Source organism: Agelaius phoeniceus, chromosome 10 (assembly GCF_051311805.1).
Source record: "Agelaius phoeniceus isolate bAgePho1 chromosome 10, bAgePho1.hap1, whole genome shotgun sequence".
NCBI lineage: Eukaryota > Metazoa > Chordata > Aves > Passeriformes > Icteridae > Agelaius > Agelaius phoeniceus.
This window is the reverse complement of record NC_135274.1, coordinates 10,893,153-11,120,684: the sequence shown is the minus strand read 5'-3', so window position 1 is coordinate 11,120,684 and position 227,532 is coordinate 10,893,153. Positions and strand designations below refer to the sequence as shown.

Genomic DNA, 227,532 nt, shown 5'->3' with positions numbered 1-227,532 from the left:
AACCTGTAAATTTTTTAATTTATTGTTTGTCTTCTGCTTTTTTTAAAGTAAGAGCTGTATTATAAATTATTAAAAACTATTTTCTAAAAATCCCTTTGCTGTGTCTATGAAAAAAAAAAAAATCCTTTAAGGGGAAGAAATGAATGGAGGTAAACATGTTTATTGCTAGAAGGAAGGTTTCCCCTGTCTGCGCAGTGGTAGAGTCTCAGACAGCAAGGTCCCAGTAGGTCAGACTGGCACATTGAATTGCGTATCAAATGAAACTGGTATTCTGGAAAAGGGGTGGAAAGAGGAAGAGGGGTGTTAGTGAGGAGGTTGCTCAGGCCAGGAGGGTGGGCCACTGAAAAACAACAAGTTAAAAAATAGGATTGATGATTTGCAGGACACCTAGGGTATTTCTTTCAGGGGGTATTACTTCCACTTTTAACCAGGAACAAGAGCTAGAAGTAAAAAAGCGGCAGGAGCTGACAGCTTTGTGCTGATCAAAGGGACAGAGCATTGAATGCCTTCTTTTGCTAGCTATTTATTAGAGAGAGAAGGGCTCCTTTGCCATTCTACTTAGGAGAGAAGGGATTAAAGATCAAAAAAAAAAAGGAGGGGGATCGGCATGAGCTCTTTGTTCAGAAAATATTTTCCTCTTTCTTTTTTTTTTTTTTTATGGTGTGCCATGCTGTCCACTACAAGACAAAAACACCATTTCTTTTTATAGCACTACGCCCTTTCTTTTCTCACTGACCAAAATTTCTAGTGATAAACAATTCCAGTAGCTTTTTTTTTTTTAATGTAAAGAAGGCCCCCTTTGGGAAACTTAGTTAACTGTCTTTTAGCCTGATTAACCTAGGAAATAAAGTTTAAATGCACTGCTGGGATTCTATTAGGATCATCAGTTCATACAGATAACAGCAAAAGGTGTTAAAATGCACTTCACTGGTGCAAGTGATCTCATGTTGTAAAAATGATTATCCCCAGCAGAACAGGGAAGGATTAAGGGGCCATGTCTACATCTGGGAAACTCCATAAGTGTTTTATTAGCATTAGTACATGTATTAATCACACAGACACACAAAAAAGGCCCGTCAGGATGGTGGCAAATGGCAGAGTGCATTAAACCTACTCTCTTAAGTCAGTGGAATGTGAGCATCTTTATGCCTAGAATTGATATAAAGCTGTTAAGTAGCATGAATGCAGTTGGGGAAAGTCTGCTTGTATGACTGTGGATCATTGTGGATTACCTAAAAAGAGAGACTGCTTCTGAAGTAAGGCACTCCCATTGCAGAGCCTTTGAAGAAATGCGGGGTAAATTTGGTGTTCCAGCCTCAAATCAGCTGAACTACGCTGTGGATATTTGATCACAGCGACCTAACTGCCCATTTATATTCTGATTTCTGTTACATAGATCAAAAAGGAAAAGTCTATCCATGTCCCATGCTTCTGCTCCATCCTCTGCTCCTTAGTTCAGGTTGCTTCTTCCCAGCACGAGTGAGAGTGAGGCTAAATGGCTGCGCAAGCAAGGCTGAGGTAACACTGATAAAAACAAATGCTGTTGACCAGACGTGAATAATTCAGCAGATCATCACCATGGGGTTTGAGATGAGCAGCATTTTCCACACTTTCATTCCATTTCCATTTGCAGCCCCAATATTTTGTTTCCTCTTGATAACAACCACAAATAAAAAATGAAGCATTGCCAAATAAGTGGTGATTTTACAGCCAGCTTTTTATAAGGCCTATTGCGAGCATTAGGTTAGCAAAACAGATACATGGTGATGATATTTAGGGTTCTCTTTGATCTCCAACCTTCACCACCATGAAAACAAATACAAGTCCTTTATTGGAGATTAGGAATGCAAGTATTTGAGAAAAAAAGGGCTCATGGTTTTGCTGTAGTCTTCTTTCAGCTATACTATGTTGACTATCACCATACTAGAGCAGCATCTAGGAAAGTCTTGATAAAAACTACTTTAGTACCATGATGGATGTGATAGTGAGACATATTGACTTCATTGCTAAAAATATTATAGTTATACATGTTGAAATCTTGTCAAGAAGTTGCCTCTTTCATTCCAATATTAAACACTTCTCTTTCAGGGGATATTTGGAATATTGTATATGTCTGTCAGCACAGCAGTGACATTTGTTATTTTGTTCATCAAAATGTCACCTGCCTATCAAGACAGCTAAGATGAGTAGGACTGGGAAACTTTGTCGAATCATCATACACAGGCTTTTTTCTGCCAGCAGATGTATTACATGAGACACTTACATTGATGTGGAATAGCAACAGAAGTCAGCTGCTTTGTCTGCAAAGTTAAAGAAATTATCATTTGCCTTACAATATATATTTTAGAAATTCCTTCACAGCATTAAGGGGACAGATGGATAATAAAACCAGTCAGACCCTGATAGTACAGAGTTCTTAGAGTACATAGAGTTACAAGGAACTTTGAGGAAGAAGGGGACTCTGTGAATATTAAGCATTTTAAGTGGCATAGTATTTTGAGCATGCTTAGCTAGCTTACTTGGCTGCCCTCAAAACCTGAAAAAAAACTTAACTGAGGGCCTAGTAAGGAGGCAGGTGACAAAAGAGACAGGAAATAGGATGCTAGAAAAGTGGAAATCAACTTCTAAACAGTGAAACAAAGAAGAAATTAAACACCAAGCCCATAAAAATACAGAGAATGTTTTAGAAGTGACACCACTCTGACAGAAGATCAACGCTGTTTCAAATATACTGTATTTCTCCACCCACCCCTGAGTAGATCTTAAGTACCCTTCACTGCCTTGGAGTCAGATTTCAAGCCAAAATGTCTGTGTTACTAGTTTTGCAAGTGCTACCACTAATTGAAACCACATAATGTTGCAGATCTGAAATAAGGCAGGCAGGGCATCCCTGCTGAAAAGCTACCCAGCAGGACAACCCCTTTGTTCTCTTTCAAAATAAACTAATTCAAGGGAAATGTTGTCTAAATCATTGCTTCTAAATGTATACAGAATTTCCTCCCTGCTCCTTCCCCCCACCAGCCCTCCCTTTTTCCTGATGAGCTATCAAAGGGCTTTGCTATTATTGTAAACTGCAAAAATGGTTTTAATATGCACTCTTGTCATTTCTAGGTGTATAAATTTTTCCTTTGCAGGGATTTTACATGGCACATATTGTGATCACCTGTGGGTAGGGTAGTTAATTGGCAGTCCAGGTCCTATTTAATTTAATTTATACTGGAGCAATCTAAACTAGCAGAATGATTACAGCCACACTCAGTAATTTAACTCCCTCCTTTCAAAGCTGTTTTAGTAATTATACTTGGGTTGTAAGTTTTCAGAAAGCTTTTACAGTACTTGTTTTCTGGCCATGTAAGCTCCCTCCCTTCTCAGCTCCCCTCAATCCTGGCTTTTGTCCTTCTGGGTACTGTTGGCTGCATTCCATTAAGAAATTAGAAAGGATGCAGCTGTCATTATTTTGTCAATCGTAAAATCTAAGACATGGAAAAAGTCTTAGGAAGGCAGGGGAGTCATGTAACTTCTATTGAGAAAACAGATTATTCCTCAATACTTCCAACAGTACTTTCACTTGACCTAGAAGGAAAACTTTTATGTGGTGGACTTTTATGATCCAGGCTTGGATTTCCCAGTGGATCACTGAGATATGTGCACATAAACATCACTTTATACTTGGTTTGGAAATTCTCAAAAGCCACCCTCAGCACTCCTGGAGAAAACTCATTTAATAATTTCATTTTGAGCCCATCATCATTAAAAGTTTTGGATCTATAGCAATAATTTATCTACCTACATTGACACCCATGGCATAGACAATATGCCTGCAGCCCAGACCAAACCAAAGCATGTTTCTTGTCACAATGATTGGAAAAACAATAGCATGTAACTGGTAATGTGGATCTAAGTTTTTCACTTGCAGCTTGGCAGTGGAGGTCTTGCTCCCTGTGTGCCCTTTTAAAATTGATCCTATTTTACAGTGACCTTGAGATTTAGCAAGACTTTCGGGGATGGAAAGACTTTAAAAAATCCTGCTTTTGGTTTTCTCTCTGAATTGATAGAAGAAAAATAATTTCACGGTAATGTCAAGATTCCAGAAAAAAATTGCAGTTTTGTCATTGGAATTTTGATTGCAAAGTAGCAGACAAATAGGTTAGTGCTTGCTTGTCAGTACTGTAAGAGAGCTGGCCTTTACAGATGCTGCTAGTATTGCCAGTTAACCATATTCTCATCAGACATGCATCTCAATTTGAAATGAAGTAACTTCATAAATTCCTAGGAGTTTCTGTATGTCTGCTACAGATTACACACCAAAGATCAAACTTTTAACATCTGTTCATGCTGGAAAATATTTGTGTGTGTGTGTTTTCTTGGCTAAAAATTCTTATTTAAGTATGTCAAATAATTTGGTACTTATGAAAAATTCCTTCCTGACCAGTGTTCATCTTGTTTGTGTGTATGGAAGCACAAATCTCAACAGTTACATCACTTTTAACTTAAACAGCTGGTGGCAGTGTAATTATTTATTTTCTTGAGTCCATGGCCTTTGGAGACACAGATTTCCAGTCACTGGTTAGTTTCCAAGTAGTGGGAAACCTTTTGTAAAACATGGCACTTCAAGAGAAGGAGAGAGGGCTTTCTTTTGAATAAGAAAAGTGTCTGTGGATTGTGTTTGAAGAGACAATGTATGATTAATGATTCTCTATTCACTGGAAAACAGCAACCCTTATTAAGTGAAATGAGAGTGCATCAGAGTAAAATGCACCCTGACTGAAAAAAAAAGAACTGAGCCTAGGAAATCCAAGCATCAACCTATTTTTCTGGGCAGTGAAAAACAAAGTGTGGATGTATTAGGCTCATATTTTCAGTGAAGAAGCCAGATATATTTTGTTGCTTTCTCTCCACAATATAGATTGGTCCTGAACTCTGCCAAGGGTTGCATGTTACTTGTCTGGGCTAATGAGTAAGTTATCAAAATATGAGATTTATGACAGCAGTCAAGGAATTAATGAGCAGAGTTCCGAGGGCTGAGGAAGCCTTTGCAAATCCCCAAAATAGAGAGAAATCTCTGCTTGAATCATCTTCTGTTGTGAGTTGGTATGGCATCTGCTGCTCCAAGTCTAAAAGCGGAATGAATAGACAAAGAGTTTCAGATGTACAAGCTATGCTTAATCACCAAATAATAACAAATAGGAACTCCCAACAGCCCTCTGTGAGATCATATTCAAATTAGCTACACATTCAAGTTTTAGAGCAACAATTTCCTCACTTCTATTTATGGGAAAACTGTAGTATATATACCAGCCACAGATCTTCAGTATGACGTGACATGGATGATTTCCTAATTGACTCACTCTCTATATTGCTTCATGCATGGTCTTTTAGGAGCTTTTTTTTCAATGAAGCTCACTGCAGAGCTCTTCTCAAGAGCACCTCCTGGCCATCTTTTAGATGGGAAGAGCAAAAATGTTTCATGGTGCCTAAGAGAAATGTTTTGGCCGTGAGCCTTTGAACATTAGTCCCAGCTATATCTATTTGCTTCCTGTGTTTTCATGTCAAACTGTGTCAGATGATGCAGAGTAGAGTTTGATTTCTACATTGTGTTTTTCATACTGAAGTTATCCCACTAGACATGGGCAAGTTACGAGTGTTATCAGAGGCTGTTAAGTGTGCTTAGTAGGTAAGCTGAATAGGGAAGTCAAGTTGTGGTTAATAATAATTCACATAAACCCAGACAATGAGAACTCTTGTTTGAGTGGGAGAGTAGGGAAATCTTGGCCATAGACTCAGAGTATATCACTGTATCCCTGACTTTTTTTTCTTTCATTCTTTCCTCCCTCACCAAAACTCCCTCTTGGTTTTTAAAACTGAATCCAAAGTTTACTTTTCATCTCCTCCTTAATGTGTCTTTTTCTCATTCTGGCAGCCATAAAATACTGCACTTTGATACTGCACTTTGCTGCATAAAGGATGAAGTGTTTTAGGAGTATATTTCAAAGGTATTAGACACCTAAACAATGCAGTTAGGATCATAGCAGGATTTTTCCAAGGTAAAAGCAGAAGTGGGAATTATGTGACCTTTTGCTTTTTTAGCTGCCCAAAAAATTAAAAAGAAGCAAAACAAAAAAAGTCCTGCTTTATTTCCTTTTGAGGGTCACTGGTCCAAGATCCACATAGAGAGAAGCAGGGCTGAGTCATTTAGGTTAAGAGGAAGCTAGAACAGCAGTTGGAAATATCAGAACTTCTTTTAGTATTTCAGAAATATTGGGCCCATTAGAGTTTGTGTGGTGTTCTAAAGAACAAGATGTGTGTCTGTCCCTTGTGATAAAACCTTCTCCAGCACATTTCCACAAGATTGTATCTAAGGCCCTCAGATTGCATTCTGCTCATGACACACATTTACATTCTGGGTACTAATGAAAATAAAGCAACGCTCAAAAAAGCCCTCACACCAGCAGCAACTAATCTATTAATTCAAATAATGTTATGTGAGTTGCTGTCTGAACTATCTCTGCCAGATACTTTAACACCATTCTGTGGGTCTCTCTTGATGAAGCCAATCTATTTTGGATGAAGCTCCACCTTAGTCAATGACATAAAGAGCATTTGCACATTTACCCAACATGCGGAGCAACTGGGTGCCTTGCTGCTTACCAGGTTCAAAGCTGGTATGTAGTCAGGTATTGAATGCAGAGCCCTGGCCAGATACTCTGCCACTCAGAATCACCCATAACCTGATGTTAAAAGTTTCTCAAAAAGTAGAAGGCTTAAAGAGAGTTTTCTCACAACATGGGAGAGTGGTGTGGATGTTCCTGTTTTTTTCATTGCTGAAAAGAAGAATTTTTTTCCAATTTCTTGCATGTATAAATCATGCCTTTGCATTTCTACTACTTGGCTTTAAACAAACACAAAAATAATACAAATTGATGCCTGAAAGGGAAAGAATATGCTTTTTAGAAGACTGAGTGAAAACAAATGTCAGTTTTGGGTCGACTGAAACATTTCATTCCACCCAAAACCAATTGGTCACACAAGGCTAAATAAAAGGTGCTAGAACCAAGCTATAAAAGCTGTTGCCAGAAGCAGAACTGAATGTGAGTTACTCAGTGCTCTGAGGCTGTCGGTCTAGCTGTGGTTCAGTCACTAGAGAAGAAATACATATATTTCCAATTGACAGTAAAAACTTCCTTCCTTCCCCACCTTCACTACAGGTGGCTTCTTCATCATACACTGTCCCACCCTCTCTCCCTGCTTTGAGCCACAATTAGCACATACTTTCAAAATAAAAATAAGCCTCTCCCCTCTGTCCTCCCAGCTGTGCTTCCCACCCAGATTTCCATTATGAATCAAGACAAGTACATGTGTTTAAAATAACAAAAAATATGTCTTTCTTCCCTCCCCAGGCTTGCTGTCTTTTTCTACCCATCATCTCAGCTTCACTGAAATATTTCCTGGAGGGCTCCACAGTTTCTGCTGAGCTGAAGGTGCCTCAATGATCTGATTTCTCCTTCAGTGTTTTTAGAGCACCACATGACCAGCATTGCCCAGCAACACTGGGCAATCAGTCTCTGTCACACTTGTTTAAGACAGTCAGGCACCAAAGGACAAGGCAAACTGGATGGAGGCTCAAAGACCAGAGGGGTGAAAGATCTACTTATCTCTGTGATTCCCCAGGGGTTCCACTGCAGAGCTAAGTTTGCTGACAAACAGGCCCTGCAGAAGCACTCTCAGTTTGAACATCAGCCAGGGTGCAGAGCATGGATCTACAGTGGGGTGGGAGAATACATTTGCTGGGCAGATTCACATAGATTCTGCTAGATGGATTAAATAATAGGTGCCAAGGAAACTTACCCATGCAGGAGTCCCCTCACTATTCTGCCAGAAAATAACAGGCTTTCCATAGGTTGACATGACATGTCCAGCAACCCTTCTCTCAGATGGAAGCGTGTAGGTTGGTTGGTAACTGTCCTCATCATGGTTAAAATATGATATTTTAACCATGATGAGGACAGTTATGTTCAACAGCTTTCTCCATGCCTCAGTTCCTTTGAAACACAATAGGTATAAACGCCTATTAAATATCTTAAAACACCCCAGAACAATCTTATTTGTATTTAAAGGTTGTCAATAAAAATACTCTAGATATTTGAATAATGTATATTTTCTCAGAGAAGTTTTTATTCTGTTTTTGTTCAGTGTTGCATGTTTTCCAAGACAAACACTTGGTACCATCTCTTGAAATCCAATCCATATTTTTCCAAACTAAATCCGGCTTCATGATTCTCAGCCTTCAACATCTGAACTTCCATTCAGCCTTCGCCTCACTGTTCCGTGTAACCAATAAACTGAGTTTCCATCCTTAGGTCCCTTGTGTTCTAGTGGCACCCTTAGGTTCCTGTGTTCTAGTGTAGCTCTGCTACAGATGAATAATGTTTGAGACAAGTTTGTTCCAAAGTCCAAAACTGGTATTGCTCAGACACCTCCCTGTAAAATTTCCCCACAATGAAAACCACTGAGGACGTTCTCATTTCAAGTGACTTGCAAGAAGCTGCAAGGGTCCGGGTTGCTTTAAATAAGCTTGGCAGACTAATGCAGAAAAAGTTATTTTTTGCCTGCCTAACCCCTAGGATTGCATTCATAAGCAAGGGGCCATGGATGTTGGCTCAGTTTGCTACCGGCTGAAAGGGCATATTTTGTATTAGAATTTCACATTCTACAGTTGTCTTATCCCAGTATCTTACATCCATACACAGAATTTCAGGCCTGGTTGATGAACTTTCAAAAATGTCAAGTATGAGACCTGTTGGCAGAGCAGAGCAGGTCCTGCACCCTGCCAATCTCTCTGAGCCCTCAGGGTGAGTGGCCAAAGCAAGGGCCAGCTAACAGCCACCATGCACATGCCAAAATCGGACCCTTAGCTCATGGGATGGGCACCTGCCTGGCTTGCTCTGCCCAAGTCGAGCACATGTACTCCAGGCAGGTGCATCAGCTTTTTCTTTTCCAGAAAACACAGCCTAACTCAAATACAAACATTCATAAAGGCATTATCCACCAAGCCAGAGGGGACATTTAAAGGGCAACTCCTAGTATGCGTATCACAATTGCATTACTACTGCTCTGTGAGTAATTTATTCAGACTTCTAAAGGCTGTAGAGGCCAGGACAATAAGCTAGCCATAGGTAGGCACCACCTCTGTATGCTGAACAATTCATGACTTGTTTCCCAGTTTTCCATTATGGGATCTTGCATTCAGTGCACCAGATTTGATGCCTCCACATGTACCAAAGAGTTCATAAGGAAGAGGACAGTTTTGGTCCTCAAAAAAAGAACAATGGATGATTCTGCTACAGAACATTCTTGCCTATGCTGATTCAGTTTCCAGGGGGGTTAATTTGAGAATGTAGTTGTTCCCTTGAGGACTTAGCCTCCTTCTCCAGCAGCCTTTGAGGGAGAACAGCACACAGGTGTCTCTCCTGGCAGAGCTCTACCTGGCACAGGCCATGGCCAGTTTCAGAGCCAAGCACTATGGATGAAATTCAGCCTCTTATCTTCTCATTAACAGAGACCAGAACATGTCTTCAACCCACAGCACAGTTGAAGTTTATCTTCACTGCCAGTACAAGTTAAAACACGTTTTTACTCTTCCCAAAGCAGCCTGGCTCCCCATGAGTGTCCCTCCCTGGAGGATGAACTGTCTCTGTGAGGGTGCCCCCCTTCCTGCTCTGGCTGCTGCCTGCCCTGGCCATGCATATTGGCAGCTTGAAGACAGCTCTCAGCACCAAACAGCAGCTGCTGCAGAGGGCAGCTTGGCAAGGGGCACGGGGCCAGCTCATGGGAGGCAAGATGGGCTTGGATGCAGAAGGGGAAGGGGTTTTGACTGCCTGTGGCAGTACAGGTACCATATGCTCAGGGTCAAGCCTGAACAGCCTGGGTGGTTTGGAGTGAGGCAGTTAATAGATCCTTGATTGCAGCCAGAAGTCTGTACTATTTGTACCAGAATCAAACAGGCCTTGATCTCCCACAGCTCCTTTGGAAGGAAACTCTGTTTTTACCCTCCTAGGTAAGCTACAAGGTGATGTCCTAAAAGCAGAATAAGTGTCTGCCCAAACTATCTTCACCCTGATCTTGATGCTGTGAAGAACCTTTGGTGGTAGGAGTGGCCCATGAAAGGGCAGGATGAAGGACAATAGGATTCCAAGCCCTTGGTTGGGGTCTGCTGGGAGCAGGGAACTGAAAGTACTGCTGCCTTCCCTCTGGCTATCAGGCATGTCAGAATGCAAAGACTGCAGTAAAGGATTTGATAGTCCTGTAGACATGAGGCATGAACTGCACCAAAGGAACATAAGGAAAACCACACCTTGTTTATGCCGTATTTATGCCTGGTGAAAACACTTGTCAAAGAAAACACTTTTTACCCCTTGTTTTTTGATTAAGAGTAGGGTTTGCATGCATGAAATTAATTCTAGGCAGAGATTGTACCTTAGGAAGATAGAGTTTGGGGTAATAGATTTTTTCTAAGGCTTGGTTTTAATTTATTGTGTGAGCAACGCTCAAAACATGTTAACTGCTGCACAAGCATGCCCAGGGGAAAAAAAAAATTAAAAAGTAAATGGAATCATTTACAGAGAACAGGATGGTGCAGACTTTCTGCTGGGGTAATCAGGCAGGGGAGAAAATATTAATATCTCTGCATTATTAAGATTTGGTGTGCTTGTCATAACCTTCCACTAGCTTTTGCATTCACTGACTAAAACCTGGCTACCAGATGGCATTATTTGGCTTTGCCTGTGCTTCTGAGACACCCTAGTTCATCCTGTATTCTATCCAGAACCCCTTGGTGTGTTGTTATACAGTAAGAAGAGTAAGTCTGGCACCTTTCATTAGCAAACCATGCAATAAATAGTAAAAGATCCCCAGGAACAAGCTGGTGCTGTTTTAATGCTCATTTAAGTCTAGTGTTTTTCTGGCCAGTCTTCTCTGGATTTTAATTTATATCATAATTTCATACTTCTATTTTTGTTTCTGAAAACATCAGGAAAAGGAGGCATAAAAGCTTCAATCAATTAATTCCTCTCCCATTAGTTTTCTGTCTTTATAATTCTAATATCAGTATTGATTGGAGTTAACCCCTAAATTTACTGCTATAAATAAAAAGCAAATTGCCCCAAATATACTTCTCATCATCTTCCAAGTATTTATTTCCTACAGCGATTTTTGTTTCTCTGCCTCACTCCAGTGATGCCTATCAATATTTTTGGCTTTTAACACACATTTTATGAAATTATTCATTTCATAAAACAGAATTTTTCCCCCTATTAAAACTCTATGAAGCAACTTATGAGGTTAAGGAGTTATGACATTTCATAATCGGTTGAGTAATCATCCTCACATATTACTGATAGCTAAATTTTAATTCTATTAATATTTTTCTTATGGTTTCTATTCTCTGAAGTTTGGGGCAACACTTTGTAGCATTGAGTGGTGCTGTGAGCTGTGTCTTTCATCTCCCAACTTGCTCAAGTGCTTGTGGTGGCTACCTCCAGCCTTAGGCACTGCAGAACTGTGTTTCATAGTTTATAGCGGCTCTGGATCTTGTTTTTTTTCAAATCAGTTTAGACAACAATCACATTAAAACTTCCAAAGCTCTTTTAAAACAGGCAGCTAGCAAGCCCTTAACTATGAGTCAAGACTGGGACAAAAATCCCTACTTGCAAAAAGATGTTTGGCCCTTCAGCCTCAGTTCTCTTAGGGAAACCAGTACAGATCTTGCAAGATATGGGGCTCAGTATGGATTAACTGAAGGATTCCTTTAGACTTGATGCTCTCCTGAGCTGCTTCTGGCTGTGGCTGTGTAGATAAACCCTGGATGAAGGAGAACCTTGACATCCTGCTGCCATTAGGTATGTTGTGTAGTAAAGCTCTTCTGATAGGGCCTGGTGCAAATTGCAGAGTCAGTGCCCTTGCATACACATTTGCCTCTGAGCTGAATTCTGTTTTCTGTAGCTAAAGCTCAAGGACCTCCAGGTACGTTTACAAAATTTTAGGACTCCACAGTTCCCTTTGTCAGTGCCTCCAACTAATGGCTTTTGTTCTGTCAAGCTTGAAATGTCTTGCAGTTAAATTGCACATCGAAATCTGAAGACAAAGCAGTGAATATAGTGAGTATCCACAACCATTCATTCACTGTATTTCCATAATGGAATTGCTTGCCCGTGTAGTTAAATAACATATCTAAGCAAAATGCAACTCTTCAGGAATAACATTCTACATATTAAAATAATATTTGTCACCTACTGTTGGATTCCTCTAGTGATATTACAGTGAAGTGACATGAAGAATAGGAATAAACATTTTTAATTTGGTGACGTGTTCTCAGTATTTCTATAGAACTGGGTCCTAACACAAAGACATCACCTGTGCTTGAACATTTGCCTCTTTTTCTCTTTTTGTAACCCAAAGTGGAACATAGGACAAAGGTAAATATCCTTCTGAGCACAGTATGAAGCTACTTCTTGTAAGAGGGAATCACAGATGCTGTCTACTTTTTTTTCTCTAACCAGATAGTTTAATACAATATTTTCTTTTTTTTTTAGAATCAGAATTGTCAAGGTTGGAAGAGACCTTTAAGATCACTAAAAACAACTATGAACTCAGCATTATCACTGTAATCCCCCCAAACCATATCACCCAGCATTAGACTCTTAAATGCTTCTGGGGATGGCAACTCCAGATGGCAACAGCAGGGCATGGTGGGAAGGCCAGCATTCACCACAGAAATTAGCAGACACAACAAGGACATAGACCTGCTGGAGTGATCCCAGAGGAGAATCACTAGGAGGATCAGGTGGCTGGAGCACCTCTCCTATGAAGACAGGCTGAGAGAACTGGGGATGCTCAGCATGGGCTGAGAGAACTGAGGATGCTCAGCAAGGAGAAGAAAAAGCTCTGGGGAGACCCTATAGTACCAAAAGGGACCTACAAAAAAGCTGGAGAGGGACTTTCCATAGGACTATGCAGGAATTAGACAAGGAGGAAGGGCTTTAAACTGAAAGAGGGTAGATTTAGATTAGCTGTAATGAAGAGATTCTTTAGTGTGAGGGCAGTGAGACACTGGAACAGGTTGTACAGAGTTGTGGAAATGTTCAAGGGTTAGATACGTCCCTGAGCAACCTGGTCTAGTAGAAGGTGTCCTTAGCCATGGAGGGGGGTTGGAAGAAGATGATCTCTAAGGTTTCTTCTAACCCAAACCATTCTATGAGTCTATTTCTTGTGTCTGAACACCTTGCATTGGAGAAGAGGCTTCTGGTTGCCCCATTCTCCATGCAAGAGAGGACAGGTTTGCATTTGTTTATAGGGTTTGTGAATTATTATCAATCAATATATCTGCCATCTAGGATCCCTCAGGAAATCATCAGAGTTGCATTAACTGCATTCTCCAAAAGCAGTGACCTTAGTAAAGACCTGATGAGACACTCCTGCTGTTGGTGAATGTCAATAACAAAAGCAGAGAGAAAGCTGTGTGGTCAGGTCCTAGGCTGAAGCCCATATATGCTAAAATCTTCAGTGCAACAGCCCTCACACTTTGCTTCTCTTTAGAAGTCTCTGTGCCATCGCCTTTTAGTCCCCTTACTTAATTTACAGTGGGTAGTGTCTCTCATTGTGCTGTCTTTGCAACACAGCTCTCCTTAGAGGTGCAAAAGCCTGCTTTGCTGAAGACACATACAAAACCCTCATTTAGAGCTAAGGACTAAGAACATTTTCTTTTGGTGAACTTAATGGAGGCTTTACCACTGACGTCAGTGAGGCCAAGTTCCCACCTCTTTTTCAAACAAGACTAACACAAAGAGGCCAGGTGACTGGTAGAAATTGTGCAAGAATTATAACTCCCAGGACAGAAAAACAGTAGGGTGTCATGTAAATCTTTGGTGTAACATGATCAATGAGCGTCAATGCAGTTTTATGAGTATACATTTATTTGTATGTGTCTCCATTTTGAGGCAGAGCTTACATGTCCTTGGGAAGTGCTGCAAAGCTCTCACACCTCATTATATAGGTGTATGTAAATATGTCATGCATAGTAAATACACTCATAAAGTTTTATTTTTGAAGCTGCCTTTTCAACCTCTTCTAATGTTAGCTCTGAGCAAACAGGCAAACAAAAGCTTCACAACCACACAGGGAGAAACAAGTTGTGAGTAGCATTTAAGCCACCTGTCTGGGAAATTGCTTTGGGCCCATGAGATGTGCCAGCAATGGAAAGATCTGAATGAAGATGCTGGCAAATGGGAATGGAGGGTCTATCCCAGCACAAGGTACAGCTGTGTTTATCTATTGACCATTTTTCTGAGTCCTGAGACTGCTGCTTGGGTTGGAAATGGCAGAGAGCAGCTGTGCAGGTCCTTTCAGCAGGCTGACCTAGGCAGGAGGGCCTGAGCAGCCATTTGTGCTACAGGGACTCATTAATGGACCTCTGATGAAGTGGCAGGAGCAAGGTGTGCTCAGCTTTTAGAGTAGAAAATAGATGGCAGATGAAGCTGGAGGAGGACACTTGTTCCAACAGCTCTGGTGGTCTCACAAAGCCACCCAGATGCACTTGGAGAGAGCACTGAACTCCACACAGTGCCAGGAACCTGCACAAGCAAGACAATCAAGTATGTTTCCAGGAGAGCCCACATTCAGGCAGCAAACAGGAGAGAAATCCAGGAATGTTCTGAGAAAGCTCTAATCTCATTTCTTATCTGGTGAGGAGTGGCATGTTCTAGCATATACCAGGATGAATGAAGGGGTAAAGTTTCCCAGATAATTTCTAGAGAAAGGTTCCTCCTGAACAATCCTGGATTGCCTTAAGTGGTAGGATGATATAATCATCCATGGCATGATAACTTTGCAGTAAAAATTGATGAATAAATCAGAAAGAGAGCACACTTGGCAAGCAGATCACCAAATATCAGAAGTCCTTCCCAATAAACAGACTGTCCCCAGTGCTGAAGTAAAAGAAATGGCCAAAATTTTTTGACTAAGTGCGTTTCCTTAGATCAGTCTCCACTATCAAAGCATAAAAATTTCTGAAGTACAAATTCAAGAAGTTTATAATATGAATACTTCTGTGGTGCAGATCACTTCCAAACAGAGAGACAAAAGGGAAAAAAACAGACTCCAAAAAAAAAGTGATCTTCTCCCTTCTCCTCCAATATTTATTATAGACAAATCCAGAACTTCTGTTGTGTGATATTTTCCGAAGATCATATTTTGTGTTCTGGGGTGGAACAAAATGAATTTGAGACATCTGAAGTTATCGTAGAGTGGAACTGTTGTTCTAGGGCCAATTATTTGAGCAGAATTGAAATTAAAAGAAATGAGAGATGTAAAGAAAGAAAAGGGCATAGGAGCTGTGAAATCTGACTGTACATTTAATTCAGGGGGAAAATGGTAATCTCTTTGATTCCAAGGACAGTAGCCTCTTAAGGACAAAACATAAGACCTTTGGAATGGAATAACGTAGAACAAGTGAGGACACACCCAGAAAACATCTAATAATATCGTAACAGAGAGATAGGGTATTTTTTTTTAAGTTGCCTTTATCTGTCTCCAAATAGCTTGGAGATGCATAGCCCAACCCAGAAACTTTGCAAATATTAAGAGTTGTAAATAGTTGATAAATTTTGCAAAAGCCAATGTCTCTCCCAGCTTTGCAATAAATAGAGATCAGAATTTTTCAGATTAATGGTTAGAATTTGGCTGTGTAATGCTGAAAGCCAGACATTTTTTTTAATGAAAAAAAAAATTGTAAGATGGTCCCTTTCAAATATTTTAATATTTCTGAAGAGAACTTCTGCACCTCATGAAATCATTATTTCTGGAGGAGCTATCATCACCTAGCTCACCAGCTGGCCAGCCTTTCAGTACTGGCTTCCCTTTAAAACAAGACATCAAAATCAGTGAAGAAAGTTGCAGTGATTGTTACTAGAATTTCCCAATATAAAAACAAAGAATTAATCAGAATGCAGAGTTCTACAAAACAGAGTAGGACAGGCTGGCTGCCTTTCTTTCAATGCTTATCCTGAAGCCTCTATATCAGCTAGAGAAGCTGCAAACCCTTTGGGAGCCAGGCTGTCTCTTGCTAATGTCAGTAAAGTCCTTGTCACATTTTCAGCTCTGTGTTACTATTAAAGCCAAGTTGTAGATTCTAGTGTTGTACAGAAAATGAAATGTGTATTAAAAGGAACAGTATTGTGCAGCTCAAGCGCAGTGCCTTATCTGCTTCATCCCATTGAGACAGCATGTCCTTGTGTCTTGTTTGTACAGCATGGAAAAACCCTGATCTGCAGGTGAACAGCCCTTGCAATTGCCCACATTGCAAAGGAAAGCATTTACTGAATATTCTTCAGAGGAAACAAACAGGGAGGCCCTAAAAACGTGTTGTACTCTACTGAGAGATAGACAAAGATATGCAGTATGAATTTATTTTTGTTAACAGTCAGAGAAATAATGCTAGTTATTTTAACTTGCCCTTGGAGTTACTGCTCTGAAGGAATGTGCTAAATGCTATGCATTTCTCATGTGTCTATTTGAATATGAAGATTCAACAGCATGAGGCTACATCTGTTCTAAAAAAAAAGATCAGTGCTTGGCATCTTGGTGTGCGCTGTGTACAATTCATTTGATTCCTTGCAATGCAGCTAAGATCTACATTTTTAATATTGGCTAGCAGTGCCTCCAGTTTAGGGTTGTTAGCCTAAATTGCCTTGCAGATGTTGGATGTTCTGGGACTGAGTACTCTGTGCTGCTTTGAAACGCCTTAAATGAAAAATCCAATATTATTTTGGGAGGCACTTAAGAATTATCAATTGCCTAAATACATGAATATTTCAAGTGCTTCTGAAGATAATAGTGCTTGAAAACCTCATGAAATAATACTCTGAGATGCTGTGGAGCTTACTTCTCATTATATCTCTTTGATCATTGATTAAATATTATTCACCACTCCTTCTACAATTCATGAGAGGCTCTACTAGACTTTAAAATATCTTGAATTTGGAGTTGCTTAGTCAGGTCAGAAGCCCTGTTGCTCTATTTGAATATTTATCAAGTTCAGATTTTTTCAAAGGCAAAAAAGCAACACAGTGTTTTTTTCCATGGCGTCAAATTTTGCAAGTCATTCCAATGCTTTTAGGTAATGATACTGAAATAGTCTAAGTGCCTTAAGCAGTGTTTAGTATCACATAGAATTAGAGTGTACACAGAAATGACTCCATTTGAACCTGAAAACCTCACTTAATAAACAAACAAAAAAATAAAATTCCCTAAGAGTTCCAATTTAACACAGAAAGAACCCAAACAAATAGAGCAACAAATACTGACAACTGTATCCATGTCAAGCTATAATTTTCATAACTAGCCTAATTTTTGGGTTGCAAGAGATGCAATAACCAACTAGTGCAACATCTGAGACTTTCACTGTTCAGCTACATTCATTTCACCCTGCATAAGTTATCCAAAAATGGCGTGTCTAAGCTGGATATCTACACTGCCTCCCTAGTCACTGCAATGAGAGACTGATATATCCAGAGATGTCTGAGAGGGGATGCAATGAATAGGCATTTGGAGGTGCTACAGCTGGAGATAAATGTTTCCCGAGATTTGCTAAAAAATGGAATATAATTCAACTTTTAAAGACAAGCCACTTGGGAAGATCTACATTTCTATCATGGTGTTGCTGTTTCATTAGGTTGGCTCTGCAGGTGAACATTTCCATCTGGTAGAATCTGTGCTGCTGAACTGACCCCAACATGCACAATTCTTGACTTTTAGAAGTCATTTGTGTTCAACTGTTTATAAAACAGGAATTTCAAAGCTGTATCACAGGGAATTTGTGCAAACAAGATTTTATCCAGCACATGTGAGGAGGAATTGCTTCATAAATGCTTGAATATGTAAAAAGGACTGTGTGACTTCTCTGATGAACAACAACTCAACAGCACAGCTTGACTTTCAAATATTCATAATCAATTCATTAAATAAAGAATGAATGGAAGAAAATTATGATCACAGATATTCCACAAACAGAAAAGAAAGTGAAATGACAGTTCTTATGTGTCCTCTGAATATTTTCATGAGGAAACTATATTAATATTTAATGCATGTATTACCTTTTTCAGCCAGCTCTAATTTAAGTGAATTTCATTCTCTGTGAAATGTCTGCTAATAGAATACTAATGCCACTAATAGTTGCTTGCCATACTTGGAGAGGCGGGAGTTAATATTACCGACGTCTGTGTCTAAAGATGTTATTCTTAACACTGAATTAGAGAATGTTGTAACCATGTAAATTTATAAACTAGCACAATAGAAATGGAAGCAGTGTGTCAGAGAGCTATTTAATCTATCTACATAAATACATAACCTCACAGATGGCAAACAACCCCAGATTTGAGAAACAGACTGTGAGCAATACTGATACTAGAGAAAAGCATGTCTCTCAAATGGCAAAAGCTGGGGTGTCTAACAGCAAAGTCAATACACCATGTTTCTAATTAGCCTGAATTGCCAAAGACCTGCCTTGAACTGCCAGCTTCTCTTCCCAGGTCTGTGATCCTCTCTGAGGTGGAAGGTGCCCTTCCATCCCTCGGGACACTCCAGGCTGTGCTCTCCATGGCTTCTGAGCAACACTGCCAAGGGTTTCCAGGCTATTGAGCAGAGCAGGGGAACCTTCCTCATTGTGGGCTGTTCCTGAGGACACCCAGCTCTCCTCTTTTCAGGGCTGGCACTCCTGAGGCCTTGCTAACTCACAGGTTTCCAGGATTGATGGTAGAACAGGACCCTAGAAGCTTCAGTGCTATCAACCATGTGCAACGCCCTCAGCATACAGCAGTGAGTCTCTCCTAGCTTCAATTGGCTTTCTGCTAGTAGGTTCAGTCCTTGAACTGGCAAGGAAAATCACAGTATGGCTGACCAACACCACAAAGTTGCCAGAATCTGCTCTAAAGCACAGAAGGGGGTTTGGCAGTTGACATGATCTACCATTCTCCCAAACTTGTACATTTCAGGGGGTGTATGGACTCAGGATGATGCTACATTTGGATTCCTTCATGTGGAAGAATATCCTAGGAAAGCAATAAACCCATCTCAGAGGCAATCATAAATGTTGCCTACACTGGAATACTGGAGGATATCAGCATTTTCTTAACTTTTTACCTCACTCTAATGCTATTCAAGCATGGGAATGTAAGAAGTCAATGCAATAAGGGTTAATCCTGGTGCCTGAATATCAGATGGAATGACAGTACTAAGCTTTCCTTTTACTGCTATATATAATTGATCCTAAATCTGAAGAGGAACCGAATTGGATACCAAGCCACTTTTGTTTACATCAGGTAAACAGGTTAGATTATCAGGTTAGATTTACAGAAGGCACCTGTACGAATTCCACAGAGCATTAGGAGATTCTCAAGGTGTTTCTTCTGTTTCTCAGTCTAAACACTAGAAAACTGCTTTAGAATTCAGAGGTGTATTTATAGTGTTGTCCTGTTTAAGTGTACCCACTTCTGTTTTTCAAACTTCCTTACGGCAGGAACTTTCTGTGCATGGGCCAGTTCCCACATCAGAGCACAACCACTCTGCCATGTAATAGGAAAGGTGGGACTGGAGTATCTCTCCAAAGATACAAGACCTGGGACTGTTCAGCCTGAGAAAAGGAGGCTCAGGTGATTTTCTGCATATCTGTAGTATCTGAAGGGATGGTGCAAAGAAGGAAGAGCTGGGTTTTTTCAATGTCAACCACTGTCCATCTGGCTCAGGGTGGCCCTTCTTCATCAGGGACTTGGACCAGATGACCTCTAGAGATCTCTGCTAACACTAACTGCTCTGTGAGTATGTGGTGCTGGCACAACAACCAGCAGAACTGGGATTTCCTGAAAGGGGTCTGAGCAAATGCAGGAATATGAAGCCCACTGCCAGACAGGGTTTCCATCACAGAGTTTGTCTCTGCAGCTTGGGAAGCTCCCAGCATTGAGGCTGAGCTGCTGCCCATACCTGCCTGTCATCTTAGCAGGCCTGAGTAGACCTAAATATTGGTGTTGAGAGTATGGGGGTCCATGTCTGACCCAGCAAGGGCAGCTGAGCACAGGGTGAGCCTGCTCAGAACAGCCATCGCCTCCCAGTGCCTTCTGCTTCTTAGACAGATGCCAAGATGGAAATCTCATGGAGATTTAGATGGGGAAATGCTGGCAAGTGGGAAGTGGTTCTTTGGTACTTCCCAAATGCTCCCACTGAATAGCATTCTCTCAACAGAGGTCCCAGGCTACACCAGGCATCAGGGTGGCCCTTTCTCTCTTCCCCAGCACTCTAGGGAAGCAGATGGCAGGATGTTTGCAAGCAGCTTGCTGGTACCTAGAGCTTTTGGCAAAATCCCTTCTAAGCCCAGCATCTGGCAAAGCTCTGACCCTCACCTGACATGCCAGCAATGAGATGGGAGTGGGCTCTTGTGAGACTCAGATTATTTGGGCCATGTGGTGCTTGTGGAACTGGGAGCCATTTCTGTGTTTTGTCCTATATCCCCCCCACTACCACCTGTGCTGCTGGCACAGCACGACCCAGGCTGATGCTGCAGCTGTCTTGAAGGGCAGTGTCAGCTCTTTCCCCATGAGAGCTGAGTGGCAGCCTGTACCTGGGTCAGAGGGGTATTTAGAGCCTGAATTAGTAATGGATCCTCACTGCAAAATTGGTGTTTAATGGCTTTGGTCTCCTGCTTCTTGATTTTATCCCAGCTCCTTGATGGAATCTCTCATGTGTAAGTGAGCCCTACTAATCCCTCCTGTCTATACCCAATGGGTGCTGGTGAGGGAAGGAGCACAAACGTGGCTGGATAGCAGTGACACATGTCCAGGCAGAGGTGTGGGCAGCTGGCTGCTTGGGAGGGATTAATTGGAATGGCTGCAAGGAGATCTGAGGGCTTGTCATACTCATAGCTGTAGGAAAGGCGAGGCTTTCTGCACAATGCTTTGGTGGATGACACAGAGCACTTCACAGTGTTAGGGCATTGCCCATAAGATCTGAGCCTTTCTCTCCCCTCTTCTGGAGCACATGAAGAGCTCTGTTGTGAGCAGGAAAACAAATTAGGTCATTGACCTTTCCCATGACCTTGACACAAATTCCAGTTTCCATTGACCAGCAGAGTGCCTACTTGAATGGGACCTGTCCTATCCCCTTTCTCACCATGCCTCACCCATTTCAAAGTGGCAGAAACAGAATAGAAAATCAAAGTTCAGATATAAAGAAAGATTTTTTAATAGCAGAACCCTCTTGGGGCCTCTCTGTCTTCCTAATTTAAGGAAACTAAATTATTTCATTCTAATTCTGATATTTAGCAATGTTGACAGCTCTAATACATTGTAAATGTTTTAGATCATATTGTTAAACTGGCTTACTTTTACAATTTTATCTGAAAAAAGACAGATGCCATAAATTGTGAGGCTGATAGGTAATGACAATTGTGGCTGCATTTAAATGCAAAGTGCATTTCAATCCTTCTTGTGCTGCACTCTCTAGTAAGAGAGCACTCAAACATTTTCACAGCAAGGATTTTATCTTAACAGTTTGTTTTATGGGCCACCTCTTGTGTCATGGGAGACCAACACAGATCATTTCTCCTCCCTGTTGGTTAAATACCAGCAGTACAACAGCTACAGTTGTTTATATAAAGTTCTTTATAACAAAAAAATGCATTTAAGTATATCTTCTAAAGTTTATGGTTGTGCATGTAAACAAGCATTCAAGCATGGTCACAGCTTTATAATAATATAGACTGGGCCTGCCAGAGCACAGGCAGCTGTGCAGGCAGCAGCTTTTTGGAAGCTGTGTCTTCTGCATCTCCTGCACGCTCCCCAACTAGCTCTAGTTCTAGACTGGGAGTAGATAAATGTTTAGAGGGTTTTTCCCAGGAGTAGGTATAAAGCCAGTGCTAATGAGGGGATAAAACCCCTTTAGTTCCACTCCTTCCCCAACGAATCCATGCTTTTGTAGGTTTCCCCAGACATCACACCAGTGATTGCTGCTTCACCAGGAAGGGAGCATGAAAGAAACTGGAAGTGTGGTGTAAAACCATTAATTGCTGCAAAAAAAAAATTGTAGCTAATCATGATGCAGTTTAATCAACAGAGGAGTAGGGTCCAACCCCATATGCATAGCCACAGCTTTCAACACACTTTAGGCTACTAGTTGGTTTTGGATCACAATTTAAACGTGTGTGACAACCAAGAAAAGGTGTTTGCCAAAGCATTCATCACAAGCCTAATTTGGTCTCCTGTAAGTCAATAATGAATTCTTGAATTTCTGTCAAATGAAGCAAAGGTAAGCCAGTGCTAAACAGTTTTTAAAAACTCACTCAAAAATCTTACCTAGTGATTCAATTCCTGTTAAGGATCTGCTTGCATAAATTCACAAGTGATGCAGATACACAGTCTTAACATGGGACTGCTCTCTCCACACAAACAGGATGGTTTATGAGCAGTTAGCAAAAGTGACACATCCCTCATCCTTTTACAATTAGGTATTCAAGTGTGAATTCAAGTGAGTGCTCAGCACAGGTATAAGCCATTACCCACATACTTTTTTGCAGTGGGAAAGAGGGTTAGAATAAACATTTTTTGTTGTTAGGTGACTTTTCTTGTTTATGAAGACATCTTTCTCCTTCAACTATGCAACCTTAAAGACAAAAGATGGTTCTAGTTCACAGAAAAGCTATGTGCTTTGTTTAAGATTATTCTGAAAGTTACTCAGTACTTTGTTTTTCTAAATAATTATGCCAGCTGCAAGCTATTAAGATTAAATATGTGATCCTATCCTAAGAAGAAGGCTAGTCTCCCACAAAGGGAGATGTGCCAAAGTCTACATCAGCTGAAATAGGGATTTTAGTTTTGCTCCTCAATTTTATAAGGGAAGTGTTCATATATGCTCCTGGCAGAAAGACAGATGGGTGAGGAAGGTTGATACACACATGATCTGTCATGGGAATTTTGGATGAACTGCATGATTTTTCTTTTTTTTTAGGTAACAGGAAAGAAAAAACTTGATTAGGAGGATGTTGGAAATCAGACAAGCAACTTTTTACAGAAGGGTTGACGACTTTTCTAAATTACTTCAGTAGAAATCATCATAGCTATTAATATTCAATACCTAAGTGAGAGATCTTTAGCAATAAATAGAGAAAACAGAAGGAGGTACTTGTATATTTAAAGCAGAAATTACTTATCTGTCTGTAAGGTGTCCCTGGGGACCTGTGCACTACTCCTTGGTGACCAACGTTTCATTTTCTCATCAGTGAATTTACCCTGACATTTTCACACCAAAGGAGAGCTGCATTTCTTGCTCAGTGTTTGAGCGCCTCCTCCCTCCTTGGTCCCAGGCTGGAGCTGCTTGTCAGGAGAGCACTGTGGGCTGGCTCTGCCTCACTGGCTCTCCAGACACACCAGAAGGAGGGCTCTGGTTTTCAGCTCCCAACCATTTTTCAAAAAGCAGCAGAAGTCTGCTGCCATTCAGCAAGAGTGCTTCCCTCAGCCTTCCCCTCTGCCACCACTGTGCCATGCATGCTCATAACCATTTTCAATCATCATAGCTATAAAAAAAGCAAAGCTTTATAGTAACAAAATACTTATTTGTCTCCTTAAGTGCTTGTCTGTAATTCAGTTTAATGATGCTGCACTTTCTTGTGGTCTTTCATTGCCTAGAGGGTACTTTGTATTGATTAAGTCATTGTGTAGGTCTCAGTAAAAAATAACCACATAAAATGCAGACTGGAAGAGGAAAAAACTTCTTCAGGTGGAAAACCTAATATATCAGAGTAATGAAACTTTTGATTTGGAGAAGCATTTAGAAAAAATATGAAATGAAAGAAATGTAGTACTTAAATAGAAACCTTCATGAAGAGGACAGGGAAATACCCAATCAGTCTGAGGTCTTCTTTCCTTTCTTAAACTGATCATTCCCATCACAGACCAGGAAATACATCTCTCTATGCACTGTGTCAAGTTCCAGTGAGAGATACAATTGTACTGGATTTGCATGGGCAGGTTTTTGCAGCAGGGGGATACAGGGGCAGCTTCTGTGAGAAGCTGCTGGGAGCTTCCCCTGTGTCCAGCAGAGCCAGTGCCAGCCAGCTCCAGGATGGACCTGCCCTTGGCCAAGGCCAAGGGAATCAGGAGTGATGGTGACACCTCTGTGATAACACATTAGATGTAATTGTGGGCAGAGAAGAACAGAGTGTAATATGTGAGAGAAACAACTCTGCAGACCTCAAGGTCAGTGCAGAAGGAGGGGCAGGAGATGCCCTGGTGTTGTTAGTAATAAATTCGGTTAATATCCCCAATTTTGGTCTGTTTTGCCCTTGATAGTACTTGGTGAGTGATCTCTTCCAGCCCTTCATTTATGAACCTCTGTCATATTTTCTCTCCCTGTCCAGATGAGAAAGGCAGTGATAAAGTGGCTTTGGTGGATGTCTGACATCCAGACACAAGTCAACCCACTATAACAATACACATACACTTATCCAAATCCCAAAACAATGGGGTTTGCCCAGTTGTAGTTCTTACAGAATTTTTTTTTTTTCCTGAGAAAGTAAGTTATGCATGATCAAATCCCAACTGTTATGTGATACATGGTAAAAAGTGATCCAACTACTATTCTTATATATGTAATCAATGATCTGACAAATAGGACCTATCACTGATGTTGCTATGGCTCAAAGTAAAATATTTAAAATCCCTGAATACTTCAGATTGGTAAGAGATAAGGAATTTCTTCTATTTTAGCTACAGTATAATGAAAACTCAAGCCTGCAGAATTTTTCCCAGGGAACGCATTTTCTAATGAGTTTAAAACAGCCATATAACAGAAAAGTAGAGAAGAAAATTAGCAAAAAGTTTCATCAAGATATGCAGGAACCATCACCAAAGAGTCCTTCAGGTTCCTTCCTCCCCACAGGGAGCAGACCCCATGCCTGGCTGCTGGGATCCCCACAGTGAGCACGGGAGCTTGGGCAGCTCCAGTGGGATTGGGATACAGGATGCCAGGCAGGGAGCTGCCTTCACAGCCAGAAAGAAGAAACATTGGCAAAGATGCTGGGAAAAATTTGTGTTACACTGCCTCTCAAGTCATTTATAGGACAATGTTCTCCACTAAAAATCAGTGGCAACTTCAGCTTTCCCTTTTTTGATGGTGATTACTTGAAACAAGCTGTGACAGACAAAAATACTCTTTAGACCATGTTGGTGTCCTCTTATATCACTGTCAGCCCATAACTTTGCAATTTTTGCAAGTTAGTGCAAAACGTCAGCTTCTAGTGGTCTCTATTTTTTTGCCTTCCTGAAGCAGAAGTTGTTTTGGAAGACACTACACCCTATGTAGAAACTCAGGAACTACTGAAATGTTCGACTAAGAACTTCATCCTGCATGATGGCAGCATGTGGGTCTTAAACCTGGGCTTTGGGGTCTCTAGACTGAAATGCCAATATAGAGCTACTCCCAAACTGAGTGCTGGTTCTCAAGTGAGAACTAAAGCCTCTCTTTTCAATTCCATGTCACTTTAATTTCCCTGTGTTCACACACTCTCGTGAGCAGCCTCAAAACAGTTATAACCAAGGGACTTCATAAGTATTTCTCACTAGAAAATGGAATTTTGTGCTGTTTTACAGCTCTCATGCTATTAACTACCTGATTGGCACAAACTGAAAAATGGTATTTAGGATTGCTTTTGAACAATGCCTAAGTTACTGATTCCTTAGGCACTAATGCGATGTATGTGCCTTTTGTGCAGCACACAGCTACAGACAAGCAAAGCTAATTTTTATGGCCATGCCATTTTATAACCAACATCCGTGTGCAACACTTATCATACAGTAATATTCATGAAGGACCAGAAAACGAGCAAAGTAAGACCTACAATTCGAATGATGTTGGAAATAACTCTATAGATGGTTTCCCCAGAACAGCCATCTAGCACTAATTGCCTCAGCCATACAAGAGGAAATATAGTCTTGATTGAAGGCCTGGAATTCTCTTTTTCAGAAGACGCATGGGCCCGGAAACATATTTGTGTTCCTAACTGTAAGCACGAGAATAATCCCATTAGAGAGATTTTGTGACTGGTTTTATGCTTGAAGTTAAAATTGCAGCAAGTGTTTAGAGGATCTGTGCCTAAGGCAGACGTCAATATTGAAAGGAAAAAGTGGTTAATACACATCAGCTTTTCTATTTTCTTTTTTTCCTTAGAATGGTATAATTTTTTACCTTATCTTTTGCTGCAAATTGAAGGAATGGAAAACTCAGTTTTGTTTTTAATAAATAAATCATCATTCTTCTGATGTTTTATACTATTTTTCATACTTTTTTTTCAGTGAAATAACTAGAACTGGGAATTTCTCCCCATGTATTTTTTGTCATTTTCACAGAGGCCTGATGAAGAGGAATAAGTGCTGTAAAAAAAATTGTTGAAGGCTGTTACATTAAAAAAATTAGCAGACTTTGCTTCTTTGTCAGCCATTTACAGACATCTAAGTCAAACATATTTATAGCAAACAATTTAATCAATTAAATAGATTCCTTAAATAAAAATTATATTTGTAAGCATTCTAGAATTTTTAAGTTGTGTTTTGAGAAGCATTGCTTGTATTCAAGCAACTAGAAATAAACATAATATTCATATAAAAATATCTCATGGAACATTAATACTACAGCACTGGTAATAGTGCTTGAAATAATTTATGGCAAATAAACAGCACTTCAGGCATTTTCTTTGGCAGTCTTTAATAAACCATGAACTCCAGGTTTACTACAAGTCCTCACAGCTGATGTATAATACTACATGGTGTTGTAGCTCATCCAGAAGAGAATAAGAAGGTTTCCCCACTCCAGTCTCTTGAGATGAATCACTGACTCTGACCTACAGTGCTGCTCTCTGGTGTAGGTTTACTGAGGAATCAACAACTGTATAACCATTCAGTGTGTTTTCCAGATTTTAAGAATGTAACCCTCCATGATTTGAAGCTAAGAATCATAACCAAGATTAACATCTCACTCCAAAGGAGATAGCACGGGTACATAAATTGACAAAAGAATTCAAATAATCTCATGTAACCTATGTAGATCACAGGTTAGAGACAGTAGACACAACTTCTCTGGTGACATTTTCTGTTCACACTTAGGACTCAGATCCTGTGCAGTACAAGAAATGCCAGTTTCTTCACAGTGTCTGCCTCCTGTGCAGGATTCACAGACTAAGTAATTACATTTTGCTGCCTGGTGCACTGCCTGGCGGTGGTGGCTGCTGAAAACAGCACATTATACTAAAAATATATCAGCCTGAGAGAGTAGCTACAGGATGTTTCCTAAAGCCTAGAGCAGAAATGTATCTACAAGTAGAGTCATTTGGAAGATTTTCTTCATTCAAGTCTTCCAAAAGAGATAATCACAGTGTGGCAGATGGAAACACAATATTGCAGGGGTAAAGGGAGGGTAATAACTTAGGTAACTTGGTAGTTTCAACAACCCTAGAAAAAGAAGCAGCAATCCTATTACAAAAGAACAAAGGAAAAGCTGAAAATTTCCATCTTTGTCATGCAAATCCATGACAATCCTGGTTTCTAGTCCTAAGTAATCAAGCTTTCATTGCAAACTACAATTTCTCTTACCTCCACTTAACATAAATCCAGCCTCTAGGAACAAGTGATAAAGAAACACTGAGAACAACATAATCAGTTGGCCCAGAGTGATTCTTTTAGATGGTATGGTCTGTCTACATTACAAACTCTTACTTTCTGTAAATGCTGCCAGGGATCTGTTAAATACTCAGAGCCCTCCCTTACATTCACAGGCACTATGAAATCTGGAACTCAAACTATTCACAGAAATTAGTGTCTTCAGTCATTGAAAAATTATTTTGAAACCTTACACTAGTTGCTGCATTGTCATCTGGGAATGCCAGGGCCCTCATCTTCAGCCTACATCCTACAAGCTCTACTCTTAAGGCAAGTCCACCTGAGGTGGCTGTAACTTGCACAGGCTGGGGCTGGAGTAAGCCACAGCAGCACTGGGCTCACAGCCTGTTAATGATGTTCCTACTGTAAGATGTCTTACTTTAATCAATAGGATTAACTGTGCTTTTCCCCACCAAGAGTAAGCAAAACGTGGATTTCTGACACCAAGGAGCCATGGCTACTGCAGATGGTATCCCTGACCTTGAAGGATGATCAGTGTTTCATCTGAGTGTCCCAGTCTACCCATACCCATGGTGCCAGATGATTCCAGCTTGTCTTTGACTTAAGTGAAAGCTGTCAAGAGAAGAAGGCCTAAAGCTGAAGACAGCTGATCCAAAGGGACTCCAACCCCTGTATGAAAAATTAGTATCTGCCTAAGTAACCTTCATTATAATGCTCCAGAAGAGTAGAGGAATCCATGACCCTTGACATGCCTTCTGTGATAGAGACAGGTCACACCTTTGCCTGCTCAGAACACCAAAGCAAGTTCTTCACACAATGTGCAATAGAACATAGGTGAAGTTCACAAGGATTCCAGTATGAGGATAATCCACCATGGGCTGTAAAATTAATTGGTGCTGCTGTGACTCACGAAGTTCCCAGTCTGTTTCTGGAGGCTGGCAGAATGCATCACTGAAGTGTGCCTGCCTTGCTCTTAGTGTAGTTGTTGACTACTGTCAGAAACAGAAAATGGGCTAGAGAGACCTTTTGTCTGATTCAGTACAGTTATTCTGATGCTCTTGTTATAAAAAAGCTGATTTGAGTATGGTTTTTAGAAGCACCAATCATCAAAACTGTGTCTAAAATCAGTGGCAATTTGGGTGTTCAAATCATCAAAAAAACCAAGCCCTAATTACTTTATTTATTGAGACTAACAACCAATTTTGAAATTAGCAACCATTCTGAATATTACCACCGTACATGGCACAGCTTTCTCCTGGCACAGTTCTACTTTCCAGGAGCACCTTAGGAATATCCCATAATTTGTGTTCATAGGAAAGCTAAGTAAATGCAGGCTTAAATAGCACCGGCAGCTCTTGTGATGTTATCACAAACCTGACAGTATTTCATGTTCTCTTCAATGTCTAAAATGCTGGATTTATTATGAGAATTACAGATTAGATGTTTGAAAAGGCAAGCTTCTGGTTCTGTCTGCAGAGGAAGCTTGAAAATCTGAATTTTAAACTCTATAATCACAAGACAGCCACTTCTGAAATCTTTCTGGGAAAAAAAGAAAAAAACAAAAAAGAATAAACCTCTGCTACATACTGTTTGGGAGCCTGATTCAGAAATTGAATGCTTTGGTTGGGAATTAATGCTTAACTTCAGCTTTGCAAAACAGTCATGTTAATATCTAAATCTTGAAGTTTACCATATGAAATTGGCAGGCTCACACACATATTTTAGGGGCTTTAATTTCATGACTGATCAACATGAGTTTGCAGAGGCCATAAACACAATTCTTTCCTCTCACACTTTTTCTGGATCATGCCCCAGTTGTTGGATTTCCACATCTGAAGTGAAGGAAGCAAACATTTATATTTAGAGCACATTCATATTCAGAGCATGCTGAAACTGATGGGTCCCTATCAGCACTGCTGGACTTTTGTATCAGCACTGCATTGAGAGCTCTGGCATTGGGTCCAGAGCAACGTGCATCTGCAGCTTCTCTAACTGAGAAGGACAAATGTTTGGTTTCTTCCAGATTGAAATAAACTGTGGTTGACCCTTGCTGGCAGAAATGAGAAAAATAGATTTAGAAGGGAGAATACAGAGATTTAAACCTTGCTGAGTAGTTGCTATCTCAGGTTTTACTGCAGCTGCCCTGATGTTTGCTGTCAGCTTTCATTCCATGGCTCCTTCTCAGCTGGCAGTGGACAAGTGGCAAAATTGTCCCAGGTCATGCACCTTCCTGACAGGTCTCTGGCCTGCCTAGGAGGGCAGTGGCATTGAATAACATCAGGAGCCTCTGTCCCAAGCCAGGGTTGCCTGATCTCCTGGGTTGGATTCATTCATAGTCCTCCTCAAGTCTGCCTTCCTTGGCAGGATTGGCAGGTGGAGAGACACAAGTACTGCAGCATCTGCCTGGTAGCCAGAGTGCAGACAGGAGTTTGTTAGATCCCTTTTTGATGCTCTGCTAAGGGTTTCTTCTGCCTCCCCATCTGCAGAACTCCTGCAGAAGCTTGCTTTTCCTGGAGCTCCCTAGCTATGCCCTGCTTTCCAGAGGCTATGATGTTTAGTATTTGTATTGCTGGGAGAGAAAGAGAAAAATGTCATGTCCTGCTTTCTTGAGACAGGAAGGAAGAAGCACTTTTTCTTTGAGACTTGCTGAAGGCTACAGCAGAAGGGATGATATGAATATTATCCTCTGAGGACAGGAGTGGAGAGTGGAGCCTGGTGACCCTCAGGTATCTCATTTACTTGAAAATTGTCTCTGGAAACGATGCTGCATGTTGTTGTCTCTGTCTGTTGAAAGCAGATGGCTTGCAAGGCTCTATCACAGGGGATTTGGTTGTAGAGTTTAAGCAGCTGCATCCATACTTTTTGCAGGTAACAGAAATACAGCCTCCAAAGAGTGAATAATAAAGAAGATTGAAAATAAACCTGAGTGTTGTGTTTTACAGCTTACCCATGCTTGGTGCCTCTCTTGGAAGTGAGTAACAAGAGGAGGTTCCTGATCACTGCAAGCCACCAGCTCCAGCTCTGAGCCACTACAACCCCTGGAAGCTGGCCAGGCAGAGCTGGGACTGTGCTGCCCTTCCCCACCTGCCCATGGGAGCACCACCGTGGCCACAACTCTAGAACTTGCATATTCATCCCAAACACAGATTCTTTAATAGACACAATCCAAAATTATTCTCTCACCAATATGCCAGTTTTTTTTCCTACCCTTCCCCATACACACTGAAAGATTTCAATAGATACTAATGACATTTTGTCAGATTAAGAAAAGAGAAAGAAATGGCAGCATACTGTTGAAACTCATCTCCAGCATGACTGAATGGTAGAATATTTAGCTTTGGTAACTGCTTATTGGTACATAAAAAGTGGCTTTCATCCAAAATATAGCCCCAGCAGAAAACCAATATCCCATCTAATATTCACTTTTTTTTCTTTCATGGAGAAAATGAAAAATCTGCTCTAAACTTTCCTGTGTTAGGAAGACTGTAAAGCAAGACAGTACAGGCTGCACAAATAGTTTTGGTGTTTTGTCACCAAAAATTTGAGGGGGTGGAGGAGAAGGAAAAGGGTGGAGGAACCTCCTGATCCTCAAGCACTCCTAGATACCAGAAGTTCCTGACAAACCCTAAATGGAGCTTGTTAAGGAAGAACACAAAAAAGCCTCTGTAAATAAGTCTAATTCATATTAAAAAAAAAAAAGAAAAATAAGAAATCTAGTAATTTCAATGTCATGCTTTCTGAGATGCACAATACATAGTGACCAAAAAATTGTATGTTTATCTGCACCCCAGCTAGCTAAAATTGGAATGAAGTGGCTTTGAAAAGACAGGTTATATAATAAAATAATTGAGAAATACCATCATAAGCAACATGTGGTATTTGCATGCTTAAAAGAACCTTTGATTTATCAGTCCCAGCCCCAACCACACTTCACACCTGCCCTTTCTTGAACATGGGGTTTACTTGTCTTTGGGGCTAGGGGAGAAATCTCTCAGCCTTACAGACAACTTCATCAAAACTCTGCAACAGGCCCATGCTATGAACCAGTTAAGAAGGTAATTCTAGAAGCCCAAGTTTGTTTCCGTAGCTACATAACATTACACAAACATTTTGGTTACAATTTTGTGGCAATGGTTTCACAGTTATTTGATTAAACTGCAGGGCTGTTCTGCTTGGAGCCTGGGAGTGTCTGATATCAGTGAAAGCTCTTTAGAAGTGCTACAATTTAAAATTATAGCTTACCCTGTTTGAAGGGATATTTTTAGTCTATTTATTCAGAGTATAAATATAGTTCTGTACATCACTGGTTTAATGTCTCTCTTGCACTGGTCAGAAAGACACTTTACCCAGCACCAGACTAAGGTCAACAAATGGGTATCTTTTTTTTCCCCCTTCCTTTCTTTTTTTGTAAAGCTGCATTAAAGGCTTTAGAAAGCAAAGCATCTTGTAAGCAAAGGCTGCACATCTAACCCCTTTACTGCAGTGACCTACTTATAGGAAATACTCCTATTGAAAGGGGCTTTTTCCAAGATCTAGCATTTCAAACAAAAACATACCTACAATTAGCTGGAAAGAGTTTAAGGGATCCCTGAGCAAAAATAATCGAAAGAATAAAAGGCGAGAGAAGGGAAATGGTGATGAATCACCACGCAGTCAGGAGCAGTGATGTAGTGCATATTTCTATGAATGGCCATTCTCTGGCTTTATTATCTACAGCTCCACGAGTTTTTTATTTCTGATTATTTGTTTGGGTGTCAGGGGGACTTTTGTGCCTGAAAATCCCTGGAAACCAAAGTTTTATGTACATACAAAAGGCACAGTAGTAACAGTGCAGGCAGCCACATCTCTGCTCAGCTGTTGCCCTTGCCCTTGACCTAAAGGGACCTTCCTTTCCACACAACCACCCAGCAGCACATATTTGGTTTCTGTGTTAATGTAGCTCTGGGGTTTTCTTGAGCTGGGCTTGCCCATTGTGCTGAACTGTGACAAATTCTTCACAGAGCAGTAGGGTTGGGTTGATTTCAGGCTTGATGTGTGCTAGGGAAATGGGGGAAGAGGTAGAATTTCTTCTAATAATGGCCTCTCCTAAACATGTTGTCCTTCCAGCTGGAGTGTACCTAAGTCTTACTGTAATTTACAGAACTGGGCACACAGAAAAGACCACAAAAGTAGGCTCTGAAGTTCACATCTCAGTGGAGTTCCCAGCAGAAAAAATCCACAAGAGCAGAATCGCTTTTGTGTGGTGTTCCTCAGCATCTCATTTGGGTGGCACAAATTCTTAGCCTCTTTCATATCAGGAACTGGGGAGTGACATGTGTGCAGGGGGGCAATGCATGTAATGTCCTTCTGTGGAGTCAAGGTAGACAGTCAAGTTTTTTTGAGGTGAATACCAAGGAGCAAATGAGCTTGGCTGTCCAGGATCCAAGGAAAGGCAGTGAGATTTCTGCAGATGTGGAAAAAGGCTTGTGACCAGGAGGCATGACACAAGCACACAGATGTACACTGCCCTGAGAAACTTGTGTTATTTCTAAGGATGCATTTATCAAAGTACATAATAGCTATTTGGCCACAACCTATTTTTAACATCTTTTCAAGATGTAATTTTTGAGATAATTGATTTGTTGCTTATAATAAGTAAGCAATTTGTCTGAGATGGAGCAAGGTTTCAGTGAGGAATATTGGTTCTCATGCTTCTTTCCAGTTTTGACTACATATTAGAAAGATTTTCCCCAAAAATCATGCTCCGGAGAGGCAGGAGACTTTGGAAGACATTTCAGTCCTGTTCACTGTAAGTCTGGGCATACGTTACGATCCTTGTATGTCTTGTGTTATTCACGAGAAGCATCTGGTGAATCTCCCAGTCTCATCTCTGCAATCTGAGATTACACTCTTAACATACTCTTACAGATTACACTCTTAATGTACCACACAGACAGTAGTGTGACTAAATAGCACAATTACAAAAAAGAAAAAAAAATCTAATTAATTTAATCCTTACTTCATTACCTGACCTTTTTTATTTTTTTCTTCCTCTCTTTACTCTCACCATTTCAGAAAATGGAGATTTCAACTTTCTCGGGACGATTAAAATGCAAGGAAGGATGTGGAGCAGTGCTCTCCTCGCCAGGCTGCAGCGCAGGGGCTGCGATCAGCAGCCCCGCACTCGCCTGCTGTGTGGAATACATATCCACGCCAAGGGGAGCTCCTCCTGCAGAACAAAGGTGGAATGCGCAGGCGGGAGCGGCCGGGGCACCGCCGAAAAACGGGGGCTGCTCCTGTGCGGCAGATGAAAGATAAATCCAGTCTCCATTGCAGGCAGAAGAATGGAGTGACGTAAGTGGTTTTCCTGCTGATTTTCATCCCACCCCAAAGAAACCTTTGGAAAAAATCCCCAAATGCTCAGCATACAGAATAAAAATATTGGGGAATTTGCCTGAGACTCCAGTGAGGTACGCTGGAGCCCCAGAACAGCACAGTAACTTCTGTGTTGGGTGTGTGCTTTCTATCCCCTGAGCACTGTAAATACAATTTGCAGTGTCTGCAGGCTAGGACGGGACTCCCCTGAATACTGCAGCTCTCACCACACAAAACCTGCAAGCTTCAATGTGCAAACAGTCCTTTCTGAATTCTGCTCATGAAAGCTGGGTGGGTTTAACTGTGATCTCAGCCACCAGCTATCCTTTTCCATTTCTTTGTGAAGTATTATGGACAAAATAAGAAATATTTACTTTAATCTGGATTTTGACAAGTCTTTATGATCTACGTTGTTTAGTTAGAGAAGTAAAACTTGCTAGCTCCTTCCCTAAGTTAACTTATATTTTTTAATTGCTGCTAAATTAAACACAAATTATCCATTAGTATTTTATATGCTTTGGAGTTTTAGGACTACATACAGTAATCGTAGCCTACTGCTCCTAGAAAAATGCCATTTCCTATTCATGGGGCAGAAATACAATAGACAGACAGCAATGTGATTGCTGCATAACACATCACCTACCCCACAGCAATGGCTGCACCTGGAAAATGTTTATTATAGCCAGAAAGACAGCCCTCCCTGTAGATATTTTAGATGTGACTCATGATAATGACTAATAGAAAGTTACTTTACTCATAAATCTGCCTTGTCCTTAATCCATCTGTTATTCTTGTTCTTACAAAAGACAAAACAATTTAGCAGAATGTTTTTACACAGATATAATACATTTGCATGATTGACTCTCCATTGCTGCTGGAAAAGCAAGCCATTATATCATGAGAGTACAGTGTAGGAATTCCTTTCTGGATAACATTTTTGCAATGGCAGCTCCAGGTGAGCCATCTAGAGGCAAAACCAAGATTTTCTTAGGAATTCTCCACACTATCAGTGTAATGAATTCCTCTCAAATAAATGTCCTCAAAAGCTTGAAGCATCATATGTACCAAGGGCTAAGATTGCCATCTGTTAAATTCATAAACCTCTTACATGCTTTAATTTCCTGCATGTTCATACCATGAGTTTAACAGTTTCCTGTGCTTTTAAAAATAATTTCTGAGAGTGGTTTGGATTGCTTTATGCTAATGTAGTATCAAGAAAAGCCTATTAATTATAATAAATAATATACCAATTAAAGGAAGGATTGTAGAGTTAAAATAACTTGAAGTCTCTTCTTGCTCTTGACTCAGTGTGACACTGGAAAATTCTCTTAACTGGAGCCAGTTTTACCACCCATAATGTACAGCTCACGATTTTACCAGCTTTGTAAAGCACTTTATGATCTTTGACTGAAATACTAAAACACTACAATAAAGATACATGCGCAGTAAATACAATGCATGGCCACATTCTGCCTTTACTTCCCTCTTGCTTAATCCTATTAAAACCAGAACTGCATAGTGCATAAATCACAGCAGAGCAAGCAGCCTTCTTTGCACTTAGCAGTAGCAGCATCACAACACAGCTTATGAAACGGGGATAAAAGTCACCAATCTAAAACACAGCTGGGCTTATCTTAGAATAGGGGTGCACCTGGTGCACCCTGTGGGAGAGTTTAGAGTGGGTAGTAATCAAAGGCTGATTTACTATTAAAATTGCTAAATTATTTTGAAAACGTTTCAATTCACAGAAATGTTCCCAGTACCATCTAACTCTATTAAAATATGAGATGTTTTTGACAACATTCTGGCTAAAGCAGTGCAGCCAAGAGCCTGACCTCCACCACAGGACCAGCACTCAAGCTGATTACAGGGTGCAGGCTCAGCAGGGCTGGCCAGACTATCGAGTGGGAGGTGTAGCTTCAGCCCCAGGGACTTAGAGTCCCAAATCAAACTGAGACTACCCTGATTTAGAAATTGCTGGTGTCCAGTGCAGCCACTACTACACCAGATACTAAAAGTAGACACACATGCTCTGCCTTTGTACAGCAATTGCAATGGGAAGCAGAAGTGAAAAACCTCACTTAGCGGCTTTATTATACATGGGTATCTCCACTACCCAGAGTCACCCTTGGGGTCTGGAAGAGTCCTCTTTGGGCTACCAACAAGGCCTCAATGACTGTGTTAAAAAATCTGTATGAAGCCTGGGATGTTATCTGTCTATCATTGAACTTTTCCTGGTAGTACAAAACATGAAACCTACAGCATATGTCAGACTGGACACCCACTGCCTTGAGTACTGCTGTATGAGGCTGGTCTCCCAAGGGTACAGGTTATCGAGGCTGGGAGCTTTGGGAAGCAAGGAAGGATGAGAATAAGGAATAGGCTGGTGCTCTCTTCCTTCCCCAAGTTCCCAGGGCATACTGGGATAGCCACTCCAGGAACACACTGTGTTCTTGTCAAAACAATAAACAAAGCAGATAGAGGCAAGGAGCCAGAGTAATGACTCCCACTGGGAGCTAGAATGAATCAGACAATGTCCTATACTCTGGAAACACAAGCTTTTCACGTGGCATGACACTAGGCATGGAAGGGGGTGGTAAAGATGCACAGACAAAGGTGAAAGTCATTCTGTGAGAGCACATGGACTTCTGCCTGACTTTTTCCTGCAAGAGCTGGTGTTTTACAGGGCCCTCTAGAGACAGAACTGACCAACCAACACCCTCGGTATCTTGGCTATTGGGGTGTGGTTTGGATGGGGAGATTGACCCCACAACTGATCCTCTCTGTACCTCTGGATTTGGTGAGCTGTGGGCAGCCCATGCCCTGGTTCACACATGCTCCAGGTGTGTGCTGCTCTCTTTTGTGCAAGGGTTGGACTCCAGTCCCTATTTGCTGCAGACAGCTGTGGTCTCCTGGGGCTTCCCTCTCTGACCCAACACCATAATTGAACAGTTCTTTCACCTCTCTCTTTCGGGAATTACAGAGGATTTTGTTAACCATTTAAATAGTGTAAATAATTGCCTGATATCAGCTTCATAATAATAAAAGAATTCACTGATTCTTTCAGGTACGAGCAGGATAAGCCTCATGTATATATCACAGACACTTATTCAGACAGAATAAATAAATTCCATCCTACAGCTGTTTCCTAGGTAACTGAACCAGGACTACAGATACAGACTGTGCACAGCTTAGAGTTGAAAAAACAAAATGCAGCATTTCTTTCTGTCTCCAAACTTTTGATTTTATGGGACTGCAAATATGATGGAAATGTTTCAAAAATGAAATATGTAACTGGAAAATATGCACCTATTCTCATATAGCCAAAACATGCAATTCTGAGAGTCCTGCAATATATCACTTCTCTAAACCAGTCAGAACAATCTTATCTATCATTGGATTTCTGCGAGTGCCCAAAACCCCTGGGAAGCTGCAGGGAGCAGTCACCAGAAATTTTGTGGTTGTATTTTTCAAACTTGAAATCCAGTCATCTTAGGCAAATAGGCTTAATGTGCAAGCTGAGAGGAAGTCAGCCCTGCACAAGGGACTGCTGAAATTTCTGGTGTCTTCCAGCAGTCTAAGGGCTCCCTACCATTAACAAGGCAGAAAGACCCAGTGGATGGTACCACCTTGCAAAGGTGTGAGCACCACACAGCAAGATGTGAGTAAAATTGCTCCTTAGAGAAACTGCATACCACAGATGTGCTGCAGGAAAATACAATCAGATCCTCTGAAGCCCTGGTCTGCCTTATTTTGTCCATGAGTTAGAGGGGTAAAAAAACCCCAACAAAACTAAACACCCACACTCTTTGTCAGGGAAAGAAGCAGGTGCAACTTTACAAAGGTATCTGCCTTTTTACACAAAGCTATGGAACAGTATTTCTGCCTTATGAATTAGCACATTTTTGTGGATGAGAATCACTCAAAATATCACTCTAATGACAACAGTCTGATAAATATTTATCTGAACTGTTTTGTTGGCTCTATGATCACTGAAGAGCAAATATATTTGATCATCATTAGAACTGAGGTGATCTAGTTTTCATCTCTTAAGGGAGCATGAAATACTCTGAAAAATTGACAAATGTAGTAATTTTAGTGTAAAAAAAATTAATAACTCCTTCAGTTTTGCTTCTTCCTGCTGGACAGTCTTACTTACAAAGAGTTCAAAAGCTACCTGCAGAATTAATACATCAGTGAATTACTAAATCTAGATCTGCTAGATCTGGTTATTTTTGAGAGATGCAAAATGTGCATGCCAGTGTGGGGAAGGAAGCTCTTTAAGGAGTGACACCAAGACAAACTCTAATTCTTGTATAAAAGGATCAGAAAATAATAAATACCAGTGGGAAAAAGCAAAGTCTTCTGTTTTCATGATGAGTTAAATGCAATTTTTAAAAAAGGGATTAGAGCATGTGCCTATCCACCTCACCCAGAAACTTGAGTTCATAGACTGGACTTCAGGAAACATGGCTTTTTGCTGAATTACATTTGTGGGGTCCTAATGAAGGCAGTGGGGCTATATGAGGTCAAAGTTCATACAAAAATGGACTCAGCCAGTCCCTCTAGGGGGGTATAGAACCCATAGGGCCCGAGTTTATCTCTTCAGCAGTGATTTGAATGTGTTATGTTAAAGCCTATTGACTTCAGGGGATGAACTGTTAATGTATGCCTATGTAAGTGTAGCTGGAGTTAGATCACCCACAGCTCTATCCATCCCTGCAGCTGTGAAGCAGACTCAAATCCTGATGATATGGATTCAGGGGTTCTGGTCCATTTCACTTCCATATGCAAATTCTTGATCTGCAGGGAAACAAGTTCCCATCTTCTTTGCTTCCCATTTCAGCTCAACAACTCTGAAAATTGCTTAATCTGCCCTTTTGCTGTTCATTAGCAAAGAGGACTTGCAATAGTAACTGTTCATGTACAGCTCCCAGTAAACCAAAGAAAACAATTTTTCACCTGTACTTCAAATAGAACACCCTTAGATGACTGGAAAAAAGCTTAGTTTTCCTGTTAGTTGGCTGTCAGAAGCAAGAATTAAAACTGAACAGAAAGCACACTTTATCATCAAAATTCAGAGATTCTGTTTCAAAGCCACACACATTTGTCAAGCAAGAAGGCATTTAGTTGCTGTAGTCCCTTGCCTGAATGTACCTATTTTAAAATTTGATCACCTACATAAAACTAAGAATAGGATCATATCATTTCATTGGCTGCAAGTCATAACCTTTCCAGCTCCTGTGAATACATCAGGCAGTAAAACCCTGATGTTCCCATATATCACCCAGCTAGACACAACACTCTCCTGGGGTGAAGCTCTTTAGTAAGCATAGCAGGTCCAGGATTTTGCAGCCCAGCCGGTTCAATCTTCCCCTGGGTAACAGGGAAGTGCTTGAGGGCCAGGCTAGGCACACAAATCACAGGAGTTTGGTGCTTTCTCTTTTGACATAACTGGCCAGGTACCAGGACACAGCCTGCTGTTACCTGTTGCCCTAGCACTGCAGATGCAAGGGTGCTTAAGTTACTCTGACTGGTTAAAAGGCTAGGGATGCCTCTCCTGAATAGAATGTCTTTTGCTATAGAGAAAACCTGATGTGAACAGAAAGCTGCAGCCTGCCAGGATAGTGCAGATGATCTCCACATGGAAATCTGCCTCTGACTTCAGTTTTGCTTCTTCCTGCTGGACAGTCTTACTTACAAAGAGTTCAAAAGCTACCTGCAGAATTAATACATCAGTGAATTACTAAATCTAGATAGTCTGAATGTGCAAATACAAAAGGGAATGTAAAAACAGACAAGAGAGCCCTGAGGAGTCAGAGTCAATGCCATGCTGATAATGAACTCCAAGAGCAGAATCTATTAATACTGCCTGATGAGCTTGCTCATCCACTTTATTGGAACACACAACTAAATGTATAAGAAAGCTGTACCAGAGCTAAGCTTTAGAACAGAGATAAGGCCATGATCACAAGTAAAGCTACATACACCTACTGAATTTTGTAATGCAAACTGCATACAACTTACAGGATACAAAATGAAGCATATCCATGACTTGGTTTATATTTTCCACTTAACCGTATTTCTCCCACAGCTGTAATTAATGTTACACTGCAGCACAACCAACTGCCTCCAACTTCTACCAGACTGCTCCTATCTCAGCATTCATACTAAGAGCAACCCTTGTTTGAAGAAATCTAAACCAAAGAAGATCACTACTATCCAAAAGATCTGATGGAAGGATCAAAGGCACTTAACCCAACCTCTCCCTTTAACTATTACACACCTCTTGCAGAGGAGGATGTTTCCCATATTGTATACACTCTACTGTCTTTAGTACATCAGAATGTATTATAACATCAAGCTCAATGCAGAGTCAAAAAGCATATAAGGAATTAAGGTTCATTCATACTCTCTATCAGATCTGTGAACCTGACAGGATTTTTGTCCTCTTGCTTTTGGTTGCTTGTTAATTTGTTTCCGTCATTCTCTTCTGGCTCTGTTCTAACCTAGCAGAATTTTTTCTATGCAGTCTGACAGTGAATTGAAAATATAAATCAGAAGGAAGGAGTTTTGCTTTGTTAAGTTCACAAGATGCACCTTTTATGCACATAGAGAGCACAAAATGTACACCATTTGAAAGGAAGCAAGCCCCAAGTAATTAACCTCAAATACTGTAATTATCAGTGTTGTTTTCTTTTTAATCTAGACTCTTAAGAAATCATTTCAATTACTGTTTTGTTATTATGGAAACCACTTAATACAAAACACCTCAGGTTAGAAATGTTAATAGCAGATGAGCTTATGTGATCACAAAGTCTTGCAGTGATGGATCAATAGAGGGATGGTGCAACTGGCAGGCAGCCATCAGCTCAGTTGTTTCTTCCTTATTTTAGAGCTATTTCTTGTAGAATATTCATATAAAATTAAATGAAAGATGGTTTCCTTAGGTTTACTCAGTGAAGTTTTTCCTGACTGATATAGGACCGGTCACAAATACAGAGAAGCTCATAATTTCCCACTGCATAGCTAAACCAAAATGTGCCCTTATTTCTCACTTCAGCATACCCTTTAACTTCGCAGGAATGACAGGCAGTTGGCACACACCACTTTTTTCAGGTGACTGTGCTTCTCTTCTCCTCCTTTCCTCCTTTTTTCTTGGTCTACTGCCCACTATTAAGAAAATTATACTTAAATGACCAGCAGTATTACCCAAACAGCCCTTACTTTGTTGAGAGTTCACTGAGCCAGGCTTTCACATCTCTAAAGAAAAATAGTGGGATTTAGATGCTTCAAGCTCAATATCAATATTTTTCATAAGAAAATAATAGAGACTGTTCTCTGGCTCCATTTCCACAGAGACATCAAGCCTTTTTGGCATGGATAGCTCAATACAATGAGCTATCTGTGCTTCTAGGACCACCTCAGCGCAGGTACTTTGCTGGACTTGCTGGTGTGTAGGCTTTAGTTCAGTTATAACTGAACTATGAAATGAAAAATAATAGATAAACATTGGAGTCTGTTATAAATACAGAACATTATACAGGCAGAACATGGTTGTTACACTCACATGAACCATAGTATCCTAATTTTAACTTTGAAGTGTGAAAATAAGAAAAAAACACTCAATGTTTGCTTCACAATGGCAAATCACACTTTGGCAGGACATGAATTACTTTTTCCTAGGCCAAATTCTTATTTTTTATGACATTCACAAGTATCTTCATGCTATTATGGAGCTGAGCAAACATCCCATACACTCTGTAATGTTGCCAAAACCTATTACTCCCTTTTACTGTTTGAAGATAGAGAGAATATATTGACACCATCTTGGCAAAGGAGGGAGTCTTCAGCAACCACACCAGCAATCTCTCCATCCCTAGACACATATGCCCCAGGACTAGAAATACCTTTTCCCCCTTACATTATATAATCATTAATAGCAATCATTTAATTGATTTATTATAATGACAAGCAACCCTGACATCCAACCCATCAGGGAACTGCACAAGCAATTAAAAATACAATCCTGCAGAAAGCATCATGAAACTGATACCATAAAATGAAATAAGTTATTAAACTTCCACTTCAAATCCTTATGAACCTATAAATATATAGGGAAGTATATTAAGTTTTTTCTCCCAAATGTAGATTCCTAGCACAGAAACATGTTGAAAAATAAGGTATATAGTGAGAAACAAGGGACACAGGCTTCACTTCAGAGGTCTGAATAACCCATTGCAAAATAAATTATGCAAAAAATGTCTCGCGTGCTAACAATAAGAAATTCTTTGCTCTTAGGGATGACATATTCCCAAGATTTAGGATACGTGTTCTCACTTTAATTTTTTTTCAGAACCAGAGAGAATTGCATGGTAATTGCTGATTCTGCAATAACAGTGCTAGCAATATTGTTAACTGACTTTCCCCTCCCAATTTCAGTTGGTAATACAGTAATTTTTCCACCTCCAGGATTATATTACCTGCCAACACAACCCCAAATGGCTTGGAAAAGAAGGGAATTTTATTGCACTGCTTTAGGCCATGTCTACATTGGGTAGTTGTACCACTTTAACCATGGTTAGCTTACATTAAGGTAGCTGGTGCGTACATCAGACTGGTTTTCAAAGTGATTTAGTACCTCAGGCTACACTAAGCAGCCCTCCTTAGAGCAGACATTAATCCATTTTGCAGGAAGCCTGCTCCCTGTGGAGTTCATATGGCCCTAGCTGCTCTACTGCCACAAGACCTTTACTAACCCTGTGCTAAGCTGCCTTGATATTTCTGTGTCTCCAGTGTGTTGATGCTGCTTTGGCAAGATGCATTTTCTGTTTAATTATCAGTAGCCCTGCAGACATCAAAATATCAAGCTTATCTATTTGCTCTGGGACACGTGCACCCCCCTCTGGCTCCCTTCATGGATCTGTGCTTAGTTCTCAGACCTGACTGCTTTTGCCAACGACACTTACTCAGCCTCTCCACAGGAAGATATCCTGCAGTATAGATGTTTTCAGGGAATTGCTAGAGCAGAAGGCTGACCAAAAGGCTGACCAAAGCTTCACACAAGGCTGAGTTAAAGTACAGGACTCTGGTAAAAGTGCTGTAAACCAGAGGCCATCCATTCTCTTTCTCTCCATTTGGGACAAACAGGCCAAGTATACATGGGATTTCTTGCACGCATAACTCAAGTAAAGCACTACCATAATTTCTACAGATGCTAAGTCTGCTGACAGTCAGCAGCTACGTCCAGGAGGAACTGCTTTTATTTTCACTAAAATTAACTACAGAATGTCTTCTGCAAGTCCCTGTGTAAAGCCAGTGAATGAGGGGACCCTGCAAGCTTGCCACAGTGCAGTCTTGGGGGAAGCCACTTTTGCTGAGGTGAATGCAGGACCAGGAGCCACTATTTATGTTTTTATGCCTGAGAAACACAACAGACTTTCAGAGTTCAAACAGGGAAATGGCCTGCAAAGACAGGTGAGCTATCAATAGCCCTTATTAAAACTCTTGAATTCAGACTGCTTCAGTATTCAAATTTCAGAAATAGAGAAGGGCTCTTGCTTCTCACTTCAATTCTATTTCAAGAGAAAAGACTCTTTTCCTTTCCAAATACAACAAAAGATAGTAAATTTTATTTGTTCCTACCTTTTGTATGAATAAAGGAGGGCTATAATTTCTAAATGAAAATAATATATCACTATGTTGCCTTTGTACTCCTCTTTTATGTTGCAAGTTCTTTCCTTTACTCTTGAATTGGCTCTGAGCAAAGGGAGTGAGGAAAGCTACAAATATAATCTTGAGACCTCTGTATGCAAAAGTATGAATCATGAGTGGTTCCTGGTTTATTTGCCTGTCTGCAAGCATCTGATGCCAGCTACCTATGCAGAGTAGCCTGCTGGGCTCCACACAACTATTCCTGAAGCTGCAGCTCTGCCTGAGGTCCTTCACTACATCTTATCTATGACCCCCATCCTTAAACTCAAATGTTTCAAACTGTACTGAGTGTTTTCCTTTGTTCAGGATACCTAAATCAAGTCTCCTGCTGCTGCTTCCAATATTTTTAATTTCCAAGCCATAGTATAGGTAAATATGCAACACAGACTCATATTTAACATTGTATATGTGAAAAACTTGTTCTGAACAGTCACAAAATACATCTAAACACATGTCCCCTTGCTCCAAGCAGCTCTCACTTCTGCTGTGCATTGTGGTCCACATTGTGAGGCAGCAGTACAAAAATCAGGGCCTGACAGCACATCTTTAGTACTGTCTTTGTGGGTATAAGAAAAGGAAAGCCACTGATTTCACATAAGAAATCAATTAAGCAATGAGCCAGCTTGTGTCATGTTATTAAATGTGTCCCACATCTATCAATTCCAAAGCACAGTAGTGTTCCAACTAGGTATAAAGTTCTGCAACCAAACATGGATCCCACTGAAATCAAGTGATTAGACTGCCACTAGACCGCAGCAAGCCTGGGCCTTGCTCTAGAGGGATTGCTAGGACTGCAGGTTTTTATTTTGTTTTCCAAGGGGAATGAACTTTATGCAGTCTTGTTTTGTGTATAAAGCATATCAGTCTACCTCAGTAACTTTGTACCTACTGGAAAATTTTAAGAGACAGCCCAAAGACATCAAGTTTCTATGAATTCAGAAAAAATAAGAAAACGGGTGGCAGAGAAAGACTGTATCAGTGCTCAGTGAAGGCCACGTGGCAAAACAGCTCACAAATCTTTTCATCTCAGATAAGATCATTCACACAGAAGGCAAATGTGGAACACCAGAGTTTAGTCCTGCAACCCCTGGAGCAGCTCAATTTTGTTGCTTTTTTGAGAGTCTAAGCTCAAGATTCAGGATTAAAATCATTTAAGTTTTGGGGTGCTTTCTGTGTGGTTTTTATTTCATCAGAAGATAGAGCATGCCAGTGGCTGCACAAGTGAGCAGAGATAACAAGAGTGAGCAGTGATCAAACACCATTCCTTCCATGACACCATCAGACTCTCAAATATCTTACCTGCAGAAATAAGAGGAAAGTCATTTGATAGAACATCTTGATGAGAAGGGTATTGCACAAGCTGAATGATCCTGCCTTTATCTCCTCTCTGATTCTTGTGGAGTCCCAATCCATTACATTCAACCATTCTCATATTTGCATCTCAGGGATTTTCTGTGGTAAGTCAAGAAGAATTTCATTCTCAAATACTGTCTTATAGATATTTTTTAGGTAAACACAGTAGCCAGCTTCAGCTATATTCCAGTGATAAAGACACATTCCTAGGGGAAGACTTGCCAGCTTATAGCCATGACTGTAGTTTTTCTGCAGTTTTTTTTTATGCTGAGATAACTATGGGGCTTGTCTTTGTCTCCTTGGGCCAAACTCACCATGGCTAGAAATCCAATGTAAATTAGGAATTCAGTGCCCAGGTAAGTTTTAATCTATTAATTTTTTGATAGACTAGAACTGTGTAAGAGCCAGCTGAATTATGACTACCCTAAAGCAGAAAGGTCTGTCTGGTTTTACTTTATTTTCTGCTGTGCATCACTCACATTTGAAGAGTCAATAATCTGTGTTCAGACAAATGGCCTCTTCTGGACTATACTTGTGATTTTATTAGAAAAACAGTATTCTAAAAGTGTTCATTTAAATTCATAGATACTAATAAATCACTAAAAAGCCTATTTTACACTGAAAAATTACACCACACACTTTTTTTTTTGACTAAAGGAGATGGTATTGTACAGACAAATGGATAATTTATTCTGGATTGTACATGTGATAGGAGTGTTTTCACAGTAATTTCTTTATGTCAAAATTGGTGGGGTTTTTTTAGGCTATACTATAGTTCTAGGACACTTGCATACTGAGAATGAATCTTTGTTAGTGTGCCTAATCCAATAAATGTAAGAAATATCTCTGAATGAGTGAGCCCAGGAAAAGCAATTAAATTCTTCAGTAACATTAAAAAATTCTGATTTTTTTGTACAATGACAAATTTCTTGAAGATACTACCTCATGTTGACAACTTCCACTGACAGCAGGTGAATTTATACATAAATCAACATACATGCACATATGTATTTGAATCTGCACACGTGCACATATACAGCTTTGAAGTCGTTACTGCATTACAGTCTGAAGATTTTTGCTTTATCTCCAGTTGCTTCGAGATGTCTTTCGTTTTTAAGGATTCACTTTTAAATCTAAAGGCAGTTTTTCCTTATTTATTTCTTCTAGGATCCAGTGCTCTACTTCTGACAAACATTAAGCCAGTTTCTAGTCTCAACAAGAGTTATATCCTTTATATCTATAAAGGTGTCTTCTATTATTGTGAAGCAAGCAGTTTTTTTACTGGATTGTAAAAAGTAATCCAGTATTTAAGAATGATATTACTTTAAAAAGTGGAACAGCTATTTCCTGCCAGATGCCGGAAAAAGCAAGAAAAAAGGATATCGAAAATATATTATGAGCAGAGTTTGTCATTAAAGACTTGAAGATAGATTTTAATCTTACTCTGGGAAGAAAAATGGTGATTACAGCATATATATATAGTAATTTAAGCCATGTAATTCTAATAACGTTAAGTGAGAAGTTGCTGATAGCACAACATGATCAACCAGGGTTATTAGGGAAAGTTCTGTAACAAGTCAAAATGCTACCAACAGAGCATCACTGTTTCTCAGTCTTCCAGAGACAATTTATATTGGTTGCAACTTCCAGTCCTTAAACACTCTCCATGTTCACTGTGAGGCAGAATAACAGTGAAACAGAAAAGATCTGGGTGATATGACAGCTGTTGCAAGACACAAGATCCCCACAAGAATGATTTTCAACCTTGTAGTTGAAATATTTTAACAGAACTACAATAGCAGATCAAGGAGACTCACAGTACTATGAACTGTGTCATATAATCACATATGAACTATGTGATTACATGCTTTTGAAATTATAATAAGTAGTTATACACCATGTAAGTATATAGTTCAATTGTTATAAAATACTTGGCTTTGCGTGTATATAGAGTTTTGTATCACACAGAAGAGAAGTTATTGATTGTTGTAAGAAAGCATAAGAAAATGTACAGCTCTCTTGCACGATGCCTTGCCACCCAAATTTCCAGGTGGATGGTCCAAGCATAGCAAGACAGCTTGGTCAGTTGCTTCCAAACCCTTGTCCTCAGCAAAAGGATCTGACAGTCAAGGGCTCCAACCCGAGCTTATAAAAATACAAAGCACAACTCCATTTTTTTCTACTGGAAAAAAAAAATTTCTACAGGGAAATTATTGCAGGAACCATTGCATAGATGACATGACCACGTAGATCCCAGACATAACACTGGAAGATTAAAGTTTCAAAGAACTGAGAGCCCTCAACGTCTGACTTTTATTGTGTTTCTTAACATGACACAGAGCCAAAAAAGCTCTTCCTTTCTAAAGGCTGGGGCTGTTATGTTATTTCTAAAGACTTCAGCAGGGCCAGAGTTCCACACCAGCTTTTACTCTAAAATAAACACGCAGCATCAACCACAGGCAAGAGCAGTTGCAGTGATTTCTGTGATGTTGTGTCGTGCTGTATGGTCAGAGGCTACTCTAGATGGCCAGAGTGGACCCTTGTGGTCTTATGCAACAATCAAGATTCGCATGCCAAAAACATCATCTGAACAAGACAAGACCTTTGCAAAATCAAATCTCATGGATTTATGCACATACCTAAACGCTCTGTAAAGTCCAGCTATTTTGCATTCTTATTTTAATATCAGATTGTTGGCCAGAGTGCTTAGTAATTGTGGTTGCTTGCTTTGTTACAAGAGTATGTGACAGCAATGAGGCACACCATTTGAAGAATTCACTGTGCCCATTAGAAAAACCAGTATCATTAAAAACTTTGCACAAGGTTTTAGTGGAGCACCCCAGGGCTGCAGATGGGAAAGAGTGGCTCTCCTATATAGCTTACTCTTTCTTTTTTTTTTTTTTTTTTCAGTCTCGCCTTGTTTGATGTTACCACAGACCAGGCCCTGCCCCAGGGGAGCATAACGAGCTGACAGGAGTTGTGGCACAAAACAAAGCTGGATTTTGCTTCTCCACCCAAGACAAAGTGCCTCTGTGGTTGCACAGCCCTGGGCCACCTCTGTGGAACTATGGTGTTGGAGATGCTCATGTAACAAAAAGGCTTATTCTAGAAATCAGCTCAAGATGGGCTCTGAACAGTTCACATTCATTTATCAACAACAATTTTTCCCTTTGTCAGTCAGCCATGAAGTAGGATTTTGCAGGAAGGAGGTGACAATATATTTTTGGAACTACTCCAGTACCTCCCCCTGTCCCATGCTCAGAGGCCAGATATCAATGTGGTCTTAGCCCTGCCCTGCTTCTTGCATGAACCATAGGACTTGTCTGCTGTCACTACAGCACCTTGCTTACAACTGGAGCTCTCTATCCTTGGCAGGATCAAGAGCTCTGGTCTCACATGTATAAATGGTGTGATGAATGCCAGTATGTTAAAGTTTCAAAGGTAAAGTTGGCCCCAGAACTGCATTGCACACTGTTAACTAGTTGTGAACTCAGAAGGCTCTAAGCTCCCCTCAGTGATTTCACACTTTCTCAGGGACAATTTGGCAATGTATAAATTGTGGTTGCAAGATGCCTTTTTTACTTTATTCACTTGAGTGATTTTTTTTTAAATTAGTTTTCAGACCTTTGCCATTATTTTGCCATGGAAGCATTTTACATAGAAACACGCAGCCATACTTCTGGGGCTTTGAATATGCATTACTTCAGTTAAACATCTGAAAACCAAAACCCCAACAAAACAAGGAATAAAAAACTCTTGCTTTGGGCTTCACTCATGGTAGGTTTGGGTTCTCTTCAGTGAAGAACACAAAACCAAGTTCTTCTTTTCCTGTTGAAACACATGGGATTTGTTCTTGCACAACTAATAGTGTTTAGCTGGGGGCTTGCTGGTTGGCTTGCACAAGTGGGCACAAAATCTTTTGCATTACTCCAGAATATGTTTTGTTTAATTCAATGTTTTATTGGCACATAGTAGAATAGCTAAAATGAATTTGCGAATTCTAGATAATAATTCTAGATTATTTTACTTATGAAAGTCTATTTCCACTCATGTTTGGGGTGTGCCCCCAGAAAAGTTGAGGGATTTTAGTATAAAATCAACCTTCAATCAGGCAACTGTTTGTAAGTGAAAGAGTCAAATATTGTCCAGGAAACCCAAAATATATATAAGAGTGTGATTCAGACTGAAATAAAATCTTTCACTTGTCATCAGAAGGGGAAAAAACTAACAGTGCTAAATAAAGCCACCGTAAAGAAGGTTAACATTTTACCAGAGTATATTTTCTGCTCAGGTACTCTAGGGCAGCTTGTTCACTCTCAGCCTTGTACTATTTCCTGTGGGTGCTGCCCTGAGAGCTTGTAACATTCAAGAGCAGACCTAGCAGACAGTTTTCATATGCCGAGTGCTACTTTCAAAGCAATCATTGCTGCTTTTCACTTGTAACTGGTGTCTACAAAGAGCTAGAGACTTCGTTTGGAAAAGCAGGGGAGTAATGTTATGGATATATAAACAATATAGGAGCATCTTACACCTCTGTGCATGTAAGAAATTTCTTTTTGAATGGCAGTGTTCACCTTCAGCATGGCCATTCATTTTCCTATACATTTCCTGATTAATTGGTTCTACTAAACTTTAGAAATTAGACCTTTAGCTTAAGAAATAAAACATTATTCAGCCCAAATATTTATTACATTGAGTATATATTAAACACTGATTTGTAAGTCTCAAGAAGACAATGTTCCAAAATACAATTTCCAAAATAGAATGGCTTTAGAAGTTACAACTGCTGACAGAGGTTAATTTTTCTATTTAAAGGGAGTATTTTCATTTTAGCATCTAAATTCACTTCAATATTGCCTGATTTACAAGAAGCTGCTGACTGAGAGTTATACATAAGTAAGCATGGGCTGAAACTAGAACAAATTTTTAAACCTAGATTTCTTGATACTTAAATGGCAGTAACATGGCCCAAACCAAAATGGACTATGCAACTAAAAGTTTTGGTGCTGATAAGCCAAAGGGTTGGGGTTTTTCCAAAATACTACTTCAACGGTTATTTGTAAAACATGCCTGATAAAAACCCACCAGAATGTACTTTGTTATAATGCAGTTATTTAAAAATTTTCATACTAAGGACCTCTTTGGTTTTCTCAGCATCTCAGGCAAGAATTTTCACTTAACACTTGCTTGAACTTTTACAGCTTACATAAAACAACACCGAAAGAGGAAAATGCACAATTCTCTCAGCTGCACAACTATAAAGCAAGAGTAGGGATGCTGACTGCAGTACCTGAAGATAGGCATTTTCAAGTACATTAGAGGAAATGTTATGCCTGATAAGCTTAGATTTTACCTTTGAATTCATTAAGGGACCAAGTATGGCTCATAGAGGCTTAAGTGGTCAAAAGAGAGGCAGGGGGAGACTGCCAGACGGGAAGTGCCTTATTCCTGCAAAGAGCATGCTTTCCCCTGGGACCCTGAGAAGGGGCAGCCAGGAAAATGCTTTCTCTACACTCACTATCATAGGAGAGATTACTTTAATCTTTTAGAGTTGGAGAATGGAAGAGGAAGAGAAGGGCTCTGTGTGCCTTCTCTCCAGTTGAATGCTCAATAATAGACCTCAGCTGAGATAAAAAAAAAAAATTGAGTCAGCTTTATTGAAACTCATTTAGTTCCCAAGTACCAACACATCAACTTTACAAGGCAGGCTTCAGCTGGTATCTTATATGTTGAAGGTATCATACTGTCTTAATTATTAAAGCTAATCACATCTTTTAAGAATTCTTCCATTATTTCAATCTCTTCTGGGGAGATGGACTCATTTTTATGTACTTTGTATTTATAGTTCCTGTTCCGCATTACTACAGACCTGTGAAGTCAGCAGCATCACTAATACCAGTCAACAAGAGCTTCTGCAAACACTCCTCTCAAACATTTGCAAAGCTGTACAGATAAGAGTAAATCCAGTCCTGATTACTAGGCTAAGTATCTTACTGAAGGACCTGAGGCTGCAGCAAAAACTAAGCTACAGACAGCACCAGTCTCAGCACCTTTAGAGATGGACAAAGTTAACACAAGGAAACTGGTGTTTTTCAGCTTTTCTGAAAGGATGAATTCACCATGTCTGTGTTTCTTAAGCAAGCTAGGATCACTTCTCAAGAAGAGCTGCATGCATGTCGCAGCTCTGCTCTTCAATAAGCATTCTTGTTCTTAACCTAAAGTCACTTGCAGCCATTTTGATAGCCAAATTCAAGTAGATCAACTTACATCCTTAAAGCAACATACAAAAAGTCTCTTCACTCATAAATGTTCCTTCCAACAGGGTTGCATTAGCAAGAAAATACAGAGCAGCTACAGATATTTTTATTTGCTGAATCAGAGTTAATAAAACCTAACCAAGAGTCCACTCTATCATGGACATTGACTAGGCATTCAGTGATATGACTTTTGTTTTTTACAGTGTACAGATCATCCTGAGAGGAGAGAATTCAGCTGGAGTAGAAGCACATTTCAAACCCAGAGCTGGGCTCCTTCATAAGTATCATTCCATGCTCTGCACAAACTCTCTCATATGGAGAGCAGCACGTGCCAGGGCACTGTCCTGGCTCAGTCTTTTGGAAAAGCTGCTTGCTGCATCACACCTTGCTAGTGCTCAGGGGACTGTGTGCCACCAGCCTCTGACCTCCTGCCAAGTGCTTGTGGCTCAGAAAAGAGAGCAGCAAGGAAAGGAAGGGTATTTTTGGGCCACAAATGCCAGCAGTTGGTGTCTGCACCCAGCCCTGCAGCACTGCTGTGCAGCCTGGCAGCAAAGAGCCATCGCCCACTCTGAATTCACAAATGCAATTATTTTCCCTCAAGTTCAATTGCATTGACTACAGCTTTGTAGGGAGGTATCTTCCCCTGCCTAAAGCCATAGCTCAAATAAAGTTTTTCCCATTGCAAAATCTAGGATTAAAAGCAGGTACTGCTTTGTTTTCACCTTCACAAATCAAGATGGATTAGCCATTAGATTTCTTGTTTCACTACCAAATAAGATAAGATAGTTACAAGAAAACATTAACATGGGTAAGACTTTGATTACTTGCCAAATAATTTAACTGCTTAAGCTGTGTGCAGAAACCATGGAAAACTGACAGTGGGTAATACAATGCAGATGTATATGCTGGCAGACAAATTAAAGAAATTATACCTTGATAAAGGTGATAACTTTCTTATTTCAGTCTTCATGGAGGTAATAAACAAACAGAGCTTCATCTGCTGAAAATTCACTTCCTAGGAGCAAAATCACAAATGAAAAGTGATCACAGGGGAAGTATTTTGCTGCTGGACATTTAACATTGTTAAAATGCCATGATCATTTTGGTGATCCTTTTTACGGTGCTTTGACGCAATATCTGAGTTTGCCTGTTAGACTTCAACATTGGAAAACTTATGCCAAGAAAGAAATAAAGCAGAGCTATTTCTTAGCAAGCCAAAGGAAGAGTTACTTAAGGGTGAAGACGAACACGTTGAATGGGAAACTGCTAAAAAAAACCAAGGAAAAGATACCTGTTCCTAACACTAACAAAAAACCTATCATTTAAATTTTTAGTTCTATATGCAAGAAACTGCAATTACATGAGCTGTCAAAGCATGACAATTCATATTCAGGAGACTAATAGAAACAATTATTCCTATACAAATAGAGTCATCACTAGACTCCATGTTCCTTCCTTCTAGTTGCCACTCTGAACAGCAAGGCCTGCTGATACACTGCTTGTCCCTTTGTCTGCACAGAGTATTGGTTCTCAGACTGATAATGTCCTCCTGTGTGGCTTGGGTGAGAGGTGTTTTTAAGGTGCTCCCCCTCACCTTAAACAAGTGTTAGTGTGCCAGAGTTGTAGCAAAGCCCACCGCTGAAGAGAGAGGGGGGCAACAAAAGTTGGGTAAGAAAGATGGAAGTCCTCAAGACTCTCAGTTATGTTGTAAAACACAGAAGGGTAGATTCCTTTTTGCTCAATTACTGAGGCAAGATTTAATGCTTAAGTAACATCAATAGTATGACATCAACCTATTTTTCCTCACCTGTTACCTAAGTCCACACTACAACCAAAACCAGTAGTAGGACACCAGTTTTCAGAAATGTTCCAAAAAGGACCCAGAAATCTCTAGAACAGGAGATTCAATACTTGTTACATGTCCAAGTGGTTGAAACAACAATAAGGAACAAAATTAGTTAACATACTAATGTCACGTGGAAATGTTGAGGGTGTTTTTTACGAAAGGTTAGTACACTGCTCAAGTCTAAGAGTTACTGAGAAAGGGACAGATCAAGGCCTCATCTAATGGTATTCTTGAAACTGCAAGAAGCATTAAGGGCTCTAAAAGAAAAAACTGCTAGAGGATCTATGCAAAATCCTCTCAGAAACTGAAATATTCAAGAGTAAGAGAAGTTACTCTACATAATAAAAGCGCAGGTATCAAACTGACTGAGAAATGTAAAGAACTTCATTATATCATATAAGCAAGAAAGCAGTAAGAAAAAAATCAAAGTAGGATTGTATATGCAAGGAAAATAACCCTAATTCATTGTTGCTTAATTAGATATAACATGAAAATTACATTGAATTCTATATAAATAGTTATGTGGAAAGTGCATCTTGATGCTCAGCAGCACTCATGAAGGCAAAAAGATGTGACAGCACAATGAGAAGTGTAATGAACCTAAACAGAAAATGCCATTTCATTGCTCTGCTAATTTATGTCCCCTTCATTAAGGAATAGAGAGAACAATCAAAACATAACTGATCAAAACACTGATTTTTATAAGGGTTTAGAATGCAAGGAATCCAATCAAGAGTAACACTCTTTGATTTTGTCCTAAGTACTGACTGCTACATCCTCTACGAAAGTGACTGAAAGTATATGATTTATGTAGCTTCATTGATTAACAAAAATAGGGTATCTTCTCAATCATTTTCACTTCTAGGCTCTTCATTTTTTAATGTTTTCAGAGTAATTGACCTCTCCTGCAATCATGGTCAGCTGACCAATCTTTTTCATCCTACCCTCAAGTTCTATAACAATTTGTAACAATGCTACTGTTTTTTATAGTTTTTGCTGCTAAGCAACAAATGCCTTCTATTATAATAAGTCACCTGTACAAGCAATTTACATATCAGACTTTTGCTTTCCATTTCCAGTTTCTTCTCAACTGCTTCCTCTCCTGTGGGCCTATTCTCATAGTGTACTTTATGAGCTGGAAGCCTGATATTTGAACCAGCTATACTGATGTAGATGAATTGGAACATGACATCACCCTCTTCCTCAAAGTGTTTAATGGTATTTAATTTTTCCCCTGTGTTCAAATTTCCTTTAAAAACAGACTCAAAAAATGAATGCAAGAATTACGGTTTTTTCTTTAAGTGCATTGTCTTCAACTTCATTTTCAATCTGTTTTACAGAATGTGTTTGCCAGCTGTTCTTTTATTGTTTTCATACCTCTCTATATCCAACTTTCTAGTTAAAGACTTACAGTTTGGCCCAAATTCTGCTCCCTAATGTCCATGATTGGAAGTCACAAGCATAACCAAGAGCTGGAATTGGCTCTAGCTATTCACCCACAGCCTGTCATATTTTCAGTATTTTTTTACTGTAACTGTTTCATTTTTCTTAAATGATCTAAGCCATTTTACTGAGGCAGCTTTTAACAGACAAGTGTGTATAACTAACAGCACCTTCAGTGAATTTCAAATTATCCAGATATTGTGTTTTAAATCTTAGTGTGAAGCAGGTTATTTTAACACAATACTCCTGACAGTTGAACAGAATCCAGTTCTACTCACAAATTGGTGCAATTTTAAATATCACTTCAATTAGGAAGCCAGATCACATGAGTTATAGATTAAATTGGTTAGAAACCTTAAATGATACAATACTTATTTGCTGAGTATTATAGCATATAGATGATATTATTAAATTCCCCTCCTCTTACAGCTTTATAATATATTTCCAGGCATTTCTATATAAACAGATGGAAATTTTCTAGGCAAGCATGGAGTTAGCTTGTCTGTATATAACATAAGATACAGCTGCTATTTCATGATACGCAGAATTTTGAATCTTAATAGGAAAGTATTTTTACTTTAACATGAGAGGCAACTTTGCCATTGTTTTACCATTTATTTTAGAAGTTGACAACAATTAATTTAGAAAACAGAGCATTTTAAGTTTAACTTTCACACACTAAACTAGAGGTTAAGGGAGAAGATAGTCCTAAAGAAACATTTCTTAGTTCAGATGATTTATATATGCAATTAAAAACTTACAGTAGGCTTTCAGCAAAGCCTACCACATCCTACCAGCACTAAGCTTTTGCTTGGGCTTTGTTCCACACCTAGTTATAGCAAGCACCTGCTGCTTCAGAGCAAGGTTGAATCTCAGTGCCTGTAAGTTCAGGCCCTTGCAGTAAGTATTAGACATGAAGTGGCTGTAAGGACTTGAGAATGAGTCAGTCACAGTGAGTTACTGCTGCTGTCACATCCATCCATCACTCTGTCTAAAGATTCCCATAGTTGGCTGTGAAACTTGTAGATACCTTGTAACATGAATGCTATTGCAACTGTACTCAGTTATATCAACAGATGTTTTAGCAGAGACAGGATGCTGAAATCAAATATCCCAGCTGGCTTAACTTCAACATGCAGAAAAATACTTGGAATCCTCAGAAATACTTAGATGATAACATGACATTTGACACGTCCACAATGGACATTACAATGTAACAGAAGGGAATGGGTTGATTTGACATTATTTGTTTCAGATAACAGGTGCTGTGGGCAGAGGAGAAGTAGTAGATGTCATGCCCTGACTTTAGTAAGGATTTTGAAATGGTTTGAAAATCATATCCAGAGAGCAGCTGGCAGCTGCTCTCTGTCAGGAGAGAAGGGTGTCTCAAAGAAGAGTTCTGCACTGGCTCTGATACCACTCACTCTCTATGGATGTTGGGTGGTCAAAGTTAACTTGAATTCTAGAGACAAGAGAAAAAAAAAAAAAGTAAACCCACAGATGCAAGTCAGTAGGTAAAGAGTATTTTTCTTCCAAAAAAAAATTTTAACAATATAGGATTGTGCACGTAGCTTATCCATAAAGCAGGATCAGGGAATTGCAGCCAATTGCAAGCACAAATTCCATAAAATAGTCACTTTGCTCTATTGATCTTATATGTGTCACAGGTTAAGGGTTACCTCCTCTATGGCCACCAGATTATAATGATCAGCTGGAGTGGGGGAAAGAAATGGTTCTTTTTCAGACAATATTTACACCCCATCCCAAAGAGTCAAAAGTTTACCCCTTCACATTTTCAATGACAATTTTTTTCAGTTCATAGTGTATGCCTGTTCAACTCTCAATCTAAAGAAATAATTATGTGTTATTATAATTACATTTTTAAAGTGACAACTGTTTAAAGTGACAGCTCAAGACTTTATCTAATTCTCACCAAATTTCTACATAATAATAAAACCCCCTATCCTTCTCTGTCAAAAACCAGCTGCCTCATTGTCCTTCTGCAGAGATAAAACTAACGTGCTGCCCTTGGCTGCAGTGACTGCAAGGCTGTGTTTCTTGAAATTGTTTCTTAAACTAGATTGCCTTACTTTTCCCTTCAATCCTTCTTTTGTCAGATGCTAAAATAACCCATGAATTTGGTCTTTTAAGATGCTAAGCAAACCCATGAATTTAGATTTTTTTTTCTCTAAAGTGGGCACTGATCTCCATTATAACAGAATGATGACAGTAACAAAAGGTAATATAATTATCTGCTTGACAGCCCTGTGGGAAGAGGAAAATCTAACTGTTCCTCTCTCCCCATCTCTCCAGAAAGCAGGTAAGAAGTGACTGTGAACATACTTGTAGCACCAATAGGATCATATACCCACTAAGCAAAATTTCTTCTTTAACAACTAATCATCATTAGTTATTTATGATTTTTTTTTCTTTAATAATGCCTTGCACATTCATTCACTCTAACATTGCAAACCTGTCCTGTCTGGCTGCACTGGATGTTGTAGAAACTTGCTACAAGGAGTCATTTGTCCTCCAACAGTGTAATGGAACAATCAGCATTCATTAAACACACTTGTGATAGAATATCTTCTGAGAACTATTGTACATAACACACAGATTTTTTCCATCTATAAGAATGAGTTTAATAAAAAAGTTATTAGAAAAAAAAAGCTGAACAATTGCATGTTCTAGAAATAGCACACTTATTCCAAATGTTCTATTTACATCCTGTTTACCTCAAATTCCACAATGATGCTTTGTTTGCCTCAGTCTGGTTTGTGTTTCTGAACACTTGCCACTATCTGAGGGAACTATTTTGGTTACACGAAAAGATATCAAAGCCGCATTAGCCAGCTTTTCAAACACAATTTCAATCCTTTGAGTCGTTAAAATTTTTGCAATGCTTTACCAGGATTTAAAAAGGAAGTAGGAGAGAAACTGCAGTATTAAAGATGTTGTCAATGAAAACTTTAAGGGTGCCATGAGAGTATTTTAAGAGCACACAGCCACCTGGACATTCTTCTGAATTACTGATATTTCCTTCCTAGGACAAAGGAGCTCATCCACAGTAAAATTACTTTTCCAACTGTCCCCATAGGCAATTTTAGAAAGTCAAACTACACCTTAGAATGCTGCCACAAGCCATGACTTGTAGCCTAGTGTAGGGTTTAGTAAAAGAGCTAATTAGGAAATCTGTCTTTTGCAACTCTGGTTTCCATTCTCAAAAGGCCACTTTCCATCATGGAATAAATGAGCCAACTGCAGCCCAGTGCTGGAATATTCTGTGCTTTTCAATAAAAATGCCCTGGCCAACATTCTAACACTGCTGCAGGAATTGATCCCTGTTCCTATGCTTTTCAAGAACATTTGAACACCATCTATCAATGCAGTTATTGCTTCTAAATTAGTTACAGCAACTCCCACAATGGTTCTTGAAGGAAGTGAAAGAAAACTGTACTAGGAATGCACTCAGAATTGGCTTTGAATAGATGTAAATTGTTCTCAGCTTTGACTAGTATGAGCTTCAGACTACAGATTATCCTGAGGATTCATTTAGAAGTAAATTTTTACCCTTTTTTATAAAATCAAGTCAAGTAACAAATATTAGAGGCTACTTACACCTGCAACAGTCAAGACAAGAGCAGTTCAAACACACCCTTGGGCTCTCACAGCCACGATGTTCTGGTCAAAAACTACCACACACAACCACATCATCCCACCCATGGTACTGGTGTTGCCCTTCTGGGTTTGTCCAGGACAGGATAAAGCTTTCCCTGCTCAGCAATGCAAGCTGAGCACAATGCAGGCATTGGCAGGGACTCATCCAGCCTGTGGAGAGGTCCAGTAGCAAGGGAAGTCCTCAAGCCACAAAAAAAGCCCTGAACTTTGAACTTTCAGAGCCCTGAAGCTCTGAACTTTGTTCCCAGGCCCAAGGTACCAAGGCCTGTCCCTACTACATGCAGAAGGACTCACAGCCAGCACTCAGGAATGGGGCAAGCAGGGACAGCAGCAGTCACCAGTGGGCCTGGCAACCCCATTCCCACCTCCTTTACTGCCCAGCCCCTGGGCTCCACCTTGCAGACACCACAGGAAAAAAGGGAGCAAACCCTGACAGACTCCAGAGCACTCACTAACATCACCCTGCTGAGAAGGGACACACCAGCTTTCCAGGAAAGTCAGTTTAAATCTACCCTTACAAAAACATGAACTGAGACTGTTCTGTATGACCATCCTACAGGTAGCTATTAAATACACAGCTAAGCTAGTCACAAACTAAACCAGAGCATATGACTCCTGCTGGATAGGCTACAATAATTTTAGTGAAATATATATTTTCAGTGGAAGTTGACAACAAGGATGTGTTGAATTACTAGGATTTAATGTATTTTCATAGGAATCTAGTCAGTTTTGAAATATGTTCTCAGATTTTACCATAGAGACAGTTCAACCTTGACAGATCCCAAGATAATAATCTTTTAAGGGCATTATGTACTTAGCTGACACAAATAGCATATTTTAATTACAGTTTATAAGAGTCAGATTTTGTTTTGAATTCCATGATGTCAAACCTGGCATGCTCCTTTAAGGAGTCTGTACAAAGAGCACAATAGTTTTTTTTCCTGTAACTCATCTAGACTTTTTTTGCTCATGTCAGTTTGACCTTGAAGAGAACATGGTGTCCTTTGAGGTCCTTTTTTATGGAAAAAAAATCACACTCAGGGCCAACAATTCTTTCCCTAAAGAGACCTCTGTATCTTTAGCTGGTGAAAGCTGCTGGTCTACCAGTGAGAGGCAGTACCCCATGTCCTTTTTTGTTTACAAAAAATACAACCAAACTCTGATCCCAGAAGTGTTCACCACCAGTACAGGACACTTTTGTGCCAGCATTAAGAGTCTACTGAGATAGGGTGTTAAACATACAACAGACCTGTACAAGCTTATATAAGGTCTGATCTCTTAGTTATTTAGACAGGATAAGAAACAAGGCTCCTGCAAGTAACTAGACAATGTGAATAACCCAATTGATTGCAGTAAGCATATTTATATATCACCCATTATTAAAGTGTCTGTGAATTTGGGCTATTACTCTATCAATTGTAACTATGTCAGTTAATTTATTACATTTGCCTGCCTGTAACATCTGGTGTTTTTTACTGATATCACAAGCTGTCCTTCAGATTCCATCAGCTTGTAATAGTTTTGCAGCTAGCTGTAAATATGCCAGCAGCCTTACTAGGATTTCACTAGATAGTTCAGTGGAATTAAGCAAACAAGGCTGATAACAACAGAGATTTTTCTACCATTACTGTTCTAATGGATTGGGATTGACTACAAGGAGGCATTTAGAAAATCCACAAGACTAAGTTTTTCCTACACACAGTGCCAGTCAAGTGCTTGTGGACAATAATTTCTTTGCCTGATCCATAAAGTGTGCTTACAAAATTCATCAAGCTCAATAGGGATGTGCATTTAAGTTGGATTTATACCTCCAAATAATCCAGCTGGCAGCTACTTTGTCACAGAGTGTAAGGCAAAAAGGGACTGTTAAGAAGCATAGTCTGGTCTCCTGCATAACACAGGCCAGTGAACCTCACCCAATAATTTATGCTTCAAGACCATAATATGCTTTTGAGTTATAGCATCTCTTTTCAAAAGATCTTCATTCATACACTAAATGGAGGTGAAATTATTACATGTCTAGGTAAGCTGTTCCAGTGATGAATAACCCTTACTGATAAGAGACTGCCTTATCTCTGGTCTGAATTTACATAGCTTCACTTTTCACTATTAGATTCCTCTGTCTTTTCCAGCTGAATATAAGAGCTCTCTATAATTTTTCCCTACAAAGACACTTGACCACTGTTAAGTAGCATCTTAACCTTTACTTGGAGAAGTTAATGGACCAAGTAGACATCTTTCAATACACAGCATGTCCTTATAGCCTAATTAATTTTGTAGTTCTCTGCATTTACTCTCATTTTTAATCCATCTTTTCTGAAACTTCATACCAAAAGGGGCCACATAATTTCTACACCACCAAGATTCTCTCTTACTTTTGTATTTAGTGAGCAAACCCTCAGAATCCTGTGTCGTCATGAAAACATGAAAAATTACTTACAGAGAAGCTTTATAATAGAGTAATTGAAAACACATAGGCAATTAAAGATGCCTATAGAAATCTTAGAACATAATTCCCACTGACAAGATGAAAATACCTGATGCAATATAAGTGTAATACTGGACATGACTCAGGATTCAGTTTGTTCTCAAACAAAAATTTCTTGTAACTACCTTTAAGTTAACAGAAGCATAACCAACTTCAAGTATTTTTAGAACATCCCATTTTATCTAAACGTCATATTTGGGTGTGTCATAGCTTTATTCTGCATTTTAGGTCTGAGAACCTTAGAAAAATCCCCTTAAAAACAAAACCATGAACTTTTGTAATTTTTTAAATCCACTCTTACAAAGTCAGTTTTGAGAGGAAAGAAGTTGTTTGCCAGTAAAGTCTGTATTGTTGGAAAATAAAGAAATATAAACAAGCAATTAGTTCTACTTGATATTGTTTAGAAGTGGCATACAGTTAAATAAGCCCTAAAACTTGTGAAAGCTTGTGCGTGGGAACAAGCACTCCAAAGAGCACCCACTAACCCATTCCTTTGCTGGAGCCAGGATTTCTTCTGCTTCTATGTCAAACTGTCTCCCAGGAAACTGAAGAAAGCAGTCCCTTCTTAACTCCCCACAGATTTGTGTACCCTACTTTCTATTTTTTCTTCTCTCTGGTTCTGTTGGGGAGCTCAGTGATTTCTCTTCAGCTGTTTATACAGTGTGTGCTATACTTGCAGTTATTTATATACACACATATATGTGGATGTATTCCAGCTGAGCTGGCTTTTGCTGTTTTAAATGGGGAGGATTGGCTATGCACAAAGCTTTCCTCTGGCCTGTGCATCGGTTCCCTGGCTAGGCCAAGCCAGTTATTACACACAGCAACACTGCATGAGGCTCAGGGACCATTGAAAATTAGTTGCATGCATAAATCATTTCATAGAAGCAGGGAGACAAATCAACTCAAATTTTATAAAATATTTATTCTGACTGATTAGTAACTATTTGAGACTTAGCTCTTTTTCAGAGTTTGTAACTTAGACTTCAGGATCCAAGGTGACTGCACTGCATTTGAGATAAAGACCAAAACAACTAGCACTAGAGAATCACTGAAGACAAAGTCAAGCCATTTTACAGATGTCACACTCTTTCTGAATACCTTGGCTGTCCAGATTCCTATTATGCACTGAACAACTCCATCTTTTTAACTGCTTTACAGTCTTCATATAATATTACATGCCAGATGCATGGCCACCCAAGATGGTTACTGCGCTTATTGATAAGGCAATTACTGGAGCAAATGGGGTTAGGGGATTTCTGTTCTAAAACTGAAACAATATGAGATCAAGATCCCAGGCAACTAAGTTCAAGGCTGACATTAAAAATCTGGATGACTTAATTACTAGCATTTACAATTAGAAGCTAGGCACTCTGTGAAGATGGTATGTTTAATGAAACCCATGCCTCAGGCACCAGAGTTGGCAAGGCACTTCTTCGTATTTAATGCATTGCACAACTATCTCAGTTTTTGGGTTTCTGCTTTGTACAGGGGACAGGGAAAAGACCTGTTCTAGTAGGTGTTTCTGCCTTTCTCAAATACAGTTTCAGCAGTGCTACTGGCAGCCCACTAGGCATCAAAGGTGAGGCTGTGATGGACCAGAACAAAAGAGACTTGACCCTCCTCCCCTGCTGAGCAGGCCCTCTCAACTCTGGGTGTAGAAACATAAAAGTTATGCTGAAGGCCAGCACAGCACTAGGAACTGTGGTAACAGCTAAATCATTAGCTGTTAGAGATCTCCTTTCCACTTTTTTCTGCTATACTGTTAATTTGTCCCCTGTAATTTTGAGCTTCATTTAACATTCACATTTCTTGGTCCCTTATTTATTTATGCACAAAAATAAATAAAGTAATGTAGCCAAACAAACCCCAAAATTAGGAATTTCCACACATTTTGAAATAAAAAGGCCAAACTCATCCCTACAATCTTGTTCTTGTGACAAGAAGAGACCTATACCTCTTAGCAAGAGCAAATTTGTAACTTGATTTCTTCTTCCAAAATTTCTGTGAAATTTCTTTTTCACAAAAGAGCTTGCCTCATTGATACATATGGGGAGAAGCTATACGGAAGCAACTAGAAAGACCCAGTATTAGGCTAAGCTGGAAAAAATAAAGTCACTTTTAGGATTTTCTACTGCTACAAATAATTAAGGCTTTACCTTAAAGTAATGTTCCCTCCAGATGCAATGGGGAAACCACCAGAAATCTGACTCATTACTGTGAGTTATAAATCACAGATTAAGTCTTGATGAAAGGAGCCATGGAACAGCCCACACAGCTGAGAGATATTTGATGGTATAAACAGCCATAACATTAGTAATTCCCTTCAACTTGATCAACTGAATAAGAGCACCACTTTTCTGAATTACCATATTATACTTACATGGTTAAATAATGAAGATTTCATTAGATTCATAGAATTATTTAGGTTGGAAAAAATCTTAGGATCATCAAGCCTAACTGTTAACATAGGACTGCCAAGTCCACCACTAAACCACATCCCAAAGTTCCACAACTACATGTCTTAAATACCTCCAGGGATAGGGACCTCCACCATGTCCCTGGGTAGCCTATTCTAGGGCTTAGCAACCCTTCCCAGAAGGAAAGTTTTCCTAATACCCAATCTAAACCTCCCCTGGTGGAACCTGAGGCCATTTCCTGTTGCTACAGGGGAGAACACACCAACCTCCATCTCACCTCTCTGGTAGCTGCAGACAGCTCCATGGTTCTCTTCCATCCTCCATTTCTCCAGATCCCTCAGCTGCTCCTCATCAGACTCATGCTCTAGACCCTTCCCCTGCTCTCTCATCTTTCTCTGGATATTCTCCCTCAAACACAGATATGCTGCCCTCAGTTTACCTGTAGTAAGCCTGGTTCTATTTCAGACTTACAATTTCAGAACTTATTTCTATTAATAATAAATAATTTTAAGGTTTCAGAGATTCTCTTATTTTTGAAAGACTTTCAGAATATTCCTTAGAGTATGTTTGTTTTTCAACACTATTTTTTAAACTTTCTCCTTTTCAAGAACAGTATTTTTTTTCTACACCTGTGATGTATGTTGGTAAATGGACACACCTCAACTGAGAACTAATAGCTTTAAAATCCTTTGTGCTCTGAACTGAGTATCTAAAGGGATCTAAAGCAAATAGGTCAGAAAAACCAAGAAATCCACAAAAAAACCCCCAACTCTGTATCCTTCTGACAAGTACAGACAGTAATGATAAAATTTGTTTCCCTAGGAGACCTCCTTGTCACTGATATTCCAAGCAAAAGACATTAAGATGTTTATTATCGATATATCTATCTATCTCTCTCAATGAATACTAAATCCAAAGTATAGATATATGTAATACTGGCTTTTAGATAGGAAGACACCTTGAAAGGTCTCTGACTTTACACACAGCTTTCCAGATACCTTAAGCCATGTCCCCTTTGTTCTGGAAATAATTACTTGGTTCTCAGTCCACAACTGCTGCCTTCTCTTAAAGAGGAAAGAAAGATGCCTTAGCAATGAAGAGGAGATTTTTAGCTTACCACATTTAAGAGAAACACACCTGTGATATTCTTCTAAACTGCACCACAAAACTTCCCAGCCCTCCTCACCTCCAAGGCACCCGTGTTGACTGCACTCTCACTCCAAGCCAAAAGCAGCCTCAGGAGCTCCCTGGGCTCCTTTTGTGCAGTGCCTGGGTGATGGGACCACTCCCAGAACAGCTGAACCTCATCACCCTTAACAAGCCTAACTCCAGGGCTCCTAAGTGGACGCAGGTGCTGAGGTTGGCACACACAGCTGGGTGTGGTTAATTTAAGTGGCAAGCTGTGGGTACATTTAAAGAAATATTGCACATGATACCAAGCTTTTTACTTCATCACAGACAAAGCTAACTTTGACACTGATACATTCAGTTATACTTGAGAGACTTATCTGGCAGAGCATTTCACAGGTGTAATGTTTTACACTGTAATTCAGCAGGATTGCATGACTCTTTGATAATTAGTGAGAGGTCTTTTAGCAGGCCCAAACAAGGACCCAGGAAATGAATACCTTTCAAGAAACTTCTTATTCATCTCCTAAGGATTATATACTGGAGTGAGGAGTGGCTGACCATGAGCAGAAACACCTGGCAACTGCATTGCAAGGTTTCTGCAGAGCCAAATTAGACATACTCAATTAAAGTTCATTTCATTAGATTTTGCTGTTCAGGAAAGAACCATATGGGAAAATGTACTGGATTAAGAAGAGGCAAATCATAAAAATAATACTATTTACACTTTCTAGGCATACTTTGGATATTCATATAGTTATATTCAGAAGTTAAGAAATCATTGTAATATGCATGTTGGTGTTTCTAGTAGGTATTGGTTAAACTGTTAGGAGTTTGAAGAGAAAGATACTTCAAGTCATTACTTCTATAGCATTCTTTGTCATTGTTCAGCTCCAGTATGATTGTGCAAGAAATTGACTGAGGGACCTGTTGTAAAACAACAGCCAGTGTCAAGGAAAAGGGGAAAAAACTCCCAAATCTGTCCAAAAGGTATGCAAGCAGCTAAGGACTGTTCTAGCAAACCTCTCTAGGTCCATATTGCCCAATGACCTCATTCTTTCAATTACAGCCTCTGTCACCCTGCAGGGCCTTTGGCATGGGCAGAGCATACAGTGAGAAATCAATCCTGGACTTAGGAGGATAGAAACACACAAACACACTCTTCCTTATTTCAGGATGGGCCACCTCTGACTTGTTCCACCTCAGGTTTGTGATGAAGCAATCCAGATCAGTTTAGTTTCTGCCACCTGCTGAAGGCTCAATATTATAGAGTCAGCATTTGGAGGAAGGGGTAATAGCCTTTATTAGAAGAACAGGGGGAAAAAAGAAAGCTGGGAAAAGCAAAGTAAATGGCAGGCACTCAACCTGTCAGCCCATGGCAGACCATGCAGAACACAATGTCATACATGAAGATGGGCTGAGTACCTGGAAATATATCTTTTTCCAAGAATATCAATCTAATAAAAATTATTAATTCAGCCCACAGATCCTGCCTGTCTTATTCTCTTAGGCTTCATGGCTTCAGAAAAAATCCTACAAACATCTGGGAGCCACTGCTGGCAGGGCCGGGTGAGTTCCAGCAATGCTGTTCCCTGCCAAGCCACCCTCTCATTTCCCAGCCAAAAATAAAAAGATGTGCTCCCTGGAAGAGTACTCTGAAGGGAGGCTGGCCATCATGTTCACCACAATTAAAGAGCAGGCTTGTAAAAAGTATGCTCTGGGATTATAAAAAAACAACCTTGCTACATCTATGTCTCTAGTTCAAAGATGCCAATCCTGCCTCCCTTTGCTGGAATAAGGCTGGTTTAGACCACAAGATACAGATTGTTACAGAAAAATTGCCAACTTCAGGACAAAGGGACAACAAAATATTGCTTTTAAAGAGGCAGGTAGAGCTTTCAGAGAAATGAATCAACCTTTTCCATTCACCCCGACCTTTTACAGTATGTGAAAAGTCAGTCAATTAAAGAAAACAAAAATTTAAAAGGCAAAAAAAACCCAAAACCCCACTTTTTTTTTTACTAAACACCACAGCTGGATTTACTAAAATTATAGTTGAGACCACTGGAAAATTGCTAGGGTGATAAAACAGCTTGTATCATAACCACCACTTTCATTCTGCTCTGTGGTTTAAAAATGCATCTGATTTACTGTCTAGCTTTTCTTGTCTGAAAAACGTAGCTATACAATCCTTAGTGGTTAAAACTATGGCTGAGTCATTCTACTTTGCCACAGCTGACTTATCCTCCAGAAAGCTCCCACCACATTGTCTGGAGAGTGATTGGACATGCTTTGGCTTCTGCACAACCATCCATGGTTGGAGACCATGTATACTCCCAAAGATTGAAACTGTACAGGGAGTTGTCTGGAAGCTAGAGACAAGAAAGCACCAAAAAATGTGTGCAAGGAGTGCCTAAACACAGTAATGGGGAATGCAGGAAATATTCAGCAGTTGTTAGACCCTTCCCATCAGAGAGTGATCTGGACAACAGGCTGCTTCCTGCACACCTCAGCTTCTCAATTGCAGGCTCTCATTGAGGGAGGATTCACTAGTGGATTGTTCATATGGGAAGGAAGAACAGACACAAGAGAGCAAGACTGGGTTGGAGTAAGGTGGAGAGGCAGAAAGTCTGCCAAATAAACCCCCTATGAGAAGAGCACTTTTAATTGTGTTCCACTTCTGCTCACCAATACTGGTAATCCCATGCAAATCCAGTGGGAAGTATGTCCCAACAGACTTACCAGGTTTTCATTGTGTTTGTCACCCAAGAATGAAGATCCTGCTTTTCTCCCATGAGCAGGAATTTCTCCCTTCCCCAGAAATTTTTACCAGTCTCCCCAAAACTCAGCATTCCCCTCATTAACTTAGGACTAATTGGTTTATTATGGGAGAAGATGCTAAACAGGTGGTGATAGTTAGGCAAAAGAAAACCACCAAATCAAACTAAATATTTATTTAAAACAGCCCTGTGATAAAGTCTGTGCTTTGGCTTTCACATCTCCAGAGTAAGCATAGCAGATCTCACTGAAAGTAGAAGTTCAGATATGATACAGTCTTAATAATCAGAGATGAAAAAATTCAGCAGGCTATGTTCTCAGTTCATAAAAGCACTACATTAAATGTAACATATTTGCTACAGCCCTCAAGGGTACATGGTAAAAAGGTACATTTTTTTTACTCTGCAAAACTTATCCCAAGTCTATTTCATTTCACTTGGGAGTCTGGGTTTCACTGGATTTAAGTGACTTCCTTCTGATCTCTGCTCAGGGAAAGAGGGAGTTAGAGCCTGTGCAAAAGAACAAGCCAGGTTTATTTATTTAGTAGCATATTCTCACTGCATATTGGGATCTTAGAGTGCACCTGGATAGACACTTCGTGGCTGGGTAAAGCTACTCTCAGCAGGTGGACGTAGCTGATTCCAGGGGCTGGTAAAGGTAAAATTCCTGGAAGGTAAAATTCATGTAGCACAGGAAAGGAAAGAAGCCCAGGATTCTGTGCTGGCACAGCAATAAAGCAGCACTAACAGCCAGGGTTTAAATGCAATTTAAACACAGCATCTTGTCCTGGGCCAAAATTGTGCAGAAGTGACTTGGAGAAATTTTTCACTTCATGACTGCATCTTGAACAATACAAGAGACAGAAAATATAGCAAAAAAGAACTGGTCCAAAATTCTGATAATGCATTAAACATCTGTCATCTCCAAATACAAAGCCCAACCTTTATCACAGCATAACTCTGCAGATCCTTTGCTAGCATAAAATTCAGAAGATGAGGTAAATCTTTTTCCTAAGAAAACTTTCACCAACAATTTATCACCAGTATTTTCATTTCCAAGTGCAGGCAGAACCCGTGGTTACATTGGATATTTTGTGGCTAACCCTGGTATATGCTGGAGTTCTAATAGCAGGTTCCATAAACAGCACTCACAATTCTGAAAGACTTTTCCCAAATATTTTTTCTAACAGCACCTTTTTTTATCCTGAAGTGCACAGGTGACTGCAACACTTTGCTTTTAGCTCCATGATGTAAGTGTTGGTCAAGGGCTGATAGGAAAAGTGCCAGGTAACCAACCTTGCCAGGGAGGGGCTTCTCTGTTATGCTCAGATTTTTCCCCTGGATTTTGAAAACTCTCAGAGTATGCAAGTCAAAACATGAAAATGTCATATTATTAAAAAACCAAACAAAATAGAGTTGTTTTCTATTCTAGATGCATATTAGGCTGTCAGATATGAGCCCATAAGATATAATAGCAGCACTACATGCAGTCTGTTATTACAATCTAAAGATTGTATTGTCATGACAATATGAAGGCAGCACATTTGGTTAAACACAAAATCTTAATGTTATCATTTCCTGATTTTTTGAGTCATAACAATGCATTGAAATTTTCTTAATGCAGAATTTTTAGTTAGTATCTTTTTATGCCTTAGTATTCTATGGATGTGAAGTTATTCTAGCATAACACTGATAATATTTTAGATTATTTGAATTTATAAATATTCAGGCTTACACAGGTAAAGAAAAGACTAGCTCCTCACTTTTTCTCTTCCCTCATGTACTCTTCAAAGTACTTTATTAACAGCACAGTTTAGAATAGGCATTTATAATAGAAAAAACCCAGCCTCGATAAAAGATAAGTGTAGCACAAGAAGAAACATTCAGTTAGTCCCTAAGGAACTGAATCGTTTCATCTACAATAAAGATTTTTCAGGAAAAACCTAACTCTATTTTCTTTGTTGCAGTTCATATTCAGTTTTGTTCCTGTGAGCCAGGTGGTACATAAAGATGCAAAAATCAGATTTTTCAGGTAAACCACAAAACAATAGGGCTCTGGCAGATGGATTATCACAAATCCAGGAAAAAGACTACTCAGAAAAAAAGACTCAGAACTGAACGGCTGATTATTTTTGAGATAGGATGCCAGGGTAATATTGGTATTCAACTAACCTCTGGAGCTGAGGAATCTGTCTGTACCCTGGGATGGTAGAATGAAAAGCAAACTGTGGAAGGCATCCAAGGCAGGCCTCAGTTGCTGCAGAGTTTGCTTGGACCAGATTTCAGCTCTGTACCCGTCACCTTTATGCAGCTTCCATGAAAATTTGACTGTGATATCAAATCCATCCCAACACTTAATCTGTGGGAATTGAGTACATTCTAAAGCTTAAGCAAACAGGTGCAATGCCACCATTTCTCAGAAACTGAGACTTTGGCTTTGTAGCTCCACTTTTGCAGAGCAGGTTTAACAAAACTGCTAAGGGGAAGTGTAAGCAAATGCAGTTCTTCACCATCCTGACACAAACACATACCCATCACAATTACGTATGTATATATAAATATATACACAACTGTTTTTATGAGTCTGCCATAATTTAAGAAAACTTCAATTTCTGAAGCAAGTCAGGACTCAACCATCCATAAAGAGCAATGACCAGACTAAACTGCCTGGAAAAGCCTCCGGATCAGCAAACCTTCTATCCTGTTTTTTTGGATTGCTGGGATTTAGGCACTGGTTGTGTTTCACCAACTAAAATTTCTGATGGTCAGGCTACTTATTGCTTAGGACTGAAAATTAAACAAGAAAATGTCTCCCAGTTTGTTAACTGTGACAAAATTTCAGTAACATAATAGCCAAAAATAAAAATTTGACACATATCTCACTTTCATAATTTCCATTAGTATTTTTGAAATTCCTGAGTAATTAAATAGGTCTTAGACTTACAGTGATCTAGAAGATTTTGAGGAAGTAAACTCTCTTCTGACCTACACAGTAAATGTCACTGCATATTATTTTTCTCTCTTTTTTTTTTTATGTGCTATGTTCATCTTTAACAGAAAAATAATTAAACTCAAGGACTATTTATCCACTTTGTGAAGGCACACAAAACTGATCACTATTTAAAATCATTATGTAGCTTTGTATTTTTCTTAAAATGCATCTTCATTGAGTAATAATATCTACCTTACAAACTTAAATTATTTACTGTAAATATTTAATGCATTTTATATAGAAATATAATTGTAACTACAGCCTTGTGGTTTCTGTAAAACTCAATGACCTTAAGGAAAGGGATTAGTAAATTAAGTTTTATATTGATTTTTTTTTAAATTACACTGTTAAACTTTTTTTCTTTTTTTTTCCTGAGGATGCATATAGTTCACTCAACTTGCCTTAGTTTATATCCATACATATCCTCACATTTGCTCTGTTGCATAAAAAATACATATATATATATATATTTGTGTGACTTTAAGCCCACAAAGATAAGAAATTATTTTTGACTGATTCTTGAACTTAGAGTATTAGTTAGAGTGATGCAATACTTGATTACCTGTTTGTGCATTAGATGTTAAAAATTCCTTAAAAGATACAGAAATAGTTATGCAATAGAGCATGAAGTTTCTTCACCTTTTTCCTAATTAACTAGCAGCTTCTAAAATGAAGCAGAAAACTTTACATGAGCCATGTCTTAGCTCAAAATTAAATTTTGTAATGATTTTTTAATTTTAAATTGCAGTATCCTAAGACTCTGCTCCTAGTCATTCAGAGGAGAGTTTCCATTAGATCCAGTGTTATATGAAAATTTTAAACCACAGTAGCATAGGTAAAAGGAAATAATTTGGTGACTGAATTTGTGTTTAAAACAGATTCATTCATTATTCCTTTTAATTGGAGATGAAAGTATTTTGCATTATAGGAATCAAATCTTGAAATCTCTGGTCTCAGGAACTTATCTACTACCCTCTCTTTCTTAATCCTTTAGTATGTTAAAAAGAAAGAGAAAGGGGAGGCGAAAAAACAAGTCTGAAAATAGGATATCATGGAAAAAAACCCTTATGATAAGGGAAGAATGAAAATAAGGAGAGCACTACTAGTCAGGGATATCTTTCACTGCAGGGACATAAAACTCCCTAACTGATAGAGAGAACATGAAGAGAGGTTGATGTTGACAAAGAAAAGGTATTGTATCACATATTTTGTCCTCCCTGAAACAGTGCCTTCAACAGGTATTTTCAGAGAAGACGTTGCTTGGCCACAGGCTTCACTCAAGGTGAGGTCTCCCAGTTCCTCCAAGAACACTGGGAAATCTTTCCCAATAAATACATAGCCAAGATTTACATAAATTTGCTTAAGGCAGAATTTACTCTTTTCAGAGAAAAAGATTACAAAATTCAATGTAAAATAACTGCTTGACATGAACTTCCAATCCAAATTCCACTAAAAAAACCCCCAAAAACATGACAATTGGATACTGCCTTCCCAAAGATGCTCACCAGATCCAAAGTATCCTTACATCCTTGCAGTGCTCTCCAGAGAGTAGAACTCAGTGGCTTTGTCCACAACCTAGAGATAAGAGATGAGAACAATATCTAGTCACATCTGGAGTCTCCATGAAATCAGGAAAGCCCACGTTCTGACTGTCATTTCTGTTTGGAAGCATCAGCCCAAGTGTTACTACTGAGAAAGGTGCAGGGTTGTTTTGTCAGCACAGAATTCCCATGACTCAAGCACAGGCTGTCCAGTGACCAGGCATGGACAAAGTGAAAACCAACAGGACAGCAACACTGGGTTGGTTTTGAGTGCTTGTTTGCATTTGAAACATTTCAGGAAGAATGAAAAATAATTTATTTTGGTAAGTTTAAATGAAAGTTTTCCAGGTGCTGAATGAAAAAGTAGAATGCCATCTTGTTATATCTTTGTGACTAATAAAATTGGACAAAACATTCTTCTAAATATTGTATTGTATTCTGATAGCAAGTATAAAGGAAGTGAAAGGGTTTTGATTCAAACAATAGAATTTAAGCAAGTTCAACTTTAAATGCCTTGCTGTTAATACTTGAAACTACTCAACTCAAAGTACTTTTAGCAGATGGAACTCTTTATTTAATAGCAAAACCCAACATGATTAATCTTGGATTTAAATGCTATTTAACTCCAAAGTGTTCAAAATGCTGAAGTCAAATATTGTAACCATAGCTAATCTCAAAACAAATGAGAAAATTGCATTATGGTTCAAGCCAAGGAGGGAAGCTGAATGTTAAACAACATCTGGGAGCAGAACAGTCATTTAAAGAAGCAGTTTTTCTAAAGGAGACTAGCTAAGCAAGATAAACAAATACATTATCTTGTAACAGAATAACTGAGTTCTATGCAGTACCTGGTGTGTGAAATACTGTAAGTGAGGGGCAAGAGACAAAATCCCCTTCAGAGCTGTGATCTGCAGTCAAATACAAATGTTGAAATGAGAATTAATATTTCTTTCAAGCTCTGGATGTCAGTGCATCATGGGCTACATAAACTGCATTACTCTCTCTAAAAGTGTCTAAAAGCAGAAGAAAGGGTTGTCAGCTACACAGGTTGTTTTTTTTTTTCCCTCTTGTAGAGCCTGGATGGAAATAGATGTGTTTCCTTTTTCTCCTGATGGAAAAAGTTATTGCTACAAAATACCAATAAACTCTACTGAAATAGAAATACTGCTCAGGAAATCATTATTTTAGTCAATCACCAAAAATTTTCATTTAAAATTGCAGGCAGATCAAGCTCATACCTGCTGGGCAGGAGAGCAGGCAGACTTAGACAAATGTGTACGTGCCATGATTTTTCCTGAATTTCTCAAGCAAAGTTTGAGCTGTTATTTGAGGTCCAAGGACTTCTTATTCATTTGGAAAGTATCAGGTAAGCATCAGTTCCAATGAATAAAAAAAATTAATCCCAGAATAGAAAGCAAATCAAAAAGACCAAAAAGGATCAAGGCCCTTAAATCGAAGTATTTTAGATTAAAAAAAATAAGTACACATATTCATATGAATACCTTGCCATTCATGGAGAGAAGAGCATTGTTATTAAGATGGTGCATGCTGTTGTTATAACCATCATTGGCAAAAACATTCAGGCTGTTCCATTTAATTTTACTTTTTTTTTACTCTACCAGATGGAATGCTGGTGTCACTGTCCAGTTCTTTTCTTCTCTCATATCTTGACAGTATCTTTAGATATCATGAACGTTAAGAATACTGTTATCAGGAGGAAATGGGATTGAATATAACAAATTTCTTGTCCTCCCACCTCCGAGAAAGAAATTTCTATGGAAAGAAAAGTAGGGGGGTGATCCATAATGAGAAAGGTGACAGAAATCAAGGGAAGATAGACCAGAGGAAAGATAAGCAGGGGAGAACAAGTGGAAAAAACAGGGATTGATTAACAGAAGTGGTTTCACTAGACAGCTGTCAGATTTGAATACAATACTGATTGTGAAGTTCCACTAGAGATTAGAGCCCTTGTAGGCAGCCTCCTTCATCCTGAACCATTGACAATCCTGTGTCCAGGGCCACTGGAAACTCAGGGCTGCACCTGCACTAGGCTCAATGCTCCATCTCACCACAAAACACTCCCTGTGTGTTGCTTCAAAATCCCCACAGGATGTTGGACAAAAATCCAGTGAAGGTCTTCAGTAGAATAGCTGAGAAAATCACATCCATTCCTTCAAAAGAGTAGAGAGTTTTGAAAGATTTCTTCCTTCTTGGAGGGGCCAAAAACTTACAAATGTGGCTTTTTCTCCTTTATTGACAAGGAATTATAGGAAAAAATAATGTTTTGGAAGAACAATATTGAATTTTCCTGTTGTCTACATGAAAGGATCTTTGGAATTTCACAGGAATAAAACTGACCTGAACACAGCCTAGGCTGACAGAGGGAACCCAAGCTCCCAGAAATTTTTGCCTCCCTTTGCTAACGGCTTCAATGGCAGTGAGACTGTGGAGTACTCAGCATCTTCATCCCCCTGTAAGATATTCACAGGAAAAGAGCTTCTCGGTTTCATTTTCTCTCTTCAGGCAAAGTTTTCCTGAGGGGAAAATATTTTCTTTCCTGCAAAACCATATTTTTTGCATGGAAAAATAGGTTATTTCACCCAAAAAGAATTTCAGAGAATTTCCATGACAGAAGAGACCCATATGATTTTATCATCTGATAAAATTGATTTCACAGTAAATTATTTTAAAATATTTGCTGGGAACAGATTATTAGCTCTTGAGAAATCACTCCACTGCTTTTCTCTTTAGATCTTAAAAATTTACATTTTTAATAAATCTAGCCTCTTCCAAAGGAATAACTCTTAATAATAAGTTTCCTCTTTTTTCTAAGTTAGTGTTCTTTTCCATCTCTAATGCTCCTTGCAATACCCCAGTACATAGGGATAGTCCAAAAATCCTCAAGTTCATGTGGTGAAATGCTCTCAATGTCTTAAAGTGCAGAGATGTATTGATTGTCCCTTGTGATTCCTGGGAAAAGTTCAAGTCATCAGCTGGCAGATTCAGTTACTGAGCACACAGAGTCAGTGAAATCTCACATCTCGGGCATGACACAAGAACTGGGAAGGACAAAGTAATTTAAGATTAGATGGGACCTCCACTCTTCAGAGGTTCACACGGTACAAGAAGCAGCAGAACCACATAAACCCCTTGTGTCCTCCTCACATCATGTGGTGAATCAAGTTCAAGATCCTTTTAACTTTAATAACTGTGCCTTCTTGCTCCATCTTACCAAATTGATCCTTTAATTTCCATGTGCCAAAACAAAGGCTTTGTTCTCACACAGCACATCCCTTCTCAAAACCTGGCTGGAACCTCAGGGGCCTAGACTATTTTTTGAGACTCTCTGGTATTTACTGCAGTGATTTGGCCAGCACATTCAAGAACTACAAGGCCATAACCATTAATACCTTAAACGAGCTTCGTGTCAGTGTTGGTTTGGGCCATTATTATTCCTTCAGTCTCTCTTAGAACTGTTCTTGAAGAGGAAACAGATGAACAGAAGTCCAGTGCTGCCTTGTAAGAATTCTGACAGAGAGGTGTGAGTTAAAGTCCTGATAACTAGAAACTCTCACACCCATAAGGATCCTCAAGGTACTTAGAAGGCTTTCCTAACAATGCCTTTAAATATCAGCTTCATACAAACCATCAATTAAGCAACAGATCTCTCGATAGATGTGTACTTGGAAAATCTGAACAACTCTTACATGATGCATTTTGAAGCTGAAATTTGCTTTGTGGAGGAAACTTCATTCTCTAAAATAAGGAGCATTGCAGACCCAGCTCAGGTACTGCAGACAGGACCAATTCAGCCTGTTCAAGTCAAAAATAATTGCTCACACAGTATGTTCAGGAATGACTTGAGATAGTCACACAATAAATGGGGTGACCATGAATGTAGATCATTGGAATGTGATGCCAAGTGACTGTTGCTAGTTCTGGGACAATTTATGACACACTTAACCTGTCTCAGACCCAGAGGCCTGTAAACTCCCTGTAATGCTGGTTTCTGCATGACTTTTTGCAATAGCATAGTGGGTGATGCAGGACCTTCACCCTGTATTCTCATTCACATACACTTGGGGTAAATCTACAGCATTCAACCTGGTATTCAAATGCAGATTTTTCCAGACTTACGAAGCAATGGGTATGTAAAATGTAAATAAAACCAGCAGTATTTTTCTTCTATATAGACTTCATTCCTTTTGAACTTCAATTGTACTTTTGTTATTTCAAATTTTTTTTTCTTGCCATGAAACGTAATTTTTTGTTATAATTTTTGGAGATACTGTGTGCATATTGCATTTTAATTATAGTTTTAAGGTACTTGTTAACTACAATAAGCATAGTGTTAAGCTGAAGGGCTGCCTTGGTTGGGTCCAAAATTTTCTCTAGTAATTTTCTCCTTATTCTCAGCTTTCTAAGCTTTAAGGCTCCAGATTGTTTGATTCCCATTTGGATTTTTAGCCCACCGTGAACTTGACACAGTTGCTAAGATACATATCAGTCTGCACCATGTTGATACAATATTATTTAAACACTTTAAAGGGCAGCCTAACAGTTCTCCGTAAACAGAAAACTCCACCATAAACTGTTCTCTGCAGAAGCAAGCAGCCTGACACAAAAATTAAATCCAGGGTATTTCAGAGATTACCGTGGAAGCACTCATGAGCATCTGCCCACCACCAGCACACTTGGCCACCCTGGTCCAGCTGCAATGGACACACAGGTCCTTTGGCCAGTGCCTGCAGCAGCCACCCAGCCTCAGCTCCTGTCCCTGTGCCAGCTCCCCTGCTGCTGCTGTCACAGGTGTGCAGGGAGTTTGATTTGATGGTGGCAGCCCAGGGCCAATGGCTGTTTTCAGGCCTACCTCAGTACCCTGCCCAAAATCAATCTGACCAGGAGCCCTGCTCATGACCAAAGGCCTTGCCACACTGCATAATGTTGAAATTTAAATAAAATATAATAAAATAAAATATTAGTTTACACCTTTACAAAGACAGGCCAGAGAGTCACAGTCAGCAGAAAATACAGGCCAAAGTCATGAGGCCTCTCCGGTAACTATGTTTGTATTCCACGGTACCTTGTTAGTTTGGAGAACAGCTGTCAAGAAAAAGGGTTTAAAACTTTCTCAGATGATGCTAGGAAGTCTTCCCTGAAGCACAAAGGAACCTTTTCCCAGAGCTAACCCTTGATTTTGATGTTTTCTCAGCGTTCTTTGGTGCTGGGCCTGTGAGCCGCGTGTCCCCTGTGGTGGCGGCCGAGGCCGTTCCCTCTGAGGTGAGCCCGTGAGGGGAGCGTCTGACTGTGCCCTGCACACACCGAGTGACCGTGGCACAACCTCACAGCAACAGCGTCCTCCTAACAGCTGAGGTACAGCCTGGCCTCTCCCACGACCATTTCCAACCCTCTGAAGAGAGTGAGGAACACCTTATGCAAAATATTTCTGTCTGGGACACAAGACCCAGAGATCATGTCTCATGCTCTGTGTTAACACCATTGCCCTTGTGCAATCATCCCCTGCACCATGTGTGCACTGGCAATAATGGACCAAGTTTTCAAAACCAGAAAAACTGTCCCAAAACTCTATATTGTTTTCAGAGTAAAAACATTTGTGTCCACACTATACCTTGATTCTACAGTATCACAGTCTTGAGGACAGTTTCACAAAGGCCATGCCACCAATGTGGGTGATGGAGGGGCTAAAAACACACAAAAATTCTTTCCCACTTAGTTAATCCCTACTGGGTTTATATTTTACTAATTATTCAGAATATCCTTGGGTCAGCCTTAAACTTTAGCAGTATCTTTGGCTGTTTTCCTGTACTCCATTAAGTACAACAGTAGTAAATGTTTATCTTCTCCCTTCTAGTTTTACTTCCTCCACTAAAGCATATTCAGTCTGTTCATTATTTCACATTTTTTGGGTCAGGCTACAAACTTCTCAGTATCATGTCTTCTCTCTTCTATGGTGGTTCAAATTGCTGCATCAGCTTTTCTTCTACCTGATTTTGTCCTTTTCTAAATATTCCTGTTGATCACTTCAACTATTAAGTTTCCAATGATATGATGAGTAAAAGCAGAACAGGAGGGGTGGAGATAACAATTCAAATCACCAGGAAAGTCCAAAGCAACAGAGCTTTTTCTTGAAAAAAAATAATTTCTACCTTACAGAACAGGCCATGACACACAGCATTTTTTTTCCGCCTCAGTTTTCAGCCACATCATTTTGTGTGGTCACAAAGACAACCAGTTCTCATGAATCTGAGGGCTTGTTTTAGGGTTTTCTTGATATTCATGTTGTCCTTTGACACTCTGCCCACAGGCAGCTCTTCTGAAAGACCACACTGGCCACCGTCCTGGTGTTTATCTGTCAATGTCATGCTCTGCTGCTTCAAATTCCTATCAGATTTTTTTGTTTTGTGGATCATGTAATAATTTTTCAACTTGTTTCCAAAAGAAACAATGTTTCCAGTCTTTCCTATTCCAAGGTCCTAAAGTTGAGTAACAGCACCAAAAATGGTGATATTTTCTTGAGTTTTTAAATCAATATGCAAAACCTGCTTAATGGTAAAAATCCATTTCAAAATGGAAAAAACAAAGACATTCCACTTGCAAAATTAATATTAGGGCACTCCAACATTCAAAAATTGTTTCATATTTTTAATGAAAACAAGAATTTAAATATATTTTTCTATTAAAATCAAAGTCTCTAGAAAAAAATACTTCAATTTCAAATTTTCTAATCAACTGTACTTCCTGTTCTTTGCATTTATCTTCCTGATATGGCCTATCATTTATAATATACAAAAAAGTTTCGTCCTCTTCCTCCTGAAAATGGAAAGCGATCTAATTAACATTTTCCCTGAAGCCAGGCCTGAGTGTTGCAGTTATATGAGACCACGATTTGCCATGCTGCTGCTTATCCTGCCAGATCAGACCAGATGTGAACATCCTTCCCTGCACAGCCATCAGAAAGTACCAGACTGAAAATCACCTTCAAGCACACGGTGAGTGCTCTGGGCCACCAGAGGTCCAAGAGATGGAGTCCATTCCCTACACTCTCCACATGCTGAGCAGAAGAAGAGAAAACAGAAATTATTCTCTAGTCCTACTCTGATCCCATGAAATTTGGAAACTTAGGAAACTGAAGGCTTGTGAAGACACGAGATATTCCATTTAGCACATTCTAGGATCTGTGTCACACTATTTCACATTTACAAGTAAATATTTTCACCAATTTTAAAATAAAAATAAATGAAAGCACAGTTTTAATACAGAATCCTTGGACTGACTCTTTTAAGAGCCATGCTTGGATGAATACTGCAGTAAGCATACCTTTTTCACTCTGAATTCAGAACTGTTAAGTGTCCCCACCTGTTCTTTGGCAACAGTGACAGTCTCTAGTTAGGACTTATGAGGAGGGTTATAATGTAAGAAAAATCAATATTGTTATTTTAAAGTGTTCAGCCATGAAAGAACAATCAACGGTTGAAAAGACCAGGAACAATCGATTTCAATGAGCAGTTCATACTGGGTAACAAGGCAGCACAGATATAGATAAAGATTGACTGATAGGAAAGAATATTTAAAGCATTAATTAGATACACTAGAGCTTAATGCCCCTCAGAAGAGTTTTTAAAAGAAGAAACCATCTTAAAGTTTCACATTCCACTGCAGAATTACATCCATCAAATAGCACTTGACAACTGTGACATTGAAAACTATTTTCTTTTAAAACAATAATAATCTGTTTAGCTAAAGTATATACTGCTGTTTGAATTCTGTGGGAGCATGTAATGTCATTTCTTGAACTCTCTAGAGGAAAGTTACTCACATGTGTAAGTAAAAAAGTGCTAAAATCTATGGCAAAGTAAATGACTTCTTCAGATTGGGATTCCAAGCTGGAGCTGTCATAACATAGTATGAGACTTTCTTAAAGTGAAGGCCCTGAATGCCAAATTGGCACATGACCCTGTTTTCTTGTTCTTCTATAGGAGCACTGGGAACCAGGTACCCAATTTGGTTTTAAGGTGTACATACATACATGAATAGATGTGTGAAATGCCCATTCCTCATCACAAAAAATGAATTTATCCTTTATTTCAAAGGTTTATGGGAGAGTCTCAAGAGAATAAAACCAAGATTTACAACCCCAAAACACAGCACAGAAGACCCACAGCAAACCAGCTAATAGCAGGAATGTGGAGAGCATCTGTAAGGTGCACACTGTAGAAAATGGGACTAAATTCAAAAATGGAGGTTGAAGTCTCCAGCATTTTAAAATGTTCTCTGAAATAGGGGGATAAGTTGACACTGATATTTCATTAAGGCTTTGATTTACCTTTGACAGTATCAGACAGCCACTAACAGTCTACCCAAAGACAAATCAAAGGTATATAAAATATTTTTGGTTCAGAGTGATACTAAGAGTATATTTGCCTATGCTACAACAGCAGTAAATGTACCATGAATTATTCTTCTTGACTATATTATCTAGTGTTCTTCAGTCAAGATAAAGTTTGAAGGACAAAGAACTTTGCCACAAGCAAAAATCCAAAGTCAGCATTTTTTTCCAATTTCCTATTAATTTGCCATGGAAAAAGTATAAAACTTCCCTAAAACATGCCTTGAACTAGCAGAATATGTACATTAAGTGCTATATTTCACCAGACTGAGACTCTAAACAATCTTTCCCTTCCTTAAAGTCACTAACCTCACTTGGCAGAGCTCTCATTTATCTTGTGGACATACAGAGAAAGAAAAACCTGAGTGAAAAGCACTATGTATTCATTCTTTCTCAGAGAGAGAAAGACTGAAAGGTGATTTATATGTTGTAGAACCCTGTTAACATAAGCAATAGTTTCTCTGTGGAAATTAAATAGGCAGTAGGAAAACTTTCTTAGGGAAGTAAACAAAGCATGAACTCAGATTTGCTTTTCTATTGGATTAAAACTTGTCAGAATTGGAAATTTCTTCTGGTACCAATTTTCAAAAGATTATTTGTGCTTGATTTCCTGAAACAGATGGAAAATCAAGGAATATTAAACTTTTGGCAAAAATAAAAATAAGAATCAGACATGTTACTTAGTTAATTTCAAACCTGCTATTATGAAGGGCTTTCAGCATTTCTCTCAGCCATAGATTCAGAGTATTAATTCAAACAGTGTACTGGAGATTTTTACTTCTGTCTGTGTCTACAAAAATAGACATAAGTGAGGAAACAGAGGGGAGCTTCCCAGGATAAATGAAACAGCAGCAAAACTACAAGTAAAAACTCATGATAGCTGGTGAAACTCACAGTTCCTGTCAGTCCACAGCAGTAAATCCCTGGCACAAATGCTGGCAGGACCATTCCAGCACTGTCTGTGGTGACTGTGCAGTACCTGTTTGCAGGGGCTCACAGCAAAGGCACACCCACACCCACAGGGGTGGGCAGTGCCAAGGCTGCCCCGAGCTCTGCTCAGATGAGATGCCTGGCTGGGCTTTCCCTTAAAGGTCACCACCATTCTGTAGGGCTGCAAACCCAAGGGAGTGCTGCCAGGTGCACTGCAAGGGGTATTGAGTGGCTCAGGTGAGCTTAAATGACCCTTTCAGGTGCTGATTTTTAACCCTTTCACCCTGCAGATTTTCCCCTGCTGACTGTTGCTGCACAAGGAGTGGAAGTTTGTTTTTTATTGAGGCAGATGGCATTGCTTGCAACCTTGAGTACCCTGAATAGGTTGGATCCTAATTAATTTCAAAATTTATCCTCATATTTGGATGTACCACCAAATTAGATGCCTTTTAGGAAGCTAGGCCAGATGTTCTGTCACCATGGCCAGGGACAGAGATGGTCAAAGCCTGGGGGAGAAGTCTTACCCATGGTGAGTGTGGAAATTGTAAGCGACACAGTTCAGAGGATGAAGAAACACTCTCAGATAGTGCCTAGTCAGTGAAATACATACCCCAGGGAATAACTCATCCTGTCAGCTGATTTCATCTACAACATGTGCCACCACATCCCACACACAGAGTAAGAGCCAGGGAAAGAAGGTGTGGGCTTCTTGGATGGGCCACAAAGTTCAGCAGAAACTGAGACAAAATTCTCAAACGAGCGTAAAAGCCAGGCAGAAATTGAATGTCTTTGCCTGCTTGGCCAAGGACAACTTAGCCTCTTTAAACTTAATAAATAAACACACCAGCCATTCAGTTGTTGTGTTTACAAGAACAGTAAAAAAACCCTGAAGAACTTGGGAAAGAATAGAGCTCTTTGGTAGGAGCTGGATTCCACAGGAGTTAATTTGAATTTCCCCAGCCAGCTGGAGCCTGGGGAAAGCTGATTTTCCATTGCCCTGCACCTTGTAGAATCATTTACACTTCTCAAGTGGATATAAAACCACGCTACAGACACTAACAACACCATTTAACACCCACTTTGCAGAGGTGTTAACGTCCAAAGAAAGTATAAGGTCACGGAGAGCAGGACTCAATCGGGAGCACTGCAGAGGAAGTGCAGGCTGCTCTCTCCCCCGGGGCTGACACTCGGGCTGCTTTCCAAACACGGCACACTGCGATGTTCACCAAGATCCTGCCACAGGAGGTTCCTCCTGGTGGGTACGACTTGTGCGAGGGAAAGGGACCCTGCCTGGCGCCCTGCCGGGTCACTGTGACTGGCCTTGCTGCCCCAGGGACACCCTTGTGCCCCAGGCTGAAGCTCCGTGTTTCCCCACGTTCCTCTTTCCCCAGCCCTCCGTGAAACTTGCTGTGTATAAGCCAAGAACAGCGTTGATAAATCCTACCTTCTAAAATAAAATCAATGGTGGTTCATCCTCCTGCTCTCCTCGTATGTTTTCATGAGGCTTAAGAGAGCACAGAGCTGGCTGAGAACAGGGGAGGTAGAGAATATTAATGGGAAAAGAAAGATGATGGGAACTCTTGTACCTACAAATATATTTCCCCAAGCACACCATGAAAGAAAGGATGAGACAGAAAGAGAGAAGGAGGCAAAAGAAGATGAAAATATATGATAGGTGGGAAAAACACAGAAACCACCAACTGCCCTGGTGCCAAAAATCTCAATTAAAAGGTGACAGATGTGTAACCTTGTTTTAAAGGAAAAGAAAAAGCACCATAAAAGAGATGTTGGCAGGTTTAGAAAATAAAAGCCAAATGTGTTCAGTCTTGCCTTTGAGCAGTGTTTCTTTTCAGTTGTCTTCTGGTTTTGTAAATTTTATTTGGTTTCCTGCATTTCCCTTGCCAGCTCTGTGAGAGCTGGCCATAGATCTGAGAGATGTTGGCCCATCTTCCCTCTAAGGGCTGCTTGACTTCCCTGCTGTGCTCAGGGCAGGTTACTTGTTCCCCAGCAAGACAAGGCCCTCTGTGCTTTAATTGCTTCTCAGCCACTCTGGCACCAGCTGAGGTCACTCCGAGTGACTGCGGGGGAGAAACAGCAGCAACTCCAGCCAGTGGTATTGTGATGGCTTTCAAAATGCAAAAGGAGCAGAGACCCAAGATAGAGGACTGCAGGCACCTTTCCACTTCTAAATAAACTTAGAGAAAATACAAGCGTAAAACTCAACTGTTGCTTTTTATGGTCTTGTCTCCTTTTAATTTAAACCTCTTCTGTTTAAAGAACAATGGTATATAAAAAGTGTTTCTGCAGTGAAAAAGAAAGAGAATACACATATTTCAAAGAGGAAAATGTCTGATTTTCCCCCATATTTATGTTCCCTGATTCATTTGGCAATGCTCCCATTTCATTCCTTCTCTGTTCAAGTGCTGCAGTGTCCAGAAGTGGTCAGGAATGTGATGTGGGGTGAAGTGAATGTTGGAAGTCATCATGGCAGTCATTTAGAAATGAGCTAGGACACAGGACTTTGTGAACTGTACCACTGAAGAGCACAGACATGAATCTGACAAATGGACAAATTCTTTTTTCCTCTTCTAGGGCTGGAGAAATCCCTGTAAAACAGTGTTAATTTCTAGTCATCCATATGGGGTCTTCTACAAAACATAGAGCCAGTGAGAAAAGGCTGGACTTTGCTTCAGAGGATGCCTCACTCTGAACATCTGTGTCAGGGGCTGGGGAGAGGAAGAGGAGCATGAAGGGGTAGCAAAGTTCTTCATCCTATATATGGGCCCTGTCAGTGGCATTGCTGCTGAGGAGAGAGGCTGTGTCTTGGGGAAAGCAGGTGACTCCTGGGACAGGGAAGCACTTGGAAAGCACCTTCTGGATCATTTGCAACCTGTCCCAGAAGCAGGTCCTGCTGAAGACAACCAAAAGCTTCTCTCTCCCAGTGCACTTCTGCATGCATGCAGATCTGTACAGACAAGGATAAGACTTTTTTGTATATTGGAGGCAGCTTCTTTTCATGAAAGGAGAGAAATATGGTCTCAGTGGCACAGCAAGAGCTTTACTGTTTCTGACTGGCTTCTTTATTAACTACTTGTTTGCTTACTTGTTCTTGGAAACCTTTTAAAATTACAAAATGCCTTCTTAAAAATATTAGGGGAGATGTCTTTAAAAAGTTGTGGAATTCCTCTGCAAGGGCTGGGTTTTACATCCTCATGGGACTAAAGCCTTTGTCTGGAAACAGGAAGATTATGCTTACTTTTGAGCAGATTTTTTAGAGCTTTATGGAGAGTGTGATAGGTCCCTCTCACATTTGAGGATATTCTGCAAATGGAGATCTTTGAAGGGGGTGTCTTTGAAATGAGCATCTGCCATTCCAAACTGTGAAAGGTGCTTAGACAAAAACTTATCTGCTCTTCAGAGAAATCTTATCCTAAGGATTTAGTTGAGGATGGCACTCATGGCATTAGATGCAATGAGGCATGACTTGCAAATACTAACCTATTAAAGCAATTAATTCATTTCCTCCAACAAATGGTACGATTAAAAATGTATAGCCTAGGGAATGCTATAAATATACATCTATGACTTGACTTTTCCTCCCAGGAATCTCTGGCTAATCCCTAGTGCGTAACCTGTCTCTAAACTTAAACTATCAAACAAAAATGAACAGCCAAATATTTTAAACTATTGCTTTTTATTATAATTACACCGGAGCACAAATAAATAAGCACTAAATTATTGTAAAATATTGTCAATGCACTAAAGAAAGCAGAATTGATCTTCAAACAACATCTTATTACTTCAGAAGTATCAAAGTACATTTAATTACATCTTACCTAAAAAAATCAAGTACAAAAATGAAAAGAAAATTAATATGTATTTATACTGTGTATATAGAAACGGCTAATAATATATGATTACAGTTAGCCTCTAGCTACTCCTTAGTCCTACACAATCTCAGGCACATACCTGACAATTTCTAATGAAATATAAAAAAAAGCAACATGACATTCAGTTTCAAGATATTGGTAAATGTATTACATTGGAATGAACACAGAATGATTTCATTTTATTTAAAAACCCTGTCATTTAAAAACATAGTGCCATTGTCCACTTAAAAATAAACAACCCAAACCAAAAAACCCCATACTATTTTATACCATTTGCTTTAATTTGTCAAAAGGAGCGATAAAGTAGACATACATTGGCTAATATACGTAAACACATTTTTAGTGCAAGAATAACAAGACCTGTGACTTTACTGTGCTTTCTTGAAATCACAGTGCACCTTACACAAATTGCTACACTATAATGTTTAACTTCAGGAGTTTAAAGCAAAATAAGTGCATACCAAACAATTTCATATATACAGTCTCCATAAGTGTGTGTATATATGTGATCTGTATGTATATACAGATTGCATATTTATACAGACTACAGCTTTAATGACCGTGTGTAACTAAGCACTGTCATTCACCCTGTGACACAGAAGCTGCTGAAACAAGAGGTGATGTAGGAAATGTGTGACAGCATTGTGATGGCAGCTCTCGGCAGGACCACGTGCCTTTTACTTGAGCCATGGGGTGGGCCAGGTGGGTCAGGGGACAGGGCAGTGGCTGTGTCCTGCTCTGGCTCTGTCCCTGACCTTGGGAAACTACTCTGCCTGAGCCTCACGTCCCTCCTCAGTAAAACGGCTCTCACAAGCATGAGGTTTACTTCACATTTCTAAAGTGCTTTGAAGGTAAGTGCTAAGTTATATTTTACTTATTCATGTTGTTGCACTTTAAAACAAAAAGCCATTGTTTCCATGGGATACAATGGAGGTCTGGAAGCACATGGGCAGTTATTTAGGAAGGACAACATAAACAGTGTTGAGCAATAAAAGCAAAACAAGGAGTTTGCAGCGGGCTAAGTGTACAAGCAAGTCTGCTCTAGGACAAGAACGCTTCAATTCCCTGATCATTATTCCTGTTACATGTCGATATGGAAAGGACACGATATGAACAAACACCAGCAAGGACAGAACCGTTCACACTGACACTGCCTTCCCCCGGCAGGTGTGCCCAGGGTCTGCGCTGCCAGCGACGTTCCTGGAGCTGCTCCAGGAGGAAACCAGTGAGGACAAGGACTGGCAGAGCTGACCGAACGCCTGCTTGTGTTCTGTCACCAGTGACTTTGTGCAGCTGGGGGAAAGGGCTGAGCTAAGTGTTTCACACGTGGATATGGGAAATTCTTCTCTTGCCACATTACAAGGAAGACAAACCATGAACACTTGCTGAATAATGAACCTGTTATCTCAACAGATTTCTCATGACCAACAAGTCTTCTTCTTTCCAGCAGATTCTGGAACTTTGCGAGATTTCTGGAGTTTTTCTTCTGCAATTTTCTTTCTTTAAAAAAGAGAGAATAAGCAGAATAAACAGTTGGTGTCTTTCGGATGCAAGGTGTTCAAAGATTCCCTGACAGCCTCCAGGTTTTTTCATGTCTTCTGTCATTTTGGCTGTGAGGGGGTCTTCAAATCTGAATTTCAACTCTGTACCTATTCCAGCCTTTGTATATTCCTAACACACCAATATTTAACATATGCGGATATACGTATGCACACATCTATGGGTATATATAGATACATGCATATATACATGTATATGTGTGTACACATATGCATATATACATATACAGTAATGCTAATATACATACACACATATAAACACACACTTCATCTTTTACAGAAATCTCAGTTTGGACATCAAAATATACATTAGTTAATTAGTTATAAAATATTTAAAAACTTTATTTCAGAGGCTGAAAAGAAACTACTACTGATAAAACATTACTGAAACTCAAACTTTAGCAATATAGATTACAAAAAACCTTCTAAAATTTGTTATTTTTGGTCTTTTTTGATCAGCAATTACAGCTGTGGCAATGCTGTCAATATAATTTTAAAGAAAAGCCAATATAATAAGAAGTTTCAAACAACACACCTTTTCTTCTTGGTGAATATAACATTAAAATGATTGTTTTAAAGAGGGAATTTTGTACTACCAAACTTCAGACACATAGATAGAAATTTTAATATACAAAATATATGCCATAGATCTTTCTTTCCCCCTATTCCACCGCAGTACAATTTTCCCTCGTCCTCAACAGATCCTTTTGGAAGATATTTCACCGCACAGATTTCACCCTCATAATCAGTGTAAGCCATCCCTTTCTCCCGTTAAAACCAGGAGGTCGTAATTCTTTGGTCATGACATAATATTTTGTTAAAATGGATGTAATATAATACAGGATTGCAAGCCAATTCCAGAAGCAGCCAGGAAGAAGAAACGGCATAGCCGGGAGAACGCGTTACGTGGGCTTCTGCTTCAAAACGGCATGAAACCAAGAGGGATTTCCCAACAGCCTTTCAAGGGGTCTGAAATCCAGCCCACAGAAACAACATGAGGAAATCTGACACAGCTAAGTAAGGATGTGCTGCTGGATTTAAAATAATAAACATGTAAACATATTTTGTCGCCTTTATTTTCTGGACCGTCGGTAAATGTGGACGGGGACGGCGGCTGCAGTGGCACTGCCTCACCCCGCTGAGCCGCCGGCTCTCTCCGCCAAGGGCTGCACAATGCTTAGTCACAGTGAACCATGGTCTCTGCTAATCAATGGAACGTCTTCAGGGAAGAGATTCTGTCGCAGGCTGTGCTGCAGAAAATTTAGTTCCTTGGCCAAATCATTTTAGTGAATGGTTCATATAAAACCAAGGACAATTAATCTGGTTATCATTATGGGAAAACAGATGCAGAACAATTAATATTTTAAATGCAGCTTGGGCACCCGCACTGAGCACTTGTACTTTCAGTGCTTGCAGGTTTGCTGTTTCCCACCAGAACTCTCTCCTTTGTCCATCCCACCCCCCTAGCTAAGGACATCTAACAAGTACGACTCTAGTTATCCTCTACAGCCCTAGCACCGAGTTGTTTTGTACATTGTCCTCTCCAACAACACGTACAACCACATGCTTTTGTACAGAGGCCACATCTAGGTAGGTCAGAGAAATAAAATGGTGGCGGCGGGGGTGAGGAGTAGAATAGAACATAGAAAATAGGTAATAAAACAGTATAACAGTAACATTATATAGTAAAATTCTCCATAAATTTTTGAATTTATATATATATATTTATATATTTAAACAGTGTATTAGTTTGGGTGTTTTCAATATATTGGTGAAATATTTACATTTGATATCTTCTGGATCCAAAAAAATCCTGGATAAATATGTATGCCTTAATCCAGTCGGAAACTTAAGTCTCTCTCTTGATTGACAGGTGAGCAATGTACTGGTGTGTTTTTTTCCTAGGAAGTTCACCACCTGCAGGTAAGTCTTAGATTAGAGCCTTTGCCTTTTAAAGAAAGCAGGCTACCTGTGCTTGGTGCCACACAGTGGAGAGGGCATCCTCCACAGGCCTGTCAAATTGCAGTGTCCCAGAAAACAGTTTGCTGTTTGGAATAAGGAGGAGGGCTGTATTTCTTGGTCCCAGCATTCTTTTTCCAACTTGGCAAGATAGGCATGCTGTCCTGTTTGCAGAGTCCTTTCTCTGATTTCTGTCGAGCTTTGATCTCTTTGCAGAGGCAACGCTTTTTTTCAATCATGTCCAGCATCGTATGGTCCCCTTGCAACCACTGCATGCACGTCACCTATTGGGGGAGGTGGATGGAGGAAGAAAAAAGAAAAAAAGAGGGAAAAAACATACAAATAACTGTCTTGGTCATAGATTAAATATGCTTTTTTTTTTGCAAAGTTAGCTTACTCTTATTTGAAACACTCTAATTTTATGAATAAAAATCTCTATGCCAACAACAGAAACAGAGCTAGTCTTTACTTCTAACTACTTCTTTAAGAAAATAAAGGGTAATAGAAGATCCCAGTTTTAATTTCTCCAGAGCACTAAAATCTAAGATAAATGGTTTTGGCAATCTAACACAGGTTGGATTTTAAATGGTACAATAGATCTTAAAAAGGCACATGGATCTTAACAGCATCCTTAAGTTGTGGAAATAAAAAATTCTACACACTGAAACCCACGTTTTATATTGCTTTCCAAATCCAATCTGTCACATTAAAAGCAGGGTGTTAACATTTCTGAGTATCAAGCTAAATATAACTGTTAAATTTTGTTAAAATGATTTATTGAACTTCATGCAAATTATATGGATTAACCTATCCTACTCTGTGATATTTCATTAACTGGAAGGCACAAGAGTTAAGAAACTCCATGTTTTCATGCATGTGGAATACTGGAGAACATGATCCTGATCCAAAAGGGGAGGTTAGCATATGTTTAGCTGTAAGTACATGTCACAGCCCCTCTGAAGCTGAGAATGTGACTTCATTTGAGTTCAGTGGGGAGTTCACAATTGAAAATGTGTCTTCAGAGGCTTTAGACTGGAACAGAAATCACTAATAGTAACTTCCTCTGAAAGGGCTCATTGGTTTTGGACATCACTGTATACCCACAGCTCAGAAAACTTCCTCTGAATACTTACTTTGCAAATGTGATGTCTTGAATGTCCCCACATTTTTTTCCCAAGAGATAAGGATTTGTATGTTAGTAAATGCACATGGTACCTCCACAGGGGCTGTCCAGGTACATCTCTGCTTTTGACATGAAAATAAACATCTACAGCAATGCTTTGGCAGAACTTGTGGTTCATGAAGGAATTGTATCTTTGTTATTATGGTATTTGAATACATTTACTAATGCACATGCCTTTCATTCACAAGTCTTAGAATGCCAAGCATGGGCATACACCAAGACTCTAGAACTGGTACCTGGTTTGCCTAGAATCCCCTGCAGAATCCCTTATAGATCCAACTTCCTTGGATCTCAGTAGTTTTTGTGTTCAGCTTGAAGCCTATTTAGCATTTATTGATAATAGATTAAGCAAATGTTCAGATTCATAGCAGAAAACAAAGCAAAGGGAGTAAATTTAGGAAAGCCTACCAGAAAAAGTAATAAAAAAATATATGCTCAAACAGAAAAATTATTAGAATACAGAAATGTCAATATTTTTGTAAAAAAAAAAAGGGGCAAAAGAGGATAAAAGGCTTTTATTACAAAACCATGCTTACCTTATACACTAGATAGTACTGTGAGTAAAACAAGTTTAAACCATAATATGGATTTCGGTCCTTGAATGTTCTTATGAATTTTGAATTACACCGATAACTTATCTGGAATGTGTCCTCCTGAGTGGCTGAGCCATTTTTTTCAGGAATTCTGCTGTGCCTGCTCTTTTAATTGAATACTTATCTTTCATTTCAGGCACGATCCAATGTTTACTGTGGAGCAGGTGGGCATGAGGTACTGCATCTGCCATGGCCAAGAGACTTTCTCTCTTTGGGTGCCCAGGCTTGGTCCAAAACTCCCTGTCTCAACTGGAGATGCTCCCCTCCCACCCCCCCTTGGCTCCACTCCACAGATCTTTGGAGAGGCTCTGCCTGATCCAGATTTCCTGACACTCTGTTCACCAGCGGTGGGTCAGTACTTACACAGCAGTGTCTTCAGCTTGGCTGGGTCCTCCTCCGTGGGGAAGGACAGGGACACAGTCTGCACACAATTCATTACACAAATATTCACCAGCACAGCGGCTTCTGCGCCAGGCTTGACGACACCAGCGCTTGAGCACGGATTTCCTCTCGTAGGCACTGGGAAATACCTTCTCTTTTACAGCCCATCACGTCACAGGCAGAGCGTGTGCCAGTGCCAACCCGCAGCACGCGTGTGCTCCAGCCACCAAGTGTCACCAAGCAGCGCCCGTGAGAGGTGTCCCACCCGCGCCACCCCCGCTGTGCACACACGGTGCCGTGCCAACACGCTGCCCCGTGGGACTCACCTCCTGCACTCAAGGAGGCACTCAAGGGGACACAAGCGGCACTTTGACATGCTGAGTTCTAAAATGCCAGTTGCAACTTCCCAAAGATAGAAATGGAGTTGTAGAAAGTATCAGTTACACAGACACTCTGCCACCCCCTGCAAAACAGCACCTAAAATATACCCAAGAGTAGGCAGCTCCAAAATCCTTTTTTCATACTGGCCATCATATTTTGCTATGGTTTGTGAATCATTTACTGTGAAGAATTTGAATTTTCCCACTTTCCCAGATGCAGATTTTCAAGTCTGCTTGGGATTTTTTAATGCTGTTCTTGTTTGATGGCTAAGTCCTTCCTGTCAGCATCTAAGGTATACTGTCCACTTGGCAAAATCCTCCCCTGGAACTGCACTGAATAATGGTGTGTTCAGGGAGAACATGTAGAACTGGGATGGGCAAAGTCATTTGCTAAAATATACCAAGTTAACACATACCATGTTGAAAGGCCTGGCGAGGGGAAAAAGCTTTATATTAAAATAAGCCTAAATAATAAAGGGTTTTTTTTATAGTTTTGCCCAGTTGTTTAGTGTTTAAGTGCAACAAAATAAAAATATTAAGAACAAAGTTTCCTGGCCACTGGAAACTGCAGGACAGACCTGAGAAGAAATCCCCACTGCAAATCAATGAACTACAGAAATGACAATAACCATGTTGATATGAAAGTCCCAGAGTGTTAAGTAAATTTTCAGTGTTTCCTTGACAAATAACAGGCACTGAGACTCACAGGCCAGGACTCAACCCAGCTGTTAATCACAGTAAAAACCCTTGATGACTTCAGTAGGGCTACTAAGGTGTTTAAAGCCAATGTGTTTAACACTGGAGTCTTAGGCCTAATCCTTCCAGTGACTGAAATGATGGCACTCACACTTAGTTCTAGCACTAATTTTTCTCACCTCCTCCCTCCTTTCTGGCTTTAGCCTGCTCCTCTGGCCATGCACCAGGCTGTTAATATCCCTGCTACATCATAACAAGGAATTTGTTCAGTGTGAGAGACACAAAAAATAATGCTGTTACAACCTGATTAATGGAAAAAAGTAGAGCATTCAAAACATTTTACAGCTATACAGCTCTCCTGGGAAAGATCCCAGCGTGCTTGAGGAATGGTGCACATACTGCAGCATGTCAGAGCTTGGCTGCACATGTGGATGTACACAGACAGGCACAAAATGCATCAGCACTGGAGGTAACAGCCAGCAAGACAGAGCACAGGAGAGGGAAACTTCGTTCTGACCAAAGAGTCTTGGCCCAAAGCCTATTCTTACTGAAGAGGGAAGAAAGAGCTAGAAACAAAAGTTAGGATTGCAAGAAGGGACCTCCTGGAGATTCCAGGATGTGAATCAGGTACTACATCCCCTAATATCCTTTGGATTACAAAACCTGCTGATTGCACATAATTTTTTTTTTTCATGGAATTTTTACTCATTAGATTATTCAAGGTATAAGACATCTTTTATAAAATTTTTATTTTAAATCAGATAGAGCAAGAGAGGGAAGAAAAACACCAGGCAAAGGCCCAGAATTTGGACATTCACCAAGAAGGTGTTGGAGGTAGGCTCAATTCCTTGCTCCTAAGCAGGCAGCAGAAGCTGCGTGATGACTGGATGTGTAGGAAGCATACAGGAATATAGGGTGGTTGGATAAATTCTCTCACCTGAATGTGACTGAGTAAAGAGTAAACCAGGATGTCTGACAAGTTCTTGGTAAACACACTCACCCTTAGATTAGTCATCAGTCTCTAGTTTTTCTTCAAAAATCTTCTTCAAAGCAAATGCTTGTACCAAACTTGAACATCAACAACAAAAAGTAAGAAACTCCTTCCACTATACAAAACTGAGCTTTTCCATACAGTTTTAATCACCAACTTCACTATCTTTAGAAGAAACCAGTCTAAGGTTGCCTTACATTACTTGTACTATTTTCTCTCAGTTTTCTGCTATTTTTTATTCCCAAAACATTGGAAGGAAATGCTATTAAGATCTTTTATGCATTCTTGGGTTCTATGTTGGTAGTGCCATGGAACAAGAAGTAATATACCCACCTTCAACTAAGATAAAACAACTTTACATATCCTCAAAACATTGCAAAACTAAAATCCTTCAAAGTAAAAAAAGATCCCTTCTGGTGGGTGTTTTAATACTTTATGAAGGTCAAAGAAACAAGCTAGACAAAGTAGTTCCCTTCTCTGCAAAGTGAAAGCAGTACATTTTTGTGTGCCTACATTAGCAGTGGGCCTGATCTCATATCTCATCAGTTTGAAATTTCATATTATTCCAGAAAGATAATTAGCAGTCCCAATGGTTTCCAAATACAAGTATTGCTTAAATCAGATTGCCCTGAGCTAGACCACAGAGCTGTCTTGGAGCAGACGTTTGATGGGCAGAACGTGTCCAGTTCAATCGCTCTTAGAGGCCAGGACTAGAAGCCAGAGGTCAGTACATGTCATAGTTCTCTGCCACATCAGAATTCACTGGGAAAAGCACATAATTCCAGGGAAAACAGAACAGGCTTTGGGGAACAGACAGTGACTCACACTGCCAGGAAGCCCCTGGTGTCACAGAGGACTATTTCTGTTTTTTGTTGCCCAGCCCTGGGCACCCCCACCCCTGACTGCTGGACACTGACGGCCCTCGCTGTGTCGTGACACACTGCACCAGCACTTCCACTAAAGGGCTCAAGACATGGGTGTTTGCAGCAAGAAAAAGAAATGTAAATGAACATGGTTCTTTCTTTGTTCGTAACCAAGCAGGATGGTTTGGTTTGGCAGAGAGAGTCATAGTTACAGATAGAAAAAGACTAAAATATTATCCAATGATAGAATTAAGCAGCTACTGATGGACACAACTTTACACACAGGTTAGCTGTGTTCACCAGGTGTAGAAAACATCTTGTATCTTTTTGAGAATGAATATCCACACTGTGAGGTCGGACTCTTCCTCTTCAGGAACTGGACTATTGCTATAAAGGGCACTGGGCAAAGTGCATCAGGACAGACCCCAGACAGGGCTGTGCAAGTTCCTGAGCACATGAATGGCATTGAATAAAGACATTGTGATACCCATAAGTTACATACAAACCAAATGATCCCATGTAGCATAGCCTTTCCAAATGGAAAACATGATGGCTGTGGAAAGAAAAATCCATGAGCAGAACTAAAAGTATAGAATGAAACATCCTCAGTACCAGGCCTGGAACTCCCTTAGCTGTGAAAAATTTTACTTATTCATGTGTTAAATAAATAGTTATATAAATACATGGATGGATAATGCTCTCTCTTAGTAAAAAGACATTTTGTGCTACACAAGTCCCACATATATCCCCTTGTCTCAAGCCAAGCCCTAGGTAACTTTAGCCCTGAGCGCTGGGCAGGCAGGAGACAAGAGGAGAGCAAGTGCCAGGAGCAACTCTGCTCCTCCAAAGTCAGGCCACTGGGGTGAAGTGTGGTAGGAGGATAAAGCCATGCTAATTCCCAGTGCTAACAGGTGTTTCAGGAATCCTGTCACTGAAGGTGATTATAATTTTTCACGAGTGCCTGTGAAAATATGTGCTGCTAAAAATGCCACGTGAGAGAAGAAGTACTTGAAATACTGTACACAGGTCTATTAGTAGTCACTAAGTTTGAAAATGTTGACAATTTTCATTCATTTTAAAGGAACCCTTTCTAACATTTGACGTGACCACCCGATCATGCTCTGGACACATCTGTGAGCAGGGTGTTCTTTTATAGTGTATGAACTTCTAATGACCTAAAAAAATATCTTCCACTATAGTTTACATGAGGGCTTTAGTCAACAGCATATACCCTTCAGCTGTTTCTCCTCATGACATCCTGCCTGTTAAATTCTTTGCTTGCCTTGTTTTAATGCTATTGGCTTATTTGATGTGAAATCGGAAGCTCTGGGCAATAAGAGAGCCCCATGATTCTGTTGGGTTCTCATAATTTTTTCCTAGTAGTGTAGGTTCCCAATTCTTGTGCTGAAATTCCATAGGTTATGGGCCTCAGGAAGATGCTGTTTGCCTCTGGCCCTCATGAGCATCTCCCTTTCCTGCTGGATGAGAAAAGGGGCTGACTCTTGAACAATGGGGAAAAACTACATTACACATCATGGCTGTTGTATAAAAATATCCTTTTCTTTGTCAGAACTGCGTAACATAGCTAAAATAAAAGCCCAATAGCTGAAGTGAGGCGATAGCAAAGTGATCTTAAGCTAACACAAAATACAATGAAATAAAAAAAGGCAGCAGGAGGAGTCTCCTGGATCTGTAAGCGAAGTGGTCTCTAACAGTGCAATCTGTGTGCAGTGCTACACATCATTCAGCAGAGCCAAGCATGCTGGTTTGTTTTGGCAGGCTGCAGTAAGTGAAGAAGAAAGGCTTTCTGAAAGCCACTTACCATCCTCTGGGAGGAAAAGGTACTCCCTCCCTCCTGCCTGTTCTCAGACAGGAGTTTCCAAACTCTGTTTCCCACTGAACTCTTGACGGCACTTGCTCTGGTGCAGATGGCTCCCAGCCCTCTGGCTGGGTAAGGCAATTCCTCTGGGAAGGTGTGAAATCCCACTCCTAGAAGGCATCCTGTGCCCCGGGGCAAGCGCTGGAGGGCTATGTTAAGCAGCAACAGTGACTTCGCTATCTGATACTCGGCTTGACGTGCAGGTCCTCTTAGCACATGTTCACAAAAGGGGAGTTGTCCAAGGCAGGAAGGCGTTCAGCCAGAATCAGGTTTCAGAGAGATCCTCACCCATTTGAAGCCAACAGGAATTTACTGTCTGACCTCATGGGTCCAAGAATTTGACTATAGTTTGCTTAAACAAACAGTAAAAATAACCTCAATAAAAACAATTATAAAATACTTCAGAAGAGCACTAGGAAAATTATGTAGGACAAGATTTCCTTTGCTAACTGTGAGCTATAACCTTTGCATTGCTGTTGAATGTTACTTCCAATGCCTGCAAAAGTCCACAAATCAGGATGGAACTACAGGCTAAATTTGCAGTCACTCCCCTCTCTCTGACAGAGGCGTTCTGGAGGAATATTGCCATGAAAGACAGCATAATTTGGCCCAGGATAGTTACTTGTTCATACAGCTCTGTACTGCTAACTCATTCTCCTGTTACTGTCAAATTCAAAACAACAGTTGATTATTAATACAAAGGTGATTAAAAGTAAGGGTCTGTTCAGGAGCACGCAGGATGTGCGAGGTGAGCTGTGAAAGCAGACACTCTCCATGCAGCTTGGAGTGCCTGGGAAGGCTCCCTGGGGACAGTGGACAGCAGAACTGCAAACTCCTCCCTAGGAGTGCCTCAAGTGTTTTCTAGAAGCTTTCCTCTGACGCCAGCAGCCACATTAGAAAGATCCTGTGAATTTATGTAGTCACACCATAAGCACAAGTGTGCACACAAGGTGTTAAGCACTACACAATCTGCCCTTTCTGACCTTTTACAAATTCTTCTTTTCAAGGGACACAAGACCAATCTCTATTTTCCCTCTAAGAACATGGGAAAGAATTTTCCCATCACACTAATTTTTATTACAATAAAATGTGTAGGAGTGAACACTTTGTAATTTTACCCTGTATATATTTAACGTTAAAAGCATTCACTGGCACCTGCTATTTCAACCTATGAAACAGCATATGCAACATATTTTAGGGCTTTTATAACATTTGTATTGCTGTGTTTAAGGTTTTGATTTACATTATTCTGAATTTCTAAACTCCTAGAAATATGATTTATTTCAAATGATACTACTACAGAAAAAAAAAATGAAAACAAGAGTCCCTGCAAGAACAATAAAACTAGAGTCCCTGCAAAAACTGCACTATCACTCAATGTAATTACATGATGCAGCATTGTAAAAAAACTCTGGGCACCTTTTTTCAAACTTACAAGTCACTAAAAGACTTGAGTAAATTGTATTGCGCTCTGTGGCCTAACTAATCCACCACTTCAAAATGACTGACAAGATTATTTGGAATTCTGGGAACTCCCAAAGATTCAAGATTATGAGCAATTAATACTGATCCTAAAATTAAATTAACAAACGATTAGTAAACCTTCAGCACCTCTGGTTCCAGACCTCCAGTTTCATGATTCATTGCTTTCAATTACTAAATGTCACAGTTACTTTACTCAGAACCAGCTCTGCACATACTCCTATCCCTCAAGTTTTCCAGTAGCCCTTACATTATTGCTGAGGCTACTAATAAAGCAAGTTTTAGGTGACAAATTCACTGTTCTGCTTTCCATTTTCATACTGGCAGTCAATCTAGCTACAGATCTTTCTGACCCTGCATTATCATCTCATTTGGAAACATAATCTTTTCATCTAAGCTATTTTTTTTAACACCAAACAACTGCCCAAAATGTACTGCTTGATCACACTTTGTAAATGCTTTCAAAAGAAGAGCCTGTAAATTAACTGATATTGGGGATACTGTGGAAAGTAATTTCATGCATCTCAGTGGATCATCACAAAGTGCATTCCTATTGAGATCACTCATTAAAATCAAAACTTCATCTATGCCTTTGCTAAGGAATAAATGCAGAACTCAAGCAACCCACCATTATACTTCCTGTCAATCACTGTAAATTAGAAAGGAAAATACAATATGGTATTAGGTCAGTCACAGGAGGGACAAAGGACAGGCACTTTGCTAGAGTTCAGTGCTGCAGAGATCTCCTGTGTACTGCATTTTGCAGTGCAGCAGCTGCAGGGTAACACTCTCACGTCCCAGATTTCTTTGGGGGTTACTAACCCATTCTCTCCAGCACTTCCCCTTGCTGGAAGGTGCTGCTCTGGGGCATGTGTGCCACAACTGCTCCTGAACCAGACTTCACACAGCAGGGCGGTTTGAGCTGTGACCCCAGTGGCCACTGCAGCTGGCCCTGCCCATGGCTGGGTGGCCATGCCCACAGCACAAGCCAGCTGCACTCAGAGTTTCTTACTCTCAGTCATGGCAGCTTTGAAAAGCTGCCAGACTGTAAATCCCATGCAGAGATGAACAGCCCCCACACTGCACTGAGAGCTGCTGCAGGCAAGGTCCTGTCCTCCTCTGCATCCACAGAGTCCCTGTGGACTGCCAAAGCTCTCGTGTACAAGGGAGATGAAAGCAGCAGGGTGCATGCTCTGCATACTGCTTGCACCAAGAAGGGCCCAAAAATTGAGAATGAAAGAACGAAAGTGAATGGAAACAAGACCATACTTTGGAAGACCTAAGAACTGCAAGAAAGAGGACATTGAAACCTAAAGTTACAAGAATGTGATATGTGGGGACATCAAAAATTCCATTAGTTTCCCCATTTTATTGGACCTCATTGTTTCCAAACTATAAAAAAGCATATGATCTTCAGCACTATTTATACTGAAGTATAAATAAATCTTGGGCTCAAGTACCCAAGATTTAGCTAACTTTTGTGGCTGCAACAGATGAAGAACTTCACCACACCAGTTTACCAGCTAAGCTCCTAAACCCTTACATTTCTCTAGCACTTTCAGGAAAATGACCAAAAAAGAATTTTAAAATTAAAGAAATATAAAATTAGCAAAATAATGTGTGGAGGGAAAATGCCTCAGTACTGAAAGCTGCTTTACTTTAAAGTTGCTTTACTTACAAGAAATTTTGAAGTATGCTCTTATATTTCTCCATTTTCGATAGTGATACTGAGTCGAGGATAATTTTCTTAGAGTAAATATTGTACTGATTGTATGGAGGGAAAAATGTTCAGGAAAACATGACTAAAAACCAACACCAAATGTTCAGAGATGATCATACTCTTGAAGCTGGTCACAACTTCTGTTTAAAAATGTGTAAAAACATTATTAAAAGACAGATATCTTCATTAATAATTTATTTCTAACTCCAATTTGAAGTGCTGTTAAACAACAGTTGCTGAAGTTATAAACCATACTGAGAGTTTCTGAAGAACACAAAGATGTAAGAGCCTGCCTCAGTATGAGATGCCACATCTGATGTTACCTCACAGTAACATCATGCAGTTTGCTTTATATCAGGAATGGGTAAACTATACAGTAGCCAAATCTAATATAGACAGGATTTCCTGGCACAGAGAATGGCTGAGATACAGCAAGAGACCCAGCCTGGTATCTGTGTGCCTTAGAAAATGGGATTCACTGGGTTCAGAGATTCCCTGAACCTTGCTTCTGTTTTCTGTTTAAAAGGAATGAATCTCTGAAGGGATGGTGCTGGCTGACAGAGTGTGTGAATCAGCACTAACACAATAAACCAGAGCAGCAGCTCCTCAACCATGGAGTGACCTGGCAAACTCAGCTTAGCCTGTGCCAGCAGCATGGCTGTGCTCAAATTCAGATCTCCAGAGCAGGAAGGAAATTTAAATATTCAGTTTAAAAGGAATGGCTAATGATAGTGCAGGACAAAGAAAACATTGAGTTTCCTGTTAACCTATAGGCACATATCACCTGTAACATAAGCAAACTCAAACAGTAAAAAAAGTGATGCTTTTCTCTGATTGTGTTTTAAAGTTTGGTGCCAAGAACCATGATCTGACCCATGTTAATTTTAAAAGTGCATATTGCTGTTGTCTTTTCTCATTTTTATTTTTTCCTGTTGCGAATTATATAACTGTGATCAAAACCACCAGAGAGCAAATGTGCTTTTCCAGACTGTAAAAAAAGAGAGGGCCAAGTGAATCCAGGAGTCCACTAACTGCCACTGAGTTGTAAAGGCTTAAGATCAGGCCACTGGCCCATAAACTCCTGTCTCAGTTAGTGGAATATGTCCTTTCTCCAGCCTATGTTTTGTTGAGGAAAAGCATTCCTTGGGTATTCTAGTTACAGCTTAGGAGTAAAACAGGAATTTGCTGTTGATGCGTGTGATGTCAGAATTTAAGCCTCTAGCTTTGAATTAAAAATGAAAAGGATTTCCTATTATACAATTTTAGTTGGGCTGAAGTGTCTTCCTTACAGTGTATCCATCACTCTACAAGGTCCTCAGTATTTCCTGCATAAAGATCCATTTTCTGAGATTGTTCTGAGTAGCTGCTGCCACTCTGCTGCAGCAACTTATTGCACACTGAGACTGGTCCAGCTGGACAAGCTAGTAGCATGATAAAATTAACTGTAAAGGGAGAAAATTTATTACTTATAGGTCTCATAGAGAAACATAGATTATTATCATTTAAGCTTCAATTCAATGGATAACCTAAACACATGCTCAACTGGAAAAAATATATCAGTCATCCTCCTGACTAACAGAAATATTTTGCTATTTAAGATAAGCCAGTGCTTTGCTGCCTCAAGGTGAGATAACTGACCCTACATACAGTTGTGTGGTGATTCATTTTACAAAGGCCTAATAAATGATAGTTTGCTGTTTTAATAAATGCCTAATCAATTGGCAATTACATGTTACTGTGAACTGCAAAGGGTAAGAGGTCTGACAAATAGTCTGCAATGCTCCTGTAAAATCCACTTATAAAGTTGGGTATTTTCATCCATTCCTAACGCTCACCTGAGCTGGAGAAACTTTCTTTCCAGCCTAAGGCCCTTCTATATCCAGTATCGATTCATGTAAGGTGTTATGCACGTGAGTCACCCCTACACTGACAGCAATTCCCTCGTGTGACTAGAGCTGGGATCTGCAACACAAGAGTCCAGCTGGTTTAGGGCATTTCTAAACCTTGGAGCACTTGATCTGCATAAGATACAGACAGCCAAAACTACACAGACTGAGCTGTTTCCAAATATTATTCACCTACAGAAAACTGTCAGGAGAAACACCACTATATTTCCCATTTTGGATCTGAAAAACTGGAAACCTTAAAATTAGTAAAAAGAATAATCTTTTAAAGTTCTGATTTAAAATACATGATGTTTTTATTTTCATTGTTTTAACAAGACAAAATGAGAATAAAAGTAGGTTATCAAAAGTGGGTGCTGGCATTCATACTTCTTTTTTTTAATTGACATACACATAATGTATATGAATAGCCACACATTTCTAGTGAAAGACTATGAACAAACACACGTACATATACAGAGATAGAGAAACGTCCTATACATACATACATGAGTGAATATACATATTTATGTGCATACAGTATACAGACAAGATACTATACAGGTACAGTCAGTGCAATATACTGTATAAGGCTACACAAACACCAAGAGAGGCTGGTGGGGTGGTGACAGCCATGGGAACAAAGCCTGGATGGTTGTGACTCAACGCAGACAGTGGGGACAGCCTGGCTGCTGTGTGCTGTTCTATGCATCAGGCACACACAGCTCCAACAGAAACATGGTACAATACACTCAGCTCAAAAAAGGAGGACAAGTGGGAGTGTGTGGAGGAAACTGAAATGCATATGAGCAGACAAATAAGGTTGTTCTACCTAGGATACAGGATGTTTGGTTCATTTACAGAGAATGCCTATATATAAACCCATGCTTTCATGAATTCATGCCATTTTTTATTTCTATCTTTTCCTTTAAGAATATTACAAAATTCTTGCCCTGAGTTAAACATAAATACACACAGAAAAGGGGGTGGGGAAAAAGGAAATTGCATGCTTCTGGGTTTTTTAAAATAAAATTTTAACCAAGGCACAATGTCTTCAAGAGTGGTTTCAAGACCATTTGAAATAAACTTAGCAAGTGCTATTGTTCTGGGACTGTGGCAAAACTAATTGTTTGCATACAAAAGTCTCAGAACAAGTTTTGAAGTGAATTTACAAGTTTTAGAAGAGAACAAGTAAATTTATTACATATGCCTTAAAGAGAGATTCCCTGAAGAGGAAGGAATGCTACCAATGCTACCAAATTAAATTATTTTATAGGCAACATATTGATGTTTGGACTGAAATAATTTCACACAAACTACATTATATATTTGTTTAGCATTGGCTGTTACCTGTTTTTAGTAGGACCATGTACAGTGCTGTAAGAGCAGCTAAAAATGAGATGAAGAACTTCCAGATAATTTTCAGTTTCCGTGTTAGGCAGTACACACAGTGGTCTCGCTGAATCAGCGAGCTGCAAGAATCACAGCTCAGGCACAGCTGATCAATAGTGGCATGAGACTTTTGAGGCTGTATCTCTCTCTGTCACTGACCTGCATGAGTGTCTTACTGGAAATATTAGTTACTAGTTCCTGTGGATCCCACTCTGTACACCCATGCCCAAATCTGACTCTCAAAAGAAAGGGTGCAGAGGCCATGCTTGGCTGTTGGCCCCACATTCAAGCACTCAGACTCCAGAGACACAGAGTTGGCATCAACTTCCAGGTGTTCTGGAGGGCACCTCAAATTCCAGGGAACAACCACCTGCATTGTGCTGCATTGGCTGCAGCCTCTGTCCCCATAAATCTCTCTGTTGAGCTGACTGTTTTTCAAAGTGTTGAAACATACCATCTCAACTCTACCAAAGCCAGGCACAACATAGCAACCCCCTGAAACCTCTGACCACACAGGTGAGATCTTCTCATGTCTGTCCTGTGCCTGTTCAAGAAACTGTAACTCCCATTCTGAGAAACAACTAGATAAGGAGAGTAAAAAAGTGTTGAGCATGAACGTGAAAACCTCATAAATGCTGTGTTATTTCATCCTTTGTCAGAATATCATTGCATTTGAAAGGTTTCAACAATTTCTGTCACTTAGCTCACCTCTTTCTGTTTTCTGCTGACAAGCTTACCAAGTTCGTGCAAGAATAAAGTATCAGAGTAAAGGAATGGAATTCTCTTTCTTCTCCTCTCTGCCATCCCACCTGAAATAGTGGCAGCCATGCAGGCACTTGATGGCGAGGCAGGATGACAGACTCGAGGTGTGTGCTCAGACCAGTGACTCTGTTCCCACACCTGACACCCTCTTGCTGTGGGGTTACTTTTTCTACAGCTGATCTGCTTTCACCCATTACTTCCTCCCCCTGAAACACTTATTTTATGCCTAAACCCCATGCTATGACCCTTATGGAGAGGGAGAGTCACCAAAGCCATGCTGGGCTCTAGCACCTGCAGTGACAGCAGTGCGTGCTCAGACCCACCTGAGCCATGGGACAGAGGCTGCTCCAGCAATGTGGGGCCACACTTAAACCAGAGTCCTGGCAAAGCAGTGCACTGGCCTGCTCCTGCTGCATGACCAACCCAGCTGAGGGAGGAAGAAAAGGTGTTGGGACAGCAGCAGCAGGCTGGTCTGCCAGCAAAAGACAGCTTGGACACATTTGCTTCTCATGCCAATCAGTCAGGTGTGCCTTGGAGGTGAGGGATAATGGATGTGACAATTCCATCTACTTCAAAGTTTGCATTTTATTTTCCTTTTTTAAACATTTTATTTTACTTTTTTTAATAAGCCTTCTCTATTTGCAATTTGCATATTTAGAAATCATTGGCACTGCTCTGGACCCATCCACTGATTAGGTAAGGCCAGATTCAAGCTGAAACTCAACACAATGCAATGTGGAGACTTCCCCAAAGCATTAACATTCTTGTTTTTGCTCTCATCCAGAATGTTGACAGCATATTTTGCAGGACTGTCGACAGCAGAATTTTGCTTTCATGTGTGCAAGAGATTTGTTTTTGCAGGAAAAAGCTGGAACTGCGAAAAGTAATCCAACCACTCCCTCTTGTGGGCACAGGGTTCTGATGCACTTTAGAAAGGCACAAATCGCATAAATCCAAAATCCAACAGATTCTTACAGTGCAAAGTCCCCAGAGGGCTGTGTGATACTGTGTGACACTGCAGGACACAGTTCATGCCTCATGCCCTGGCACTTCCTTCAAGGTGGCAGCAGGCAGGGTGACAGATCCCTGACTCTTATGAACATTCTGTCTGAACAAGAAACTAAAATCCTATGGCTCTGGATTCATTATTCTAAGTACACTCAGGCCACACACACTGGTCAAATCCAGACATCACCTCAAGGTAAAATTGGCCCCTGTCCCATCAGTGAAGCACCTGCACCACGGGTTTGTCTCTGTACCCCGTTGTGGGTTCTTCCATGCCTGTCCATCCTCCCAGGTAGGACCCAGAGGATTTCCTTTCTCCCTGCCATTTGCAAAGCCAGAGTCCATAAGATTCAGTCTACACCTACATTTCTTTTTCTTTGACTACACAGACACTAAAATTTCTCCATGACAGGGACATTTGAGAGAGACAATTTTAAAAGTGTTCTGAGTAAAATATATCTGGTTTTCCACTTTTAGACATTTAAATGCATTTCATTGTATCAATGACACATAAACAAAGTAAAATCACTGTCACAGATACAGCAGATTGCACCCCAAATAGGTTTTTTGCACTTTATAATTTCACAAGAACCAAACCTTAAGCAATTCCTTAATTGAGAGCCATACCTTTACCAATCTACTTCCATCTGCAACCTCTTACTTTCTCATCTATTACACTGAACTTATGACTCCTTGGGGCAGGAACAGCCTTTGTTCCATGCATACTGTCTACCAGCCAATAACTGTGACTCTTGGACACCACCACAGTCAATATTGTGGTAGATCCTAGTGGCCAACATTAAGCAGGTTTTGTATCCAGTGACAATCCCAAGCCTTAATAAATGTGATGGCTAAACATAAGGAGTAATTAAGTTCCTTTAAGTGAATATCTTCTCAGGCAAAAATAGAAACTACCATCCAAAGTAATAAATAGTGTATAGAAAGTCCAGACCAAAGCCCCATGGGGCTCTGATTACAGAGCAAGCAGCATGGGACTGTTCCCACACTGTGGACACATATTTTGGATGAAGAAAAAGATCAAGTGTCAAAAAGGAGCAGCCATAACCTTGGCTCCAGGAGCACAGAGACAGTCATCTCAGAGGCACTGCACTGGCTCAAGAGGAACACTTGGCATATACACACAGGGGGAGGAAAAGGGTTGCCACTGTCCCATGAATTGTTTAGTATGTTTTGCTATTCTACGTCCAAAATATACAACAGACTTTCAGAACTTTTGAAAATTAGAGGAGAAAAGAAGGACAGAGAAAATTCTAAGAGTGGCAATTAGCACAGTAGTTAGATATTCCTTTTGAATAGAAATCTGGGAGTGCATGTCCCCTGAGATCTTTAACCAGCAGCTCAGGGGGATCATTTTTCCCTTTGGTCCAAAAGGCAAGGATGACAGAAGTTGATTCTTTCTTTGCAAATCCTTGTGCATGATAAAAGCCAAAACAGAAGAATCACTAGAGTCTGATGCTGGTTCTAGGTTGAGATTCATCCAGGAGTGCATGTAGCACAGATTGACAGTACTGAGAGCTGACATGGGTCTGTGCTGTGTAACACACACAAATTCTCTTGCTAGCACAATTTATTTTTGCTAACATTTCCCTAGTAATCAAAGTGGATGAAGGACTACTTCCACAGAGTTCTCCATCTACCTGCAATGACTGTATTTCTTTCATATAGTGGAAGCTAAAAGAAAGACTGCTGTGATCAGATATGGAACAGTGGATCTTGATTTATAGGTGCTCATTTCTCAGCAGCAAAACTCATCAACTGCAGAATCAGGAACCCAGCTCTGCTACTGTGCCCCACGGCTGCAAGGTGTTTGCTGACTCCTTGAACTCTTGTACACTACTGCTGGGAAAAAATGGCAACTTTAAGCTGAGAATAATAGAAGAGCACAGATGCTTTGTTTATGCTCACAGAGTATTCACTTTCAGATGCACATTTGCCAACTAAAGCATGATAATGCCAATTCATTGGGGAAGTACTGTGTCTAGGTGCCTTCAAAATAATTATAGCCATAATGGTAACAATTTGCATTCCCAGCATTCACTAATTACAGGGTGACCACAATGTTTACAAGGCATACAAAGACTATAATATGTTTTGTATTCACAACTAAAGCTAGAGATATTACAAGCTCGGCTTGTGATTTTTAACTGACCCAGTATAGGAGGAACTTAGGCATGAGACAAATTTGTAGCTGTGTTGCTAAAGAGTACTCATTACTTGTCAAAATTCAATTCCAAATAATTAAAGTTTTTTGTATTTTTACAATGGGCTTTTACTGCTCTTAAACAGCAAGGTATTGCTCTACTTGTGCAAATGAGAAGCAGCTAAAATATGTCTCAGCTTCTTTGTGGTACTTCCATCATGATTTTGTTCTAAAATGGAACCATTAGAATAGGTGTTTGGGATTTTTTAGCTTTTCCTAATCTCATGAACACAAAGACAAACCCCCCCAGCTGCATATTCAAAGTAGAAAATCTGCTTCTTACTTCTCTACCTACATTGCTGTGTTGGAAAACTGTGCTGGGACACTCCTGGTCTCTGCTCCCTGGCTCTGTGAACCTTGGATTTCCATGTCTGTACCACAGCTCCCTCGGCCTGCCAGCCCCAGGCACCATCCTCCCCCAGCACCTGGTTATTCTACAAATCTTTTCTATTTTCCTACCTAGATTTGAATTAAAGGAGCCAACTTGTATGTAAAATTCTTGTCTATCAAAGACACATTCTCATACAAACTATTGATGGATTCACTTCATTTGGTGCAAGACAATGGTCAAGTCCACTCTTGGGAGTCCCTTTCATTTTGCTATATTATAAAATAAGTGAGAGCTGTCCTGAATTCTGGAGGGTAATGGTTGGTTTGTCCATCTTGTGCCTTCTGTTGTGTTTACCAGTGTGGTCACGTGGGGAAAGTAAAATGCTGCCTCAGCTTGCAGAGAACTCAGGCAGATGCCAGGCAAGTGATGAAGTGAGCTGCAAGTTTTCTAAAATCAGACACAAAAAGTTTCAGTGTTGATGCTGATATATTTTCTAGCTTTTTCTTCATTCCTTCCATGCATTGAGACTCCTTAACTCATAACCATCGATGTATTTTCATTCCCTTCTCTGAGTTATTCCTTCTAATTTCAGCATGGCTTCTGAATTTTACTTTGATCACCTCTGTAAAGTTGAAATCTTCTTTCCTTGCTTAAATTGGAGCTAGATATCACTGCCTGGTCCCCCACAAAAATATACCAAACCTTAAGAGGCATACAAACCCTCAGAAATAAGATAACATACCTTGAGGAGGTGACAGGAAAGGACAGTGGTGTCTGGCCCCTGAAAAGCAAGAAACTAACAGGCAGCATGAAGAGAGGCTGCACATTTGCAGATAAGGAACACACTTTTGTGGAAATCTATGTGAAAATAAGTTCTGCTTTGCAGGAAAGCTAAAATATGAAACTCTAGCTATCAGTAGTTTTGTTTCAAAGAGTGTGGTTTTCTTTAGACCATCTGTATGTGGGATTTTCCAATCACTGTCTCCCAATTAATGAAAACAAACCTCACTTTGCAAAGTTCATTGGCAGAAAAAAAAAAAACCTAAGGTGTTTATATGATACCTTTTTTTCTTAAAATGGAAACCAGTGGGATTTTTCTGTGCTGAAGACTGTTTCAGAGAGGCACGGCAGTGATACAGAGAGGATTTTATGTACATTACAACTCTGGGTGCAAGACGTTCTGCTCTCCAGCAGAGGGACTTCCACCGTCTGCTTGGAATGTTTTCTTCTTTTGTGACAGACATGCTCAGTGCACACCTAGCCTGTGTGCCACAGGGATATCTGAGCTCATCGATGGAATGCAATCCTTTGTTACCCCGAGGTGAAGATGTGGAAACGATAGGATGGCAGGGAAACATCATTGCACAGCAGTGATACCTGTGACTCCAAATCCTGCTTGCTTTACTCCAGTGAGCAGCTTTGTTCACTGTAGCTGTCCTGTGGCAAGACTGAGCATTTTCCACTGCAGGGTGAAACCCTTGACCATGCCTGCTACAGAAATCTCAGGTGCTCTGCTAGCACAGAGCTTCCAGCAAAATGGGTGAGGAGTGATTTACTGGGGTAGCTGTGGAGACCCTGTTTATTGTACTTTATAAACCCCTCAAAGTGGTTAAATTCTACTGTTCTCTGTCCACTTAGATGGCTATAAAAGACAGTTGTTTTCATTTGCACATAAAGGCCAAACACAGATGGACTTTTACTATCTCTAATGTTATTCATACACTTCTTTTCTGTAAGATATAACTTGCTTTACTCTCTACAACATTTCTCCATTCCCTGTAACATTTTGTGAACAATGTCATACCTTTATAGAATGAGAATCACATAGGCTGAAAAATGCCTTTAACCCAGCACTGAAAAGCCCCCTACTAAACCATGTCCCCAGGTGCCACATCTACACACCTTTTAAATATCTCCAAGGATGGTAGAATGGACTCTTCCATTTCCCAGGGCAGCCTGTTTCTTGACAACTCTTTCTGACAAGAAATTTTTTTCTAATATAAACAGGTGGTATCCTACTGTGTGTAAGTGTTAAAGCAGGTCACTGACCATTACCCTGTGGATTATGGGGCCTTCATTCTGCTCCCTGTGTCCATCTTCCAGCTCAGGGGGTGGTACCTAGAGAACAGCTGGACCTACTATTGAACACTGAAGCAAAGAAGGCATTAAGTAACTCAGATTTTTCTTCACCTTTTGTCATTATGTTCTCTCTGCCATCCAAAAAGAGGATGGAGATTCTCCTTAGACTTCCTTTGGCTGCTAATGTTTCTATAGAAACATTTTTTTTGTCATCTGTCTTTTATGACAGTAGATAGATTAAGTGCTAGTCATGATTTGGCCCTTCTAAGTGTCTCCCTCCATGACCTCATGACACCCTTGTCCTCCTGAGTTGCTTGTCCCTTCTTCCAACTTTCATAAACTGTCTTTTTTCCTGAGTCCCAGCAAAAACTCTATTCAGACTCGATTCAGTCTGGTCATCTTTCCTGCTGGTTTGTCTTTTGGCACTTGAGGATGGCCTGCTTCTGCATTTTGAACATTTCCTTCTTTCCTTTCCTTACAAGACAATACATCCTATCTAGAATACTTCTCTGCTCTTTATACCCATCTCTGTAGGATGTTTTTATTTAGATATGCATTTAGGAAATGCAGCTATGTGGCACTTTTGTTGCTTAAAAATATTCTACGCTCCATTATTACAGTTCCAAGGCCCCCCACCTGACTTCCTCTGCTACTTCCTTAATTTCTTAAACTTTGTCCTTTCACAACCAATAACTTCAGTTCCAGGATAAACTTATGCTTATCTTTCAGTTTAAATTGAGATAATTCAGTACTTCATCCAAGGTTGCTTTGTGCAATCAACACTTTCCAAATGCCCTCACCATTTCCCAGAGCTAAGGACAGAAGGTAGGTTCTCAATCTGGCTCAGCATTTTGGTAAATGCTGGCTGCTCCTACACTACAGAATTTTTAGTGTTCTCCATCAGAGACCAGCCACATAATTAATCTCTGCTCATAAGCCATTTCTTCTTATTTTTAGGAGATCCCTCTACTGCTTCCCATCAATATACCATAGATATATTCTGTGAATACTGATTAATCCTCAGCATTCCGACATCAATAACCAAACAAGAAATAAGAAAATAAGGCATAGGGGAGTTAAATTACAATACTTACATAATTACCTAATATATGATTGGACTTATAATATAGGTTTCCTTACATAAGATCTATTTTTAATTACTAAGCATAGTCACCACTTTTTTGAATTGTATTAAAAATGATGGGTTTTGAGAACTCAGTTGCAAATTTGTCTTTTTTCTCCAAATTAAGCATTTTGAAAACCACAAGTCTGGGATTCATGAAGATTTGAGAAAACCAATTAACAGCAATCTGCCCTTTCCCAGATCTTATATTCCTGTTTGAATGTTAGCTGTGCCCATCTGATCAACAAAGAGGGGAATAACACAATACATCTTAATCTTTTGGAAAGTCTAATTTGCTCATTATGATATTGTTAAGGAAAGCAGCATCAATACAATCAATAGCCACAGCACACAAAAATAGATACCCTGTATGCCACAACCCAGCAGATTGAGAATGGGCTAACAGCCCAGCTGTTGGAAACACATTTCACCCATCAACCATTATTTGCACATTAAGATAGAACAGGTGTTGAAAGAGCAATCAATGTTTGTATCTGCCACGGAGATAAGACTTTTGTCATTCCTCTGAAATCAGGGTCAAATCCACACCTTTAAAAATTATGCTATCATAGTAAATGGCAATATAATAGATGGACAGTAAGAGATTGTCAGCTGGAAGGGAAGATTTAGGGAGAGAAATCTTGTACTGTTTTTTCTTGTTTTTCATGAAGTCATGACCGTACCATACATTATTCAATTAACAAGATCACCCTTCTACAGTCACTCGAAAATTCCTCTTATCATCTTTGTTCCTTTCTTCTGTATGAATTGAGGTGGATTTTTCCCTCCACAGTTTCAGTGAACCCTGGCTGCAGCTTCTAAGAGGCTCATTATCTCTTCTATCACATCAGCTTCTGCTTTCAAGGCTTATTGTTTAGTTCTTAGTATAAACTGACAGGCTAAAATCCCTTCAAAACACCCAAGGTGCCTTTGCCACTGAGTAAACAGCAAAGCATCAGGAGTGCTGTAAAACCCATTTAATCAAAAATATATACTACATGAACACTGGGACACTGAAATCCTTTGGAAGTACAATTACCCTAATTTCTTCCTTAGATGAAGGAACACTTGATGTGTTATTTAGGTGGGCCGTCATTTTGAATCTCCATTATAGATTTGATTTTCTTATGTAAAATATGCTTTAGAAATGTGCAGGGTTCTCTCAGTCTTCATGTCTGGCAGCACTCAGAAGTAATACAATCATATCAGTTCATACAGGTTACAGAGCTGTAACCTGTACAGACTTGGCTATCCAAATATAACCTTCCTAACAAGTTGCTGGCTGTCTGGAGTGAGTAAATCAACTTAGTCTTGTGGTCTTTGCTTTGGTTGAGACATAATTGGAGCAACTCACCAAGATACAAACACAAATATGTGATTATTGCAAAGCAGTCCTCAGGGAGAATTCCACTCAAACCTCAGTGACATTCAATAGTATTTTGGGGACTAACTCCCTGAAAGCCAGACAAAAATTCTCCATCAAAATAAGGGTGCCTGTGTGTGCATACACATATGCATGTGCACCTAAATCCATCTGTGCTCCTGTCTCCTTGTGCACACACACCCCACACATACACACCAGTGATGCAGTGCCACAGTGCTTTGACAGAAGCCATTCACATGGTGTTTAAGCAAAACCTCTTCTTTCAATTGCTACTCTCAGCTAGTTCTGTCAAACTAATAATACAGGTCTGTGCAACAAAATGTTACAATATCAGTATTAGCATATAAAATAAAGGTAAGTATAGGTTTCCCATGTCTTTATTACTTTTCCATTTTCTCTCTACTGGAGAAATTTGCCAAACCCAAACACTTTCATTTTTTCGTATGTGGCAGTTTTGTTTCTGATGACGACAAAAAAAGTATCTCTGTTTAAGATAAAAGGAGATGTTGCTCCTTTGATTTGGTTGTTTGTTGTTTTTTTTTTTGGTTCCTAACAATATACAATAAATATAACTACAGTGGACTATTTAATAGTCCTGTAAGAATTACATGGTCTATAGCTGAAGAGAGTCTAGCTGCCTCAACTAAACAAAATCACTTGCTGTAAGAGCAGTTTTCAGGACAGTGATAAATCACAGTGTAATACAATCATGCATTAAGCTCCAACCAGATGTGAGACTGGCACAAATATTAAAGTACAACTGGGCAGAAGTCAAGTATGTACAAGTCATTGACAACATTGGTGTAAGTGCTCTAGACGAGACATTTAAAAGAAATTTACATAAAAACATAGATTAAATTTATCAAAGTTTGATAAATTTTAAGACAGTAAAAAAGTACAGAAAGCATGAAAAAATAAAAAACCCAGCCAGTTCATACTGTACAGTTTTACTACATTTATATTACAGAATGAAGACAGAAAAAGATACGAGGAATTAAGAGCAAAGAAAATTCTGCTGGCTGTGGCCAGTGGAATTTCATTGCCAATGGGAGATGCGCACACACAGATGCACGCACACGCACAGAAAATAAAGACATAAAGCAAAAGAACCATTTACTGTAACAAATGACAGACAGAGAGGTGGGGACATTTGGCATGTTGCAGCACATGGAGTCATTCCCGATTGGCTAACGATGGTACCTGGCTCGGCTGGAGCTCGCCGGGCTGCCGGAGCGGCGCCACCGACGCAGGAGGCACTCCTGACGTGCTCGCGGAGCGGCCCAGCCGGCAACTCGACTTGGACTCTGCAAGGGAGAGAGAGGAACACCAGTGAGCAGGAGCAGGGGACTGCTGCAGCCAGCTGAAACACTGTGCTTCCAGGATTCCCTTGAAATGGAGGCTCCAGCCTCGGTAACCAGTTGAAGTCTTGGACATATGGCTGAATCATGAGCAGAAGTTGAGATCAGGAGAGGGATTCAGGCAGGACTCATGCCATGTCCTGGCCTCTTTGCTCTGGCATCTCTGAAGGACAGAGCATATAACAGCAGACAGGAAGAATACAAAAGAAGCATTCCTGTTTCCCCACTTCCCTGCTCCCCAGCACCTTTTCTACTCTTCATGTAATACAGCAGTGATTAAGGGAATTACAGAGGCTTCTGGTTTCACCTCTCCATCCCAGAGCTGAGGGACATGACAGCCCAAAGACTGGTTGTGCTGAAGGAAGGCATGAAATGCCAGAAAATAAAGGAGGAGGTATGTAAAAGTGGTGAGGATACTGTCACACTTGGGGATTTGGAATGACACCAAAAATTCTTGGGAATCTCATGTCAGTAGCAATGAATTGAGAGACATAAAGTAGGAAGAAGAGAAAAATCAAAACATCAGCAGTGGCAAAGTCAGTTGCCCAGAATCAAGATGATAACAGAAGCAATGGTTGCCTTGAGAGAAAGCTCCATTTCAGAGAAGAACTTCACAAAAATGACAGTGTTATTTGATTTTCTTTCTACTGCTTTATATGGAGTAATTTCTGAGAAGGCTTCCCATTGATTTCCAGCACAGGTTACTATTGTACACACTGACAATGAGGTGACCATGCAGTTCAGGAGGCCTGGATGAAAGTTTTTATATCTAAGCCAGGCTGACATCCATGTACTACCCTAGTGTTCAGCTGGTCTGGGGGAATCTGCCATTTTCTGAAAAAGGGATCTGCCTGTTTCTGCCCAAGAAATTTTTTTGTCCTTGCATTTCCTTTATATGGCTGAGGAAGCAGCTCTCAGTCTATGACTTTGCTCAGAGCAATGTGTTCATCTCCTCATGTTTCATAAACCTTCTTCCCAACCCTGCACCTGCTTTTTGTATTTAGTGGGCAAACACCGAAAACATTTGGACTCACCAGATAGATTTGGTCCAATAACAGAGTCTCACTGTTCACATTGGCAGTGCTGCTTTGCCATGAATAACAAGTAATTACAATACCATGCTTCATCAGAATTTAAAGAATTTCTAGGTTTTTTTAAAATAAGATTTGAAGAATTCTTCCTATCCAATTCTATGTTTCCAAGAAGAAAGGAAGGACCTATGCTTCGTGCAGTTGTGGTTTAGCAAGTTTGTCTCTGAAGCACATCTTTTCCCTGTGTCTGTCTGAAATTTATTTTGTCATGCCTCATTTAAAGAGCTGCTTTGTCTGTGTTTGTTTTACACTGATTTCTCTATTTCCTATATGGGTCTCTAGTATCACCACTGGCCACTGGTTGGGCCACAGCTTGAAAGGAAGAAGATGCCTATTGCCAGCATGACCTTGAAGTCATTTGGCACACTTTGGAAACTTGAGGACAGCTGGCACATTACTCCACATACCAGCACCATGCTGAAATGGATTCTTCCACTCTCACTGATGCTTTCTCATTGTCACCTTCAATGCTTATTTTCTTCAGATATTTCAGAATTCAATAGAGCATGGAGAAGAGTTATCCACTTATTCTGGAGCACTTAGACCAATGAAAGCATCTGTATGGGTGAATATTCATCAACTAAATATTAATAGGTTAGTTAACATCCAGCTGGCTGAGCAGCAAAAATATTTATGCTGCTTGCCGAATGCATTATTCAGTTCACTCTCTCCGAGTGAGTCTGTAAACACACCGCGAGTCAACACAGCCACAGGCACACAGAAAGGAGCAGACTGGCCTCCTCCATAACCTTGCTTTTGTACACAGTCTGCTGCTTTGCTTTTTTTGGACTTGGGCAGTTACTCTGAAGGTTGATTAGGTTTGTTTTTGTTCTGATTTCACACTGTCTGTGTGCCAGATTTCTGACTGTTCCTTTCAGTAATATAGATATAATAATGGATCTCATTATTATATCTCATCTCTCATCTCTTGGAATTCTGCTGGGGTTTCAGAAAGGACAAGAATTGGGATTTTTTCAGTTGTTTTTCTTTACTGCTAAGTAAAGATTCTGTTTCTGCTGTGACAAGCAGAATCAGACACTCAGTGCATAAAAAACTCCAAGACACTGTCTGACTATGCTTCTGAATTATTTTCTTTGCTTTAGGAAAGCAGAAAGAAGTGTCATAATTTCCAGTTTGGATCTGTGAGCAACAGCAAGAGATTACCATTTCCTTGCCAAAGAGACTCCTTTCATCTGGCATCAAAGTAATAAAACCTATCACACAGATGAAGTATTAGTTCCTTTATCTCCCTGTAATATATGTTCCAGTATTAAGGAAACTATTGTGATTTCCATGGTGATCCTCACCAAAAGGTGCTTCAGACATGGCTCCATCTAGCTTTTTCTTGTATCAGTGGCAATATTTTTAGACCAAATAAATACTGTATTCTACTGTAATTAGTGGTCTGCGTAACAGCACACCACTTGGGGGAAAAATAGTCCATAAAAGGTCTGTTCTTTAAGTGCTGCACAACTCACTGCTCTGTATTCTGCAGCATGTTATTTTTCAGCTATGGGCAGCTTATTCACTCTGCTGGGGCTATCTGGGTTTTCCTATTCAATGCCAAGAATCTTAAAGGAAAAACTACTGCTAGTAAATATCAGGGATGGTTTCTAGCATTTAGAAATTCGTGTTTATCTCTTGTGGATGATACTGAGACAGCTCAGTATTAACATCTGAAATGAGTATTCTTGGACATCTTGAGAAGTCTCTTAGTGACAGAATTTCATTGTGTGGAGCTGAGTTCTATCTGCCATCCTGAGAGGCACATGGGGAAGGCCCTGTAGGCCAGGGGATGCAGGGCATGTGAGCAGCCTTTAGAGATGCTCTTTGCAATCAATGGGCAGCATGAGGTCTGAATTCAGCAGATTCTTGGGGGTAGCCAGGAGCCTGTGAAATATTATGCACAAAACTGTTCATAAAATTCACTTGGTGTATTTGGAAATTTAGCGGTGTTATTTTGCACAGCTTCAAATGTCGCATCTCTCACAGTGACATGATTTGAAAAATGCACTGCAGGTCTCTGGGAGCCAGATACAGTGTTAGGGGGGCACAGTGGGTCTCAGTCCCCTCTCAAGGCACCCACAGTGCCCACAACACTCAGACAGTGGAGTGGGACCACAGCCCCCTGACACCAAACCCACAGACAAAATCAGCTGCAATGGGCTGAGCATCACTGCACTCTTGGGTTTAAACTCAGCACCAGGAGGGTTACACATGGAACCAGGCAAGCATTTAGTTCCAAAGGGCAGCATTAAGGATGAGAATTTTGAGAGAGACTGTGCAGCACAGAAATACAGGCTTTCCAAGCACAAATAGGATTGCCTTAAAGTTGTGTATTTAATTATGTGTCTAAGCACTCATATAAATGGCTGGTTTTCCAAAACTGCAGGGGCTGCCAGCATGACTAAAGATGTCGAGGCTTGGCTGATTGTATTTGGGACATGGGGTGTTGTAGGATTTTCCTCAATAATACACAGTGCTGAAATGCCACAAGATTTTATGGAAATATTTTCAATCAGTTTTATACCAACGTGCTATGGCTTTCTATATTTTCCAGAAGTACAACAACCCTTCACAATTTTAATTTTTGGATCTTAATGGGAAGAGTTCTTTATCCATCCAAGGAAGGCTTCATTCTGCCTATCCTAATCTTAATTCAAAAAAATGCTCTGGCTGTCACTTACATTGGAGAAGCTCCTTATCCTGTCACAGTCTCTTCTTTGCACATGAAAAGAGAAATATTGCTTATTTGCTACAGCTGCCAAGAAATGCATTTTGAATTAAACAAGGCAATGTGACAGGCTGGGAGCAATCACATAAAAAAAAAAAAAAGAAGAAAAAGAAGAAAAAGAAAGCATGTATGCTGGAAAAATACATCACACCAAGTGTCTTCATACTGGCCTAAAAAGAGCTGAGTAAGCTGAAATACAGCTTGAAGATATGAAACATTATGGTGCAATAAACTATATAGTATTATGCTATCTAAAAAAAGCATTTAGTACTTTGCTATTGGCAGAAGCCAGTTAGTGCTAAAATACCACAGCAGCACATCAAACTGAGCAGTTTTCACAAGGGGAGCACTGAACCTGTGGAACTCCATGTTACCAGATATCCATAGGTCAAAAGTTTTGCAAGTCTCAAACCCAAGTCAGGTAATGAGAAAAACCATGTCTGGAAAGGAACCCCCTGTTTGGGTTTAGGGGATATTTTGCCCAAAGGGAAAAGCTGTTAGTGGAATATACTTTGTATGCTGAAATATGGGTGTTTTCTTTGTAAAGCTTTTGTTGTAGGATTTGGCTGTGTTTGTTTGCTATTTCCTGGCTTCTTTGAAATACAAGTAAGTGTTTTGTATCTTTGTTTGGGTTTTTTGTGTGTGTTTTTCTTACACCAAGGCAATATTTTTACTCCAACAGAATTGGTGTGATCCCACATCCTGGAGATGTCACAGCAGAACCACAGGCATTGTTGGGATGTCCTCAGTGTGCAGCTCCCAGTACTGCTCATTTCATTACAGGTGACAGGCACTGCTTAGGGGAGCCTGTGAGCAGAGAACATCAATGACCAGTTCAGGCAAGGTCTGGGCCTCTTGGGCAGTAACATAAAACCCCAGCATTAAGTTCCTTTCATGTGGAGAATCCTTGTGGGCTTAGGAGCACAGCAATACTGCCTGTGAGGAGAAAATGTAGGGGTTTGTGGCACAGACCTGGCTGGCATGAACTGACTTTTTGCTGCTCTTTCCTTCTTACAACAATGGAAGCATCTTGTGCCTTTGGCTTTCCAGGCTTTGTCTCATTCTCAAATAGATGAACTTAAAATATTCATTGCTTTTGGAAATCAACAACGATGGCCAGTAATTTCAATGAAGGGTGGGTATTTCCTCCCTTCCTGATTACCTACAATCTTTTCAGATGGAATATTTATGGCTGGCTGAGTGACAAGCTGGTGGCAATTCAAAACCAGGATGCAACAGAATTTCTGAGATTTTAAAGGCAGGGCAGTGCCTGCTCTCCAGCAGCAGGTGGCAATGCAAAATGCTTCTTCGTTGTAGTTAGGAAAAAAGCAGCAACATTCCAGAAAATGCTCTTCAAGTCTCCTGGAGTGAAGTTATACAGATTCAGTATTACAGATTGTGTTTGGCTGTTCATTATAATTGCACTGACTTTCCTAAAAGTCAGCATGCCCCCAAATCACACTGCTTTCCACAAGAAATTATAGGATGCCAAGAAACAGAAAGTGTCCTTGACAAGTTCTGTCACAGAACAATCAGACACTCGAGACAGTGATAACTGTGTGCAGCTGACAGCCCAGGCTCTTTGAACAAAATGGACAGAAAGTTCAAGATTCTGTTTGGACATGGCTCATTCTCTCTTGGATCTTACTAGCAGTTTCAGAGTTGGGGAGAGGCCACCAAAACCCACTGTTCTCACTCAGGTATTTGGCCAGGCCACCCCAGTTCCCAGCTCATCTGTGCTGGAGAAGCGTTGCCTGCTGAGTGCCTGTGGGAAGTCCATTCACATCTTTTCTCTTTTGTAGCAGAGCAATTCAACTCCATTAAAAAAAAAATTAAATATTGCCCTAATAAATGCCTGTAGCAGTGTGAAGTAGGAGGCAGGTAGCAAACTGCAGTGTTTCAAGGATATGTCTGCACAAAAAAAAAAAAAAAAAAAAAAAAAAAAAAAAAAAAAAAAAAAAAAAAAAAAATAGCCTTTTTTCCTGTTATCTATGATGTTGCAAAGAGAGCAACAGCAGTGATGACTGTACTGGGGACTGCCTAGATTTTATTTGAGGTAAATCTAAGTTCTAATTCCTAGTGCAGAATTACTTTATCTCCTTGACTCCAGAAAGCATTTGTATTCATATGAAAGTATTAAATCTCTCTTCTTGCATTCTGTTACAGTTTTAATTTAATTGCAGAGAATGAGCTGGTACTGTTCATGTACAAGTTCATTGAGGAGAACTGTGTACAGCATTCTCAATGCAGTGCCCCACCAAGTAAAGGTAAAACATGTTGCTCAGGCAACAGCAAGAGACACAGGGGAAAAAATATTCAGGGCAGATGAGAGGCAATATTCATCAAATGAAATATCGTAAATCTGCAGGGAAAGAAAAGTCATAATCAGCTCTCAGATTTTAATTATAGAAAGGAATCAAAATTCAGCCAAGAAAATAAAATTTTTCTTTGACAGTCCTAGCAGTGTAAGACAAAGTCACAGTTAACTAAATCAAGGCATGATTCAACAACTATTACAGTTTGCTGATGCCAAATGGAGACTGAGGCCAACATGTTTTGTCTGCTTTTGGAGATCAACCAACTCTTTAAAATAAAACTGCTGCAGAAATGTTGGACAGCAGTGTTATATTTTGCTAAGAGCTTTCTCTTTAGTTTTAACTTCCTTGCTACTCTGGTCCATAGTGTCACCTTGCAGAACTGAAAAGGTTGGTACACACCATTGGTCTAATTATTGGATCTCCCAAAATTTTGATGTGGCAGCTTTAAACCCATTCTTTCATGTGCATTAGCATAGATGATGGTCCAAGACACTGGGGACAGAATTTTTAGCAAAAGCTACCAGGAGCTTATCTGGACAATTCACACCTTCCAGGAAGTTTTGTAAGACACAAGTAAGGAAATGGCAGTAGCACAAAAAAGACCTGGGATAGAGTGATAAGGTTTGCAGAAAAGTCACTTTCCCTGCACCAGGAAGGACTGTTTGGGGGGTCTGTAGCAAGCAAAGCTGAATTACATGATTGTTCCAAACGACATTTCACATCAGCAAAGACTCTTCAACTTATACACTGAGTTTCAGGTGTCATTTTCAGCAATTCAGGGACAATGTGAGTCCCATTATCACCCAGGGAAGCGATGTTCTGGGTGAGCTGTGAGCATCTCTGCTCACTCAGCAGTGTAAACACTCCTTGCTGCCATTCACTGCCCAGCAGATCTCTCAGGCAGGAATGATTTCTTGTCTGAGCAGCTCATTCCTGCTCTTATACTTACTGAACACTGACCATGAGGCTTCAGCACTAGACATGTCAGCTACCCTTAAAGGGGATATTTCTCACAGTCCAGCTAATAAGCAATGAAGTTACTCTTTTATGAGAGCTGTCAAATCTCAAAAGTACCAATACAATACTCATGCAAGGGCCATAAATATCTCTTTATAGATGTCTATTCATTTATCAGTTCCATTTGTCTTAGTCAATTTATAAACAAGATTGCATTATAATGCCATGGTTATTCAATTTACTATTTAATATGTAAATATTTTTGAATAATAAAATGAATAGGTATTTATCTGAGACTTCTGAAATCCACAGTCACTTTTCTAGAAATTTCTGTACAAGAAGAAAGCAAAGGCTGCCTTTGTCCTGTCACTGTGCCCCTCAGTAAGACAGCCTTGCTTTTGCAAAGTGTATTTTTGTTACTTTATGTGATACCTGAACTTCCTGAGGTGCCATCCTAGGAATGTCTTTGCCTTTTCAATGTCAGGTGGAACCCTTTACTTCTTTTAAAGTAGATGGCAAACATGTTTACATGCTTCTATTCCAGGCTAGCATCCCAGCTGTTCTGGCACAGAGCACAAGCACAGCACAAGCCTCATTAGTGCAGCACTCAATGGGCAGGGCCAAATCTAGCAGATATTTGGAAGTCTAAAGAATCTGAATGCTTCCTACCCCAGTGTATCTTTAGAGAGTCTTCAGCTCCCAAGGAGATTGATGAGATCTTCCTGCACTGTACTTGACATACCTGAGCTGTTGCCTCCAGCCAGCATGGTTGGGCTGACAGAGGATCTCCCCAGCCTGCTGGACACCATGGGGGGGCCTGGTGTTCCATCCCATTCCTGAGCTTTCCCTGGCTCCCTGGAGGAAGCTGAACCATGATGTCCTCTCTCTTTGTTTTCCAGCTTTGGTAGTGGTTCAGTGCTGTGGCTTCTGATCTTCAGCTCATCTAGTGGTTCTACAAAATACACGAGTTCACATTTCATTATAGAGTAACTGCTAATCATCCACATCATGCAATAATCTTTTGAAAAATACTCCATATATAATCAATCATAAATCCTTTAAGGGAAGTTGATAGCATGGTTTTACCATCTAGGCCAAAACCCTGTAGTTTATGTACGTTTCAGTACACTTTTTAATTATTAAAAGCACACACCACGAAGCAGATGGATAAAATGTAACATTTCTGTTACAACTTTCAAATGCCAGGAAAATAATTTGGAAAATGGTTCCCTACCAAATTGTGGTTTATTAAAAATTTATACAAATATTTGAAATCTTTTCAGCTGTCATTTCATTAGGAAGAAGTTCTTCTTCAGGCACTTTCGAAGGAAGCTCTCTCCTAAGGCAATATTGTGCAAGCAAAGTATCTGTGCTTCTCATAAGCTCTAATAAAAAATCCACAAAACAAAACAAAACAACACAAATCCATTTTGGGTGTGCCCAGCACCATAACCTAGGGAATGAAATTGCAGTTGGTTGGAAAAGCCTTGGAGTCAGAAAATTACTTTCTGTTTGAAACACCATAAGTGAATGAAAAGAGGAGCAATTCAAAACACAGTTGAATGATTTTTTAAGTGAAGCAGTGATGTCTGCTTTCTTCATGGCTGGTGATTTTCTGTTCTTTTCTCAAGACCCCAATTTCTTTTCTTGCAGGTTGAGCAATGCATGGAGAAAGAATTAATTCCTGCTCTTTCCCATCTGTAGCTATGAAAAATTCACATGGAAAACTAGATACAGAAGAAACATTAGATTGCTCTTTAGTTGTAGGAGCTAATTACTGTGCTACTCAGTTATTCAAAGCTGCTGTTTACCTCATTTTGAAAAAAAAGATCAGTTTGGAATTTTATATCTCAAACCAAAAGAGATCCTTACGTGATACACCAGCAGAGTGTAGTCACACAGATTTATTAATCCACCCCCTGATGTACTTTAATTTCTGTATGTATCTACAGTCTTGGAATCCACATTTGATAGAGATAACAATCTTCCCTTGAGCTCTATGTCAAAAACTTTTAGTGGCTTCAAGAGACTTTGGAAGATTTGAGGGAGCCAAGCAAAGAGAAAACGCCAGGAGCCATTGAGAGGCAGGAGATGGCTCTGTGCTGAGGCAGGAGGGGCCTGTGCTGAATGGCAGGGCAGGATTTACAGTCTGAGCTGCCACTTCCAGTCATCCCCATGGCCAGGAACTGGGACTGCTCAACCACTCAGATGATACAGTCCCAGAAAAGCACCACATTCAAAGCACTTTGATTTGCCCGTGGCTCAATGCCCCACAGACTGTTACCTGTGCTACAGCACACAGGGGAAGATGCACTGCTAGACAGCTGTGCTGGGCAGAGACCCCACCCACACACAACAGTGACAAAATCTCACCTTGTTTTGGGTTCTTTGACATTCCAGTCTGCAGATGACCCTAGTGAGCAACAACCCACTCAGCTTGGGGTTTTCTCAATGAAACATCATACAGGAGACATGTAAAAATATCTAACAGGATATGCAGTGCAAGATGTAATCATTAGTGTATTTTGTTAATTACAATTGGTTAATAGTAAAATTAAATGCTGAAGATAACTTACCACAGCCTGCAAGTAGTAACACTGCATGAGAAAATGATTAAACCACCCTGGGCTGGGGTGAGCTGTAAAATTTATGGATTCTGTAAAATTTATGTGACAAAGACCTTCAAAACTCAAACCTCTTCCATGAACTTCTAACCTACCTACCTTGTCACCTACCTACTTTAATCTATGCAAAAAGACACTGCAGTGAAAATCCAGTGTTTGTTTTTCCCAGTTGGTAACCCCAGTGGGGTACAAGGTTGGATAACAGTCTGCATCAATATAACACGACATCTGCCTTTCAGGGACCTTTGCTAGGAGGTGTCTGTGACACAGATCTGTCTGGGACTGCACAGAGAGACCTGCTAATACAAAGAGCTGTGCAAAGAGGGAGAGCCCAAATTATTACCAGGATTAGAACTGTTTCAGTTGACAGCATCGAGCTATCAAAAATACTGATGTGTTTTCTCACATAACAGATGCATGCAATCATATGTGATTGTTTTCCTTCACACCAATAACATTCACTTCTTTAAGACACTCTCTATCTGGGAAAAGGAAAGATAAAAACAAAGTTTCAAAATTCTTTGGAAATGCACGCAATCCTCTTTCCCTCTAGTACAGGATGATGTCTAGATTGCAGTTTATTCTTCACAGCAAAATGAAGAGAAAGCCAGAAGACTAGAATGTGGTTTTAGAAACTAAGAATTGGGCCCTCCAAGTGCCCTACCAAATTAATGCATCATTCAATAGAGTTAATTTACTATGTCATCCAGCTGCTCCTGGAAATGCTGTGACTACCTTAGTGAAAACCTTCTCTCTGTGTGCCTCATTGCCACTACTTGAACACTTCCCCTTGAAATTTCACACACATGCAGTCAGACCTCATCACAGTGGAAGTGCTCTGGCTGAGTGTGTAGCTAAGGATTTATCTACTTCAGTTTACTTAACAGAGAAACATTTGTACTTGTTGCCTGATAAAAAAGATTTGTGTATTCTTAGTTTTTACTGTCAGCTGAATCAAAGCACAGCTTTTGCAACCAGCTGGAAACTGTGGAACTATTCAGACTAAATAAAGATTTGGTTTATAGTCTAATTTTTTATAAGGTGTAGAAAATCAGTTTTCAGCTGGCTGTGTAGACTTTGTAAATTTACATTCCACTCTCCTTTCTTAGGGATTTTCAGTTCACAGTTTATCTGAAAAGTAATATATCCTAAAAATGAAAAGCAGATTGAAACAGATTATAATGTCATGTAGCCCATCACAGGGCCTGAGTCATTATTATTTGGTGATCATTATCAGTAACAATGATACACAGACAGAAAACAACATGTCAGTGTTTTATGTAGTTTTCTGTAATATTACTTTCCAGGTCACTTGCAAATATAGAAAAAGAATGAAAAAGGAAATTATTGCCTCACTTTTACTGAAATATTTTGGGGAGAAGTTTAGAACAATTTCAGCTTCTTTAATAAATGTCAATGGGAATCACACCCAAACTCAATTAAAATAAATTAAAAAATCACTCTGCTACTTCTTGGTCAACTGAAAGAGCACTTCAGTTCCAGTGTGCCCAGGACAGCTCCAGAAATGCAGAATGCTCCCCTGCCAGGTCTCAGCCCATCCCTGGCCCATTTGTTGACTGTGCCAGCCACTTGGATGTTTTTATCTTGTCAACTACTCCTTGCTGCAAATGTAGCCCCACAGAGCCAGCTAAGTGGCACAAATGCTTGTGTCTCACAGGAGCACATTCCCTGCTCCATGTTTTGGCTCCTGTAGCCTGGCACAAGGCGCTGGCAGAGGGCAGAACATGCCTGTAGTTACCTGTGGGGTGGGGATCTTATCATCCCCTGAAAAGCAAACCAGGATATTTTACACAGAGTAACCCTTTAAAAAAGCTACAGCAGGACTTAAATGGCCACTTTATCCCTATTGATCCATCCTAAAAACAGGAACTCTTACTGGTCAGATTTATCTATGTGCACAGAGACACAGCTGAAAGGTAACAGCAGCTGCTGCACAGCTCTTTTTAATTTTTTTTATTTGGGAACTGCAGAAACATAGGCTGGATCTAGGTTATCTTGTGCTGTTAAAAACCTGAATATGGAGGTGGGAAATACCAAAGCTCAGTATTATGCTGGGAGCTCACTGAGTCATATGGTGGCCACCAGAAAATCCTTTTGCAGTCAAGTGCTGCTTTTGAAAAGCTGAAATTATTGTGGAAAGCATCTTTATTGTTCAATAATTCTTCCACAAAAAAGGTACATAAAAATGTAAATTTCAAGAAATAATTCACTGTTTTAAATATTTATGGACACAGTTGGTTAAACTGCCATAAAGGCACTCAAATGTTTCAAACACTTTCAGCTGTCATAGTATTTCAATATGTAAAGATATGCGTTTTTCTTATTTATTTCACCTGAATCTCAGACTTTTCCATTTAAAGTATGAGATGGTTAAAATCTCCTATAAACTATATGTTTTACAGATAATTGGCATGTACAATCTCCCCTTTAGGAAAGGTCCCCTAATAGCCTAGCCACTAGGCAAGGCTGGCACGTGAGCTGTGGTACTAGAAAACTTGGAAATGCTAAAGGAAGTGAGAAACAGAGTCAGATGTAACTTGGATCTAAGAAAACTGAAATTACAGCAACAGAAAACATCTTATCCAAAAAGCTATCAGTCAAAGTATAACTCTGTGGCCAGTCTGCCACTTCTTAAACACAAATTAATTTCAGGTCCAGGTGGCTTCTTAGTGCAATGTTAAGTGATAAATGGCAGGACCTTTATTACTGCTTGGGGTTTGGGGGAAGAAAGAAAAGCCATTGTCTTAAGGAACTTAAAATGAAGACTGCTCTCTGCCATCTTTCTCAGATGTGAGCTGAAATGTATAAGCTAATCCATACATTAATAATTTATTCCTTTTTTTCCTTTCTGTTTGTTATAAACCTAAATAAATAATATATTACTCTAGGCAGAACTCAAACTCACATACTGGGGGGAGCAAATGGTCTAAAATTCAGCAGTCACATACAGGTGCAAACAAAGTCATTCAGGATGGGGTTTAGATGTGAGCCAGGGCTCCTGGTCTCCTCCAGCCTTGACCATCAAGGCCACAGGGCAGGCGTGGCCCTGGCTGAGGGAGCAGCAGCACAGAGCACCCCAAGGGCACACCTGGAGGGGGGCAGGTGCAGGATGAGACTGCAGCCAGCGCCTGTGTGAGGGTCAGTGCTACCTGAGACATGGCCAGGCACAGTGTCCCAGTGTCCCTCCTGCCACTGCTGGCTCCAGGGCAGCCAGGGCCTGACTGAGCCCTTCCACAGGCACTGCATGTACAGCAATACTGGGCCTTCCAGAGAGCCCCAGAGCTTCTTCTGTCTGCACCCCGGGCTTTTTATTTACCTTTACTACACATTTAAAATTAGAGCCACCTTTTAATGGATTTCCTGATGTGCAGTGCTTTGTCTGATCTGCACAGGTGTAAATTTATCCCAACGTCTCCCAAAGAAAAATAACCAGTTATTAATATCACATGCAAGAAACATGGATAATGCTCAGTGTTTCAGCCATTAAAAAAAAAAAAAAGAGCATATTATACTGTCAATGAAACCCATATCCTCATCTTTATTAACTATAGTGGTTTGTCAATTCTGACTTCACCCACTTGCTAATTAAGCAGAAGTTTGCTTTGCATATCAATTTTTAATACCCCTTTTTTACAGTTAAGCAAGAGTTGCAGCAGCCAGCTTGTTCAATTAAAAGCAGCTCTGACCTAGTTCCATGCAAAATCAATAGAAAGCCTGAAATTCTCACAAACCATCTAACATTTAGGGAAGACATGGCTGAACTTCTTCTTAGTGTCCATGAAGCATGTTTCTGTGAACAGTGTAGGGCTTTTTTTGTTTTATGTGGTGAAATCCAATGGAGATCACAGTGGTCTGCTACGGACAGCCAAGGGAGGGGAAGAGGGATTGATGAGGAAAATGCATTTAGTTGGTTTTCTGTGGCTGTCCCAAACCTGCTAAGTGTGCAATCCTGCTTAGGAAAACAAGACAGGAAAAGAGAAAGTCACAGTACAACTAACTGAAGACTAATGAAAAAGGGATAGATTTATAGCAAAACATTTATACCATAGATTTATCAACCAAGGTTCAGAATAAAAATATTCAATGAAAACTATGAAATTTGTAATCTGGTTGAAAAAATAGAATGCAATTCTTTAAGTTCCAATGAACTTCAGCTGGTGGCATTAGTCCCTTTAAAGACAAATTTTTAAAAATTCACCATTGTAAGACATATTCAACATTATTTGATGTCATATAGTTAGAGGAAAAATCCTCTTGTATATTGATTGAAATAAAGGAAAACCTGTTTTTACTATTAAATAAGGAGAGGCATTTTTCATCCCTAGAAGTGTTCAAAAAATGTGTGGATATGGCACTTGAGGACATGATTTAGTGTTGGAAATGGTGGTGGTGCTGGGCTGACAGTTGTAACTGTCTTAGAGGTCTGTTCCACCCTTAATTCTGTGATTCTATGACTGATCCAAGATGATCATATTTTGGCATATATTACAGAAGTGATGACAATCCCCTGTTTCCAACAGGGCCATCACTATTTCTTAATTATTCACTCAGTGCTTGATCTTTCAATTGTGCCTGTTCTGCTGCAAATCATATCACAACTCCATCATCTGACCAAAGAGGCAACATCTGGAAGATATGCACTGTACAGGTGTACTACTAGAGCAAAGAAAAGCAGTGTCCTGGGACTAAACAGTACATCAAATGGCAGTCTGTTAACAAGTTTTCTACTTAATTCAGACTAGTCACAATTACATAATTAGGTAGAACACTTTATTATGTGACATTCACTGCACTTATCTTTTTTATCATTTTCCTTTCTGACCTTGGAATGCTGGAAATTGGTGACTTGGACTTAAAAAAATCTTAACAGAAGCCTTTGTTTTCTGGTACCTTTTTGGGCAAAAAACCTAATTACAATAAGTCAGAGGGAATTCTGGTATTGCCTTCAACAGAGCAAGGGTTTTCCTTGCAGCAGTTATCAGCTGGGGCTAGCCAGCCATGCTGATTGATATGAGCATCATATCAATCAGCATGCCCGATTAGCTGATCATAGGGAGCTGCAAACATTTCTCTTACAAAGTTTTTGCACCCTGATCTGCTGATAATCCAGGTTGTGCTTTCAATTAAAAAACTAAATGTGTGCACAGACATTTCATACCCACAGGTGGGTATGAATAAGGTCTATGATTGTTTGCAGCAGATAGGATTTAAGTAGAAGAAGGAGCCTAAAAAGTCTGAGTGTGGCAGGCTTGTGAAACTTTGGTTTCACTGCCATTAGCCTTGGGCTAATTAGCAACACACTGCACATAAGCACAGACTGCCATGCCCACCCTAAAATCTATAATGATCAAAGAAAACTCTGTTAATGAAACCTGTAATGAAACTGTGAAAATGAGTCTCTGTAAAGGTGGTCCAACTGTTACCTGGCACTTGATTTGAAAGGATGGCACCTACTCTCACTTGAAGGCTTTCCTTCTCAGCCCCATTCATTTCACCTCTCACTCATTCTGTTATTCAGGTCCTTAAAATGCACTCTTGATCTTTGAATGAGGACAAAATGGTTTGATGGGTCCTGCACACATCGTAGCACAGTATGACAAGAAATCATAAGGCAAGAGTGAGCCAAAAGAGATGAAGTATAGAGATATTTCAAGAAAAATGTTTTGTAGAAAGTTCATGACCTTATGTTTCAAAGCTTCACTTCAAAAACATCAATCTTTCATGGAAGTCCTGACTATATTAAACTTGTCAACACTCTTTTGTCAAGTTTTCTGCTGAAAAACAGCCTTTGAACTCTTTCAGGAGTTTGAGTGTAAGGTTTTTCCATTTTCTGAACACTTTAATTTCTTCTAAAGAGTATGTTTTTATCCGGATTCAGTAGTAAGTGTTAGTCAAAAATGAAGATATAGTAAAGGATATGGATTGTGGAAACTGGGGACAGAAAACCCCCCCTTTTGTATGTGCACGTAACAATATCAATTTCAAAGTTGAAGTGAAAATGAATTCTTTCCTGGCTATTTTGTCTAGGGTTTAACTAGCTGTATGAAAAACATTTTCATTAACAAATTTCTTTTTACTTGCTTTATTGATGAATTAGAAAATTTGCCTTTCATTGTTAGAGCAGACATGCCAATTGCACAGCTCTTGTTTTGTCCAATATGTTACCTGTAAAAGAGGATCTTGACAATTCCTGGACATTGACCTCATCTGAATTTTGCTCTCTCTTACAGAGCCAGGCACAATCACCTAATGCTGCTGTGCAGCCTCTACGCCTGGCTCTAGGTCAGGATCCCAAGAAATTTTTGCTCTGCAAGTAAATGCTTAAGATTCCTCCCTGTTTCAGGATGAAACCTTTGTGTCATTCTGGCTTTATGTGCATTTTAACAGAATTAATTATTTTAGGCCCTCCCCACTTTCTAATTAGAGCTTTGATTTTGTGAACTGGTTTTATTCTTGCTAGCAAAGCAACTGTGAAGCCATGCCAGCACAGACTTCCGATATTGAGGAAATAAGTAGAATTGCAGATGGTCTTGTAACAGCTCTGGCTGATGTCTGTGCTTGCAAGGCCTTACAATTATTGCCTTCACAAATGTGCAGAGCAGCTACTGTGGCTGGCACAAGGCTGTGTCTGTGTTACAGCACATGCAAACTACATACAAATCACACAAACATTGCTGGAGCAGTAAACTAGCTACAGATTTCCTGGAAGAAGGTACTTTTTGAGTCATGAATTCAAATTCACACACAAAAATAAAGTAATTGCCATCTTCAGTAAAATTAAACACACAGCTTCTCTCTTGCAGATGAGTAGTTACAAGAACAATGGTTCTCCTTACTCATTCTTCAATGCCAGATAAAGTGCTAATTGCATGTTACTGTTTTAACAATAAAATAATTATTAGGAATGGATAATTCTATTCAAAAGAGTGAAAAGAACGGGAACCTTCACATCAAATTGAATGTAAAGGAACCTGATTCTTTAATGTGCATGATTATCCTCACAATTATTTCCTCAGTGTTCCTGTACTTTTCACCTTATCTATACCTAGCATGTTTGTACACCCCAGCAATTTCATCGTTTGATATTTGAATCATTTACATGTACAACCTAAATAAAACCATTTCTAACACTTAGATTTTTCTTATTACTGATAGAGTCTTGGAAGGTTGAGAGAAAATTTCAGGGGAAGCACATCTACCTCTCCTCCATTAAGAGCCAAGGACCCTTTATCAGAATATTATCTCTTCTACCAGGAAACTAATGAAAGTAAAGGCTGAAATGGCCTCAAAATGGACCAGGGGAACTTCAGGTTGGACATCAGGAAGAACTTTTTCATTGAGAGAGTTGTCAAGCTTTGGAACAGACTGCCCAGAGAAGTGATGGAATCACCGTCCCTGGAAGGGCCCAAGAAATGACAGTCTATGGTTTGTTTAGCAAGGTGGTGTTTGGTCACAGGTTGGACCCCATCTTGAAGGTCTTTCCCAACCTCAGTGATTCTGTGGGTAGATTAGAGAATACACTGACAAAAATATGCAGCATATCATGTGTTCATTCACTACTCAGTGTTTCTATTATTCACTGCAACATTCTAGAAGCCAAAGTACAGAGTGGTTTTGCAAGGAACAGTAGCCTGGGACAGAGAGAGGACCCTCTTGTCATAATTTATAGTGGGATCCCCTGAAGTAGATCTTCAGGGACCTTCGGATTGGGTCTTTAAAAAATGAACTTTTTCAGGCGGGAACCAAATCAGTTGTGGCAAAAAAAGTGTGTCCTTTTAAAATGGATAGATAAACCACTCAGGCCAAGATATTGCCAGTATTTGTTACACAGATTAGTAAGGTAAAACCATTTTAAGAAATATAAAGAGGAGAAATAGCAGTCAGAGATATTAGATTTTGGAAGTGAGGGAATAAACCATATTCCTCCCTTTACTCCCCACAAAGTTCCCACCATCTTCTCTTAAATTGCAGAAGTTCTACAGCTGTGTCACTGTAAGAACAGATAAGGCATTTCATTAAACCTTTTCCCTTGTAAAGATGCAATAACAGCAGCTCAAGAAGCCATTGAATCAGTTTTCAGATAATATGCTGGTGTGCATGAGTATTTAATTTAACAGTGACCTCAAGCAGCTCCTCTAGCTATGATGCAGATATTCCAATTAATGAATAAAAAATAAGTTTTGTTTGCAAAACTGTTTTTTTCTCTTGGGATTAATTTTGAGGAAACTATTATGATCTGCTCTTTGAAACTTGTACAGTATTTCACCATCCTAAAGTTCACAGCCTTTGGTTTGTGGGTGGTGGTGTGGTTTGGATGGTTTTGATTACTTTTCCTAAACAACACTGTGATCTCCTTCCCTGTGATTTGGTTTAAGAGACTTAAATGCTATCTCTATACACTTACCTGTGGAAAATGTCAAATGGGGTTCAAAGTGCTTTATGAGCACTGCTTTACACTAAACACAGACCTTCCTACTAATAATCTCTAGTTTTACTTTTAGGACTTAACAACCAAAAATGCACATGAATCCTAATGCAAAGAAAATCTGACTCTTAATTCAGAAAAAGATTCATTTCCAGGCCCAATGTTTGGTTGTAAAGAGAAGTTCTGAAATAGCTGGCAGCTCATGCTCTCAGGCCACTGGCACTGCCAGCCCAGCCGCTTCATCCGATGTGTCTGCGCCAACTTCCTGAGTGGAGGAAACATAAATAACCCTGCACCATTCTATTAAATCAAAACACTTCCATTCCTATCCTCCCTTTTATTTTTCCTTAGTTCTTTCACAATAGGACCTGATACCCTGCACTGACACACCATCCCCTGAAAAAACTGCAGTGGGAAATTTTAACAAAATGTATTTAGCAGTTTTGTTGAAGCCAATATATGCTTATGGAAAACATCACCTGATTAAGCATTTCTTGCCATTAAGATTGAGCACCCATAAGTTGGTCATAAATTGTGTGGTCCTGCTTGAAACAGAAAGGCAATAAACTCTCCAATTCAGCATCCTGCTGTATCACTGCACCATTTTGAATACAAGCTGTTCTAGTCACAAAGGACACATTTATTTTCTTGAAGCCAGAGACACAGATGGTATAAACTGGAGTACCTCTCCCGATTTCAAATAAAAAGCAGTGATTTATAAGTGCTGAGGATTTGGTCTAAAGGTCAAGATATTTCTCTGGCTTAGAAAGCTCTGTTCAGGGGAGTGGGGAAAATCAATGGCACTTAAAACTGAGAACCTATTATCATTATCCACATCCTTAAGTGCAGCACGTGTTCCTCTGCTTATTTACAATATAGTGAACTGGGTGGCAGTAAGTGAACTCAAGGCATTTTTCACTCTCTATTTTTGACAACTTTCAGACAACTCACATCTTACTGTACGTTAAACCTAAAGAGAAAGTCTTTTTCATTTCTTTACCTGGAGCCATCTTTTACTTGAAATATAACAGAGAGAGAATTACTTTATCTCTTTTTCACCCCTTACAAGCTTATTTCCTCTTCAGAAAAATAAATTTTATCAAGCAGTCAAGTAATATAAACAGAAGGAATAAATAAATCTGTATACATCAATCAGAGACAGCAGCTGTTTCCAGAAAAACCTGAGCAATTATTTATGAAATTATGTCTTCTTGAATGCTTCTGCATACCCTCAGAATCCCGGGAGGGATTCCTGATGAGCCTAAATTGCTGAAATAGAAGATGAGACAATGCCATGGTACCAATTAACAAATGTATTGCATATTGTCTCAAAATGCTTGTTTTCTGTTTTAATAACTGCATCTAATAAAGGCATTCCTTCATCCTAAGCATGGAGGAACATCCCACCATCAATGACTTGGATGACTAAATGCCCTTAAAATGGCCATACTCACTTTTGTGTGAGAGCAGCAAGACAGTAAATACACAGCATATATTTCAATCAAGGAACAGGTGTCCATTGATTTATCCATTAGAAACAAGTTCTTAAACCTGACATTACCCTTGGTGCTGAGGAAGAATGGAATTACAGTGCTGCAATGCAAAATGGGGCAGGGATGGTGGAGCTGTGGCATGGAATTATCAGGCTGGGATGTGCAAGGTGCCACGGGGCTGCCATGGGTGCTTCCACACATTTCCCCTTTGCACCTTTACTTTGCAGCTCACTGCTTCCCCTTTAGACTAGAGCCCAGGTGAAATGATGTTTTCCTGCCTTTTGTAGGCTTAGCTGAAAGACCTTACTGACACATCATGATTTTTCTTTCCAATTATTGTCTGTGATTGCTAATTGGGGAACACGTGACAGCTTCAACAAGAGTCTCCACAGCTAGCTGGATTAGCTGATCAAGCCCCAAAATAGTTAGTCCACTGCACACCTTCCTTTGCTGGGGATCTCAGGACTACTGTGGAAACACAACAGCAGGCACGGCTGAAGCAGCACTCAAGACCACTGAACTGCAACGTGAATCTTGTTTTACCCCAGAAATTTGGCTCCTGAAGGATGCTGACCATATCCGGTCATCCCCATGTGTACACTTCAGGCATTTTCAGTGCTGTCCCACAGCCTGGCACAGCCCCCAACAGACCTGTCCCTCAGGGGAGGACACAGCTCCCCAGGTGACCCTGGCAGATCATCACCTTTGTGGGTGCAGGGGTCCACAGTTCTTGCCCAGAGTATACACTCACAAGGAGCACCTGCAGAAAGTGTTTCTGATGCTGCAACTCCTTGGCTTGCTGATATCTTGGTAGGTTGGAATAGATGCAGCAAGGTAGGCCTCTTGGGGTTTGACTAAATGGAATTAACTGAAGTAAGATCATATCCCTCCAGAGGTGGTCAAATGTCATTCTCTTCAAAGCTGGTGTTCTCTTTGCCTTTTCCTCTGGCACTTTCCCATGAAGTGTTTGCTCTCAGACCTACTTTCAGGACTGTCAAATGAGAAGTGACTGTTTTGTTCACCTCATTTAATCCCACACATATCATGGCTCATCAGATTACAAAATCTTACTATTATGGAAACGGATGCTTCTTCAGTGATGGAGAAATCAGTACACCTCTGACTCAAAGGTTCAGGAATAACTGAAAAGCTGTAGCTGTCTCACTAGACTGAATATAGCATTCATACTTCATAGAATCAATTGCTACATTGCAGAAAAAGGAACAGAGAATTAGGCTGACATCCCTTTGGATAAAGATATGGAAAAAATATTAACCTAGAGGTTAGAAATGAGGTATGTATTCAAATAGTCTCTAATGCCAAAAGTGTAGCAGTGCAGCTGTGCAGTAGTTGAGCAATGGATGTAATGAAGTATCTATAATGGTTTTCATGGCCAGCCTCATCTTGCAGGCAAGCTTTTCCTCTTCAGGACAACAGAGGCAGAGCAGGTACACAAATGAGAAAGCATGCACACAATGCCATCCCAATCCCACCCTGCTTTGGCCAGTGTTTCTCATCCTAACTCTGTTCTAAATACATCAACTGAAATCCTGCCCTGTGCCTCTCATTCTGGACTTAATGCATGAAAATAGAGGTTAAATGGGCCCACGTGGGGTGAATTTTCATTTGATGCATCTCCCAAACTCTTTTCTCCATCACACTGCTCTATCTAACAAGGAACCCAAAGCTGACTGAGAAACACAGAATGACCTGGATTTAAGGGACCTTAAAAATCATCTAGTTTCAACCTCCCTGCCACAGGCAGGGATGCCATTCACCAGATCACATTGCTCAGGGCCCCATTCTACTCTAAGTCTCAGCTGCCTGAAGTCAGCCTAAACTCATTTTCAACAACTGAGCTACTTCAGACTCCCTCCTCTCCTCACACTATTTGATATGTTTAGATTCTTAATTCAGTACCAGCCAGGAACAGGAAATGTTAATAATTACCCCAATTTCCAATCACTATAACTGATCTTTCAAAGCACCACATTCACGAATTTCCTCCCTTTATGTGACTAGAAGCTGAAGAGTGAAACTCCACGTGGGCAAACATCAAAGCAGCTCTGAAGCCCTGCAGAGCAGCTTAGGAAAACAAAAACCTGAGCTGCATCACTTGCTCTGATCTCACACCTCGTGCTCATCCAGAGTCAGAGCACACAGCTGAGGTCACTGCTCTCTTGTGCAGTTCATTTGGGTGAATGTTTGCAATAACCACTCCAAACTGGTACGAAGCTCCCAGGAAACTGTGAGGAAACAGAAGCCTTAACAAATGGGAACAATCAATATAGATAAAGAAAGGCTAGTCCTGACAAGGATTTACAGGACCATCTCACAAAGAAAGCCTTGGAACAACAGCTTGAAAGCCAGTGCAGAAGCACAGCAGCCTCTGCCCTGCTCTGTAGGATGTGGGGATGCCTTCAGGCACATGACTCCTCATGGAGTACAGAGTGTTTCTGTGGTGAAGAAATGACAGAAGCAGCAAATACAGCTCCAAAAAAGCTTCAAACCATTCCCTTCCTCTCCCTCTATAAATCCCTCTTTACTGAAGGACACAGGTGACACAGACACTCAGTGTGCACAATCACAACGAAGGAACTATGTGGTTCCACACAGCTGGATCGAGTGGCTGTCCTTCAACACCTTCCAGCTGCTTCAGAAAAGGGCACAGTGCAGCAGCCCAAGTGCTGGTACCCTTTAAATAGTTTCCCTCTAACTTCTGAGGATTGACATTGTATTTCACAGGGGTCTCCCAAGTGTTAAGGCACACAGTCATGTTATCCCACACAAACACAGAAAGGATTAAGGAACAGTCAGTGACAATTAGTAATGTTTATCTTTTCCACTGTTTCACATTCTTCATGTTCTACATCTTTCTTCAGTTTCTGTAGGGCTGTCTCCACTTTTTTGTAGGTTTTTTTTTTTGTATAATGTTCTACCAATATTTTTTTCATTTCTGATTTGGCCTTACAATTTACTTTTCTTTGTTATTTTCTCCCCACTTTCATAATTGTCTGTAATACATATTTAAAATGTTAAAAGCATGCAAAAGGGTTTTTAGAAAACAGGACAATAAGGACCAAGGTTTCCTTACCATATCAGATGAGTAGCCCAGCCTCCCCTGTCTATCACCATGTAAACCATGACATGTAAGTGTGGCTGTCTGGTCAAATGTCATGCTCAAATCTCCCAATTTAGATTCTTTATGGTGGATCATTTCAATGTAGAATTGAAAGACATAAAATGCCAGACCAGTATGTGTTTTCTATAAATCTTAGAGTGTCTTCTACCTCTGCAATATCTGAACACAAACCTGATTCTTGCTCAGGGCAGTAATCCCACAGGATTAAGTCATACTGTAAATACCAGACAAATTACAATTGGATTAGATGAGCAGTCTGTTCATTTACTCAACACAGCTGTACTCCAGAGTCTTTTCACTACTGTTGTCTATTTATAACATGAATGTGTTTTTCTTAAATAAATGAACACAACTTGAATTTCATATCTCTCTTGTTCTTACCATTTGTGGCCAATAAGGAACACATTTCTACTTCCTAAGGAACAAAGACAGAGTGTTCCTTGAGAGGCCAACAAGGCTCCTCTTGGTACAGATCTGCAGGGCAAGATTTAGTTTAAATTTATCAGTGAAAAGTCCTTGGAAAATTTTGCATTCAATTTCAGTCAAGCAGAATTTCAGAATATAGCAAACATATACTGGAGATAGGTTTGAGACAGCAGCACAGATATGCTGAAATTTTCCAGACTTGCAATATTCACAGCAGGAATTTCTCCAGGTTCCAAACTTGCTTACACTGGTGAGAATACAAACCTCACAAAGTAGAGCTAGTGTAGAATGGGATTTACAGGGGATTTCTGCTCACTTATGAAAAGGAAGCATATTTAATAATGTTTGGCATTACCTGCCAAAATCTTCCTAGCATTTCACTGAATTTATTTATAAATGTCAGATCACATCCCTCATAATTGTTCCCAATTACAAGAATCATCTTGTCTTTTAGATACAAACTTGCTTCCATCCAGCACACAAATCCAGTGTTACTGTAGTTTTACTACTGCAATCAATTAATGAAACCCTACTAAAACATGGAGCTGAGACTTCCATAAAACAGGATTAATGACTACAGGCCACGAAAATACTAAAGTCAAATTAAGCAAACTGCTGCACCAACTAGTATTCTCTTGCTAACTCTATTCTCACCTTCCCCTTCTGATTGCAGAGTTGTTATTCCTGATGTGCACAGAGATAAATAAGAATAACACTGAGGCTGGAGAAGTGGAGCCAGTGAGTCAGGAGGGATGAGTTGTAGAGCAGCCTAGCCCATTGCCACCAAGCTTCTCCATTCTTACAGGCAGGCATGTCCTCACTCAGCTGCAGAGGTGAGGCAGACAACTCTGCCCATGGAAACCCAGAGGGGGTGTCCTGCTGAGCACCCTGAGCATGCCCCAAAGTGCTGTGACCACACTGCCATGGGTGACACAACAGAGTGGCACAAACACAACCAGAAACACAGTGTGGAATTCACTTCCCTTCCGCAGTGTTGCAGTAGCCTGGAAACCAGAACACTCTCTTTTATCAGGAATAAACCAGTGCAGTTTATCATACATAGAGCTGTCAATAGCTATAATATAGTACCTACACAAACATGAGATCAGCTGCTCTCCAAAGACAGCTTTTTCATTAGGCAGGTGTCAACAATTCAAAGTCATAAACAGATTCTACTGGAGTGGAGGAGAAAGCATCCCAAGTCTGCTTTGCACTGAGACAGGAGGTGTTAGAACGACCTTCCACTGCAGGACACCCACTGAACAGGAACATTTTTGCAACAGAAATACTGGTGCCTGGTTCTGCTTTCACACATGTGACTCCCGTTGATTTCAAAAGGAGTTTCCATATTTCACTAGCTCAGAAGTACATGGTGTACATGGTACAAACCTGAATGCATATGGAACATTGATTTATGACACAGCATATGACAAGTGAATAGTGGCTTAAGGTTTTCCTGCACAGCCTCCTTCTGTACATTTCTTCCTGTGTGGGTTTATAGGTGCACTATAAGTTATGATGGTTTTCAGATAAATTCACAACACAACCTTCAAACCAGTTACACCAGTCCAGCTGAAAGAGATATTCCATGGCACAGCATGGAAGGATAGGAATGGTTTACACAAAATCACAAAATCATTCAGGTTGGAAAAGCCCTCCAATATCATCAGACTTAACCTTTGCCCCACGCTTAACCAAAGTTAAGCTGGTACCTTTGGTTGTCATCATATTTTCTAGGATTTCTGGCCAAGTTAAGGGCAATCAGTGGATCTCTGCAAATAACCCTCAGCAGCTACTGTTTGGTTATTTTGCTACAAGCTGCTTAGCATACATCAAAAAAGGAAGGATGTGACAAGGGTGGAAGATTCCCAACTCACATGGAACCTTTACAGCTGTAGAAAAATTAATGAGAACTGACTCTTTTTGCAAGACCAAGCCATGAATTTTACTTCTAAGTGCAGTATGGATACTTAAAAACCTTAGAAATATAAGAATATGAAGACTAAAGCAATAACAATTTTTCTTTTCATTACAGGAAATTTCCATAAGGAATTCAGAATTCTGAGTTATTTAATTTTTGCAAGCATTTGATTTAGAAAAGTAGAGTAGCAGATATTATTACACAAAGATGAGGAAAAATGACATCAAGGACTTACTTTCTGCAGGTTCCTTAGATCTTCTGCCACTGGAGGATTTCCTCAGGAGACTTCTTCCTGAGGTGAAGAGGCTGGTTAGCTCCTCCAGAGGACTGGTGGGTGTCCGAGAGCGGGAGCTGCTCTGAGATGATGACCCGTAGGTGCTGACTGACACACTGACCATCTTCCCTCCTTCTTGCAATGTGTTTCTGGCTGTAGAATGAGGCACTGATGGAGAGCTTCTTGAGAGACTTCCTGAATGTACAGAGTCATAAGGTGGAGGTCTTTTGAGGCTTAAGGGGGTAAGAGACCTACCCATACTGACAGGAGAAGGTGAGGCAGAGTGACTTTTAGGATAGCCATGTGGAGACTGTGTTCTGTATAAGGTAGAAGGATGAGGAGGTGAGGAGGTGTGCCCAGGGGTGCTAGTTCCATGAGATACTGTCTGGTCTTTCTCCAGTTTTTGATGGCCTGGTGTATGAGGTGGCAGTGAAGATGGAGAAGCTCCAGCTTGCTGTTTGATGTAAGACACATTTTCTAGGACGGGAAGCTTTGTGACCTCTAGTGGAGTTAGAGGAGACTCGTCAGAATTCGGGGAACACTGCACTGGTGCTGGTGGGAACACCAGCAGTGGAGGTCTGTGAGAGAGCAGGTTTGGAAATGGCGGGGGTATGTCACAAAGCAAGCCCTTGGGAGTAGATGGCACTGGAGACTTGGTGAAATCGAGGTCAGGCACTGTGGGAGTAGCACACTGAGAAGAACAAGTGTGATGGTCATATTCACATTGACATTTTGAGTCTTGGCCTACATCATCAAATATAGGGTATTTCATCTCCTCATAGACCGCTTCGCTTTGGTCATCCTCTTCTTTTTTGAAGTCTCTGAGAATATTCCCAACCATTTCAATATAAACAGGCTCCTCTTCCTCTGTGTCTGGAGCAGGACTGCTGACCTGCGAGAGCGAGGCATCCCTAGTGAGGGTTGCTTTCATAGGGCCATGCTTTTTGATATATGTTTCATCAAAAGATGTGCTTAGCTGAGTGTTTGGGTTTCGTTTCGGCTTAGGAGGTGGAATCTTCTTTGTGTACTCATCACTGTGAGGTCTTGGTTTGGCTGACACTGAAAACAGAACAGAACACAAACTCATCAGAAGCCTGTAACACACCTTGTCAACCGGGTCTCTGTTAGAGTGCCATAATTCTGGAATGGATTTCCTGGGACCAGCTTGTTGCTGGTTATCTCTGGTATTACATCAATAGAACACTATAAAAATAACACTCAATTCAAAACACTCCTAGACTTCCCCCAGAATGCTTTGGCACTCCAGGATTAAGTAACTAGTGAACACTTCCCTTCCTCCGAGACATCTGTTCTTTCCCAAACTCTTTGGGACAGGGGACTTTCCATTTTTAAATATTCTGCTTTTCAAATATCACTGTGGGATTTTAAAGACCCAAAGAGTTGTGAACAACATAATGCTAAATATCAAAATGAACTCCTTTTGGCTCCAAGAGAACAGTTAAGGTCCTGGACAGTCATACTGGAATGACAGTGAGGTAACTCTGCAGTGACAAAGTGATGAATCAAGACCTTTTTATTTATAGTAACTTCTTGCATAAAGCACCACAATTGTCTCAGCACTAACAGAGAAGGAAAATACTCATACATAAACTGTAAAATCTGCTGTTGGGATAATTCTAGTGATTTATCTGGACTCTATTATATTGTTAGAATCTAGTTAATCTCTTAATGAGATTTCTGTGAGGTCAAGGAATAACAAAGTATCTCAGAGATTTGGATCCTTTCTACACTGGTTACTTATAGAAACCTTGTCTTTGAAATTATAAATCAAAACATGGTGATGAAATTAATTTGAAATGAGAGGTCAAGGGTTTCTTGGAAATTATCCTTTATGAATAAAACAATAAGAAAACTCATGCAAACTGCATTTTGTTCACTTTGCATAAAGAGCTAATAAAATATCTCATTAAATGTTAGGGTTAATAAAATGCCTCATTAAATATTTAAGTGAAGTCAGCTTTTATCCTAAGCAGACTCAACAAACTTGTTCAGAAACAAAATTTATCACATACACTAAACCTAGCTTATGTTTCTAGAAGGTAATTGATACCTCACTGGTAAATTCCCCAGCTCAAACAAACAAACAAACACAGAGACCTAAACTAGTGGCCAGAATGGTAGCTTTCCTGCCTTTCCAATTTTTGTTGCTCCTTGTAATTCACTACTGCACATCTGCCAGTTTGAACTCAACGGTCAGAGAAATCTCCAGACACCTTCTGCTGACCCATCAACAAACAGCCAGCAAATGTCTGATGCTAACCCAGGCAGGCAGCACTCACAGAGTTGAAACCTCTCTTTTAGAAACAGCCATGAACACATTCCTGAAGCCAGCAGTGAGGCAGTGCTCTGCCAGCTCAAAGACATCATTTTGAGTCTAGAGGATGCTGGCTCAGAGCTGGATAAAAGCACCTGCATTAAAGCACCTTACTAACGTGGTTTGGTCACTATCAGAGGAGGATTCAAACAGTGTTATCACTTTGTCAAACTCATGCTTTGATCTGCTAAATAACTTCTGTTCAATTCCCACAAGGTGTACCAGTAAAGGCAGATGATAAACAAGTTTTGTTCAGGAATAAGGAGCTGTGAACGTGTACATGTACAAAGTAATGAGACTACTCTTTGTTAGTAGCATTTGTTTTAGCTTAGCACATAACTAAGGTACAACAAAGCAAAAAGGAAATGAAATCTTGCCAGAATTAAAAGGAACAAAAAAGACTCAAAAAATTATATTATACTTTCATGATGGTTCCAATTAATGTGTTCCACTTTGCAGCAGGCTAGGGACATGCAAAAGCTACCACCGATAAGAGTGTTTGGTAGCTTGATAGTTTTTTACCATGTGGATATATCCTAATGCATTTTAAATTTGTCTTTTTAATTAACCCAAATTAATTTTCTTGAATGTATTAGACTAGACTTTTGGGAATAAGATGTAGGCTACCAGAATCATTTGGGCTTTGCAGAAAATATTACTTGTGATGTATTTGACAATACTGGCAGATTTGTCTTGCCTGCTTCCAGCTAAATCACTATTTCATTTCTGTTTAGTGTCTTATTTTTATATTATGTTTTTATATATTCTACTAGCATAAACTTGATCTCAGTCCTCTCTCCAACCTCTGTTAATCTGATTTACAACCCTGTCAAAAGCAATCTTATTCAGATTGCTGTCATTAAAATGAAGAGACAGTCAATGAAACTGGCACAAACTGCCTGATCATTTGTGAACATGTTGTACATGACCTGAACTCTACTTCAGCTACATTTGAAAGTCCTGTATTTTGTAAACGCAGGCTTCTCACAGTCTTCAGTTCCCTGTGCCTCACACTGCCATCACTAATGGATACCTGAGAAAGGAACATTTCCTGCTCCTCTGCTTCCTCAGATCCCTGTTCCCAGTGCTGCCTTTTACATCTTCTGTGCCACAGGTGTCACGCTGAGAATGGCTCTGTCATACAGCCACAACTGCACTCTTTGATGTCTTTATCTGGATGCATGTTAATGATCACAAAATAATCAAAAGCTGAGTTACTCTTGTGCTGTGGTCATTCAAGGCTAACTGAGATTTTTTCTAAAACCAGTCAAAAGTGGTCAAAAGTACTGTGTTTTTAAATTGCTAAAAAAAGCATATTCTCTTCTTCCCTCATTCCATTTTCACAATTTTTATCCAGCTGAAGAGGTTCTACTACACTGTCTAAAACTGTCCTTGGGTGTTGGAGTTCCTGTATACAACATCCACAGGTTATTACATTACAAATGAGGATATGAGAAATGTCAAGGAAAAATTATTGACATTCTGCCATCCAGTCTTGTATTTTTGCATGGGTTGAAATTAAGTACCACAATGACACACAGAGCGTCATCTGCCATTGCATGATATGTAGCACTAGCCTAGAATATATTGGTGACATTATCAACAAAAAGGTCAAATGACCCAGTTCTGCTGTATGAGACAGTAAAACACGACAAGGTGATTTACTTTCCATTTGCTATTTAAAGCATTTTTCCTCTGCTGTAGTTTTTTTACTAAATCATCTATTTCCAGGGTGTGTTACTGAGATCTTTTCCCCTTCATGACAAACTGGGCTTTTCAAACTAAAATTTTAAACTATATTGTTTAAATATTTTACAAACCTTAAAGGTTACCTCCTATATGGTCCTCAGAGCATGAACATCTGCTGCTATAAGACTCACTAGAGAAAATACACAGGTAAATGGATAGACTTAATAACAAAGAAAGCTTTTTATCATTACTAGGAGCAGAGGAACTGTTCAAACCCACTAGGACCTCCCTCAGGTGCAGGAGGACATTAAGGAGGCAAACTGAATTATCTTTAAGAAGTCTGTGGTGCAAGACACTTAAATGTATTTAACAACAGTTTCTACTCTGAAACACAGCTCCCTGGCAAGGGCTGAACTCTACAGCACACCTGTTAATGGAATACGAACCATGAACTACTGCCCCAGCCCAGAACAACAGAGAAAAGTACCAGGAATCCTGCAGCTAAACAGAGCTGTGCAAAGCCAGTGAAAGAAGCAGGAGTATTTGTGCAGTTCCGGTGTTACCAACATTTGGCAGGGATAGATGTGCATGAATGCAGAAGCCCTGGCGAAATCCCAAACCCAATGAAAGGAAATTATTTGGCAATCTCCAGAGAGCAACAGGCAAGATTGCTTAAAGTGCTTGACATTTATCAGGCAGAAGAAGCATTCGGTGCCTGCTGGGAACATAAACTTCTATGGAAAGTGAACCATGCTGGCATATTGATGATACACATACTGCCATGTTGTCTGCTCTAAACATGGAGTAATTAAGTGCTTTCCAACATGAATTACTATGTCCTTGATGAAACTGTTGCCTGTAACTTGTATTGAGACTCTGCCACTTGTATGCATCAGACACAAGTCCTGATCCAAAGCTAAGTGGAAGAAATAAAAGTAAGAATTGTTTCTTTCCCCACCAGGTGCAGCTTTCCTCAAACATCCATCTCAGAGCATACCACAAAGGTCTTGTGAGTGCTTCTATTACAGACACACAAGCACAAGAGAGCACCTTGCCTGTGGGGAGGTTGAGCACAGGGGACGTGCTCAGGGGATGATGCTCAGCACCTGCTCCATGGTCCTCTGTCCCCACGGGAGCTGCCCTGGGAGCTCTGAACGCTGTGCCAGCACCTCCTTGTTTGCATCAGAGCCACCCCAGCTACCACAGCTGATAACCTGGAGGCACAACAACCCTTGCAAACAATCCTGCTGCTTGAGCAGGAACTCTCTGTGCTCAGCAGGGCACTATCCAAGCAGCTATCTGGCTCTAACAAGCTTTAAGGGAAACAAGAGATGCAGCTCTGATAACTCCAGGTATCATGTCAAAGCAAGAAGCACAGTGCTTAAAATAGCCTCATGGAAGCCCTACTGTATAAAGAGAACATGACATTTTTGAAATGAAATATTTGTAGTGCAAAGGTTATGCATAACTTTCAGACATACCCAGATAATGTCCCTTTCATAGTCAATTTTGGAAATAGAGAATGCTTCTCGTATTATCCTTCTGAAGTATATTTTTATTCTTTAAGGAGAGACTGAAATGTGGAAATATGTTGTTAGATTGTTGTTTATTATATGCTCACTGTATAAGGAATGAGTGAAAACATCTAAAAATTAAAATTTGCTATTTTATATTGTCTTTTGGGTATTTTCCAGTTTTTGCATTCCACAGACCAGTCCAGTGAATTTTTCTGTTCACTGTGACAAATGGAATAAAACCACAAACAGGAAAATTGTTCCCTTTCAATTTCTACAAGAAGCTATAGATTCAATGAAGGAATGATTTGGGGCCTAAAAGTGCTTCTATTGGGTTAGATTTCATTATTTCTGTAGATAAAGTTTGAATAGTATTAGTGAGACTGATTTTTAAAAGACACAGTTGTCTGAACTGTGCAAAAGATTGACACCCAGGAGACCTACGTTTACATCATCTCTTTTCACAGGCCATGGGGCTTCACCTACCATTTTAACTCCTAATGCCACCTTTCAATATTTCTCTTCCACCATGTTAGGCTCTAAGGGATTTTACACAAGGGTATTATTTTAATTTATTTGTTTCTATCAAAACTTGCACAGCAATTCCTATAATTGGAAAGCAACAGTAGAAAACAACAACAAAAAAGATAAATGTAGTTATTGGTGACATGCAGTGTTGAACATGCATCTTTTCTTCTCCAAGAAATATTTGAAGGCAAATATTCCTACACTGTGAACAGCCGTAAAATATACTCACAAAGATGCATCTTAGCAAGTGATTATTGAAACATCATCAACAGTTTGAAGTAACATCAGAGAATGCATTTCTCTCAAGAAAAAATCTGGCTCTCAAAATAGCATTGTCTTCATGGACACAAGGCCCTTCCCTGCAGATTACCTCCTCCTTTCCTAAAAGATGCTCTAAAAGAAGGGAAGAACATGGGAGGAATAAAAGATCCATCTGATTAATTCTAACAGGCGGTTTCAGCACAATGGTTTCAAACAGCACCTATTTCTTCCCCCTCCTGAATTTATTAGCTCTTACTGGAAATTATTTGGGCATTTAAAGAGGACAAAACTATACTGAAAATGGAAGGACTAAAAGTCAGGGTCATAAAATAATGCTTGCATGTCTCAAGGCTATGATTAAGGACACTTCCTCAAAAGTATTCAGGTCCCTTTATTTTGGCTACGACTTCTTTTGGCTTTTAAAATGATTGATTTCTGCTCTAATTGAAAGTGGTAGAGAGCCTGTGGCTCTGGGAGTGATAGTCCAGAATTAAACATCAGTACAAAAGAGAGCAGAATCAGGGCCTGCAGCTAAAGCCAGTTCTGCATTGCTCCAGCAGTACAACCCCTGCAGCTGACAGGCACCATGGCTGGAGCTCAGGGCCACAGAACTGACCAGCCCCAGCAGCACAGACTCTGCCCATGCCAAGGCTGCCATACCTTCCTGGGGCTCACAAAAGCCAGCCCAGGGCACCAGTGCTGTGCTGCCAGAACTCTTCCCAGCACAGCAGGGGCTGCAAGTCCTTTGCTCTGCAGCATCAAGACAAGGGCAGACCCAGAGATGCCAGGATATGCCAAAACCTTTGTAGTGTCAGCATGGTGCAGAGATTCCCTACCCAAATTGCCACATTCCGGAGCAGACTGACTTCCAGGTTCTCCCTTTCACAGCCCTCACTTCTCTGTACCTCCACCTGGCCAATTAGCCTTTCCTAGAGTGCAAAGGTCTCCAAAAACTTATGAAAAAATTACAAGTGAATGTCTCCTCCTGAATGCCCAGACTTGTGCTCTCCTATATTTTGAATTTCACATTCTTGTCTTTTAAAAGAATGAGTAATTGATGTCCTCTATTTTTCCAGATAATATTGAATAGGCAAAGAAAAAAAAGAAAGGGGTATTTGGGAAATAATGACAAATTATTTGCAATCAAGCTTTTCTGTACTATTCACTGAGGCTAAAAGTTATTGTCAGATGGCTCAGGCCTGGTAAGGCAGAAAAAGCAAGACTTTGGATGATTAAGGAAAGAATACTCATTTGAATCATCCTCCTTTTACAGGAAAACTGATGTGCTGAGTGCAAGTGGAGGCAAATGAAAATCTCATAGTAACTTCTTTTGGGTGACTCTCTGAGTATCCTCTGATGGATACACTCTGGGTACCCATCTAGAAAAATATCCTTCAACTAATATGAACAGACACAAAGGGCCAGATCTCTGGCAATGCATGGGTTTAAGTTATAGAAGTTCCAGAAGAGGCTCTGAGGACAGAGAGGTGGGAGGATTGCTGGGGAAAGATCCTCATGCTGCCCACACATGCAATGAGTATTTTTGAAGTTCTGGTTCATTCTGAACTCTGCAATATGCAAAACAGGTTTTGCAACCAGTGTTACAGTGACAATAAAATTTTCTGTAACTCTATATAGTCTGGAGGAATTCTAGAGAAAGGCAATTGGTATGGAAATTTCTCTATCACGAGCATCATTAGTGAAGAATGTGGAAACAGAACTAGTGAATCATGCATGCAGACAAATTAATTTACAAAGTCTATGTGCCTGTTTGTTGGTGTCTCTCATGCAGGAGCCTGTATAGAGCTGGAGTACTGAGGGGTTAAGCATGTTCACAGCAGAGTACAGCAAAACAGTAAAACAGCCACAGAGCAGAAACATCAGGAAAGCCCTTCTAGTTTATAGCACTATTTATGGAGTCATGACTGTCAGTGTGAAAATGAAACCTGAAGAGTTTGCTGGTTTACTGTGAATTAACTGCTGCTACTCTATTCTTATAGCTCCCCACAAACTGACTGCACTTCACACAGAGAACAATGGGTGACACCAGCCTTCCCCAGCCCCTAAATCAGCATTTTTGTTGTGGTACAGTTCTCATGGAGCTGGCACCCTGCACTAGCTGCCCCTTCTCCCTCTCTGCAGCTACCCTGTATCCTTAATTATCTTATTCCTTAAGTATCAGATTCCCTGACTACCACACAGAAGATGGTGATGCTCTGGGCTTCTACAGGCTGAGCCAGGGGATAGCTCAGGTGCAGCACCACTTCTGTTGGCCTGCAGAAAGAAAAGCTCTCTCCTCTGTCCAGGAAGGGAAGCTTCTGGTGGTGTGTGAAGAGCTAAGTCCCACCAAGACATGCCCTAGTCACCTACATGACATGAGCTTGGTGTGTAGAGGACACCACAACAGCAGTGACCCTTTGAGGGCTGAGCTGCTTCTTCCTGTCCCCTGCTGCCCAAAGGCAGTGAAGGCCTCTGTGGCATTATCTGTTGATGCTCCTGGTAACAGAGGCAGACCCCAGGCTGATTGTAGCTCTGCCTTCCCAGGATCAGCACTGCTCTCCATTACTGGCTCTGACAGCTGAGGGCAACAACCTGGGAAATCATTTGCTCAACTTCCATGAACTTCTTGGAGAAGGTACACCACAGGCTCTCTGACCCAGTGCTCACAGAGACACTGAATGAAACAAATCTCTGCAAGACTTCCTCGCTCTGGGGGATTTCTAAAACCAGGACATGCACCCAAATAGTGGATTCCAACATTATTTACTGGAGAAATGGTAAAAAGGAAAATCAAGCTACATTTAGATAAATGCTAAATGAAACAGGAAGTTTAACTAACCTACTCTATTTATCTAGAAAAATAGCCTGTATTTGCTCACTTGATTTGTTGTTTTGGTTCACAAACAACCAGACCAGAAGTCTAGCAATTACTATATGCAAAGACTTGAATAATTTATCCGGAGATATGAGACTCCTCATTTTTCAGATCCACAGCAATGCCTATCTTCTATTTACAGCTAACATAAGTAGGTCAAATGCATTATTTGCTTATATAAGTAACAATCTGTTTGCTGAGCTTCTAAAATAATTGCAGCCCATTAAATCAAACTGGCAGGCCTACCAAGGTGGTATTGCACAGAATACTGGGCTCTTGGGGACTTCAACATGAGATGTGCTGTGTCTGACTTTTCCACAGAGGCTCCTGTGCTTCCTTGGTGCCTGCACCAGAGACAAGGAACCAGCAGATTTAAGCAACCCCCTCTGTCCCAGGAGTCCAGTGGGCTCTGAACAGTTCTTTCCTTGAGGCACTTGTACAAAGCTGCACTGACTGACACATCCAGCAGGTCCTTCTGCCACCACTGAGCTCACATCTCAAAACAAAGCACAAGGTTGATGGCCAGGGTCAGATGAGTCACCACAGCAGGAGCAGCAGAAAGCAAATGAGCCACAATGAACAAGAGTTCAGTGAAAGGGGCACTCTTTCCTTTATCAAAAGGCCACAAGGTGACCCTGCACAAGCAGTTCCTGTAAGTTGTCACTGAACATTTTTGGGTGGATATGATGACAGCTGAAGTGGACAGAACACTGCCTGAGCAGCTCACAGGCAAGCAGCAGTGCCTGGAAACGTAACAGCAACAGCACTATGGTCAGAGGCTGTGGTATGAAATATCCACTGTAATCTGCTTGAGGAAAAATGCCTCCCAGCTATTAATTTTACTTCCATCTCCATAGGGGTGACTCCTCTCTCCTCAACTCTAAATAAAGTGTTGACAAAATTACAGACAGGCCACACGTTATCAGCTGCCTCACACTCAGGGTTTCTCTGTGTGCCTGGCATGTATCATTCCATCCTGCATTCATTTGAAAATAGTGTAGTGAAACTACTAGAGCCTGTAATAGTGTTGATCTACAAGGGTCAAGCAGCTGGGCCTAATCCCCATAAATTCACCTGGTATGACTGCAGTGGACAGTGCCATTTTGACAGAGTTTTGGGCAGTTCCAAACAAGCTTTAGGAGAAGCATCTCCTGTTTCAAATGTCAGGCTTGACATCATTGTTCCAGCTGAGAAGCAAGATGGAGGATGAAAAGGCAAAGCTGGAGCAGAAAAAGGAAGGGGAAAACAGAAATTACTGCAATAACCTAGTGTTTACAGCCTGTTTCATTTTGGTGTTTATCAGAAGTGAAGCTCTTTGCAGGAATTCATCCCCACCACCAAGGCACAGTCTATGGCAGAGCACAGCTCAGAGCAGCCTGAGCTCTGTGGGGGTTGTTACACATCATCTCCTGGGACTGCCTGTTCTGTAAACCCCTGGCATTCAGCATTTCAGAGCTGCACCATAAAGGCAGCTCAGATTTTGCCATCCTTATTCACACTCCGCAGCATCAGTGATGCCCACAGGAGACTGGGAAAGGGAACTTGAGCGGTTCCTACACTGAGTGGCTGCTTGAAGTCTTGCCTTCCACAGGGACTGTCCTGAGTTCACAAATTAAACCCTGCCAGGTGTGTGGAATTCCACATTAGCAAGGACAGTGTTTTTCACATATTCCCTTCTCCACTCAAAATCTTCTTTCTACAGAGCTGCTCACAAAAGGAGTGTCCCATCAGCTCAAGCTTTCAATGTGAGCACAAACATTCTCATCAGAAACTGATTGCAAATTACCTCACTAAACAAAGTTACAAAGGAGGAATCTGAGACACTGAGGGACATGTGAAATGCTCAAGGTTATCTGAGCCAGTGGCTGTTCTTCCACTTACACCCCTGGGAGACAATGCTTAGTATTATTTTACAGAAGTCTCCATTTGGCTTAACACTTACTGACATGCAAGCATGCATTTGCAGAACTGGGATCATATGGCAATGAGTCACTGCAGATATTTGGCCACACCACCAGTATAAATTATTTCACCTTTAACAGAAAATGGCATATTCAGAATCATAGAACATTTTGAGTTTTCATGCCTTTGCTTGCAAACACTCATGATTAAGAAAATAAGTAGGCTAGACATATTATCAAGTTTTTGCATCCACACTAGTCCTTTAGCTTCAAGCGTGTGCTTGGCATACTTTGGTATGTTTGCTTTTTTTGGTTGTGGATTTTTTTTCTTTTAATCAAAAGGTTGCTTACCATTTTATTCACCAAAATTCAAATGTTAAGAGACTTCCATTGTCATAAATAAAATCCTAACCACACTGAAACCGAGACTTCTGGCATCACCCCAGTGATTGTAAGACAAGGTTTACAGCCACTCCATCCTTTGGTATTCTACCAAGAGGAAATAGGAGAGAGCTCCCTTTGCAGTCATGCATGGAGGGGAGAATACCAGCAATCTCCTTAATCCCACAAAGCTCTATTAGGGCCAATAACCCAAAGGCAATACTGCTGGTTTTCCAGGCACGTTCATGCTCAGAGAGTCCTGTACTTGTAGTATTGGTTTTACCACTAAGCATAAGGGGAGCTATAATTTTTCAATCATCATATGCAGGAGGGCTGGGAATTTCAAGGTAGAGTATTCTTTATGAACATCTCAGAGAAATTATGGGAGCCATGGCAAATATTATACCACTGTACTGGAAATGGATATTAAGCTCTTGCTGATATGAAGTACACCATGCTCCAGCTTTTTACTGACTGCTTCTAAGCCTTTCCCCACCTGAACTAGCATCTAGCTACAAACCACCTCAGACTTTGGGATATGCACCTCTTGTTTGACATGCCAGTTTAAAGTTACAGCCACTAAAATCAGCACTAAAATTATGTGTGCATCGTTTTATATTTTCACCTCTTGCATCTGTGAGAAGCCCAGGCTGGTAGAGTATGACCTCCAGGCAGGCTGATGGCACTGCAAGGAGGGAGCTGTGCTCTGTGGAGCTGTCAGGGCTGTGCACATTACCCCAGCACAGCAGTGTTCACACACGGACGGACAGACGGACAGCATGAAGTGCCAAACACACTTGCAGCATGTCAGACATATGTTGCCTGATGTCATCCAGCATTAAGCCACGTGGAAAGGATGAAAGCAGCAAACCAGTGCACCAACCAGGACTACTATATTCAAACAGTCATTAGAAAGAAACAACCAATGGAACAGAGGCTGGCCATGACAGGATCTCATCTGGAGCTAGACTTTAATCTCTGGGATGTGATTCTGTAAGCACTGTGCATTCCCAGTAAAGCCAATGTGAGTGCAGGGGGCACAAAGTGTTTTAAGAGCTCAGTCGTGCTTCACTCCATGAGGATTTGTCTCATTTGGTTGTTAAAATGAGAAGAGAATTAGGGCACCAGTTAAAAATAAGGTAAGACAGAGGTGGAAAGCCAATGTACTTGCTGTATAATGAAAAGTGCAGTTGTTTTGTTGGCTTTTGTCTTTAATTCCAAATTAATTTTGCTAGACACATCTATTACCACAGACCAGCTCTGAGAGTAAACAGGGGCTTTAGGATTTCAGTCTGATCCCTCAAGCCCTTACTTGTTTGTCTACAATGCCTTTAACAGAAAACATGCCAAAACCACTATGCAAAACAGAAGTGTAGTAGGAGTATTCTCAGATTGTTATTTTTGCAGTTTTGGAGGCATTTCATTTTACTTAACAATTTGTGATGTGCTGTCAAAACAAGGCAAGAGAATTAACCTGGATTTCTCCTCCCCTCCTCTCCTGGCCTTGACTTCAGAGCCATTCAGTGAAGCAAAATAATGCAAGAATCTAGTATTTCATAGTATTTCAGCTCATAATATTTCAGTATTATGGTCCCCTGAGGTATAAACAAAACAAAAAATGAAATAAAGTCCAAATATGATGACTTACAGTGACCTGCTAACAATGAATAGGTTTATTGATATTATAACCTTACAGTTACATAGAGTCTGTCTATTGAGGCTGCAAATTAACCATGCAGTGAACAAGACCACCCACACTTTAGCTTTCTTCAGAGACTCCCTCTTCAGTCTGCTTCTCCTGGCAGAGATTATTGATTTGGACACCTCAAACAGCACATGTGAAGTACTTCCAGGGGTGGGTTGGCTCCAAAAGCAGCCCAGTGACTTTCATGTGATGTGAAACCCACGCTAACACTCTGTCCTAGATCCAGGTAACTGCATGAATAAGTGGTTCACATTTCCTTGCTTTTTTGCCATGTCCAGGGGCTACAGTGACCTGTACAGTCAGAGGACAGCAGCCTGAGAAAATCTCCCACACACTGTGCCTGCATTATGCCCATCACTGCTCTTAGGTCTGAGATGGTCCAGTAAATTCAGGGCAGCATGATGTGAATTCACCAGCAGTTTGGACCTGGGCCTGTGACCAGGTTTATAAACTCTCTTGAGCCCTGGAGCACTGGGGCTCTGCACTGAGAGTGCAGAAAAGCCCACATGCTCAGAGCAGGAGTCACAAATGTTTAGCAGAGCTTGCTGGCCTCAGCTGAGGGCAGGCAGCTCCTCCTGGACTGGCTGCATTTGCAGTTAATCTGGTAAATCAGCAAAACACTCCCTGAACTCACATTATTAAGGCTTTTCCATTATCAAGAACATCACAGCTTCCATCACTCCTGAGAGCAGAGCAATAGCTGTACTGCAGGGGAGCTGCACACTTCATTTTGGGCTTTTCTAACCCTGGTGCAGAGTCTCAGCAAATGAGCAACATCCTATCGTGAAAAGAGCAAGGAGGAATACATAAAGCAACTTTGTTAAATTAAGAAGAATTTTGAAAAAGTCACTAAGTACACAGGCTAGACTAGCAGAACAGAGCTAAAGTACCAGCTGCCAAGTCCTGGGCACTGTGTGATTCCCAAGTGGGTAACAGAGCTTTGTGTCTTTTACCACTGCTTGGTCTATTTTCTGTTCAATGCTTGCAGCTTCCATTAACATTAATGAGCCTGCATATGTGCCTTGAGGGTAAGAACATATTCCCTCTGTGGCTTCAAAACTTGTTTATAAATCCCTCCAAAAATCACATTGTGCTCATTGCTCTGCACAGAAAGCTATTATAACAGCTGCTATGTTCATTCCCTCTTTTCCCCTTGCCCTTGCTTATCTGAGGGAGGAGGAAACAGACCTGGGAAGATGAAGGGCTGAAGAAGGTGAAGCAGGGAAGTAAAGCAGCTCTGGAAGCAGCAGTCTGAAAACTGACTTGCTGCAGGGAGGGGCAAACTGAAGTCTCAGCAAAAGCAGAGAAAACCAAATCACAAAGCACTGAAAAACTACTCCCACCACTACCACCCAAAAAGCAAAGCCTTTGAAAGTCTCTAAGCTATTAAATACTGGAGAACAGACCAAAATCTTTGCCATGTCCTACCTGCTTGAATGCAGGTCAGTGGGAACGAGCTGCTGGGCAGAATCCTAACACAGTCAGGCCAGTGCTGCCCTCCACCCTTCCAATCCCTGGGGCAGCAAGGAGGCTGGGAGGGGAAGGGCAGAGCAAAGGGAAAGACAGACCAGGTTCCACTAGGAGCTGCATGGCTCTAACACTGCTGAAGGCACCACACCCATCCCCATGCCACCTGGACACACAGGGCACACATTTCTCTGGAGTCAGGCATGGCAGCTGAAAGCCAACTCCACCTCACTCTACTGACAACAAGGCCTGTGATTTCTGACTTTTCATCCTTTGACTTTCCCCTTCATCAGTGCCAGCCCTTCTCCCAGTGTGCACAGATTCAAGTTAAGCTCTCTCAAGCCTCACAGGCTACAAGGGATACAGTGCAGCATACAAACAATTATGGGTAAGACAGCACTGAGATCAAGAATCAGATTAGGGTATGTGGAGGAAAACATCTTGCTCTACACACAGCTCAACAGCAGCTCACATTGTACCCATACAGCTAATGTAAACCAAGCTGCAGCTTCTCACAGGGAAAAACTGTGCTCAAATTGTGCAGGCTGCAGGAAAGAGGAAATGAGCTGTAGAATATACAGTGCACAGTATGCAAGCACTGAGGCCTCTCAGCACAATGACCCACTGCATCTCAGACAGCACCTGGCTGAGGAGCCCCTGCCCAGGGAGGATGCCCTGGAGCTCAGGAGGCAGCACACCCTTGTTCTGCTCTGCCATGCTGCCCTTCCTGCTCCCAGGCCCCATCCCAGCACTGCAGCCACAGTGCCAAGTGGCCCAGGCTGCGAGGGAGCTGACTGCCAGAGCCATGGCACAAATCTGGTGCTCCCTGCACAGGGCTCTGACAGGCTGCACTGCAGGATGCTGCTCCCAGACCTGCCTCCCCACTCCTCTGCCACAGCTCCTGTCACAGGGTGCAGCAGCACTTGTTCCTCAAAGCCACATGCCTAAAACACTGCACTGTGCTGTGTCAGCAGGAGCATCTTAAACTGCCCACAGGTCAACCCACCAGAACCCATCTGTCAGTCCCTTTACACTGGTTAGGTCTGAATAGGGCTCATTAAAGACATTTCTTCCTTTGGTAGGCATGGATGAAAAGATCTGGGAATAAGATCTGGCTGTAAGGAATGACATGTCATGGTTACCACAGAGGACACTATTTCAAAGTTCAGGTTAAATGCATTATTCACTAAGGTAGGAAATAAAAGGAAAGCAGCTCTATGTAAAACCAGCAAAAGTGCTAAATCCCTTTAATCCAAACTCTGCTTAATGAGAGTAGCAAAAGTCCAAATTTACAATGAAGAGTCACCAGTGTAGCTGACAGAAAACTGGATTTATGAGAGACACCAACTGGACTGCAAGCCCAGTTACAGTTACTGTAATTACTTTTCTCCTGAGAAAAATGTTCCTTACAAGCTGTCCACCCTTAGAAATTGCTGAGCTCACTGCAAGGGGCTTAGAAGGCAGCAGCAAGAAGGATATCTTCTTTCCCAAGACACTTGGAAGGAAAACACTAAACAAATTGAGTGGGTTCAAGAGGTGGGTCTCCTGCAGGTATTTTCTCACTTCTGAGGTAAATTTTCCTTTGGCTCTGGCAGCAGCAGAATTACAACCATGAATAGCATTGTGAAAATGCTATGCTGAGTTTTAACTGGTATCTGTGTGCACATTTGTATGTACAAGAAAGTATATAGAACCTGCTTTCTCATTACACATGTGTATTATGCAGACATAAATTTTATAATCAAATTATATATTTTATGTGTATTTTTATATAATGTAGTACTCCATATGACTAAGCAGAATTTTAACAAAAAATAACTTTCAAAATGCAGTTTACTTATATATTTTCATTTTTATTTGCACTGCAGCAGATCTGTAAACCTTTCCTGTAGACATGCAGTGATCATATCAAAAAACACTGCTTGAGGCTGGTTACATCAGCCAATTATACTGTTTTATTGCTTCCTTTTTCTGTGAGATTGGGCACTGAAAACAAATCAATTAATTATATTCCTGCATTTTTGCAATAAAGAGCCTTTCAGGATGAAGATTAGATATGCCTTCTATGCTGAAATGTTATTTTAAATTACCCTTTTCAGTTCACTTCTCACTTCCAATGTGTGATGCATGGGGCACAGCTCCATTTGTTTGCTGTTCCTACCAGAGTTTGAAAACCCTGAAGAAAAGACAACCCACATTTTTAAAAAACATTTTCTAGAAATCTGTCAGAGAGGAGAAATGCATTGGGTGGAAGGCGTTCAGTGGGTGCATATGAGAGGCAGCCAGGAGAGTAAAAAATGGAATATTCAAGTACAGGAAGGGACACAAAGTGTGGAAACACAGCAACAAAGCTAAAGTCAAGGAGAAGGATGCCTTCAGGGTAGAGAGGGCTCTTCCAGGCAGAGCCAAGGTAGGCTGGGATGAACAAAACAAACTCAGGGCTGCTGCACAAGACAGGGCCAATGTGTGTCACTGCAACTTCAGGGAAGATTCTCACACTCCCACAAATATGGAAGCCAGAGCACTTATAGGATAAGTGCACAGAACCAGTGGGGGTGTTACTGCTGCTATTTGTGCTTCAGGAGGAAAAGGTCCTTCAAGCTCATGACCAAATTTATTCTGCCCCTTCTGCAGTGCAGTCAGACATATTCAAACCAACCTAATGTTATGGCAGATATTATGATGGGATAATATTCAATATTTGATGAAGAAAAGAGTTTCAAAGTAACTATCTGTTACTGCTTTTATTTGTATAAAGAGGATCACTATCAAAAAGCAAAAAGTAAATATGTTTAATAAAAACGAGCGATGAGGCTGTCCCTGGTTGTCTAGAAAATGTAGCAAATTCCTTTTCAAAGTAGCCACTAGGTCAGAAAATAGACATTATAGTCTGAATTATTCTGCACAGCCATAAAAAAAAAAAAACTGTGCTGGGATCAATTTTGTGACAAATCCTTTGTAGAGATTCCGTGGTAGTTGATGGACAAACAAGAGTGTTTTTCATCATTATTTCCCATAGTTCCTGGAAAAGGCTGTAGCCATTCAGCCTGCAAATATCACAAGTACATGCAAATGTGTGAGACACATGCATATACAAATATTTGGGTACAGCATAGACAACAGTGACTGAAAGTTAAACCTGCCTGTTCTTGGACCTGAGCTTTAAAAGACATCCAAAAGAAAACATGAATACTCTATCTTACAGAATTTCTCACATGAAATTGGGAAGAGGCAGACTTACAAAATCTCAAATTCAAAGTTTGCTACTAGAATGAGAATCGCTACATAGGTAAAAACATAAGTAATGACCTACAAAAAACAAGACTGGTAGAATCAGAGTTTCACAGGATTCTCTGAGCAAAATTTCATATACTAAATTTGCTGGGAATTTTAGAGCAACAATAATAATTTCATATTCAGTGACAAAGCTTGTCTAATGTTTGTATCAATCAATACTACAGGTAATGAACTTTGGCTTCCATCTGTTCTGCTCCTCTTTAGAGGTTCTCATCAATGTATGACCATAGTTATATAACATTCCTATAGTTATAAACATTTCCTATATTAGCTAAATTACTGTGAAAATTCATCAGAATAAAAGTTACCTTGGAGTGCACATCTGATAACAAAGCCTCTCCTAGTGAGAGTAAAACATCTTAGAAATCCAGTCCGTTCATCTAAACACCATGTTGTACCACCCTTGAGTATATCTGTGCTAAAAAATTGACTGCTCCCTTATAAAAAACCCAATCCAAACCAAAAAACCTACAATCTGGTGTTTCTATGTATTAAACTCTTTAGTGAAACCCCAGTATACATAGAAGCAGGGTAGGCATTCTGAACACACGAAAACAACTAAGAATAAAGGGTTCTGTCAATAGAAAACCTCCAGGAACTTCTTCATTTTAGCCTGAAAGTGCCCATTGCTGCTCTACTTGCAAAGCAGGAGAATGAGCATAATACATGTCATAAATTAAACATGAGAGAGATTCTTAAGGTTCCATGAAGGCATTTATTCACACTGAAAAGTAACATTTAGGTATTATCTTTTATGCTGGTGATGGAGTATTACTCATTCATCAGTTCTTTCCTGAGATCTTGCTATGAATATTCAGCTCTTGATGACAATAATGAGAATCCAAGGTGCTCTGCAATACTTGGACTCTGGTATGGCACCACTGTCATGCAGAGGAACCAGAGTGAACAAGGCTGCAGTACCACACATGCCACTCATAACTCATGTGATAGGATAGATCAAGCTCAATCTGCACGGAGTGGAGGAGGAAAAGCGTCTTTGGGAACAGAAATGTCAACCAAGTTTGAACTTTGAAATCTGTCAGAAGGGACATGACTGCATATTCCTTTCTTGGACTCAAATTTCAGATGGCAGAAGAAGATGAGGGAAAGGAAACAAAATTTTCAGAACTGTCCGGAATGACAATAATGCTGAAGAAAATCTAGTTCTGTGAGGACAAAAGCTTCCTAAGGGGTCTGTCATGATATCTGTGAGGCTGGCAAAATACTTGGATGTATTTCAATTATCCTTGTTATTATTGCTACTTCAAATCTGTCAAGCTCCCTTGGTTCTCAGCAAATGAGGAAAAGGGCTGGGATATGGATGTAAACAGATTCCATTCCTAAGCATCCTAGAGATGGTGCTGAGGTCAGCTATTCTGAACAGCTCCATGTACTGTGTGACTCAATCCACACTTGCAGGAATAGTCATTAAAGAAATTAAAAAACATTAAAACCTTTCCTACTACCCTGTCTGCAAAACAAACTTCATCTAGTCTTGGTGATTCTGGTTGGACAGATTCAGGGAAAAAGAGTGCTAAGAGACATGTTAAAGAATTATAAAAATACTTTAAATGTTATATTTTTAAAAAAAGGTTTTGAGTAATGTAAGAGCTCCTGCCTTTCACTTGAGAGCATATCAGACCAAGGTTGTGCCTCTTTTGATACTAAACTAAAATTTGAAAGACTTCCTGATAAGAAAATTTAAATATCAAAATTAAATGGTTTCTGTGTAGGCTTTGGTCCAGTAAAATTGTGGAAAAGTGCTTTTGTTAAGGACAGTTACTTAATGTTTGCATTTGTCATGTTAGCCTGCATGGAGTTGATGTCATGGTTGCTGAATAAGACAAGATATGGAAGTAATGAAAAATGTCATATGCACACAACTACCAAGAGCATAAATAAATCCACAGCTTTGCTCAGCACTTGTGTTCAACTTCACAATCATAGACATATGTGCCACCACGATTTACACATTCATTGGCATCTTTGTTATCATCAATAACTTCTTTTTCATCAGATTTGCTTAAATGGGGTAATAGCATGAATGTAGCTAACAAGTATTTCTGGCCAAGCACCAAGCAAAGGGATACCCACTAGGAGGACAACGTGCTGCATCAGATGTTAAACTGATATATAACCCAGCAGTGGGAGACACCAGCACTGATCAAACCATTTGTCCTTATGGGTTCCTTCCTACAGTTCACACTGTGAAGCAGAGTCATCCTGATCTCTCTAGGAGAGAGTACAGCTGGTCCTACTGCTGCACAGAATGTATTTACAGCATGGAATAAAGGAAGGAGATGACCCCTACAGTGTTAGCTCATCTTTAGCAGTGCAGAGTAAGGAAGCAATGTCTTCACTAAAACTATTTGTTAATTCTCTGGCTGAAATGCAACTGGGAGGAATGGGAAGAGAAAATGTAGACTCAGACACAAACAGAAGCTTTGGGCTATCCATTATATCATCCTGGCTAAAATTTTTACTGTTGGATGATATTTCCTTGCTGTGGAGTTTCAGGGCCAGGAAGTATTCTTTTTATTAATTTCTGTTCTTCATTCCTTTTTTGAGGAGAGCCCTTTCCAGAGCTGTGGTTTGCACCATTCTAAAGGTATGGTCAGTGGTCCTTGGCTGGTGGGCCGATAACTTTGGCCTACATTCTGACTGAAAGCAATCTCTTCCCCCTTCACTTAGAATAAGCTCAGCTCATTCTCCAGTGTACATCCAGACCATGTAAGTAGTGCAGTTCTGTGACAAATGTCAAAACCAAAACTATCCAGAACAGTTGGATAGTTGGTCCAACATTTAGACATGAGCGGTCTAGGATACCTGTGTTGGCACTGTTACACAAATAGGGAAACATACAGGTAATTCTTAAATGCAACAGGATGATCTTAAGACTGGTTCATCAACTCCCTTTTTCTCAAAGAATTTCAGTGTTTACCTTCAGTCCTGTCTGGTAGTTTCCCACTTTTGCTTGTTGTTCCAGTGTTGACAGTTTCAGACGAGGTGCTCAGTTTGGTGTTGGGGTCTCGCTTCGGTTTTGGAGGCGGCTGCTTTCGAGAGCTGCTGCTTTCATCATCAGTTCCTCCAACTGAATGAAGAGACTGGGATCTGACAGTGAAGCCACTGGAGCAGGGGTGTGGCAGTCTGTCCTGAGGAGCAGGCATTGTCATAAATCCCATGCGGAAATGTTTCCCCACGTAGCTGCCTTCATTTCCTCTTGCTACTTCTCCACCTATGCTGTAAGAGAAAATACAAATATAAGCAAAAGGTCCTCCTTTGCCTGAATCATGTCTGGAACCAGAGTCTCAGTTCTGCCTGTGACAAGCAGATTATGTTTTTGAATTTGAAAACAAGAATTGCTCTTCTCTGGAAAGAAGATGACTACTAGAAAAGTCTAGTTTTCAATATAAGCTGCCAGTAACTGAGATATAGATACACTGCTAAGCACTCAGAATTTTACAAAAAGAAATCAAGACAAGCTTTTGTCATGTTTCATAGTATTGTAACTAGAAATTTTCTACAGAACAAATTTCAAACATTGAAAGTCAGAACTGAGTTTTCAGGAAAACAGGAGACTGTAAGTAGGGCAAAGAATAACACTTTAGAAATACAACAGGGGGTATTGATCCACACCCCCTGACACTCATCTTTGACTACAGATGCTCATGTAGCTTGGGAAACAAGGCTCATAGCATCCAATCAATCTTTTCCCTTGAGACTAAAGAATGGTAGAGAAGAAATATTCTAAAAATTACTTGGCTATAGGAAATGCAACATCACATCAAATCCCCATAAATCTGCAACACAAGCAGCTTCAGACTAGTAAATTACAAATGTAGGAGATGAAAAGGCCATGGACACCAGGTGGGACACCAGGAAGAAAATAACCTCCAGCCATTTAGAAACACAGGTAAAGAGGAAGGAAAGTTCAGTTGAAACAAGTGCTACCATACCAATCACTGCATTTTTCTGTGGGTGGCTTGACTGAGAACTTGATATTATTCCTGTTCCACTCATGCTTATCAGTTCTGAAAAACAGCTCTTACTGGTGTTTATACTGCAAACCAACAGCACATTTCAATTCAAGCAAGTCAGTGACTATGCAAAGAAACTCAGCAACACACACAGGTCAATGTGGGCCTGTTTGCAAGGAGGTTTGAAATGGTACCACTGTGGGCACACAGAAATGTCAGCACAAGAACTGTGAAGCATCAGAAATTAGCTCCTGTTTCCCCTTCACACAGAGTAAAGCTCTGAGTGGGGTAAGTGCTTCTCTGAAAATTTCTTACTTGATGTTGCCTTGGTCTGGTGAAGTTTGTATGGTGCTGGAATACATTTCCTTCTTAAAAAGAGAAGAACATTTCTCAAAAGTGTGAAGAGTAAGCAAGGCCACCTCATTTCCACCCCATCTTCACTGTAGGTAAAACACAAGTTGCATTGAATTGTCCTAAAGGTTTCAGACTGGCAATGAGCAATATACAGCCTTGTGCATGATAAAGCAGAACTTTTGTTTGCTTATTACTCTCCCTGCATTCTTATCCCATTTCCTCTCCAAGTGGAGATGTCCACTTTCAAAACTGGTTAACAACAGAACTAACAGGTCTAACTGACCATGTGCCACTTTCCAGGGGCACTGACACCTACCCACATATGTAAATGTGTGCACACATGCCTGCCACACGTGTTCACACACTGGTCCATGCTCACAGCCAAGTTGTTACTAAATCCTAATTGGCATCAATTCCAAAGGGATTTGCAGCCAGAAAGATCAAGAGGTAGAACTCATTAATTTGAATATTTCTAAAAAACCTGTAGTTAGTTTGAATGATTAACTATGCCTCTACTAATATTTCATAAATTGTTCTGAAAATAGTATAATCTTCTGACACTGGACTACAGAAAGAGCCTGTCATATTATTTAAAGAAGATTACTATCCAAACATGATGAAGAATGCAGGTGGGGAGTCTGCTTCCTTTCTTAAGTCTATTGGATAATCATGTTTAGCAAAGAAAATTTCAGTTTGCCATGTCTCCAATGCTACAATTCTTAACAGTTTACATTATTTAATTACTGCATTTACTTCACTGCTGTATGAAGGTGTTTGAACCATCCACTATAAGCCAGGTTCTTATGGCAAGCTGGATGGACTTGCACAAATCCCCCTGAGGTGATATATTTCACCCTTTTCCTAAGAATACACAGAACTGCATTTATATGTAGCAGGACGGGTTTTCTGCCAAACTGCTGCATCTTGTATTCCAGAAATTAAAACTTACAAAATGTACTCCTGGTGTCTAAATGCACTGTATCATTAAACAATTAAATCAAATCCTTCTCCCCTGCTTGATTTTTCATTCTTTACTTAATTTCAACATAGATGAAACCCTCACCTGCTTCCTACACTTTCTCCAGAGCAAAGAGCCTACAGCCAGGTGAGAGAGAGGTTGTGGGTACAGATGGGAACAGAACTTGCTGCTGTGCAGCATCACAGCTGGAATAGATCTGGTCTCGCTTTCCTATATCCTCTGCTCAGCTACCAGGCAAAACCAGCACAGCACCATTTCCCTGTTTTCAGCCACATTTAAAGGAGTCTTTGGATGCAGGAGCTAACACTCAGCTGCTGGATAAGCTCTGTAAACCAAAAGCTGAAGAAGATTACTCTCCAATCTTTGGTCCTGGGCCCTAGTCACTGACCAGGATCACAACAGACTTAGGTTTGTTTCCTCCACTGGTAGCAATTCCCAGTATAGGGCAGTGTGTGTCTCCCAGCTGGGTCTGACCAGCTCACACCAGCACAACACACAGTGGGATGCCAAGTTCACACCTCAGCAATGCAGACCAAAATCCCCTGTGTGTAAAGAGAAAGGAATAAATCCAGACTCACACCAAGAGCACAAAATCAAAAGCAGGATGGCAGATTTCAAATGTGGCATCCCCTGCCCTCAGGTAGCAGCATCCTGAAGGTCCATTTAGACTTGTGCAATGCACAGTCTTGCTGTTGTTACATCATGAACCCAGACAGAATGAAAGGATTTATTTATATACTCCTCCTGCTCACAGCCACAGGAATTGGCTGGGGCTAGCATGTGTCCCACTTCAGCACAACAAGCTGACAAAGGTTTACACATAACTTGCTGTGCAGCAATGACTACAAAGACAGTGAGAGAGAAAGGAGCTGTGTAGGTCTCACTCCATTATTTCTGACAGGTAAGACTGTGCTCCTCATTGTACTGATAATGAGTTCTATCTCATTTCAAAACTGTATTATGTGAGTTGCTGCCAGTATTATATAGTTTATTAATATATATGGAAATGCAGATTTGGATTATTCCTCTGGGAAGTTTCAATTTGAACTTGGCCAGATCAAATGCTTCTCTGACAAAGAATTACAGCATTAAATAGCTGTTAAAAATGCAAGACATTTGTCTGCAAAGAGAGCCATGATTATATAACAACAAAATGAATCACATGATTGCTCACGTTAAAAACATCAAAGCTGACTTGGTGCTGAAAATGCACTTCAGTGTTTGCCCAGGTCTGGTGACTGATGCTGCCATGGGTGAAGAAAAGGGCAATGCCAAGTGTCAGACACCTTTAAGAAGATTGTTGTGAACCATCTCTCCCTTCAGAGCCACGTTACAGCTCCAACCCCACCTCAGCAGGCCCATGCAGACCATCGAGTGCTACCAGGTTACACTCTCTCCTTGGGGGCACTGCAAGGGAAGCAAGATCCCATCCCTCTCCCTCTCCCACACAGTGATGGAATTAAATCACTACAGCAAATACCAAAACAGTCAGATCTGTCTTAAACCAGTTACGGCAGATTTCAGCTTTCATATCTAAAATATGAACAAGAGATCTGACTGATGGATCCAATGAGTCTCATTACAGCTCCATACAGGTTTTGTCTGCCAGCTGAGTTTTTTGAGGTCAGAGCTGAGCTAGCATTAAACCACACCAGCCTGGCTGCTCCTACAGCCTGCTGGCATGTAGGCTGTGGTCATGGCAGGGCTGCACACTTCACAGCTCACTTCTGGTGCTCTGCCTGCTCTTTTCCACAGGGCAGATCCTGGAGTACTGATGTAACTGCAGCAGAGAATAATGGAAGAACATCTTTGAAGAACTACAGAGGAGAAAGTCTTTTATATTACTAATTTCACTACATATCACAAGAGTGAGAGTTACAGAGGAAGACTAAACATTAGAAATGAACACAGAAAGTACTCTAAATGCAAACAGCATGGGGAAGGTCATGTCCACCTTGCTTTGCCATGAGTCATAATGTGCCTGCTGACTCTGAACATTTTTTCAAGTTGTTAAGTTAGAAAACTATGGCAAATAAATTTTCATCACATTGATGAAAAATATATGGCAAACAAAAAGTATGCAGAAGCTGCCTGCATCAATCAGTGTGGTCTTTTTAGTTTGCATTGTTCCTATTTAATATTGCAAAGAACAATTTTAATTTGCTGTGCTGTTTCATTACTTGGTCCAGATAGAAACTGAATTAATTCCTGGAAAAAAATTAATAGTTGTATGAAAACTTTTGTTTACTTAGTGTCACTGTTTAACTATAAACAAAATAGAATTGAATTCCTCAGTGCAGCTGTAAGGAGTAGAAATCTTGGACTGAGACCATGAAGTCAGAATACCCTGGAGATAGATTTTCTTCCTAGCTATCTATCAACTCTTGTTCTTGGTTTTCATGCAAAAATTCTCCTATCAGTTTAAATTTACACTGCATTATTTTCATCCCTCAGGCACTAAGAACCCCTTCATAGTTCTCCTCATCTTTGCATGGTTTCCTTTTTTCTTCCTGTGCTGCTTTACATTGGATTTTCTGCTTTTTTGGCACAAGTTCAAAAAGGGAGCTACACCTGATTATAAGATTTGACCTCCAGAACAGGAGGAAGAGGGATTTGCTCTGCTGGGGATGTGTCATCTTTGAAGGTATTTTAATTTCTTTGCTGTGATACATTCCAGTCAGGGACCACAGAAGGTCACCATCCTTCTAAGTGTTGGCATTCCAGGTAGCCAAGAGAAACCATTTCAAGAGCAGCTGCTCGCTCCTCTTGTACTTGAAGAAGATTGACCACAGATGCTGGTTCATTTGCTGGCAGAACCTGAGCTGGGAGTCTCTGCAGGCTCCTCTGAGGAATGGGGAGAGCTGGAGTTCCAGGGCAGTGAAGCACGTGGATAGCCAGGCTCCTTCCCTCCGGGGAGCTGCAAGCCCACGCTGAGCTAATCCCCCCTGACACACTTCTAATCCACCAGGGAAGCCATCTGAGTCAGAGACAGAAGTCACTAAAAAATTAACTGTTATCATAGGAAGAATTTTCTGCAGAAATGACTAATCATCAGCAAAACAAAAGGAATAAAAATACCTAACTCAAGGATCCTGTACAAGCTGGCTTGACTGTGCAAACAACAGTTTATCCCATGGTGTATTTATATTTTCTGGGTTAAGACAGTAGCTACTGCTGTTTTAACCATTTCCTTGCTCTTACAGCAGAGAACACCCAGCTGTGCCCTGCTCATATCAAATGTTCTGCATATGAAGGGCTGAAATGGCTTTGAAATGTCTATTCCCCATCAGAATAAATTATGCACACATGTACTAAGGATGACACATTTTACTTTATATCTGAGAAGCACTTTCAAGATTAGCATAAATTATATTTGTAAATTAGAGGTTGGATGCCAAAACAACAGAAGATATACTATTTTTATCCCCCTAAACATGATTTCAACAGACCATGAAATGTAATACTGAAGAAATAAGGACAGGATCAATCATAGACAATCATGGATACAGGAACTACACTGTAGGTATGGTTTTGCACAAATCTATACCATTTTTATTACAAAAATTAAACATGCAAATTACACACATTTATCTCTATTTTTTTAAAAACACTTGAGAGTTCCTCCTTCTTATTCCCAAAGAACATACACACTTTTTTTTGCATTACTTTTCTGAACTACTCAAACGACTCACTATGATCTCAAATCAAGATCCAGAGGGTAATAATGCCATCCTTTTAGATATAGGCTAAAGCATAAATGAGTTGTGACAAAGGTCAGATTTAGAGCCATTTTGTGCACCTGGAGGACTGCCTAAAATGAGCAGCCAATATGTCTATGCACATCAAATTTCTTCCCTCTACCGTATGCCTCTGCTTTGAGGTAGGAGATCAGGTGCTACTTAAGAAGTCAGGCCTCTCAGGATATACAGAATACATTAGTGCTACAAAATAAAATTTATTCTTTTATCCCACTTGTCAAACCCACAGGCCCAGGGTTTGATCCTGCAGACATGCAATGACAATCCTGCTCTGAGTACCCAAATAATTGCACTGAAACACCCAAGGAAGCTTTGTGGAAATTGCTTGTGCCTCATGAATCTCTTGTAAGCAACACCAGTCACAGATGTGTATCCACTGCCTATTTTGACACTGGGTTATTTCTTTAAGCCCTTTGTGCTCTTCTTGACAATCTGCCATCCCCAACAGGACTCACAGAAGATTCTCCAGAAGAAACTGAACTGCCACACCACGTTGTGGCTGCACTGTAAGATTAACTGAATCCCTGGGGAGCAACCAAAAGACAGCTGTAATCCCTCTGAGTGCACAATGGGTAATAAAAGCAAAACTAACCAAGACTGCCCACAGCAGGTTTTCCATATGATGCCAGAAAATCTGATTTCAAATGATGATCTGGTATGCTCGGCAGTGAACTATTTTATAATGCTAGACATTGAAAATTCTAGCAATAGTTGGAATTTCAGGGAAAAAGGAGGTAAAAAAAAGCAAAATCAAAACATGCCCAAAACACTTTATGAGAAATTCTGATAAATTTAAAACTTTGTTTGCTATTTTCAGAACAAATTTAACACAAGCTAGACAGCTTGGAAAAGAGTAACTGAGGAGTAAGGACCTTTCTGATCCACGGAGAGCTCAACAAAATTGTTTCATGAGTCTGAACAGAAGTGCAGGTACTAGTTCTATTTTCCACTGGCACTGCTGCTATTTATAGCAGACTGTCTCTTAAACCAGGGACTAAGGATGCCTGCATTGGGCTGAGCATCCCCAAAGGCCTGGCACTGCTCTCCTCAGCAGGACCAACTGTCCCTGCTGTACCTGGGCTACAGGGACCCCAGGGCTGCAGCCCACCTGTGCTTGGTGACCAGCTGATGCACAGGGGCACATCTGTGGGCTGTGAATGCACAGCACTGGAGAGGCTGGAGTGAAAAATGCTCTGCTGTTATATGGATACAGTTATTTTTAATTTTGCACTGGGGGATGCACAGCTAAAAGCCAGCAAATGAAAGCTCATATGTTCAGAGTCACCTAGAATTAGACATGGAGCATATGCAATGTTTAAACTGAGTGCAAATGCATGTTCACATTAATGGAGTGGGGTTTTGCATCCTGTCAAAAACAGGTGGAGCTCGACCAAGGCTGTGTTTTTATCACATTCACTGGAAAGCCACATGGCTCAGACTCCATTCTGCCTGAGCAACTGCAGCTAAGTAAATATTTCAATGAGATACGGGAATAAATTAACATGCAAAATAATTCTTGGGCATTTCTGGAAAAAAAAATGCTTCTTCGGTTTTGACTCAAAGTTTCAATGGAAAAAAGAAATCTTTACAGAGTAAAAAACCCTTTTTGTGGATCAGATGTTGTGAAAAGTTAAAAGCTGAAGAAATTAATGAAATGAGGTGAAACTCTAAGACAGAGGCCTGTAAACCAAGTGCTCTGTGTGGGCTGAGATGTTACACTGGGTCTAGCTTTTCCCAGTTTAGGCTTATTTCAAACACTGGTTGTACAGATGCTCTTCTCAGTCCCCAAAGCAAACATGACACTACTTTTTTTTAAAAACCAAGCTTAAATTGAATTGACAAGGAAATTATAGTTTTTGAATATGCTTCCTATGGTATCCAGTTCCAAAGAGAAAGGACTCAAATACTTTTTAATCCTGAGTGGCAGTGAACAGGAAGAGCAGCATTTCAGTTTGGAGGAAAATTCCTGACAAATTGCATTCTAACATGACCCATAGAAAAACATACCGATTACTTTTTTACACATCTGGTGACCTGAAGGTCTAGTTATTCACATTATTCTTCTGGTAATATTTTCATTCACAATTTGCAGTTCAAAATACATTCTCTGAGCTGATCTGCCTCTTCATTTCCTTTTCTAAGTGCCCTGTGAGTAGGTAAGAAGGGGAGAAGCACTTCCTGGCATGCTGGGAGAAGGTCTCAGTGGCATAGTTACAGCAGGGATGTGACAGGGACAGTTTTCTGCAACAGCCATCACTCCAGTTCTGTTATATTCTTATGGGGCAATTTTGCATCCAGACATCTCAGCACATGACAAAATTTGGAAGTTTACATTCTCTTGAACAGGCATTTGTCTGAATATCTTGGGTACAATTTTAGGCACTGCTTTCTTTGACATTCAGGGTCAGCTGGTAGTTACTAAGGAAACATCTGCCCATTAGCAATTTAAATAGGACTAAATCAAATTTAACCTACAAATTGTATATTAAAATTTTCATTTTAGGGGAATGCACAGTAAAAGTTTTTATAAACAGTGCAAGGTTTATTTGGGTATTTTTTCCACTTACAAGGACTCTGGGTCCTGGACTGGTCTTTGTACAGAAAACAAACAAAAAAACCCCATTTTACTGCAGTTTACCCAACCTAGCTACATAAATGTTCTGCTGGATACATCACTCTGCTGTCAGGTTGTGAAACCCAAAGAAGTCTTCAGCAGAAATTCCGTTTTTACCTAGAAGAGCCCTGCCTGGGCCCATCACCTTGACTTTACAGCTAGAATTACTACCCTTGTGCTATTAGGTATCACCATATCTCTGTTCCTTCTGATGTCTGAAGAAAAGGTTTCAGCTCTTTTGTCAATCACTACTCTGTATTTTAAGTGGACAGCAGTGACAATCTCTGCTTTGCAAAATGAAACAGACTCAAAAAACTAAGTCCAGTATTTTTGATAAGTGTAATAAACCCAGGAAACAGGAAAGGGAATCACTCCACAGATGTGTACATTGGTGTCCCTCCCTCCTTCCTCCCAGGACAGTCTCAATCTGCTAAATAAAGCTACATTAAATCCTGTACATCAGTATCAACTGTTCTCCTCAGAACCTGAAGAGGCTTTTCACTAAGATACAAAATTCTCGTGAAGATCTCCCTGCTTATGTCACTTTTCTATGTGTAACAAAGTGATCATTATTGCCACAACAGAATATTAATGAGCTTCACATCTAAATTTAGAAATAATACTATAAAAAACTCTTTCCTTGTCTTGACAGATGCCAGTTTCTTAGCCAGGGTTGTCAGAAGCTACTTATTTGTTCATAGAAATAAATTAAAAAGGACATTTTATTTTCAGAAACACAGTTAATTTAATATTGCACATCAGAGCATGTGACAAGCAAGTGTAGTGGGCATAGAGGTGGTCAGGACCCAGTGATTGGAGTGAGGACAGACAGAGGCCAGCCAGGAAACACACATCTGTCCCCACTCATGCATGTACCCAGCACAACCCTGAACCCTTTCCACACTGAGGTCCTCCAAAACATTCATTGCATCTCCATTCCCTTTAGAAATCAAGGTGAATTGTGCAAATGCAAAGCACAGAAACTTTTCTCCTCTGTATCCATGCACAGATCTAATGGGCCAGACCCAGGAACTCCAGCAGACTATTAAAAGGTCTTTATGTACACAGGAATTTAACACCAGAGACAACTGGCTACAAGAAAAGCTGCCAATAAACCTCCAAAGCTGCCAGAAATTAGCACATGCTGATTTTCATCACTCACAGAATTGCTTTTGCAAATGGGGATGATCAGATAATTTTGGGAACTGCTGTGTTGTGCTTTTTTTTTCCTGCAAGAGTAGCTTTTTGCCAAAATTTTGAGCAAAACCTATGTCCAACAAGCTCTGACAGTGATGGAAGATAGTGCTTAAATGCTCCTTTAGGGACATGTACTTACATTGCCCAAAGGGTCACCACTACAAAGCTGCAGTGAAATGGAATTTTGCTAAAGCAACAGCTTGTTTTCCAAGCTGTGAAAGTATGTGTGAGGATTTGTGAGAGAGCTAAAACATTAAAACAAAGAGCAACACCCTTGTAACCTGCATTTAATGGTATAATGGTAAATTAAAATGTACTAGTTTAGTTCCCTGCATGAGATGTGATCAGCTCTGTGCTGTTCAAACTGAAAGTGTGTAAATTCCCTTTATTCCTCAGGCAACTCTTCAGAGCTGTCATTTACTGAATGTTATGTTTCAAGTGTCTCAGCTTGAAGAAATAATGCTGTGTGTGCACTGAGGTTGTGAGCTGTGGCAGCCAGGGTCACACAAAGTCTGGACCCGATTTTATGTAGAGATGACAAACCACAAATAATGTGTCGTTGCTTTCGTTTGCTCTAAGAATTATAGTTAAAATCTGCAAAGCTGCTGGTAATAAGTTGTAGTGCCTGTGCATTTCCAGGTTGCCTAAACCCCTTTGAAAAATCTTCTATCTAGGAACAATAACCCTGATATCATATGAAGTGGATTTCCCTCTCCCAAAGCTACATTGCAGGCAGCAGCCTACTTAGAAACAACTGAAAGGGAAAGAAGCTCTGAGACAATATTTGTGTGAGCTGCCAGCACTGAAGTCCAGATCAGTTATCTGCATGCCAGACTGCACACAGAGGATGCTTCTGTCCCTCAGAAGAGTAATTCAGCTATGCTTTTTAATTGTTTATGTATTTTTAAACCCAAGAAAATACTGTTCTCTGCTCCAGAATATGTGATACCCCTTTCCCTGCCCTGTGACCCAGTGCTCACACAGGACACAGCAGCCTGTTGTTCTGTCCTTACTGCACCAGCCAGCCCAGAGTTTTCAATTTTGAGATGCTAAGACAAAAAAATTCCTTCAAGGTGGTGCCATGATTAAAATCTGAAACCAGAGCAGCCTCGATTCAAACATTTTAGGTCATTATGTATAAGACTGGAACAGTAGACTTTCAAATCCTACAGAGAAGTCATGACAACATCTTTTAATAGGCACTTTCACCCACTTAATAAATGTAGTGATGGCCTACTGAGCTTTAAGAAATAGCATCACTGAATCATTGAAGTTGGAAAATATTTTTAAGATCATCAAATGCAACCACCAACCCAGCACCACCACTATGTTCACCACTAAACCATGTCCTCAGTGCTAGAAGGATGAACCTTACTGGGCTTTGCACACACACTTCTGTGAATTTGCATGTGAAATTATTTTGTACCCTACCTAGAATGGCATACAGAAATGTTAATGTTCCTGGCGGTGAGCAGCTCATTATTCTGGTCTCTAGAATCTCCATTTTATTTTTACCTCAGTAGGAAGTGAAAGATAACAGTTAAATAAGAGCTAGCAGCACCTAGCTATTAAACCAGTGGATACACTGCTTTACAACAAAAGTAGATGATTACATGTAAGAAAAGACAGATGCAGCACAATTACATTATTGCAGTTCTAAAGTGCCTTCTAGAAACTTTGTGGAGGGAAAGGGTAAAATCAGCATATTTCCCATGATGGGTTTTGAGTTAAACAGTTAAATATGACCTGTTGTCATATTTTCAAGTTTTGCCTTATATCCATAACATACTTAAAATGAGAGCCAAGGCTTTTTTATAGTCCTGCTATTGGATTCTGGAATGGAAAACTAAATGCAATCCCAGGTTGTAGGACACTAGAAAAAACTTGGTAAGTCCAAACTATGGAGTTTCACAGATGTTTGTGAGTGATCCAAGCTGACACTTTTAATCCACTCTCAGATATTAAAAAAGGGATATTTCATAGGTGTATCAGTAAAATTAGGATAGCTTTGATTCAAGATCCAGAACAGCATCAAAAGGGCTCACAAAATAATAGTATCAAGGAAAGAAATATCTCCTAAGGAGAGATTCCCTTCTATGACAGTGACAAAATTGGGTCATCTCCTAGATGCTAGCATCTATAATTCTTGAAATGCAGATAAAATGCAGATAAAAATAAATAAAAAGTATAAGCTTTCACAAAACATTGGAGTTATTTATGTATATACTTACTAATCTGTGTTTACTGCCCTTCAAGCTGCATACAGAAACAATTAGATGCCTTTTTAGAAGGGATAGTATGGAGCATGCAGATCTATAGCTTTGATTTAAAGAGTATGACAGGCAATCAGTGTGTGTCAGAGGAAGCCCACATCAGCAAAGAGAAATGTTAAAGCTACATTTGAATTTTCTTTTTTAGGACTGAACAGATGAATGTTTCCTTCATGTTCTGAACACAGTGGGATTGGGAAATATTCTGAATTTCAGGCTAGGAGAAAGTGGATTGCTTCAAATTATAAGAAAATGAACAGCACTGATTTTATTCCTCACTTTCAGCAGAATTGAGTAGTGCATAGCAGAAAAAGGAAAGCCAGATGCATTCCTAAGTCTGTTATATATTTCCACCAGAAGCAGCATAACAACTAGAAATTAACTATTTCCCTACATTTTTCACTCTCATGAGATAAACATTAAATGTAACTAATGAACTGGAAAGAAAAAATAAAGTCTATGGATTAATATTTTTAAAATTATTAAATGAAACAGGAATACAGGCAGGAAATTAAAGGCTGTATTCCTATATTAATACTGATGTACAATTAGAGCAGCTAAAGATCCCTTTTAAAAAGACATCAATATCACTTCCAATGTAAAAAAGGTTTACATTGCTTGTGAGAATATGAACTGAAGCTATTTAAGCTGGGAAGAGTCTGATTGCAAAGTCACAAAACTGTTAAAATGCAGACTAATAGGAAGAAGACACCTAAGCTGAGCAAATGGGTTGCATTTTGTTTTAGAAACCAGAGACTCAAACCATTATTTATTAAGTTTGGAAGAAGCTACTACAAAATTGAGAAACCTGAGCAGGACCCCCAGTCCCTTCTGTCCCGTTTCCATGGACAGCCTCCTCACATCCTTTGTCAAAGCCAGGCTCAGATGTGTCCCTCTGTGCTCTGTCAGGAGTACAGAGCAAGAGGGCAGTATAAACAAACTGCTCTGTTTCCCATGCAGACAAACCAAGGTCAGCTCTTTCCTCCCAAGTGAAGTCACTCAGTGACCGCAGTGAATGTGAATGGCTGCACAAGTGTCTCAGACTGTCCCTGCAGAGGAGCACTCTGTGCCCTGTGCTTCCTGCGGCCAGGAAGAACGTGAGCCAGACAAGTCTCTGTCCTGCTTTTTACTGCAATGTGCAAGGGAATTGAGAGTCAAAGCAGAGCCTAAATCATCCAAAAAACAGAGTACTTGAGATTCAAGCTCCTCAAAATTTCCTTTAGAGACAATGTACACACGTGTACCACTCACACAGTCTCACGCAGTAAGCTTCAATCTCAGCTAGTGCTGCTTGCAATGACAATGTTCCAATATGTGGTTTAATAATTCCATTGGTATTCTTTGAGAATAATGACTGTTGTTGTTCCTTTTTGTTTTGCTGCACTTTTTGTCATTTTGTTAGCTTCCATCCATAATGTGTTTTATTATTATGCAGGTCCTTGCCCAGTCTATCTGTTACCTGCTCATTAGAACTCCTGTGGTAGAAAATGTTCTTGCAGGAACCTAATTCTAGTGCATTCTAATTTATTTTCAGGCTGAGTGAGTCTGAAAACTCAGATTATTAAGGTGAGTTTGCAGTGATGTATTTGATAGGCTGTGTTTTGTTGTGTTAAGGCAAAGGGAAATCAATCCATAAGGTTTTTAACTTTATACTTGGAAAGCTAAACAAAAAAATAAGTAAATCTAGATCCTCAAAGAAGCCTGCATCCACTGGGGCTTAAAGTGACTAGGAGGTCAATGAGCAAAACAATTCAAGGCATTTCTTTGTAAGACATATGAGAGGGATATATGGCAATTAACAGTACAAGCTTGTTCTGATGACACTTTCACCATGGAAACCCAGTTTGGAATTCTCCAAAATAGCTTGGAAATTTCCAAACAGGTGTTTTTAATTTAAATTGCTAATAAAACCACTGAGTGGATCAGTGAGTTGAACTTACAACAAGATCCAGCAGCACAAAATTTTTATGTGCAATTTTAGGGCTGAGCTCCCTACAGAATGACCATAGAGCTCTTACTGCACTGCAGTTATGGCTATAAAATATTAGCAGTGTTAAGTAAATTACAATATAATATATGAGAAAGGCCTTCCATCAGGTAACATCGGGGCCTCCAAACTATTCAGAACAGGCCTTGTTACTTGTCTCCAACTTACTTTAAAATTATTTATTTACTAAGACTTAATTTAAGGCAAAGGAAGAAAGAAAAAAATTCTAAGAGTTTAATCATAGCTAAAAGGCTTACAAGCATGCACATTTTCTTCAATTTATTTTTAAAAACAACAGCAAAAATTGACTGTGGTATTGAAAGGGCAAGAGAAAATTAAGCAATGCCTCATCTACTACTTCCAACTCAATTTTAAGCACTCTGGGCCTTTTCATATAAATGGCAATTTTATTGCTGGCATTAGAGAAGTAGTTATCCCACTCTCTGAAAATGCCTACCGCTTTCTGGGCAAGCCTGTGGAATATGTGCAAGTGATTAACCACAGGCCAGGTCAGCTCAGACATAGAGCAATTACAGACTGATGCAGAACACTAGAAAACTTTAAAGCCACAGGCCAGCAGAGACTCCTTATTGAGAGATGCACACGAAGCCACTGGCCAGCCACTGCTGCCAGAAAAAGGTGATCTCAACAGCCTCTTTCCTGTTCCCCTGCATTGATTTTTTTCTCATTTCCTGAGGCAGGACCAGTGTGCAGGCATCACAGCCAACCCCCAGGAGGCTCTGGTCTCCACAAGAGCTGTAACAGCCCAGGACCATCTTGTCAGAGCAGCCAGCCTGAGAAGAGGGAGCCTGGCTCTAGCCCAGTCATGCCTTAATGAGACTATCATCTCCCTTATTACAAAAGACACCAAATAAAACTGGATATTTAGGACTCATACTGTCATGAGAGGGAAAACTGCTACTAAATATTAGCTTATCACTAGGTATCCAACCAATTTCACAGAAGACTAGCAGCATCTCATTGGGTTTATATATATATATAAACTGTCATCTGTTCAGTCCATTTATAAAATGTGGGAAGGCAGCAGGAAACCTAAGGACTCATGAGGAGTTCTTGGAGAGAAACATTCACTGCTCTCTTTGTCATTTCTCTCAGCCTTTGATTTTAGCCTCGTCTTTTCACAGTTCTTCGTCCTCCTTTCTGCATGCCCCCTGCAGGACCACCAGTCAACCCTGGGCACTCCATGTTAGACACTGAGAGAGCTTCTGTGCAAATGTTCAGCACCAGTACAGCTGTCAGCAGCTGTGTGCTGGCTCTGACATTTTACACCACTTGCCCTTAATCTAGGGACAAGGGGAAAGGATGGCATGAGGTGCACAGGGGAAGGGAGAAGCCACCCTACAAAGCTTGTTGTGACAAAGCAGAACTGGGCCCACAAGTGGAGGTCAGCAGGAGGGCAAGGATTTCAGAAACCCCACTGAGTACACAGGATCCAGCTAGGGGCAGCTGTCTTGTACAGTGATACAGTCTCAGGGACTTGCACTACCTTGGCCTCTCCTGATCATTTCCTCTTGGATAGCTGCTGTTGCTCCATTTCAAATGGCAGATGATGCAGAACAATCAGCTGAGCCAAAACCTGAATTCACATGCATTGGTTCCCAAGTGGCAACTTCAAACCTAGAACCACCCTTTGTCACACTTCTGCTTTTCTCTGTGTGCTTTGAGTTTCACCTCTCAAATGCACAGAAACACTGGTCTGAACAGAGCTTCAGAGCCCTCAGAGAGGGGGGCACCCCAAGGCACCACACACTAACTCAGGAAGGAACTGTTGAGGCTATGAAGACCCCTCCAATACACTCTTTTTTTTACACAAATGACAATGGCAGTTTCTCAGGAGAAGACCAAGTCTTTGGCCTGAGAGCACAAAAGGGGTTTGCAGTGAGGCCACAGACCTGGAAAGCAAAGCAGAATCTGTTCTTGGCTTATCTACAGCTGCTATCTCATTATTTCCCACCTTGCTGTCCAAAGTTCCCCAGCACACTAGCAGGAGAAGCAAGTCTGTAAAATACAATATAAATACAACAACAACAAAAAGATAAAATACCTCATGTTGTCAATGTGATTTAGCCCTTGGCCAGCAACCTGTGAACAGATTTGAGTATTTGGACAATCTGTTCATAACAAAAGACATGACAGGAATGCAAGAGTGTGTCCAGTAAACATGGTGAAGTGCCAAGGCTGAGGGGATCAGTAACAAATGGAGAAAAACAAGTTATTTTGTTTTCCACAAGCCAGAGAAACAGGAAGAGGAAGATGAGGAAGAAAGGGAGAAGTCCTGCCCTGAGCACAGTAGATTCTTCATGGATGGATGCATATTTGCTGCACTGCAGATACACTTACACATTATAAACCTGAATTCATTAATACTAAATATTTACGCTCAGCTTGTAACTCATCCAAAAAAGCAATTATGATACATCACGTTGATGGAGAGAATAAAATCATTAAAATTTGGATCACTCACACAAGATACTGTGTCAATACACAGTTAACAGTAAAATCCCTAGTAGAGTACATTTAATGGGAATAGTCCAATGCTTTCTAATAAAGCAATGCAAAATCTGTAACACTGCCCTGGTTCCAGGTGGGATGGAGCTAATTTCTTCTCAGTAGCTACTACAAAGCTGTGCTTTGGGTTTGGAATTAGAATGGTGTTAATAATACAGTGATGTTTTAGTTTTTTGCTAAGTTGTTTTTAACCTAAGTCAAGGACATTTTTCTTATCTCATGCTCTGCCAGTGAGGAGGTACACAAAAAGCAAACAAAAATGAACAAAACCCCAAAAACGTCCCCAAAAACAAATTTAGCATAGCTTAAACTAAGAAGCAGCTCTTGGGACTGAACTTTGTAATATTTTCCCAGCAGCCTGACATGTTACAGGTGTCATTTGTGGGGGACTAAAAACACAGAGGTGAGCTGGTAGCAGCAGCACCTTTCACCTCATCATGGCAGGTGAGGAGAAGCCATACAAGAAGAAACTCCTCAGTGCCCATCCTCAGCCTGTTTCCAGTCCACTTGAATATCTTTGAAAAAGGGCTAAACAACAGAAACTCCTAGACTGGAAATGAAGAGCAGAGCTATCAAAAGTCAGACCCTGAGATGTGACAGTCAGAGGCCTCTTTTTCTCAAATAACACTTGTCAGAGATTAACCATGAGGTCTTTTAAAAGGCAGCACATTTCCTGCAGAAGTCACTGTCCTTGCTGGATATGGCTTCCAGCTCCAACAGCACAGAGGCCTTGGAATCAAAGCCTGGTTGGAGATTGTAGGTCTTGGAATTACCAATAGCTACTTAAAAGATATGTAGGCTAAAGCACAGTCCAAACACACTGGAGGGACTCTGATACAAGCTGATGACAGACACAGGGCTCAGGGGAAGTGGCTGTCCAGTTTGGCACTGGGAATACATCACTACAACATGACCTACACGAGTTGTGGGTGTCCCTTTGGATAACCCTGTGTGTAAACACATGGTTCCAGTGGTAAAACATCAGCTGGCAGGATAAACTGTAAAAGACATAGTATTAAATCAGGCATTTGCAGGGCTCAGGTCCAAAGATACTAATCCTTTCATCAGGATTCAAACTGGCAACATTCCATATAGGAAGACATTTGTTCTCTCTCTGGACTGGATATAAAATTTGTCTGTTCTAGAGAGCAAACCCTCTTCTATTCTACTCCCAACTCCACTTCTGAGGAAAGGCATAAAGCCTTGTTTGCCTTCTGTGTGTCTCAGAGGGTGACCACGAGTGCAGTGACAGTGCAATGACACTATCTGGGGAGGTGTAATGTTCAGATATGACTTTGTATTGTGTTTCACAAGGCCCAGAAATGGTACAGGAGCATGCAACATGTTTGACCCACACCAGGATCAAATATCCTCACTCACTGTGTTCTGATAGAGGCCTGCCTTAGTACATGACTTGATCAGAACCTTGAGTTCACAAACAAATCCAAAGTTTGTATTTAGATCTGCTGACATGGGTCTCAATGCTGGCAACAAGAATGGTATTCAAAATTTCTTTGTTTGGAAATAATTCCAGCATTCTAGATACCACATCATGAAACTGCTGACTTTTTTGTAGTGACTACCATTCCCTCACAAAACTCATCTGCAACAAGCAGTTCTCCAAAACCAGAATTGCCATTCTGATAGAGAAAGATGATCTGATTATTTAAGCCAGACAGCAGGTAAAACAAGTCTGAACTACTTCAGAATATTCAGTCTGTGATCATTTCCTTGGGTTTCTATTTTGCCATTTTGTTTATTCTTGAGGCTGAGCCAGAGAATTTATATCTGTGCTTAGGTCAAATTGTATGTTGCTAGTTTGGGCAACCACATATAGGAAATATCACTGTATGTATAAACAATAAAGATGTCTTACAAATGTCTCTGCTCAATTCCTATGCACTAGGATATTTACAGGGTGGCCAGAGCCAAATAAGTCATCATTTTCTGTGGTATCAATAAAAGCATGATCATTATACCTTGAAGGTTCTATTTCACTGTGATACCATGGGACAGGAGTGGGATACTACCACTGAAAATAAACAAGTTTATTATTTATGGAAGTGCTTCATTGATCCAAACACAAATCACAGTTAAGGTTTACCCTGCTATAGAAAGCCCAAGGAAGTACTAAATGAAATGTTAAAATAATGCCTGTGTTATCTCCCAGGTAATTAAATTAATTATTGCAAAGAAATTTCTCCAATTCTGTGTTGGCCATCATATGTGGTAAGTGAAAAACTTCAGCCTGTGGACTTCTATATGTTTAAGCAGAGCATTTTCAAGGCCAAGTTTTTTCTACTAGTATGTGTTAATGCATTTTATAATGTGTGAAATACAGTTCAGGCAACTCAGTCTGAAAATCAAATCACTTTTGCTGCACATACTCCCCAGACCAAGATGGTAAATTTTTGGACAATAACTATGCTTTAAAAATAGATTTCTATCATTTAAAAATAAAACCGAGGCTTGATAAGCTGTGTTTTACCAAAAAGGAGAAAACTGTTTGTTTTCTAAGGAGAAAACTACTTGTGAAAGCATGATGTAAAGTATTACCTAGTAGAAACCATCAAACAACTGTCTATTTCCCCAATGTTTTATAAAGCACTTTTGTGCACAATACATAAAATGACATATTTAGCATTAACATAATTATTGGAACTTATGATCCTAGGATAGTGTAAAAAGCATCAAAATCCACAGTCTTAATAACTTTTTATTCATTAATTTCAGCTCAAAGAAGTGTCATGGAATCATGATAAAGCATGTTTACTCTTTTTTCAAAGTCAAGTAATCCCTGTCTTTTCAGTTTTGTCTTGTGTTGCTCCTAGATGGAGTTACCCTGTCAACAAACTGTCATAATATTTCTTGAAAGTATTTGAAAATAATTTCTAGATGTATTCTTTTAGGATAGATTACAGTACAATAAGCCATTCCATTGCCTTTGAAGAATTATAGCAAACTGCTGTAAAGCCCAGCATGTCAATGAGGCCTGATTCTACACTGCAGCAATTAGTGAGGGGATACATCTCATTTAGCCATGTCCAACAGGAAGATGAGGAGGATGGGTGCAATAACCCACCCAAGCCTCCAAACACAACCCACAAGCCCTCACCTTGCTTTTGGACAATCGAGACCCTTTCCTGCCAGCCTGCACCGCCCAAAACCCAGAAGAAATGGCCAGGGGGAAACGTCAATGAGACAAGCCAAATAGAGCACAGATCTTCACAGAATGACAAAATCACTTGTTCCATATGAGCAACTCTATTTTGCTAGTTAAAATAGCCTGAAGGAAGGGGAGCTGGTCAGGGAGTGGAGTTCAGTGCAGCCTGGGAAAGGCAGGGAAAGTGATGAAACTAAAGGGGCTGCAAAGCTGCTGCAGTAGTGCATGAGGCTGTCTCTGGGAAGGGAAGGGCTGATAAAATCCTTACACTTTTTACTCAGGTCTAGAAATGTCTCCCTAGAAAGGGAATTTTGCTTTATAACTAGAGGAAATACCTTTGGGTCTGTGAACTGCCAACTGCCACCAACTTTCTGGGGTGCAGCAAGACAGCCTTTGAGCCCTGCCTCCTGCCCAGTCTGAGGTCCTTGTGCAACCAAGCCCCACAGGTGAGGTGATGGCCTACTCAATGAGTTGGATCTTCTCATTAAATAGGAGCTTCCTGTCAGGAATTTCCTAGTTTTGTCTCCCCAAACCAATCTGCAGTGAAATGATGTCCCTAATTTCTGATTTTATAAACACAAGAACTCCCTTGTCCTTCATAAAATATCTCTGACTGACCGATGCATAACCTTGGGTAATTAGGTAGATTCCTAGATGGCAAATAGCCAAGATTCATCTTTAATCTCAAGGGAAAGAGTAGTGACAGAGCTTTTTAAAGATTTTCAGGTAATTCATAGAGACATTACATCCCTCATTACAGTCATCTTAAATGCAGCAGAACTGACTGAGTTGGAGTTCCTGGAATGAAATGAGATACAACCCAAAGCATGCTGAACAGCCCTTTCCTAAGCATCTCCCGTTTCCTACTCAGCCTCCTCAGACAGGTGATAAATGCAAATCTCTCCATTTATTGGGTCATATTTCATCAAACACAAATGTGTGTGTCACTGTACATCTGTGAGTGCCCTACATGGCCTCTCCAGATTGTGCTAATGGGGCTGCAGCACAACAGAACCTGCTCAAGGCTTCGTTTAGCACAACTTGGGACAGCAAGGCATGCTGACACAGGGAAACAGTTTAATCTGGCAATTAATTCAGGGCCTATGTGGAAAAAGAAATGATCCACTTCTTCAGAAGACCTCTCTAATTTAATTCTCAGCTAAACATGAGAGCAGTTTCTATTCTTTCCTGACCTCAGAGATCCTGGAGTGAGCAAATCCCTGAATCAATATCTGAGGTAATTCACCCCGATCTGGGATCGGTTCAGACCTGGTTCAGGGCTAAACATTAGACAGCAAGATTCCAGCTGGATGGTTGTACCAGGCACCTAATACATTGTGTTGCTAAATCAAGCAAGCTAAAGTCACTTTTATTTCTATACTACTGCAATTACTCTTAAAGGTTATGACACCCATCCGACAGGCCATGCAAAAGCAAGAACCCAGAGCTAGTCAAGAACACAGCGAACCAGCTACTGATAGCCTCTGAATTCTAAATCAAAAATCTCAAAATTAAAAGTAAATAGCTTATGAACTATTTAGCAGCTCAAAGATTAGCCACAGAATTATCCAAACAGTTATAACAAATTTATAAATCTATGAATAAAATCATAAGGCCCCCTTAAGCAATTTATAAAGCAGAAAAACAACATGTCAATTATTTGCTGCAAAAACTGTTTTCTACTTTAGCTTCTACTTAAGTAGCTGCAAAAATAAATAGTTTAACAGCTTGCAACCATGTTAGTTTGGCACAACAGCATTTAAATTTAACTCTTAACAAAAAGAATTTATAATTTACATTCACTTTCATTTCAGAAAAACAAAAGAATATACTTTTTTTCCTTTCTTTACATTTATAAAGTAGAGGGCATGGACCTTACAGAGAACGGCCTACAGCATGCAAATCTGGACTGAGGAAATTGCAGAAATGGCTCAGTTGTCCCAGGCTGATCACTGAGAATCAGTGAGAGTCAGCTCAGGATTCAAAAACTGCTGCCTATCAAGGATGAGATGTTCATTGCATGTGACCTATTTCAAAGTTCAGCAAGGTTCAGATACAAATCCAAACTTTGTCTCAATTGTGAAAGCATAGAGAAAAATACTAAACCCAAACTTTCACATCTGGTTAAATGTAAGTTTTGGGCCCACCCATCAAAAGGTTGTTCTAGAAACCTCTTGGGACAGAAGTACAAAGAGGCAATACTACAGGATTGGGTGTTCTGATGAACAGGAAAACTGGGAAAATGGAGAGGAACAAGTAAGGAATTACATCAAGAAGTAGCTGAGCTTCACTTAATTAAAAACAGCTGATTTCAAAGAGAAAGATGATGGCAAAATGAACTATGTGGGCAAACCTGAGAGAAGCTTGATAACTTTCAACGCTTACGGTATTCTTATTGTACAGATCAGCTCTAATACTTTTGCCATACAAACTGAAAAATTCCAGCTATAAAAATGAGTCAGTTAATTACAAATGCACATTTGTATGTAAAATAGGTAAGAATATGTAGTTATTTTTCAGAATATGGTCAGATCTATGGTTCTGGAATTGCATAGCTGATAATATTTCTATGCTTTAGATATGCAGCAGAAGACATGTGGACTGATTTTACTTAATCAAACAATTTAAAGTTTGAACTGCTTTCTCATTTAGCTAAGAGCATATAATAACCATTAGAACGTGCCATAAAGTTATCATCTTATTTGCATGAATACCATACTAGAGGAAATGAAAGCATTCCAGATTTACACAGTCATTGAGAGGAAGATCAAGTCCACAGTGTATAAACATTAAAAAGACCCTAATTAGAATCAAGCTTTTTTGACCATTTTATTTCCAGCTAATTAGCACTGATGTTTTAGTACTAGGACCTGACTGCACTGTGTTCTGCAATAACGATGATTCATACCTACATTCAAATAAATAATTCAGTAAAGAAAGATGCATAGAAGTGTTTTTGTTTATAGTGCTGTCAAAATGAAATACTTGGGGAAAAAAAAATAAATGTTAATTGTCATCCACTTTGAACAGGTTGAGACTAGAATAAATGCTATTTACAGGGAATCAGCTGCCCTGCAGACTGGGAATAATTAGACACCAGAGCAGTTCCTTGCAACCTGACATGTAAAGGCCAATTTCTGGTGTGTCCACACACTCCCATGCCTGCAATCTCTCTGTGTACAGCTGGGAGACTGCAGCTACAATTGTGTCATTATGCGACATATTTGGGTGGCAGCCTTGCCCAAAACTCTCTTGCAGGGAAAGGAGGTTCTGCTGGCAGTATCGGGCAAAGCCCTGCCCCATATCCTGTGGAAGAACAGGGTGATGCACTTGCACAACCAGCACCCAAAACCAGAGTCAAGTGCCAGGACTGTGCTCCACCCTGGGGCTTCTGCCATGCTCCCATGCAGGGAATTTTGTTGCCAGAATACCCCAGACCTGCTGTAAGACTGCAAAGGTACATGGAACTTGCAGGTAGAAACACAACAAAATAGGATCACTGTGTTTGGAAATGGGTATTTTCATGTTCAAAATCTTCTGTACACATGCAAAACTGTAAAGGTTACACGTACAAGCCTTAATATTTAATGCAGAATCTGTAGATGAAGCAGCCTGGAAGTACATTAACCACAGAGAGAGACACTTCACGGCTAAACCCCAGAAATATATTGACAGTAAGAGGCAGGGAATCCTGAATCACACTTGTGCACAAAAGAATTACTACATCTAAGGTCATTTTAAGAAAGAAATGATCTCTAGGCATGGCTGCTATCAGAAATGGCACAGAGGAAAAAATAAAACATCAGAATAGTGTAAGATTGCTATGAAGGAGGGGACAGGCTATTCAAAATATGGAAGACCTTCCTTCATCTCTTTGCTTCACCACACACACTGCCTAAGACTGGCTTAATCCTTCATATCATCCTTTATAAAAGCATTCATCCTCTGGAGGCTCCTATCCTTCCATAGCAGGTGCCCAGGCCATTCAAATGTGTAGTTTAACATGGGACTAAAATGGGATGGGTCATGGAGGGGCTGCCCCATTTTGCAGCTACAGTGCTGGCATCAGGGGCACTGTGGATCAGAAGCTGCTCCAAGCAGCAGCATGCTGGTACTTACACATCCTCAGGAGAGTGGGGCATTGCAGTTTCCACTGGTCCTGTTTGCTAACAAAACTAGTTTAACAGGTAACCAGCAGCTGCTGCAAAATGGAACCATACTTTTTACTCCAAATTTCTATCACTGTGTATAAACCATCTCAATGAGTACACACAATTGTAATGTCTTGTTTTGCTCCTCTATAAGTGGCAGTGCACTGACTTCAGCTAGAGTAACAATCCAACATGTGAATACCTTGGAGGTTTCTCTTCCCTTGTCCCAGCCCTGCTTTGGGTCAGATTCCCAGCTGCTGTAGGCTAGAGAACTTCACAGGACTAAAAGAATGATGCTGACTTATGGCAGCTAAGGATTTCTGCTCTGTTAAGTATGAGGAGGAGGAAAAGGAAAATTTATTAGTGCAGTTACTTTAAAAGGCCAATAACAATTTTATTAGAGGAAAATCTTCAGCAGTTTTAGTTATTTACAATTTAACAACCATGCTATGAATTGATATAAACTTCCCCCCCCAAAAAAATAATTAACACTATAAACAATAAAATTAATTGAGTATGGATCAAGACAGTTTGGAGTAGACTTAGTGGTATTTTCCATTTAGTGAAGCCTTTGTTATTACTACTTTAATGACCTGAGCTTACACATTCTGCTTTCTTTTACCATATGTCACTTTTATTCTGCCCTTTTGGATACACATGTGGAAAAGAGCAGGCCTGATGTATACTGGAAAAATAAAGTCATTCAATTAATTTAAGCCTTTGTTTTTACATTGCTAACATTCATGAAGTGGGAAATAAAAAATGGATTCTAAACAAATAATAAAGAATCAACAGCATTAATTAGACCTTTAATAATGAGTGACAGTAATAACCCCAGAGAATAAATTCCATTTTAACCATGGTAGATAAAAGCTGATGCAATAGACTTGTGGTTTTGGTTCACTAGTAGAGATTGATGTACCTCACCTGGCATCTCACCTGAGGACAGTAAAGTCCCTGCTGAAGTCTCAGACAAGGTACCAGATTTACATGCAGTGGCTGATTCTGTTAGATTAAAGCAATTCAGCTCCTTCCTTATTCCCAGAGAGCTGACATGAGTAGCCAGAGTCTGATTTCACACCAGTTTAACACATCAGTAACATTTCAGGAGTATAATTCAATCACAAACTATGCCTTCACTTACACAGATAGCCAGCCAAGGTGAAAAATCAGGCCAAAAAGACAATTCCAGAAGCAAGGTTGCTATTGCCTGGAGACAGAAAGGCACATACCTCCCGCATATCTGTGCTCCACAGAGAGATTCCTTTCATCCATTCACCCAGAACAAGCAAACCCACAAATAGAAGAAATGAAGCATTCTGCTTCAGGCTTGGATCCACAGCATGGCTGAGCTAAGGTGCATCCCCTCTGCCGTGGACCTATCAGCAAGCAGCTCCTAGTGCCTCGGGGGAAGAGGGAAAGTGGGGCTAAGACACCTCCACCACACCCTCACCTACCTGCTGCACCAGCAGGACAGGCAGGACCAGGGCACAGCAGGACTGGAGCCAAGACATGAATTGGTCCTGCTCTACCCACCAGCTACAACTACTTCTCCTCCCACCCTGACTTATTTCTGTAGCTGTTATCTAAGCTGCTAGCCCAGGCTTGTGTTTTGGTAACTCTGTCATGGATTAGGAGGGAAGTGAAGGCATCTCAGCCCTGTGAGATGCAGTTCCTCCCCAAGCTTCCCCTGGCAGTGCTGCACAAAGCAGCTAAATCCCTGAAGGGAAGAAGAGCTTCCAATCCCCAGCTCTGAAGCAAAGGCACATTTATTTTGAGCAGGCTCCAAATGCTGCAGAGCTCCATCCTTTTTTTGCAAGATCCAGTCAGTCATTACCACTGACTGGTCCTGGCTGCTGGATTCTGCTTGCTTGCATTTTAGAAAGCAGCCATGGCAGCTCCTCATGTGCTCCTCTGTGCAAATGTTAGCAATTACAGCTCACACAGACATGAAATGTAGGTATGCAGGCTTAATTAGAGCTAAAAAGATTTAAAGACAAATATTTTCCTTAGAGAAAACCTATCTGAAACTATACTTCAGACACTTGCTTGGACAGGTTCTTTGTACTAAAAAGAGTTATCCACACTGCACTGTGCTGGAAATCTTTAAGGAGAATAAAAGAATCAAGAGCTCAGAGCAAGCTTTAATTCCAAATGCACCACTGATGTCTATATTCCTGTGATCCCTTGACAGGTTTCTTTAACCAGCCAGCTGGGATTGCAGCCAGGCCAGCAACATTTAGTTCCAGACTAGAGGAAAAGCTATTTGCACATTCAGCCCCCTGCTGTAGATCAGTAGCACTAATAGTTATGGCTATGTTATATATAACAATGAATTAGAGCTGAAACATTAACGAGCTTTTAGCAGATGCATTCATTAGACCCTGCTGCAGTGATTCTGAACCCAAGCAAAATGCTGAGCTGCCTGCTGCAGTTCTCTACAGTCTGCTGTCATTTCAATAATAGGAGAGATATTTTTGAACACCTTTGATCAGGCTTTTTTTTACTTTTTGCAGAAATAGCTGAAAATAAGGAGTGTCTAGGTGCCTGTCATCCTTTCCCTCACCTACCACTAGCACTGACTGATTCCAGAGAAGAAATTCCTTGGCTGATGGCAGAAATCCTGTCACTTCATCAAAGCCGGTGGCACAATCCGAGTTTACATGCTTGAAAATTTGGCTCAGTAAGGATTTACCTACCATAGCAAAATGTTGTCCTGGATAGCAATTTGCCTCCTCTAGCTAAATTAAAAATCCAAAATCAAATTTCTTTAAAACACTAAAACAGAAAATTTATTTTCTTGAACAGACCCCATGTGGAAACTTCAGAAATCTGAATTTTCATAAGCAGATTAACTTTGGTATCTCCCACCATGAAACAAGAATATTTAAATCTAAAAATAGTATGCAAAAGCTGTTTTAAGTTGGATAATTCAGCCAGAGGTGGCTTTCATTTCATCTAGCTCTACCTAATTTGCTACAGCTAAAACCTATTTGAGACATGCTGAGCGAAACAGACAAGCAAAGCATCCCCTTGTCCACAGCTCAAAACTCCATTTTAAATCTTGCAAGTCACTGCACACATCCTGTCCTATATTTAAAAGGTCACATTTGACCAAGCTATAATTAATCATACATCCTCACAATTTAATCAATTGGTAGATAGATTATACTAGTAGCTTTCTGTAGCAGCATGCAAATCTTTTTGCCCTAGTTCAGCTTCTTTCCAGCAAAGCAAGTCAGTTTACAGCAGAAATGTGAAAAGCTAATGCTCATCTGTTGGAGGAGACAAACACAGGAGATGCCTCTTCCTTTTGTTTTCCTACTTAAAGATCAAGGAGAATGCACATAGGTATGGGGAGGCTGATGTTTAATTATACAATAGCTATGGAGAGATAACAATCTCTTTGAAGTGCTTTAACTTCTGTGCCACTTTCTCAAGTGCAAAAGGAAGGAAGATACTTATCACTTTGAATGATGCCAGCTTAGACGTGGGGGAGGAGACAAGGAGGAAGAAAGTCACACTAAGGAAAATATATATTCAAATTGATTAATAAATGTAAACACATCATTAGATTAAATAGCAGGTTAGTTTCCTGACAGGTAGGTTGTCAGGAGGAGAGAAAAGAAAGAGAGGAAGATCACAAAACCCAAACAGGTGCTAAAATAGTGGAGCTATTTGGAGCTTGATTCTGTTTCTATTTGTGTGGGTGAGAATCTTTCCATCAACTGGAGGCAGCAGGAGCAAGCCACGGGTTGTTTTCTGCAGTTCTTTGTGTCGGTATCAATTAACCAATTCCTACTTTATTCAGTTTATACACAATTAAAATCTAGATTGAAGCCACAAAGTGATTCATCCCTTTCCAGGATTAGGTCTGAAGTCCTTTTTTGAGGGATTTCTTGTTTCAAGGAGGATATTCTGGTCAGGAATAGGCAGGGATACCTTCATGCTACCTGCAGAAATATTCTCTTTTCAGCTACCAAAAGAGTAGGAGTAATCAAGAGGGAAAATTCTCTAAGTGCCTTGAACTGATCAAATCTGGCAAAATAAAAAGGGATAGATTTTAGATTAATAATTTTAGATTATTGAACAGGGAAGGCAGATTACAATGAAAGAGTTTTTCCTTCCACTAACATCCTTTATAAATGGGTACTCTTAGTAGGTAGACTATAAAATCTAGAACAAATCTTTAGCAAAGAGAAAATCTATGCCAAGAAAACAAAGAAGAAATGAAATTATTTCTATTCTCTGTTATTTACTGAGGGATCAGAAGTGTCCAGCTGTGAATTTCTCTGTTCAAAAACTCATATTTTTTTTAGTCATAAGGATAGCAGAATTTAGTAAAAATACAGACTGATAACCTAAGAAAAGAAAGTGCTGCCAATTAAATTACACAGTTGATTAGTACCCATTAAAGCAGAGGGAGAGGGGAAGTATGGTAATTTAAGCATAGTGTGTGAGAAGACGTATAAACTGGTTCCCTTTTTGAGGGCTCCAGATCTGATCACATAATCTTCTGCTATTTCTTACAGAATTTTGTCCCTCTCCATGACACATATATTTATTTAATCTTACATACCAGATGTATGATATACAGGTAAGCCCATACATATTTTAAAATGAACTGTTGCTTAATCTAAGTTTTTATTAAATAATATATAATTTCCATATGGCATATGACACGCATGGTTTGATTATCATAGCAATAACTTCCATTTATCTCTGTGTACTTGCAAATACTCCCTAGAGACCAATAAAAGGACATATGGCTTAATGGCATCTCTTCAACTGTAATCATTATTATTGGTACATATTAAAGTATTAAAGGTGAACTGAGGGCTTGTCAAAGATGAGCTCTTTAATACAGACATTTGCTTTTTCTTTCAGACAAAAAGCTTTTCATTTGGGCTCATGTTACAGTTTGGGTTAAAACCAACCATTTATTTGGAGACACAACAGAAATTTCTTCTCTGTAAACATACACATACAAGTGTGCTCTGTTCCTACCTTGGAAGGTTTACTTTTGGAACTATCTCATCCCATTCCAGCAGAACAACTGGTTACCTCCTCTATGGAAAACACAGCTTTATTTCTGTGGCTGAGAGGCAAAGCATGTAACAGGCAGTGAAAATTGAATCCAGAATTAGAGCTTCAGTTCAATTTTTCCAAATTTTTGAGAGCTGTCTGGATCCAGAAAGTTATGACTGTAGGCCAAACATCAAGGTTCAGTGCCTAAACTCACATATGGAATATGCTTTTAATTTAGAAACTGGGCCAACATCCAATGATGGCAGCAAAGACACTCAGTTCTACTCTCCTTCCCAGGGAAGAACCAGTGGGTGTAAATGAGGGAACTATTTGTACTACAACAATTGCTGTCTGATGCAATGATGGCAAGAGGTCACCAGCTTGTGTCTGATACCAAGCAGGGATTCTCATCCCAAAAGTACAGCTTTACTTGATAGCTGAGTCTCCAGCTCTCATCCTAGCAGGTCAGAGGCATCCAGATCCCCTGGACAAATCATCCAGACTCTCCTCCCAACATCACAAATCCACCCAGAAACAGACCCTGCCTGAGGAATGCAGCTTGAATATCACATATCTCATGTGCGATGTTCAACTTAATTCTAGCATCCAAATAGAAGCTCAAATAGTCAGTGCCTCCTATTTTCTCTGGAGCTGCACTCAATACCCAGGCCTTCAGGAATGTCATTTGAGTGTGAAGCACAAAGTTGGTTTAATCTTCCTCAGAGCTTCTGGATGGTGCAGTTGTACAAATATCAGACAACATTATTATTTATTGTTTTCCAAACAGGAATAATTAGGATGTGTGTGAGTGTTTTTCTCATCAAGATGCACATTAGTAATTCTGGGGCTCCACCACATTTACCTTTGTGTATACACAAAAAGTGGAGTTGGCTTATCACTCCAGATGTCTGGTGCAAAAGACATCTGATCCCAACAATAACCAAAGACCTGGCACATTAAACATGCAGATGTAAGTAGCAGTTTTAAACCATATTCTACTGCCCCTCCAAATAAACCAGCTCAGTATCACTTTGAATCATACTAGAGTTAACAAGCTGTCAACCCAAGCTACTGACAAAAAGGCCTTTTGCCTCAAAATTTACATCTCCACAGCTGCTTAAGGAGTACCTTATTAACTCTTTTCATAGCTCATCTTCTCTCTCTAATGAAAACTGAAAACTTGCTTTCTGTTGTTTCCCTACAGGTAATAAAATTATATGGCTTCTGAACTTTAGCCTGTCTCAGAATGTGCAATTAAGGAATGCTACCTCCATTTTATACATAGAGATTTTTCCATTGTTAAAAAAGTATGACAAGATATAAAGGAAGAAAATCAGTCTGAGACTTCTAAAATGATCAACTACCTCTGATCCAGCAGCTGTCAGCTTCAGGTGATGAAGAATAGAAGTAAGCAGCCTTACTCAGGAGGTGCAGAGGATGTACCCCCCTGCTTCCAAGGAGGCTGAGGGAAGGCTCTGCAGGCAGGACACTCCAGTGCTGCTGCCCCAGCATCCCCCACACTCCTCCATGGTCCCATCATGGGCACAGCCACAATGAGACATGGTCACTCCTGCTAGGAGCTCATAGTCTGGAGATAAGAAGCAGGGAAAGCAAGGGGGGAAGCAAAGGAAAACAGGTTCAGTGACTTGCTTCAGGTTTCATTTTCTAACAGCAAAGAGAAAAGAAAATCCTTCTCTCCAAAGCCCTATTTTGGTAACTTTTTGTCCTCCAAGGTGCTGCTTATGGCAGGGGAGTTCAAATGAGTCTCTCCAGCCTTCTTCCTCTGGACAACAGGATACCCCCCTTTAAGCTCTTGTCTGACTTATGAGGAGATGAGAATTTATTTACATCAGTTCAAGTCCTCTTGTTGGAGACTTTTGAAACATATATTTAATTTTCAGATCTTTTTTACTGTTAGCATCTCCTACTTCTCATCCTTTCTCCCTTCCTCAATATCCACCTCTCCTGCAAATCAGAAGTTTTGCTATTTTCACAAAAAGGAAAGCAGCAAAGAAGCACATGCAAAAATTCTCTTGCAAGGGGAAAATAAAAAAGCAAGCAAACAAAAACCACAAACAAACAGGAGGAAGAAAAGACAGAGTTAGGAAGAAAAACATTTCCCAAGAAAATCCATGCAGCACCAGACAACACTTGGTGTTTGGACTTTCAATTTTAAGCCCGACTGAACCACATGTGTGTGGCCTGCTGCTTGAAGATGTAAACAGCTCCAGCCCCAACAATGCTTTTGTGTTAAAATCAGCACTGGCAAAGCATGACATACATATTTTTTTGTCTCACACAAGAAAGGATTCCATTTGCTTTGGGAACTATTCAATGTTATCTACTACCCTCCAACTTAAAAGTTTTGCATAGTATGAAAATAAAACCAAACACTACGCTCACACACAAAGAATAACAAGCACAAAACAACTCACGGGTACTCTATAGGCTGAAATTTGTTTGCACAAATTATTCAGTGAGCCCTTATGAATAATGAATGCATTGTGGAAGCCACGACTAGCTTATGAATTATTTATTAACTGAAATATGGGCTGAATTTGTCAGATAACCTTATTTTCCACAAATCATTCAACCGTCTCCTACATTAAATGGTACCAACTGGTCTCCAAATAGCCCTACCTGCAAAATAAAATCTTTGTTTTCTGTGGCATGAGAGGAGCTTTTAAAATCAAATTTCTGGAGACCTTCCATAATATTGTCTGTCAAAGCTTTGCTCAAAAAACAAGTAATTATCCTGAACCAATATTAATGCCATCCTATATTTTAATTACCAAAGGCTATAATGTGACAGCTTGGCACCTATCCTATCAATCCCAAGTCTGAAAAGAGAGTATGGGTGGAAATTACCTACCACATAATACTTTAGGAATAGTCCTGCCAATCACAGTGCCTTTAAAAGGAGTCATTATTTTTGAGTTGTCTGGGAGAGAGAGAATAACTAAAACACCGCAGTAAGTGAAGAACATGACCAGAAATTTAAAATATTTAATTTTGAAGTGTTTTAAAATGCTTGGAAATTAATTCAAACTTGACATTTTATAACATAGCCTCTTTTCTTGAAGATGTTGCTCTATAACCTGTTTAACCAAGAATTCTGAAAGTAATTTATCAGTATATGTAAAAGTCTTCCACATGGGAGGTACTATTGGTACACAGACATTGTCCTACTGGCTGGACCTGCAGTCTCTTCGATGGCACCCAAACTTTACAGAAGCTTGCAAAAAAACCCTGCAGCAAGCAGCCAGCTCTCCATCACGCTCACAAACATCACAAGTGCAAGCTGCTGCTCTTGACCCAATTCCTGCTTGGTGCCAGCGGCACAGGGAGGCGTTATCACAGCATCCCTCCCGATCCAGGCACTGCTCATCCCTGTCCCTTTCGCAGCACTCACGAGGCACAAGGAAGCTCCTCTCCGTGCCCTCTTTCCCCGAGCATCCCAGAGCCAGATGAAACTTGACCCAGCGTGAACGAGGGACCATCCCCTCGAAAAGCTCGGTGCTGTTACAGGTGACCTCTGCAAGGCCAGCCAGCACCGGGTGTGACAGAGCCCTGCGGTGCCGAGCGCTCCTCGCCGTGCAGGCGCGGCTCCACCGTCGCACGCGATGGCAGCAGCGCCGGCCGGGGCGGCTCGTCCCCAGCCTGTCACACCCTCCAGGACAGCCCAGCCTGTCACACCCTCCAGGACAGCCGGGGCTGCTCGTCCCCAGCCTGTCACACCCTCCAGGACAGCCGGGGCTGCTCGTCCCCAGCCGGTCACACCCTCCAGGACAGCCGGGGCTGCTCGTCCCCAGCCTGTCACACCCTCCAGGACAGCCCAGCCTGTCACACCCTCCAGGACAGCCGGGGACTGCTCCTCCCCAGCCTGTCACACCCTCCAGGACAGCCGGGAGTGCTCCTCCCCAGCCGGTCACACCCTCCAGGACAGCCACAGGGAGCTCCTCCCCGGCCGGTCACACCCTCCAGGACAGCCACAGGGAGCTCCTCCCCGGCCGGTCACACCTTCCAGGACAGCCGGGGCTGCTCCTCCCCAGCCTGTCACACCCTCCAGGACAGCCGGGGCTGCTCCTCCCCAGCCTGTCACACCCTCAAGGACAGCCGGGAGTGCTCCTCCCCAGCCGGTCACACCCTCCAGGACAGCCACGGAGAGCAGCTGCCGCCTGCATCAGCCGAAGGAAGCGCTCAGGTGGGATTCCATCCCCCTTGGGCTGGAGCATCCCCGCACGGCACAAAGCCGCTAATGATGGCGGTGCCGGGCTGAGGAAGGCGCTGATTGCGCCGTAATTGTTGCTCGCTTATGCAATTGTAAGGAAGGATTGCTGCAGCAGTGCCGAAAAACCTGGGGTGCTCGTGACCTTTTGTTTTGCTTGCTGCGGTCTCTGGCAGCTTCAGCAGCGCGATGGCTCATGGCAAACAGCAGCCACTGAAGTATTTATTCGGGGTACAAATGAATAATGAACAGGAGCTGAATCAGGACCCCCTACATTAGCATTCTTACCCAAAAAATGTCAAAATGCAACAGGCTACTCACAAATAAACCATGCAGAGATGGAAAAAAATAGCATTTCCCAATGGTTTGTTGCAAATTGAGTTCAGGAATAAGTTCATCCCATAGGTTATTCTGGTAAATAAAGGAAGTTGAACTAGATTTATGTTAGCCTTCACTGCCCCAGGACAAATTGTGAGCTTGGGAAAAGTGGGAGAATATACTAATTAAAGATCTATTTATTAATAGATCAAATTGGAATCTATTTCTAGTTTCTCATCTGGACAAATACAATGAAATAAAAGAATGAATGAAGAAAATGTACCATTTTCTGCAGTTGTGGGTGTTTGATTCTCTTTTTCTTTATAGCTATGACGACAATTCAGCAAGTATTCTACCACAGCTGAGATGTGGTTATTGCCATAGGATGTGTTATCAGCATGGCCAGGAAATGGTTCACTTGAGGCAATTAGAACTGACATACAAGCCTTCATTATGATTACAAAATTGGGAGGGTTTATGACCACACAGGCTTTTTTCCTGTGTGGATATAGTGTGACCTGACCACAGAGTCACCACACATTCCCATTAAAAATCAACAAAAAACAAATCAAAAGCATCAGTCTCCAAGAAAGAGGATAAAGACTAAATTGTCTTAACTGTTTCCTCCATGAATAGGCATAAAGGCCCTAAAAGAATAGCAACACAGATGTTACAAGAAGTGGAAATCCCATTTTATGAAAAACAGTCACAGCCTTGTTGAGAAGACCTCTCTCCTTCTGATGCTTTGAGGCACTTCATAAATAAAAAAATAAAATTTCAGTAAAAATTTAGAAGCTGAGAACTCTACTCCCAAAATTACTTCCTTTAGGCTGAAAATTAAATATTTAATCATGTATGCAATGAGATTCTAAAACTGCAGTGGGAGAAAACTGGCTAATTTTAGGATTAGGATAAATTTGCTCCTGGATGCTTCATCAGATTATGAGAGACATTTGTTCTAAAAAATGCACCACTGCATCTCCTGTTCCCCTTCTGTGTTCAGGTGAGTGGGCTCAGAGTGGGCTCTGAGTGCATCCTGTAAAAGCCTTACCCACCACAGGCTCAAAATGCTCAGATTAGGGTGTTCCACTCTTTCTTATCCACATACAGAGAAAAAGATGAAAAGGACTGGGAAAAGAGATTTGCATCTCTTTCAGCAGAAAATATTGCAAAGAGACAAATGAGGGCACAGCAGTGAAAGCAAAGCAACTACAAAGCTTTAGGTGAGGCAATCAGAGAGTATGAATCATCTGAGGAACTTTGCCACTGCTTGTCAAACAAATTATTCACCAAATTACATCTGCTGGTCTTTGACTGGTTCTAATAAATATCCCAAGCTTTAAAAAGCACAGTAGTAAACCAGCAGGATTAGATATCTTTGTATCATGTGGTCTCATAAACACAATGAAGAAACTGGAAATTCTTGCAAATTGAAGATGCCACTGAGTAAGCAAAGAATCAATTTTGATTAAACAACCTGAAATTTATTTTAGTTCAAACTAAAAATAGATCAATGCTTTGACTTCACAGAGAAGGGGAGAAAAATAGCAGGCAATGCATTTCTTTGTCAAGCTGTCATTTCATGTTCACCCTTCTAAACAACTTCCATTCACCTCAGCTACCTTAAGGCTACTGCAGACTTTTAAACCACAAGCTTTGGCAGGTCTGCACCATATGGGCACTGCATCCTCTTGTAAATTCTAAGTTACTTACAGCCATACAGTAAATATTCAGGCAATTCTGCTCATCCAGGCACCTTCTGCTAGAACTTTAACACCTGGGTCATATTGGTACAGACATCTGCATTGGGGCATAGTGCAAAATTTAATCTGAAAATGGCTGAATCTGAGCCCCATCTGCTCATGGACACAGCTGTGGTTTGCAAAACTAAAAGATTCCCAACTCAATGAACCAAAAGGCAACTGTTGTGTGCTGTGAAACACCTTGCCCTCACCAGCACTGCAGTGCTCAATACACACATAAAACTGCCATCAGAACAACCAGTTCATCTAAACTTTGCAGGCTGCAGGTCTCCTGAAGCACTGGGATTGTCCAAAACCAGTCTGTCTAGGAAAGGCTACTCTAGCAAACAAGCGCCTCGATTTTTTCATGTGTACATCTGCTCTCCTGTGCTGCTCTACATGACTAAAAAAATGGGAAAAAATAAATTCAGGCATGCAAACAGTTATATTAACAGTCCTGGACTTAGGAGAGGAACCAAGGCAAAGAACCAAAAACTAAATGTTTTAAATAAAACAAAGTTCAATTTTCTCTTTCAACGAAATTTAAAGGCCTTCCTCAATGCACAGCCTAGCACTATAACTTGCTAAAGAAAGATTAATCTTAGATCTTCTTAGAGATCTTACACTTTTTTTTCTATTTTCCTGACAATCGACAGAAATTTTCCATATGCTGCAGAGGACACAGGAGAAATGGTTTCTAGTTCCCAAACCAAGAAATGGAAAGGGTGAATTGTGGGACTGCAACTTGCTAACAACACACACAACTAACCACCCTGTTCCTTTTGTTTTGGCAGAAAATAACTGAGAATTCCAATTCCTCTGCTGCCTCTCTCTCTCTCTGTTCTCCTATTTCTGCTTCACTGCCTCTGGTCATGGAGAGATTCTTCCAGCAGGTTGACAAGCACTATGGAACAAGTGGCACCTTAAATCACTGATGGTTCACAAAGCACATTGAAATAAACATGGATCAACCACTTTGGCCTTCAGATGATCTCAGTCTGTGAGGTGTCTCCTTACTCAGGCCCCCTTTTACTGCCCTGAGATTGCTCCTTATGCACTTCACTGAAAGGCAGCACTGGCACATTTTCCTGCTGTCATCAGCACAGAAACCACAGCAAAGCCACAGGACAGAACACACACCCAAACGATCTGGAGGTCACAGCCTTGCAGGGACAACAGATATGGGTGAGCATTTTAAGCAAGCAGGCTGAATGTTTCCAGTAGATTGGTTGGTTTGGTTGGGTTTTGGTTTTTTTTCCATCCCACTCCTACATTTTACCATATTTAATCTGGAATCTCACCTTATGTGAGAAGATGATGAAAGATGTTGCTGAAAGCCAGGCCATCTGCAGCCTGTGCCAATTTTGGTAGTGTTTTAGGTCAAGAAACAACTTAGAAGTGAGCATATCCACTGAATCCATATTCAGCTGTCACATTTGAAGTTTTTAACGTGTAGATGTTTCAACACAAAGTGACCATTAATTTCAGTTACTTTTAAAATTACATATCAAAAGCCAAAATTTGCACTTGGCCTTTTAAATTCATTTCACAGAAAAAAACCCAACCAAACAAAACCAAACAACTCTGATTTTGGTTTTAGTTGGAAAGTAAAATTCAAAAAATGCAGAATTTCCTACAAAACAGAATTTTAAAAGTCTACATAATGCTTTTTCAATTCCTCACAATTATTTTGTAGGAGGAAAACATAACCGTGAAGCTGAGAAAAAAATTTCTCATGGTATACTTATCTATTACCTAATGATCTGTAGAGCAAAAAGGCACAAAGACAATAGGTGCTGGGTTATTATTTGATGCATCTGGAGGTATTAGACCAGGAGAATTCTAAACACTTGGAATATTTTTACTTTTGTGTGACTTATCTTATGTGCTTCTTTGCCTTGCTTTGATCTCCTCTTCTTCAGACCACCATTCTTGAGCTCTCTTCAGTAAACTGGGAAAATTGTGGGGATCTCTACCCACAGATTTCAAAGCAGGCAGCTTCTAACTCTCAGCATGCTCTTGCCTGGTGCTCAGATTAGAAATGGAAAAAAGCAACATTATGCAATATTTCTGCTAGAGTACACACAGGCCTAATATGCTCTTTAGGTGGTTTAAGAAAGCAGGAGATAGAAGTTTCTGTCAGTCTAGGGAAGGTAATTTTTTGAACAAACAAGAAACTTAGACAGGAAGCGAAAAATTATTCCAGCCTTCACAAATTTTTCCTAATATTTCATCCTCTATCAATAGGAGGAAATAATCTCCAGATGCTAATATGGGTGTACCAGCTTTTTATTAAAAAATGCAAATATGAATTTCCTTTGCTTTTATATGGCAGCTCCAATGTTTCAAAGGCTAATATGCTGACAGCTATCATATTTTATATGTTACTTTATTTAGTAAATATCATAGCACAACAAGTATACAAACACTACTGTAAGTAGTCAAAGCTGTGCTCCAATCACCCAAAAACCCTTCTGATTTTGTACCAAGTATATTCACTCAGTTTAAATAGAACCTGGTAGCCTCCAACAGACACCTGAACTCATCTGCAATGCTTGTTCTAAACAGAATGAATAAGGATTGAAAGAAAGCTCCTGTAATTGTGTTTTCATTTGTACAAATGCCTTTCCTCAGGAGCTGCAGGCCCATGCCAGGTGGCAGCAGCTCTCTTCTGGAGCACAGGGCAAAGCTTGGCTCTGACACTGAGAAAAGCAGCTCTGCCTTGTGCACCAGGCTTGTGCTGTGATGGAATTGGCAGCTGCCAGAGGACCCCAGCTCTGGAGCTTTCCACCCAGGCCACCTCCTGGGTCACTGTCCCCAGCCCCTGCAGTCTCCTGCCTCCCTCCCCTCTGGCTCAGGGAGCAGGAGGTACCACAACACTATTTACACGCACACCAGACCCTGCATAGCAGTAAACCCCAGTACTGAGCACCTGCTGGTTCTTCTGCCCCATGAAACACATCCAGGACAATGACTGACAGGGACAGAGAGCACTGAGCTCAGGTGAACACCTCTGCTGGTCATGTGGAATTTGACCTCACACCATAGAAACCCTCCAGGCAGGTTTACTACAAGTTTGTGAAATCAAACAGACACAATCAAGTACCAAAAAAGCACAACAAATGTGTCAAGCGTACTGAAGGCCAGCAGGCATACTGACAGATTTTTCCACCAAAAGGAGAAGAATTTTATTCTATCTCAATGCAAGAAATCCTAGTATAAACCAGCATATGGAATGATAAAAGACTTCCTAAAAAATTATTCAAAAAAGAATGACAAAGTGTTGTTTATTTTCACACAGAGGCTGAACTATGAGCCATTTAATCATGGAATTGACCTTGCAGTTGGTGGATTAGTGAGACTGTACAGCAGGAGATGTGCTAGGAAAAACAATGCTTGCTATGCACTACCTCAGGAACTGGACTACTGTGGTTAATAGATATATATATGTGTGTGTGTAAACTAACTGTTAATAGGCTCTGAGCAATTTGTTTAATTAATAAAAAACACAAACAGCCATAGATTTCATTAAAACAAATCTTAAGGTCTCTTTTGCAAGTAGTATCAACTAAAATCACTAAACAGCATCACCTCGTGCCAATAACAGCACTAGAGTGTGCATTCCAGTCATTTACAAGGCACTTTATGATAGAAGGTCTACAATAAATATGCAGTTCTGATGGCCTTGCCATTAAAGACTGAAAAAAGCTTTTTCCATCCCCTTATTTACATGAAATGGACAAAAAAAGGTTAGAAATAACCAACCTCCCTTTCTATTTTTCTGTCACTGCATTTCACTTGCTCTCAAAGAACACCCCAAAGTAATTCTGAAAAATTAAAGGAAAAACAATATAGAAAAAAGTTATGAGATTCTGTACAAAGAGGAGGGGGAAATCTACTGATTCAATTATTTTCCATCCCAACAGTTGGGCATCCAGAAATTAAAATGTATAAAGGAATATAGTTTTTCTTACTCTATTTTTCCTGACTATTCATTTATTTTGAAGTAGAACAAAAGTTGTCAAATGAAAACAAACCAAACAAGTCAGAAAGTTTGCAGCAAATCCCTTCAAGGCATGGCATGTCCTTACATTAAGGACTTCTGCAGCAAGACACAGCCCTTGGGGTGTCAGTGCAGTCACAGGAGAACACCTGGGGATCACAGACTTCACCCCCTCTCTTTAGGCAGTGCCTTGGTGTCACACGTGGCAGCCAACTGCAGATCCCTGGGACCCCGTGGAGAGAAGAAGCAACCTCCAGGCAGCCCTTGCTGAGCTCCCATGGCCTGAGAGAGCCTCCCAGAGCAGTCAGAAGGTGCCAGAAGGAAAACTGGGACTTCATCTTTCAGCTTCCCAATATAGGCTTCTGCTGCTGAATTTCCACCTCTGGGAATTAAAATACCCTATTACCCAGGCCAGTGTGCCTGCAGCCTTCTTGCTTCTGATGGAGACTTTAAAACATGGATTTAATCAGAACTAAACCAAGACTACTTCTGCAGCCACAAAAATCAGAGAATGAGCCAGAGTGACACTGAGGGGCCAAAGCTGTCTCCCTAAAACTCCTGTGCTTCCCAAAAGAGATGGCTCAGAAGGTGGCCAGCCTCTAAAAAGAAGGGCTTGCCAGATAAAGTTGTTCTGGGACAATTTTTCTGGGGAAGTGACCTGCAGTTTGGCTTTGCTAAAGCTTGGTAAAGCCACCTACATTCATACATCCCAATGAATTTCAGTGATCAGAAAGATTCACAGCTCTTTCTGGGCTGAGGCCAAAGACCACACTCCAGGACAACATCCCACTAATGCACCTGTATGGAGATACTTCAGCACTAGAGAGTGTCAGAGATACTGATTGAACAGGGACTCAGATTTGTGCTCACTATTCAGCTGGTGAGAACTGCTTATTCCTTAGTATTGTGGGGATTTCTTTAATTTTACAGCTAAGGTGTCACATTGGCTAAAAATAAATATTTATTTCCATTAAAGGAAGAGCAATGGAAGACGTTACCATTCTGAAAACAGAGGAGAAACCTCTGCTTGTCTCTGTTTACTGCCCATATTTAATTTACCAGATGCATGTCTTAAAACCCAAGAAATTTAATAGCATAGGATGATTTAAATCTTATATTGCCTACATAATAGACATTGTGACACCAAGAAATGAAAACTTAATTGTGGCACAAACTACATTTGTACCCAATGTTAATTGCAGTATTTATCTCAAAGTGCAAACCGACACAAAACATTTTAGAGAAAGAGACATAAAAAGTCAACAACACATGCTGCTCAACCTTACATTAACATGAGCATGCATTAATAATGGCATCATAACACAGGAACACTGAACGCTGCTACTTTTAAAGAATGGATAATTTTCAAGCAAGCTCAGCTGTTAATTCTCTTACTAGAAACACTGCATATTTCTATGCATTTCTTTTTTCAGGTTTTTTTTGGTTTTTTGGGGATTTTTTTGTGTCATCAGTTAAAATGAATATAATGAATATTTGGAGAGAGAGAGGGAAATGACAATAATGGATATTAGACATTTAGGAAGAAACCAGAGGCCAAAGCTCTCCTGTCACTTCCAAATGCCCTTAAAACTGCATTTGACAAGAAAATGCATTCAGCTTATTTTGTGCATAGCTTAGAATTCAGGGCAGCCCACAGCTCTCCCCCTTCCAAGTGTTTGGGAATGGTAAACAAATTGGCAGATAATTACATTCCGTCTCTTAGCAACCCTAAACGTCTTGCAATGAAGTTATTGGGCTTTTTTTCTGATGTGTACTTGTAATGACATTATTTCCACAAATTTTAGACCCATCCCAACAAACCCACTTCATACAGAACATCCTAGATCAGCGTTCAGTTTAATGGCAGCAAAGATCAGTTAGTGAAAGCTACCATCTTGTTTGTAATCTCTTGGGAAGACAATTCACAATAAATATATACTGAGAACAAACAAATGACTAAGTAGGAAAAGGCTAGTCAAAATATTTTGTCATGAGCCTAAATAGCCTTTTCCACTACCATAACTGCAAACAAACAATACAGAAACCTGTGGTTTAAACTCAAACCTTTAGACAACAAAGTTCATTAGTTTACTGAATTAATGAAATTTGAAATTTTACAATAGAAGAGAGGTTTGAGCCAGTTTCTCAGCAAAAGTGTTGATCGTGGTAATCTTTTCTGAAAATGCAATCCCACTTGTAGGCATGAAGGAATTCTAAAAAGCCAGTTCATGAAAGGGGAAATATTGCTGCCACTCCTCCCCTTCTGCAGACACAGCACAACAGAGCAGCAGCAGACTGCTGGGAGCGGTTGTCAAAATCTTCACTACATTTTAGTGGAGTGGAGAGGGCCTTTGTTCAGTGCCTGCCCTGGAAAGACAATCTCCAAGTTTCCTTTCCCTCCTAATAACACATCAAAATAGGTATCAACAACAAAAAATAAGACGAAAAATCAGTACTCTCATATAAATACAATAAAAACAGTAACCTAGAATACATTGTTCTGCCAAAAGAGTTTTACTACACATTCCCTTACATGTCTCTTTTTTTAAAGGCTGATTTTCTATTAGAATCTGTGTACAATCACTGGCAGAGATGCATGGATAAACACTTTGTCACTGTGTCCTTAGTAACAAAGATAATATTGCTTCTCTGTTTAGTGGTTGATTTAGGTACAAGTATCTCTCTAAATTAATTCCCAAAGCAGGTTATTGTTCCCCTACCATAGATCTTCTCCAAAATGGTAACCAAATAATAAACTCATTTGTAGCAGGAAGAACAAGCAGTCTCTCACTGAATAGTGTTAATTATCAGTATTTGCACCTTAACTGATTACTTAGGAAATGAAGATGAAAATCTGACAGCCTGGAACTGGACACTGAAAATAGATTTTCCTCAAGTGCAAGAGCAACACCATAAATCACAAAAATTAACTTCAGCACAGGGACTTAGGAGTTGGTCTCTCTATAATGCTTGATAAATTACATCTGCATAGCAGACAGGAGCCTAAATAACTTCAAGGGGTTTTGGCAATAACTAAGACAAATGAAGTATTTCACAGTGTTTTGTTGCTGTGCAGTGTTCTCCATTCCAGTCAGGCACCTGGTGGTGTAGCTGGGCTCACACAAAGTTCTTGATACAAAAATCTCAGGCTCCAACTAGATGAGAAACAAAAACCGCATCACTTGAGTCAGGCATCTGACAGAGGAGAGGCAAAGAGAAGGACAAAGTGATTCCTTTCCATTGTTTCAGTAAAGATAAGTTTTTCAGGAGCTCCTTTCCATGTACAAACAGTGCCAGTGGGCAGACACTGACAGCAGCATATGCTGCACCTGCCCTACAGCACAGGAACCAGGGCAGCTCTGCACTGCACACCACCACTCATTCCTGGGAGACTGCAGCCCTCCAGATTTCCTGATCAAATGCCACACATAGCTCCTTTTAAACAAGATAACTTAGGGAAAACTTCTATCAGTCTATATTGTGCTGGGGAAGGAGTCTGAGATCAATGTCATTGTCATCATCAACAGGTCTAAGAGGAAGTATGTAAAGGAACAAAGGTGTTTTTGGAATGCTTTGTTGATGATGGAATGGACCTGGGTTCGTTCTGATTTTTTTGCTCTGTCCTCATTTACTCTTCTGAAATCTAAGAGAATCTAGGGGGTGACAGCAACAAAGGTTTCCAGGAAAACAATATATTCAGTGTAGTTCACTCAACTGCAATGGGCTCCTTAATATCTAATTTAAAAAGTCATACTTAAAAACCTCACTACTTTATCTTCACACATAGATTTCTTTTTCCATTGAAAGACAGACAGAAGGAAAAAAAAAAGCTATGAGCCAAGCCTTTTCAACCTTCATCCATTTTTTTAAATGCTCAAAGGCATCTAAGAGGAGAAGAAACAATGCAAGCAAGATGATGCAGGTGAAAGCAGCGATGCTCAGAGCCAGTGTCCCTTTAAGGAGCTGCCTGGGCTGGAGCAGTCACATGGGCACTGGTGTGTGTGGCTCTGTGCTCAGTAAGCCATGCAGCTCCTGGCTGCACCAGCCAAAGTGTGTCATGTGAGCCAGGGGTTGCCATGGCGAGCACAAATGCGGCTCCCATCCGCTACGGCGCCGAGGCAGCGCAATTCAGATCAGCAATGCACAAATGTGATTTCCTAGGGGAAAAAACCCTGCACTTTGCTTTGCCTAACAGTTTGGATATAAAGCTGAAATAATTAAAATTGTCTCTGAAATTGTATTTATTATAAACTGCTGAAAAACCTTTTAATTTCAGAACAATAGCTATGTAACAAACACTAGCAGTTCAATCTTCGATAGCAGCTACATTTTGGCATAAGCTGTAGTACATGAATTTCAGAATATTTTTCCATTTAAATACCAAGAATGTTGAATTTCTTCAGAAAAGAAGAACTGGAGATGGCTGTTCCAGTGAAATAAAAACCATGTCAAATCAACCCTAAAATTCACTCATTACATTTCTTAATGTGGTAATCCACACCCAGGCTGACATTCAACACAGGAAATTTCTGTGAAAGGTGCTCCTGACACTGAGGTAGCATTTTATCATCAGAGTCCTAACATCTGCTACCAAAATTAAGCAGCTTGCTAATACAGCAGGCTAATGAAGACCTGCATCATACGGGCTGCCATTGCTGACTTAGTGATGGAATGCAGCTGGAGCTACTTGCAACCCAAAGGCAGGTTTATTGAGGGATTCTCTTTCTGTAGGGGTAGCCATAGGACTGCCAGCTTGAGGTGAATTCCAGCAAGGCACTTTCAGGAACCTCACTATAACACAAGGATCTGACATAAAGTGTTCAGAGACCTCTGGCATACCATGGCCTTCAATGTTCAATACACATACAGGGGATATTCCTGTGTGCTACTGGTTTCAGAGAAAAGATATTCAAGTCTTGAAATAATCTGAGATAGAGACTCTACACAATAATTTATAAGGAGCCTAACCATAAAAAGTGAGTGCCCAAGCCTTTGAGAAATTCTGTAAAAGCAGACAACCTCAAAGTAATTGAAATTTTTAATGAAAGTCAGCCCTTTGTCTCCATGTTTATAGAAGTGCCTGAAAAGGGATAACTTGTATTGAAAAAGAATTCATTCTCTCAGTATCTCCTTCCCACAAGAAGACCAAATAAAAATTCCATTTTAGTTAAAGCCAGATAGACTCACCATACCCCTAACTCTGCCCATCACTTATAAGAGGCTGCTCTCAAACCTTACAGCATCACTCAGCCTGTAATTGCTACCAGCTCAGGGCACATGAAAATACAGAGCTCTTTCAGCACAGGAAGATCATGGTGTTGTCTTTGTTCTTTCCCCTCATTAGAAGCTATTCTGTTGGGGCTTCATGGGTTAATTTCAGATTATTCTCTTTTTTAACCTTATGTTTTTTACTGCACCCTTACACATCTCACTTCCAGCACATACTATAGGTTTTTTTTCCAATAGCAATAAAATCCATTGCAAATCACTTGCTGATTTAAAGGAATCAGAGTACTAAAGCACAAAGTGATGCTCCAGGATTTCCTCTCCATTAGAGTGAACAGCATTTAGCATCAATTGCTATTATTTTTAATCGGATGTCCGAAAAACTGAAGATCTACATCACTACTGATCCAATCAAGATGCTTCTCCCACAACAAAATTACATAACAGATTACATGAATTTTTACTGAATCTACCTTGAATCTCTCTGCCTACAGCAGATGAATATAAAAATCTAACTACTAAAACATTGGATGTAGTCTCAGGATGAAAATAATTGATTTTGTTGTGCTACTGAGTTTTCTTAATGACAAAATTGTTAATATCTCACTCACATTCATCTCATCACCAAAAATTAGAAAAATGAGATCACCAGTCAGACTCCTACTAATGTGCTTTTGGTGTTAGCAGACTAAGTTTTTAATTAGCCTCTCTTGGTTTACTTATTGTGGATGGCTGCAGGATTGTCTCACATCAGAGTCACAGAACTGAGCATGAGATAAATAACTTCTCACACTCCTCAATACCTCTCCTTCAGCCCTGAGCATTCTACAAACAGCAGGAATTTGCTACCCCATAGCTGCACACAGTGAAGCAAAACAAACTTTGTGTTTAATTATATAAGATTATTCTCTAGATGAGCTACATTTTTAAGCAATCTCTTTTTGCAGTAGCAAAGGACTCAGCAGTTTCCTTTTGTCTTTAAAGATTCAATTAAAAGTATGTTTCCGAAATTAAATTACAGCATGAAATTAGCTAAGGGTATGAAATACGGCATTTGCCCTGGCATTCAGGGGAAGGCTGTTCAAAGCAATTCACTTAATGGCTCCAACATGTGATCTCAACTTAATAACTAAAGTGCCCTCAGCTCACAGAGGATCTACTGGGGAGATGCACCCTGTATAATCCACCAAAAAGAGAAATGGATTAAACCCAGGTAAATCTTATTAATTTATGGAATACCCTGCAGTTACCCTCATTTTTGATCTTTTAAAATGTTGCCGTTTTGTCAAGAAACACACTTGTTGGCAGGAATATTTCTGTGGGTTTTAGCTGGCTTTGGCCTTCTCAATGTTGACACGTTCCAGAAACATCTGCTGATCCATTGGAAGTGTTTGCTGCTCTGCAGCCTTCAGAGAGAGCTGCTGGATGTAATTCATCACAACCACTGGGGACACACTGCAGTTTATTCTGTGCTCCACTAATACAGGGAAGGAAAGGAGCAGTCCCCTAACTCCTCAGGTTCCCCTTTAGTCACCTGTTGGGTGCAATTTCAGCTCATGCTGTGAGCTGTCTTTGCTCTGCATGCACTAGGGTAGTGTTTCAGAGCAATTCCCATTTGGGGTCCTTGGGTACTGTGCAATAAAAAGGGAAATGCAAACCAATTCCACTGACATCCACCTTCTGTGGGACCACAGCAGCTCTCTCTGCTCATTCCCAGGCTCCTGGCAGCTCACAGGGGGCTGCAGCACCTGCCCCAGCCCAGCAGGGCCCTCCCGAGGGCTCTACTCTTCCTGAAGGGAGCCCTGAGCTCAGGACACACCACACAAAAGCCTTTTTTAGTTGGTTGGTGTCATGGGGGGCTTTTTGTGTTGAGGGCTTTGTGCATTTATTTGCTTTTATATATATATATTTTAACTGACTTTACTTATGATTGCAACTTTAATTAGAGTAGAAAGCCAGAAGGAAAAATAAAAGCATTCTCAAATTAACTATAAAACCCACAGCTAATAATGTCTCTGCAATCCATTTCTTCTCTAATCTCTTCTTGCTCCTATTTTAATCCAATCACACAAAAATCTAATAGTGCACATACATATTCCTCTTTTCATACAAATTTTAGCCACTGATACAGCATAACTTGACAAGATGCCCTTCATCTGATGCTTCTGTTGCAGAAGTGATATGACATTCTCTTTTTCCAGGGACACACCCAAGAACAGACTCTCTAATTCTGGCTAAGGAAATAAACATCCCAATTAAATAATCAAGTATCATGCATATTTCCCTCTGAAAGAATAGAAATAAATAAATAAATAAAAGTCTGCATAGCCTGTCAGGAGGGTGCTGAGGAGAACATGCAAAGGGCACAGATGCCTGCCAGCTGGATAGGGCTTAAAGCAATCTTTATTAATATTAAATCCAGCCAAATACAGCTGTGATTCATGGCCCTGAAAAGAGCAATGAACTGAGCTATTTTGCTCAAAGGAAACATTTGTTTTTCCTCAACTTTATGAACAGTTATTGTTTAATGATGGATTTTCCTGAAGATACAGAAAGATTCACTCTTACTATTCTAATGCTGGCGCAAGGCATCAGCTCTGCTGGGTTCTCAGACTGGGGCTGTGTGTTCCCAGTGTCTAGGACCATGGCTAGCTGCAATTTTGCTACAATGGGCTGTAAGATTTCCTTTTCCATGTTTTTTGTTCAAGTATCTGTCTTCTGGGTTGCAACACGTGCTCTAAATTTGGGTCACCGGCAATTACAAACTTTGTCAGGGGTCAATGAACTTCAGCATGGAGAATTTTTGGTTACTGGAAAACTTGAGCCAGATCTATGCTTTTAATTTGTGTATGAATTGTGCTGTATTACTGAATGTATTCCTCTATTAATGAAGCCCATCCTGAAACAGTTATAAAAAATTCATCTGGGCATGCTTGAGAACAGTCTTCCTTATTTTTTATCCAGTCTTCATAACAACAGTTTTAATTAAATTCTGCTTTACTCTTTGCAATTTTGTAACATACTTGAAGATGTTTTCCAAACAAATGCAAACCTTTGATTCCATATAATGGCACCACCAGAACTCTACAGGATCATGCAAAATATGTCCATTTCTACAGCTCTACGTGCATCTCCTGCTGAGAGTGCTTTTGGGTTAGCGGAAATGCAGGATAATTTTAACTACATCCTGTAGTTGATGACTAACCAAAAGATAGTGAGAGAAGAGACTGGAAATAGAAGTGAGAACAAATGGCTACAAGCTGTCCATTAATATCCACAGAGCCCCAGCCTCTCCCAGCAGCAGTGAGCCAAGGGCTGTGTCCAGAGGTACAGCACACCTCCAGGGTGACTCAGCCGGATGGGAGCACACACCCAGATGGGCTCAGAGCCAGGCCAGCTCACCCACTGACGCAGGTGGTCAGGCAGCCCTGTGAGTACCAACAGCTTCCAGACACTTCCACTGGGTTTTAACAAGAAGAGGGGACTGGAATCCCTTTAGAAGCCTTCCAGGCTCTCTATGACCCCACACTCTTAAAGTGCTTTTAAACAGAGCAGATGAATCTTGAGAGAAAAATAATGCACCCACCATAGTGGATCAGTCTGAGCAATTAGTGGAACAATGAAGGGAAGGAGACCATGTAAACTTCCTGAGAAGAAGTAAAAGTTGTAGGTAGAAGCCCTAAAAGGGAAGAGTTAGTGAAAATAACATCAAGATTTAGATAGGAAACTGATAATGATTTCTGCTTTATTTCCTTGGTCTTTTGGATTGTGAGGCTGGATATCAGCCTCTATGGTAAATTTTAAATTACATTAATCACATGACTGTTCTAAAATAAAACTTCTCAGAATAACAGCAGCAGCAATATAAAATAGTTTGCATTGTGTCTGTTGTTTATTTTGTGTGGCAATAACACAGGCAGCCATATGGATATGAGCATTTGGAAGGGAGGATTTGTTGGCTAGATCATCACATCTGTTTACTTATAAAAGCAACAAAAATACATTTGGAGGTCACTCACTTCACAACCATTTTTCTTACTCTTGATGAAAATAAACCTATTAATGTTACCCTTTCTACACTGAACCAATTACAAGACACCCCAGGATATTTTCATGAGAAAAAGATTTTGAAATCATAGAAAAATTAGTCTCTATAACACCTCATCAGCCATTTCCACCATAACAGTGGTATCAGAGCAATAACTTAATCTAGGATGAAATGAGCATGCAACATGTCCAGGAGGAAGATAAAGAAAACAACAGTGCCATAGTTAAGCTTCCTCATAGCACAAACCTTTTGATCAAAGGAGCATGTACCGCTGACCTCATATCCAGAAATGACATTCATCAAGTGAACTCAGATTTGAATTTAAAACAAAAACAAATAGAAAAGCCTCAAAACAAACCCAAACAAAACCCCAAACAAACAAAAAACCCCCACAACTTACATCAACACACTGAGACAAAAACAATGGGTTAACAAGTTTGTAATGTATAATATCTCAACAATTTGTTTACAGGTATTTCAGCTGAGGCTCTCACCATGACCCATAATATTTAATGCACTTCCTTCATCATTTTTTTTGAGGTCAGGCTATAAGCATACTGTAATCTAGCAAGCATAATTATTCCTGCAAATTTAGAAAGGCGCGGCTTACTACGCAGAATTTCAACTACAGACAGATGCTCAGAAAAAAAGAAAACACTTTCACCTAAAATATTGTTCTGATTTCAAGACAAAATTATAAAAATTCATTTCATAATGAAATTATTTTAAGTTATTTTTTATTCTGGTAAAAATACTTTGGTAAAAACTCTTCAGCACGTCCATATAGTCTAAGATTACAGAGATTTTCTCAGCTGAACAGAGCTTTTGGCAGTGAATAATCCCATGCATAGAAATCTTTTTATATTTTCTTGCTGTCACCCACGCTTGATAACACAACTTTTAGCTAAAGGACACATAATTTACGTCTTGTTCACGAGGGAAACTAAGGATAGGAATGCCAGAAAACTACAGAAAGATAATACCCGAATTCAATTACTTCCATGACCATTTCAAAGCAGAAAAAAAAGCAAGAGAAAAACACGATCTTACTTTTGCTGATGGGTCAGTCTTCAGTACTTGGTTTGCCAAAGAAAGGAGAGGTTATGTTGACAGCTGTTCATTACAATTCCTTCTTTACTACAAGAGCTTAACTCTGCCACTGGCTGGCTGGCCCATTTCTGCTAGCTTTAGCACACAACAGTGCCCCTAAAAGCTCCTCCTCTTGACAGCATCTGTCTGGATACAAGCACAAGCTTTCCATAGAGCCATTTAGGTCCTGGGAACAAGCTACAAGTAAGGGAAACCATTAGAAGTAAATATTTTGATGACTAAGTCCAGGATTTGGCAGGCAGAAATTCATGCCCACTGATACCACCAGCTTTACAGTAGAGTAGTCACATCTTCACAGTGTTACAAGTGAAAATTACTTCCCTGACAATAACTTGAATGATGCACAAAAAAATAGAAGCCCGACCTTTGAAAGCATGCACTCTGATTTATGCAACATGTCCAAGTCTTCAGAGAAGGAGGGTTCATTATTTGTTTCTTACCAAGCTTTTATATTTGTGCAATTAAAAAGGGAAAACATTGGTGAAGTGTCCACACAAAACATTAATAACATATCTAAATATGTGCATGTCAGTTATGGATCAGTCAGAAAGCAATTGCTAATTCCAACAAATGCCCTATATAAACTCCAAATACTCACCTTTTTTCTGGCACCCACGATAGCTGAGGCAAATCTACCTTCTGTTCCCAGAAATGCTGCCTACAGCTGATATTGTATCATGGCAAATGTACATCCCATGGTATTGCCGGTGAAAATGATACTGCTCCATAACTTTATTTGCAATTTATAGGCTTTGTGGGCAATATGCCAGTGCCTTCTCTTAATCTGGACACAGCTCTCTGAGTAGACAATGATCATGTAATTAGACCAGATGAATAAAAGATGGAAGAAGAATCATCTATACATTAGGTCCTATATACCTACATATTTATTGTGCCTTACTCTCAGCTACTAATCAGCACATTAACCTTGTTTTCTCCGCATGAGCGCTAAGAACCATACTAAAATTAGGTCAGAAATTCAGATCAGATCAGCTGACTCAGCCCAGCAAGATTAGACAAAGACTAGTTGCTGTTATTTTTCCCAATCCAATACGCTGTGTTTATCCTGCAATGTACAATGGATCCATACATTTTTCCCCACAATTAAGCTATCAAAGCCAGACACCATGAGACAGCAATCACACTGAAGGTACATCAGTGCTACTGAAGAAACACAACCCAATGTATCCTTTGGAAAGCAAAGTGTACAATCAAACAGTTTTTTTAAGGTAATTTTTCAGATCTTGTTTCAAACTGCTCAGACTAATGCATTTCAATGAACTTTAGTCATTCAGCATAGTTATGAGATGATTTAGGTAAATAACAGCTGCTTCTAAATAGTGTTGTGTGTGAATACCACCACTTTATTAGACAAAGTATTACTCATTATTATCTTGTTAATATACACAAACAGCCTTCTTCTAATAGAGGCCATCTGAACACTAAAATTGAATAGCTTCTAAATAATTCAATAATTGGACTAGCAGATAATTCTCTGTAGGTGCCAAAGGCTTCTGGCTGCTTTATTTTGATTCTCACATGCAAAAGAAGAGTATTTTTTAGAACCCCCTCTCCTTCCCAAAAATCTACCTGCAGTTAATCACAGGGGATGGCTCTCTTGTTGCTAAGGAGATTGTTTTCAGCTACTGGGAGTCCCCAGACTGATAACAGTTCCCACTGCACATGTGCACCACTTGCTATCTAGGCCACGCTCTCAGGAATTAGGGATAATATAAATACCCACCAAGACAAGGTAAAGACATAAAGAATATAGTACAGTACAAAGAAGAAATCAGTGATCCTACTTTATCTTTCCTGACTGCTGCATTTCAATAGACAACAGGGTCTTGGATGAAACTCTGGAGGTTACTAGAGGGAGCCAACTCAATTGCAATCAGCCTAAGTGACTTCAGACACCATGGTTCCTTTGGTCAAATCAGGTATTTTCCCTTGGTCTTGCTTTTAGTTTTTCCAACCAAAGGTTGATCTCATGTATCTTTTTTTACCTCTCCAAGTTTACAAGGGAGAAAACAGAAAAGACTTAAAGAAAGTGCTTTTCAAGATTTCCTGAGGTGTTTTCCCACATTGTTTCCTCAGGCAGACATTGTTCCTCCCCTCAGTGTTATTGAGATAAGCCAAATGGGGAAGTGTCACAGCACATGCCCCAGTTAAGATAGCCACAACATACAGAGTATCAATACACAATTTCAGAAAGCTTTAAGCATTCTCCCATACACAGTAACACCATACCTCATCAGAAGGCTTCAGGCTTCTGCCCACACAGAGTAGCATCAGGTCACTCCAGAAGGCTGCAAGCAACTGCCCTCCTTGTCCTTTAGCCCAGCCTTTTATCCCCTCCTGTTGATGCCCTGCACCTGTGTGCCCTCTGCTCCCTTTGGTGGTTGGTCAGTGCCCCTGGGCACTCCATGGCTCATTGCTGTCAGTGCTGCTCACCTGCTGCTCACAGCTGTGCCCATTGAGGATGAGGCTGGGCCAGCCCCATCCCAATCACCACAAACTGTGTGCCTACAGGGAGGGATTAGAGGGGATCACTGCAAACAGTTTCCCACAGAAGAGCACTGTACTGAGGAAATGTTATCTCCAAACCACATACAAATACATGCTGTTCCTCTAATAAGCCCACTCTGTTGGTAGGTCCTCTACCTCCTGTCTTCTGGCTCTATGACTGAGGATAAATATTCTGTTCTCATTGATCTCAGCTGAGTGTGGGCAAGAATTTCATGGTTTGGCTCAGCCCTAAATCATCTGTACTTCTCCAGAGCTCTTCATCAAATCGCTTTGCCAGGATCAATGAACAAAACCACACAAACCAACCACACTGTAGGAAATACTGTCACTACTATTAAAATGATGTAGAAGAGCTTAGCTAGAGGACTATAAAGAAACAGGTAGGTCCAAAAGTTACTCTCTCGTGTCCCAAGAAACCTATTCATAACAAAATCTGTTCTGGTACTTAGTAACTTTTATGGTCACACATATAAAAGTACATGCAAGCAGATTAGCCAGAGTACAGCCTAATTGGCTGTATTCACCTTAATTTCACATTAATCCTATCACTCCAATGAAATTACTGACAATCCAAATAGTTCCACTTCCTGGAACATAAAGCAGCCATATTTTTGCTTTAAATTCCTTCATCTCCCTCTTCTCTCAAACTGTGTGCTGCTCTTTTCCTTTTAATGTTCCATCAAAATTATCAGACTACCGAGGCGTTGCTCGAACGTTCACAGCACAGCATGTCTGTTATACCTGGGTGTACAGTACCCAAGACATAGCATAAAATTTAATCACTTAAACTGAAATACAGAAGATTCATGCTGGGGGAAAAAATTCAAAAGACCTCCTATGAGTTTATGCTCAAGCCATCCATTCACATATAAATGTTAAGGATTTGGATGGAGGATTTACCGCTATTGCAGAATTTTACCTTCACCTCTAGAAAAACAATTATTTGTACTGGCAAACGTGTATGCAATAAATATTTATATCTATGCCATTCAACATGCTTTTCTTCTCCAAGAGGCTACAGAGATTTCATTGATATCCATTGGCACAAGCGGCCAGGTCATGCAAGTGCTCCTCTCATTAACTGTCAATTAAAATCAATGGAATTGTTCAAGAAGAGCTGTTATAGGGTTCTGCCCATCAGGGGCTTGATCCATTTTCCTGTAAGTGATTGCAATATTGTTACTGACTTCAGAGATCACAGAATTGAAAGGAAAATGTAAATAATAGATGCTTTTTTAAAAAAAACCTCAGACACCAGTTAGAAGGTTTTGAAAATTTACCAGATTTAAAACATCAGCTCAAGAAGAGTCTATTTTGACCTGTGAGACTGTCCCTGTCTTGCTCACACACAAATACATTTTTGCACAAATTATAAACTGTTCATCTAAAAGCACTAAGAGGATGACAACCCATTTGTCACTAGATCTACATCTATTCCAAGCACTCAAACTTTTTGTTACAAATCACACCTGCTCAAGATGGCACACAGGCTCAAGCAATATCTACACAATGTAAACCACACATGTTAGAGGCCTGACAGAGGCCAATGGTCTGTACTGCTTTTGCCAGCAAGCTGCTTAGAAATCAACTGCTCTACACATATTTACCATATCTGAATCCCTTGTTTCTCATTACTCTGCCAGACCACTCATCTTTTTATCAAAATATTTACCGTTTTATTGCTTCTTCTTGTTTTCGGCGTTTTTCACTCTTTTCTTTCAAGTAAGCCAGGTTTGTTTCATTCCTCATGCGATCATTCTCTCGAGCAATGTCTGATGCATTCTGTATAACCAAGCCATCATAGGCCTTCATCCCCATATCTTCAATGTACTGGAGAAAAGCGCCCAAAGTGACCTCCTCCTGATTAGAACTCATCATCTTGCAGGAGATAATGAACAAAGGAAAGCAATGTTTCCTGCAGGTTGAAAAACACATAATACCTTAATCAGTAGGAAAATAGCTTATGGTTTATGACAGCAAGATCATGTCAGTTGTAATTAACATCTCCATAAGAGACAATTTTTCAGACTTTCCCATTTAAAGGATAATAAACAAAGCAATTCAGAAGACAGAAGAACATTACTTGAGACAAGAGGAGACAAAACCAAGAGTCTCTTCTTCCAGGCAATGCAGATCCAAAAAAATTATACTGTTTAAATCCCAAAAACATTTCCTTCCACCCCTTCCCATTTCCTAGACCCCAACGGTTGCATAAACACTGCCATCCTGAATCTCAGTTTGAATTGAACTGAGAAGGTTTCCATCACAGGACAAGAGGTCCTCTTTTACAGTTTAGATAATGCTGCAACAGAGCAGATTACCAGAAAATAAAATCCTATTCTGACTACCAGAAAAAGTTCTTAGTATCTGCAGGATATTTAAAGCTGAGGTGAAAAACATTGTTCTGTTTTTTAAAACAAAAAACGTAAAAGCATTCTTAAGGCTCAAAATTCAGAAAGAAATATTGTGAAATATTTTCCTGTATTTCTTATTAATGTGATATAAGCCCATAAGCCATGGTCAGTTGTTGCCTAACATCTTGAAGCTCTAAGAATGGACATGAATGTCCAGCTGAGCTGGGACCTTCAGAACAGACCCTTGAGGTCTCCAAGAATCTGTATTCCAGAGGTAGGACAGACACTGGGGTGTACAGCATCCCCTGCTAAACACCTTGGATCAGAAACACTTAGACCCCTGGGTCATTGCTGGGTCTGTGGCATGCAGCCTAAAAACTCTACAGAAAGGTCCCAAAGGTTTTCCATTCATCAACAGAACTCCTGGGAGTTGCAAGAGCTCTAGTGTATAGACACATCACTAAATACTACAGGAGACTAAAGGCAAGGTAGAATTTCAAGAGACAGACTGTCTATCTCTAAAGTCTATGCTGGATAGGACTGGATTAAACTTATTAAACTAGTAAAATAGAAGTTAAAAAAATAGGACTGTTCCATCTTATTTTAAATACTGATTATTGTAAGGTCCAGAACATTACAAGCTTGAGTGGCATTACCTGCACACAGCCCCTTGAGAAGCCCTCATCCCCCAGGCAGGGAGTTGGTGCAGGAGCCTCTGAGTGCCTTGCTGGCAGAGCTGGCAGCTGAACTCAGCTCTCTAAGGCACGTTTGCTTATTCACTGCTACAGCATTCCTCCCTTCCCTGAAGAAGGATGGCGTGGCTTCTCGGAATCAGCCTCAGAACATGCCAACACTACAGCTAGAAAAGATCTTATTGAATAGGCAATAAGAATCCTGTCTGCACACAGATTTTAGGGGCAGGGCTCCTGTGGAATCAGTGACAAAAATATTTCCCTTATTTCTTAGTATGAGGTTATATTTCTAATATTTATTACATAACTGGAGAAGTAAAATTCTAATCTAGATTGGCACTGAAAATAAATATAAATGATCTTAAGGATTCTATAAATCCTCTCTGGGCCTTCAGATCTGGGCCCTGACTTTGAAAATGCAAGGAATGAATAGAGTAGAAAAATGTATTTCTGCCCTTGAATGCTTTTCCCCCATTTTGCTTGGGGGGAACTTTTGAAGCTGACAATGGCAACAAGCAGCTAGTTTCAGGCACTAAATACCTTAAAAGCACACTGATAATTTCCCCTTTTTCTCTCGTGCCTGCATATCAAAGTTATTTCTGTACAATGGTAACACAACTGTTAAAATCTGAAGACTCAGAGGATGCCAAGGGTCTTCTCCTATTACCTCTCCTGCCTTCCAAGAACAACCTTTTCTATCAGCTAAGCCTGAACATGAAAATAAGGCTGATGTTGAGGGTCACTGAAATGATCTTTAAGCATTTTCAAGCATGGGTATAAGCATCTCCTACAAATCCCTGCAGGGTAAAAGCAGTGAAGGAGGTCTTAGTGCAGCCCAATGTGCCAGCATGCCATTTCACCCAGCTCTGACACTGGAGCTGGCTGGAACTCTGCTGGGCTGGAATATGCGTTCAGCCATTCTATATGCTCACCATAAGTAGCACACTGTCTGCACAGGAGGATGTTGGAAGGCTGGCAGTGAGCTGAATAGACTCCATGAATGTTATGATTCTTCAGCAGACATCATTTCAGGCTAATTCCTAACCTTGGTGATCAAGAAAAGTAAGGCCAGATATCAAAGCCCCTTCCTGAGTCTCTCTCTACAGCATGAAGGCTACAAGATTAAAAGCAATGCTAAGAGCACAGACAGCTCTAACTCCCCTTTCTCTAAACTCCTCAAATGATATCTGCTTTTTGATGGTTAAAATCTGGGTTGTTTCCCCAGTAGATTGTTATTTTATTGTGTATTTCATTTTTGACTTCTAGTAAAATCTTTTTTCAGCATATGTTGAATTAAATTCAAAAAAATCTGCACAACAGAGAAATCTCACCCTAGTGACCTGAATGGCAGTATTGTCATTGATTTCTTCAGTGACCATGGTTTACTTCTGAAATATAATAGGAAATTTTATACTGAAGATAACTTCAACAGGGTTTCAATAAATGCAGTTCTCATCCATTTTTCCCCAAGACACATGATATGCTTTACATTGTCTTTTGTGACTCTACTGCATTTCTTCCCTCATTTTTTCCTTTATTTTTGGAGGTCAGAAATGAGCTGAGAATTAAGGATATGCTGAATCTCCTTGTGTTATGATGTTTATTTTTTAAACAGGAGGATGAGGTCATTTCAGTTGCAAAAGAATTAAATAAAAAGCCCTTCTGCTTCATGAACTGAGGAGAGACTTTATATTCTGGTTTGCTACAGATTTTTTTTTTATTACTAAATGATGCAAAAATTTACTATTTGCTAAATAGATCAAGATCTCTTCTTTGTCTTAACAGGGGCCCAATCCCACAGCAGTACTGAGCAACTGAACTCCTCCTGTGACTGTTGATCCTCATGTGCTTGTGGCACCAAAATCAGTTTGGGGTACTCCTGGGGGTAGCAGGGGACACACAGATATTTCAGAACCTTGAACCTGCTCTTATGGCACTAACTCCAAAAAGTCTCTGTGCAAGCAGCAAGCATCTTCTGATTCAAACCCCTTGTACCTCCTGTGTATGTGGTATTTTACAGTCTCACTACGTTTACTAATAGTGAACAGTTGTGCATGCTATACTTAAGCAGGGATTAAAAATGCAAACAGCAGGAGCAAGAAGCTTAATTAATTGCTGTAAACATTTTTACAGTCTTAGTATTCCTTGGGCAGCACACCAGGACCAATTTTACTTACAGGTATTAATGCCACTTCAGAGAATATGTTACCTTAATAAATGTGCTCAGTAGCTACAACAGGCTGCAATCAACACATATGGCCCCTGGAGCCCCATGCAGTGCCTTCCTGTCCCCCTCCTTGGAAAATGGCTGGACAGCACTGATCAGCTTTTGAGCAAAGGTTAATGACTGGTAAACTCAGGCAGTGAGCAATTCCTAACCATTTTCCAGGGCAGATACAGGCACAAGCAAGGGTTCTGTTTGAGTACATTCATATTTGACTAAAACTCTGCAAATGCAAATGGCTAAATAAGTAACATAGGCTGAGGCCCCACAATCCTGGTATCCCTAACACATAGGGGTTAGGGATGCACACTGTAGTCAGGGACTTTGTTAGCCACTAACAAGGACTATACACAGTCACCTATGTATTTGTAATCAAGTTGCTTTCGGTGCATTTTATTTTCTGAAATCAAGCAATCCTAGAAAATTATAACTGGCAGTTGCACCACTTGAGAAATTCTTTAGACACTCCTTTCTTTTCCCCTCCTCATTGTGAGGGAACAAAAGGAGACAACAGGGCAGAGGAAGAGCCTTGGAGCTTAGCTATTGAAGCTAACATACTGAGAGGTCAACAAAAATTGTTTGGAGGAACTTGATTCTGGCTGTTCACTGAGCATCTTTGAAAATCCATCCAAGCACAAGGACACAAAGAAGGAATTCTCCATCATGTACACTTCGCTTCTTAAAGACTAGCACTTTGTGGAACCTCACTGAGAAAAACCCACCATCACATGCATCTTGCTTACTGACACCTGCCCCTCCAGGTACGCCCGGACCAAAGCTCGCACTGGCACAGCTCGTATATTCAGCTGTCAGCATGGGAGGAGTAAAGCAAGAAAGATTTATTTTTTTTTCCTTCCCTGCCAATGCATCTGGTTTACTGGCAAGGGCAAGCAGTCCCCTTCCTGGTTCGCCTAAAAATATTTACATAACTAAATTCAAGATCATTGTATTGATTCAGATACAATTTCTGTGAGAGCATAGTGCATTGTGTTTCACAGGATGGTTGCATACCTTACTTCTAATCCAACCCTTTGCTCTGATGCCACACACACAGAATTTTGGATCAAACCACCTCCTTTTCACATGATCAGTGTGAAAAATATTGATTTCAGAATATGAGTAATCAACTGAATATCACAGTATCCAAGCAGTGCTACATGTGAAGATTCTGACATGCCATTCTCTTATTCACATCAGGATCCCCAAAATATCAGTTGCTTTTCAGCTTGCTTGACAGCCATAAGCTGCAGCTGTGCTGCATTGAAAATTGGCAATGCTGACATTAAACTGAAGGAGCTTTTTGAAGTAATGACAAAGGCACTGATTGCCTTCTTCCAAACCAGAGGGATTTTTTTTTTTTAATTTAGCATAGGAGAAGAGACCATGGAAAAACAAGTGTGGGCTTGCCCAAAGTCCTGAGTCCAATCTCAAATTTATCAAGTCCTACTACACACCTCTCCAGTACTGCCTGATTCCCTCCCAAACACTGCCTCCTCTCTTTGAAAGAACATCTGCTTTCTCATTACCTTTTAACTCCCTTCACTAAATTCATTATATCAGAAGGATTCTGCACAAACAGGGATAACCAGCCATTGAACCCTCGAGTCTGAGCTGTTGTATTCTAGCGTCTTGCAAGAATAAAAGCAGACAGGCCAGCTGTATCCAGTTTTTACAAACTGCTGACCACAGCAGCACTAATAAGGACCTAATGGTATTGGGTGTAAAAAAAAAAATACTTTCAGTGAATCAAGAAAAAATTAATGAGGGAAAAATATACTAGAGACTACTTTGCAGAACTCTGTCTCCTATCATAACTGTGCCTTCTATCAAGTGATATTTTAAATACCCAAACAAGTGAATGTGATGAGACAACTTGCTAAGAAATGCCTTTTAGAGATGCATTCCCTGCTCATTCTTAACAATAAAATGACATGTCTGTTTTCACATACAGTGATCCCCAAAATTATAATGTCAAAGAGGAAAGACCTTCTGAAATAGGCTGCAACTTTCCTACTACATATCATTTGACAACTATATATGCAGCTATTTAAAGAAAAACAATCAAGGAATCACTACTGTCATTTGAAAGTAAAAAATACACTTCATATTCTGGCTAGGATTGCAGATTATATACCTGGTGCTCATTGTATTGCACAGCATGAGCTGTGCACCTGGGTGAAATCACTAAAGCTAAGTAGTGCTGAGCCCTTCACTTAAAGAGGTTAAAAGTGTCTCCTTCAGTAGACTGAAATTGCTACTGCATGGATTTAAAGGAATAGTCAATTTCTGCTGATGTCCTACCCTTCCTAGGGGAAAGCTGTGTTCCCCATAGTTTTAAGAACTAAAAAAAATAGTCTGGGCCTTGAATTTTGGCCCTCTTCCAGGGTGGCTTTTGAAAAGGAAAAAGGTCTTTGCTAACAATGATCCCCTATGACTCCAGGATGTAAAAGCTGTTGTTTACTTTGCAATAAAGCAACACTTCTATCACTTTTATTCCCAGAGGAAAATAAGCCTTCCTCCTAAACGTGTGGATGCTGGACAATTGCAAACCTAGATTCAGAATGGCCAGCACTGAAGTGTAATTATGACTTTTTATCATCCCATTATTATATAGACGACTTACAAATAACAACAAGAAATAAAACCACACAATAAGCAGACATATACACACATTCTCTATGCAAATAGGAGTGCATTTGGACTCAGAAGAAATCACGAGCTTCTTGCTGATGGACTTATTTTTTTCCTCCTCTTTAAGAAAATGAAATGGAGATTTCACTACCACCAGCATCATGTTAAGGTGCTGTAAAATATTAATGGTGCCATGGGTCTGATAAGTGACTATCATAGATGTTAGAAATTATTTCAATTAATTCATCAGAAAATAAAAAAAGAATGGTTTTAATTATTTAACAGTGCTTTTTACAAACAAAAAGAATCAGCTGCAAAATGTCTTTATTACAAGCACAATCAACATGTGAAGTACACAAAACCAGTCAAATGGACTTCAGCTTTTAGTTTAGCAATGGCTTGATTAATACCTTCTAAAACTACATGCAACCTCATCACTATGCATTCTGACAACTCATTATTTCATTTTGTAATGTTATTTTTTTCATTCTAATTAGCACCAGGTGTTAATATGTTATTAGCATGCTCATATGATGTATTAAAACAAGTACGTACCAAAATTCAAGTCCACGGGGACCACTAAGTGCAATAATCAAAGGTGACTTTTGCCTGTAAAAGCCCTTTCCTGTGGTTATCTCAGTGCAGTCGGAAGGGATATTTCAGCACCATAAGAAACAGATTTTCAGTTAGGCTCAGTTTTTTCTTCAGTTAAAGTGCATTAAATCTTGTTGGCAGAATTGCCCAGATTGTAGAATTCGACATCACTATAAGTCAATGTGTTATGTTACAGATCTTCTTAACATATGATTAAAATGGCATGGAAAGTTTGGCTTTAAAAATGAAGTGGAAAGAAAAGACAGGTGCTTGCTTCTTTAAATCCACATTCAGAGAGGAGAGGGTACGGATAATGGGAGGGTATAAACAACACCCTGCGTTGAGGTCCAGCAGAGAAGAAACTGGATGATTTTTACCCACTTTACAACACAGACGATTACAGCACCATCATATGCACTAACACAGAGATTTCTAAGGTGCCTCATTTGAATATGTTCTGTGGAGACAAAAAGAAAGGAATATAAGGAACAGCAAATATCCTATCCAAATGGCTTCTTGCAGCAGGAAAGATGCTTGCTCGCTCATTGCCACTTACAGAAGGTCTGAAACAGTCTGGCTCGTGGCATCGTCTCTGTCTCTCCCCCGTGACTACAGGCAGGCTTGCTCTCTCCAGCTGCCCGGCTCCGTGGATGCTGCTGCTGATTAATCAGGGATTCTCAAACAAAGAGCAAGCCTACCTTCGGGTGCCAGCAGGACTGTGGGGCTCCTCTCCCGCTGCAATCCGGCTGCAACCAGCATCCTAGCACCTCGGACAGCTCCGCCGCGCCGGGCCCATGGACACGCGGCACGCCGGAGCTGGGGCGCGCCGGGAGCCGGCGCGGCAGCCGCGTCTCTCCTGCCTCCGAGGCTCGGGCGCCGGCACAGCCTCCTAGCTAGGCAACAGTCTCGCCCTTATCGCCACTGCACTGAAGTCTGATTAGCAAATAATCCAGTGGGGGGAAGAGGGGAGGAATCTGCATGAGCAGCACTGTACATCACATGGAGTCTATAGGTAGGAAAGAATATGAAACAACGCCCTTTCCCCCTCCTTCTCCCTTCCCCAAAAAAAAAAAGAGAAATTGTTCTTCCACGGAGAATGTATTAGTTAACCTTTAGCCCATATTATGGCTCAAGGAAATGAGTAGCCACTTAAAAGCAACACCTAAGCCTCGGTTTGATACCTCACATTGATGTATCTTTTGCACTCACCCTCACTGAAAAGCAGTGCAAGGCACACAATTACTGCTGACGCAGATGAGAATGCTGCTTGGGGAAGGAGGGGAGGAGCTTCTCAGCCCATCAAAACAACCTCCCACCACCTGCTCCCATTGCACAAGAACAAAACTACGCAGCTCGGACAGACTGAGCGTGACATTTATGCCATTTGCCTTATATTGACATGCACACTCTGGAAAGAAGCATTCTGTTTGAAAAGCATTCAGGGTGAAACTACACAGTTTTATGCTTATCCAGAATTTGTGTAATGGTTTGGAAGAAAACATTTCCTTTCTTCTGAACCGGATCAATCTGTGTTATAGCTCCTCCTTGCAGAGTATGTGCAGTTTTGCTTTCTCTCCCCCAAACCTGCAGCCTGGACACAAAGCAAAAGCGTTCACTCCCTGCACCAAAGCCAGGGAAAGGAGTGATGGCTGAATGTGCAGAGATTGCATTATCCCATTGTCAAATGTCATTTCATTCTTTCTTCTTTAAGTTACAGGCATATTTTTCTCTAGCATAAATCTTGATTCTGATGCTACAGTAACAGTTGAATTTATTCCTAAAACTAATAAAAGAAATTATGGTCATGGAATGAAATCCTTTCAAAGTAATGCATGTTCACATGAAAAGCTTGCTGTCACATAAATAAGACCTCACCTTCAGAGCACAGGAGAACTTTTTGCAGATTTACTACCCCACAATTGGAATATCAACACTACCCCACATTCAACAGTACTCAAGATAGCCAACTAAACTCATTGAAAAACACAGTGACCACCTTCATGCATTGGAATCACAGCCTGAAGAAAGCCTGATGCTAAAATTGTCTCTCATATTCACTGGTAATACGTTTCATGCGTTTCACTGTAATAATAGTGCACGTCCAAGTACACCTCTTGCAACCTCGTGAAACAGGGAAGTGAATTTTCCTCATGATATCCCCAAGAGACTATTTCAAAAGGAAGGGTTACAAAGCTAGAAGAACAGGGTTTGAAGATATGGAGGGCATTTCTTTGTGGTAAGGAAAAAGATCTGGAAGGGAAGTACCTACAGTGTAGAACTGGAGGCAGTCCTGTAAAGAGAGCTCCTTCCCTAGCCCAGAGGCTAGCCCCCAGCTCTGCTTCTGATTTTTTCCTTCCTTGAAGGATACCTTAAGAGCAGCTGTGGCCATATGGTAATTGGGAAACTTTTAAATTTTCATCAGCTGGAGATTCCTGTCACATAATAGTCTCTTATTCCCAATACTTTTCCAGAATTAAAGACCTTCTCTATCTCTGCCCTAAGTCATGCACTGAAAACAGAGAAATTGCACCATCTTCTTTCCAAGTTACTTTAACAAGGCTCTCACTATAATCATTACAGTTTCATAAGCAACTTGAAGCACTACTACTCTTAATCTCAAAGTGGGAAACACTTGCCTATGTCTTCACCACATGGTTCATCTCAGTAACTGGATTCCCTCAGATACAATCCTTTCCCTGACTACCTATGTTATTGCAGCTTTTTGGCAGTTTCCACATCTTCTCATTCTTGCACCAGGGTTCCTAGGAATAAGGTGTCCATCAGCTGTGGAAGGAAATGTCCAGGTTTTTTTTTCCAGTAGAACTGTGGGAAGGGCACTGGAATTACAACATCTGCAAGGCTGGCAGTTCCATTCCTGGTATTGCACATAAAAGTTTATGATTTAGTGCACAATCCAGGAAAAATCACCTACAGAATTGAACATGGCATTTCCTGCATTAAAGACAGAGGGACTGGATCAAAGTTCAGGTAACATGTTTTGTGTTGATCACTGTTTTTTCCACAGGTTTCTGCAGAACAGTGCCACTCGCCTTTAAACATCTTTAATGACAACCCTAATAAACCCACAAATGACTTTCACTCCTTGGTTATAAAAGAAGCCTAGTCAGCACAAATATAAGCACCTCCACAAATTACTGCCTGTGTTCTCATGCTGCAGAGGCCAACACTTGCCATCCTGGCCTCAAAAAGCGAGCAGTGGAGAGCCATGCATTCCCCACAGTAGCTGCCAATCCTCTCTTCCTATCTCCTTTGTTCCACATCCTTCCCAGAGTTTACAACCACTCAATTCCAGGAGATTCCTTGCATTTTCTTTGAATTTCTGAAGAACATGTGGAAGGCTTCATTGCATACCTGAAAGATTAACCCATTTTATTTCTGTATGTCTATGTACATGCTCACACACATATATAACAAATATACATACAGAGAGAGATGTGGCTTGACCTATGGTTGACATTGCAAACCAGGAAAAGAGAATATGAAAAATGTACTGTAGAACTGTTCATTGGCAACTACTCAAAATAGTTGTGGGACACCCCAGTCTCTGCCTGGCCATGCTGGCAGTGGGCTGGAGCACAGAATATGTAATGAGGAGACAGCAAACCTCTGCAGGAGGCTCCTTTGTCCAGGGCATGACAAGTCCTTTCAGCCTCAGTGACAGGTTGAGGATTTGCAAGGCCTGAAGATTGCAGGCAGCACAGAGACAAAGGGCTTTCAGGAGGAAGAGAATACTCATTTAAGATCCTAACTACCTCTTAGTGACTGAGAAAGACAGCCTGCCTGTCCCTGAAGTAAGAGAAGCCTGAGGACAAATGGATTAGAGTCAGTGCCAGTGATTCAGTCTCTGCTTGGCTGGTGAATGGAGGAGGAAGGCTCTCCAAGAAAAGCAAATCCCATGTTTCCAGGCCTGAACCTGGTAACACCTGAGTTGATACACAGACTGTTATGCAATTATTTACATTTATGTGAGTAAAAAAGGATAGGTTTCTTGTCTTTGAATGCACCACCCCCCAGGTCACCTCAAGTTTCTCCAGAGAAGGCACTTCATGACAGATTTCTTTATCTGACTAACAGACCATAGATGAAGAGTTCTAGGAATGGACACTCCACAAGTTCTAAAAAAATCTGAAAAAAACCCCAGAAATTGAGGACCTAAACTTAGAAATTCCTGACACCCAATCTAGGGGACCATGATAAGAATATAGATCCCTGTACCCAAACCCTACATCCCAGTGAATGAGAAGAGGGAAGCTATTGAACAAGACGTGCCCATGCAGCAATCAAATAAACTAGGGCTCCTATCAGTCATGTTTTGCTGAGACCAAAGGCTGACCAAGCCACAATCAGCTCAGCAGAAGCTAAGCTTTGCCAGTTCACCCACGAATACTAATATCACACCATCAAGATGCTGCTTTCAACATTTAACAATTTCTTTGTTTAGCTAAGCTAATATTGGTTTAATTCTTTCTCCTTTACAGTGCCTCCTTAGCTTCAATTGCTTTTCCCTGTCTCCTGTGTTCTTGGTCCTGATTCTTAGGTTTTATTGCTGCCAGTCTGCAGTTGCTCTAACCACTTAATGCCCCTTGAAGTATGGGTTCCTTACCTGATCCCAGGCCACATCTCTTAACCCTGGCCTTGCTACTATCCTTGGCTTTTCCAGCAGTGATCTTGAGCTTTTCTTGCTTCCAACAGCAGGTTCTAATCTTTTCTTGCTTCCAGCATTGGGCTCAAATCAGTCCCAACTATTACATGCCTTCATTTCCCAATAAAACCATAGTTCCCTCACAGCTATCTTGCCCATGTGTGAGGCAAGTGAAATTTTCAGTGACAGTCTTGCCTATCCTTCATTTTAAGTCTCAGTTTAGCAATCACTGTGATAGGCCTTGAGCACCAATTGAAAACATATGCTTAGATTTTTATTTGGATTGAAACCTAAGTTAATAAATATTTTTGAATAGAAGTGGGTTAATTTGAGGAAAATGCATAGAAAACAAACTATATCCAAACCCAAGCACAGAGCTTACCATAACTTTGACCTTAAACAAACATCTCTTTTGTTTGTTCATGCTCTTAGTACCCACCTACCATCATGCTAAGCAAAGGGAAAACTTAAAGATCTATTTGCAATTAATTTTCAACCTGACACGCTGAAATACTAAATTAAGCCTTCAAGGCTGCTTTTCCCAAATTATTTCATTTTATGCCCCAGATAAGTTTTAACATTCATGCTTTTCCCCCTCAAGCATTCTTATAAACCCTTGAAGTTGTGCAGTTGCTCCCTCTGCCATCCTTTTTCCCCTCTCTCACTCCTCACACACAGACTACTGCCATGGCAAGTAAAACTACTCACACAATGAGAGAAATGGAAGCTCTCAGTGCTCCAGCTCAGCATTTGTTTCAGCTATTTCCCATCCCTCTGTAGCATTCTTTCACTTCCCTGGAGCACACTGGCTCTATCCCTCCCAGCAACAGACTATCCACCACCGCCATGCACATTTCTCTCTTCAGAGTTCTGAGAGGATTCTTCTAAAGGTAAAACAGTAGAGGGGTCCCTACTCATGTAAAAAGCCAATTAAAGTTAAATGCTTAACTGCCATCTGTGCCTTTAAGAAAAATCTCTTAATTTTCCCCAGTGATCAGGTTTTTTCACATGGGACCAATTTTGCTGTTATTGCTTAGGCAAAATTCCCATTGAAGTCCACAGGGAACTTTGCCTGAATACAAAATATGGAGCAAAACCTTGTGCTTATTTGCATAGACCACGAATCACAAAGATCACATCCTGATGCAAGTGATTTATCCTACATGACAGCTAGTACAACTAGGCTATTTTTAACCATGATTTTTTTGTAAAATATTTCATTTTATTTACCATTCAAAAAAGAGTCAATTGATTCTTTTTTCTTAAACTGGATTAGATGGAAAGATTCTGGCTGCTTTCCAAACCCCTTAATTACTAAATGGTACATTTTCCACAGAAATGTTAAGCTATAAGTAGTTCTTCTGGAGCCAGTTAGCTCCTAGCTAAAATCAATTAAAGCTGGTAAAGATACATTCTATGGTCAGGTCCCAAATACAGACATCTGTATTTATAGCACAGTGGATGCTGGTAAAATCCCCCAACACAGATGCAGTTGCACTGGCAAAACTGTGCTTTCACTGTTCAGCTCATACAGGGGGCAGTAGGTGGGTTTATTACTCCAGGATAATCCCAGTTGTGTCAGTAGATCTGCACTCACACGTTGCTCTATTTCTGCTCTGGTAGCCTCAGTTTTCTAGCCCCAAAGAAGCATTCTTTTTCCTACAGAGTACAAAGGCCAGGCAGTTTAAGCTTTTTTGTCACCTCCCCACCCTGCTGTTCATTCCCACTTGTGAGGGCTTGCAGGGAACTGGGTCATGGAAATGATCCAGAACAGAACTAATTTTGGGTGAGAATGAGGGAGAATCTGAAAAAAACAAAAGGATGGTGTTCCTTTCAACCAAATCACTTCCTTGCACTCCACAATGCAGAGGGCACTTCGCAGCGTGAGAATGGTACCCCTGCCAAGGTGATGCGTGACTTTTACTGGAGTGAAAATTCCCCATGCTACAAACACTGCTTCACTGGGAATGAGTCCAGTGCCCAGGCACTGGTGCACTGGGACTCAGCCTGCTGAAGATTCCATCAAGAAAATCCTGGAGGCAGCCAGGTAATGCTCCCTGTCCCAGAAACCACAACTCTGGTGAGTTTATGCAACCATCCAGCTGCCTTAAGGCAGAAAAGGGTACAAACACCGCACACAAACGTGATCCTGCATCTAAGTTGCAAAGTGCTGTACCAGACACTTGACAATCTCTGGGCATTTCAAATCTGTATAAACCAGCACTGCAGCTTAAAAAACAGAACCAAGAATGGAGCTCTGCTTCCCTGCCACCCTCAGCTCTTCCTTTGGCCTTATTCTGGCACAAACGTCACTTGGCCGTGTGGTGAAGCAGATTGGGAAGCTGATCAAGCTGAGAACTAGCCTGGGATTTTGGCACCACATGGATGTTGTTATTTGTGAGAGGACCACCCTGCCTATGCAATCAGTGGGCAACAGAGACCCAGGACAGACCAGCAGATGGAAGGCAGGCCAGTTGGGTCTCATTCAGGAACATCCAACTTCTTGCTTTCATCCAAGCTGGGGAGAGACTCAGCTGTGAGCAAGAAGCTCTAGTGAGCCCCACATCATCTCTGAACTCTGAAACAAGTGTTCCTACAGCATAAAATCTGTAAAAGCAACTGATGATGAAGTCTAGAGCAAGAGGTCTTGGAATGAGAGATGAGAAATTCTCCAGAAACTTGAAGTCTCCTATCTGCACTTATTGATATAATCTGCCGGTTTTTTTCCCAGTACTACAGAAAGAGCAGCCCCATAAATCCATTAGGAAATGGGCAAAGATGGGGAAAGTCAGCTTTATTCACGTTCACAAAAAATACATCTGGACCACTAAATAAAATCCCAGTAAACATCTGAAGACTGGAAAGACTCAAAGAAGAAATTGCAGTTTTTACTTTAGGACTGACAAAGTGGCAAATTCCTCTATTAAAACATAGCTGTGCTATGTGCATTAAGATGGTATTTATGAGTAAATTGCTGCAGTTGGTTAAATTCTTTAAGGCACTAACTTTGCAAAGAAACTAAAAGATGCTATTTGTTCAATGAAATATACTTTGTACCTATAAGCCACACAACTATATAATGCATTTTTAAATGTGTTTTCTTTCAATACTTAATAAAAATCCACATGAAAGGTTTCTTGCTATATATTTCAGAGCAAGACAGGAGGGCAAGTGAAATATGAATGAAAAGGCTGTTAGGCCTCTAGAGAAAACATGCACAGCTCAGTGAACACTGGGGGAAACTAGAACTGAGGAGATATGATTTCAAAAAAAAAAAAAAGAGAGAATTTAGAGAACACTGGGAAGACAACTTTGCGCCAAAGAAGAAATGGCCACAGCAGAAGAGACAGAGGGCATGCACATGTGCTTATTTCGTTGTTTCCTATTTCTAATGAGACAAAGATGGGCTCAGTAACTCCTGAGATGAAGAAAATGGCCTCAAAGAGGTTTTCAGGCAGGAAGGCTTCATACAGGGGCTGTAAGTGGTGAGGAGGTCTGGGTACCTCACCCTGCTCACATCACCCAAACCAGCAAGTCCCACTCAGAGGGGCAGCAGCAGTGTAAGGAGCTGGGTAGGCTCAGAGCTTCCTGAGGGGCTGTGGGCAGCAGGGTGGGGAGGTGCTCAGGCCCTGGAGCCCAAC

At 40.3% G+C, this 227,532-nt stretch overlaps 1 protein-coding gene across 5 annotated transcripts; it reads right to left on the bottom strand.

Moving 5' to 3' along the window:
- Window positions 1-84,704: 84,704 nt before the first annotated feature.
- On the bottom strand, window positions 84,705-220,494 carry NYAP2 (neuronal tyrosine-phosphorylated phosphoinositide-3-kinase adaptor 2). 5 transcript variants are annotated; one of them, XM_077183873.1, is made up of 8 exons: window positions 220,438-220,494; window positions 219,190-219,685; window positions 212,406-212,648; window positions 158,464-158,762; window positions 137,531-138,628; window positions 119,986-120,195; window positions 111,986-112,089; window positions 84,705-88,721 (listed from the first exon to the last, which is right to left on the bottom strand). In XM_077183873.1, the coding sequence occupies exons 3-8, from the start codon at window positions 212,609-212,611 to the stop codon at window positions 88,494-88,496; spliced, it is 2,145 nt and encodes a 714-aa protein (XP_077039988.1). In that variant the 5' UTR covers window positions 212,612-212,648; window positions 219,190-219,685; window positions 220,438-220,494; the 3' UTR covers window positions 84,705-88,493. The 5 variants fall into 5 exon arrangements, with proteins under 5 accessions (XP_077039988.1, XP_077039986.1, XP_077039987.1 ...); XM_077183871.1 differs by having other exon boundaries at window positions 219,785-220,490; XM_077183872.1 differs by having other exon boundaries at window positions 219,927-220,490.
- Window positions 220,495-227,532: the final 7,038 nt, after the last annotated feature.

Bases quoted from the DNA above. Each gene is read 5' to 3' on its own strand.
- NYAP2 (XM_077183873.1), bottom strand. From the start codon at position 212,611: ATGATGAGTTCTAATCAGGAGGAGGTCACTTTGGGCGCTTTTCTCCAG. The intron at 120,196-137,530 runs GTAAGTCCTTGA...TGTATTTTGTAG, and splicing joins ATCTAAGGAACCTGCAGAAA to AACCACTAGATGAGCTGAAG. The intron at 112,090-119,985 runs GTATGTCAAGTA...TCTCCCTTGCAG, and splicing joins GGCTGGAGGCAACAGCTCAG to AGTCCAAGTCGAGTTGCCGG.